The following is a 243,793-nucleotide window of genomic DNA, read 5'->3' as shown; positions in this document are numbered from 1 at the left end:
AGGTTGAGCACTGTGTGAAGAGGCTGTGAAGAGGGCCAAAGAGGTAACTTGACTTGAAGGGCAGCAGCAGGGGATTATCAGCAAACTGCCCCCCCCCCCCATCTTGGAATCTGGATGTTATGCCCCTATTAATACACCCCAAGATCATACTAGCATACTGACTGCTTTCACCTCCTGCATATGAGCTCCCAAAGGCATCTGGTGGGCCACTGCGAGTAGCAGAGTGCTGGACTAGATGGACTCTGGTCTGATCCAGCAGGCTCTTTCTTACGTTCTTATGGGTGAACAATGGAAAGGCATGGAACAATGAAAGGACCGCTTGCTGCGGAATACTGTTGCAAAACACAACACCTGTCCTTCTGGCATGCCTCATTTTATAAACCATGTTCCTCAGCCCTGCCTGCAATACAAACAGAGAGCAAAAACCACATTGTTACAGCAAAATCCATCCGCCCCACCAAAGTCCAAAGTTCCCATGTTAGGAACAATAGAATGCAGGAGAATTTGTCATTCCTCCAAATGCCCAAACCCAAGTACCACCGGACCACCTTTTGAAAGCCCCACCTCCAAGAACCAGTCGCTAAATACTGGAACAATCGCAGATCTATAGAGTTGCCTGGTCCCACTAATTGGGGGGTGGGGTAGGGTAGGCGGGTGAAGGTGCTAAATCCAGACTGGCAAACTTCTGGTGATCTGGGGCTGGAGTGTTTAGAAGTCAGAGAAGAAGAGTTTGGATTTATACCCTGCTTTTATCTCCTGTAAGGAGTCCCGAGGTGGCTTATATACTCCCTCCCTCTCCCCACAACAGATACCTTGAGAGACAGGTGGGGCTGAAAGAGATCCGAGAGAACTGTCACTAGCCCAACGTCACCCAGTAGGAATGTAGGAGTGCAGAAGCAAATCCAGTTCACCAGATAAGAGTCTGCTGCTCATGTGGAGGAGTAGGGAATCAAACCCAGTTCTCCAGATTAGAGCCCACCTGCTCTTAACCACTACGCTATGCTGGCTCAATGTAACCGAACCCCAATGGACCAACTATTTCTCAGTTCTCCTTCGTGATCCTGCTAGCACATCTGATATATGGGAGAAACTGGACGGGGACAACATTCCGTCATGGCCATCTCCTACACTAGAGGACATACATCATTTAATTCATCAATTAAAGAAAAATAAGGCCCCAGGTCCGGACGGGATCCCTGGCGAGGTATTCTTGGAACACACTGACTGGTGGGCCCCTATTTTAGTCAAGCTGTTCTCCTTCATTGACCAGTATGGAATAATTCCTGAAACTTGGCTCTCATCAATTATTGTGCCAATCCATAAGAAAGGACCAACGAACAGACCAGAGAACTTCAGACCTATTAGCTTACTATCAACTTTAGGGAAACTCTATGCAAAATATCTTGAGAGCAAACTAAAGACATGGCAAAATAAAAAGCAAGGATTATAGGTCCAGAACAGGGTGGATTTAGAGCCGGGAAATCTACAATTGACCACTGTCTCACTCTCTCTTTTCTTGTGGACAAATATACCAACCAAGGACAAAAGAAGCTATACGTAGCATTTTTGGATCTGAGTAATGCCTTCTCGACAGTGTCTCAGGGACCCTTCTCTATCCAAACTAGACCAAATGGACAGGTGTGGATCCTCGCTTATTCATGCTAATTCGGAAATTGTACAGTGCAACCTCCTGCCAGGTAAAATTGAACCATTCAGGCTCACTCTCCAACAAAATACCTACCTCAAGAGGAGTCAAACAGGGGTGTGTGCTGGCCCCGCACTCATTTAACCTATATATAAAATGACCTGCAAGACTATCTCAACACGGTAGAAGGACATTCACCGTAAAGCAGGGAGGCCATCCTATTCCATTGCTACTGTATACCGACGATACTGCTATTCTATCGCGAACCAGAGTTGGCCTTATGAGATATTTAGTGCTATTCTTCAACTACTGTGATATAAACGTAACTGTGCTGTTAACTAATGAAAATCCAAAATAGTAGTTTTCTCAACTCGCTGGAAACAGATGACATGGAAAATAAATAACATCCATCTTAATCAGGTCAAATCTTTTAAATATTTAGGCCCAAATTTCCAATATAATTTCCAGTGCGGTCACTACAAAGATCTTGCTCTATTAACTTCCTCGGGAAAAGGCTGCTATCAGGTATCGCCCAATTCTATTATGGGAAGGGTTTTCAATCCATCATTGCTGCCCTGAAGATTTTCCATATGACATCCTTTAAAGACTCTTTACGGGATCCCCATATGGATCAATGCTTTCAACTCAGAAATTGATCTAATCCAAGCATCATTTCTGAGAAGAGTAATGGGAGTCCCCAATAGTATCACCTTCACTACTCTGTGTCTTGAATGTGGACTATCCACAATTGAAACCCTAGCTTGGATTTTCACAATAAAATTCTGGCTCAAGATCCACTTTAGATCCAAGGATGACGACATTACCATACACCTACTTAAAGATAATTACGTCTCCAAATGGGCCAAGGCAATTACCAACAAAATTAGGAGCATTGGAATAGATCTAACTGTCCTTCAAAACAGCAATGAGAACTTTATCTTCTGCCAAATCAAAGACAGACTGAAAGACCATGGTGAACGGCCAGGCTTTCTATTCATCCAAAAATTCCAGTCTGTTCCTTCCTCGAGCTTTGGGCATCCTTCCCAAGCATGGAGCTTTAGCCAATTACCTAGCAGCTACTTTTACCAAGTTGCCCACCGTCGGGCATTTATGTTAGCCAGATTCAACAGTCTTCCTTCTTCAGCCTCCTACCAACGGAAGGTATCACCAAATTCTAAAACAACAAAGACACCGTCGCTAGGCTCCATTGACTCTCTTACCCATGTCCCTCCTAGAGTGTCAACAAATGCAGATACTGCGTCTCAGATTAATTCACCCTTTACTAGTGGCGAGGAAAATTTCTAACTCTACTGTTGCCATACGTTTTCTTCTTGGAGATTACAATGCTCATACAACACGTATGGTAGCTCTATACCTGACAACCATTTTAAAGTGCTAATTTATTCCCATTTTATTACTTTTAACTGTATTTTTTAAATATATATATATATATTATACCAGTACACTAAACCAAATTGGTTTTTTATTATTTGGCACAGAATCAAATTTTTAAATATAAAATATGATACATAAAACAAACGTAGAACTTCTTATAAAAGATAGGTATCGTCTCCAATCTGTCTAATCTGCATGGTAGGATACCTATTGCTGTATCATTTTGCTTTTAACTTGCTAAACAGATCTATTTTTATTGCAATTTTATATTGGATTGTATTTTTGCATTGATGTGTAGGGGTATTTGTTGTTGTTTGCTCTGGCTGTTTCTTTTTAAAAAAAGGAATCTGAAGTGATTTGAGCCCCTTGGGGTCAACCGTCAGGTTATGTGATCTGTTTTCTTGCTGCTGAACTATACTTGAGACTGAAGAATGTGTCTGTGTAAATCTTGATCTATTTATGCCTATTAAAGGTTAATAAAGATAAAGCTATGCTGGCTCAGTGAGGTCCAATACCATGAACGCCCCCATTTCCTCTGATTTCTGCAGTCTGGAGGTCAGATGGCACCCCCAACAGTTCTGCAACCAAAGTGCCACAGGCGAAAGGGCACGTGGAAACAACAGCAACCCAGAACTCTTTCTTATTTTGATGTATTGTGGAAGGCTTTCACAGCCGGGGATCACTGGGGTGTTGTGGGGTTTCCGGGTTGTATGGCTGGGATGCTACTGGAACACAGCCATACAGCCCGGAAAACCCACAAACACTCCATTTTCTTGTCTGGCTGTTGTGGGCTTTCCGGGGTGTGTGGCCGTGGTCTGGTAGATCTTGTTCCTAAGAGGAGGGAATGTTTAGTGGGGTACATATTGTCCATGTCCCAGGGTGGGGAATCAGTCAGTAAGTATCCGGGTGGAACTTGCTATTCAAATTGGTTCCTCACCCTGGGACATGGGAAGTATATACCCCACTAAACATTCCTTCCTCACTGGACACAGTCTGAAGATGCCAGCCACAGATGCAGGCGAAACCTTAAGAACAAGATCTACCAGACCACGGCCACGCATCCCGGAAAACCCACACCAACCAGCTGAGTCTGGCCGTGAAAGCCTTCGAAACATCCCACTTTCTCATTTCCTTTCTGCAAAGGAGGGCAAAGCCTGCAATGCAACCCCCCTCCAACCCCTCCCCGCCTCCGGCGCCCAGGGCCTGCCCTACTTCCTCGGGGTCGGGCGCGCAAAGACGATTAAGGGCGAAAGTGGGTCCGGGTGTGTGTGTGTGTGTGTGTGTGTGCGCACGTGACTGGCGCGGGTTGGGGCAAGCAAGAGCGGCTGGCCGGAGGGAGCCTGGCATCGCGCGCGCGTTGGCCCAGAGAGTCGCCCGGCTGCAAAGCCTGGGGCCCGTGGCGCGCGCCTGACCCGGGAGAAGCTCGCCGGGCTGCTGCGGGGGGCGGCGCGTCCGATTGCGCATTCTCCCTCCTGGCGGCGGCGCCCCGCTTTGCAGCCGCGGCCCCGACTCGAACATGGCGACGGGGCGAAGCTGGCTGCCGCTGCTGCTGCTGTGGCCACTGCTGCTGCTGGCCGCCCGGCCGGCCGACTCGCGGGGGAGCCTGAGGATCCGCGCCGCCCGGCCTCAGGATCGCGGCTGGGCGCTGCTGCAAGCGCGGGGCCCCGAGGACGCGCCGCCGGCCGAGAAGGCGCGCAGCAGGAGGAGCGCCCCGCAGCCGGAGCCCATGAAGGTGTACGGACAGGTGAGCCCCCTGGGCCAGGTGCGCCGCCGCTTCCTCCTCCTCGCGAGGAGCCCCCCGGAAGGTTGCGGGTTGGTGCAGCGCGGGCTCTCCAGCGGGAACGTCACGCGGAATTTGGGGTTGCGGGGCAGGCGTGCTCCTCTGAAGCGAGCCCTCCCTCTTGCACGCTCTCTCTCTCGCCCGCATTTGCGAAGGGGGATTTGGGGGGCGGCCGGTGGGGCAGCCTCCACGTTGCGAGCATCAGTTCTGCGTTTGCTCGGTTCAAATTCGGCGCTGGGGTGGCGGCGGCGGCGGGGGAGGGGGGCACCTCGCAACCCCTAATCTTGCAATCTGGCATCTCGCTTCTGCTCTGCCTGTCTCCCTCCTCCCGAGGAATTGCATCTTCCTTTATTCCCCCAACTGTTTCTCCGTTTTGCCATGGGGGGGGAGAGAGAGAGAGAGAGAGAGAGAGAGAGAGTCGCCCCCTTGGATGCCTGCCCAACTGGCCAATCAAGGAGGCAACTGGACTGGGTCCGGCGGCTGTGGCAGTGACGTGGGTGGAAAATGGTCCCGTTTGGTGAATCTGGTCACTGCCACAGCCGCCGGACCCACCAGTCACCTGGGCTGCAACGCATGCGACCGCTGCCTCCTTGATTGGCAAAACGGAGAAACAGTTGGGCAGGCATCCAATGGGGGGGGGGGTGGGGGGGGGGGGGGTTGGGGGGGGGGGGGGGTGGGGGGGGGGGGGGGTGGGGGGGGGGGGGGGTGGGGGGGGGGGGGGGTGGGGCGACTCTCTCTCTCTCTCTCTCTCTCTCTCCCCCCCCCCCCCCCCCCGCCGCCTTCAGTCATCTCCAAATAACTTTACTCCGGCCAGGCAGGAGCCCCCATTTTGCTCTTGCATGGGGGCAGGCAAGGCCAGCCTTCAAAAGAAGCCCCTAGTACAGATTTTGGGGTTTTCCTGGAGCCATCCTTGACTTGCACATTTGCACCCTGAAATCCAGAGGGAGGGGAACAGAAGGAACTTCTGCAAACCCTGCCTGGAGGTGAATCTGGGCAGCCAGGGGTCCTTGCGAGCTTGATTTGTGTATTTCGTCTTTTTGGAGCCATCAAATCCAGCTTGGATCCTGCTCCCTGCTCCTGAATCTTCACCTGGTGCGCCTGGCTCTGGTGTCATCCTGCTGGTGTCGCTCTTTGTACCCCCTGTGACCTGTGGATGACCCAAGGCAGCCAGCATGGCGGAGCGCCCTGGTTTGTGTAGAAGGGGCTTGTTGTCCTCAAAGACTGACCCTCTGGTTTTGTATTTTATTTCAGACGGCTTTAACCCACTTTTCTGCCAGGGAACTCAGAGTACTGTAAATCGATCTCATCCTTTATTTTCATTGGTAGGGTAAGCTCTTCTTGGTAGATGATGAATTTGAACCCAGCTCTTCTGTAGCATCAGTGTGGGTTTGTGGCGTGTTGCATGGTGTGGAGTAGAACCTCCACTTCAGACTGACCCCCATGAGGATAACAGTCCCTGGATTAGTTGTTTGCTTCATTTAGGCCCTGCTTTTCTCTCCAGCTGGAACCTAGAGTGGTTTACAGCATTCTCCTGAGCCCACCAGGTGCTCAGGAGCAGCAGCAGCAGCAGAAGGCCATTGCTTTCACATTCTGCATGTGAGCTCCCAAAGGCACCTGGTGGGCCACTGTGAGTAGCAGAGTGCTGGACTGGATGGACTCTGGTCTGATCCAGCAGGCTAGTTCTTATGTTCTTATGTCCTGTTTTCCTATTATCTCCACAATAACCTTGCAAGCCAGGTTAGGATGAGGGAGATTGACAGGCCGACGGTCACCCAGCAAACTTCCAGGGCACAGTGAGGATTCGAAGTTGGATCTCCCAAAGACCCTAATCCAGTACTCTAACCACTACACTACTGTGGACCCTCAATTGGGTACTAGTTGTCCTTTTCCTTGTTTGCAGACCTGGGATTGGCAGCCATCTCTCAGGAGAGTCCATTTTCAGCTATCGTTACTTGGGAGCAAGAGGGGATAGCATCGTTCAGCATGGCTCTAACTTTAATCCTAAAAAGACTTGTGCTCTTTTAAATCTACTGGCTTCAACAGATTTAAGAAGATGTAGGTCTGTTTAGGATTGCGTTGCATACCATTTGAAACCTCTGCAGGGGGGAATTTCCCTGACCTGTCATAGATAACTGGAGGCTTGGAGGCCAAAACCGACCCTTGGGAGCTTTCCCTCTGACCCCCAGCATACCCCTTGTATGGAACTGTGCATATATGTGTGTACATGCATGTTACATGCCTGGGACCCTTGTCCCACCTCTGCTGAAGCGCAAGCAGAGAACTGCCACATGAACAGCAAAAGGACCCCTTTCCTCCATATGTTCCCCCCATGCCCAGAAATGAAAGCTGTGGGGCCAGAATTGCTAGTGTGGTGTAGTGGTTAAGAGCAGGTGCACTCTAATCTGGAGAACTGGGTTTGATTCTCCCCATCTGCCACTTGAGCTGTGGAGGCTTATCTGGTGAACCAGATTAGCTTGTGCACTCCAGCACATGCCATCTGGGTGACCTTGGGCTAGTCACAGTTCTCTCAGAACTCTCTCAGCCTCACAGGGTGTTTGTTGTGTGGGCGGGGGGGAGGGAAGGGAAAAGAGATTGTAAGCCCCTTTGAGTTTCCTTACAGGAGAGAAAGCGGGATATAAATCCAAACTCCTCCTCCTCTTCTTCTTCACCACTTGGGGAGGGAGGGGTTAGAGAGCCCTTTGCTGGCTTCTGCCAGTTACTGTAGAGAATGAACGTTGCTGCCCTTGCGTTCATTGAGCAGTTTTTAAGTTATGACCCCTATCTGTAGTGACAGGCAAATAGAGGGATGTCCAAAGTTTCCTGTTAAAGAGAGCGGCAAAGAGCTCTTGAACCCCTTCTCCTCCAGTGTGAATGCAACAGGACATCAGGCATCACAATGTTATGCCTTCATTGTGGAAGGACCACTAGATTCAAGTCCAGTGACACCGTAGAGACCACCAATATATTCAGTATATGATCCTTCAAGAATCAAAGCTGTCTTTGTCAGACAGTCAGAGCTTTGATTCTTGAAAGCTTATAACCTCCAAAACTTGCCTGTGACCTGCTACTGGACCTAAAACTAGCTGTTCTATTGAAGAACAACCTGGTTATCCTCTGTTATTTGTGGAAGGAACATACGAAGAGGCTGTTTTGCTGGTTTCACAGCAGGCGGAGAAAGAGGAGGCCTTTGCTTAGAAGAGCCTTTTGCTTCTGTCGCCTCATGGCAGAGAGCTGCTCAAGTGTGTAATATGTGTGAGCCCTCGCATGCATTCATCAGGGTCTGTAGCGGTCATTTTTAGCCTCCAGACCTTCCATTAGCTTCTTCAGATCAGGCAAATTCCATCTGCATGAGAGACTTGCATTTCAGAGGCCTCCACGAACGATGCCCTATTATTATCTCTTCACAGGCTTTCACAGGTAAAGATCCTTCAGAAGGAAAGTTGGCAGAGGACCTTCCTTCTCAGAGAAGGAGCGAGGGTTTGTGTTTCCAAGAGGTGCTGGCTAGGAGATTAACAGCAGTTGCAGAACAGTTCTGATCTGGACTGAAATCAGAGGTCTCTGCAGTTCTGATCTGGTGCTGAGTCCCTGTTTACAAACAGCACCACTGTTTTTTTGGAAGAAGAGTTTGGATTTATATCCCCCCTTTCTCTCCTGCAAGAAGACTCAATCTCCTCCCCCCTCACCCCCCCACAACAAACACCCTGTGGGTGGGTGGGGCTGAGAGAGTAGATCACCCAGCTGGCATGTGTTGGAGTGCACATGCTAATCCGGTTTCCCGGATAAATCTTCACAGCTCAAGTGGGAGAGCTGGGAATCAAACCCGGTTCTCCAGATTAGAGTGCACCTGTTCTTAACAACTACACAATGCTTCCAAATTTGCCCTGCTTTTGGCCTGTTCCCCAGCCTCCTACCCAGTAACTTGGATTGTGTTTATCTGGCTCGTTTTTCAGGAAATAATTTTGGGTGGTCTTTTCCGGCCTCTTTTTCTAGACAGATGTCATTCTGGACCAGTTACCCGCCTGATCTTATTTGCGAGGTAGTTGTACAATGTTAGTTCCTGCTACATAGTGTTTGATGGGATGTGTAGTTTAGTGTTTCATTGCCTTACCCTCTGAATCAGTTTGTCGTTTGATAGCTTTGTTTGGACCACACAACTATGTGTTTGCAGAGCAGATTGCAAACGCAGAGGACCTTCTGGCGAGGACATACTGGCGAGGTTTGCTGCAAAATGTGACAAAATAGTTTGGAACCCAAATGTTGCCTTGTTTCCCCTTCACCCCACTCTGGAAATTGTAGCTGTTGGTTTTGCTCTCTTTGATAAAAGGAACTTTGGGGTAGCAGAACTGGTCCAAACAGAAAATGCATGGATGGTGAAAAAGGAGAGTTTGGATTTATATCCCACCTTTCTCTCCTGTAAGGAGATTCAAGGTGGCTTACAAGCTCCTTTCCCCTCCTCTCCCCACAACAGACACCTTGTGAGGCAGGTAGGATGAGAGATTTCTGAGAGAACTGTGACTAGCCCAGCAGGAATGTAGGAGTCCAGAAACACATCTGGTTCACCAGATAGGCCTCTGCCACTCAGGTGGAGGAGTGGGGAATCAAACCCTGTTCTTCAGATTAGGATGTGCACTCGGATCCTAAATATGCTGTTTACATACACTTGCATGCTGAGGTCATGTAAGGTTACCAGCCTACAAGAGGGGCTTAGAGAGTCCCCAGATTTGCAATGGATCTCTAGACTACAGAGATTAGTTCTTCTGGAGGAAATGGCTGCTTTGGAGGGTGATGTCTGTGTAACCTCTAACTGTGGGTTCTGTGGGGCAGAACTTGGAATGAGTTTGCAACAACAAATTTTAAAAACAAAACGGTTTACTTTCTTAACATATAACATCAACATTTAACATCACACTTCAAGGTCCTGTTCAGGTTGCATTTTCAAGTCCTTATATTTACAGTCTACTGATATGGCCAAGTCCATTTCTTCTTGCAAGTGGGTTGGCTCCTGAAGACTCCAAGGGCTTGGTGAACAGGATTCAACATGGTGAAGGTTTCCAGGAGAACTCTCACCCATTACAAACATAAAAAAGAACCCTGAAACAATAAACTCCAACATTTACAACATAGCAAAAACGAACAACTACCTTCCCAGTAGTTCCCAACAATATTGCAGTTTACCTTAACAAGGTGTTAAGGGCTTATACAACCAAGGTCCGAGTCTGGTAGCCTTGTCTCCTCCAACTACATGAGGTCTGCTGCAGCCTCTTGCTGCTTTGAGTCTCCACCCCTTACTGGGTCAACCCATTTTGAGCATGGGGGTTACATCTGCAGCATTATACTCTGCTGAAGTCCCCTCCCCAAACCCCATTCTCCAGAAATTCCACCCCCAAATCCCCAGTATTTTTTGCAACCTGAGCTAGGAACCCATGTGGAGTAGGCCTGCACAATTTGTGAACCATGCAGATAAGCATGGTCAGTCGGCCATGTATTGTTGCCTTCCAAAAGAAATTGATATCTCCTGTTTTTGACAGTCCTGAGACAGCAGCAATATCATGGGGTGTCTGGAGCTGACGGCTAACCTGATGGGCTTCATTGGTGGACCATGAGTCAGGAAAACCAAATCTTGCTCTTTCCTTCCCTGTTTGTGCAGGGTGAGGTACTAGATCGTCGTCCCTGTTAAACTGATTTATAGCAGCTTGACTGTACCAGGAAGTGCTTTCAGAAAGAAACGTTCCCGCATTCAAGTTGTTACTTGTAACAGACATGGGGTTGGGAATGGAACAAAAGTGGACCCAGGGTGGGGTTCTGTTGGAAACAACCAAACTCCCAATTAGCTTTTGGCAGTCAGGGAGGAAGACTCAAACTGGAAGATTCAGGTGCTCTGCATTCATATTGTGATCCATGTTTATGTCAATGTAACCCTGTGGCAGCGATGTGTCTGCTTTTGTCAAATCCTGGCTAGCTTGACAGCCGGCGTGGTGTAATGGTTAAGAGCAGGTACACTCCAAACTAGAGAACTGGGTTTGATTCCCCACTCCTCCACCTGAGTGACAGGGGCTTATCTGGTGAACCAGATGTGTTCCCGCACTCCTACATTCCTGCTGAGTGATCTTGGGCTAGTCACAGTTCTCTCCCAACTCTCTCAGCCCCACCTACCTTACAAGGTGTCTGTTGAGGGGAAAGGAAGGGAAAGGAGCTTGTAAACCACCTTGAGTCTCCTTACAGGAGAGAAAGGTGGGGTATAAATCCAAACTCTTCTTTTCTTCTGTGGCTCAATGGTAGAGCATCTGCTTTGGATGCACATGGTTCCAGGTTCTATCCCTGGCATCTGCTGTTAAACTGATTTGCCAGCTGGTGGTTTGAACGATCTCAGTCTGAGACCCTGAACAGTAGGTAAGACTGGCCTTGATAGACCAACAGTGGTGACTGAGGATGTTGTTGTGAGAACACATATCTCCACTGATCTCTTCAGTAAGGGGATGCTAATAAGAGCTGCCAGAACAGGGCCTGAAGACTGGTTAAAAGGCCTATGATTCTCTGTGTCTGTGATTCTTTGTCTGGTCCAGTATGTGGCAATGGTTAGAATGACGGATGGAACAGATGGCGCCCAGGCTCAAATTCTTACCCAGCCATGAACATCACAGGCCAGTCACACTTTCTTAGCCTGGCCTACCTCACAGGATCGTTGTGAGGGTGAAAAGGAGGAAGGAAGAATAATTTGCTCTGTGTAGGAAGGGTGAGATTAAATTTAGATGCACGCATAAACCTATGTTAGCCAGAATGACTCCCATAAATGCTGGGGAAATATTGGACAATGTATTGTCGAAGGCTTTCACGGCTGGAATCGCTAGTGTGTTGTGGGTTTCCCAGGTTGCATTGCCATGTTCCAGTATCATTTTCTCCTGACAGTTCGCCAAATCCTCTGAAGATGCCAGCCACAGATGCAGGCGAAACATCAGGAGAAAATGCTACTGGAACATGGCCATACAACCCGGAAAACCCACAACACACTAAATATTGCGCAGTTTGTGATGAAAGGGGAACGCTGATCAGATTGAATTAAGCAAGAGAACAGCTTTTGCTCTCTCATTTTAAACAACTTTAAATAATTATTTGGTGAAGGCAGCTTTGTGAGCACAGTGAAAATTGATTTCTGCATTTGCTGTGAACCGTAGTTAATTTTAACCTAATTTGCTGGCTTGTCAACCGTGGGGTCTTTCCAAGAACAATCAGGCCTTATCATCTGAGCATCCCGTTTTTCTGCATGGCATGTTCTGTTTGGCAGCTAATGACTTTAGGAGTGCAGCGTTGAACATTAAACTTCTGCTTAGCTTGGGCAATATTTTTCCTTATTGCTGTTCAAGAATTAGCATATTCCGGGTGAGTTGTTAGCGCTTTTCTTTCATCAGTGGGCTGATGATTTATTGTCTTAATTATCCCGACAGGGAAATTGAGGCTTGAGAGGAAATGATTATTCAGTCTGAGGCCACCCAGATGATGTGGTTTGAAGCCACAGGTTGGAATCCCCCCAGAAGGAGACAGAAGTTCAGTTATTTTCCCTGCATTTTTCCCCTGCTGTGCGTCTGAATGCAAATATCCTTCATTTTATACTCTTAATTGATACTGCGCCTTTTTCTTCAGTGGGGGCCCAAAACAGCTTATATCCTTCTTTTCGCCTCCATTTTCTCCTCACAACAAAACCTGTGATGTGGGTTAGGTTGAGAGGGTGGGATTCGCCCAAGGTCACCGTGAGCTTCCATGACAGTGTGGAGATTTGAAACAGGCAGTCCCAGATACTAAGTCAACACCAATCACTACAGACACTGTATGTAACCAGTCATTTTTATCTTGATTTTTAGTAGTTTTGTGGTTCCAAAGCGTTTATTGGATCAGTGATTGGTATTATGGGCTAGTGTAGACCCTGGTTGCACATAGATTCTCCATCCTGGTTTCCCGGGCTTGCTTTTATTGAAGAAGAAGAGGAAGAAGAGTTGGATTTATATCCCCCTTTCTCTCCTATAGGAGTCTCAAAGGGGCTTACAATCTCCTTTCCCTTCCCCCCTCACAACAAACACCCTGTGAGGTAGGTAGGGCTGAGAGAGCTCAGAAGAACTGTGAATAGCCCAAGGTCACCCAGCTGGTGTGTGCTGGAGTTCACAAGCTATTCTGGTTCCCCAGATAAGCCTTCACAGCTTGTGACAGAGCGGGGAATCAAACCTGTTCTCCAGATTAGAGTGCACCTGCTCTTAACCACTACGCCACTGCTGCATCCAGAGGCAGGCAATGGCAAACCACTTCTGAACATCTCTTGCCTTGAAAAGCCCATGGGTTTTGGCTACAGCTTGTTGGTTTAAAAACAAACAAACAAGCATTGCATCTACATTGGTGCAAACTGTGATGGAGGCAAACAACAGGTTGACCCGAAACCACAGTTGAAAAGGGTCTGCATGCTGTGGGTTCCATGGCATCTTCTACAGCTGGATCTAACCTGCAGATCCATGGTACAGTTGGCAGTTTGTGGCCACGCAGCATAACTGAGACTTTTTCATTCATTTATTTGTGGATAACAACCAGTCAAACCATAAAAATAAAAGATAGCCGAGACTATCAAAATCTCTTTCATGGGAAATTTGTCTTTGTCTTGCACTTTCCCTCATGGCACTGGGTTAAATTGGAGCTGTTTGGGAAAGTTGAAACCAAGTAAGCGAAGCTGAGGTTTGGGGCAATCCCAGAACTCATGAGCATTCCCATGAGCTTTCTGGCATGTTCAACTCCTAAATGTGGTTTGGAGATCTGGAATGTTAAATTCCTGCATCAGGCCAATGAAAAGGGGTTGGTTGAATTCTCAGTGGTTATTTGCATAGACCTACCCCTTTATCTGCATAGCCCTGCCTTGGATTATGTTAGGGGGGCCGGCCCGGGAGGACACAAGGCACGTCATCACCCCTTCTCCCAGAGTGAAGGCTTTTCCGGTGAGACGGGAGAAAGACTTTCTTTCTTAGCTCTGTGTTGCGATTGTTGCCTAACCTGGCAGGTGATATCTGCCAAGACCTGCCTTTGCACCGGCATCCGGCAAGTGCTTCCGTTCCATTGCTTCAAAGAGAGAGAGGCAGCCCGGCCGTCATTCAGATCTGGGATGGATTCGTTACATAACAGCAGGCTTCCGCCAGTATTTAGACTTTGACTGGCGTGACGATTAATTATGTTCTGTTCTCTGGAGGAAATGGACTAACGAAGGCAGTTTCGACGGATCCATTGACATTGTTACGCTCCCTCACTAATCGACCCGCCAGGCGTTGAGTCCATACCTTTTCTGCCAGCCTTCCCAAGCATCCTTGCAAACAGGTTCAAATGACCAGACCTCTGGGACACTCATACCTGCGGGACTGCCCCAAAGAGCCCTACATTTGGCAAATGACAACTGACCGGTGGTCTCTGGCTCGAAGACTGTCCTGGTGGAACGCTCTGTCAAATGAGATCTGGGTCCTGCAGGATCTGTTAAAATTCTGCAGGACCTGTAACACAGAGCTGTTCTTCCAGGCCTATGACTGAGCAATGATGGATCTTAAGTAGTCTGGCTTCCCCTTCGTTTTCCCCTTCCTGTTTCCTTTTTCCTTCCCTTTTATTTTTTTGCTGTGGTCCTTTCCTTTTTTCCTCTTCCATTTCTGAAAGTATGAGTGTGATCCCTGGGTGTGATGAAGGGCCTTTTTATTGTAATGTTTCCCCCCCCCCCCCCGGGGGAATGTTATGGCTCCAGAGGTCACATGGTATGCTGTGTTTGTTTTAATATTGTTTTATTGTAAGCCGCCTTAAGCCCATTGGGGAAGGAGCAGTCTAAAAGCCAAATCAGTCAGTATGCCAAGCCATGCAAGCTATTTACGGCACGCTGACATCTTGAAAAGGGGGAGAAAAATAAGCAATTTTCTTCCATTTTTCAGTGTTATCTTTTTCTGGTTGCTTTGGTGTCAGCTTTTAAGCCTGTTCTACATGTCCAGTGAAAGGAATCAGTACAGTTCTGAAGAGGTGTGGGAGATACTGATTCAGGCTGCTGGTAATGCATCGTATTTTTGTATGCTCTGTGTGGAAAAGTCCCTGCAGGTAGAAAACTAGCACTTCAAGGAGCAAGCTGGGATAGAACCTTTCTCGGATAAGAGTAATCATCATGTTAGTCTGTTCTATCAAAATTAAAACAGGACTCCACGCTGTGCCACAGGTGGAAGCCCATGTTACTGTGATATGTTGCTGAGGATGTTAGCCACAGACCCAAGCCACACAACCTGGGAAACCCACAACTGCCAATAAAGTGGGACCTTTGAGACGAAAAAGCTTTTATTTCAGCATAAGCTCCCAGGGTCTATTTTTATGTTTATTTTTACTCTTTTTTTTTTAGATGCAAGGAATATTTTACATGGGAGAGTGTTAAAAAATAAAACCTTCCTATCTGCAGTGTGAGGTGGTTCAGTTCATTCACCAAGCATAGAAATCATTAAAAGGGGATTAGACAGGTTCGTGGCCTATCAGTGGCTACTAACCATGGTGATTAAAGTGAACCTCCACATTCAGAGGCAATCAACCTTGGAATACCAGTGCCAGGAGAATGGCCTCAGCCTCTGTGTCCTGTTTGTTTGGACCTCCAGAGTAACTGGTTGGCCATTGTATGAGACAGGATGCTGGACCAGACCACTGATCTGATCCAACGGGGTGGTTCTTATGTTCATAGAGCCTTGAGGTGCCCCATGATGGGTGGAGATGTGTCTCAGTGGCAGAACTCTGGTTTCGGATGCAGGAAGTCCCTGGTTCAATCCCTGTCACCTCCAGTTAAAAAGATTTCAGGCTGCAGGTGCTGAAGAAGACCTTTCTTGTTCTTCTGTTTCTTCTGCTTCTTGAAAATGAACTCCATTACTTCACTTTCATACCACTTTAGAATAAGAAAATGAATTGGGTACAATGCTAACTTTTCACTTGTGTAGGATTTTTGCCCCATCTCACCTACCACCTATAAACACTCAGGTCTCATCTGGGAGGTGGGATGCAGTGGAGCAGGGATGTGGAAAGTTCTCGTGGTACTTTGGATCCAACTCACAAGATCCAACCTGCGGTATTGATGCCATATTTGCAAAATTATGAACCCTTGGATGAATTTTATTATCCCAACTGTGCAGCCTCAGCTGGAGTCCCCAGCTTCTTTCTGCTATGCTTCCGATTCCTCTTCTTAGCTGCTGAAGGCTGCTGAGTCTCTTGTGTTTTCTTTTTTTTTCTTCAAACAACTGAGAGGGTTGGGTTGGGTTTCTGTTCAGATCGTATAAATCTTTTGCCTTTTACTAAGAGCTCTCCTTGAAAACCTCTGGATAGACACAGTGCTGACGTCGCTTGCCCAAAGGCCTGATTCTGTGTGGGTAGAAGAAGAAGAAGAGTTTGGATTTATATCCCCCCCTTTCTCTCCTGCAGGAGACTCAAAGGGGCTGACGATCTCCTTGCCCTTCCCCCTTCACAACAAACACCCTGTGAGGTGGGTGGGGCTGAGAGAGCTCTGCATTGCTGTCAATGGGGGTTGCAGGCTGGGGGGGCACATTTCTGAAGGCACAGTCTCAACACTTTCAGGGTCTCATCAGGAGACTGCCCTAGTGATACCCGCCAGGTTTGGTGCAGTTTGATTCAGGGGGGCCAAAGTTATGGACCCTCAAAACTGTAGCCCCCATCTCCTATTAGCTCCCATTGGAAACAATGGGGGATAGGGGCACCCCCTTTGGGAGTCCATAACTTTGGACTCCCTGAACCAAACCTCACCAAACTTGGGGGGTAGAAGAAGAAGAAGAAGAGGAGGAGGAAGAGGAGGAGTTTGGATTTATATCCCCCCTTTCTCTCCTTGTAGGAGACTTAAAGGGGCTTACAATCTCCTTGCCCTTCCCCCCTCACAACAAACACCCAGTGAGGTAGGTGGGGCTGAGAGAGCTTGGAGAAGCTGTGACTAGCCCAAGGTCACCCAGCTGGCGTGTGTGGGAGTGCACAGGCTAATCTGAATTCCCCAGATAAGCCTCCACAGCTCAGGCGGCAGAGCTGGGAATCAAACCCGGTTCCTCCAGATTAGATACACGAGCTCTTAACCTCCTACGCCACTGCTGCTACCTTCATACTGTGTAACTGCACACGTGTTTGATGCACATCCAGTCTGGGTTTTATCCTTTCCAAGCAAGTGGCTATTCACATGCCCATTTTAAAGGGGTTTCATGACAGCATTAAACAAAAAAGGGTGAAGACATACATTTGAGCCAGGGAAGTGGATCAGAAGAAGTCGTAAAGCCACATTTTGTGGACTGTTTTTTAAAATACATAATGACACTGTTTATTGGTCTTTGTGTTTTGTAAGGGTTTTAGGAGATGAAAAACGTCTGATAATGTGTGGGTTGCTGCTTGTGGTTTTTCCTTCTGCTATCGCATTCCCACGTGGGTCACTGTTCAGACTTCCCCTGAGGCTGATAAACTTTGTGATTCATGATGAGGATTTGCCCACATCCTTTCTCAAATGTTTCCAGTGCTTGTTGATCGGTATTGCATCTTTTAACAAAAGAAAGGAAGAAATTTTTCCTAGTTCCTTGGACTTGCATGGTGGTGCACTTTTACAGACATGTAGCATTGATGTGCCTTGATCCGAGTGGGCCAGGACGGAATGATCTGGTCTGATCTTGGATGCTTAGCAGGGTCAGGACTTGGATGGGAGACTACAAGCAGAGGCGAGCAGTGACAAACCACTTCTATCCATCTCTTGCCTGCAAAACCCTACTGCCACAAGCAATAACTTGTAATAAAGAATGAGAGCCAAGAGGAAACAACTTATGTCGACAAGCACCCAAAAATAAGACCGCACACCCCAAGCAAAAGAACACATGCAACAAACATGCGATGAAAAACTGCCAACACAGTTCAGCTGGAAAACCAGGTAAGTCCAAACGTGATGCGGTTCAATATGGATAAGTGTAATGAATGACCACAGGGTTCTCCACTGTCGGTGGATTCTTGACACATACATAGGATGGAATGATCTGGGTCTTCTTTCTGTTTTGCAGCTCCAAGACTGCTTCATTAGCATCACAGTTATTTAAGCCTGCCCGTTTTTGAATATTTTAGCCAATATTAGAATGGCTGAAAAGAGGTCCAATACACTCCAGGCTAGGCATTCAATACGCCTGGTAAAAATATGCTCAGCTGTCTTGGAACTCCTTTAAGCCATTGGCTAAAATATCCAAGAATGGGTAGGCTTAAATAATTGTGCTGCTGATAAAGCTGTCTTGGAACTGCGAAATAGGAAGAAGACCCAAATTGTCCCGTCCTAATATGTATGGGTGAAGAATTCACCTACAGTGGAGAACTTTGTGGTCATTTATCACTGATATTGAAATGCATCACGTTTGGACTTACCTCGTTTTCCAGCTGAATTGCATCGGCATTTTTTCCAGTGCATTTTTGCTGCATATGTTCTTTCTGTGGACGTGTGCTACCTTGTTTTTGTTTGCTTATCGATATTTGTTTTCTCTTGACTCTTACTTGTTATTACAAGTTACTGTTGCAGCAGCCTTTGTGTGGCTGGTTTTTTTCCTTGTGTTTGGTTCCGAATGCACAACAGTTTTGCCTTTTTCCCCTTTAAACCCCTGGGGCACCATACAGCAGATGTGACTTGAGGTCACTTTTAACCAGCAGCGATAATGGTGATTAATCTCTGCTCCTCAAGGAGCGTGAAGTTCCAGGGGTCAGGACTCTTGGAGGAGAGAGTGCTGGAAAATTAGGGCAGTTTTGTAATACTTGCTTTAAAATTCACTTTTAAAGAAACAAACTGTGACAGCAACGAGGGCTTAGCCGTTCTCTCCTTTCACTTTTTTACTGTGTGGGTTGACCCAGGAACTCAGAGCAACACGGGAATTAGAAGGGTTTTTTTAAAAAAAATTTAAAAATGAAAACTTGGTAGCTAACAAATCAAGACAAAAAGAAAAGCACAGTGTAAAACACTTGAAAAAAAAGCGGTCAACCTATACTTACACAATGCCCTAATACAGATGGATGGCTGACAGTCATAGTAACTGGAAAAAGGTAACTTGAGCATATACAGAGTTCGGTCCGACAGGGATTTGTGCAGCAAACATAGAAAACAAAGAAGTACTGATACACTTATAATCATTAACTAAATAGAAATCCTGTACTGGGCCTAGTGACCTAAATGACCCAGTCAGCTGTGGACACATGACAGAATTTTCTAATATCTGAGCAAACATTCTGCTCTTTAAAAGTACCCCCACTTTTGGAATGATCTCAGCTGAATTCAAGTTTTAATTAATAGAAGAGGACCCTGTAACCTTGGGGTAGATAAGCAGCACCTCATTTATCATGGCAATGCTGGGCAAAAGAATTTACACAGACACCGAACTACACTTAGAAACAAGGTTAACTCTTTCTCCACATGAACAAATGTACATGTACAGGTAGAGACACCCTTGGGTGCATGACAAGTGCTGGCAAGTCACTTCTGATATATGGTGACCCTATGAATGAGTGGAGAAACCCATATTCAGATCGCTGTGAAAGCTTGTTGGGTGATCAGGGGCCACTTGAACACTCTCATTCCTGACCCTGGCTAGTATTTGGATGGAAGACCCCCAAAGAATACCAAGGTTGTGAATGGTAGACCATCATGGAAGAACTCTTGCCTTGAAAACCATGCAGAGTTGCCATAAGTCAACTGTGACTAGATGGGGAAAAAATGAATGAATGAATAAATGACTTCCAAAACATTCTACCCTTTATAGCACAGGGGTCAAACTCACGGCCCTCCATCATCCTCTGCCAGCATGATGCTGGCAGGGGATGATGGGAACTGTAGTCCATAACATCTGGAGGGCCGTGAGTTTGACACCTGTGCTTCATAGCCTTGTTCAAGTCTTGCAAACTGAGGGCCGTCTGTGGCTTCCTCGATTGAGTCAACCCATCTTGTAAAGAGCAGCAAAAATGCCCCTCGTCAGATTCCTGGCGCCCCTGTGTCTGCTTTACTTGCAGCCGATTCAGCAGATCCCCCTCTGCCATATTTCACGTTTATTTACTTCATTTATACCCTCATCTTTCCAGTGTGGTGTAGTAGTTAAGAGCAGGTAGACTCTAATCTGGAGAACCCCATTTGATTCCCCACTCCTTCACATGAGTGGCAGACTTTTATCTGGTGAACTGGATTTGTTTCCCTGCTCCTCCACATGAAGCCTGCTGGCTGACCTTGGGCTAGTCACAGTTCTCTCCAAACTCTCTCAATCCCACCTACCTCACAAGGGAGGGAGAGGAAGAGGAAGTTGTGGGGAAAGGAGGGGGAAAGGAGTTTGTAGGGTACCTTGAGTTTCCTTGCAAATGAGGAAGGCAGGGAATAAATCCAAACTCTTCTTCTTTCTCCCCAGTGGAGAGAAAGGCTTGTGACATTCACATATCTATTTCACCCTCACAACACCCCTATAAGGTGGCTTTGGCTGACGGTGTGTGACTGGCCCAAGGTCACCCAGTGAGCTTCCAGGCAGAGCAGGGCATCAAACCTGGGTTTCCCAGATCCTAGTCCGACCCCTTATCCATGCGTCACACTGGCTGTCAAGAAGTTGCCTTGGGGAGCGGGGAAAGGTATGCATTTGCTTTTGGGTAGGTGCTGCTCAGATTGCTGCTGTCACCATGGTTGCCAGCTCTCCTCCCGCATGTTCCTCACCTGCTCGACCCAAATATGTGCCAAAAACCAAATACTATAATATGTTTGCAAGCTCTAACGACAGCACCGATCTTGCATGGCAGCCCTCCTGATTGGAGAAGCATTGCATTTTGCACCAGGTATTTGGTTCCATGAGGGTTTTATGACACCTGGAGCCAAACACCTGCTGCCTACTCTATTTATTCCTTCAAGGGTTTGATAATGTTGCTTCTGGGTTCAGTCCCATTATCTGAGTCACAAACAGGTGATTAATTAACAGCTGAATGAACGCCTCAGACAGGCTGAATCTGTTGGGAATTAAGTATAAATCTGGGGGTAGGTGTGAAAGCGTCGTTGCTTTGGCACTGTTCAGAGTGCTGTCTGTCACGCTGGTGTAATAATCTCTCCTTATTTTTAAAACAACATGCATATATGATGAGAGGAGTCTTACTTTCCTCAGGGGTCGGAAGAAAGTAACAGCTGGACTCATCTGGGCTTTATGTAACAGTCTTAAGATGGGCTACCGTCTACTAGTGTACCTTCTCTCTGGAAGACAAAATGGATCTTATGAATGCCCCTGAAGAAAAATGAGCCCTAGATTAACAGTGTTAGTGGATGGATAAGGATTATGATCCCTTAAAAGAGAACCAGCGTGGTGTTGTGGTTAAGAGCAGTTGATTCTAACCTGGAGAACTGGGTTTGATTCCCCACTCCTCTACCTGAGCGGCAGACGTTTATCTGGTGAATTGGGTGTGTTTTCTCCACTCCTTCATTCCTGCTGGGTGACCTTGGGCTAGTCACATCTCTCTCAGAACTCTCTCAGCCCTCCCTACCTCACAAGGTACCTGTTGTGGGGAGAAGGGAAAAGGAATTTATAAACCTTTTTGAGTCTCTTTACAGGAGAGAAAGGTGGGGTATAAATCCAAACTCTTCTTCTCTTCTTGAAAGGGAAATCTGTATGCATTCAGGATGTGGGGGCTGGTGTTGTATATATGGCCAGATGCTAGCCTAGACAATTGTGTTACAAAGCATGAGGTGAGTCGGTTGTGACTTCTCTCACCTGTTTCTTTCCTCACCCCTTTTGTTTGCTGCATTTCCACTCCTGCAGTGCATTGCACGCGTCGAATTTTGTTTGTTACTGCAGAATTTGCCTCACATAACCTGTCTTGAAGGATTTTGAAGGCATAATGCCAATCTCTGGGTTAGGAACTGGCAATCTGGCTTAGCGCAGGCCTGACAAAGCAGATGCCTTCTGTTCCCTCATCCTCATCAAAATATTGTCTTCTTGCTATCAGGAAGGTGGCCTTTCCTTGCAACTGAGGCTATATCTTGAGGAAGACGTCCGGATCCCAAAGACAGATGACTAACAGCTGCTTACTAAACGTGCCCAAAGTCCTCTCCCCCCCCCCTTCCCAGCAATCACCCGAAAAGGCCTAGACTGGCTTAATCACTCCAAGGGGACCAGATAGTTCCTCATTAAGCGGTATTTATTCAGCGCCAGCTGTGCCACATGCTCTGGTCCGGCAGAACTGATCCCTGGGAGCATTTTCCTGGAACTGCTTGAGCAAGATTTCAAAATATTTAAAATGGTGTGTGTGGAGGGAGAGATACCTGCAAAGAGAATTAAGTTTTAGGAATAAGATACCGTTCAGTTTATAGCCATAAACTGGGGTCGGGTTGCTAGCTTACAACCCCTGGGAGCATTGGGTCGGGGGCAGGGACAGGTGCGCTGGCATCTTGCAACCCTGGCTAGTGCTATTATGAGGCTGGGGAAGGGTTGCTTTAGGAGTTGCAAAAACTCTGTGGTTAAACCATAGAGATTTTGGCAAATCCTAGTTCGGCCCCCCCATGTCATGATGTCACTTTGGGTTTTCTCTGCAAGTGGCGTTAGTGTGCTGGCTCTGTTCCTCCTCCATTTCCCTCCACTTCCTTCCCATTGGCATTTCAGGTGCCCACCTGGGCAGTGACCAAGTTTGCCATGACTGGCATGCCTAAACAGGAGTCTTGTCACTCTTGAATGACTCACAAGGACTTATTCCAGTTTGCACATTTAAATGTTGACAAACACAGACCATTCCAAAATCTCACGGTGGTGGTTGGTACTGACAGGGATCTCTTTTTTAAACATGCAAGGCAGGATTCTGGGTATGTTATTAGGAATCTTTGTGGTTCAGCAAAGTCCCTGTTTTGAGTGATTATAATAGTCTGAAAAGCCATGACCTGGAATCAGAAGAAGGAAGATGAGGGAGTGGATAACTTTAAAAGGGGCTTGGACAGATTTATGGAGGAGAAGTCGATTTATGGCTACCAATCTTGATCCTCTTTGATCTGAGATTGCAAATGCCTTAACAGTCCAGGTGCTCGGGAGCAACAGCCGCAGAAGGCCATTGCTTTCACATCCTGCAGGTGAGCTCCCAAAGGTACCTGGTGGGCCACTGCGAGTAGCAGAGAGCTGGACTAGATGGACTCTGGTCTGATCCAGCTGGCTTGTTCTCATGTTCTTATGTTCTTATGAGTGTTAACTGTGGATCCGGGAACATCTCTTCCTCCCCTCCCTCAGTAGAGGGAAATTTTGGAGACAGATTTTTATGATGCGTATTTCAGTAGCAGTGTGTTTACATTCAGCAAAAGGCTTCCGGGTAACTTCCAGTGGTAAATATGTTTATTCGAAGATATTGATGTCACCTGGGTGAGGTTGGTAGGTAACAAGACCTCAGCTGTTTCTTTCCCCCTTGAAAAGAAAACATGCCCTTCCCCAGTGGTTTTTCATGAGGCTTTTCACGAGGCAGGAGGAAGGATTTACAGTTTCTGAGAAGCAGCTGTAATTTTCTGGAAGAGTCTTCGTCCCAAGGACCCTTCTAAGGCCTGTTGAGGTTTGAACCCGTGACAGCAGACACATGCCAGATGGATTTATTTTTAAGCACCCTCTTAAAAACAGTTTGCTCTGTTTTCTTTCCCTGTTGAAAGCATACCCTTCTGGAAATTGGTTGGTTGTTGACATTCGTTTGATTTTCCTCTCTCTCATTCTGAGGTCTTCACGTTGGTTGTTTGGCTGGGCAGACCCAGAAGAGTGGGCAGTTTCACATCCTCGATTCGCATTTGTGAGCTGAGGCCTACGGGGGCCGAGTATCTCCCACAGTGCAAACATTTCTCATCACAGTGATGCTTGAGAACCTGTCCTACTTCGATCACTGATGATATGTGGAAGAGTTTCAGAACTGCACGTTGAGTGTCAGATGTTTATTTCCTTGGGTAGTTGTCTGAAGCTAATCATTGCTCGGCAGTCAATCAGTACCATTGTGTCTGCTGATACCTTTTCTAGCGTCTGCCGAGTGTTTTTAGGAGGTTGGTGGAGCCAGGTGAAACAAAAGAGAGACGTCTGAGGGGGGATATGGTTGAAGTCTATACAATTATGCATGAGGTAGAAAATGTTGACAGAGAGAAATTTTTCTCTCTTTCTCACAATACTAGAACCAGGGGGCATCCATTGAAAATGCTGGGGGGAAGAATTGGGACTAATAAAAGGAAACACTTCTTCACGCAACGTGTGATTGGTGTTTGGAATATGCTGCCACAGGAGGTGGTGATGGCCACTAACCTGGATAGCTTTAAAAAGGGCTTGGACAGATTTATGGAGGAGAAGTCGATCTATGGCTACCAATCTTGATCCTCCTTGATCTGAGATTGCAAATGCCTTAACAGACCAGGTGCTCGGGAGCAACAGCCGCAGAAGGCCATTGCTTTCATATCCTGCATATGAGCTCCCAAAGGCACCTGGTGGGCCACTGCGAGTAGCAGAGTGCTGGACTAGATGGACTCTGGTCTGATCCAGCAGGCTAGTTCTTATGTTCTTAAAACGAAACTCCCCATGACAAAATGCTTGAAAAAACATCCAAATGCCCAGATTAAAATTGGTAACGAATCAGTCATTTTAGATCTAAGATGGTGATGTCGGGAAAAAAAAAGTTCTTCTGGCCCTCCAGATTACCAACAAAGAGGCCCCTTCCACACATACAGAATAATGCGCTTTCAATCCACATTCAGTCCTGAATTTTACTGTGCGGAATAGCAAAATCCACTTGCAGACATTATTCTGCATGTGTGGAAGGGCTCTGAGTTTCACTTTTTCTGGCAACCTGTTTCATAAACTGGGTTCTACCACCAAAAATGCTTGTGTTCTTGCAGGGGGTGTCCATGGTTCAAGGATGGAGGGAACAGCCAGCAAGCCCAGTCATTGCATGCTACTTTGCTTCAGGGCCTCTTCCCTCCCCCCCCCCCCCAATAATTATTTCAAGCTGACTTTTAAGGATTTGGCTTCATTTTCTTGATGGTGAAGCCTCCCCAACAAAGATTATCTATATCTGAAACATTGCAAACTATTGATAGAACAGTCTAAATTCTTTGCAAACAAATGTTAATGTGCTTCTAGAATTCCTGAGACCTGGTTTCTTTTCCTGACCCTACCAGTGATTTGTTCTCAGCTCTTCTTTCTGGTTGAGTGGTGGCGTATTCATCTGTCAATCTCTCTCTTTTTCAATTGGAGCACCAGGATTCCCCTGAGCTCACTCAGTGGTCTGTGTTGACCTGACGTGACAGCAGCCAGCCAGCTGGTATAGGATCTGGGACCGACAGAAATTACAGATGGGACGAGTGCATCTTTGTCTAAACAAATAGATTCTTTTACAAAGAATTCAGACACCAGTGTTTCCCACCCCTCAAAAAAAGAGAGCTTGTCCAGAATTTCCCTTTTTGTTTTTAAACTGCAGAAAGCTTCTTTGTAAACAGAAATTACAAATTCAGTTGTTGTGTTGGAATGCCATATTTTTTGTCTGACCTCTTGTGATAGGTGGGGATTTGCTTGGGCGGTGATTGGGGGGGGGATTTGGCAAACAGGCTGGAATGGTAAGAATTATTTTAATCTATTTAAAGGGGGAAGTAAAACTTCATGGTTAAGGGAGTGGAAGGTAAGGTCTGTTTCTAAGGAGCAGAGAATGAGCGTTGGAAGATGGAAGCCGAGGGTCAGTAAAGGATAACTTGGAGGAAGGAATCAGCTTGCTAGAAGATGCAGTCAAGAGGCTGTGGGAAGAGTTAATATACTTATAATAACCAATTGAGGTGAGGCTGGGGACCCCAAGCTCCAATCTTTCATTCTTTTCCCCTCTCCCCATTATTTTCAGAGACCTGTCCGTATCCATGCAGAGTTGCAGTGTAAGTCAGAATTGGACATCTTAATTATCAGAGATTTTAGTTAAGTGGTTGGGACTTGCCAAAGTTTAACATGTGAATTATTTTTGACTTGCCAAATGTTTTCATTGGCAGCTGCCTTCCAGATGCTGTTTCTGTCTTGCCTTCCATCTATCCATTTGTAGTTAATAAAAAATTAACCTTTTGAAAAATAACAGTCTAAGCTGTTGTGGGAAATCGCTGCATCTGTCTGCCATCTGTGTATACAAAGGCCCAGGTCCTCAAAGGCCCAGAGGTTGGGGTTCATGTGTGCCTGGCCATACACATGTACTTGCCCCTGGTTGTGGGTATCCAGAACTTTGCGGGGGGGAGGGGGGGCACCAGATTTTAGGCAAACCGCTCCACTTTTCCTCTCTAGCAATGGCTTCTAACTAAGGGAGAGAATTGTTTTAGAGTGTTTATTGCTGCTTGCAAAATAAACTGCTAGCACTTAGCATTCTCTTGGAGGCTCTTAGAAAATGGCAAATAGCCAGGCAGCAGATATGAGCCGACCCTACAATGAAGGATTTGGGCTGATGGACCTCAGTCACAATGCGTATAGGCCTGATCTTGGTGCATGGAAAATATAAATCATAAAAGCTTGTTTGGCTTGTTTGGAGTTCTGTTTTCTTATGTCCCAATTTTCCTCTTGCGTCTTGGGTATTTGATGATAATGTTGCATACTTGGTGGGTAGTATTGGTTTAAAAGTTAACAATAAGTGATCTCGAGCGTTGGGCTTGGGAAGGAAAAACTCAGAGTCAAACCCCTACTCACTGGGTGGTTTTGATACGTTGGGAGCCTATCCTACCACACGAAGAAGAGCTGTAAGGTTAAAACATCACTTTGAGTAACTTAATGGGAAGGCTGGGTTCAGATATGTCAGGCATAAGATTCACCTGAACTAATGTAAGGCAAAAACTGAGATAAGGATTGGCAATTGTTTGCTGCAGTGTAGCACTGTACAGCCTTGAGTTTGTTGCAGCATTTGGAGCGTTTGTTGTGCATCAATACTGGAATTTGTTTCTAAATAGCAGATGGGAGTTTTAATGAAAAAATAATTCAGTAGTGGGTGGAGGATTTTTTCATAGCAAAATAAGGCCACCCTACAGAAAATATTGTTTTGTACCTAATGTTCAATTGTTTCAAGAGCACTTCTCTTCCCCATGATAAGGCAAACCAGCATTAGATTAATTCATAGGTCATGGTCTCTGTCCCATGAGGGAGATGCAGAAGTTCTTCATGCAGGTATCATTATGAGCAGCCAGTTTGATGCAGCGACAAAAAAGGCTAATGCAATCTTGGGATGTATCAACAAAGACATAACATTCAAATCGCAAGAGGTCTCCCTATAAACCAGATTGGTCAGGCCTCACTTCAGTGGTGGGATTCAGCAGGTTCGCACCACTTCGGCAGAACCGGTTGTTAAAATGGTGCTTGTATGCAATTAGTTGTTAAATTATTTGAATCCCACCGCTGGAACTGGTTGTTAAATTATTTGAATTGCACCACTGCCTCACTTGGAGTATTATGTACAGTTTCGGAGGCCTCACTTCAAAAATGATGTGGAGCGGGTGCAGAGCTATGAAGATGATCAGGGGCCTGGAGACTGTGAGGAAAGGAAACCCTGTGAGGAAAGACTGAGGGACTTGGGGATATTTAGTCTGGAGAAATAGAGTTTGAAGGAGGACATGATAACTTTCTTGAACTATTTGAAGGGCTGTCACTTAGAAGAGGGCCAGGAGCTGTTTGTGTGGACAGCAGAGGATAGGACTTGCAATAATGAGTATAAATTGTGGGGAGAAAGATTCAAACTGGATATTAGGCATTTTTTTTTCAGTAACAGTCCAATCCAGAGCAGGCTGGTGAACAGGGAGTGGTGCCACCCTTCCCCCTCAAAGCAAAAAACAACAACTCGAAAGAATCTCTGAGCCCACTTCCGTACATGCAGAATAATGCACTTTCAATCCAGTTTCACAATTATTTTATTATTATTTTATCATCATCACCATCACCATCACCATCACCATCACCATCACCATCACCATCATCATCATCATCATCATCATCATCATCATCATCATCATCATCATCATCATCATCATCATCATCATCATCATCATCATCATCATCATCATTATTATTATTATTATTATTATTATTATTATTATTATTATTATTATTATTCACCTTCTGAGTCAAATGCCAGATGAATACTTTATCCCCTTCCCCACTCTCTGGACTTTTGCAGAGGAGAAAGAAGCTAGCACACTTTGCTTGGGGGAATGTTTCCTGCACCTTTTGGCCTCTGCCCCACCACCCTGCCTAGCATTTTTTTAACGTTTTCAAACTTTTTGTTTCCCCACCTGTTTCTTTCTAGGTTAGCTTGAATGATTCGCACAACCAAATGGTGGTTCACTGGGCCGGAGAGAAGAGTAACGTGATCGTCGCTCTGGCAAGAGACAGCTTAGCCTTTGTGGGACCGAAGCTAAGTGATGTAAGTGTGATGGTAATTTTATTTGTGGGTGTGGGGATCGAGGGAAGCGGAGAATTGTGGATGGCACACTTGAGTCTAGTTACTAATGGTTGTTGTTGTTTTTTTGCATTGCATAGTGACTCTTGCAAAACCGTGGTTTATTTTAACAGTGACTAGATTTTGAGTGCAGGATTTAGCTCACAGATGACCACTCGTGCCCTGGTTTGCCTAGATAAGTGCTTCTTTCATTTCCTTCTCTCTGTTTCCTGCAGGGGCAGGGGGACAGCCTGGGAACAGGTCAGGAATAAAGCAAATTGTCTTACACAACACACAGACCCAAAGCTGAACACGTGAAGCTGCCTTTCACTGAATCAAACTGTGTGTCCTTTGAGATCAATGTTGTCTGTCCAGATTGGCTGCAGCTCTCCAGGGTCTCAAAGAGAGGTCCTTCACAACACCAGATCCCTTTTAACTGGAGATGTTGGGGATTGGATCTGGGACCTTCTACACACCAAGCAGTTGCTTTGCCACTGTTCCACAACTTGACCCCTAAGAACTATGGTTAAGAAATCAGCTTCAGAACCTGATTGGAGGGGCCGTAACTGCCTATCATTTCCTGAATGGCCCTCAATCAGAAAGTCACACAAACCATGGTTAGTTTTATCAAACCAGGGTTTTGCAGAATGTTGGATCAGGGGCCTGATGACCCTATGAGGAAAGGCTGGGGGACTTGGGAATGTTTAGTCTGGAGAAGAGGAGGTTGAGGAGTGGCATGATTGCTCTTTTAAAATATTTGAAGGGCTGTCTGTCACTTAGAGGAGGGCAGGGAGCCGTTACTATTGGCAACAGAGAATAGGACTCGCAATAATGGGTTTAAATTACTGGCAGAAAGGTCCCAGCTGTATATTAGAGAAGTAGTTTTTACAGTGAGAATTGTTCTGTAGTGGAACTGGCTACCTAGGTAGGTGGTGAGCTCTCCCTCGCTGGACAGACACATATCAGGGATGTTCTAGGCTGATCCTGCATTGACCAGAGGTTGGACTAGGTGACCATGCTTCTATGGCCCCTTCCAACTCTCTGATTCTGTGAATGGAGCCAAAAATATCGCCTAGGATATATACAGCATTTTCTGTCCCAAAGGGCTTCCCTTGCCGCCTTTTTATTTTTGAATGGAAAGGTGGCATGTAATTATGTTAAGGAAATACACTATTCAAATATTCCTGATAATCGTCCTGAGAGGTTGTCCAGTATTGCAGATGTGGGGGTCAGGGATGATACAGGATGGTATCCAAGTAGCAGAGGTGAGTTTGGATCCAGCAGCCTCCTAGAGTAGAGGCTAAGACTGGAGTAACTCCACACAGGATTGCATTGCATTGCTGTTGCTATGTTGGCTCCTGATAGGAGGTTCTGATTGCATTTGGTTCTTTGCAATCATTGCACCAAAGTTTTCCTTCACACCAGAGGGTTACATAATGTATTAGAGCTGTTGCAGTTGTGTGTTTCCCTCTTCTCAAGAAAGAGAGCTTGTTTCCTAAAGAAGAAGACACCTTCTTCAGGAGTGTCTCCCATGAGTTCCTCCTTTCCTTTCCCCATAGCAACCAGGTACACTGCTGTATCTTGGGATATGGTCCCATGGTGTTAGTGATGAGTACCAAGATGTTGAATTAGAAGAGGATGTGGGGAGAGGAACTCTGTAAGATATTTTAGGCTGCAGGCATTGGCTACTAATGTGCCAGATCTGACCATCTGGTCTTTAGTAAGGCATACTTAAGAGGACTTGGGCTAACTGCAGGCAAGATGTTACTGATTTTTTGTGTGTGGTAACAATGCCCACTCTTTGCAGTGTATTTAGTAGTTCGGGTGGATTTTAGATTTTATTTGTTTTATTTGTCCATCGCATGGGCCCCCTTGGAGTGGCAGGAAGGAAGGGGTGTAAATATTTTAATTAGCATACGTAAAGATTTCTGTTTTGCTGTTTTGTGATTCTGTGTTTATTTTGATGCTGTCTTCAAATAATTTTAAAGTATCTTCTTGCAGAATCTTTTTGAACTGCTTCTAGTGCTTTATTCTAATTGTGATTTTGATTTGTTGATTTTTATGAATCAACATGAATCAGTTGGATTTCCTGAAGTTGCATTCTGGTTTCTTTTCACGTACTCTTACTTCATGACTTCCTGGATGCTCCAGGAGCTGAAAGGCAGATAGAATTTAGCTAAGCAGGCTCATAATCTGTGCTTGTGATAAAGGGATGGATACAACACTGGAGAGTTGGGGGTGGGGCAGAAGTTGAATGTATTTGGTTGACCAATGACATATCAAATAGAAACCTGTTTAGCACGTCTGCTCAGTATAATAAAAATTCAGGAACATGACAGTTTCACTTCTTGGTCCCCTACCCAAGGCTGGAATTTAAACTGTAAACTCTGTAAGGAAGGACTGCTTGTTTTTTTCCCTATTCTGTTTCCCTATAATTTGCCAAGAATTGATGGCATGGACTAAATACTGAATAGACTTTAAATCATCTGGCGCCATCATCTTTAAATCATCTGGCGCCATCGTATCCCCGGAACCATTTTGCGCAATGTGTCCCCCGAAGGCTAGTGTAGTCCAGAGAGCCAGTATGGTGTAGGGGTTAAGGGCAGGTGGATTCTAATCTGGAGAACCGGGTTTGATTCCCCACTCCTCCAACTGAGTGGCAGACTCTTATCTGGTGAACCAGATGTGTTTCCGCACTCCTGCATTCCTGCTGGGTGACCTTGGGCTAGTCCCAATTCTCTCTGAACTCTCTCAGCCCCACCTGCCTCACAAGGTATCTGTTGTGGGGAGAGGAAGGGAAAGGAGCTTGTAAGCCACCTTGAGTCTCCTTACAGGAGAGAAAGGTGGGGTATAAGTCCAAACTCTTCTTCTTCCTCTCTCATGTGGTCCAGATTTTCCCTTGCCAGTTCCAGCCTGCGCAGCTGCAGTAGTCTGGACTCTTTTCTGAGAAATGATCAAGACGATGCTGTGGCTCCCCATTTAAGAGTGTACCTGCCATAGCCCTGCATTGCAGTAATTCTGTGCAGTGCTAGGGCTTGTTGCTGTTTTGTAGTGTCTTTCTGGCCGTTAAAAAAATAGGATTCCAGCATCTTTTTTTTTTAATGGTGTAATGCAGGGGTCCTTCATTGTTTCAACCCTGTAGGCACCTTTGAAATTCTGGCCCAGCGTGGTGGGCACAACCACAAAGTGGCTGCCTCAGGAGGCAGAGCCCATCAAGTTTAAAATGCCAGGAACTGAGGCCATGCATAACTTTAATAGTAGTAGGAGGAGAAGCAGAGTTTGGATTTATACCCCACCTTTCTCTCCTGTAAGGATACTCAATACAAATTCCTTCCCTTCCTCTCTCTTGTGAGGTAGATGGGGCTGAGAAAGTTCTGAGAAAACCATGACTAGCCTAAGGTCACCCAGCAGGCTTCATGTGGAGGAGTGGGGAAACACATCCAGTTACCAGATTAGAATCCACTGCTCAAGTGGAGGACTGGAGAATCAAACCTTGTTCTCCATATTAGAGTCCACCTCTGAACTACTACACCATTCTGGCTCTCAATACCACGCTGGTTCTCAGTAACTCAACAACGTTTCAGGCAGAAACTCTACAAAACAGAATACCTTTAAAAACAAACATTTTATTTAAAAAACATGGTTTTGCATATTCACAGCTTACCTTCAGTCGGACAGTGAAGATCCTTGTACTGTAGCCTCAGCTGTTGTCATTAGCATCTGCACATGTTGAAACCAAGCTTTGCAATGTCGGCCTTTTTCTCTGCTAGGTTTATGTGTCCTACGATTACGGGAAAACATTTAAGAAGATATCGGATAGATTTAATTTTGGTCCGGGGAACACCAGCCAAGTGGAGATCACTCAATTCTACCACAGCCCAGCTGACAACAGAAGGGTAAGAATGTGCTTGAATGAATAAACCAAGGATTTATGACCTAGTTTTCAGTAAAGAGCATTCTGAATATTTGCCAATTCCAGTTTGGGGGTTGGAATGTGATGGTTTTGGCAGGCTAGAAATTATTCCTAAAAAAGACTTGGCGATTGCGTGGATATTTGCAGTTTGCTCCAGATGGTTTGAGACTGAGATCTCAGATGGTGGATTTTGCTGCCTTTTTGATCTTAGTCAGGGATCACATGGGGAGCGGGATGAGGTCACACTGCCTCCTCTGTTGTAATAACATCACTGAATATAGGTGAACGAAGGCATAGCCAATCAGATTCGGCTAGATCAGTAAGTGCTATTGAGTCAGAGGGCACTCCAAATGAATGTGACCAGATTTTTTTTCAGGGAGAGATGCAAAATTGCTTTGGCATTGCCTGTGGAAAAATAGAAATTTTGACTGAGTCTTAGTTTCAAATCGTTCTTGAAAGCACGCATTTCACAAAGGCAGCAAAAAAAATATATCACACAGCGGCTGCTAAAAATAGATGCTGGGTATAGCCTTCTCCACTCCCTCTCTATAAACGTCAGGTAAAACTTACTGGGTGTTCTAACCTTTCTGTTTCCATTCCTCAGGTAATACTGGGAAGCTGGGCAGGGGAAACCCTTAACCTCAATGAGTCCATAAATAAGGACTATTAGATTTCACTACTGGGGAAGTAATCGGGAAGGAAGTGCTCCGCACAGCTTCCATTTTTGGCAGCATCCGAGCATTTCTTTGTGTCATGTAATTCCGTCCTGAGATAAGCCTCCTATGGGTGATACTCATTTCGTGTAGAAGCCATCACTTAGGATTTCCTCTCTGCAGAAGTCTGTACATCTTAAACTTGGTTTCACAGGGTCCCTGATTATATGTATAGGTAGCCAACCAAGAAGGCCTGTGGATGGCTCCAGCAGGCAAAACAGTATGAACCCTGGTAAATAAGCAGCTGTTCATAAAGTATTAAAGAAGACGCACAGCAGAGGATGAATATTTGTCTCCTGGGGATAATTCATTTGATCAAGAAAATTGACAGCGCGTCTTCCAAGGAGAGCGGGAAAAGAATGAGAAGCAAAGTCTTGCCTCTCCCTTCTCACAGAAATAAAGACCAGATGATTGTTTGATCTCTGAATTTTTGACGACGGAAGCCGCTGGGAAGTGACTCCTGTAGGCCGTGTAGGGCTATGGGTGGAGTTGCCAACCTCCAGGTGGAGATCCCACAGGATTCCATCTGGTCTCCAGATGACAGAGCTCAGCTCCCCTGGAGAAAATGGATCCTTTATGTGGATCCCATATCCTGTGGATCTATCCTGGGCACTGATCGGTGATCTCGGTGGCCACTGTTCTGTTAAGGAAACACTAATAAAAGGAAACACTTCTTCACGCAACGTGTGATTGGTGTTTGGAATATGCTGCCACAGGAGGTGGTGATGGCCACTAACCTGGATAGCTTTAAAAGGGGCTTGGACAGATTTATGGAGAAGTTGACTTATGGCTACCAATCTTGATCCTCTTTGATCTGAGATTGCAAATGCCTTAACAGTCCAGGTGCTCGGGAGCAACAGCTGCAGAAGGCCATTGCTTTCACACCCTGCATGTGAGCTCCCAATGGCACCTGGTGGGCCACTGCGAGTAGCAGAAAGCTGGACTAGATGGACTCTGGTCTGATCCAGCTGGCTTGTTCTTATGCTCTTATGTAAGTGGGAAGTAATCTATGAAGGAAGACATTCTGTATATATATATTTATGCACAGTGTGCAGGAATCCTTCGTTTGGAGATTTGTGCTGCATGTTGAAAATTTGCAAAGATCTGTCGGCAGTGTATGACTGCTAAGTTCTGTCCTGGTCTGTCTTTCCCTCCCCTTCTCTAGTATATCTTCATCAATGCTTCCACCCAGTACTTGTGGCTCACCATGGACTTCTGCAACACTATTCAGGGCTTTTCAGTCCCATTTCGAGCGGCTGACCTGCTGCTGCATAGCCGGGATCCGAACCTGGTTTTGGGCTTTGATAAGTCCCATCCCAACAAACAGGTGAGTGACTCATTATGGATATGAGCGCTGAATGTTCATTTGGCGCTGTTTCCTTTTCAGAGGAAGCATACTACAAAGAGGATCCTTTGCCAAAGGTGATAGGTAATTATTTCTCACCTATTTGGTAGATGCTCTACCGCTGAGCCACAGTCCCCTCCCCTTGTTCCCTCAAATGCAGATTTCTCAACTTGTTTCCTCAAATACAGATGTTCATAATCAAGCACCTATGAGTAGGATAATAAAACACAGAAAAAGGGTCTCTGCATCCTTGGTGGGTGGGGAAGTAGATTCCACAGGTGTGCAGGAATTTTAGAAATGATCCAAACTCCCCAAATCGCTCCAAATTGCCTGCTGAGAACTGAGCGTGATGTATGAGGCATGAAACATTAAGCACAGTTTGAGAAACTGTTTGCCCAGCTCAAAACAGTTTGAGCACATTTGCGTAAAAGACATCCAATTGTTCATGCATGCTCATGTACTGCTTTGACGGAAGGGATGTGAAAATGCAGACTATTGTGACATTGCAACAGAAGGTAAGTTGTACGAAACGTCACAGAGAAAGATGACAAGCTGGAACCGATCAAGGAGAGAGCATCCAAAATGGTCAAAGGTCTGGAATCCATGCCCTACAAGGAGAGACTTAGGGAGCTGGGTATGTTTCGTCTGGAGAAGAGAAGGTTAAGAGGTGACATGATAGCCATGTTTAGATATTTGAAGGGATGTCATGTTGGTGATGGAGCAAGTTTGTTTTCTGCTGCTCAGAGACTAGGACCAGGAGTAGTAATGGGTTCAAAGTGAAGGAAAAGAGATTCCACCTAAACACCAGGAAAAACTTCCTGACAGTAAGGGCTGTTACGACAGTGGAATTTGCTACCTCGGAGCATGGTGGAGTCTCCTTCTTTGGAGGTTTTTAAGGAGAAGCTGGATGGCCATCTGTCAGGAGTGTTTTGATTGTGTGTTCCTGCATGGCAGGGGGTTGGACTTGATGACCCTTGGGGCATCTTCTAATTATGTGACACACACAGGTGCCATTTCCAGTGACATCCATGTATTTTGCATAAGGAAGTTCTATCCAGCATAAGCGGTAGAAGAGCCTTTGCTCTCTCTGTTTGCACGTACTTCTGACCACATTAGAGTGAGTTGTCCAACAGTCAGCGGCGATTTCTCTGAGCTTCCTATCTTCTTAACGCTTGCTTGGCTTATGTGTGTCTGTAGAGACAAGGCCTCCGGCAACTCTGCTTCTCCTCTGTCCAACCTCATTGTGAGCAAGGCCTTTGAAATAAGAAAATAGGCCAACTGCTTTCCAGCAAGAAGTGTGCCTTTGTCCCTCTCTGGGCCTTGTAGCTGTTCACATTATTCTCACACAGGCGCTTGAATGGAGAAGGAACTTAGAGGCTAAGAAATGCCAGACAGTTAGCAGACGGCGCTGGCTTGCAATTTGGCAGAAATGCGGGTGTTTGTCTTGGATGGTCACATACCAGCACAGTGAGGGGTTTTTTTTCCCTTCAGTTCGGATATTTGCTGTGTCATAATTAGTGGATGGTTTATGCTGTCATGGTGGAGGGATGTGGAAACAATTTTTCATACCCAGTCTGTCTTGTAGCTTTTAGATCTGACCATTCTCCACATCAGCCGCTGTGAGACGGAATCATTAGAATTATCAGCATGAATTATTATTATTTTCCTGGAGAAGCTGATGCTTGTGACGTTCCCCCTTTCTGTTTATACTGGCTTAGTCTAGTCAGGCAACATTGAGGCTTTGTTGTTCCCATTTGTGCCAAGAAATAATAATTTATCTACTTGTTGCGTTCCATTAGTCCAGACCGTGTGTGCGCATGTACACTCTGCACTCAGTTTGGCGGAAGAAGGCTGTCTACAGAAGAATTGGGTGGCACTAAGCCAAGATGTATCTCTCCCCCCCACCCCCAATTTCCCTGTCAGGCGTGTCATGAGAAGCTATTCTTCAGGTTGCCAGCCTGTCAAGCCTTTCAAGAGCCAGCGTGGTTAAGAGCAGGTGGATTCTAATCTGGAGAACTGGGTTGGATTCCACACTCCTCCACCTGAGTGACAGAGGCTTATCTGGTGAGCCAGATGTGCTTCTGCACTCCTACATTCCTTTTGAGTGACCTTGGGCTAGTCACAGTTCTCTCAGAACTCTCTCAGCCCCACTGACCTCACAAGGTGTCTGTTGTGGGGAGAGGAAGGGAAAGGAGTTTGCAAGCCACCCTGAGTCTCCTTACAGGAGAGAAAGGTGGGGTATAAATCCAAACCAACAAGATTTTTGGGGTATAAGCTTTTGAGAGTCAAGTTTCCTTTTATCAGGTGTCTGACCAAAGGATCTTTGACCAACTGTTGTGGATTTCTGGACTGTGTGACCATGGTCTGGTATTTTTTGCTCCTAATGTTTAGTATACACCTCTGAAGATGTCAGCCATAGTTACAGGTGAAATGCTAGGAACAAAAACTACCAGACCACAGCCACCCAGCCCGGAAAACCCAGAACGGCCAGTTGATTCTGACTGTGGAAGCCTTCAGCAATCCATTGGAGCCTTGACTCTCGAAAACATAAACCCCCAAAATCTTGTTGGACTGTAAGGTACTACTAGACCTTAGAGAATGCCATGTCTAGGGCCCAGGTTTCTGGTCAATGTGACTTCGCCTCACTTGCTAAGGAAGGTGCCCCAAATCCTTCTGACTCCATTTCCACACTTGCGGCAGTGAGCATCCGGTGTTGGTGGCCTTCAGTCTTGACGATGACCCTGGTGCACCTTTGCCTGGACAATAGATTCATTCATACCCCATTGGGAATGAAGGCTAACAGTCACCTTGTGTCAAGGTTCCAGCTGGGAAAAGAGCCAGTGAATTCCAGAGCAGTGCATCCTGTCCTTGGGTCTGCTGGTTAACGCCGTACAATTGCAGGTTGTTGTGTGCGGAGATTAGATCTCACAACCTGAGGGAGTGTCTGTTTGATTATTAATCCTCTTGTCAGCAAGAAGCTATCTCAGGAGCATACAGAGTTCGTGTCTGTCCAAAGCAGTCTGTCTTCTTGGGAAGACTCTTCCTAGGATACTGTTCCCTGGGAGGCCTTTTTGTTTCCCCCAGTTTCCTGTTTCCAAGGACAAATGAAAATTCTCTTTTGGTGAGAATTTGGTCCATAAGACTGAATTAACCAGAGGCTGGAATTTTTCTCTCAAGGGTGATTTTGTTTTTCTTTTGACTGTATGTTTTTGTGATGTTTTCACTGTTGCTCCAGTTTTTTGCATGTTGCAAACGCTATAGAAAATTTTGCAAAATGGGGCCAAGGGGCGGAATGCATCGATTACATGCATAGAGCTGCAAGTTCCGTCCCCAGCATCTCTGAATAAAAAAGATTTCAGGGTAACAGGGACCAGGGAAAACCTTTCTCTGCCAGAGAACCTGGAAAGCTTTTGCCAGTGTATGTTGACAATACTAAGCGAGATAGGGCTATGATCTGACTCTATCAAAGGTAACTTCAGGTGTTGTGGGAAAAAAACATGAATCTGTGGGAGAACCCTTTTTTTGGTTCTGGTGGGTTTTCTGGAAAACCCACCAGAACCAGTTGAATCCGGCCGTGAAAGCTTTCAACAATACATAGCCCTTTTTTTGCTTGCAGAAGATGTCAGGATAATTGAGACCCTAGCGTCCATTCAAAGTAGAAAATGCTTAGATAGAGGACCAAACTTAGGATAAGGTAGCTTCTTAAGTTGAAATTAAAGAGGACCTAGGCAGGCCCAGGTCCTACAATGATTTTCCAACATATACCGTTCTCAGACCAATGTGGGCCACTGGTTTGCTTGCCAACTCTCCAGGTCAGGCCTGGAGATTTCCTAGAATTAGAACTGATCAGTCATTTCTCTGGATAAAATGGCAGCGTTGGAGGGTAAAGACTGTGCCATTGAGCCCCACGGAGATCCCTCCCATCCTCAAATTTTGCTCTTCCAAGGCCCTCCCTCCAAACCTCCAGGAAATTCCTCACCCAGAGTTGGCAACCTTAGTCACTGGCCTTGGTATGTTCCGATGCTCACTCAGCTAAATTCAGCTGATTGACAGGATCTGAGTGTCTCTGTGTTCTTATTTTTCAGCTCTGGAAATCAGATGATTTTGGACAGACATGGATAATGATACATGAACATGTGAAATCATTTTCTTGGTAAGTTTTGGAATTCTTCACAGTGGGGCTAGAACTGGGGGACGCAGAGATACACGGCCTCTTTCGCTTTTGTTTCCCTTCCCAGCTATTACCGCCTGTTGTTCAAAATATGCATTCTGGACTCTTAAGATGTGTGTGTGTGTCACACTTTTGAATCCTTTGTCTCCCATAAAAAGCTCTCAACATTTCTTTATATCAGTGAGGGCTAGAAACTTGTTTGTTATATACATAGCCTGGTTTTTTCACATTCTCCTGATTGCCTCTTTACCAGGCTTCATGTCCAAACACACACATTTAGTTTCCCCAGTTCTGTACTGACTAATTTTGCTGAACTAAGGCTTTAGATAGCTGCCCTAGTCCAAAGCAAAATGGAAAAACGGTCCTTTTATCAGGACCGATCAAAATGACAATTAACAATGTGTGAACTTTCAAGTTCTCCAGAACTCCTGGCCAAGTTAGTTTTTAAAAAGCGTGCGGTGTGTGCCAGTTCGTTGGGGGAGATGTTTCGGGTCAGTCTCTTAGGCCTAATTTTTGCATGCTAGGTAGAACGCTAAGCTGATTTGCATAGATAAAACAGTGCAGGGTGGAGCTGGTTAACTTGTTGCACTTTTTGGTCTTTGGCATGAAGGAGTAGGGACTATTTTTTCTCTTTCATGGCTGGAAGGGCTTAGGATACCTGTTCTGCCTGTAACACACCCCTGATGCCTCCTGGTTCTACAGTAGTCGAGCAGTTACACTGAGTTTGTGACCTCGCTTGGGATACAATGCCATAAAGACCACCCTCTCCACCACCAGCATGGTGTAGTGGTTAAGAGCAGGTGGATTCTAATCTGGAGAACTGGGTTTGATTCCCCACTCCTCTGCCTGAGTGGCACAGGCTTATCTGGTGAACCAGATGTGTTGACACATTGAGTTCCCTTACAGGGGAGAAAGGTAGGGTATAAATCCAAACTCCTCCTCCTCCTTCTTCAGCTGACATTTTCTCCAAGGATGCTGACCTGTGCAGTCTGGAGATCAGTTGTAATTCTGGGAAAATCCCAGCCCTCACCTGGAGGTTGGCAACCTTAGTTGATCTAGGCAGCTCCTGGTTGATATCTTGTGTCTATTAGATGACATCTGGCCAACCACTATCATTTGCAGTATGAGAGAAATCAGCCCACCTGACATGGGCTGCTGCGAAGAGCACGGCCAATGCACACAAAGCGCTTTGCACACCAAAAACGACATAGAGAGATGAAGCGTTATTATTGCTTTTCTCTTCCACAATAGGGGTGTGGAGCCCTACGATGAGCCAAACACAGTGTACATCGAGCGGCACGAACCGACAGGCTCCTCCACCATCCTTCGCAGCTCTGATTTCTTCCAAACCCGGGAAAACAAGGAGATAATTCTGGAGGAGGTTGAAGACTTCCAACTCAGGGACAAATATCTTTTTGCTACAAAGTCCGTGGTAAGGAACCCGAGGATTGCGGAGGCAGCGGCGGCCTTTTGAACCCTTTCAGGAGGTCAGATCTTGGCAGGAGTCAGGATTGCACAGAGAGGGACTTGTTCGGAGCATTGAAAGTATCGTTCTGTACCAGACGGTGCATGGTGAGGCTGGAACAATAGGAAGAGGACATGCTGTGAACCCTCAACGTCTCCTATGACTTGTGATGTGTAACTGAGTTTATTGCCGCTTCAGGGTATTTTGGCAGACAGCCTGGCTGTTCCAGATTAACCGGGCTTAAAATAATGTGAAAGAAACATAGCCACAGGTGTATCAGCCTCTGTCCACATACAGAATTTCCTGAGCAAGGTCTCCAGATTCCAGGTTTTTTCCTAGAGAGGTTCACCCCTTCTGAGGCTTTGCATTATGGTGGTGGTTGGGGAGCTACTGGCCAGGTAGCAACCTTTTGTAGGGAAAGTTTTTGTCGGGAAATTTTCCTAGTGATCCTCTTCTGAATACCATGTCAAAGCCAATGGAAGAAGGCAGTCCACAGCCAGCATTTGGCTTTGTGGCTTCTCTGAATTGTTTGAACAGCAACCAGAGAGCAACGAGAATCTTAGCTTAGGACGCATTCCCAAAATCTCCACCATGTAAGTCATTCCAGTAAAGCAGAGGTGTCCAACTCTGGCGCTTCAGATGTTCATGGACTACAATTCCCATCAGGTATGGGAATTGTAGTCCATGAACATCTGAGGCACCAGAGTTGGACACCCCTGCAGTAAAGATTCATTTTGGGTTGGAGTTGTGAAGATCTTGAGGAGACAAAGTTGTTCCCTGCAGACTCACACAGGGTGTGAATGTTATTTTATTTTATTTACTTTTAAGAAAAGCAGCAAATAACGTTAAATAATGGGCACAACTCTATCACAGTCTTTCAAACAGGCTTCCCAGATATGACTGTGATAGTGCTTTATAGCATACTGAAAGCAATGGCGTAAGAGGTTAAGAGCTTGTGTATCTAATCTGGAGGAACCGGGTTTGATTCCCAGCTCTGCCGCCTGAGCCGTGGAGGCTTATCTGGGGAATTCAGACTAGCCTGTACACTCCCACACATGCCAGCTGGGTGACCTTGGGCTAGTCACAGCTTCTCGGAGCTCTCTCAGCCCCACCTACCTCACAGGGTGTTTGTTGTGAGGGGGGAAGGGCAAGGAGATTATAAGCCCCTTTGAGTCTCCTACAGGAGTCTCCTAACTCAGTATCTGTTTGGGTGGCACATATACATCTTAGTGGGAGATGATTATTTGTCATGTCATAAATGATGGGTTTGCTGACATCATAAAGGCATTTTATGAACAGTTAGAAATATAGAATTGAAGAGATCCTTACAGATCCCCCCCCCCTTTTTCCCCTTTTCCGTAGCATCTTTTAGGCACTCAACCGCAGCCTTCCGTGCAGCTCTGGGTGTCCTTTAACCGCAAGCCGATGCAAGCCGCCCAGTTTGTGACCAGGCATCCCATTAAGGTATTTTGTAAAATGCAAATATATTGATCAGGGTAGTCCTGAGCAGTACATCCTTCTAAGCCAGTTGACTTCAGTGGAATTAGAAGGATCCAGTGAAGTCAGTGTTCTTAAAAGAAAGTCAATTGCTTAAGGAGCAATCCATGGTGTGTGTGTGTGGGGGGGGGGGGGGGGCTGAAAAAGTTGAGGAGGCGCCATGAGGGCACACTGACATGCCCCGTACACCGGGGCAAGGGGCCAGTGTGTGTGTGTGTGTGTGTGTGTGTGTGGCACCCAAATACAGAAGCTGCAGTTATTCCGACACTCTTTTACCACAGAGGGAAATTCCTCGCCTCCCTCTTCCCTGCTGGCTCTGCCTTCCTCTGGTCCCATCTTTACCTCTTTCTCCTCCTCCTGATGTTCCCAATACCTGAGACCCCTGCTTTAGCGCTGGGTGCTATTTTGGGTTGCTATGGCAACTCAAAATGCCACCCAAATGTCTTAAAAGGTTGCTGCCCTATTTTGATGTAGGGTTTCAAGCTCCTACAATTGTTTTCTTTTCTTTTTCCTTTAAAAAATGTTCCCCAATTCACACACAATTTGTATATTTGAAACAGTTGATGTTTGTACAATAACACTTGCAGCTTAAATAAGCATGGGTTTTTTTTCCCCCAGTGGTCGCTGCTGCTCACCTGCAGGGTCGGCGGCTCTTTTTATCCATGTAGCTGCTGCTAAGAGAATAATAATTCTTTTATAATAATAATAATAATTCTCTTATAATCCTATAATAATAATGAACTCTTCTTCTAAATTGGTTGCGGAAGTGAGATTTAAATCAGGGGCTTCCTGGTTCTGCTGTGAGCCAGAGATGCCGTCTCTTTTTGCGTATCAAAAGACTTTCCCCCCCTCCTTGTCATCTGGAAGGAGTACTACATCGCTGATGCCTCGGAAGACCAGGTGTTCGTTTGCGTCAGTCACAGCAACAACCGCACCAACCTCTACATCTCTGAAGCAGACGGCTTGAGGTTTTCGCTGACTTTGGAGAACATCCTATACTATAGTCCTGGGGGAGTGGGAAGCGATACCCTGGTCAGGTAAGCAGAGGGATTCAAATCAAGTCGAGGGAAGATGACCTCATAGATCAGTGGTGGCAAACCTTTGGCACTCCAGATGTTATGGCCATGCTGGAAGGGGCTGGTGGGAATTGTAGTCCATAACATCTGGAGTCCCAAAGGTTTGCCACCATGGTCATAGATTGTTTACTTGGCACTGGAAGGAGGAAAACTTGGCTTGTACTGTGCCGTTTGTTAAATGGAACAAAGGGATTTCGATTAAACTGTAACAGCTTGGAACAAAGGGTTTCCAACTAGCAAACTGTTTTAATAAAAACATAAGAAGTGCCCCACTGGATCAGACCAAGGGCTTCCTGTTTCTCAGTGGTCAGCCAGGAAGTTCATAAACCAGAAATGAAAATGCAGCCCTCCTTTGTGGATTCTCTGCCCCCTCTAGTGTTGAGTGGCACGCTGCCTTTGAATATGGAGGTTCCATCTGGCAGTTGTAGCTGCTGCCCTTGACACTGACTTTGTCCCATTTCCTTTTTAAGGCCCTATAAGTCAGTGGCCCTCACGTGCAGTGGTGAATTTCGTAAATACGACCAACATACCTGTTTTATTTTTATCCTGCCTGTCCTGCAGCGAACTCAGAATGGCGTGGGGGTTCTCCGTTCCTTCATTGCATCATCACAACAATCCTTTGAGATAGGCTATGTTGAGAGTGACTGTCCCAATATTGTCCAGCAACTCTGTGGCCAAGTGGGAATCTGAACTCAGTTCTCCCAGTCTGACATTTCTAATTGCGTCCTTCTCTGTTGTCAAAGAAGTTCTTGCTTTTGTCTCCTCGGATCAATGTCACTGGATGGCTCTGAATTTGAGTATTTTGAGAGAGGCAAGGGGAAATAATTCTGTCTCTGTACTTTCTCCACAAGATTTTACAAACCTCTGTCCATGTGTTTGAGAGTTGGCATGGCATAGTGGCCTGCGAGAGTCATGACTAAGTGGGATTTGAACCCAAGACTCCCTGGCTGAGCTTAGACAACCTGGCGCTCAACCAGGCGGCATTTAACAAAATGTCAACATCAATTTGGGCTTTTCCAGATCCGGAATTTATGTCTACATTTTGTTTCCTTGTATCATAGTTGATTATCAGAATGTGTGACAAAAATCCTTTTTGTTTGTTTATGAAATTTGCATTACTATTGTTGGAATTTAATACCATTAGACTTGGTTAAAACAAAATTAAATACCACCACACCTGGTTGATGCAGTATGATTTATTGATTAATTTATAGTGCATTACACAGTAATTAATTGAGCACCCAGTGATTGACTTAGATATATTACATAGATTTTCCATGGGTGCAGCATTCATTTCTTGTTTATTTGCCTTCTCCTTTCTTCTTTTGTGCTCTAATCAGACTGGCAGGTGTTGGCACCAGATCAGCTCTGTAATGTCACCTGACTTCATAGAGATTAAATGAGCTCTTTTGTGAATGAACTCCCCCCCCCCCTCCTGGAACTTGAACAGCCTGTTGTGGCTTCTTTGAGCAACAGTCTCAGTGGCACAGGAAGCAGGGGAGGGTACCTAGTTAGCTGGGCTAATTTCAACCTTGATAACCAGAGGAGCAGATCAAAATTCTTCTACCTACCACAGTGCCCTTTCCGGTTTCTATTTGGCTTGGATGTCTCCACAGCAAAGAAAACTCTCTCTTTCAGCTATGACTCCGTCTTTGGTCCCTGCCTTCTTCAACAGTTAATGGGGTATTCCAGCGAATGCTGACTGGCGCTTGTTCTTTTTCGCGCAGGTATTTTGCAAATGAGCCCTTTGCGGACTTCCACCGGGTCGAGGGAGTGCCGGGGATCTATATTGCCACCTTGATCAACGGCTCATTCAATGAGGAGAACATGCGGTCTGTCATTACCTTTGACAAAGGAGGGACTTGGGAATTTCTGCAGCCTCCAGAGTATACCCGCTATGGAGAAAAGATAAATTGCGAGGTAATGACACTACTGGGAAGAAATTTTGCTGACTCTTGGAGGGCTCGCTTTCTGTGCTCCTCCCCTGCCCCACCACTTCCCACGAGTAAGGGTTAAAAATAAATTGCGTCATTATGACAACTGTTTGAGTAGTGACCCTCTTGCATGGAATCCATCTTGCCATATACAGTTCCTTAAGCGGCAACCGATTGCTGCCTTCCGACAATGAACCCCCATGAATGGGCGCACAGAACTCAGTCCTGCACATCCGTTGGTGGGACGTCCATTCCTCGCCCACCTTCGGTCACTCTGTGCACCGCCCCCCCCCCCATGACAACCCTCTTGCCTCCCCGCTGCCTTCCCACCACTCTCACAAGCCACCCGTGTCTGCCCGGCACCAGCAGTGTGTAGCAGTAACAGAGCACATAGCCACTGCCATTTGTGGGATAATGCCTCCACTCCCTTCCCTGACCTCTGGAAAGGGGGGGATGGTGAATGAAAGGGTCGGTGGCTAGCGAGCAGGCCACAGGGGGTAGGGGTGGGGGACACAGGGAAATGCAGTTGTGGCAGAAGAGACTTCCTTGCCCCTCCTTTCCTAGAGCACACTTCATTTCCACATGAAATGAGCATTGCCGCTGTTTTGGAATCAGGCCCTGCAGCACCAAACCCAGGTTGGCTGCTCCAGATGGATAAAAGCATCTTTGTCTGGGGAATCCCTGTGACCAAAGCGAGTGATGCTTGCATGCTTGGACTCTCCTAGCTTTCTCGAGGCTGCTCTCTCCATCTGGCCCAACGCCTGAGCCAGATCCTCAACTTCCAGCTGCGTCGGATGCCCATCCTCTCGAAAGAATCCGCTCCAGGGCTCATCATCGCCACAGGTACAAGTTTGTTTGTTAAAAACAGCTGGATTTAATTCAGTACTTTACCTTCCTCCGTCTCAAATATTGGGGTGAGATGCAATGTGTCTGAATCCCAGTTAACAGTAATTAGTCCCTCATTTTACCATCAGTTCTGGAAGATGCACAGGCTCTTGCTTTAGCAGATCTCCAGGGGTCCAAAGTTTTCCAGTTGACAGAAAGCCACTGAGAGTGTCTCTCTGTTTGCTGTTGCTGCCCAGATAATGCGGAGATGGTCAACTTATCAACTTATACAGGAGTTTCTATTCTAGAGGTTGTGATGAAATGTAAAGGTGGAGGCAGCCTTTCAGGTATATAAGGTCTAGGCTGTTTATGGCTATATGAATCATTTTTCAGAACACTGAATTCAGCTCAGAAAGCAATGGGAGACTGGTTTCATCCCTGGAAGCCCATACCCTTTCCCACCAAAAGATCTCAGTTGACAGTTGTTCAGTTGTTTGGGGGAAATGAAAGTGTGTTTCCGCAAGTGAAAATAGTCCCGTCTCCTCCAAGGGTCCTGCGTGTCGAGGAGTTAACTCAGCCCAACACACAAGATAGAGCTGCCCCCTTCCAGCGTTGTGTAGTGGTTAAGATTCTAATCTGGAGAACCAGGTTTGATTCCCCACTCCTCCACCTGAGTGGCTGAGGCTTATCTGGGGAACCAGATGTGTTTCCATGCCCTACATTCCTTCTGGGTGACCTTGGGCTAGTCACAGTTCTTTCTGATCTGTCTCGGCCCCTCCTACCTCACAAGGTGTCTGTTGTGGGGCGAGGAAAGGAAATGAGCTTGTAAGCCACTTTGAGTCTCCTTACAGGAGAGCAAGGTGGGATATAAATCCAAACTCTTCTTCTTCCTTGCTGTGGAAGAAAGGAGAGGGAGGAGGGGCATCCTATGTGCTGTCTCCCAGAGCAAGGCAGGCACTGCGACCCCTACGGAGCATTGAACTAAAGATAAAGTCCAGGAACAAGTGGCAGATTAATTCACAAATCTTTATATATTTTTTGGTGGGAGAGGGTATAGTGCAGGGGTAGGGAACCTCTGGCTCTCCAGATGTTCAGGAACTACAATTCCCATCAGCCCCGTCAGCATGGCCAATTGGCCATGCTGGTAGGGGCTGATGGGAATTGTAGTTCCTGAACATCTGGAGAGCCGCAGGTTCCCTACCCCTGGTATAGTGTGATGTGTTGCTGACAGCCCACTCATCAGAACTCCACATTTTTCTCTGCATATGTTTCAAAGCTGCAGATGGAAGAACATGAGGAGTTCGGCTGAACTTGCATGTCTGTTTTTAAAAACTGAAATGGAATGTGGTTACAGCAAGCCTGTTCTTCAGCGTCAGGCTGCATAATGGTGCTTTAAATGCCAATAAAGCCTTGTTGTTATTGTTGTTGTTGCATAATGGTGCAGAGCGTGTGGATGCCTAATGGAGGAGCAGTGACTTCCCTCACCCCATCTGCTGTGCTCCCTTTTGCAGGTTCTGTTGGCAGGAACATGGCAAGCAAAATGAATGTGTACATTTCGAGCAGCGCGGGCGTTCGATGGCGAGAGGTGAGGCACGCAGAGGTGGGATCCAGCAGGTTCTCACAGGTTCCCGAGAGTAGGTTACTAATTATTTGTGTGTGTCGAGAGGGGGTTACTAAGTGGTGATTTTGCCACATGATTTTTGCCTTAGTGACGCCCCTCCTCTCAGCAGTAGCACGCAGAACTTGAAGCAGTCTAGCAGGAGGTGTACCGGCGTGCGTGGCAGCCTGCGCCTGTGTGCATTTGTTTCCCACCCAAGGACCGGTGCAGTGGCTGCGTCCTTGCCACAGCCCTGCCCAGGAATGCCCCGCCCCCTGAATGCCCTCCCCGCCTTGTCATGCCCCGCCCAGCCCCATTGGCGCTATGCCACAATTTGAATCCCACCACCATGGGAACCTGTTACTAAAATGTTTGGATCCCACCACTGGAGGCACTTATTTATGTGGGGACTTCCCCTGACCTGAGTGCAGAAAATAAATCCGTAGAAGAAAAAAAACCCAGATGCGTTGTGGCTACCATTTCTGTCTTTGTCCTTTCTGCTCTTGACTCACAACTGCGGCGCATACGAGTGGGGAATGAACTTGATCCGCGCAGATGTTTACAGCTTCTGAGAGATGGATATGTCGAAGGATCCTAGGCAATAATTTGCTTAATAGTTTTATTCTGCTGCTCTCGCACACTGGGGACGTGAAGCATCATAGCAAATAAAACACATAAACGAACCGAATTCGCCAGATATAGAGTCTGCAGCTCATGTGGGGGAACCGGGAATCAAACCGAGTTCTCCAGATCAGAGTCTACCGCTCTTTTCTTCCAAACCGCACTGACTGTCTGTGATAGCAAGGTAGTAGCAAGATGACTAAGCGCTCGCTTTCCAACTTTTTCAGGTTTGATCCTGATAATCCATTTGATCCTGACAATATAGTTTGCAGAAAGATCTTCTACTAGAGAGCCAGTTTGAATCTCCTTGTTCTTTTAGACTTGGCTAGATTACTGGCTGGATTCCTGGAATATAAACCAGAGTTAAAGCCCAGAATCTGCTTTTGCTGCCTGGGTTTGGATTTGTTTGTTTGTTTAAAACATTTATTAACTTTCTTCTTTCCATTATGGAGCTGAAAGCAGCTTACAACATAGATGAAATGCACATAAAACAATATATGTTAAAAACATAAAATCCAGAATTTAAAAACACAACTCAGGACTGCTAGTAGATTTAACCAAATGCAATCCCAAATAAAACGATCTTCGACTTCCTCCTAAAGATGGAAACTGAGGAGGCCAGGTGCACATTTCCGGGAAACGCTGTTCCGTAATCGTGGGGCTGCCATTGAAAAGGCCCTGACTTGTGTATCCACCAAATGAGCTGCTTTGACAGGTGAAATAGTCAGGATTGGAAGCCTGGGCAGGAATGTAGTGTGTGCTAAGTACCATGCCCCCTCCTAGCAGAGTATCTGCCACCTACTCCCACATTCCTGCATCTAGGAGGAAAAGCATCTTCCGTTAGAGTCCATGGCTTATAACCAGATTTGGGATCCCCACAGCTTGTCCATAAAAAATTAAGCTTTCAGCTTTAGCAACGAAAGTGCTTCACATCTGTAGCAAGTATTGTTTCCCACAAAATCACAGCTTTGCAACAAGAGGGTTGGTTGGTTTACTTTCCTATGCAAGGGCTAGATGTTACATTTGGCTGCTGTCCTCTATAAACATTGCCAAAACACAGTGGGGTTGTTGTTTTTTTTGCATGTGTGAGCAGCCAAGGACTCTTGGCACCTTCCTTTTGAATGGGATTTGATGCCAATTTTAGGAACGTTTTCTTTGCTGGAGGCTGGCTGGGTGGTCTAGTCCGCGAGGGGGCTTGCGGTAGGCCTCTCTGGACTGATGTTAGTCTAAGGCTGTTTTCTGACATCTGCAATGTGTTTAAATGCTGTGAACAGAACCATCTCCCTTTCCTCTCTGAGAGGTGTGGTTTGGTTTGGCTGAGGTTGAGGCTGCCGGGCTGGCAGCAGGCAGGGATTCTGCCTCAGGCTGTGTAATATAGATGTATAATAATGATGCTAGTGGCAGACATGCTCAGTTTTACTTGAGAGCGTAGGGATCCCTAGAATACTTCCAAATGACCTGGAAGTCAGAAATTCGGAGCACGGTTTGGTCACTAGGGAAGTCCAAAGCCAGTGTGGTGTTGTGGTTAAGAGCAGGTGCACTCTAATCTGGAGAACCAGGTTTGATTCCCTGCTCTGCCACTTAAGCTGTGGAGGCTCATCTGGTGAACCAGATAAACTTGTGCACTTTAACACATGCCGACCGGGTGACCTTGGGCTAGTCACAGTTCTTTGGAGCTCTCTCAGCCCCCACACCTCACAGGGTGTTTGTTGTGGGGGGGGGGGAAGAAGGGAAAGGAGATTGTAAGCCCCTTTGAGTCTCCTTACAGGAGAGAAAGAGGGATATAAATCCAAACTCTTCTTCTCCTCTTCTTCAAAAGCAGGATATTTCTACATCTGACAGTGAAAACTGAGGGTATGAATCTGAAATGGGGTTGCCAATTGCAGGTTGAAAAATTTCTGTAGGTGACGCTTGGGGAAGGTGATATTCGGGGAGGGGTGGAATATATTCAGTGGGATATAAAACTGCCTTTTTCTCCAGGGGAACTGATTTCTGCAGTCTGGAGATCCCTTTCAATTGTGGGAAATCTCCAAGCCCCACCTGGAGGTTGGCTACCATATCTCATAGTAGAGGGTGATGCTTCAGCACAGCATGAGAAAGCCTCCATATGGATGGAGTAAATGGGCTTGTAGCTTTGTTTACTTGAATTTGTCTTGGGAGAATTTCATGTCTGTGTTCTGGGACATGGATCTGTCCTTGTAGAGTGGAGCATGAACTTATGTATGTGTGTGTGTGTATCTTTATCTTTGTCGGTCTTTGGGTGTATGAGTATGTTTTCACTTGGACTTTATAGATAGGGTTTATGCCCCATGTATATGTTTTTTCCACATTTGAATGATGGTTCCTAGATGGCTCCGGCCTTGGGACTGGGAGCCATCATTAGTATTATTAATATTGTTTTACTGGGTTTTAGAATGCTGCTTATTCTGAGTTAAGTATTTTAACTATTTATCACTTATTTATTGTGCACATTGTTTTAGTTGTGGTTTTGCTGTACACCGCCCAGAGCCCTTCGGGGGTGGGCGGTTTATCAAATTTAATAAATAATAATAAATAATAAATGTGACTTTATTATTCAGTAGGTTTGATGTGCATTGTCTTTAAAGCTGGCATCATTCATTTGGGGTTTATGTTGTCATCTTTAGGAAATGTGAGGGGAATATGAAAAGCTGCTCCATGATGGCCATAGAAACTGTGCTAGACCTTGAGGGGAGCGCATGTGTATGGGGGGTACGTCTGCCACCTCTCAAGTTTTCCCGTCATGCACTTCTGTGTTTGCTTTTTCCTCCAGGTCCTGACCGGGCCTCATTATTACACCTGGGGAGATCACGGAGGGATCCTCATGGCAGTAACCCAGGGCACAGAGACCGATCAGCTCAAGTAAGTTTCTGTGGAAAAACAATGGAGGGATTTTCCCCGAGACGGAATGTGGTAAAATAGCAAATAATCAGTCACCAGAGGACTTGCTTTATCCCAGACAGGGAAGTTGAAAAGGGAAAGAATCCTGTGATGCCTGAGCTGCGTCCTCATTTAAGGCTCTGAGAAACCACTAGACTCTTCCCCCTTCTCCAAACCACAGGACTTAGGAGAGGGGGGTGGAAGGAGCATCTGGAATTTCACCGTCGCATCTGCAAGAGAGATTCCTTGTCGTTGTTCAGATAGCTTGAAGCAATCTGAGATCCGAAGTGAAGTTCTGGTCATAAAAGAGTAAGCTGTCTATGTGTCCTCTCTAGGAAGAGGCAAATGCATAGATCGCTTCTCCGCCTTTTGGCTAACATCAAGGGTAGTGTGTGTGGTTTGCAAATCACTAGGAAGGCCTTTGCACCATCTCATAATTTCCCTGTCATCGTTTCAAACAGCCTGTGTTTCACACTTTCACCTGCCACTCACCAAGTGTGCAGAACTCAGTGCTTGTGTCTGTTAACAAGTCTTCCAGGGAAGCAATTTCAGATTTCACTTGGACAGGGAAGGCAGGTATTCTTTGAGTCTCGAAGGCCTTGCTGTCGATATACTTAAGACTGTGAAGTGAAACCATGCGGCTTTTAGGAGTGTGTGCTGTGACTATTTTTGGCATCCTTTGTGACCCGTAACGGTAGCAACCTTGTGTGCGTGTTAAGTGCTATCAAGTTGCTTCCAACATATGACAAACCCATGAATGAATGACCTCTAAATTGTCCCATCATTAACAGGGTGCCTGGAAGGCTAACATAAACAGTGGTCTCCTTGGCTGAGTCAGTCCATCTCATGTTGGGTCTTCCTCTTTTCCTGCTACCTTTGACTTTTCCTAGCATTATTGTCATTTCCAGTGACTCTTGTCTTCTCATCATGTGACCACAGTACTGATAGTTTCAGTTTGCTAATTTTAGCTTCTCGGGAGAGTTTAGGCTTGATTTGATCTAGAACTCACTTGGTTTTTCTTTTTGGCACTTCTGGAAGAAGATTTCGGACATCGCAAAACCTAGTAAAGCTGATGGCTTCCTTTGGGAAGAGTCATCTTCTCTTACTGAGTTGACAAAACTAAAAAAATGTGTCACTTCCCCTGGCTTTTGCCCATGTTGGGAACTATGCAAGAGCGATGTGAGCTCTGATCTCTGATGTGAGCTCTGATTACCTGGCAGGAAGATGGTCCTTAATTTATTATTATTATTATTATTATTTAATAGGCTTTTATACCGCCCCATCCCCGAAGGGCTCTGGGCGGTGTACAGCATATAAAAATGACAATATGAGACAGTTAAGCATTTAAAAGCAGCGATAAAACTAGAAATTTAGTTTACACAATCTCAGTAAATAGAGATATAATTAATATGGGATTGGCGCCCGGCATTCCAGATTTAAAATTCCCTCTCCCCTGGAAAGGGAGGCATGGCGAGTCTCGTTAGATGGTATGTGGCCTAGGTGACAGGGCCACGGGAAGGGGGGGGAGGGGGCACCATTAGCGGCCGGTTCCTCCAAAGGCCCGGCGGAACAGCTCCGTCTTACAGGCCCTGCGGAACTCCCCAAGGTCCCGCAGGGCCCAGACAGCTGGAGGAAGAGCGTACAGCATTAGGAAATGATAATCCCTCCTAGATATCTGAAGGCAAGGAAGACCTCACGTATTTTTTCTCCCAGGGATCTCACAAAATGTTTTTAATTACTGAACACAACTAGCTTGTATGTGGTTTTAAGACACACACACACACACACACACACACACACACACACACACACACACACACACACACACACACACACACACACACACACACACACACACACACACACACACACACACACACACACGGTTCCTTGACAATACATGTGCAAATAAACCCTGCCTAGTTTTCCTTTCAGGTAAACCTAGTATCTTATTTTTCTCTCCAGGTATAGCACAAATGAAGGGGAGACCTGGAAAACATTTACCTTCTCAGAGAAGCCGGTCTTTGTTTACGGCCTGCTGACGGAGCCTGGAGAGAAAAGTACCATCTTCACCATCTTTGGCTCTTACAAAGAGAACGGGCACAGCTGGATCATCTTGCAGATCAACACCACCGATGTGCTTGGTGAGGGACATTCGCAGTGCATCGGTGCTCTGTACAGGCAGATGCATCTCCACACAAGAGGAGAGCTCAGATATTACACACTTTCCCATAAGTTTAGTAATCCTGAGGATGCCCCCCCCCCCAACACAAACAGCCAGTTGGTTGCTTGAGAGCCAGTGTGGTGTAGTGGTTAAGAACAGGTGGATTCTAATCTGGAGAAACGGGTTTGATTCCCAACTCCTCCACCTGAGTGGCGGAGGCTTATCTGGTGAGCCAGATGTGTTTCCGCACTCCTACATTCCTGCTAAGTGACATTGGGCCAGTCAAGGTTCTCTTATAACTCTCTCAGCCCCACTCTGTTGTGGGGAGAGGAAGGGAAAGGAGCTTGTAAACCACCTTGAGTCTTCTTCTTTCTCCCCTCTGCCAGCTAATTTGACAGAAGGACTGCCGTTAGCCTCCAAAACCTTCCCACTGAGTTGCCCTGCACCACATGTCAGCCCCCCTTAACATTGAGAAGAACCCCCACAAAAGTCCCGATTAGAAAAGATACACTGCTTCTAGCCCCAGTGGCCCTCTGCTCAGTTCCGATGGTGACCTTGTCTGCTGGGATGTTGTGCCTCTAAGGTTCCTCCAGCTAAAGCTGTCAGGATCAGATGGGAGGCAGTCGTAGCCGCTGCTGCAGGCTGCTGCTCACAGTTCCCTTGCTTGCCCAAGCAAGCATTGACGATTGCGAGGAGCAACAGTGAACTGAAAGGACGGGAGAGGCGAGAGAAGCAAACGGCAGCTGCTCCTCTTAATTGCAGCATCTGCTCGCTCATCTGGGCCAGTGTGTGAGAAGCATCAGCAACCAGGAGCAGCCGCCAGTCATCTGCTCGCCTGTCTCCTTGACTTGTGTAACAGCTGGGCTTGGGAGGTCTTGCTGATGGCCACTAAAATGAAGAACCTGACCTGTTCAAAGTTGGGATATGGTACCTGGGCCATCACTAAGGGAGATGTAGGAAGCCAACCACATATATCCGGCTGGCCTCAACCAGAACTAGGGCCCTTTAAGCCCTGGCCCCAGCTTGGCAGAACACTCTTTCAAGTGAGATCATGGGTCTATGGCTGTGGTGGCCAATTGGCCATGTTGGAAGGGGCTGATGGGAATTGTGGTCCATAACATCTGGAGTGCCAAAGGTTCGCCACCACTTCTCTATGGGATTTAATGCAATTCTGCAGGGCCTATAAGATGTCGCTATTCCACCAGGCATATGGTTGCGGCAGCAATAGTTACTGTTTTGGCCTCCCCACATCTCCCTGTCCCTCTGTCTTTCCATCCTCGTTTATCCAGATAATTTTTAAATTTAGTTTGTTCTCTTTCAGATTTAGTGAGTCTCAATGATTGGGACAGTCTGTCATCTTGGTTTGTAGTTGAGCGTATAGTTTTAACTGCCCCTGAGCCCAAGAGGGGAGGGGCAGTCTAGAAATGTAGTAAAATTAAAATAAATAAACTAAAGATAAATATAGCCTATGGAAGACTGAATCTGGGAGGAGCGGCCATCACTAGCCAGGATCTGCCTCAAGGAATTCAACCAATTAGATTGGAATTAGGGATACCAGGGAGCAACTATCAGGAAGACAGGCAGTCTGGTTAGTCTGGAAGCTGAAAGTCCAGAAGGGAGGCAAGTTAGGAGACTGGGCAGTGAAAGTGACATGCGGACACCTCCAACCTCATAGCCCAGGCTAGAATATGACTACAAGACATACAAGCTTATGACTTTGATGCCTCTATTTCATCTGCTGCTAGGCCTCTGAGGGCTCCCGTTATAGTACTGCCTGCTGCCTCTCTCAGCTGCAGTGGTAGAAAAAAAAAATACAGCAGTGTTGCTGATGTTACTACTTTACTTCCAGATGCAACCCTGAAGGGACAAAGGGTAACTCTAGGAATTGCTGCTAACTATTCCTGCGGTTGCCCTTTCTGGGGACAACCTGGAAGTTACATCAGCAGCGTAGCCAACATGGCACCAACCCCACCATGTCCCTGCCCCCAACCTTCCTGCAGATTGCCAGGTTTGGTTGCACAATCCTGTCTGCTGCCTTTGACCCCCTTTTCAGTATTCCCGCTTCCTGTTTGTCACGCAGGTGTCCCATGCACCGAAAATGATTACAAATCGTGGTCCCCCTCGGACGAACGGGGCAACGAGTGTCTCCTGGGGCGTAAAACGGTCTTCAAAAGGCGAACCTCCCACGCGACGTGCTTCAACGGGGAAGATTTCGATAGGCCAGTCGTGGTCTCCAACTGCTCTTGCACCAGAGAGGACTTTGAGTGGTAAATAAGTCAAGTACCCCACTAAGGTCTTCTTTTGTTAAGATTATCCTTGGTCCCTAAGGGCACTGAATATAACTGCCCGGGTCCAATTTATGTGAGTCTCTCTGCTTGCTTGGGTGGCAGAGGAGAAAACTGCACTGGGGTGGAAGAGTCCCATTGGTTATCAGCTTTGATGAAATGTAACCAGTATTTTTGGGATCATACTGAAAGCCACCACAAAGAAAAGTGTTCTGTTGTTGTATTTATTCAAAATGTTCTTACCCTGCTTTTCCAAATATTTCCAGAGTTGTTGTTCAGGCCAGACTTGATAGCACAATAGCACTGGAAGCAGCATAAAGTTCTGCAGGAATGGATTTTAGGATTTCGCTGGGTTCATTACATAATAAAAATAATTTACTACTGTTCTAGGCATCTTTTTGTTTGTTTTGGCCTCAATATTGTAGCTTTTTAAAAAATCTTGCAATTCACTAGCAAGGATGGGGGTTACTAGGCTTGTGGAAAGAACATAACTCCTGAGTAGCATGCAAATTACTACTTTGATACTCAGAGGAAATCACCAGAAGAAGCCCTGTTAGTGAGCAAAGACAGCAATTCAAGTGTGGCTTTCCTTTCTTCAACTAATTCATATATTCTGCCTTGTGAATGACTTAAATTCTGTTTACAAATGCAGTCATTTGAACATTTTCACTTTTGCCGCACTGTGTTTTAGCTCCTTTGCTGTTAGAAGGACGGTTTTCAACCGAACGGTTTTCAACCGTTCTTGAAAATAATATGTCATCCTTTTTGTTCCTTTCTCCCCCTTTCTGCTCAGTGACTTTGGCTTCAAGTTAAGTGATGATTTGTCATCAGAGGTTTGTGTGCCGGATCCTGAATTTGCTGGCAAGCTTTCATCTCCCCCAGCTCCATGTCCCATTGGCTCATCTTACAGGAAGACAAGAGGGTAAGGAGCTGTACATGGGCGAGGGCAATAGGTTGAGATTTAACACAACTGCCTGCAAAAGAAGCTCTCGGGCAGTCGGGGAGAGACTATGACAGGAGTCCAGTGGCGTAAGAGGTTAAGAGCTCGTGTATCTAATCTGGAGGAACCGGGTTTGATTCCCAGCTCTGCCGCCTGAGCTGTGGAGGCTTATCTGGGGAATTCAGATTAGCCTGTACACTCCCACACACGCCAGCTGGGTGACCTTGGGCTAGTCACAGCTTCTCGGAACTCTCTCAGCCCCACCCACCTCACAGGGTGTTTGTTGTGAGGAGGGAAGGGCAAGGAGATTGTAAGCCCCTTTGAGTCTCCTGCAGGAGAGAAAGGGGGGATAAAAATCCAAACTCCTCCTCCTCCTCCTCCTCCTCCTCTTCCTCCTCCTCCTCCTCCTCCTCCTCCTCCTCCTCCTCCTTCTTCTTCTCCTTCTTCTCCTTCTTTTTCTTCTCCTTCTCCTTCTTCTTCTCCTCCTCCTCCTCCTCCTCCTCCTCCTCCTCCTCCTTCTTCTTTTTCTTCTTCTCCTTCTCCTTCTCCTTCTCCTTCTCCTTCTCCTTCTCCTTCTCCTTCTCCTTCTCCTTCTCCTTCTTCTTCTGCTGCTGCTGCTGCTGCTGCCGCCGCCGCCGCTGCCGCCGCCTGTGGGCACCTTCAGAATTTTCATAGGAGATGGTGAGCACCATTCCAAAATGGCAGCCACAGGAGCCACAGCCATATTCAAAATGTCTGCCTCAGGAGGCGGAGCCACAGGAAACACCTCCCTCCTGGGAAGAAGGAAAGCCTTAAGAGGGAACAGAACCACACACTGACTAAGGAAGGCTGGGTCTTACCAATCCTCCCCCTCCAGCGGAAAACCATGGGAAACACTGGCAGGTGCTCTGACATCCATGGGTACCGTGTTGAGCAACCCTGGAGACGGGCATTTGTAGGAACGAACTGGTGGTCATGGGAGGCTTGAATCTCCATCTGCTGATCCTTCTCTAGAAATACGTCAGCCTCCCCACCCACATATTAGTGTAACTTCTGCTGATGCAGATTTCCAAACACGTGCTTGCCAAGATAAGGTGCAGTGCGTGTTTAAGTACCACTTAAGCTCTATGCCAGCGCAGTGGATCCCTGTGTGCACAACTAGCGATTGTCCCATTTGAGCATCTACCTTGTGTTTTGCAAGCTCCTATCTTTATGAAATGGTTTTCTGTGTGGAGTTTTTCTGAAAAAAAAGATCCATTGCCACAAAATTAAATCATTCACGGAACAGTTGGTCTTGCACCACAGGTGAAAAGCGGATTTTGCAAATATGCCTTTTGTTTATCTTTGCTAGTTATCGCAAGATATCCGGAGACGTCTGCTGGGGGGGAGATGTGGAGGCCCGTCTGGAAGGGGAACTGGTGCCTTGTCCATTAGCAGGTAAAGAGTAGGGGGGAATATTGCTATGAGAGGGGTGAGAAAATCTTTCCCCCCCCTATAGCTCCAGTTTCTTGCATCACTTTCCCTGTTTCCTTTCTAGACCATGATGCCCTCTTCTGTGTTACCCCTTAAACAGCATCTGATAATTAACTTTTTCCCCTTCCAAAATTATCATCTCTGTCTGCAGTGAGCAAGAGTTCATCTGCATAATTTTAGTCTGGAGTTCTGGTAGCTGTGTTAGTCTGCCTTGCTAACTCAAAAAAGATGCTTTGAATACCCCCACCCCCCCGCTGAACCACGTTTATTACCCCACTCCTGCACATGAAGCCTGCTGGGTGACCTTGGGCCAATCACAGATCTCTCTGAACTCTTTCAGCCCCACCTACCTCACAAGGTGTCTGTTGTGGGGAAAGGAAGGCAAGGAGCTTGTAAGCCCCTTTGAGATTCCTTACAGTTGAGAAAAGCATGATATAAATCAAATCTGTCCTTCTGGTGGCCCTTTAAAAGTGGATGTGTTGAGGCATAAGTTTCACAGACTAGAGACGACTTCTTTGGATTAATGAAGTATATTTTCAGTCCTCACATGCAGGCACAAATGGGAAAAATTACAAATCTTGGATTTGAAGGTGGAAAAATGCAAGAGGGTACAGCTGAGGTTAGTTCTGTGCAAGGCTTGGGTGTAAACCCAATAAATCAAGTAGCCATTCACAGCAGCAGTGAAACACTCTATAACAGTGGTGGCGAACCTTTGGAACTCCAGATGTTATGGACTACAATTCCCATCAGCCCCTGCCAGCATGGCCAATTGGCCATGAGATAAAATCAAACTTTCTGAAAAACATCTGCAACTAACTACCTTGCTTTTATCCCTGGAACAGAGAAATCCAGTCACCAGGGTGTTAAGTAGATGTACGAAATGGTCCTTCAGCAACTCTTTCTCCCCATCTGTAGAGGAGAACGAATTCATTCTCTATGCCACGCGATATTCCATCCACCGGTATGACCTTTCTTCTGGGATTAGTGAAAAGTTGCCTCTGAACGGGTTGCGAGGGGCGGTGGCTCTCGATTTCGATTACGACCACAACTGTTTGTACTGGGCAGACGTCACCCTCGACATTATCCAGGTGAGACTCATGGTTTCCTGTGCTTGACCTGGGTTTGAAAGCTACTTAGTGGCCATCATTCTCATGATGACTCACTTCTAACAGCTGTTCCCTTAATCAATCCTTCAGTTCACTCACTGGTGTTTTCTCTGGCTTCTCTTTTAGCGCCTGTGCCTCAACGGCAGTTCCGGACAGGAAATTATCATCAGCACTGGTCTGGAGACAGTCGAAGCCCTGGCCTTTGAGCCTATCAGTCAGCTGCTGTACTGGGTGAATGCTGGTATCCCAAAGATCGAGGTATGCTTTTGCGCAGCCTGGATGCTGAGAAACATCTTGATCCTTCTTGTTCTGAGGTTGCAAATGCCTCAGCAGATCAGGTGCTCGGGAACAGCAGCAGCAGAAGGCCATTGCTTTCACCTCCTGCATGTGAGCTCCCAAAGGCACCTGATGGGCCACTGCGAGTAGCAGAGTGCTGGACTAGATGGACTCTGGTCTGATCCACCAGGCTCTTTCTTATGTTCTTAAGCAGCAAACCTTGGACATGCCTCCTGTGCCCTTTGGGGTATGAGGCAAGGCAGAGAGGGTTTGAAGCAAAAACAGGAAGCAGAAGCAGAATCTGCGAAGGGTAGATGCTTAATTAAGGCTTCACCCTGTCTTTGCAAAGCTTTCATGCAAGCCAGAACTCTAATGCATTTCCATCATCAGTCTTGTCTGGTAGGTTCCAATGCATCCCCTACACAAAAAGACATTGTTTATGTGGAGACAAATTGCCTGACTCGGTGGAGCACATTTGTTCGGACTGTCATCTTTATGATGATTAAGCTAATAAGACCAGTGATTGCTGCTAGAGAGTAGAGCCAAACTTTTCTAGTTCTTGATGTAAGGCTGGGATCCAGAAGTAACCAGATTTTTAGCACCAGTTATAAGCCAGATATTAAGTACCAGTTATAAAATGAAGGATGAATATATGTCCTTCTTTAGCCATTCATCTGTGAAGTTTTAAAACAATTCATGCCATTTATTTTTTCCCCTCTTTTTAAAGTCCAGCATAGCAATTTTTTATCATTTGTAATATATAATATCATAATATAATATTTCACGTATACCAATAAAAGTTTGCATTTGGAACCAAAATTAAGGCTTCAGCTATCTAAAAGAAAGTCTGAAGTTATGGCTCAAACTGTAAAGGGTGGGGAGGAGAAGGAACAGCTTTGTCTTTTTTCCAACGGCATGTTTTATTACAATCCCTTCTGACTGTGGGCATAGTAAGAACTCTTCAGTGTATTAATGTTGACGAGGCCAAGAGGACACTTAGTAATGTCTGTCCCCTGAATGAAATATTTTGTATTGTCTATTGTTAAAACCCAATAAAAGCAATGAAGAAAAAAGAAGGACGATTTGTTGCACAGACCAGTAAGCAAGCTGCCATGGATGCTTTTATAGGGGTCAGGGGGTATTACGTGACCCATTTTGGCTCACTGATTTAAAAAGACTGACTTGGCTGGTGTGGCTGCTTTCCTACAGTTCCTTTCTTTGGCCAGAGTTGGGTGTGAATCTTCACAGGATGTTCGTCAGGTCCCTGCACAAGTAAACATTGTACCAAGTGGGGATAAGTTTTGAAATTTCACACCATTTTAGGCCAAGATCTGCCAGATGATGTTTCAAGAGCTCCCAGAAGCCAGATAGCTAGATAAGGTGGACCATGGACTGATTCCTCAAGCAAATTAAGTTCTCCCTCCTGTAAATGTGCTTGTGTGCATGAATAGACTTTGTTATTCCACTGTGCCCTTCTAAAAAAAGCTTCAGGAAACAGCACCATGCATTGTACTGCAGCAGACAAATTATACCTTGCATTCAGTCGTCCCCAGCGCATTCATGAACTTTCTCCGTGGGCTGATTTGCGTAAAACCACCCAGCTACTCCCAGGTAGCAAAAGCCATTTGCTCTAATTTGCGAGCAACTGGCCAAGCTGAACAAATAAATGGATTCATCACGGTTGCTTGCAGGAAGCTATTTTCCATGCTTTTAGAGAACCTTATTTGTTTGGTTTTGGCACGGTGTACAACTGGTGGCCTATTGTGGCAGTACAAAAGGTTTTACCCAACAAAAGGGGACCTGCCCTACTTCATAGGTGCGAGGGACCCCTTGCTGGCGGCCCGTCCCTTGGCGCTTTCCCCCTCAGCCTCGAGGGGCTCCAGATCTTGGTGTGGGGCTTTGGCCTCAGAAAGGGAGGGAGAGAACGTATTTGAGCCCTCTCCGACCCTGGCTGGAAGGTTCCCCACTCTGACAGGAGTCTTCTCATCCTTTGCCTCCCTTACCCTTTGCGATTTGCTTAAAGGGGTTGCTCCCCATATGAGGTTTGAACTGTAAGAATCTGCTTCTTAGCCTGAGAAGTGGCCCTTGTCCTGGGACTGTGCCCTGAATTGAGACCCGAGCAGCCCAATCTTTGCTCTCTGTTACTCTTGCAAGCGGTCTGCTCATCCTTCCCTACTTTGTGGTGCTCCTGCCAGGTTGCCAACCCAGACGGAGACTTACGACTGACAATTTTGAATGCCTCTGTGCTGGAGCGGCCCCGAGCCTTGACTCTGGTCCCTAAAGAAGGGTAAGTGTGAGCCAAATGTATTGCCAACTTTGTCTGTACGACTCAAACCTGGGAAAACCGGATGTATCCACAGGTAGGGTTTCAGCAGGTAAATGAATCTAAGTATCTGCTTCAACTGCACTTTAGTATTTGTGAAAGGGGGGAAATAATGACTTCGTTCATGGGTTGCTGTGTGTTTATAAAAAAAAGTCATGTATGCCAAGTATAAAGTCTTGCATTTTGGCCCAGGTGGTGAAGGCCATCCTGTGGCCAGAGGTTAGTCTCCATATCGGTCAGGAAATAAAAAAGAGTTTTCAGGACATCTACACCAGCCCATCTTCATGTCCAAGAAACAGGACTGGTCTAAGAAGCTGAAATAACCTTTTTCTATGGTAGAGAAAGAAAGGATAATGTATTGTTGAAGACTTTCACGGCCAGAATCACTGGGGTGCTGTCTGGTTTCCGGGCTGTATGGCCGTGTTCTAGCAGCATTCTCTCCTGACGTTTCGGCTTCATCTGTGGCTGGCATCTTCAGAGGATCTGAAGATGCCAGCCACAGATGCAGGTGAAATGTCAGGAGAGAATGCTGCTAGAAAATGGCTATACAGCCCGGAAACCTCACAGCACCCCAAAGAAAGCATACTTTTCTAGGTGGAGAGAAGAATTGACACCGAAGAATGGTTTTCTTCGCTCTCTGTAGTAATACAGTTTTCTGGTTTGTATTCACAGGTTGATGTTTTGGACTGACTGGGGGGATTCCCGGCCCGGCATCTATCGAAGTGAGATGGATGGCTCTTCAGCCACCTGCATTGTTTCTGAGGGGGTGAGGTGGCCGAATGGCATTTCTGTAGATGACCGCTGGATCTACTGGACTGAGGCTTACATGGACAGGATTGAGCGGATCGATTTCAGCGGCATGCAGAGATCAGTGATCTTGGATAGCCTCCCTCATCCCTACGCCATTGCTGTTTTTAAGGTACTGAGGGGATCTGGACTTTTGTGAGTCCTAACCGCCACCTGTGGTGTCCTCTTCCAAGTCAAAGCCCGTTGAGTAAGGCACTAGAGCAGGGACGATAAGCACATGGATTACGCAGGGCCAGAGAAGACAGTTTTTTAACAAGGCTAGAGCAGCGTGTGGGAGCATGAGGCAGCTGACAGCAATGTAAGTCTGTAAGGAATGTCTCTGGCTGGATCTGCTGCATGTGTTTGGCATTCCAGTCCTGAATTGGGATCGGTCCTCTACTTCAGGACTTGAAGGATGGGAGAGGGACCTATGCAGTAGCTGTGGCTATAGCTCTTTCTGACAGACTTACAGCTACCTTAGGGGTTCTGCACACCTGTTCACTTAGTTGCGGCCTCTTGTCGGTGCTGTTCATCGATGCTGGTAAAATCGTTCACTTTTTTTCCAATTCGCATTGTGTTATGGTACTTGTGGACTACCTTGGTCCCGATGGCCCAGGCCAGGCCAATCTCGTCCAATCTCAGAAGCTAAGCAGGATCAGCCCTGGTTAGTGCTTGGATGGGTGACCAGCAATGAAGTCGAGGGTTGCTACATGGAGGCAGGCAATGGCAGACCACCTCTGCCTTGAAAAATCCTCCAAGGTCACCAAAAGTCATCTGCAACTTCGTGGCACTTTGCATAATCCGAGCAGCTGTTTGTCCTGACCTGGATAGCCCAGGGTAACCTGATCTTGTCTGATCTTGGAAGCTAAGCAGTGTTGACCCTGGCTAGTATTTGCATGGGAAACTACCAAGAAAGACCAGGGAAGCTGCATAGAGGCAAACAAGCTCTATTTGTCTCTTGCCTTGAAAACCCTGCAGGGTCTCCATAAGTTGGCTTTGACTTGATCTCAGATTGCAAATGCCTTAGCAGACCAGGTGCTCAGGAGCAGCAGCAGCAGCAGCAGAAGGCCATTGCTTTCACATCCTGCACGTGAGCTCCCAAAGGCACCTGGTGGGCCACTGTGAGTAGCAGAGGGATGGACTAGATGGACTCTGGTCTGATCCAGCAGGCTAGTTCTTATGTTCTTATGAGGTTCAAACTACGGAACATATTCTGCTCTATTGTCCTAAATACGAGAGGTGTAGGCCCGTCCTTTTTTCTTTGCTTCCTGTATAGTTCAGTGAATATTCACTAGCTGGGAAGGTTATATTTTTATTAAATAACTCTTCCCCTTCTATTGTAACCTCTGTAGCCAAATTTTTCCTTGATATATTGGAATAATTTATTTTGGTTTGCCAGTGTTTTCGTCTCGTCTTTCCTTGTTTCTTTCCTTTTTCCTTTTAATGCTTAATAAAGGTTTGTTGTCTGAAAGTTACACTTGGGTCAGATCCGGGCTTCATAAGAAATGACTTTGGCGTCCCTTATCAGAGGTGACTGCACATTTTCCAGAGCCTGCTATAACCTTGCTTTGGGTATGGACAGATGGCAACTGCACAAATCACCAAGCCTTTCCTTTAAGAATTCTCATCATTCTGAGCACGGCAACCGACTGACGATTTAAAAAGCCGCTGCTGAAGTCAGAGCAAACTAATCTTCCCTGGGGCAATTGCAGAAGGACTTTAATATGTGCATGAGCCATAAAGTTTATCTAATTTCCAGTTCCCTTTGGTCTTCTAACATTCAAAACCAGGTCAAGGGATTGCCCCTGGCAACTGATAAGGGAAAGATACCCTTCTGTACGGAATGTGATGTCCTTGCATGCAAAATCAAAACTTCATCAGGAACAGAAATTTAATGGCTGCTTTTCTGCTCCAGGGATTTTGAAGTGCATTTATTAAACTGAACTTTGTGTTGTTGCTTAAAAAAAAGTTATATTCTTGGCCCCTGAGTTTCTAACGGCCCCATTCAAAGGGGGGGGGGGGAGGCAGTGAATCTGCCATTGGGGGCAGAAAGGGGCCATGCCAATGGATTTGCCCTCCCTGGGGCACTTGCAGAATTGTAAGACTTTCAGCAAGCTAAAGTATGTAAGGTGCTCTGAATATTTGAGATGGATTATGTGCATTCTATTTACAATGTCTCTCTGTGTTGTATGTGTGCCTCAGGTTGCAGCTGACTTGTGGTGACCACTCATAGGGTTTTCGAAGCAAGAGACTAACGGAGGTGGTTTGCCATTGCCTGCATCTGCATAGCAACCCTGAACTTCCTTGATGGTTTCCCATCCAAATAGTCCCCAGGGCCGGCCCTGCTTAGTTTCCAGGCTCTGACAAGATGGGGCTAGCCTGGATCGCCCAGGTCAGGGCAGAGATGAACACAGGTAGTTTACAGTAGTCTTCCTCTGCGTAGCAACTTTGGGCTTCCTTGGAGGTCTCTCATCCAAGTACTAACCAGGGCTGACCTTGCTTAGCTTCTGCAATCTAATTACATCAGGCTCGCCTGGGCCATCCAAGTCAGGCCAATAATAACATTATCTTTAATAAATAAATATTTTTCAAAGGATAACAGTTTTGCTAGGTCTCCGCCCCCTCACGAACCTATCTGTACTTGCAGTTTTCCACCAAGTGTCCCTGCTAAAAGTTAAGAGATCTGCTTTTCAGAATGAAATCTACTGGAATGACTGGTCTCAGCTGAGCATATTCAGAGCCTCCAAATACAGTGGATCCAGAATGGAGATTTTGGTCGGCCACCTCACTGGGGTGATGGATATGAAAATCTTCTACCGAGGAAAGACAGCAGGTATTCTTGGGACTGTGTTCAGAGTTTTCTGGTTTGATCTGTTGGCTTGTATTTTGCTAGCTCCTTGGAACATTAATAATGAACAAGGAAGCCGGGTGTGGAGCATTCTGGATACCAAATTTCTGCTTCGGAATAGAAAACTAACCTGGTCCAAACATCTGGGTTTGGGAGATGGGGGAAAAGAAGAGATAAAACCCATTAATTCTGACTAGAACAGGGGTAGGGAACCTTTAACACTCAAAGAGCCATTTGGACCCGTTTTCCATGGGAAAAGAAAACACTTGGAGCCGCAAATAATTTTTGACATTTAAAATAAAGATAACACTGTATATATTGGGGTTTTTTTAACCTTTTACTCCACTCATTCTGAGAAGCACATGGATGCGGCACATGGAGCTTTCCCGGCCACCGGAAAAGCTCCCGCCCCGCTCCAACGGGGCAGGCAAGAGGGGAAGCCCGCGGTGTGGCCCAGCCGGCCGCGGGCAGTTGGTGCGCCCGCCCTGCTGCCTGCAGGGTGGGCAAGGATGGGGCCAGCGGCTCGGCTCGTGGAGCCGCAGTGCAAGGGCAGAAGAGCCGCATGCGGCTCTCGAGCCGCAGGTTCCCTACCCCTGGACTAGAAGATTGAAATAACAAGGTGATCCAGTAGGAGATGCAGATTGGAAAGAATGTAACTCAGGAACACCTGAAGTAATATCCTTCCCTCTTCCTTAAGGCAGGGAAGGGTTTAAAAAGTACCACACCATGAAAGACTCTGTATTTGTGAGATGCATTGTGAAGAATCTGTGGACCATGTTTTGCCCCCTATATGCAGGGGCAAGAACGTCGCCATTTTTGTCCTGATAACTTGACTGCCAGCAAAAAACTGTATACTAAATAAATAACAACTCTGGACCCATCTTAGAACAAACTGCAAGGTTTTTTGAATTGGTTGTTAATAAGCGATCTTAGTCTAATTTTGTAATATATAGTTTTTACTCTTTTAACCTTTTTACATTTTTTCCTGTGTATCAATAACATGCCGTTAAAAGTTTGCTGTACTGTACTGTACAGAACACCTGAAGCCATGTTAGGCTGAGTTAGACCTTTGATTTGTCAGGCAGCCCCATCCAAGGGGTGAGGCAAGCAGTGGCCCCATGATCATGCCACCCTGCTGCTCCCAAAGAATCTTCCTGGTGGCGTGAGGCGGTTCGCAAAACAAAACATCCTCTGTGCTGCCAAGAAGTCTTCACTAAGTGGCAGCGGCTGGTACAGGATCTCGGGTGGAGTTCTATCCCCTGCTTGTCCTTTTAACTGGAGACGTGTGGGGACTGAGCCTTGGGTCTTCTGAGTCATAGAATCATAGTTGGAAGAGACCCCAAGGGCCATCAAGTCCAACCCCCTTCTGTGCAGGAACACACAATCAAAGCACTCCTGACAGATGGCCATCCAGCCTCTGTTTAAAAACCTCCAAAAAAGGAGACTCCACCACACTCCAAGGTAGTGCATTCCACTGTCAAACAGCCCTGACTGTCATAGCAAATGCTGATCCACTCAACTTCTGTTGGCACCTCAGACCCTGGGATTTACCATTTTTTCTCTGCCCTGATAGGGCAGAACGCTTGCAGTGCCAACCCCTGCAGCCTGCTATGCCTCCCGAAATCCAACAACACCCGAAGTTGCAAGTGCCCCGAGGGAGTTTCTGGCCACATCCTCCCATCAGGGGAGATGAGTTGTGATTGTCCAACTGGTTATCTTTCGAAAAACACCACGTGTGTAAAAGAAGGTAAGGAGCATGTGCTTGCATTCTGGGGTTGTCCTGGGGTTGCAGTCTCGTGATTCCTGAGAGCTGTTTAAGTGTGACTTTTCCTACTGGTTCAGGGGGAAAGCGCAGGAGCTCACAATGGGTTGAGTTTTCTAGCTCCTCCCCAACTTCCCCCTCACAAGTTCCTGCTACTTAACCAGCCATAAGTTCTGGAGGATCAGGAGGTCCTTCCCACCCACCCCCTTCAATTTCTAGCAAAGGTCTGTTGCAAGAGCAATTGAACACTAGACCAAAACAGAACAAAACAAAAAACACACTCCTGCCTGCCTGCCTTCCCTTCCTCCCCCTCCCTTACATCACAAGCCTCATTGTTGCTTTTCTGAAGAGTTTGTGGGAGTTCAGGGCAATGAAAAGGGGTTGGGAGGGTGGCGGATCAGCATGGACAGCATGTGTACAGAATGACGTGGAGAAGCCCCATTTGAAGGAAAGAGCCTCTCATGCATAATAAGAACATAAGAACATAAGAACTAGCCTGCTGGGTCAGACCAGAGTCCATCTAGTCCAGCACTCTGCTACTCGCAGTGGCCCACCAGGTGCCTTCGGGAGCTCACATGCAGGATGTGAAAGCAATGGCCTGCTGCTGCTGCTGCTCCTGAGCACCTGGTCTGCTAAGGCATTTGCAATCTCAGGTCAAAGAGGATCAAGATTGGTAGCCATAAATCGACTTCTCCTCCATAAATCTGTCCAAGAAAGCCCCTTTTAAAGCTATCCAGGTTAGTGGCCATCACAACCTCCTGTGGCAGCATATTCCAAACACCAATCACACATTGCGTGAAGAAGTGTTTCCTTTTATTAGTCCTAATTCTTCCCCCCAGCATTTTCAATGAATGCCCCCTGGTTCTAGTATTGTGAGAAAGAGAGAAAAATTTCTCTCTGTCAACGTTTTCTACCCCATGCATAATTTTATAGACTTCAATCATATCCCCCCTCAGACGTCTCCTCTCCAAACTAAAGAGTCCCAAACGCTGCAGCCTCTGTGTCCCTGTCCCCATTTAATTGTTTATTTTATAATTTTGTTGAGGCTGATACACTTAGGAATCAAGGAATAAACATTTTAAATGTATTCTTACTTCCCAGATGTTTTGTTCTACCATGAGAGTTTTCAATAGCTCCCACTGAGGTCCAGTTCCTTCCTAGGTCTAGTTCCTTCCTAGGTCTAGTTCCTTTCTTGGATTCTGTTTTTTGGACACGCTAATGAGAACCAGCATAGATTTGCTATAGATAAATTGAAGTGCTTTGTTGCATTGAACCCCAACTGTACCTTCTTTAAAATTCTTTGTTTGCTCCATGCTGGATTCTTGCTCGCCTCCCTGGCTGCTGCCTCCCAGAAAACACCTGTCTCTCCAACCAGTATCGATGCTCTAACGGGAATTGCATCAACAGCATTTGGCAATGTGACAACGACAATGACTGCGGGGATATGAGCGACGAGAAGAACTGCCGTACGTTACCTGGTTGTTTTTCCATAGTCCTGTCAACTTGCGTGGTGCTTTTCAAGAGTGACATGTGCAAAGCAGAGAAGTCCCCTGAGGAGCCTACAGTCTGAATTTCCTGTGGAGAAACGGAGGGGAGATGTAGAAGGAGATAAATATGCATTCATTCAGTTGTGGTGGAAGGAGATAAATATGCATTCACTTGGTTGTGTACCTTGAACCTGCTTTGTTTGATGTATTGTCAAAGGCTTTCACGCCTTTAAATTACCAGACCATGGCCACACAGCCTGGAACACCCATAGCAGCCAGCTTGTTCTGTCGGGGATGTAGATGAATAAGAAGTTCCACATGAAACCTCTTTTTGAGAAGGGATCATACAGTAAAGGAAGTGAATATCTTAGGGGCATCCACTGCAGAACTGACGTTTTTAAAAGCCTGTGTCTTTACTGCTGTCCTGAGATGCCGTCTTACAAGATTGGGAGGAGTGTTGTTATTCTAAAAGAGCAGAGATTCAGTTACCCCAGAGGTCTGGACTGATGAGTTGATTTCACCCTCAAGGTAGCTCATACTAACAATGCCACCAAGATAATCTCTTCTTAATTTAGGGTGGGGTTTTTTTGAATAGAAAAAGTACAAACATTTTTAACAATCCCTCTATAACTTTGGGATTATATTTATTTACTTGCAAAAATTTTGGGGCCGCTCTTCTGCCTGTCCTAAACATTCAACTGTGCTATGATCTCATTCCCTATCAGATTTGGAGGAGTCACTATAGACAACGGTGACTTCAGTTCTGATTCAGTCACAGATTTCTTTGCTTGTTAGATCAGGAAGTAGATCACACACACACACACACACACCAGTGGGTTAGTTTGAAATAAGGTTTTTGGTGCTGGAAGATTCATTGATTTTGGCCTGAAAATTGCTCTGTTTCCTCCTCTTTCTATAGCGACAACCGTTTGTGATGTTGACACTCAGTTCCGTTGCCACGGCTCAGGGACTTGTGTCCCGTTGTCCTATAAGTGTGACCTGGAGGATGATTGCGGCGATAATAGCGATGAGAATCACTGTGGTAAGTGGACCTCTTCACATGTGCGAAGTTCTCTACACATGTCCCCTCTGTGTTCCTGTGTGAAAACGCTTGACTCTGGTTTACACTGAGTCAGACTTGTGGTCCCTCAAGGTCAGTATTGTCTGTTCAGATGGCTCTCTAGGGTCTCTGGCAGAGGTCTTTGACGTCACCTGCTACTCGCTGACCCTTAAGTGGAGGTGCGTGAAGGGATGACACCTAATTGATTGAGATGCATTCCTAGCTTAACGTGGTTGCTACAAAATGTATAGGCAATGATTTTATCTCATTGATTGAGATGCAGTGGCGTAGTGGCTAAGAGCAGTGGCTAAGAGCAGGTGAATTCTGATCTTGAGGAACCGGGTTTGATTCCCAGCTCTGCCGCTTGAGTTGTGGAGGCTTATCTGGGGAATTCAGATTAGCCTGTACACTCACGCACATGCCAGCTGGGTGACCTTGGGCTAGTTGCAGCTTTTCAGAGATCTCTCAGCCCCACCCACCTCACAGGGTGTTTGTTGTGAGGGGGGAAGGGCAAGGAGATTGTAAGCCCCTTTGAGTCTCCTACAGGAGAGAAAGGGGGGATATAAATCCAAACTCTTCTTCTCTTCTTCTTCTTCTTTAATGTAATTGCTACAAGATATATGTACTCAGCCTGCTATATGTCACCGATGTTGTGGGGGACATTCTTTCCTTGATCTGTGGTTTACAGTTTCACATACTTTATAAATGACTAGGCTTGCCCCTGACATCTTCTGCTCCCATGGGAAACCGGACGTTTCCGCAGTTCCGTGTAGGTAGGAAGCCAGTAGCAGGAACTGGAGGGGCCCCCAATCCCATCTAAAGGAGGCTATAGTCGGCTTATGGGGCTCTAAACTCCATTGCATAGGTATGCCATAACCAGCCTAACAAAGAGCACCCAAAAGGAGGTTCCAAATCAGGCAGATTCTGCCAAGAAAACCGCTGGGAGGTTTCAGAACTTTGAGGAAACTTTCCAAGGTCCTGTATCATTTTCCAAATGGCAAAAGGTTGGAACATTCCTTGAAAATAGCAACCAGTGGTGGGATTTCTCGTCATTTGTAATTCAATAAGCCTTTATTGGCATATACACGATAATATAAAAATACAGTTCCAGTTAAAAAGTGAATAGTAAAAAACTTCGCGTTTGTCATACATTCAGTTTACAAACTTCTGACAAAAACTTTGCCACTATAAGGCAACAATGAAAATCCTGACAATTTAAAAGCATAACTACTTTATCTGATTCAGTATAATCAATCATAGGGTCTATAGCTTGGGATAGCAGGCTGGATCGGAGTTCTTGGTATAATACGCAGTTCAGGAGAATGTGTGGGATGGAATCCAGTTGTCCTGTGCTACAGATACAGAACCTCTTATCGCTTGGAAGACCTTTAAGTCTTCCTCTATGTAGCGGAGATGGCATGATGTTAAATCTAGCCAGCATATAGGCTCTCCTGTGTATGGGATTTGTGAGCGCTGTAATATAATAGGCTGGGTATCCCTGCGTGAAAGGAATTGACATATTTGTTGGTGAACAAGATTTATTTGCCAAGCTCTGCAGTTGTTGATAGTCCATTGCTAACAGCCTCTCTTTAATGAGGGCAAAAGTTTCAGTAAAGGTTAGCATATTGAAGGAGTCACTGTCACAACCTAGTTCCCCGATCTTTGCTGTAACTATTGTGCACCATTTTGAATGGTGGAATTCACTCAAGGTAAGTTGGGTCAATGAGTTTCTGAAGCTTCGGTAGTGAATATTTAACCAGAATTTTATAATGATTAGCCAAATAGTGGCCTCTATAGAATATTGGCCAGATTCAAAACATAAGACTGCGTATGGGACGCAGTTTGGCACGCCAAGTAATTTGTGCAAGAGTTTGGAGTGGAATGATTTGATAATGCTGTTATTCGGAATTAGCCAAATAGGAGCTCCATAGAGTAGCTGTGCTCTCACCTTCGCTTGGAAGACTTGCAGAGCTGGGGGAATATATTGGTTACCCTTGGAGTAATAGAACCTCTTAATGGCGCTAATACTTGATTGAGCCCAGGCCAGTGCATATTTTAGATGAGTGGACCATGACAGGTTGTTGTTAAACCAGAGTCCTAAATACTTGAAAGTTGTTACTTGCTCGATATAATGGCCCTTTATCTTCCAGGTTTGCTTTTTGTTACTTTTCCCAAAGACCAGAATCTTAGTTTTATCATAGTTCATCTGCAAGTCATTTGTCTCACAGAAGTCGACAAATTTATGCAGGAGTCTTGTTAAACCCACATGAGTGAGGAACAGTACCACTGGCGTAATGCCCATTGGGAGAGGTGGGCAGCTGCCCAGGGCATCACCTTGTGGGGGGCATCAAAATGCTGGTTTCGTTTTGGGGTATTTTAGTGGTTTTCCATTTCTGGCCTGCAGGGGGTGCAGTTTTTAGGCTAGCAGCACCAAAATGTCAGTGTATCATCAGGAGATTGTCCTTATGCTACCCCCCAAGTTTGGTGAGCTTTGGTTCAGGGAGTCCAAAGTTATGGACTCCCAAAGGGGGTGCCCCTATCCCCCATTGTTTCCAATGGGAGCTAATAGGAGATGGGGGCTACAGTTTTGAGGGTCCATAACTTTGGCCCCCCTGAATCAAACTGCACCAAACCTGGCGGGTATCACTAGGGCAGTCTCCTGATGAGACCCTGAAAGTTTTGAGACTGTGCCTTCAGAAATGTGCCCCCCCCAGCCTGCAACCCCCATTAACAGCAATGCAGAACACTCAATGCAGAACAAAGATTCTTGGGCAAATTTCGGGATGTTCTTGCAGGGAGGGCATTTTTGGACGTATCAACACCAAATTTTCAGGGTATCATCTGGAGACTGTCATGATGGCACCCCCCAGGTTTGGTTCAGGGGGTCCAAAGTTATGGACCCTCAAAAGGGTAGCCCCCATCTCCTTAGCAAAGAATGTGAGATGGGGTACCTGGGGGGGACCCATATGGACCCTCAAAAGGGTAGCCCCCATCTCCTTAGCAAAGAATGTGAGATGGGGTACCTGGGGGGGACCCATATGGACCCTCAAAAGGGTAGCCCTCATCTCCTTAGCAAAGAATGTGAGATGGGGTACCTGGGGGGGACCCATATGGACCCTCAAAAGGGTAGCCCCCATCTCCTTAGCAAAGAATGTGAGATGGGGTACCTGGGGGGGACCCATATGGACCCTCAAAAGGGTAGCCCCCATCTCCTTACCAAAGAATGTGAGATGGGGCAAACCTGGGGGGGGGGGTCCCATTAGGACAGTTTCCAGATGATACTTGACATTTTGGTGCTGATACATCAAAAATACTCTCTTCAGGAACATCCTGCAAATTTGCCTAAGAATCTGTGTTTTGCATTGTGTTTTCTGTATTGTTGTCAATGGGGTTGCAGGCGGGGACACATTTCTGAAGGTAAAGTCTCAAAATTTTCAGGGATTCATCAGGAGACTGCCCTGATGATTACTCTGTAATGGTGCAGTTTGGTTCAGAGGGGCCAAAGTTATGGACCCTCAAAACTGTAGCCCCATCTCCTATTAGCTCCCATTTCAAGCCTTTATTGGCATAGACAACCGTACAACAATAATAAAATGGATTAAAAGCATATACAATACAGGAAATAAATGTTAGATCAAAGGAAATCTACTAGCGTTTAGTAATTTCCAAGATAAAGTCTGCCACTATCATACAGAGAGAAGGATCAGGATTGTCCAACAAGTAGTGTGTAATCTAATTAAACGGGAGATCTGGTAAATGTAAAGGAGTAAGATTCACATACTTAGATCTGATTTCCTTCAATCTGGAGACATTGTGGGCCAGAGTAATGGTGGGCCAGAGATTCAACTGGAGCCATCATTACATGGGGCACAATCTTTAGCCTTTTCTTGCTTATTAAATCTGCCTATGTAACAAGGCAGAAGGCATAACATTAAAACCGCTATTATGGCTCTCCTTTGAGCAGGGGTTTATTAAGCAATACAGGTAGTGTGCCAAGTGGCCCTGTTGAAATGGGAGAGAAAAATACAGGGGGGAGCATGTTTTCTCGCTGTGGTGATTAGGCATGAGAGCTCTCTATCCAATAGTTGACCTTTTAATTTTGGCTATAAGCTTCCGTTGAACAGGACAAAGGGCAAAGTGAATCCACTGAAATACCCAGTCCAATAATAGAGGGCATTTTTTCTTCCAACTATTGGGAAAACCAGGGGGGGGTTGGAGATGGGTGTCAGAGACCAGACAGTGGACCAGGGAATTACAGTCCGAGAGAAAATGAATTCGCATGGCCAGAATCCCAGAAAGCCCTCAATGGCCGGCTGATTCCAAAGGTGTTTTGACCTAACTCCAGATTAAAGGAGCTGCATGGGGCATGCAATTTGGGGATTAGCTCCCCATTGGAAACAATGGGGGGGGGATGGGGTTTCCCTTTGCACAGGAGTCATAACTTTGGACTCCTTGGAATCCAAACCAACGCAAACTTGGGGGGGTGAAAGTATAAGCACAGTCTCCCTGATGATATGCTGAGGGTACGAATTTTGAGCGCTGATATGCTCTAAAAATGCACCTACCACGCACCAATGTCCTGGTGCAAAAAAAAAATTGAGTGGATCGTAGTGAAGTGGGCCGACCATCCAATCCCAGTTTTGCCCAGGGCTACAGTTTGCCTACGTATATGCCCCTGTTGCCAAGATGTTTTTAATGAAAGCAAAGAGACAAGCAAGGTCAGATTTCACTTATTGTAAGAAATGGCCTCAGACAGCTTTAACTGGAAGCGGGAATGCTAAGGACCCGGAGTGCCAGTGCAGAAAAAGGCTCATTTTCTGGTAGCCCACCTGCTTGGCGCTTTTAACATCGGGTTGGCAGAAAACCCCTAAAAAAGGGACTCTTGTGAAGGTTTTAATTGGTGGGCAAGGCCATGTTGAAGCAGTGATTCTCAAAGTGAAAAGACCACCTTGTGCGATGCAATTGCAAAACAACTGACAGACACACAGTCCAACAGTGTCTTTTGACAGGGTCCTGACAGTCCATGAGGGAAAGTTAAATGGTGTTGAGTCTGCAGGACTCATAACATATTTATTCCTGGCTGATGCTTTTACTTTGGTTTCTATTTAACAGGAGTTTTTTTAACCCTGTTTTTCTGCCCACTGGGACCCAAAACAGGGCATAATGTCTATTGGGCAGCAGTTGCCCAGGGCGCTTCACTTTGTGGTTGGGAGCACCAAAAAATGAAAGGAGTTCAGATTAAAGGTATTTTTTTTTAGGTGGTTTTCGGTTTTTTTTTGGCCTGCAGAGGGAGCTGTTTTTTTTAGGCTATAGAGGCACCAAGAATTTCAGAGTTTTTTCAGAGCCCCTACTGATGAATTACCACCCAGGTTTGGTGAGGCTTTGGTTTGAGTAGGTCCAACGTTATGGGACTCCCCAAATGTGACCAAAGTGCCTCATCCCCCCTTTGTTTCCAATAGGGAGTTAATAGGAGATGGGGGGCTACAGTTCTTGATGGTCCATACCTTTGGCACCCGTGAACCAAACTGCACCAAACCTGGAGGGAGTTATTATTAGGGCAGTCCCCTTATGAGATCCCTGAAAGTTTTGAGATTGTTGCCTTCAGAAATGTGCCCCCCCCCCGCATTCCTGCGTAAACCCCCCCATTGACAGCAATTACGCAGAAAACTCCGAAGTACAGAGAAAATATTCTTGGGCAGAATTTCTGGGAATGTTCCTGCATGGAGTGCATTTTTGACCCTACTCGGCACCAAAATTTCAGGATATCAGTCTGGAGACTGTCTTGATGGCACCCCCCAAGCTTGGTGCATTTTGGTTCAAAGTGGCCAAAGTTATGGACCCTGAAAAGCATAGCCCCCATAGTACACCTTAGTACACATGCCTTAACACACCTTAGTACACCTTAGTACACCTGCCTTAGTACACCTTAGTACACCTTACTACACAAGCCTTAGTAATTTTAAAGCATTACACCTGCCTCAGCTACTTCACCTTTTAGCAATAACCTTAGTACACCTGCCTTAGTACACCTTAGTACACCTGCCTTAGCACACCTTACTACACCTTAGTACACCTGCCTTAGTACACCTTAGCACACCTTAGTACACCTGCCTTAGTACACCTTAGTACACTTGACTTAGTACACCTTAGTACACCTGTATTAGCACACTTTAGTACACCTTAGTATACCTGCCTTAGTGCACCTTAATACACCTGCATTAGTATACCTTAGTACACCTGCCTTAGTGCACCTTAATACACCTTAATACACGTACCTTAGTACACCTTAATGCACCTGCCTTAGTACACCTTAATACACCTTAATACACCTACCTTAGTACACCTTAGTACACCTGCCTTAGTACACCTTAATACACCTTAGTACACCTACCTTAGTGCACCTTAATACACCTTAGTACACCTTAATACACCATAATACACCTGCATTAGTATACCTTAGTACACCTGCCTAAGTACACCTTAATACACATTAATACACCTGCCTAAGTACACCATAATACACCTTAATACACCTGCCTTAGTACACCTTAATACACCTGCCTTAGGGCACCTTAATACACCTTAATACACCTGCCTTACTACACCTTAATACACCTTAATACACCTGCCTTAGTGACCTTAATACAACTTAACACACCTGCCTTAGTACACCTTAGTACACCTTAATACACCTGCCTTAGTACACCTTAATACACCTGCCTTAGTACACCTTAATACACCTTAATACACCTGCCTTACTACACCTTACTACACCTGCCTTACTACACCTTAATACACCTTAATACACCTGCCTTAGTACACCTTAATACACCTTAATACACCTGCCTTACTACACCTTACTACACCTTACTACACCTGCCTTACTACACCTTACTACACCTTAATACACCTGCCTTACTACACCTTAATACACCTGCCTTACTACACCTTAATACACCTTAATACACCTGCCTTAGTACACCTTAATACACCTTAATACACCTGCCTTACTACACCTTAATACACCTGCCTTAGTACACCTTATTACACCTGCCTTAGTACACCTTAGTACACCTTAATACACCTTAATACACCTGCCTTACTACACCTTACTACACCTTACTACACCTGCCTTAGTACACCTTAATACACCTGCCTTAATACACCTTAATACACCTTAATACACCTGCCTTACTACACCTTACTACACCTGCCTTACTACACCTTAATACACCTGCCTTAGTGACCTTAATACACCTTAATCCACGTACCTTAGTACACCTTAATAATCCTTAATACACCTTAATAACCTGCCTTAGTACACCTTACTACACCTTTAATACACCTGCCTTACTACACCTTTAATACACCTGTCTAATACACCTTAATACACCTTAATCCACCTGCCTTCCTACACCTTAATACACCATAATACACCTGCCTTAATACACCTTAATAGACCTCCATTAATACACCTCAACACACCCTAATACACCTTAATACACCTGCCTTAGTACACCTTACTACACTTTACAACACCTGCCTTAGTAATACACCCTAATTCACCTTAATACACCTGCCTTAATACATCTTGCCTCATCTTAACACACCTGCCCATACACCTTAATACACCTGCCTCATTTACTACACCTTAATACACCTCAGCTCTAAGTACACCTTAATACACCTTAGTACACCTTTAATACACCTGCCTTTAGTACACCTTAATACACCTTTACTACACCTTTGCCTTAATAATTCTTACACACACACCTTAATACACCTTACTACACCTTACTACACCTGCCTTACTACACCTGCCTTACTACACCTTACTACACCTGCCTTAGTACACCTTAATACACCTTAATACACCTTACTACACCTGCCTTACTACACCTTACTACACCTGCCTTACTACACCTTACTACACCTTAATACACCTGCCTTACTACACCTTAGTACACCTTAATACACCTGCCTTAGTACATTGCTACATTTTACTACACCTGCCTTAATACACTCTTACCCTAGTACACCTTACTACACCCTGCCTTAGTACACCTTTAATACAAATTTTAAATACACCTACCTTAGTACACCCCACTTCACCTGCCTTAGTACACCTTTTAATACACCTTTAATACACCTGCCTCCCTTAGTGCAACACCTTATATTTACAACCTTTTACTTAAGCACCTCCTTTAGTACACCTTAATACACCTTAATACACCTGTCCTTTAGTACACCTTTACTACACCTTAATTACACTCTGCCTTAGTACACCTTACTACACCTTGCCTTACTACACCTTAATAAGCACCTCCTTTTACTACACCTTCCAGAAGCTCACTTCCCTTTAGCAGCACCTTTTAATACACCTTACCACACCTCCCTAGCAACTTTGTTACTACACCTTTACTACACCCTGCCTTTTAATAAACCTGTCTTAGTACACCTGCCTCAGTATTACACCTTTTACAAGCACCTTAATACACCTGCCTTACTACTTTACTACACCTGTAATTCCAGTAATCACACCTGCCTTAGTACACCTTTAACAGTTGCCTTAATGCACCTGCCTCAGTACACCTTAATACACCTTAGCATCCACACCTGCCCTAGTACACCTTAATACACCAGTGCCTTAATACACCTAATACACCTTTAATACACCTGCATTACTTCTCACACCTTACAGTACACCTGCCTTTAATACACCTTAATAGCGCAGATACTCCCACACTAGACCTCAGTTTAGAAGCTTAGCCATTTTTAATCTATCACCTAGGAGCATACACTGCTTGGAAATACTACACCTCCTCAAATTGGTACTGGACCTGCTTTTAGTACACCTTAGTACACCTGGAGCCTGAATATGAGAAAGTGTTGCCCTTACTGCGCTGTACCACAGGATGCCTTTTGTATACCTTTACCAGCCACCTTTTAATACAGAATCCTACCTTCCAGATTTGCTGACGAAACCTTTTACTAGCACCTTTGCTACTACACCTGTCTTAATACAATCTGCTGTTGTAATTCACCTTGTTGCAGATATATAGCACCTGCCTAGTTGAGGGATACACGCACACACCTTGGAGAGCCACACCTTGTGCCTTGCTCAGGACACCTTTTACTACACCTGCCTTATCACATCTTTACTACACCTTGCTGGCGGTAATACACCTGAGCCTTAGTACACCTTTAAATGGCCACCCTTAATACACCTGCCTTACTACAGATCTTACTACACCTTATGTACACCTACCATTTAATAGCTGAACCTTTAATACACCTTTCTAACTGGGACACCTGCCTTAGGTCACTACACCTTAAATCACACCTCAAAACTTAGTAAAGCACCCTTAGTACACCTTACTACACCTGCCTTTGTACACCTTTTAATACACCTTTAATACACCTGCCTTAATACCCCTTAGTACACCTCCCTTATTACACCTTACTTTACACCTGCTCCTTGTAGTACACCTTTTAGCACCTTAGTACACCTTAATACACCTGCCTTACTTCACCTTACTAGACCTTACTACACCTGCCTTAGTACACCTTACTACACCTTACTACACCTGCCTTAGTACACCTTAGTACACCTTACTACACCTGCCTTAGTACACCTTAATACACCTTAATACACCTACCTTAGTACACCTTAGTACACCTGCCTTAGTACACCTTAATACACCTTAATACACCTACCTTAGTACACCTCACTTCACCTGCCTTAGTACACCTTACTACACCTTAATACACCTCCCTTAGTACACCTTAGTACACCTTACTACACCTCCCTTAGTACACCTTAATACACCTTAATACACCTGCCTTAGTACACCTTACTACACCTTAATACACCTGCCTTAGTACACCTTACTACACCTTACTACACCTTAATACACCTCCCTTACTACACCTTAATTCACTTCCCTTAGTACATCTTAATACACCTTACTACACCTCCCTTAGTACACCTCCTTTTTAGTCACAATCTTATCACCACCTTAATACACCTGCCTTAATAATACCCCTTTAGTACACCTCGCCTTTTAGTACACCTTAATACTACACCTTTTTAATACACCTGCCTCTTACTACTGCCCTTACCAAGCACCTTTTACTACACCTTAGTACACCTTAATACACCTTAATACACCTGCCTTAGTACACCTTAATACACCTTAATACACCTGCCCTAGTACACCTTAATACACCTGCCTTAATACACCTTAATACACCTTAATACACCTGCATTACTACACCTTACTACACCTGCCTTACTACACCTGCCTTACTACACCTTAATACACCTGCCTTACTACACCTTACTACACCTTACTACACCTCCCTTAGTACACCTTAGTACACCTTACTACACCTCCCTTAGTACACCTTAATACACCTTAATACACCTGCCTTAATACCCCTTACTACACCTTAATACACCTGCCTTAGTACACCTTACTACACCTTACTACACCTGCCTTAGTACACCTTAGTACACCTTAGTACACCTTAATACACCTGCCTTACTACACCTTACTACACCTTAATACACCTGCCTTAATACACCTTTATACACCTTAATACACCTGCATTACTACACCTTAATACACCTGCCTTACTACACCTTACTACAATCAGTGAATACACCTGCTCTTACATTACACCTTTACTGTACACAAGCTTTACTACACCTTAATACACCTGCATTACTACACCTTACTACACCTTAATACACCTTCCTTACTACACCTTAATACACCTCCCTTAGTACACTTTAGTACACCTTACTACACCTCCCTTAGTACACCTTAATACACCTTAATACACCTGCCTTAATACCCCTTACTAGACCTTAATACACCTGCCTTACTGCACCTTACTACACCTTAATACACCTGCCTTAATACCCCTTACTACACCTTAATACAATTAGCAAGTCTTTTAAAGTACAACCTTTTACTACAATCCTTAATACACCTCGCCTTTTAGTACACATCTTGTAGCAAATTTCACCTTAATACACCTTAGTACACCTGCCTTACTCATACCTTACTACTAAGCACCTTTAATACACCTGCCTCTTAGTACACGCTTGTCCCACTACACCTTTTTACTACACCTGCCTTAGTACACCTTAATACACCTTAATACACCTGCCTTAGTACACCTTAATACACCTGCCTTAATACACCTTTATACACCTTAATACACCTGCATTACTACACCTTAATACACCTGCCTTAGTACACCTTAATACACCATAATACATCTGCCTTACTACACCTTACTACACCTTACTACACCTGCCTTACTACACCTTACTACACCTTACTACACCTGCCTTACTACACCTTAATACACCTTAATACACCTGCCTTAGTACACCTTAATACACCTTAATACATCTGCCTTAGTACACCTTAATACACCTTAGTACACCTGCCTTAACACACCTTAGTAACCTTCCTTTGCACACCTTAGTACACCTTAGTATTCCTGCCTTAGCACACTTTAGCACACCTTAGTACACCTGCCTTAGCACACCTTTAGCACAATCCTTAGCACATGACCCTTGCCTTTTAGCACACCTTAGTACAACCTTAGCACACCTTGCCTTGGCACACCTTAGTACACCTTTGTATACCTGCCTTAGTACACCTGCCTTGGCACACCTTAGTACATTTTAGTACACCTGCCTTGGCACACCTTAGTACCCCTTATTACACCTGCCTTAGTACACCTGCCTTAGTACACGTGCCTTGGCATACCTCAGTACACCTTAGTACACCTGCCTTAGCACACCTTATTACACCTTAGTACACCTGCCTTAGCACACCTTTAGCAAGCACTTAACGTCCTTAGCAACACCTTTAGTACACCTTTTAGTACACAACTGTTTTAAGAATAATCTTAGTACAGCTTTCTGCTCTTAGTACACCTTAGTACACCTGCCCTAGCACACCTTAGTACACCTGCCTTAGCACATCTTAGTACACCTTAGTACACCTGCCTTAGCACACCTTAGTACACCTTAGTACACCTTAGTACTAAGTACTTAGTACAGCTGCCCTAGTACACCCTCTTCTTCTGTACACCTTGCCTTAGCACACTTTTTAGTACACACCTTAGCACACATGCTTGAATAACATCTTAGCACACATTAGCACACCTGCCTTTGCATCATTTCCGTCTTTACCCCCCATCTCCCATTCTTTCCAATGGGAGCTAAGGAGATGGGGGCTTCCTTGAGGGTCCATAACTTTGTCCTACTCTGAACCACAAACTGCACTAAACTTGTGGGTAGCATAAGGACAGTCTCCTGATAATTCACTGGAAGTTTTGGTGCTGGGATATACCCAAAATGTACTTCCCTGCAGGCACCAATGTCCTGGTGCAAAAAAAATGTTTTGGTTGTGGTGGGGTGGCCGTCACCATGGGTAAGGGGGGCATCCAACTCCAGGTTTTGCTCTATAGGCTCCAGCTTGCCTTGTTACACCCCTGGACAGTAGGGCTGCACTGTCCTAAATATAGCAGAAGAGGACATGCTTTGGGCCGAATCTTAGGGCTATGCCCGCCCACCCGGCCAGGGCTTTGGGGAGATCATACAAGAAGATGCGTTGAATAGTAAAGGGCCAAAACGCGAGCCCTGTTTGACTCCCTTTTACCTGGACTGGGCTTGAGGAAATCCCCTATGGTCTTTCTTCACCTGGCATGAGTTTTGGGTGCAGTTGCTTCCATCAGGAAGAGCAGTCTTAACGATGTTATAGGGCTGCAAGTTTTCTCCTCCAGGAGTTTTTCTCTGTTCACCAAGCCTAATGCTCCCTCTTGAGGTCTAAAAAAAGGCCACACTTAGTTTGGAAGAGCTGTTCTTGGAGTATTTATTAGCTAGGTGGGCCAGAACATGGGCCTGGTCTAGTGTTGATTTCCCCTTGGAAAAGCCCACTTGTTCAGGGCCGAGCACATTGTTTTGCTTGACCCATAACTCTAATCTAGTTAGGAGAAGCTTAGCATATAGCTTCCCTATAATAGAGAGCAGGCTAATGGGTCGATAATTTGCTGGATCGTTTTGGTCACCTTTTTTTAATATTGGGACCAGCACGGAGGAAGTCCATGCCTTCGGCATTATCCCCTTTTCGTTGATCCTTGTAAAGAGATTTGCGAGCAAATCTGCCCACCATTGTGGGTTTGCTTTCAATATTTCGGGGATAATGGCATCGCTGCCTGGAGCCTTGTTTGACTTTAAGTTTTGTATCAAGGGGATGATCTCTTGACATGGGTGCTGTGTGGTTTCCGGGCTGTATGGCCGTGTTCTAACAGCATTCTCTCCTGACGTTTCGCCTGCATCTGTGGCTGGCATCTTCAGAGGATCTGATGTTTGGAAAAACAAGTGGAGTATATATCTGTTGGAGTGTCAGGGTGGGTGGAGAAACCTTGTCTGTGAGTAACAAAGAAGGCAACCAGGTCAATAGTTGAGGGCATCTGAATAGAAGTATGAGTAACAATGAAGACTACAGCATGGGCGTAACACTGGAGATAGCAAGGTCACTGGTGGGAGCATCTGAATAGAGGTATCCTGGCCTAGCTCCACACAAACACAGGATGACCATAGACAAAAGAAACAAAGGCCAGGATACCTCTATTCAGATGCTCCCACCAGTGACCTTACTATCTCCAGTGTTACGCCCATGCTATAGTCTTCATTGTTACTCATACTTCTATTCAGATGCCCTCAACTATTGACCTGGTTGCCGCCTTCTTGTTACTCACAGACAAGGTTTCCCCACCCACCCTGGACACTCCCCACACACCCCGGACAGATATATACTCCACTTGCTTTTCCAACATCAGATCCTCTGAAGATGCCAGCCACAGATGCAGGCGAAACGTCAGGAGAGAATGCTGTTAGAACACGGCCATACAGCCCGGAAACCACACAGCACCCAAGGATTCCCGCGCGTGAAAGCCTTCTGACTCCATCTCTTGACAATTCACCTGGTCCCAGTGCTTGGACCCACTGGGATTCTCGGCACTGTCGCCTATTGGCTTGATGGAGTTGGTTTCGGCAAACACTTTTGAGAAGTACTCACCCCATCTCTAAGGTGATATCTGCCCTAGGTGGTCCCTGGGGATAGTTTGTCCTGTTTATTATTGACCAGAATTTCTTTGTGTCATATGTTTGGGATGCCTTTAACAGCGATTCCCAATCAGCTACGATGCGGGCTTTGTGTTTTTGGCCCATGAGCAATTGGAGTTGTTGTTTAGTTTCTCCGATTTTTGTGAGGAGGAGGTCATGATGTGTAGAGCGATAATCATTGTAGAGAGAGCGTCTCTGTTTATTTATTATTATACACTCTTTGTCGAACCAGTTTGTAGGTCTGTCACTAGATTGCCTCGGTGTTTGTTGCCAATCATGTAATTTTGAAAAAATAGATTTTACAAAGGATTCAAACCCTATGATCGCCTCCTCAAGAACTAAGTTTTTGATTATCTTGCCTTTCATGGACAAAACTCCTTGGGAGCCTAGGATATCTATACACACCCCCTCCATCCTTCCGTTCCACTTCAATCTAGTACATTGTGGGTAGATTTGTTCGAGTGAGGAAGTATTTCTTCTATCCAATTCCAGGATAAGGTGGAGAGTAAGGTGATCACTCAGCAAGTAGTTGTCTACGTCAAATAGATCAATGCAACTTGCTATAAGGGGAGAGGTCCAGATGTAGTCTGGAGCCCCTTGATGAAGTGAAGGTGTATTCTCCTTGATTGTCATTTGTACTTCCTCTGGAATAACCTGTAGCCATCTGAAGTGGCATAAAAAGGATTTAAAAAATTCTATTCCTTGTGGTTCTCCACATTCTCATTTTCCTCACTTCTAAGCTCCTGTTTCTTCTGCTTTTTTTCCCAGTTCTGCACGTGTTTTGTTGCCTCTAGTGGTCAATTTTATATCACACAGATTTAAGTCCAGTGTATCACACTGCAGATTTAAACTGCAGGTTTTTCCGCCTGACATAAACCTGTGTGATATCAAATTGACCACTAGAGGGAGCAAAGCATGAGCGGAACCGACCTTCCTGCCCCCACCCTGCCGGTGGAAGAAACAAGAACTTACAAGCGAGGAAATATGAGAGTGCAGAAAAGCGTCTTGTAATCTGTGTGAGGGAAGCAAGGTTGTAGACGGTTACTAGATTGCTGTTAGGTCTCTTTAAAAAGTGGTCCTGTTAATCAAACTGAATGAATTTGTAGTGGCTTGCGCAGAGAGGAGCAAGATGAAAACATATTGACTCGCAGAGAGTTGCTGAATTTTTTTTCTTCCTTCCCTGGGCCTCTTGCACCCTTTTTGTAGAAGCTCACCAGTGCCGGAGCGATGAGTTCAGCTGCACCTCAGGGATGTGCATCCGCCTTTCTTGGAAGTGTGATGGTGACAACGATTGCCGGGACTGGTCTGACGAAGCCAACTGCACCAGTGAGTACTTCGTGCTCTACTTCTCTCCCCTTCTCCTTTTTTATCCTCACAACCATCCTGTGAGGTAGGTTGATCCGAGAGTGTGTGTGACAGACCAGAGGTCACTCAACAAGCTTCCTTGACACAGGGAAGACTCAAACCTGGATTTCCCAGATCCTGGTCCATTTTGTACTTGATGGCGCTTTGATGCACAGTCCTGATATTAGATGAAAATACATAAAGGCTTTCAATTAAGTATGCCTGATTTAGAATCCCCAAGATAGAGGATTCACCTTGGAGCGCTTTGGTGAAACAGGCTGTCATCCGGAAATCCCGCCTTCTTTTTTCTTCGGATTTTGACACTGATGCGCTGTTTTGCTGGGAAGAATTCTTTATAGATTTGACTTACCTGAGGGAGTCTTATAAGAAGAAGAAGAAGAAGAAGAGAAGAGTTTGGATTTATATCCCCCCTTTCTCTCCTGTAGGAGACTCAAAGGGGCTGACAATCTCCTTGCCCTTCCCCCCTCACAACAAACACCCTGTGAGGTAGGTGGGGCTGAGAGAGCTCGAGAAGCTGTGACTAGCCCAAGGTCACCCAGCTGGCGTGTGTGGGAGTGTACAGGCTAATCTAAATTCCCCAGATAAGCCTCCACAGCTCAGGCGGCAGAGCTGGGAATCAAACCCGGTTCCTCCAGATTAGATACACGAGCTCTTAACCTCCTACGCCATTGCCATAAGACATTTATGGCAATTTACTTTGTCCATGCCAAGACCTTATGCAACAACACTATATTCTTCCTGCTGTTTGTGTTTTATGTTATTGACACGTGTTTGTTGTTCATCTAAAAAGCCATCCGAAAGGTGGTGTAAGCCAGAGACCTGGGCCACAGTGTACCTGGAAGCAATGCTAGAGTGAAAGCTGCCTAATGTTGGCTCCACCCCCTAGCCACGCCTCTGGAATGCCCCTCCTATGCCAGCGATGGCATGGGATCGCTGATGCGGCACTCAGCATTGCATCTGACTGTCTCGGAGGGGTGCGAGGCCGTCTGCTGGTATATTTGCCCCTCTCCCAGGGTAAATGCCCAGGGAGGGCAAATCCACTGGCATAGTCCCACACTGCCACCAGCCTCTGGATTGGCCTGTAAGTCTAACAACTCTGTCAATCTTATTTTCATTTGGAGTTGAGGGAGAGCAGCTCACCTGCCACTAGTTTCTATTGCACATCTGTCCCCAGTGGTTTTCTTTCTTTATTAGATTTTACCCCCTTTTAAAAACCAGTGTGATGTAGTGGTTAAGAGCAGGTGCACTCTAATCTGATATGATTCCCTGCTCTGCCACTTGAGCTGTGGAGGCTTATTTGGTGAACCAGATTAGCCTCTGCACTCCAATACATGCCAGCTGGGTGACCTTGGGCTAGTCACAGTTCTTTGGGGCTCTCTCAGCCCTATCTACCTCACAGGATGTTTGTTGGGGGGGGGGGGGGGGGAAAGGAGATTGTAAGCCTCTTTGAGTCTCCTTGCAGGAGAGAAAGGGGGGATATAACTCCTACTCGTCGTCCTCCTGTTCTTCTTCTTCAGATGGAAATGCTGGGGATCAATCACAGGACCACAGGATCACATGTGAAGTACATGGTCCAAGTTTTATTTTCCTGCTAGATTGGGTGGTGGGGGAGTTTGGTTCAGTTTGCATTCAAGTGCCTGTCATGCCTTGGTAGTCGGTATTCTACCAGTGTGAATATGTAAGGGTGGCTTATCTTCCCCGTGAGTCTCCAAGAGTGTGTGATTATAGGAGAGGAACTACTTTAAAAAGCCTGGTAGGCTTTTTATATTTTTTTATTTTGTTAATCCCTGGTTTGAAATTATCAGAGGATAACAGTCATTTTAGCAAACCATTAATCTGGCAGCTCTGTAGGCTGTATTTATGACTCTTATCAAAAATAATTACATTTCACAGTGAATACTTAATAGAATATTACTGCCGGAAGAGGTTGTAGCTCAGAACAGCAGCTGAGCTCATCACTGGCTTGTCAGCAGTAAGGAGCATGCAATTCAATTAAGCCGAACATGACTTGCTTGCCTGATAAAAAGGTATCTTAAAAAAAAAAGAATAGGTGGCTGTACATCTAGATTTGGGAGCCATTATTTAGGTTCAGAGAGCCACGTAGTTTTTTTGGCACTCAGGAAAGTAAACTTTTGGTTGCCCCTTTCTGTCTGCCGGATGAGTATCAGGTATTCTTCCTCTGGTAGCAATCTCCTGGGAGTCCCTGGCCCCAAAAGTATCTGGTTAGCCACAACCAGGGCCAGATCTTTTTCTGCCCTGTCCCCAGCCTGGTGGAACGCTCAGTCAGCTATAATACTCAGGCCCTGCGGGGCCTGGCTCAGTTCTGCAGGGCCTGCAAGACAGAGGCCCCTTCTCTTACCTAAATAAGTGTTGTGCCTCTACTGAGAATCACCAAGAGACCCTTAGAGTAAATGGCTTCTGAAAACACTAGGTGTTACAATTAAAATTTCTAGGCACCACGGCATCCTGGCGCCTGGGATTTGTTGAGCCCTGCCTTATACCACAATGGCTACTTCTCAGTCTATCCAAGGGCTCTAAAGTTTGTGGTTACTCTGCTTTGTTCATTGGCTACCGTTTCAGCCACCCCCTCCCCACAACTGATATCTTGTCCCCCTGTGGCTTACTGATCGCTTGACCTTTCTTTCCTCCTGCCTCCTTTTCCGACCTGTGGCCTCTTGCACCATCTCCGTTCTCATGGACTTCCTGGATATCTTTGCTTTCAGCAGTGTACCACACCTGCGAAGCCTCCAGTTTCCAGTGCCACAATGGCCACTGCATCCCTCAGAGGTGGGTGTGTGACGGCGACGCTGACTGTCAAGATGGATCTGATGAGGACCCGACCATCTGTGGTATGGCAAACTTTTCCTGGCGGTGGGGAAGGAGTAAAAGAGGGCCCTCCTTTCTCTCTCTCCCATCCAGTTTGCTGCCTATCTTAGAAACAAACAAGATGTGACTTAGTTCTCTTGAATGTGACCTGCAGCCAAGAAAATGTTCATTGATTGATTTCTTAGAATCCTTTGGCATTCTTTCATCCCACCCCACCCCACCCCACCCCACCCCTTGCCCTCTTTTCCTTGGCTTTCTTTGATTGGGGAATAGAAGGCTCAGAGTCTCAGGTGCAACATTTATCCCACTTCCATTTAACTAGGATCTTTGTGATTCCGACAGGGACATGCAAAAGTTCAGTTCTCCAGGCTCACAAGTGTTTTGTTTGTGTTTGGAATTTTTCTCTTGCTGCCAGAGCAGGCTGTTGTGTCTCGTTTCAGTTCAAGTCTGAAATTTGCCTGTGCGTAATCCACCACGCCTGGCCCCAGAGGAGCACTTAACATTCTTACAGGCATATTGAAGCTTGTCCAGCATTAAAAGGTTTGCTGTGCAAATTCTCTTGTTGCTGTTCTTAAAATAATTTGCAGAGAAAAAGTGCAACGGCTTCCAGTGTCCCAATGGAAGTTGCATTCCTTCCAGCAAGCGCTGTAACGGAGCACAGGACTGCGCGGACGGTTCTGACGAGCAACACTGTGGTAAGGACGATGGTGGGATAGGGAGATAATGGAGGGCTATAAATCCAGATCTGATAATGGAGATAATCTCAGGGCTATAAATCCAGATCTGATGGATCCAGTTTCACTCCTACCTATCTGATTGCCAGAATACCTTTAAATTCCCCAGTGAAACTGGAGACTCAGCAGCTATGCCTTACTTACTTATTTATTTATATAGTCATTGGCCAGGATACTGTGAAATATGAAAAATACAATAATCATACAAAATAAGTATTTCAATGGATACGCATTAAATATTAACTTGAAATTTCTCATCAGTTTAGTATTAAAAAGATAATATTTATTTATTTATTTATTTATTTATTTATTTATTTATTTATTTATTTATTAGGCTTTTATACCGCCCCATCTCCGGAGCGCTCTGGGCGGTGTACAGCATATAGGGATACAATATAAAATAAGTAAATACAATATACAATATAAAATAAGTAAACATTTAAAAGCAGCGATAAAAAATTACAAATTACAAAAATTACAAATTAAACCTACAACGTTTAATACTTCAAAATTAGTTTACTGATATACCTGTATATTGTTCCCTACATTAACATGTTGACGAACTTTAATCACATAAGCACAGAACTGCAGCCTGTATAGAAGTGCGACGATCAAATAAGGGTGACCCATAAACTTATGTAAACAGGGATGGATAAGCTGAATGTGAGCTGCTTCAGGCAGAGATCAGTGAAATAGAATGTGGTTGATTGATTCTACCTCTTTTAACTCACATGGACGTATCCATGTCTTCTGCTGCCTCCTGCCCCGAAAGTCATCCACCCACTTTCGCTCCACTTTTATAGCATGCTGGATTCCATCTGTGCTGCCCAGCAGGCTGGAAAGGGACAAACTAAAGGGACCAGGAAGTCAACTGCTGGCAGAAGCTCAGCTCCTGGACTTCCCCCTTTGTCAGGGGTGTTAGTTCTGTAGCATCCATCAGCAGACCAATTTGTGTCCTGTATGGGACTTTGGGTTATTTCGCCCTTTCCTCTTCTTCCCCTTTTACCTTTCCTTTGTCCGACTCTCCACAGAGCCCCTCTGTACTCGTTACATGGATTTTGTGTGTAAGAACCGGAAACAGTGCTTGCTGCGTTCCATGGTGTGTGACGGCACCAGACACTGTCAAGACGGCTCAGATGAAGACCCAGCATACGCCGGCTGTAGTAAGCGTGGAGGAAGGGCTGGGGTTCTTGGGTAGCACCTGTGGCTGGGATGGAGAAAGTCTTTTGCTCGATTGCTGGAAATTCTGGTTGAAAGTGCTTGGGTGACCAGCACTGGGGATGAGGTTTCTCTGCCTAAGAAGAAGAAGAAGAAGAAGAGGAAGAGGAAGAGGAAGAGGAAGAAGAAGAGTTTGGATTTATATCTCCCCTTTCTCTCCTGTAGGAGACTCAAAGGGGCTTACAATCTCCTTGCCCTTCCCCCCTCACAACAAACTGTGAGGTGGGTGGGGCTGAGAGAGCTCTGAGAAGCTGTGACTAGCCCAAGGTCACCCAGCTGGCGTGTGTGGGAGTGCACAAGCTAATCTGAATTCCCCAGATAAGCCTCCACAGCTCAGGCAGCAGAGCGGAGAATCAAACCCGGTTCCTCCAGATTAGATACATGAGCTCTTAACCTCCTACGCCACTGCTGGAGTTATATCCCACCTTTCTCTGCTGTAAGGAGACTCAAGGTGGCTTACAAGCTCCTTTCCCTTCCTCTCCCCACAACAGACACCTCGTGAGGTAGGTGGGGCTGAGAGAGTTCAGGAGAACTGAGAGAGTTCAGGAGAATCCCTACTGTATCATGACAGCTCGCTGGGTGACCCGGGACCAGCCACTCCCTGTCAGACTGACATTCCACCCAGGATTGTCAAGTGACTAAAATGGAGGAGAGGGGAATGACGTAAGCTGCTTTCGTCCCCGTTGGGGAGAAGAGCAAGGAGTAAATGAACTAAATAAATAAGTATAGCTGTTGCTTTAGAACAGAGTCTCTGGACGTTTGCTTGGACTGTGTGGGGAAAGTGAAACAGTTTTTGTTGATGCACAAGCATGGGATTTTAAAAAGAAGTTGGTTGTGTTCTTTACAGCCGAAGATCCGGAGTTCTACCGCACTTGCGACCTCTTCAGCTTCCAGTGCCAGAACGGCATGTGCATCAGCTTGGTGTGGAAATGCGACGGCATGGACGACTGCGGGGACGACTCGGATGAGGCCAACTGTGGTGAGTGGGGGGCCCTTTCTCAGATAAATAGCAAAAGATTTCCCCCTTGCTCTGGTCAACATTTTTGCCGCTGAGGTTGCGTGCGGCTTGGGGTGGGGCCCATGAGACCTCCCTAGGTGTGAAGGCATGGGCCTGCTTCAGACAAGCTTCCTGATTAGATGCTTTGCCATCAATAGATGGGCTGCTGCACTCTTTTGCATCATGCAAATGGCCGGAAAATGGGACGGTCTGTTTGGTGGAGCACCTACCTCGCCAGTCCTGTCTGTTCCACAGCAGTGGGGTATATTGTGCTTATTTAGAGCAAGGCCTAGATCTTTTCCTACTCTTCTTTCCTTGAGAGCCAGCGGGATGGAGTGGTTAAGAGCAGGTGGATTCTAATCTGGAGAACCAGGTTTGATTCCCCACTCCTCCACCTGAGTGGCAGAGGCTTATCTGGTGAACCAGATGTGTTTCCACACTCCTACATTCCTGCTGGATGACCTTGGGCTAGTCACAGTTCTCTCTGAACTCTCTCAGCCCCACCTACCTCACAAGGTGTCTGTTGTCTAAACTCTTCTTATCTTCTTGCCAGAAAACCCAACCGAAGCCCCAAACTGCTCCCGGTACTATCAGTTCCAGTGCGAGAACGGCCACTGCATCCCAAACAGGTGGAGATGTGATGAAGAGAACGACTGTGGAGACTGGTCGGATGAGAAAGAATGTGGGGGTAAGAGCGAGTGAGCTTCCATTCCAGGTTATTTGGCACAGTTTGGGACCTCGTGACAGGAAAATATGTTTCTGCCATCCCTTCTGAGTGATGCTTTTGCAACTGTTTGTTTATATTTATACTCTGCCTTTCTCACAAATGGGGATCCAAAGGATCTTTCTCCTCTCCATTTTATCCACACAGCAGCCCTGTGAAAGGACGTGACCCAAGTCACCTAACAAGCTTCTAGGGCAGTGGTGGCGAACCTTTGGCACTCCAGATGTTATGGACTACAATTCCCATCAGCCCCTGCCAATTGGCCATGCTGGCAGGGGCTGATGGGAATTGTAGTCTGGAGTGCCAAAGGTTCGCCACCACAGTTCTAGGGCAGAGTGGAGATTCGAACCTGCATCTCCCAGTTCCTAGTCTGACACTTTAACCACTACACCACAGTGGATCTAGAGTGTGCACAGTTTCTTCAGTCACCATCTGAAGTTTGCACAGACTCTCTCTGCAGCATCCAATGTGACTCTTACAGAGCAGCTACTTTGCTGTATTGCCAGTCCAAAAAACGACTTGTTCCAGAGTTACCCTTTTGATTTCAATTATTCTTATTCTCCGAACGATTGACTGGGGGCTAAAAGAATATTTTACATTATAAACTGCAATAAAATTATTTCTTGAAAAAGGACAGAATTACATTGGAATATATATTTTTACATACATTAATATGAAATCTTAAAGGAAAAAAATACCTTGTTTCATAGACTTTGATCTTGGATCCCTTTTCCGTATCACTGAAACTGAATGAGCAAACGTTTGCAAATATGTTGATTTCAAATTTGGTCGGGCCATTGGGGAAATCAAATTTTTTTGGTGCTGCATGAGGTTATTGGCTGCCAGTTGAACATCTTTTCTGTAGACCAGAAGAGAAAAATGTGCTTAATGACAAGAATCCAGTGTCCTAGCTGGGGGAGGGGGCCCCTGGCAAAATCCACGTTCTGGGCAAAACTAATCAAAGCCAGTGAAATATAGCTGGTGCTACACAGAGAAGTAGCTTAGATGACTTTCAAAAGGGTGTGAAAGACAAAAGAGTCCATTGGATGCAGTTAGCAGTGGAACCTCCATCTTCAGAGGCAGTATATCTCTGATTACCAGAGGTGGGGCAAAACAACTGGTTGTTTGTTGCCTTCACGCCTGTTTCCCAGAGATATCTGGCTAGCTGCTGCTGGAAACAGGACTGTGGACTAGATGGTTCCACAGTCTGGTCGAGCAATCTCTTGCTTTCTTGGTGGAATTCGACGTCAGATCACAGGCAACTAACTGCAACCCCTATAAGTGTTGTCAAGACGCATGAACAGTTGTGGTTTACCATTGCTTGCCTCTGTTTTCGGACCCTGGACTTCCTTGCTGGTCTCCCATCCAAGTACTCACCATGCTCAATCCTGCTTAGCTTCCAAAATCTGGCAAGATTGGGCCAACCTGGACCATTCGGAACAGGGCATTCTTAGTTCATTTCTCACATAACCCAAACATGTTGGTTTTATTTCAAGGTTCCGAAATCATTCCCATCACTACATCAGCCCCTGCCACGTGTTCGCCTAACCACTTCCGGTGTAATAGTGGGGCTTGCATCATGAACAGCTGGGCTTGTGACGGGTACCGGGACTGTGCGGATGGCTCTGACGAGGAAGCCTGCCCCACGGCTTGTAAGACTCCATCATTAGCTACTGATATGATTCCCCTTTGCAGTCTTTATAAAGCTCTGTCTGTGTGTGAGGTTGTGTCCTAGAGAACTTACATTCTACACTGGATTGGAAGTACACTTGAGGTGCAGAGGGAGGTCAGAGATTTGCAGATAAGGAATGAAACTGGGTATATGTGGTGATTCTGAGTGTCTTGGGGTTGGTCAATACAGAGAGAAGAGAAGAGTTTTGGATTTATATCCCCCCTTTCTGTCCTATAAGGAGAGTCTAGGTCCGTGGTGGTGAACCTTTGGCAGTCCAGATGTTATGGACTACAATTCCCATCAGCCCCTTCCAACATGGCCAATTGGCCATGCTGGAAGGGGCTGATGAGAATTGTAGTCCATAACATCTGGAGTGCCAAAGGTTCGCCACCACTGGTCTAGGTGGTTTACAAGCTCCTTTCCCTCTCACCCCCACAACAAACACCCTGTGAGGTGGGTGGAACTGAGAGAGCTCCAAAGAACTGTGGCTAGCTCAAGGTCACTCAGCAGGAATGCAGGGGTGCGGAAACACATTTGGTTCACCACATAAGCTTCTGCCACAAAAGTGGAGTTGTGGGGAATCAAAGCTGGTTCTCCAGATTCGAATCCACCTGCTCTTAATCACTACACCACTCTGGCTTGTTGGGATTCGCCTGTGAGAAGATTACCAACAGCAGACCAGCATGCCTCAAGTCACAGTTCATTGATTTCTGCTGTCTCTCTTTGAGGTGTGCTTGGGCTATTCTGGGATGCACTTTTAATCCAGTACTTCTCATTCGCATCCTCTCCTCTAGAAATAGAGCAAGCATCAAACTAAAGCACATTCCAGAATCATCTGCTGCTCATAGAGGTTCCATGACAAAGTTGTAAGGGAAGGTCTCTCTGAAGCTATTCCATGTTGACCTGCGTTGCTTCGGGGAGAGTTAGGCAGTAACAGAGCAGATGATTTTACCTCAGTTCGGACATGATGCAGAACTGTTGTTGATTTTAACTATGTTTAGTTTAGGAAATCTGGATTTGCCTCCCAGATGATCAGTCATATCCAGGTTTACCTCAACAAACGTAACTTGAGCCTGTGATTTGTTTTAGTCTGTGAAACCAAGTTTCCGCTTGTAGTCCGTCGCTCAAAGGTTGCCTATGGTTCTTCAGCTCTCATTCAGATCCTAGCGTCAAATCCTGGTTCACTGGACCCCCTAGCTAACTGAAGTTGGATGTGTGTGTGTGTGACCTGCATTTGAATTGTCACAAACAGGTTGAGTTGTTGGTTTAAACCCTAGTTCCATATACCATTTGAACCAAGCAAAAGTAGCTGATCCAAAGCAAACTCTATGCTGGGGATAATTAGGAAAGGAGTTGATAATAAAACTGCAAGGATTGTCATGCCCTTATATAAAGCAGTGGTGCGACCGCACTTGGAGTACTGTGTTCAGTTCTGGTCGCCACATCTCAAAAAGGATATCGAAGAGATAGAAAAAGTGCAGAGAAGGGCAACGAGGATGATTGAAGGATGAGAGCACCTTTGCTGCCAGCCTGGGATTAGAGCACCATTGAAAATGCTGGGGGGAAGAATTAGGACTAATAAAAGGAAACACTTCTTCACGCATCGTGTGATTGGTGTTTGGAATATGCTGCCACAGGAGGTGGTGATGGCCACTAACCTGGATAGCTTTAAAAAGGGCTTGGACAGATTTATGGAGGAGAAGTCGATCTATGGCTACCAATCTTGATCCTCCTTGATCTCAGATTGCAAATGCCTTAGCAGACCAGGTGCTCAGGAGCAGCAGCAGCAGCAGCAGGCCATTGCTTTCACATCCTGCATGTGAGCTCCCAAAGGCACCTGGTGGGCCACTGCGAGTAGCAGAGTGCTGGACTAGATGGACTCTGGTCTGATCTGGCAGGCTAGTTCTTATGTTCTTATGTTCTTTAAGCTGCCCTTCTAAAGCAAATCATCAGGAAAGGCCAGAGGAAGACTTGACTCAGTATTCTGAGACTGCCGCGGTCTTCCTTGTCTCTTATTCAGGCCGAGGCTGCCCTCTGGTGGCACGTGAAGCTACGTGTGATATTCTAGGCTTGCAAAATGTTCAGAAAAGGGGATGCGGGTACAGCTCCATGCAAACACAGTATCCAGTTTCGTGTCCAGCAATGGGTCCTTTATAATGGCTTTCCCTTCCTGCTGCCCAGTGATTGGTGCATCTTCTACGTCGTCCAGCTTGGCCGGCCGTTGCAGTCGATTTGAGTTTGAGTGCCAGGAGATGAAGAAGTGTGTCCCCAACTGGAAGCGCTGCGACAACTTGAAAGATTGCCAGGATGGCACGGATGAGTTGAATTGCCGTAAGTGGAATAGCGGCTGTCGCCTTCCTGTTCCATGAACTGCCCCTGCCTGTCCCTTAGATTGGCTAGCAGGACCATCAGATGTGTCCGCTGTCGCCTTATCTGTCTGGCTGCTCTTTCCTTCCTTCATGATAGCAGTAGTTGTTTGCAGGTATCCAAGGAGCAGTTCATATTTCTGCACAGGTTAGGCCAAATTGTCCCCTTTTGGGAAGGGGCTGTGACTCAGTGGAGGAGTTTTTGCTTTACTTCAAAGTCCCAGGTCCAATCCCCAGCATCTCCGGTTGAGAGGACCGGGCAGTAGGTACCAAGACTTCATTCTGAGCCTTGTAGAACCACTGCTAGTCCCTGGCATTTCCAGCTGAAAGGGTCTGCAACCTGCGGCTCTCCAGATGTTCAGGGACTACAATTCCCATCAGCCCATGGTGGCAGGGGCTGAATGGGAATTGTGGTCCATGAACATCTGGAGAGCCGCAGGGTGCAGACCCCTGAGATAGTAAGTGAAAGACCTCTGCCTGGGACCGGGGAGAGCAGCTGCCAGTCAGAGTTGACAATACTGACCTGGATTTGTGAAGGGTCTGATTCAGTACAAGGCAGTTTAAGTAGCGATTGTGTCTCAAAGGAAAGACTTCTGCTTTGCACGCAGAAGACCCCAGGTTCAATCCCCGACAATCCCATTGGAATTTTAATAATAATAATAATAATAATAATAATAATAATAATAATAATAATAATAATAATAATAATACCTCTAATATCCTAGGTCCTTGGGAAGGACTCGATATTCAGATGAATTCCAGACACATGTGCTGTGTTGTTATGTGTATTATTATTATTATTATTATTATTATTATTATTATTATTATTATTATTATTATTATTATTATTTGATTTAATATCCCATCTTATTCCCAAAGGGCAATCAGGCGCGTACAGTATAAAATATCTTATATAAAAGCATACAAACAATTTTAAAAAAACAATTCTGGCCTAAACAATTATGTCCTAAAACAGTTATGTCCCAAAAACAGTGTCCCACAAACCCCTTACGCTAACCCTCCCAGTAAGAATAATGGGTCCCGATGGTGTTAGGGGACCCATATAAAGCAGAGCGCGGGAGGGGGGCACTTTAAACAGTTAAGTTATGGGCATGAGGGCTGCTTAAAAATTGTAAATTCAATGATAGTTTTAATTGTCATTGATTTATATGTATAATTTTCACTACATGATGTAATTCACTACCCTGACTGAGCCTGACTGTAGTCAGAAAAGAGTGGGCTAGAAATCTAATAATAATAACAACAACAACCGTGAACTAGCTAAAAGAACTAGCAGTCAGGGATATTAAACAAAATTAAATAATAATAACAATCTGGGTAACAATTGTAACGAAGGCTCCACAACCAGTTAAACAACTGGATAGCTGTGATAGTAAGCAAGTTAAATAATAATGGAAATGTAATAAAAGGACCAGGCAGTAGGTGATGTAAAGGCTTCAGCCTAAAATGCTGCAAGGAGCAGCTGCCAGCCTGAGTAGACAATACTGACTTTGATGGATCAAAAAAGTCTGACTCAGTATAAGGCAGCTTCATGTGTTCATGTTGGAGCAATCCACAGCTGGAAGGACCTCGAGGACCTCCCTAGGAACAAACCTCCTGTTTAAGAACCCAGAGCTGCTACTGCTCAGAGTAGACAGTAGAGTCAGGTGAACTGGGGTGGGAGGGGTGATAATATCAGGAATCATAACGCTCTCTTGTCCGGCCAGCTACACAGAGTACCTTGACATGCCCCAGTGGGTTTAAATGTGAAGATGGGGAGACTGGTTTCCAAGGTGGCGGAGCTGCGTGACTACTTCCTGATTGCCTGTGATAGCAGTGATGAGAGAAATTAGACTGGTAAGCCTCAGAAAATGCAAATCTCCTGTTATCTTCTGTACTGATGTGGAGTTGCATATCGAGGCAGAGGAGAGCATCCATAAATGCCCGCTTTCTTTTGCACTTGCAGGAATCTTACTTTTCTTTCAGTTTAATATTTTTTCTCTTTTGTGTATACATTTCTGTATTTCTTCAGTCCATTTTATCTCATGTTTCCATTCCTTCCCTTCAAACAACAACATTTGGTATTGAGTTTGGTGAGTAGCTGTGTTCATTTCTAATAGTGAAACAAAATAATAAGTCCACTAGCAATGTACATTTTTCCCCAGGGTGGTTTTATAAGTCAAAGCTCACTGATACAAATAGGAATCAAGATTCACCAGCCCCCTGATTTCTAAGTCTGAAAGTGGGAAGGGGTGTAAGAAAGAAAAGTCAGTTGGATTGTGGGTGCAGTAATAATAGTCCAAGAAGTGATCAGCTTTGGAGCTGAGAGATATGCACAGAATTGAAAAATGCAGAAAATTAGCATCAGTAAAGAGATAGCAACCCCATGTCTATGGAGAAATAACAAAATCCACCAGACCATGGCCACCTGTATTCCAGAAAACCTCACAGCAACCAGTCCCATGTTCCTTTGTCTTTAGGAACTTGTGCCAATGTATTGAGAACAAAGCAGGTGCATTGGCTGAAGTCACGTCCCCAGACTTGTTGATCCTGTAGGTAATTTTGTAAGATTTTGAGAAAGGGTGGTGGCCATAAACAAACACTTAGAGGGCCAACTCCAATGAGGTTGATTAGGTGGAGAATCTCTCAGGGATTACATGGCACGGGTGTGATCTGAATCTAGATCTCCCAGATCTTCTGCCCTCTACATCAAGTTTTCAGCTGTGTAAAGCATTGGGGCTATTGGGGAATATTTATCCTCTTTAGAAATGGACAGCAGGGCAGGATTTAAAGCAAATGAGAGTTTGAAGAACCAGGACAAAAGGAATTTTTCTCCTAAGCAGACTCCCCACAACACATGACCCGGCTAGCTGCCTCCTTTTAGCTGCTCTTATCTAAAGTCCCAGGCTGCAGCAAAAAATGAACTTTTGTTGAGATCCCTTAAAAGCCGCGTACACAGCTGGCTATATTTTGTACCCCAGACCCATTGTTCAGGTTTTGCACTGTGAGTCACAGACCTCTCAGAGAGAGTTGTGGTTTTAATGTTGTTTTTTCCAACTTCTTCTTTCCTCCACTTCCAGTATTAGCCCTACAGACAAAATGCTATTTTGCCAGCAAAATCTGACCTTGATTCATTCCAGCTTAGATAATGACAACACTAATAGTAACGACGCTTCCGCCCTGGTGCCTTGGGAGTCGCCATTTTCCTTTACAGCTCAGAGGCTGCAGAACATCAATCAGTTTTAGTTCTTTTTTTAATTAAACATGATCTGGGGAGACTGCTCTGGCGTTTCTGTTCATTGGACCACCGCAACTTACCGCCCTGGCCAGAATTCTAAAGAGAAGTGTGGTTCTTTCAGTATCCGTGGATGTACCGCTTGGTTCTTTTGGTACCTTCCCTGTGATTTGGGATGAGCAGAGCTGATCTTGCAGAGCAGATAAATCATACTATGCAAAATTTCAGGTCAGTATGGAGAGGATTGTCATTTTGCTTTCTTTCCTTTCCACATCCAAATCTCCTTATTCATGGAGTAAACTAGTATGCCAAGGCGCGTTTTATAATTTCAGTCTCAGGTGTGCTTAATTTTCTAAATGCCTTTCTTTTTCCTGTATCTTCACAATTTATCTTAATCTGTAGATTATCTCTTTTGTTCTGTCTCATCATTCCTTCATAAAGGGATGTGACTTGGGGGCCATCATAAAAGCAACAATACTCAAAAAAGCAGCAGACAATGTCAGGTTTCTCACTTAATCAGGTCCTACGCATTTTGTATGTAAGCAAAAGAATGTGTGGGGCAACCTAAAAAAGGGCCTGACGCTGACTGAGCATGTTCCACGCAGGCACAGAAGGCTGAGTTAAAAGGAGAGGATTTGAAGCCAGTAGCATCTTAGAGACCAACAAGATTTTTTGTGTTTCAGAGGGTAGCCAGCTAAATTTTAGTCCAGTGGCACCTTTCATCCTGCCAGTTTGGTGAAATGCATGCCAGGTGTATTAACATCAGAGTTGATCTGTGGAGCCATTTTAGTGGCCTTGCTGGGCTTGAGCACACTGCATGTCTTGCAGCTGCAATTTGTGTTTCAATTCCATCTCCAAATCAATGCTTTTGTATTCTGTTCCCTAGATGATACCTTCCTGTCTATAAAGTGCAGAACTCTCCAGTGGACAGCCGACTCTCAGGGATGTTACTCTAACCTGACTCGCCTAAAGATGCCAGTTGGATCCTGTGTCTACAATATCCACTACAGGTAGCCTGGCCCGGTTTAACATTCTGGTAGCCCTAACTTCTGCAGGAATCGATCTTGTGCCTAAAATCAAGCCACATGCGTATGACCAACTAATTGAGTTGCACGTATCAGTAATGACAGTGGCACTGCCATATGGCAGATCACAGGTAGCCCATTACCAATCATGCTAAATAGTTACTACAACAAGCTGTAGTCATTGATACCATTGTTGAAAGAAGTGAATAAGTCTCAACATGGTGACTGATCTGGCTGCTGAAGCCGTTTCAGAACTTGAGCTATTCAGGTGTCTTGTTTCAATTGTAAAACTATAAGCCAAGAAATTTATTTGGTGGGAGTGTGGTTGATTCCTAATTTCATCTGCATCTGTGGCTGGCACAGATGCAGGTGCGGTGAAACGTTAGAACAAGATCCACCATTACCACGGCCACATTGCAGCCCGAAACCCACCAGAACCAGTTGAATCCGCCGCGGAAAGCCTTCGGTATTAATACTTGTTGTTCTTGTCTTTTTGAATTCCTGAACCCAGGGTGGTTGGAGAAAGTGTGTGGAAATCTCTAGAAACCCATAGCAACAAAACCAGCAGCGTCTTGAAAGTATTGAAACCAGATTGCACATACCAGGTCAAAGTTCAGGTCCAGTGCCTGACCAAGGGTTACAACAATAATCAATGACATCATCACCTTGGCGGGACTTGTGAAGGATGTAAGTCACAAACCACAGATATCGTATTATTATTACATATTATTATTATTATTATTAGTTGATACAAAACAGTTACACACAGCAAGCAAGATCAATATGCTGGATTTTGTATTACATCACACGCCGGACACTTCCCAAGCATCTGTGGACTGTGCGGATGTATCGACGAATACATGCAGAGCCGAAAGGTGGCCTTTTGCAGCTGACATATGGTGCATTTTGTCAGCCAAATTGCTTTTAAGTGCCGCTTCAAGATCTTTTAGGCACTGCACCCAGTGTGCCGGACACCACTGGGACCACCTTTTACTGGTTTAAAATGGTGCCAGAGTCTTGTAGTGCAACTTTAAATCCTGGTATATCGTGTAAGTTTTTTTTTCCAGTTGCTTCTCATCAATCCTGCTGTCACCAGGAATTGGTAAATTATTATTATTATTATTATTATTATTATTATTATTATTATTATTATTATTATTATTATACATATTATTATACATATTATTATACATATTATTATTATTAATTTAATTTATATACCGCCTAACTCGGGAGGGCTCTGGGCGTGTGTACAAATATAAAACACATATAAAACATCATAGGCATCCATAAATTATAATAAAACAGCAGTTATAATACATATCTAGATGGCATGCCCTCCTAAATCTGATCCTTTTTAGTACAAGAGGGGGAGAGGTCCCGATGGTAAGGAGGAACCCTCCCTGCACGAGGCCAACACCATCCTGTAAAAATGGGTTCAGTTACCCTTGCTGTTGGGTATTTTCCACACTGTGTACAAGCGCCATCCTAGCCCAAGGATCTGTACTTTGTCACTGAAGTTAAGCTGTGGACATTCATTTTGTGGTTGGCTATTCACTCTCCCATTGTAGCAGCTATTTTGTGGTGCAGCTTATTTTGTTTCTAAAATTCACCATGCCGTGGTCAGACTTCCCAAATGTGCCTACAGATCTGAAAAAAAGCTTGGGGACTCCTGGTATAACCGATAGTTCCCTACATTGGCAAAGCAGGGGCATATATTGTTCGTGTGTGTGTGTGTTTCCCTTGTAGTGTCTCTCTCCTTCCTAAAAGGAGCTTTAACTGAACTCTTATTACTTCTGTCCTGACAAGAACAGACTCAGATGCCTCTAATCCTGCCTTTCTCTCTTCCAAACTCTTCTGCCAGTGCCGGATCCTCCCCAGCATCTTCAGTTGTCGTCAAAGAGAGAAGCTGAAGATGTCGTGATTTGCCAGTGGGCACCGCCAGCTAATAGCCATGGCCTGATAAGAGAATATGTTGTAGGTATCATTAAGCTGCATTCTGACGCCAATCCCGAAAGGAGAATCTTTTAGAACGTAGAGGAAGTTATGATAGCATTGCTGGGAAGCACGGATCTGTGTCCTTTGATTATGTGGTGGGTCGTGGGTTCCCAGTTCGGTCTCAGCTCTGGCCCTGGTGGAATGCTCTGTCAAATGAGACCAGAACCTGCAGGTCTGCAGCTATTCTGCCAGGCCTATGGTTGAAGGCACCAGTGGTGTTTCTTATTCCTTCCTTCCTTCCTTCCTTCCTTCCTTCCTTCCTTCCTTCCTTCCTTCCTTCCTTCCTTCCTTCCTTCCTTCCTTCCTTCCTTCCTTCCTTCCTTCCTTCCTTCCTTCCTTCCTTCCTTCCTTCCTTCCTTCCTTCCTTCCTTCCTTCCTTCCTTCCTTCCTTCCTTCCTTCCTTTCTTTCTTTCTTCCTTCCTTCCTTCCTTCCTTCCTTTCTTTCTTTCTTTCTTTCTTTCTTTCTTTCTTTCTTTCTTTCTTTCTTTCTTTCTTCCTTTCTTCCTTCTTCCCTTCCTTTTTCCTTAGTTAGATTGATTTCACTGTGATGGGTTGCCATGCCAGAAACTGAAATTGTCTGTATTTTAATGCTGTCTGTTACTGTAAACCAGAGGTGGGATCCAACCAGTTCTCACCACTTCTCTAGAAGTGGTTACTAATTTTTTCTGAGTGCCAAGAAGGGGTTACTGAAGCAACCTCCCTGCCCAATAGGGGCTGGAGGTGCGTGTGTGCGGCAGCGCCACTGTTGGAATCCCACCACCATCAGAACCTGTTATTAAAATTTTTGGATCCCGCCACTGCTGTAAACCCCCTTTGGAAGGTCTTAGCCATTTAGATGACTTCAACTTCAGCAGTGTGCTTGGGATCACTCCCTTTCTCTCCCGTTAGGTGGAGTACAGCAGAGCCGGTTCCAAGGAGTGGTCGTCTGAGAGAGCCACCAGCAACTATTCGGAAATTGAGGGGTTAGAGGTCAACACATTGTATACTTTCAGAGTGAGTCTGCATTTTTTTGATTGCTTTATCGGATGTTGAGCAGTCCCCTCCCTCCCCTGGTCCAGCGGTTTCAGTGTGCAGGTACCAGGGCTCTAAATTCCCCGCCCACAATGCCTTCCCATATTCAGATCTGGGTGTCTGTCAGGAAAACCAGGTATGCATGCCCAGCGTGGCTGGCTTCCTGTGTTTCAGTGCTTGGGAAACTTAAGAACATAAGAACATAAGAACTAGCCAGCTGGATCAGACCAGAGTCCATCTAGTCCAGCACTCTGCTACTCGCAGTGGCCCACCAGGTGCCTTTGGGAGCTCACATGCAGGATGTGAAAGCAATGGCCTTCTGCGGCTGTTGCTCCCGAAAGTACTCTGTTGGTCTATGGGTACTGCACCTGGAGATCAAGGAGGATCAAGATTGCAGCCATAGACCAACTTCTCCTCCATAAATCTGCCCAAGCTTCTCCCTTTTAAAGCTTACATCTAGGTGGTGGCCATCACCACCTCCTGTGGCAGCATATTCCAAACACCAATCACACGTTGCGTGAAGAAGTGTTTCCTTTTATTAGTCCTAATTCTTCTCCCCAGCATTTTCAATGGATGCCCCCTGGTTCTAGTATTGTGAGAAAGAGAGAAAAATTTCTCTGTCAACATTTTCTACCCCATGCATCATTTTATAGACTTCAATCATATCCCCCCTCAGACGTCTCCTCTCCAAACTAAAGAGTCCCAAACGCTGTAGCCTCTCCTCGCAAGGAAGGTGCTCCAATCCTTCAGTCATCCTCGTTGCCCTTCTCTGCACTTTTTCTATCTCTTCAATATCCTTTTTGAGATGTGGCGACCAGAACTGAACACAGTACTCCAAGTGCGGTCGCACCACGGCTTTATATAAGGGCATGACAATCTTTGCAGTTTCATTATCAACTCCTTTCCTAATTATCCCCAGCATAGAGTTTGCTTCCCCGAGCTTCAAAGGCCATGGTGGCATCACAAGTTGCAGCAGCAATTTCCTTGTTCCTCTGTGCTCATCAAAGTCTTAAGGAGAAATCTGGCCCTGCCACAGGGCCTGGGGAACAGTGAGCAGAAAGATGGTGTCATTAATACTGAGAGTTGGGAGTGGCATCCCCCAGGGCACTGTAGCAGCTGTCAGAACCACTAACTGCTACAGTAACTCAGGGGCTTCCTGTTGCGTGACTCCTTGTTCACCGTCTTCCATAAGAATCAGAGGGCTGTCCCTGATCATACTCTGTTCTCCTGTAAAGCGATAAGCTTTCCATGCCTTGCCCCCAGTGCCATTTTTCCAGCCCTCCCCTTTGTTTTCACTAAAAAGCCATTTTGACACCGTTCTTCTCTTCTGATTTGAAAAGGTTGCCGCAGTAACTAGCCGGGGAGTGGGGAACTGGAGTGATTCCAAATCTATACAAACCGTAAGAGGCAAAGGTAAAACCGGTGATTAATTTCTTTTCTTACTGTTGCTTACATGCAAGAAACTGCCAACCCCAAATCCATAACAGACTCACGTATCGCTGGCCTCTGTCGTTTTTAATACAGATGAACTCTTTGGCCAGCTTTTGGGATATTCATCGTGTTCTCTGGGGAACATTGCCCCAGTTATAAAACCGCCTACATTGCCAGAGAAACATTTGTTTGGAGATTTATTGCATTTGCACATTACTGTTCAAAAGCAGTTTATGTTGTTGTTAAAAAGGTAAAACAATTAATGCTACCAGAACTGGATGGCAGGAACTTGGTCTGGGCAGAATGGGGCCTGGAATTGGGAGGAAATGAACGTCTTGAAATGAAAGCTTTACCCAGCCACCCCGAGTATATCCTGTTGTTTGGGTTCTTTAACTCCGGTTCAGAATCTCATTTACAGTAAAGTCAACCATGGTTAGTCCTATCCCCAGAACATTCCTGTTTTCAAATACTAGCAAAACATGATAAACCCTAGGCTCAGGTTTTCATCTTTTAATTATGATTTCACATAATGTATAAGAAAAGGTGCTGTGGAGAAGAAGAAGAGTTTGAATTTCTATCCCCCCTTTCTCTCCTGTAAGGAGACTCAAGGCGGCTTACAAGCTCCTTTCCCTTCCTCTCCCCACAACAGACACCTTGCGAGGTAGGTGGAGATGAGAGAGTTCTGAGAGAACTGGGACTAACCCAAGGTCACCCAGTTGGAATGTAAGAGTGGGGAAACAAATCCAGTTCACCAGATAAGAGACACTTCTCATGTGGAGGAGTGGAGAATTGAACCTGGTTCTCCAGATTAGAGTCCACCTGCTTTTAACCACTACACCATGCTGGCTCTCGAGGCATCATGAGATTCTGGGCACCACGAGATCCTTGGCTCTGTTTCCAAGCTTTTAACCTTGTTTCAGAAATAACTGATGTATGTACTAGACCCTATTATTGGAAAGAAAAGGTGGGGAAAACTCAATATGAATGTTACTGCTGAGATCTATTTATGACTCACCACCCACCAATTTTAGACTGGTGTCCTTGGGCAGATTTGTGCTATGGTCAACAATGACAGCCCCCCAGAGTCAATTTAAAATGGCAAGAGAATTTGTCGTGAAAGTCTTCAGAGCAGTAGTTCAAAGATGATTGTATTCATTCAACTGATTCCTTTTTTCTTTCTTTCTTCTCCATGTCAGTGATTCCACCACCTACGGTCCATATTGAGAGTTATCACGAAGATTCCATAACTTTCACCCTAAAAATGGAAGCTGATATTCAGGTAGAATAATGTGTGTGTGTGTGTGTTTTGTTTGGGAACCCAAATAAAACAGCCAGATTTGAGGCTATTAGCACATTAGAGACCATCAGTATTTGGGTGAGGAGGAATTTGAGCTTTCAAGATGTATACCTCAAGAATTCTGTTGGTCTAGGGTGCTACTGGACTAAAATCTGACTATTCTACTACTGACCAACCCAGACACTCTTTGAAGTAAGCCAAGTCAAACAATGATATTGAATGGTGGGTTTTTCGGGCTGTGTGGCCGTGGTCTGGTGGATCTTGTTCCTAACGTTTCGCTTGCATCTGTGGCTGGACACAGTGTGTAACAGACTTCCCTCTGTGACACATCTCTGAAGATGCCAGCCACAGATGCAGGCAAAACTTTAGGAACAAGATCCACCAGACCACGGCCACACAGCCTGGAAAGCCCAGTTGAATCCGGCCATGAAAGCCTTCTTCTTACTCAGTTTTTATTGTTTCTTAGCGCTATTATTGCTGCTGCTGCTGTTATTATTATTTCTGTTCTGTATGGCTTCTGTATTATTTCTGTACAGGTGTATGGCTACGTTGTGAACATTTTCTGGACGTTCGATACACACAGACAAGAAAAAAGGATTTTGTACATAGATGGAGGGAAGTCTGTACAAACAGGTGAGGCCTGTTGACAGAATAAGAGCCCTGCTGGATCAGACCATTCGTTCATCTAGTCGAGCATCCTGTCTCGCGCTGTGGCCAAACATTTCCTCTGGAGGTCCAACAGCAGGGCGTACTGGCTGAGCCCTTCCCCCGATTTTGCCTCCTGGACCTGAGATTCCCTTTAGTCACAATGGCTACTAGCCACTGATAGACTAGGCAAGGATTTGGATGGGAGACCTTCAAGGAATACCAGGGTCATGACCAGAAGACAGGCAATGGCAAACCTCCTCTGAGGCCCCTTCTGCACATGCTGAATAATGCACTTTCAGTCCTCTGTCACAGTTGTTTGAAAGTGGACTTTGCTATTCCGCACAGCTGCAAAGTGCATTATTCTGCATGTGTGGAAGGGGTCTGAATGTCTTGAACGCCTTGAGCTATGAAGCAGTATAATAATTCTCATGAAATCTCAAGGTAAATTTGGAGGTTCCTGATAGACCCATTTGTCTTGTATTTAAAATAAGCACAAATATTTTTTGCTGGGGCGGGGGGATGCTTAACAAAACATTTAACAAATGCGCGGAGTCCTGTGCATCCTTTGTACAACAAAATAATTTTTTTCTTCTTTAGGTAGCACTACCTGCCTGCTCAGATATCTGCACGAGATTTCAGCCTGGGCCAAGACAGAACTGGGTGATAGTCCTCTGTCTTTTGCGCATGTGGTGACCAGTGGTACAAGACCACCCCCTCCCAGTTTGAAAGCCAAACCTCTCAATCAGACTGCTGTTGAGTGCAACTGGACCGGTCCTCGGAACGTTGTAAGGATTCTTTTTTCATCTTCTCATGCAAAACTTGCAAAAGACAATTGTTTGTTCTATTACATAATATCTCCGGTAACCTAATTGTGTGATGCCATAGATTCAGCCATTCAGTCTTCTTCATTATTAAAAAAAAGTTAATAAAATAATATTTGTCATTGGCCTATAACCGTGGTGGCAAACCTTTGGCACTCCAGATGTTATGGACTACAATTCCCATCAGCCCCTGCCAGCATGGCCAATTGGCTGGGCTGGCAGGGGCTGATGGGAATTGTAGTCCATAACATCTGGAGTGCCAAAGGTTCGCCACCACTGGCCTATAAGGATAAAAACACCTCCCTGCAATGAGGAGGGCTAAAGATTTAATTTTTGAGAAAAGAAATGAAACCCTGAGAATTCAGAAATCTGTTACACCTGTTGTTTATAATGTCATGTTGATGTAATGATGTTCCAGTTGTGATTTTTTAAAAACCCTGCAAAAATCCCAGTTGGCCAAGGAACTTTGAGCTGGGGTGGGGGTCAGGGTAAGATAGTCACTGGCAGGGACTGGGGCTGAGAAACAGAGGGGAAAACTGACCTGCGAAAGCCCTTTTGCCTCTTTGCTGATATAATCAGCCACTCTGGCAACGGGGTAAACACAACATCATATTCCTGTGTGGAAACCAGATAGAACTTGCGACAGCCAGGTTTGAATCTTTACTCTGCCCTGGAAACTCACTGGAAAACCTGGACCTGTAACAGCCTCAAATTAATTGGCCTCATAAGTTGGTTGCTGTGAGGATGAGGCGGAGAAGGAGAGAAAAATGTGATGTGCCACTTTGGGTCCCCATTAGGGAGATAACCAGGGTCTGAATTTAAAAAAAATTAGCATGAAATAAACTTGCTTTTCTCTCTTGCTTTTTCTTTCTGGAAGGTTTACGGTGTGTTCTATGCCACATCTTTCCTAGAGCTGTATAGGAACCCCAGCAGTGCGAACACCACTCTACACAATATCACTGTCATCGTCAGCAGAGATGAGCAATATTTATTTTTGGTAGGAATCTTAATTTTAGTTTTCCTTCCTTTCCTATTTCCTGACTTAAAAACAGGACAAAAGGGGGGGGGATGTTGCTCCAAAGATGTCCCCAAAAGTAGCATTTTTTTGTGCTAGTTCACTACACTGATTGAAGTCTATAAAATTATGCATGGGGTAGAAAATCCTGGGGGGCATTCATTGAAAATGCTGGGGGGAAGAATTAGGACTAATAAAAGGAAACACTTCTTCACACAACGTGTGATTGGTGTTTGGAATATGCTGCCCCAGGAGGTGGTGATGGCCACTAACCTGGATAGCTTTAAAAAGGGCTTGGACAGATTTATGGAGGAGAAGTCGATCTATGGCTACCAATCTTGATCCTCCTTGATCTCAGATTGCACATGCCTTAGCAGACCAGGTGCTCAGGAGCAGCAGCAGCAGAAGGCCATTGCTTTCACATCCTGCACGTGAGCTCCCAAAGGCACCTGGTGGGCCACTGCGAGTAGCAGAGTGCTGGACTAGATGGACTCTGGTCTGATCCAGCAGGCTAGTTCTTATGTTCTTATGTTCTTAACTCTAGTTGGGTGTGTGATGAGGTCCATGTTGCTAGGATAAATAGAACTTTTTTTCCTAAACAAAGCTGAGTGCTGAAACAGGCAGTGCTGGTCAGATGTGTTTTAAGACTGTTCCATGGGAAGCTTCCATTGAGTGTGTGTGTCGTGATGCTATAATGTTTTTATTTGTGTGTTTTGACACTGCATGCTGCTGAAAAGCAGCTAATTAGCTAATAACAGTAGGTCAGTTCAGTAAAGATGACAAATAAAGAAGTGACTGTTCTTCTGAAGGTACGCGTGGTGTCTCCCTACCAAGGACCGCCTTCTGACTACATTGTTGTGAAGATGATTCCTGACAATCGTCTCCCTCCGCGACACCTTCACACTGTGCACACGGGGAAAACGTTTGCTGTCATTAAATGGGAGTCACCGTATGACTCTCCTGACCAAGATTTGGTAAGATTATTGTGTGGTTTCAAGCATGAATTTATTTGGTTGAAAAGCACAGGCATGGATATTGTGGAATATTTTCACAAGCTGCTTTCTCGTTGAAACCTTGTAAATGAATAAACTAGCTGGGAACAGAATGTTGGATCAGTTGATCGTTTGATTTGATCCCTCAAGGTACATGAGCATTAACTATTGGCTAGTTACTTGCCAGAGGCTCTTCGCTAGGATGGACCAGATTGCTAGCATAGTTCTTCAAAGTGCACATCTTGTATGAGTTCTCACCTCTAAACTGAATACTCACACATGCATCTGAGACTCCTAATGAGAGAAATTGGCTGTCTTTGACCAGAGCCAGGGTTTTCTCAACTCTGGCCCCAACTTGGTGGAACGCTCTGCCTAATGAGACCAGGGCCCTACAGGATTTATCTCAGTTCTGCAGGGCTTGTTAGATGGATCTGTTCTGCCAAGTCCTTAGTTGAGGAAGTGATATGAGCCATCTTGGGTGGCCTCTCTTTCCCTCCCCTTCTGATCTTGGCTTCACTAAGTACTATGGGGGTTGTGGGGGGAATTCTTTAAGTTTAACTTGTTCCACCCTTGGTTGTGTTTTTAGATGTCACAATGAATGGTACAAGTTTTATTGAATGGCGTTGGAAGCCACTCTGAGCCTGCTGTGTCTGGGAAAGCGGGATACAAACCTAATAAATACATAAATACGCGGGTTGTTGGGGTGTGGGAAACGCTGACCGTTTAGTGTGTAATTTTGTTCTTTCTCAGCTATATGCTGTTTCAGTGAAGGATTTAGTAAGAAAAACAGATAGGAACTACAAGGTGAAAACACGGAACAACACAGTGGAATATACCATCAAGAAACTGGAGCCAGGGGGAAAGTACCACATCATCGTCCAGCTTGTAAACATGAGCAAAGAAGCGAGCTTGAAGGTTAGCACAGGTAAGCCTGTGGCATTGGGTGTGGGGCAGCCGTTCATTGCAGAGAAGTGTGCATGAGCAAATTTTTCAGTGCAAGGGCCACAAATGAGTCTCTACCGACTTTTGAGGACTCTTGAGTTGCATATTGACTCGTCCAGTCTCCAGCACTGGAAACAGGAAGATCTGGCATCTAATGTGGAGCCTCAGGAGCTTGTGGAGACCCAGATGTGGTCCTTCTTCCACTCTGCAGTTCTTAAAGCAGCAACAATCTAACAACAGGTTTCCATCCATCTGGGCTCCCTCTCTTCCGGCGAGAGCAGACTGTAGTCCAGATGAGATTTCACTTGCTATCTCTTTTAGAGTTAGGATTTTAATGGTTTTCAGTTCTTAAATTTTATGATGTTCTGCTTGATTGAAGCCGCCCTGAGCCATAAGGGAAAGAGTGGCATACAAATGTAATAAACCAGGGGTCCCCAAACTACGGCCCGGGGGCCAAATGTGGCCCCCTGAAGGCATTTATCCGGCCCACCAGGCATGGCGGCGATGGCTCCATTCATGTGCAGTGGGGGCTCGAGGGAGAGGAGGAACCGGCCCCAACGGGCTTGTTGATTGCAAATTACGATGTATGGCTTCCAAATCTCCACAATGAATTTTCTGACCCAGAGTTGGAAACCTTACATGTGGCAACGCCTGCTCCGCCCTTCCCTCCTCGCTACTCCATGTGTTGCTCTCAGGCTTTCTGTTCCACCCTCACTCCCATTGGCATCAGCCAGGCTGGCGAATCGCTCGCTGGCTGCTAGGGAGGAAAGAACCCAGGAAGATACCTGATCCCGGGTTAGATGGAATGCTTCATTGGGAAAGTTCTGCTTTTTTTTACAGGGGAAGGTATTCCACAGTCTCCCCAACAATATTTGGAGCCCACCCTGTACTTGACATACTTTGGTTACTGTTCTAAAAATAGACCATGACAGAAAGGCTGAAAGGTGAAATCAAACATTTTACAATCATTTGTGCATAGGAATTTGTTCAGTTTTTTTTAGTCCAGCTCTCCAATAGTCTGAGGGACAGTGAACTGGCTCCCTGTTTAAAAAGTTTGGGGACCCCTGGTAATAAACAAATAGTGCCTTTGAGCTATTCAGGGGAGGGCTGGCCCACTGTCTAATGTTGCAGTTCAGCGGGCTAACGCTCCAAGCAAATTGCTAAGTGGTTTGAGGGACAGAGAAGAATCTCCTATGCGCCTGATAGGGCTTCCAGATCTTATTTTTCCCATCTTTGTTCATTGCTGTTTGTTGGTAGGATATTGAATATCCGCTTCCCAGAGGGAATTTTCCTACTCCCAGCAAGTGGCATCAGGTTGGGCAAATTGCGTGCATTATAGTGGAGTGCAAGAGTGGAAAGAAGATGTGGCCCTCCCTTGTGCAGTACACAGAAAGTATGGCGAGCCAGTGCAGTGTAGTGGTTAAGAGTGTCAGATTAGTATCTGGGAGACCCAGGTTCTAATCCACATTCATGCCAGGGAAGCTTCTTGCTGTGTGCCTTTGGGCTAGTCACATTCTCTCAGCCTGGCCTGCCTCATAGGGTTGTTGGGAGCATGGAATGGAGCAGGAGAGAATGATTTAAGATGCTTTGGGTCCCCATTGGGGAGAAAACAGGGGTATAAATGTACTAAATCAATCCATCAGAAAGAAATTTGTGGGGTATGAGATGCACATCAGTGAAAACAGCTTGCGCATCTTACCCCGGCTCCACAAGACCACTGAAAACATATCGAGAGAGCCTGCATGGCGTAGATTTTAGAGTGCTCAACTAGTATCTGGGATACCCAGGTTCAAATCTCTGTACAGCATATACAGCACACAGGGTGATTTTGGGTTAGTCAGTTACTTCTCAGTTTCGCAGGTGTGGTGCAGGTAATGTTGCCGGGGAGGGGAGAGAACCCTGGCCACCACTCTGAGCTCCGTGGAGGAGGACGGGATAAAAATAAACCAGACAGATAAAAAGAAACAGGTTTGTCAAAACATTTCTACTGCTTCCCCCTTGCTCTTTTTGCAGTTTCCCTGGCTGCCCCAGAAGCCTTAAAGATTATACCAGAAAACGACCACATTTTGCTGTTTTGGAAGAGTTTAGCTTTAAAGGAAAGTCATTTCAGTGAAAGTCGGGTAAGTTAGCATTTTGCTTCGATGCCATTTTTATATATCCCCCCCCCCCGAATAAAAATGCCCTCCCGCTGTGAACCCTCAGCCTACATACATGTAACTTCATTTGCTTAAATTTGTCCTATACTACCCTTTCCTGTTTCTGGCTTGCCCTTTGGCAGCTTACAGAATAAAACCGAGGGTGATTTCCTTAAGATAATAGTAGCAAAAATAGCAAGAATAAAAACAGAGCGCCATGCAGATAAAACTATCAGTGTGGCTAAATCTGAGGACATCTGCTACGACTTTTATCTGGCGTGTGTTACTGTGGGTTTGATTGTTCTTGCTCTTTTTTATTTTATTTATTTAAAATATCTATTAGCTGCCTTCCTTCCTAACATAAAAAAGCATAAAACTAGCATTTAAAATCACAATTCAGAACGACTTTCATCAAATGTAGTTCTTCATAAAACCATCTTCCGGTGCCTCCTAAACGAAGGTGAGGGTGCCAAGCGCACCTCACTGAAGAGGTTGTTCCATATACATGGGGCTGCCATCAAAAAGACCCTTTTTCATGTACTCCCGCAGGGAGTATCAAGGGAGCCTCTCCCTGTGATTATAATTCCTGGGCAGGAATAAAAATGGAGACTGTGTTGTTGCAAGCTTCCTTGAGAGAGCTGAGAAGGCAGGCTACCAATCTTTTAAATAACTTTTTTTTAAAAGCAGCTGAAAGACTTACTCTTTTTTTATATCAGGGGTATGAAATACACATGTTTGACAGAATGATGAATGTCACCGCCTACCTGGGGAACACCACAGAGACAGTCTTCAAAGTTTCCAACCTGAAAATAGGCCACAATTACTCCTTCACTGTCCAAGCCAGATGCCTCTACAGTGGACAGATGTGTGGGGAGCCAGCTACACTACTTTATGATGAACTAGGATTGGGTAAGTTTCAGAGGGTAGCTGCGTTGGCCTGCAGTAGAAGATCTAGTTTCAAGCCAGTAGCAGAGACCAACCATATTTTTGGGGGATATGAGCTTTGAAGAGTCCCCTGAAAATCTTGTTGGTTTCTACTACTGAACTTGAATCTAGGAACAGATAAGGAAAACTTGTTCTCTTATCAATTCATGGTCTTTTCAGAGATTATGTTTGCCTGCGTGGTGTAGTGAGAGCAGTGGACTCTAATCTGGAGAACTGGGTTTGATTCCCCACTCCTCCACATGAGTGGCGGACTCTTATCTGGTGAACTGGATTTGTTTTCCCACTCCTAGACATGAAGCCTTCTGGATGACCTTGGGTTGGTCATAGTTCTCTTGGAACTCTGAAGCCCCACCTACCTCACAAGGTGTCTGTTGCAGGGAGGGGAAGGGAAAAGGAGTTTGTAAGCCGCGTTGAGACGCCTTACCATTATGAAAAGCAGAGTATAAATCCAAAGTCTTCTCTCTCCCCCACCCATTTCAGCCCACTGATCTCCCATAAAATGTTGCTCTTGGAGGGCACGAGACCCCTCATGAATATTATGAGAGGCAAAGCAGAGGTCTACAGCAGAAGAGAGAATTGGAGGAACTTACCCCACCCATTTGCTTAGCGGAAAATTTAGTCTAGATCCAATCCTATGATCTCAATCCAGTTTGATTCCTTGAACACCCAAGTACATGTCAAGATATTTTATCAATTACATCCGGCGCGTTTCTTCATTTTTCTTTATACTCCTCCTATAGACGAAGATCCTGCTGCTTCCAAAACGGTCAAGTCCACGGATGTTGCCGCCGTTGTGGTTCCCATATTATTTGTCTTGCTAGTGACTGTGGGCATCGGGTTTGTCGTTTTGTACATGAGGCACAGGCGGTTGCAGAACAGCTTCACGGCCTTTGCTAACAGCCATTACAATTCCCGGCTGGGGTCAGCCATATTCTCATCAGGTGACGATTTAGGTAAGCAATGTTGTGTTCTTAATTTTTTTTAACATGTCAGAGCACTTTTGGGCGGGGTTGTGTTATGCTGCAGAAGTCCCGATTTACTGGGTTAGGGCGTTTTGTTTTCAGCAATCAGATCTTTCAGTTCCCAGCACCCAAAGAGAGAGAGAGAGAGAGGCTCCTTCCGCACATGCAGAATAATGCACTTTCAAGCTGCTTTCAGTGCTCTTTGAAGCTGTGCGGAATAGCAAAATCCACTTGCAAACAGTTGTGAAAGTGGTTTGAAAACGCATTATTCTGTGTGTGCGGAAGGGCCCAGAGAGAGAGAGAGAGAGAGAGAGAGAGAGAGAGGGTGAGGGTGAGGGTGAGGGTGAGGGTGTGTAGTTTTCCCTGTCACAACATAACACTCAAAAAAGTCATAAAATCAGCTAACCTAAAAACAGTTGCAATATATAACAAACCTGTTTAGAATTCATAATACATGTTAAAATCCATAAAAACTTTTTAAAATTAATATTACCAAAAGGGGGAAACCATCTCTTCAGCCAAATACCAGGGAAAATAGGTGTGTCTTTACCAATTTTCTAAATGATTCTAACAATGATGCTTGACATACCTCAGGAGAGAGGGAGAGTTCCACAATCTTGGGGCCACCACTGAAAAAGCTCTATCTTGGGTCTCCACCTTTTTCATCACTGGAGGAGGTGGTACCAACAGAAGGGCTTCATCTGCTGATCTTCCGCATGGGCAGGCTGCTTTGGGAGAAGGTATTCCTTTAGATATTTGAGGTCCAAACCATTTAGGGCTCTCTAAGTCAAAAATAATACCCTGAATTGGGCTCAGTATCAAATTGGCAGCCAGTGAAGTTCTGCTAAGACCGGTGTGATGTGCAACCAGCCAGCAGTACCCATTAGCAGTCTTGCTGCTGTGTTCTGCATTAGCTGCAGCCTCTGAACTGTCTTCAAGGGCAGCCCTATGTAAAGCGCATTTCAATAGTCCAGTGTGGAGGAAGGGATTGGAAGTGATACTCTTACTCTGTCTTCTTTTGGCCAACTCTAAACATTCTCAAAATACGGGCAGTTTTTATTGTGCTTCAGTTCTCCCTGTCAAGTTTTGCACCTGGAAAATATTGACGATACTTAACTTACATTTAGAAATGCAGATCTTACCTTCTTCCCATGCCAACCATTTTATGACAATCAGCAATTAGTGGAGTAATTAAGAACATCCACGCACAAATGTAAACCATCTGAAATTATAGACAGCTGGTGCAGATGTCATGCTTAATGAAAACATCAGCTTAATGTGCAGGAGTGATGAACAAAGCAAATTCCAAGCTGCAGTTTATTAGAAAGAGAAAATAAAATGGCCAGAGTCACTGTAATACCTTTCTGTGAGTAGATATTCCAACTGCACATGTAACACCATATGAACATAAGAACATAAGAACAAGCCAGCTGGATCAGACCAGAGTCCATCTAGTCCAGCTCTCTGCTACTCGCAGTGGCCCACCAGGTGCCTTTGGGAGCTCACATGCAGGATGTGAGAGCAATGGCCTTCTGCGGCTTTTGCTCCCAAGCACCAGGACTGTTAAGGCATTTGCAATCTCAGATCAAAGAGGATCAAGATTAGTAGCCATAAATCGACTTCTCCTCCATAAATCTGTCCAGGCCCCTTTTAAAGCTATCCAGGTTAGTGGCCATCACCACCTCCTGTGGCAGCATATTCCAAACACCAATCGCACGTTGCGTGAAGAAGTGATTCCTTTTATTAGTCCTAATTCTTCCCCCCAGCATTTTCAATGTATGCCCTCTGGTTCTAGTATTGTGAGATTATGTTTTGTGAAGTTATGTTTTCTTTTAGCATATGAGATAGTGCTGTAGGAAAATCTTGTTTTCCTGTTGGTCCTAGTTGGAAGCCACATAGGCCAGATTTCCAGGTGCATCGGGAATCTACCAGGGGTCAAGGTTCCGTTTGCATGAACCATTTGCTGCATGTGGGTTCTTGATTCCCATAACCAGTAGTCCCTCTAACGTTGGTAGGAACTGTACTGGAAGTTCCCTACCTCTACATGGAAATGACCCACCTACAGGAGCTCCCCTGCTGGCGGCCTCCTGAACTGTGCAGCACCAATCTACACAGTGTCTACACAGCCATGCGGCTTACAGGGACAATTCCAGTGGAGGAAATGAGTCTACTTCAAGATTCCTTTGCACGCTTTGCAAACGAATGAAGGAACCTGCTCGAGCAAGAGCTTAGTTAGTGCATGCATGGGAGTGTAAGGAATCTATCGCTGTCCCACCGCATTATTTATTTCTGTTGGTTATTAGCCACTTTGTTATGTATTATGCTTGAAGTGGTTCACAGTGAGACCTCCATCAAAAAAGGATTCAAAGATACAATCTCTGTACAATGACTAAAATATCCCAGCCATAAAATGGCGGGTGATGAAAAACAAGCAAAACATTCGATCCAGAGTAGCATAAAAAGAATGGCATCAGAGTATCCATGTAAAAGTACAAAAAGGGTTAAAAAAATAGCATAAATGATCAAAATATCTTCATGACAAAGAGCAATCAGATGGACTTCAATCATTTTTCATTAAGGGCCATGACAAGAATTTAAAGCAGGTTTAGCCCAAAGTCCAGCTGAACTGAGGTGCCTGGTTCCTAAACTATAGCAAACCCAAAAGCACCAAGCAGATTTCTCCCTGTGAAGGGGTCCCTTAAACAAGGGGCCACCACTGCAAATGCCCTGTTCTTTAGCACTGTACATTTATTTCCTAGGAGACGAGGATGACGAAGCGCCCATGATCACGGGTTTTTCAGACGATGTCCCCATGGTGATAGCATGAAGAACGTTCCTGACTCTGGAAACCAAAATGGTGTAAATATTTTATTTGATAAAAATAGTCAACTGTTTATTTTAAAACAAAAACAAAAAAACAAAAAAATGCACTTTTGAGTTGCAATATGTTATTTTTGTATGGGCCGATAAAAAAAGAAGAAGAAACAAGTTATTACACTTTGTAGTACACAGCTGTGAACTTTCAAACCAGGTTGATTTAGTTAACAATTTTTTTTTCAACTTTAATTTAGTCTTACAAGGCTGTGCTTGCTGGGCATGCTTTTAAGTCTGTGAGATGTCTTCTGTTGACTGTGACTCCGATCTTCAGAGAACTCGCAAGTGCTTATGGAACCCCCATTTGGATACATGTTCTAGCTTTGGCCTAACTGGAGAAGATGAAGAACGCAGGGCTGCCTGTGAAATTAACAAGCCTTGATCAGTTGCATCCTCTTTACCCCCTCCACAACACATGTTAATGGAGAGGTATGGAGTGATGTTATCTGTCTAGGCCAGAGGTCTCCAACTCTGGCGCTTCAGATGTTCATGGACTACAATTCCCATCAGCCCCTGCTGGCATGCCAGCAGGGGCTGATGGGAATTGTAGTCCATGAACATCTGAAGTGCCAGAGTTGGACACCCCTGGGCTAGGCATTCCCACTCTGTTGGATGAGGAGCATAACGGGGTAGAGAAAATTATACTTGACACAGGGTTGCCATTTTCTGTGGCAGTCCTTAGCAGTGTCTGTTTCTATGCAGGGTGAGAGGAAGCCAAGTCGTCCTTTGGTTGCCTTCATTACGTGAAGATGTACAGTGGAGGAGGGGCTCAAAATGGGAGAAGGAGGGGAAATGCAAGGCCACGGATTTCCCCAAGGAAGTTCCCCCCAGTGCTGCTGCTATGACCCTCTCACTACGGGGGCTCTTGCATGCAGTGGTATGCAAGGCCTCTAAAAGGACCGGTTCTCTCAAGATCAGAGTTGAAACTGACTCTTCTTTTTTAAATTTTTTTCTAAGAGAAAATTTTATTTAAAAATATTCAGGAAATGACAGATATATATGAAGAGAGTGAATAGTTCCTGAAAGTTTTACATTGACTTAAAGAATTCTTTGGACTTTGTTTCCCGTGCGGATCTCTCTTCCCACCCACCCTTTGTTTTATTAATTAATTTATTGGGAAGTCTGCTTTGGGTCAGAGTTCCAAAATTCTCAGTCATATATGCACACTTGTTGTATGGGAGGTTGTGCCACTTTTATTTTCTTGCGACATGGCTGAGTGGATTTTCCCCCCTTTGTTCTGTGATCAAATCAGGTATTAACATAATAAACAAACAAACAGAAACTAATAACACAAGGTTTTTTTAAAAAAATTCTTGAACAGTTTTCTGTGTTTGGAGAGAAAAAGAAAAGATAGACTGGAGTGACTTTAAGGTGAGGACTGGAATATTTTTGCCAGAGCTCTTGAGACACATTCTTGCAGATAAAAGCAGGCACGCAAAAAGTTCAAAGGCTTTAGTTTAATCTTCCGATAGAGATTTTGGATCCCAGGGAACATGAAGCATCAATTCATAGTCACAAGTTCATTTTGCACAAGCAGTTTTCTCATTCATTTAGATGGAAAGGGCAGCACCAGAGATTTATTGTTTCCTGAGTGGCACTGTCTCTTCCAGTTGGATTAAAAAGAGAGACTGGTTTAATTGTTTATTTCATTTTTTAAATACCTCTTCTGTTCCATTAAGAGCTGAAACACTTGAATAAAGTGGTCTAACCAAGTTGAATTTGTTGGCTGGCATGGAACTGGCACAGACTTCAGATTGATAGCCGGGCTGCTAACCTCGGTTGATACTAGCCATGGTTTGTTGCGATGTCCGAATTCATGAGCCGTATTGTCCACAATCCCCAGTTTATCACAACATGAAAGCTTCTTCTGTAATACCTGCCCCCACATCAAGGCTGCCTGAAATTCTCCTGCTTGTCGGTGTGACAAAACAGTGGGATTTTCAGTGCCCAATAATATTCAGAGTCTCCATGTTGGTGTTGCATGTCTCTGGCAGCTGCTAACATCTGACCCAAGTTCCGATGCTTTCTGTAGCAGCAAGAAAGCCCAGGTTCAATTCTCAAATGATGGAAAAACACAGTATAATTGTAAAGAAACCAAAGACAAAGTCCCGTGTTGTGAAGGCTGTTTTATCCATTGGTTGAGCAACCAGCATCATATTGATTGTTTCAAAGGGACCGGAAACTCTTGTAAGGTCGCTGAGAAGCTTATGTGGTCCAACGTATGTACTGTACACTGATGAAGGCTATCGAAACAGGATAGGACCGACTCCCTGTTTGTGAATTGTTTGGAATTACCTTGGATAAACTTGATGAACAGCTTGAATGGAATAAAGAACTATGATTGCACTAGAAGTGTTTTTAAGGACTTTAATAATAAAAGCTCAGCAAAGAAAGCAGTTCATTTCTACCACGCTTTCAGAAGTTACGAACCGGTTGCTTTTATTACACGAGATTCCTTGCCTCGGGTTCAATCCCCGGGATCTCTGGTTGAAAGAATCTGGCTGTAGGTGACATGAAAAACCTCTGCCCAAGATCCTGGTGAGCAGCTGCCAGTCTGAGCAGACAATACTGACTTTGATATAACAAGGATTTGATTCAGTATTTGGCAGCTTCATGTGTACTTAGTCGTTTAGCAAATTTTGTGGTTGCTTGTTGTATAAGAAAGACCGGGCTGGGGCTGCACTAGGAGACCCCTCCCACCACCTCTCTCAAGCCTGTCTTCCTCCAGCCCAGGGGTAGGGACCCATTTTTCATGGGAAAAGAAAACACTTGGAGCCGCAAATAATTTTTGACATTTAAAATAAAGATAACACTATGTATATAGGGGTTTTTTTTACCTTTTACTCTGCTCATTCTGAGAAGCGCACGGATGCGCCTGCCCTGCTGCCTGCAGGGCAGGCAAGGATGAAGCCGGCGGCTCGGCCTTGCCTGCCGCCGGGAAAGTGCCCACCCCGCTCCAACGGGGCAGGCGAGAGGGGAAGCCCGTGGTGCGGCCCAGCCGACCGTGGGCAGTTGGTGCGCCCGCCCTGCTGCCTGCAGGGCGGGCAAGGATGGGGCCGGCGGCTCGGCTCGTGGAGCCACAGTGCAAGGGCAGAAGAGCCGCATGTGGCTCACGAGCCGCAGGTTCCCTACCCCTGCTCCAGCCCATGCAGTGAACAATCCCAAGTCTGGTTCAAGCAGCTTTTTTTGCCAACAGGCTGGAGGAAGAGGAGAATAACCGGGCACTGCCATCAAATCAGGAGTCATAAGTCCAAGAACGGTGTCTGTGCCAGTCTTTCATTCCCCTCACTTCTGCAGAAAATATTCAGATGCAGGGGAAGGTGAGGAAGGCCCCTTCCGCACATGCAGAATAATGCACTTTCAATCCACTTTCACAATCGTGTGCAAGTGGATTTTGCTCTTCCGCACAGTAAAATCCAGCTGCAAAGTGCATTGAAAGTGGATTGAAAGTGCATTATTCTGCATGTGCGGAAGGGGCCGAAGCGATGCATGCAAAACGCCCATGTCATGTACATTTTGCATTTCATGTGGGGGCAGGGAGGAGTGGATCGTGCCAGTTCCACCACCATGTTGCCTGGGTAATTACCTCAATTGAGCCTGGGGGGGCGGCGGGGACATATTTGGACCAACACATATTTGGACCTGCCCCCTTTCTGTCTAGAAGCTTGTTTCAGGAACCTGCACAAAGCGGGGAGGGAGAGAATAGAGCTACAATATGTCGCTGAGAATTCACAGGTGATGCTTACCTATATTCCTCTTTATGCAAATCTTGTTTCTCCACATCAGTAAAATTCAAAGCCTCATGTTCTCTTGATGCAGTGATTTGAAACCAAAAGTATATATGTGCTTTGTAACTTAATCCTTCTGAAGTTTGAAGTATAGATTGGAGGGGCCAAGCATGGCTTCAATACACTGCCAGTCACGGTCTTTGCTGTTCCCTTCCCTCTTTGCCAGTAGCTGGTGATGGTTTCATTGGCAGCAAAGATTTCCTGTGATTTCTTGCTGTTGCCCTTTTTCTGCCTTTGTTTTTTTCCAAGCAATGAACCCTCATAATAGTTACACTGGAGAGAGTGAGAAAGACTGTTTATATCTGTGTGTTTTTTCTGTTTCAAACCGACATTACTGTAGGAAGGCTCAAGGTATGGTCAGCCATCCCTCAGCCATGCAGTGCTGTTTAATGTCATCTGGGTATTTTTCATGCCAGATCACTGGTTTTCAGATTTTCTACCTCCAACAAACCCTTTCCACAATGACTTGTCCTTCAAGGAATGCCTGGGCACCTGCCATACAGCCATTGCAAAGAATCTTGGTTGAGTTAAGGAGAAGAAGAAGAATTGAATTTATATCCCGCCTTTCTCTCCTGTAAAAAAACTCAAAGGGGCTTACAATCTCCTTTCCCTCCTCCCCCCCCCCCCACAACAAACACCCTGTGAGGTGGGTGGAGCTGAAAGAGTTCCAAAGAACTGTGACTAGTCCAAGGTCACCCAGCTGGCTTGTGTTGGAGGGCACAAGCTAATCTAGTTCACCAGATAAGGCCTCACAGCTCAAGTGGCAGAGCAGGGAATCAAACCTGGTTCTCCAGATTAGAGTGTACCTGCTCTTAACCACTACACCACGCTAGCTCCCTATGCCACTACACCATGCCGTGGCTCCACAACAGAGCACAGCCTTTGTCCCTGGTTCAGTCTCCAGCAACGCCAGTTACAAGAGTCAGGTCAGAGGTGATGGGGAAGATCCTGAGAGACTGTGGAGAGTCACCACCAGTCAGAGAAGATGCTGCTGAGCTAGATGAGCTGATGAACTGAGCACGTATGAGGCAGCTTCGCCTGTACAATTGAAACGGGGCAGAGTGGCCATTTTGGTCCCATCTATGTGACTAAGGTACACTTCAGAATACAGTAAGCAGTATACACACAGGTACACTGACTGGGCACTGCACATCAGGGAACCTTGTCTACTATAACTGGTCTTGTGGAGCTGCTAATAAGTCTCCTGAGGACCCCAGAACCCTCTTTAAAAACTACTTGACTAGAAGAAAATTTCAGTAGATCTAAGAGAGTCCTCAGCACAGGCTCCCAGTTTTGCTCCCTGTGTTTATTACTACGCTAGGCAGACTCCCTGAACCTATTAAACACATAGACACACACTTTTCCTTATGCAAAAAACCCACTGTGAAAAGATTCCTCGCAGGGCTAGTGCATTTTATATAGAGATTCGAGTTCTCAGCTGGGATGCTGTTTTGAGTAAATTGTATATTTTAATGGATGTCTGAAGCGCAAAACTGAATGAAGAGAGTCCCTGTTGGGCTAGTTTGTGTAAATATACCCGATGCCAGTTTCTGTTCTGCGGCTGTAGTTTTGGAAATGTGACCTAAGCCTTGGGAAATATTCCATAGGAAGCTCTAATTCAGAGATGACCAGCTTCAGGAAGTAGAAGATAGTCCGGCAGAGGGTATTATGAACTGAAGTTGTCAGGGGATGAGAACATGGCGTAATTCGCCATTTTCCAGACTGGTCTTCTGAGGAGCCATTTTAGTGGGGAAGGTACATCTACAGCAGGTCTGGCAGGCCACTGATATCAGTGGGCTCCAACCCCAAGTCCAGTTAGAGAATATCTGGACTCTGTTCTAGACAACAGATGCAGCCCAAATCCAAAGATAGCTTGTAGGAAGAAAAGGATTGAGCATCGGAAGTGGTAAATCAGATAGCAATTGTGTAATCTTGGATTGTTGACGACGGGTGCCCATGGAATCAAGCCATGCAAAATGGGAGAACAGATTTGTTAAGTTATTAAACCATGCCTTCTTCTTCTCCAAGGCAGATTACAATAATAGTTGTCAAAAATTCCAGTTCAAACCAGAATAAAATAGCAAACCCCAAATACCTCCCTCTCCTCTGTAAAAGCTGCCTGCCATTCAGACCCTTTCAAAAGCTGTGGCAGACAAGTAGGCCTTGCAGCACCTCTTCAAGATCTCCAAGGAGGGCCCCTCCTCACCTCTTCAGGGTGCGGTAGCCATTGTGGAAAAGGCCCTGGCTCTGGTTGATGCCACTGTATGGGATAGTTAACAGATGGTTGCCTGAAGAGCCTTGTTGGCTCACAGGGACATACAGAAGTAGATGGTCCTTCTCATATACAGGTCCCATGGGCCATTTGTCAGAATCTTGAAGGCCAGTCAACAAGGTAAGACTCAGGTTCAATCTCATGGTGGCTGGAATCAGGTGTGGCCATCCTTGGTTAGTTTGTACTGTTTACTTGGGTTCCAACCCAGTTAGTTTTCTTCTTAGCCTTGGTACTTGTCTCCAGCTCTTTTGGACTGAAAAGGAGTTTGCAGCAACAAGGAAATATGGCTGCAGGAAAGATGACCGCAGGGATTCCCCATCAGATGCTGCTTTTTGTCATCACCTTCATCTTGTGTCCCGGGTTGCAGCAGGGACACATCTTTAGCCAGATTGCTCTTCTGCCTGGGAACAAAATTAGAAATACGTGGTACAGACGACTCTTCTCCATTTTCAAAGAACTGTTGAAATGACTGTGCCGGCTTTCTTTTGAATCAAGAAAAGCTAATGGAAAACTGGAATGTTGGAGGAGGAAATGTCTAATAAAATTTATGGGGGAAAAATATTTCTGTGTAGCTGTTGTTGTCATCTGTGGCCACCTGATGATCAGTTAATGGAATCTGGTATAAAACAAGCCCAAACAAATGGAATGTGTGCCTGTATCGATTTATTTTGAAGTGTGGTCTGATTCTGTACAACCAGCTTCCTGTGGGTTTCAGGAACCTGGCAGGTAACACTTAAGGACTGACAAATGTTCCACCGTGTATCACCTCTGTGCACCCCTAGCCTTGTACATTTGGCAAAAGTCACTGCAGTGTGGCACCCAAGTGTTGCTTCTGCTTCCGCCTGCATCTAAACACCCCGTGGCCTGTGCTGGAGCTTGCACAACCAGGCTGCTAATTGTGTATTTCCTCCATCCCTAATGAGTTTCTGCTGCATTCTACAGCCATCATTCCGCCTCTAACTTGCTTGCTTACACCTGGGGTCCTTGTGGCTGGCACTTGAGATGTAATTTACTGTATGCAAATACGCCAGACACCCACGCAGTTCGTAGGAAGAGCACCAAAGTATTCCCCACAGATCCCAGATAATGAGGAGGGAGCAAACTTCACAAATGTGTGTTCGCAGCCAACATAATCAGGAAGGCAACACAAGAGCAAGGTAGACGTAACTAATTCCGCCAGGCAGCATCCTGACTGGGATATTGAGGTTCATTAATGTTTTGCTTGGGGCTACGTTTAAAATGAACCTTTTTATTATTTTTGTTAAATCCCTGCTTCCTGAACAAAGACTTCATTATGCTCTCTATCAGTGTTGCTGTAGTCCTGCCTCCATGGTTTTGAAAATCCCAGTAGCCTGAATGCATTGGTAATATTCGTGAGCCTTTTAGGTATGCACGTAGCCGTTATTTACTGCATGCTATCCTTTGATGATAACCTCTTCACTCCCGGAATCATGGATTCATTTACACAGTCGATTAATTCGAGGAAAAAAGAGCCCCTGGAAAATCAGAGGGCTTTTACCTGCCTGGGGTTTATGTTTACCTGAGGGATTCTTCACTTTCTTTGCAGTAGGGAAACCCCTCCACAATGCAGGAAATTCACAACCACCTACCCCCCCCCCTCCCGAACATGCATGGCTACCAGTAGCTTATATCTCCCAAAGGCCTTTGATTTGGACCCAGATTTAAAGCAAAGGCATTATGTGGGGGGTAACTTACTTAACCTTTCGTGTCTTCAGAGATGAATATACCTGTGTAATGGCTAATATTTCTGATGTGATTATCAGTGTTAATATTGATACCACAGTACACAGAATTCCTTGCTAGCACTCAGTGTTCTGCAAATGACTCCAGATAATTGACAGTTGGGCACAACATTTTCGGAGACCTTCATGTCAAAGAATTTGCAAATGATGGTGGAAGAGGATTGGCCTGATCTGGATCGCCCAGGCTAGCCTGATTTCAGAATCTAAACAGGGCCAGTCCTGGTTAGTAATTGGATGGGAGAACACCAAGGAAGTCCGGGGTCTTGGCAACAGAGCCAAGCAGTGGCGAGCCATTTCTGACCGTCTCTGGCCTTGAAAACCCTCTGGGGTTGCCATAAATCAGGTACAACTGAACAGCAAAAGAAAGCAGAATGTACGGCGAAGATGTTCTTCTTCCTGGTCTTTTGGTGTTGACCAGTAAGGATTGAAACTGAAGCCCTGCCCTACAAGATTTTTTAAAAGCTGTACTATGAGGAAAAGTCGAAGAAGTTTGGTATGTTTAGCCTGGAGAGAAGACGGCTGAGAGGCCACCATCATTAAGTATTTGAAGGGCTTATAGAGGTTGGAGTGGCGTTGTTTTCTAGAAGGTCAGACCAGAACTTATGAATTGAAAGTTTTTGGCTAAACATTAGAAAGACCATCTGGACATTTGAAACGGTCCCTCGGGAAATGGTGGACTCTCCTTTTTTGGAGATTTTGAAGGTGATTCTGTGAACTTAGGCAGATCATGAGAGGCAGGGCAGGAAGGAATGAGTCTGTGCTTGGCTTTTGTGGCCCTTTCTTCCTTTTTATCTATTATTGTATTTATTGTATTTATCATTTATTATTGTATTGTGAGCCGCCTCGAGCCCTTCGGTGGTGAGGCGGCCTATAAATCTAATTATTATTATTATTATTATTATTATTATTATTATTATTATTATTATTATTATTATTATTATTATTATTATTATTATTATTATTATTATTATTATTATTAATAACAACAACAACAACAACAACAACAACAATAAAATTATAATACCCCGCCAGTTACCAACTACAGTCGGGCTCTAGATGGCTTGCAACATATCAAAATAACACGTACAAAATAGCATCTCAGATAGATTAAAGCATTAACAAGAAGTTAGGTCCAGATAGCGAATTACATGCCCAGGGAATGCTGATCGCCACTTTGGGACCCAGAAGGAGTCTTGTGTTTCTACATTGGACACTAGTGCAGCTGGCACTTCTGCCATGTTTTTAGAGTGCATCTGCACACATACAGTACACTTCACTTTCTTTGCAGTAAGAAAAAAACAGGATTTGCAACAGAAATGTAGAGCTGAAACGGGCCTCCTTGTCCAACTCCTCCACAGCGCAGGAAGTCCGCAGCTACCTCACCACCACTCCCTCAGTAACCCGTGCTTCATGCCTAGAGACCGACTTCTTCCTAAATTGCAGAACGGCTGTGATGAAAAGTGCTATCAAGTTACAGCTGATTTACTGAGAAGCCTGTAAGGTTTTCAAAGCAACTGATGTTCAGAGGTGATTTGCCACTGTCTGCCTCTGCATAATGTTCCTGGACTTACTTGATGGTCTTTTATTCAAGTGATTAGATTCCAAGATCTGAAGTGATTGGCCCAGCCTTTGCCATTCAGGTCAGGGCAAAAGAAGTCTGCAAGTTTTAGCAAGCTTTCCTGGCCTACAAACTTTCCGGGCCTAATGGTTTTGTGCATTTGTGTTGAACATGGTACTTTGATATGAGAGCATCTATTCTAAAGTGTCTTTTTTTACTTTTAAACAGTGTCTTTTTACTTTCAAACGGATGTGTGGGTGCAGGGCTAGGTAGGCACCAGGACACAGGCAGAGCATTCTACAACAAAGAATTTGTTCTGTGGCAGAGGAATAGATAGCCCTACTGTCAACTTTTTGTGGAACAGTGTACAGCTCTTGCACCATGGACAGAATAGCAAATGATGCTGCTTACCTTTCGTTTTCCCACCATTAAAGTTTCTTGAAAACATTTGGCTCCTATTAATGTTTCAGCTGTGGTGGAAAGTGCTGTCAAATTGCTGCTGACATATGGTGACGCTATAAGGCAGTGGTGGCGAACCTTTGGCACTCCAGATGTTATGGACTACAATTCCCATCAGCCCCCACAATTCCCATCAGCCCCCTATAGCCGTGGGGGCTGATGGGAATTGTAGTCCATAACATCTGGAGTGCAAAAGGTTCACCACCACGTCTATAGGGTTTTCAAGGCAAGAGCTGTTCAGAGGTGGTTTGCCATTGCCTGCTTTTGTATAGTGACTCTGACATTCCTTGGTGGTCTGCCATCCAATTAACAACCAGGGCTGACACTACGTTCGAGATGTATCCTGATCCAGCTAGCCTTGGCCATTTAGATCAGGGTTTGCCTTGAGTAACCTACTGAATATTATCAGTATTGGCGTGCTACCATAACACACAATATGCCCGGGTACAAGCAGCTTAGCATCGGTTCTCACTTATTTACCATTGTCCGTAATGGATCATAAGATGAGGGTGTAATTACTGCCAACATCACTAACACGTCTTGCATTTGTGTGAACTCAGAAGCTCCTGCACCAAGATAATGAGAGTTTCAACAGTCCCTTGTAATATGTGTAGAATATTACAAGATGTTTAGTCTGAAGAAACAAAGGTTAAGGGGGGACATGAGAGCTATGTTTAAATATTTGAAGGGATGTCATGTTGAAGAGGGAGCAAGCTTGTTTTCTGTTGCTTCAGAGCCCACGACCAGGAGTAATGGATTCAAAGTGCAGGAAAAGAGATTCCACCTAAACATCAGGAAGAACTTTCTGACTGTCAGGGCTGTTCAACAGTGGAATTCACTGCCTCGGAGAGTGGTGGAGTCTCCTTCTTTGCAGGTTTTTAAACAGAGGCTGGGTGATCATATGTCAGGGGTGCTTTGATTGTGTGTTCCTGCATGGCAGGAGGTTGGACTTGATGGCCCCTGGGGTCTCTTCCAAATCTATGATTCTATCACAAATAGAAAACAAAACCTGAAGTGGATGGATATTCAGAAGTGGATGTGAGCATTCTGGGTTGGGTGTTTTTTTTTTGCCAATAATTAGGTTTGCCAACTCCAGGTTGGGAAATTCCTGGAGATCGGAGGATGAAGTCTGAGAAAGGTAGGGTTTGGGGAAGAGAAATTGCTCAGTGGGGTACAATACCACGGAGTTCATCTTCCAGCCATTTTCTCCAGGGGAGCTGATCTCTGTAGCCTGGAAATCAGCTGTAATTTCTGGAGATCTCAAGGTCTCACCTGGAGCCTGGCAACCCTATCCATACATGCTGCTTATAACAAATCCTACAAGCAACTGAAACATCTGAGCGAGCAGTTTCCAACTGTGAGTCAAAGCAAGGACATTTTGCAAGTGATGATAAAAAGGAGGCATTGGCTGAAAGAGGAAGCTTTTTAACCTGCTAGATGCAACATGCCATGGAAACGCGCTTTGCATGCAGCTCGTGTCTTTTCACACTAAACACGCTGCAGCAAACAATGGCCTTCGAAGGAGATGTGCCCAGCGGCTATGCAGAAATTCTGGTCACTGCATGGCCAAAAGCAAATTAATGGCTGAAAATGATAATAGTGCTAACTCTATTGACTGCAGGGAGTGCTAAATGCAATCCCCACTTGCTGAACTCCATCTTCACAAAGAGGTGGGCTGACTTCATTGTTTGGCTGACAGGTTGTTAGGGGGTGCCTTTCAGCAGGTGGCGCAGAAGAGCGAGCGGAGACGTCCAGCGTGTACTGTGAATGACAAGAAACAGATGTGGTCCTCATCAGCTCTTTGCCAATTGCCCGGAGCTTTGGTTTGCATTTCCTAAATTCAAGTCCCAGCTCTCCCCAGTATTGGGGGGAAGGTCCAAGCAGTGCCCTCCCAGACAAGCACAGCGACTTTGTCTTCCTGGTTTGCATTCTTACCCCAAATGAAACAAAGCCTTGGTGCGGCTATTTGTATTTGGCCTTGTTCATTCCTCTTTATCTTCTTTCCCTCCCTCCTGCCCCCATTCCCAACCAACCCCTCTCTAAGAACTGTTATTCTTTCTTCTCCCATGGATCCAACCCCCCTCGCCGTTCAGATCGGACTGTAAACTCTCTTCAACGAGAAAGCGATCCCAGCTAACACATTACTTGGTCAAAATTCCTTGCACAATAAAACCAGCATAGAACAAAATTAATAATAATAGCAATCAATAAATGCACAGTCTGACGCAAGCTGTTTTGTTATTCTTTTTTAATCAACAGTCTGCATTACAGCTCCAGCAAGTAGTTTATGCAATTGTCTACAGAAATGAATCTGTGGTTTTAAGAAGGGTGGAGATGTAAAACCAAGCCACAGTCAAACACTACAGCAGAAGAACAAGACATAAAACTTGTCCCTCTCCTCTCAGGGTGGTACTCCAAAGACCCTCTGAAAAAAGGGAATTCTTGGAAATTTTTCTTTGTCATAGCAAGGCTATCAGACAGCAAACAATTGGATTGTGTATGATGGGATGGAATGGCTGGATTAAATTTTGAAGTGCTACATGTTTTAATAGTTATGAACTTGAATAAAACAATATTTTAATTGTTATATGAATTTGTAAATGTTGGAAACTGCCCCAAGCCTATATAGGGGAGAGGTGATACACAAACCTAATGCAGCTAATAAAATAAATGGATTATAGGGGGGGGGGAAACAATTAGGCTCATTCCGCACACGCAAAATAATGCACTTTCAAGCTGCTTTCACAACTGTTTTTGCCATTCCGCACAGCTTCAAAGAGCCCTGAAAGCAGCTTGAATGCATTATTCTGCGTGTGCGGAATGAGCCTTAGTAAATGGCTCTGTAGGTTCAGGCAAGTTGAGTGAAGTGGGCTGTGGTATCCTACTTCTGTGACCTCTGGATAGCCTCCAGGTTAAGCGTGCCATAGAGTAGCAAGCAACCCATGGTGACCCCAGGAAGTGCTGCCTCATGGGGTTTTCAGGCAAAAGACTAGCAGAGGTGGTATAGTGGCTAAGAGCAGGGGGATTCTAATCTGGAGAACCAGGTTTGAGTCCCCACTCCTCCACCCAAGTGGCAGAGGCTTATCTGGTGAACCAGATGTGTTTCCACACTTCTGCATTCCTGCTGGGTGACCTTGGGCTAGTCACAGTTCTTTGGAACTCTCTCAGCCCCACCTGCCTCACAAGGTGTCTGTTGTGGGGAGTGGAAGGGGAACTTGTAAGCCACCTTGAGTCTCCTTACAGCAGGGGTCTTCAAACTATGGCCCTCCAGATGTTCGTGGATTACAGTTCCCATCAGCCCCTGCCAGCATGGCCAAGTGGCAGGGCTGATGGGAATTGTAGTCCGTGAACATCTGGAGGGCCATAGTTTGAAGACCCCTGCCTTACAGGAAAGAAATGTGGGGTATGAATCCAAACTCTTCTCATATGAAGCTAACCATCCTCTCCAGTGAGCTTCAGAGACCCAGCTTCACCATCTGAGACAAGACATTGGCAACCTGAGAAAGGATCCTCTCAGTCATGGAACCAAAATTTGGTTCCAGATGTGTTTCCGCACTCCTGCATTCCTGCTGGGTGATCTTGGGCTAGCCACAGTCTGTTCAGAGCTCTCTCAGCCCCACCTACCTGGGGAGAGGAAGGGAAAGGAACTTGTAAGCCACCTTGTGTCTCCTTATAGGAGAGGAAGGTGGGATACCCCACTACCTCCCCTAAATGAAAATACTGGAAGTTCCTTGTGTTGCAGTATGTCTCGAGTACGGCAGGTGGCAATGTAGACCTTAACTTGTAGCAGGCCAGCCCGAAAGTAGGTTTTCCTTCTTTCGCTTTTGGTCCTGCTTCTGGTGGCCTCTGCAAATTATTTGTTCCAGATGAGTTCTTGCTATTGTAATATTTGGTTTAACCCGACCTACTCCGAGTGAAGTGAGCACAAGGCTAGATATTGAGGGCTCTTTTTGTTCATATACTAGCGCCTCGGTTCTTAAAGGGCCGAACGTTTTCCGTTTGCACTCAGACAAGGGGGGAAGCCTTTTTGAGCATGGAGGATGTGCGGCCGGCAGTAACAATGGCACTTTGTGGCAGGGATATTACCGGAGTGGAACTGACTGTACATATTGAACCAGGATTCCCTGGCTTGGGTTTCCCTTTGAAGATTAGTGCTACTAAGTCAAAGCAGGGGACAGTCCGTCTTATAAGGGACAGGATGCGGGGAGTCACGTCCGCCGCTATTGTGCTGCTGCCTTTCGGCTGTGACCACACACTTGGCTTTCACTAAGTTCACCTTTCTCTTTTTTCTCTGCTTTCAAGGCTGTCTTTCTGCTTTCTTGGCGGTCTGTGAGAGACAGAGGCTAGACACGGCATTCTGAACCCCTTTGCAGAATGCATTTGTACCGTTTCAGCACCTTCATTCTCTCTGGTTTTATTTTTTAATTTTTTTCCCAGTTTTTTTTCTTGGTAGAAATCACTGATTATTGCACAAGCTCTGGAACAGGTGGAATTCCTAGGTTGGAGAATTTGATGCGTTCTGTAGTGAAAGAATTGCAGGGTTGAGGGGTGCAAGGATATGATTAGGAATCCTCTTGGCAAAATTGCTCGTCCTTTTGAACCTTCTTTAGCTATTCCCTGAAATAGACAGCGCATGAACTATGAGTTCAGGGTTTACTCCTGGAAATGTTTTTTGTAAGATGCTGAAATGTACCAAGAGTCAAGTGGCCTATTTGAATGCAGCGCTAGGTATGCTAGCAAACATTCACCCAAGCTGCTGATCATTGGCATAATAACACTACATTGGAGCAGTCCAGAAGAAGGAGTTTGGATTTATATCCCCCCTTTCTCTCCTGCAGGAGACTCAAAGGGGCTTACAATCTCCTTGCCCTTCCCCCCTCATAACAAACACCCTGTGAGGTAGGTGGGGCTGAAAGCTGTGACTAGCCCAAGGTCACCCAGCTGGCGTGTGTGGGACTGTACAGGCTAATCTGAATTCCCCAGATAAGCCTCCACAGCTCAGGTGGCAGAGCTGGGAATCAAACCCGGTTCCTCCACATTAGATACACTAGCTCTTAACTTCCTACGCCACTGCTGCTCCTCCAATGTACTTGGTGGTGTTTCCGGCATGGACCATTTATCCTGGGACAAGGAAGTGAAACAGCCCGCTTTGGCCATGACTTCCACATGGCTTCCAGGCCTAACTCGGGCCCGCCCCATGAGATTTCTCTTATCCCACGGCTTTCAAAACCTGCCAAATTGGCGGTTCTTTTGGAAAAGCCCACATTGATCCTGCTCTCATGCAAACACTGTGGGAGATAGACCGGTTTATTTTTCCCGCCTCGCCAACTGCAGCCAATCAGAATGGGACAGCTCGCGCATGCGCGGCAACGTTGGCGTTGAAAATGAAACTAAACCGGGGGGCTGTGCACAATCACCTGGAGTTCTTCCTCCCAGCCTGAATGCACTGACAATAATAATCAAGGCAGGTGTACAACAGGTACTGTCACAAATATTACACCCATGCGTACTCCAACTCACTAGGTGAGTAACATTTCAACATGTTGAAATGTTACTCACCTAGTGAGTTGGAGTACGCATGGGTGTAATATTTGTGAATGCACCGACGGGCAACTGAGCGGAGGGAGAAACCAAGATTCAGACATCCCGGTATGTATGATCCCGGTTTTCCGCCAGGATATTATGTCCATCCGGAAAACGCCGGTAAGAGACTTTAAGGAGTCTGGAGCATTCAAGGACTCTTTGCAGAGGTAAGTGCTTGGCCTGCATCAAAGGAGTTTCAGCTCTCAAATGTTTCTCCCAAGCAGGGTTGTTCAAATCACTTTCAAATTTAACTTTAGGTGAACTTTCGGTAACTCGAGGCCTGACTCATAAACAAACAAGCCCAGTACTCACAACAGCCCTGCAGATCCTCTGAAGCACAGAGAGGGCACCACCTTCTTCCTCTAGGAAACTGCCCGGTCATCTCTAGGAGGGGTTTGGAGATCTCTCAGAGTTACAATTCACTTCCAAACTACAGAGATGAATTCCCCTGGAGAAAATGGCAGCTGAGACTTTGGGGATGTCTGCTTCAGAGAGTCAAACCTCCCTTCTACCAAGCTTTGACTCTTGAAAACTTATAGCCTGAAAACCTTGCTGGTCTTTAAAAACCTACTGGACTCAAATCCAGCTCTTCTACTGCAAAGCATCTGTGTTAGTCTCTACTGGACTCAAATATAGCTGTTCAGACTGACAGCAGCTCTCTGGGGTCTCAGGTCAAGTTTGGCGTCTCAGGCAGTGGTGGGATCCAAACATTTTAGTAACAGGTTCCCACGGTGGTGTAGCGCCATTGGCGTAGCGCCAATGGGGCTGAGCGGGGCACGATGGGAGCGTGGTCGGGCATTCTGGGGGTGGGGCATTCCTGGGCGGGGCTGTGGCAAGGACGCAGCCGCTGTGCCGGTCCTTGGGCAGGAAACAAATGTACACAGGCACAGGCTGCCACGCATGCCAGTGCACCTCCTGCTAGATTGCTTCAAGTTCTGCGCGCTACTGCTGAGAGGAGGGGCGTAACTAAGGCAAAAAATCACGTGGCAAAACCACCAACTAGAAACCCCCTCTCAGCACACACAAATCATTAGTAACCTACTCTTGGGAACCTGTGAGAACCTGCTGGATCCCACCTCTGGTCTCAGGCCTTTCACGTCATCTCTTACCTGGTCCTTTCAGCTGGAAATGCCGGGGACTGAACCTGGGAACTTCTGCATGCAAAGCATAGCTCCTCCCTTGCAGGGTTTGTCAGGCACCCATGCTCCTCCACCTAATGCAGTAGGATCTTTTGCCAGCCTCCTTGTGAGCAATGGCAGCAGAATCATGAACGCTGGTTTCGTGCTGCTTTTCCTATAATGGTTTTATCCTTTACTGCTTTATTGAATTTCCACCTCTCCGTCTTCCTCGTTTCTTTGCCCTGCTCCTTTGTTCCACTGTTTGGCATCGATTTGCTATCAGAGTGCAGCATAGCCTTGGGGTTGCTGTGGTATATGTGTGTATACAAATTGCACAGATATTATATCCTATGCACAATTATACAGGTGCAAGGCAGCCTAGTGGAACCCCTTTCTCCAGGTTTTGTGCTTGGGGGAATTATGTTTACAGTGAACTTGGTGAATGTTGTTGCTGGTAACTGGCTCATGGGCTTCATGGCAGAAGCCTCACATTTTGTGGATTATGCTGGAGTAAAATGTTGTTAGTCATCAGCATCTCAAAAGCTAAGGTTCCCAGCCTTGTGCTGGCAAATGTAGGATGATTTGGGGGGCCTGTGCTGGGGGAGAATGGAGTTCCAGGAGGATATCTGATATGTGGTGTTGTAACTGGCATGTGGAGGTTAGTCTGCCCAAAAGTCTTGTTGTTACTCTACAGTGGAGTCTTTCCACTGGTTTGCTGCCTATTTTGTTCCAGGTTCCAAGCCATAACTTTCATAATGCGCTACTTACTTGGCTGCCCCTCCAAATCAATCTCCCACTCTGCACATGAGTGACATTTAAAAATGGAAGTGGAGGAGCACTGGAAGCCATGCCAGCTGGTCTTTAGAGCCATACACTGCACAAACCAAGAGATGCCATTGGTGCTGCTGGTCCTCATTGGAGTGCACATGTAAACTTGAGAAAGTAGGCATGCCAAAAGGAATTGGTGTACTTTTAAAATGCTGTTATGTCGACCTCTCCTTCTTGAGAGGGAGTTTGTTGTGAGGGGGGGGAGGGCAAGGAGATTGTAAGCCCCTTTGAGTCTCCTGCAGGAGAGAAAGGGGGGATATAAATCCAAACTCCTCCTCCTCCTCCTCCTCCTCCTCCTCCTCCTCCTCCTCCTCCTCCTCTTCTTCTTCTTCTTCTTCTTCTTCTTCTTCTTCTTCTTCTTCTTCTTCTTCTTCTTCTTCTTCTTCTTCTTCTTCTTCTTGAGTTAAAAAAACCTCCCTTCCTTTAAGAGAACAAAACCCGTACGCATAAGGGAGGGGCTGACCGGAGGTCAAGGCTAGAAATGGAACCGATCCCAAACGTGGCTCTCTCGGCCTCTTGTGCCCAAACCGCACAAGCTTGCTTCCCTTTTCTATGCTATAATGATAGGGCTGTGAAAATGTCTTGCCATAAATGCCCTCGCTCATTTCCCAACTAGTGGTAGAAAAACTTGTCTCTTTCCAAGGCTTTGCAGGTCAGCTCCCCCCACCTTGGTCCAGTTTTTTTTCCTTCTGAAGCTATCAAATGCCGGTGATCTGTCATGCCCCTTTCTATGTGAGCTCATCAAAAGTTCAGAGAAGGCACTGCCCCAATTGTGCTATCCCACCCTCCAGCATTGGCCCAGGGGTAGAACATAAGAACATAAGAACATAAGAACTAGCCTGCTGGATCAGACCAGAGTCCATCTAGTCCAGCATTCTGCTACTTGCAGTGGCCCACCAGGTGCCTTTGGGAGCTCACATGCAGGATGTGAAAGCAATGGCCTTCTGCTGCTGCTGCTGCTCCTGAGCACCTGGTCTGCTAAGGCATTTGCAATCTGAGATCAAGGAGGATCAAGATTGGTAGCCATAAATTGACTTCTCCTCCATAAATCTGTCCAAGCCCTCTTTAAAGCTATCTAGGTTAGTGGCCATCACCACCTCCTGTGGCAGCATATTCCAAACACCAATCACACGTTGCGTGAAGAAGTGTTTCCTTTTATTAGTCCTAATTCTTCCCCTCAGCATTTTCAATGAATGCTCCCTGGTTCTAGTATTGTGAGAAAGAGAGAAAAATTTCTCTCTGTCAACATTTTCTACCCCATGCATAATTTTATAGACTTCAATCATATCCCCCCTCAGACGTCTCCTCTCTCCAAACTAAAAGAGTCCCAAAGCGCTGCGAGCCTCTCCTCATAAGGAAGGTGCTCCAATCCTTCAATCATCCTCGTTGCCCTTTCTCTGCATCTCTCTTTTTCTATCTCTTCGATATCCTTTTTTGAGATGTGGCGACCAGAGACTGAACACAATTACTCCAAGTGCTGTGCAGCACCTAACTGCTTTATATAAGGGCATGACAATCCTTGCAGTTTTATTATCAACTCCTTTTCCTAATTATCCCCAGCATAGAGTTTGCCTTTTTTTTCACAGCTGCCATGCATTGAGAGTTCGACATTCTCATGGAACTACTATCAACTAAGACTTCAAATCCCTTTCCTCTGGTCTGTATGACCCCAGATAGCTCCTGGACCCCTGTATGGCGTGTATGTGAAGTTTGGATTTTTTTTTTTTTTTTTTTTTTGTTTGCCCCTATATGTGCATCACTTTTACATTTTGCTACATTGAACTGCATTTGCCATTTCTTAGCCCACTCACCTAATTTATCAAGGTCCACTTGGAGCTCTTCGCAATCCTTTGTGGTTCTTACCACCCTACATAATTTGGTATCATCTGCAAACTTAGCCACCACACTACCCACCCCTACTTCCAGGTCATTTATGAATAAGTTAAAGAGCACTGGTCCCAAAAGCGGATCCTTGGGGGACACCACTCCTTACATCTCTCCATTGTCGAGAACTTCCCATTTATACTCCACCCTTTGTTCCCTGTTCCTCAACCAGTTTTTAATCCATAGGAGGACTTCCCCTCTTATTCCTTCATTGCTCAGTGCCCTTCTCAGCAGCAGTCTCTGGTGAGGAACTTTGTCAAAAGCCTTTTGGAAATCCAAGTAGACAATGTCTACTGGTTCCCCCTTATCCCACATGTCTGTTTACACCCCTCAAAGAACTCACTTCAGTAAGTTTGTAAGACAGGACTTCTGCCTCTACTAAAAGCCATGCTGACTCTTCCTCAGCAGGTCTTTGCTTTTCTACATGTTTAATAATTTTATCTTTAATGATAGATTCTACTAATTTCTACCAGGAACGAGATGTCAAACTGACTGGCCTTGTAATTTCCCTGGGTCCCCCCTAGACCCTTTCTTAAAGATTGGTGTGACATTGGCCATCTTCCAGTCTTCAGGGATGGAGCCTGATTTCAGGGATAAGTTGCATATTAATGTGAGAACATCCAGCAATTTCGTAGCTTGAGGCTCTTTAAGAACTCTTGGATGAATGCAATCTGGGCCAGGGGATTTGGTAGCACATTTAGTTTTATCAATGGCTGCCAGAACTTCTCTTCCCTTGTCTACCACTATCTTTGCTTCAGTTCTTCGGATCTCTTTCACCTCCTAAAGAAGCTTGGTTCAGGTGCCAGGAATTTTCCTCACCGCCTCCTCTTGGCAGTGAAGACAGATGCAAAGAATTCATTCAGCTTCTCTGCAATCTCCTGCCATCTTTTAGCACACACCTTTTGTTCCTTCATCATCTAACAGGGCCTACAGCTTCCCTAGCTGGCTTCCTGCTTTTGATGTAAATTTGAAGAACTGTTTGTTCTAGTCTTGATGTTCGCCGCCCTGCGTTTCTCATACTCCTTTTCTTGCCTCCTTTCCCGCTAACCTGCTTCTCTTTTGCCACCATTTTGTGTTGTTCTCTCTGGTATTCTTTCATCAGTTAAAAGTTGGACTTCCATTTTTCTAAAAGACATCTTTTTTTTTCCTAATAATTTCCCTCAACCTCCCTGTTGTTAACCATGGTGGCTTTCTTTTGGACTAGGTGCTGCCTTTCCTAACCTGTGGAACACACATTCCAGCTGAGCTTTTAAGACTGTGTTTTTAAATAACCTCCAAGCACCTTGGACATTTTTGACTCTCTTGATTTTCCCTTTCAGCTTCCTGCGCACTATCCCCTCATCTTTGAGAAATTTCCCTTTCTGAAGGCTTTTAATGTAACTACATTAGTAGTTGCCACTTGTTCGCATGCAAGAGATACTGAATCTGACAGCATTTTCAGGAAATTAAGCTGTTCCCTATCGGCTCAACAACACTGGACTTCCGCACCAGCTCCTGGGTCCCACATGGGAATTAGATCTAGGATCACCTCTCCCCTGGTTGGTTCTACAAACCATCTGCTCTAAGCCACAGTCATTTAGCATATCCAGGGAATGTTCTCTCCTTACTATGACCTGAAATATGCATTTTTCCAGTTTATATTAGGGATAGTTAAAATAAGCCCATTACCACTTGTAGCATTTTGGTTTGCTGTTGGCCTCTCTAATTTTCTTTTTTTTTCCATCCTTCCAGAATCCTCTTGTGCACTTTGGCTCAGGGGGGATCGATAATATATTCCTACTGTTAAACTATGCTTCACCCCTGGTATTGATATCCACAGTAAGCTTCTGTAGAGGAATCCAGCTCCCCTTGCATTGTCTATTTTATGTGACACTATGCTCTCTTTGATGTAGAGGGCCACCCCACCCCCCAATCACGCCCTGGGTCCTATCCTTCCTGTAAGAGCCTGTAACCTATGGGATAACATCATCCCACTTGGTTCTCCCTCATTCCACCATGTCTCTGTGGGAAGTGCCCACTATATCAATGTCTCCTCCTTCAAAACTCTGTACTCCAGCTCCCCATTTTAGGGTCGAATGCTTCTACTATTAGCATAGAGACACTTGTATACTCTGTCTCTGTCCCTCAACCTGGGATTTATGTGTGTGATTTGCCCTCTCTAGCCTTTTGTAGACACTTAATCACTTATCAAGCATTGCTATGCCCCTCGCTTGTATGTGGTTGATTTAGAAAATCCTCCCTCTCTGTCTGCATCCCCATGGACTCTGTATTCCGAACCGAAGTCCACTCAGCACCTGTCGGCTTTCCCCAAAGGATCAGTTTAAAAGCTCTTCTGCCCACCTTTTTTAACGTTGAGGAGCCAGCAGCCTGGTTCCTCTTTGGTTAAGATGAAGCCCTGTCCCTTTTGTACAGGCCTGCCTTTATCCCAAAAGGTTCCCCTAGTTCCCTGACAAATCTTGAAACCCTCTGCCTTACACCACCTTCTCATCCACGCATTGAGACCCTCTGTATCTCCTGGCTTGCCTACAAGCTAAGCCCTTAAGCTTGGCGTGGAACAGGTAGCATTTTGGAGAATGCCACCTTGGGGGTCCTGGATTTTAACCTTTTTCCTAGCAGCCTAAATTTAGCTTCCAGAACCTCCCGGCTACATTTCCCAATGTCATTGGTACCAATGTGGACCACAACTGCTGACTCCGCCCCAGCACTGTCTAACAGCCTATCTAGACGAAGCGTGACATCCTCAGTAACCTTCGCAACCAGGTGGTACTGAGAGTCACCATGCTGTCATCACGCCTCTCACAAACCCAACTCTCTATATTCTATATTCTGCTTTGCACTCTGCTTTGCACACTGAAGATCTGCTTTGCACACTGAAGATCTGCTTTGCACACTGAAAATCTGCTTTGCACACTGAAGATCTGGGGTTTGTTACCAGGCATCTTCAGGCAAGGTTTCAGGCCCAGTGGTGGTATGAAATGGAGGAGCAGCAGTGGCGTAGGAGGTTAAGAGCTCGTGTATCTAATCTGGAGGAACCAGGTTTGATTCCCAGCTCTGCCGCCTGAGCTGTGGAGGCTTATCTGGGGAATTCAGATTAGCCTGTACACTCCCACACATGCCAGCTGGGTGACCTTGGGCTAGTCACAGCTTCTCGGAGCTCTCTCAGCCCCACCTACCTCACAGGGTGTTTGTTGTGAGGGGGGAAGGGAAAGGAGATTGTAAACCCCATTGAGTCTCCTACAGGAGAGAAAGGGGGGATATAAATCCAAACTCTTCTTCTTCTTCTCTGCAATTCTAAAAAGCCGCCATCAGTCAACATTGCTGAGCCATTATCCCAATTTTCGCAGCGTTGTCGTAGCTTGATTTAAGTGCACTGGAGATAATTGCACAACCCGAGTAGCACTGCATAGCTATTTCCTCACTTGACAGTATTGCTTTTATAACTGTTAATAACTGGAAAGGAACGGCAGTCTTGACTGTAGAGAAAAGACTGGAGCTTTGGGACAGTTGCCCTGAAAGGAGTTTAATCTATGTGAGCTCATCAAAAGTTCAGAGAAGGCACTGCCCCAATTGTGCTATCCCACCCTCCAGCATTGGCCCAGGGGTAGAAAATCTGCTTTGCACACTGAAGATCTGGGGTTTGTTACCAGGCATCTTCAGGCATTTCATACCACCACTGGGCCTGAAACCTTGCCTAATAAAGAAGTTGCCCCCCAGTGGACTCCTAGCAACAAAGAGAGCTGGGTTTCCTGATAGTTCCCAGTCTACTTGGGATCTTTATTCAAATGCAGGGACAGCGCATTGCATCTTTCTGTCAGAAGAAGAGATCATAAAAGTGCTCGACTGCCCGGCGGTTTGAGGATGTGCTCCAGTTACACGGAGGAATGAATTCCTTTGGCATAAGGCCACCCAACCGAGGAATCTGAATCTTGGATTTGTGTAAGCTTAGGCCTCCACACTGCCTGCTCGGTGTTACCATGAAGGCTGGTTTTATAAGTGTCCTAAAGGATTGCGTTGACTTCTTTTTGGTCAAACAAATATCAAACGTAACCATTGTCCGCTGAAAATAAAAATTATACAGGCCAGATATATTGCATGGCAGGCTATACAACACAGGGAAGTACATAGATAGGTCACACTCTCTGGAAGGCCCCTTTCCCAAGTGGCAACTTCTTCCAGTCAACCACAACAGATGACCAAGCTACCCTGGGTGCACCGTGTATCGGATGTTACTGGTCCTGCATCTCACAGTGGCCATTTTGTGGTGGCACCCACTTCCCTTTCTCAGATTTTTTAAAAAAGCCCACAGGCTCAACAAGATTCAAGACCCCTGCCACGCTGACTGGAAGAAGTTGCTTTTCAATATTCTTCTTTCCAAATGAGAAGGAAATGTACCACTCAGCAACCAGCATGCTCTGTGGCAGAATATGTGGTAAAACAGTCGAGGGCTCTGTGTGTACTGAACCGTGGAACCATGTGCTACTAAGGGCATCTTTTGCCAAGGCATGAGCAGAATTTTACCGTTCTCCCATGTCTTCATTTCTTTTGTAAATACACCAAATTTCTAACTAAGTGGTAACAGTGAGCAGCTAAGTGGTAACAGGGAGCAGCAGTGGCGTAGTGGCTAAGAGCAGTGGCAAAGAGCAGGTGCACTCTGATCTGGAGGAACTGGGTTTGATTCCCAGCTCTGCCGCTTGAGTTGTGGAGGATTATCTGGGGAATTCAGATTAGCCTGTACACTCCCACACACGCCAGCTGGGTGACCTTGGGCTAGTCACAGTTCTTCTGAGCTCTCTCAGCCCCACCCACCTCACAGGGTGTTTGTTGTGAGGGGGGAAGGGCAAGGAGATTGTCAGCCCCTTTGGGCCTCCTACAGGAGAGAAAGGGGGGATATAAATCCAAACTCTTCTTCTTCTTCTTAACATAACACAGTATACATTTAAATCACTTTGGTAAAGGTGGTCATTAAGATTTACTGATGGCCTGCTAAGTGGTTAGGAGAATGTTGCTATTCTCTGCCTCCTCACAGAATGTCATAGGTGTCTCATGGGTGTCTGAGGAGGCATGGATGTGTGAAAAAATTCACTTCACCTCTTGCCACGAGTGAGATTTCTCTTTTTCATTTCTGTATCACTTTAAAAGGGGACAAGGCGAATGTATTGTTGAAGGCTTTCATGACTGTAATCACCGAAGTGTTGTGGGATTTCCGGGCTGTATGGCTGTGTTCCAGTAGCATTTTCTCCTGACATTTTGCCTGCATATGTGGCTGGCATCTTCAGAGGATCTGATGGTAGTAAAGCAAGTGGAGTATATATACTTGTGGAATGTCCAGGGTGGGAGAAAGAGCTATTTGCATTGGTTAACAAGTGTAAAGGGTGCAATTAGCAAGTTTGATTTGCATGTGTTGAGTAGAATCCATCCATTTTAGCATATGTAAGTAACAATGAAGTTGCATAATCAATTAGTGAGGGCATCTGCATAGTAGTTGCCTAGCATTTTAATCCCTTTGAATGCTTCCTGCCTGGAGACATCCTGTGTCTGGGTGGGGTTCACTAACCCTTGTCTTGATTCTAGTGTTTTTAAGTACTAGTAGCCAAACTTTGTTCATTTTCATGGTTTCTTCCTTTCTGTTGAAATTGTCCATGTGCTTGTTGATTTCAATGGCTTCTCTGTGTAGTCTGACATAGTGGCTGTCAGAATGGTCCAGAATTTCTGTGTTTTCAAATAACATTCTGTGTCCAGCTTGGTTTATCACATGTTCCGCTATAGCTGATTTTTCTAGCTGAATTAGTGTGCTCTTGTGCTTTTGTGTGCTTTTGTGTTCTTTGATTTGTGTCTGGGTGCTGCATTTCGTGGTCTTTGTGCATTGTCCACAGCTGCATGGTATACGGTAGACTCCTGCAGAGGTTTGAAGCTTCGTAGCTACGGATCTAGGAAGTTTTTGTGGAAAAACTACAAAATGGCAGCCAGGAAGTAAATGGGAATTTTTGAAAACAATCACAAAACGTTTTCAGGGACTTGTGTGGAATGGGTGGCTAAATCCACAGTTTTTTCTTGTATATTATGAAAGAGATCTACTGAAATCAAACAGTTAAGGGCAATGGGCGTACTGCAGTGATAATCATCTATCTAGGCTGCCTCTTTCGTACACCAGCAGAAGCGAGAGGTTTCTTTGCAACCCTCTTGGAAGCAGAAATAGCATGAAGTTGTGCAGCATCTCTTTATGGAGCACAGTATTTTTATACATATAATACTGTGTCATTACAGGGAAAATGCCTGTTGGATTCCCTTTTCAATGTTGTCCTTTGACTGTCTGCCCCTATGTGATGTCTGACCACCATCATTCCTTTTCAAACCTTGCAGAGCAACAGGAAATCAAACGATGGCGAATAAACATTTTTGCAGACACCATTTTAGAACCAGAGAATGAATTTTCACTGGGGGCAGCTTCATAGTATTTTTCAGTTTCCCAGTGAGGACTGGAGAGGAAGGAAGAAAGCCGCATGCATGAATTGCAAGACAGCCATGACAGAACGAATCTGCACCATTGGAGCAAAAATAAAGGGGGTGAAAATTGTTATACAATGCTCTGTGGTATATATCTTTTCCCTGCACTTGTCTTTGTCTCCGATCGTGTTCTTCAACATATGACCATACTTCTTTTAATTACTTTTTTCCAGTAAGACTTCATCCTCTGTTGACATTGGGCAAAGATGCTTCTTTTTTAAAAAAAGGATTTTTTGAAACATCCATCACTTTGTTCTGCAATTTGCTTTTGACGCCGCAAAAGCACTAATTGTAAGAGCCAGCCAGCTTCTCTGCTTCTCATTTCTATTCCAACTTTGTCTCCACGATTGGCTCGCGAGAAAGCCCCGAGAACCAATCGGAACTGTCTTTGCCATTCATGTCCTAGCAACAAGCCCTGTTCCAATCCTTCTCCAGCAAACTGACACCTGAAAAATTACATCATGAATAAAAGCCAAGCAACAAGGGCCAAAGACGCCGGAAAAAAAAAATCTGTCTGCTGCAGAGTTCATTTAAGGTGTTTCAGTCTAGATTCTTAAAGCTATATGCCCCTGAAATGGTTGCTCATCTCTATGCCCCTCTGCTACTTTGCTTGCAGCAAAATCTGAATTCACACCTTATCCGTTCACTTAGCTCTTTTTCAGATATACCTAGGTCTTGCTGGGATACAAATGGTTCATAAAAGCCCTAGCAATGGTTAATCACTGATCAGGGGGAGGAGAAAGGCAGGAAGGAAGATCAAGCTAAAATTACAAAAGATCTTTATTTATGGTACTTGCTTCTGTCTCCTAATTTGCTCCAGCTCTGAGTAACGGATTGTGGAAGGAGGAATTGATCGGTAAAGGTTGCTCAGTGTGCACAACAGTGATAAATCAGCCACCGGGAGGTTTGACACAGGTTGCACACGGCTTCTGGAGGCTAAGATCAAACTCTTTCCCCTTCCTTTCCTGGGCATCATTTTTTATTAATGAAGGCAGAACTGCCAGTGGAGCTGTGGAGAATCACTCCCCTTTGCCTATTTGCATTGTACTTTCAGATCGGAGGGGGAAAGACTGTGATCAGCAAAGAGTTTATTATAGCAATGCCAGAGAGAGAGAGAGAGCTCTCTTCCCCTCCCTCTTTAAAAGGAGACAGTTTTAGGAGAGTGTTGAATCATACCGGAGCTCAGGAGTCATGGTGAATTAGTAGGCGAGAGGATCACAACCAGCTGTAAAGGTGTAAAGATGGGACAAAGGAAACGTTGCCAAAGACAGTGAGGTTCAAACTGTTCATTGCAAAGAAATGTGATGCAAATCAGAAGGGGGGTGTCTACTTGGACTTGGTTTTAGTTGTTGCAACAAGACCAGAACCCTTGAACCTGCAATTTGAACTGGATTTGCTATCTTGCATTTTTCTGACTTAAAGGCAGGAAAAACCTCTCTGCAGAATGCAAGATACAAAGAATGGTTGCTGTAGGGAGGAGCTGGGGCCAGTACCTACTGTGACCTCTGGAGGGTATCTCACATCATTCTAATCTTTGAAATATTCAGGGGGTGGAGTAGAAAGTACTCCATATCTTGAAGTCCATACCTTCAACTACGTATGCCCTTTTCAACAAAAAGAACAATGCAGAATTGTAAATTTGTCTGCTAGCTGCTGGACCATCTTTGTTTTAGAATATTCCGCTTGGACCCAGAATGTTGGGCAAGGAAGGGAAGAGGGGAGGTGTGGCCGGAGCCAGAGCCCGCTTGGAGCCTTCTGATGGGGGATGTGGGGAGAAGGAGGCAAAATGCACCCCTGCATGACATATTTACTTGGTGCCTGGGGCATCTCTCCCCTCTGTCCCCCCTAAATATACCACTGGGCAGCACAGACATGTTTTAAAGAAATCAACAATATATATAAATTGATTTCTTGCTGCTCTTATTTGCATTTTTAGGTAACACACTATCTTTGCCGGGAATTGGGGTGTGTGTATGTGTGTGTGAGGTATTACACTGGAGCTTTTTTGTTTGCTTTCCAACCCATAGGAGGCTTTCGCTCACAGGTGTCAAACTTCCGGCCCTCCAGATGTTATGGACTACAGTTCCCATCATCTCCTGCCAGCATGATGCTGGCAGGGGATGATGGGAATTGTAGTCCATAACATCTGGAGGGCTGCGAGTTTGACACCTATGCTTTAGCTGCTCTGTTCTAACTGTGGATCGTGGTAGAAATGGAACCGCTGACCTGGAAATCCCAAGTTAGCCCCACCTCATCTTGGAAGCGAAGTAGGTTCAGCCCTGGTTAGTACTTGGATGGGAAACCATCAAAAAAAGTCCAGGGTTACTACCCAGAGGCAAGTAATGGCAAACTTGAATGTCTCTTGCCTTGAACACCCTGTGGCACTTCCTACCGCATAGAATGGCAAAGGTAGCATGGAGCCAAACTACTGAGAAGATGCGAGACAGAGGCGACCTTTCGATCCTGAGGCCGGGGAAGTTACCCTCACATTGAGCAGTTGTGCAAAGGTTTATCCCATAATATGCAGAGACTGTTGTTGTCCTCATACCATCTGGCTTCAATAAAGCTCTTTATTAAATAAAAGGATGTGATGCTCTGTTTATTTGTTTGATGAAACAGCAATGCTGAGAAAGGAGAGATTGCTAACTAGATTGCAAACAGGAAATTATTGCCTATACCTTCGACCCTGAGTCTGCCAGACTGCGTATGAAATAGTGTGTGTGTGTGTGTGTGTGTGTCGTGGGGAGCAGTGAAAGCATTATGCTCAAACCCCTGAATGCACAGTCTGAGAGATGTGCCAGGTCACCTCTCGCAATGTCACAGAGGTGCAACCTTAAGAAAGCATGTTACCCTACATCATTTGTGGGGTTTGTACTCCATTGGGCAACTGAACATTGCCAGAGATTATAGGTCAGCCTCTTAAAAGTGGAGGTAAAGGTAGTCAATTGTGCAAGCACCAGGCAGTTACTGACCATGGCATGATGTCACTTGGGGAACAAAAAAAGACCAGAGCCAATTTTGCCAGAACCCACAAAACAAACCCCAGCTCCTACCAGTATTCCTGCCAACTTCTAAAAATCCAAATGAGGTGTTTTGACCCAGAACCCACATTTTTTAATATTGACACCTCTGATGGTGATCTCAGGCCCCTTCTGCACTTGCAGAATAATGCACTTTCAATCCACTTTCAATGCACTTTGAAGCTGGATTTTACTGTGCGGAGTAGCAAAATCCACTTTCAAACAATTGTGAAAGTGGATTGAAAGTGCATTATTCTGCATGTGCGGAAGGGGCTTATGCACAGATCACCTAAAACTTTTCTAAAATGTTTTCAGTCCCCCTTTTACAATGGTGTACGTTTGCACTCACCCCCTCAAAATGATTCAGGTCAGAGTGCATGATTTTTCCTTTTATTTATTTATTTATTTTTGGGAGTTCTGTGTTGAATCAGTGCTTCAGTGGTTCAAAGCCTTGTGCTGCGATTCTCTACTCGACACTTCAAAGATTGCCCCCCCCCAATTAAAACAAACAAACATACATACTGCAGATAAGCAGGTGAGAGGGAATGGAGTGAGTTCAGAAAATGGTGCTTAGAAGTCAAGGGAAGCAGAGGTGCATGGGAAACACAGCCAATAAATTGCACAGCAATCAAAGACGTTTTCAAAACATTTCGACCAGAGAATTGTTTTAAAAGGGGATTCATTCAAAATGTTTTGAGGCTCGAAATAAAATGTTTGGGGTAAAAACAATGCAGAACTCCGTGGAGGAAACGTTTGATTTCCTGCCTCAAAATGTTTTAAAAGGTTTGTATGGAAAGAGCATTCATTTCACAAGGGCTGTTTCTGCACAGCCAAAGGAGAGAGCCTGTATCGGCATTAATCATGCCGATGCAGGCACTGGGGCCATTCGCACAAACAGCCCCATGGGGTCGCACAAACAGCCCCATGGGATGTGCAGCTGTGGGAGCAAGCTCCGCACAGCCGCGTATTCCCCTCCTCGGCCCCAAACGCCTCCTTACCTTCTGCTGGCAGCCATCACTCTGTCGTCACTCTGAGGAGGGAAGGGGACAAGCCCCCATGGCCAGAGCTACAGCTGAAGCATCAGAGGCCAGGGGGCATGTCACCTTCCCTCCTCAGAGTGACGAAAGCGGCGGCTGCCAGCAGAAGGTAAGGAGGTGTTTGGGGCCGGGGAGGGGAGGGGAAAACACCAGCTTCCACCTGCTGCCGTTCGCATGGCAGCGGATGGAAGCCGGCATTTGCTGGAAAACTCGCTCCCCAAGCGAGTTTTGAAAACACCGTTTGGGCGGGCACAGAGCGCTGCTGCATTGATTTGGCAGCGGCGCATGTGCGAAGGGTCCCCGCCAAAACGGTGTTTTACCGGGCTGAAGCCGTTGCTTTCAGCCCATGCAGAAACCACCAAGGTTTCCATCCGTACAGAATTGCCTTTTTTTAGATCAATTTTTTTTTTTAAAAAAATCCTGATTAATTTAGAAAATTGGTGGGATCCAGCCAGCTTTTCTACTTGTGGGAAAGCTGGCTGGATTCCACCAATTTTCTAAATTAATTAGGATTTTTAAAAAATTGATACGGGGTAAAGGTTGGCCTTTTGAATGGCAGGTTCCCCCTGTCTCATCTACCTCTGAAGAAAAGCTTCTAGAAGGACCAATAAGAATACAGCAGTTTAGCAAGAAATCCTTTGACATGCCCCCCCCCATACACATACCCAAATCCACCAGAATTCCTATAACCCCTTGAAGTTCAGCATAAAAGTGTTTTTTAGCTAAGCACAGTTGATATAGCTGAATGTCTGAGAGTGGCTAGAGTTTATTGCTGTTTTTACTGCTGTTTTAAACTTGTTGATGTGGAAATGTAGTATATGGTTATTGAAATTTATGTAGTGTTTTACAACCCATATTGATTTTTATATTGTAAAATGAGCTCACATTTTAATGGGGAAAGGCAGCCTAGAAAACTGTTAATAAATTAACGAGTGAGGGAACACAAGAGGCTAGCTTATACCAAGTCTGGCCATTGGCCCATCTAGCTTAGTAGAATTTATTCTGATTGGCTATTTAATTAGTAATGTCAAAGAGTGAGCCCAGGACCTTTGCCTGTGGGATTATGTGAGCTACCATTGAGCCAGGATTCCATCCTGTGAGCTAGAGGCAGTGCCTGGTAAAAGGAAAAAGAAGTCCTCATCTGCTTACAGGGGTTTTTTTTACCACAGAGTTCCAATTCCTACACCTACCTAGAAGTGAAAAAGATTGTTTTAGATTCTGGAAATTCTATAGTAAAATGGAAAAGCATTACCATAGAATTTTAGACAACTCCTAGAGCTACCCTTGTCACTTCCAGGTTGCTCTAGGAATTGCCAGGAGCTCTATGGTAAGAACTTACTATAAGTAGGTGAAGCCTTATTTTTCCTGTTTAATTTTTCTCCCACTGGTGCTTCTATTGGGGACAGCCAACAATATGTGGCTTTGTAGCCCTATTGTGAGTACAGGCTTTGCAAATTCATGTGTAGTCTCACTTCTGGTTAGGGTTGCCAGGTGTGTGCCTGGCAATAGTGAATGGCTTGGGGGCAGAGGGAGAGAAGCGTCACACAATATGGTGACTTCCCAATGAAGACCTTAAAATGATATCACCATGTGTTCTATTGATTTCCCCATTGGCAAACATCACAGAGAATTGGAATTCCTAGAGAGTCACTCAAAGAAGTGATGCCATCCCCTTCCCATTTCCCTCCTGTTGCTCCACTGAGTGAGCATGAGGTACAGGCAGTGCCAGCAGGTGCTGGATGGCCATAGGTGGGCAAATGGCTGCCCTTCCTCAAAGGCATGTTATATGCTTTTTTAAATGCCTTCTGAAAAACATGGCAGCATGAGAAACAGTCAGAAGGACCAATGCATGTGCAATGTCTCAATAATCACCCCCACTATTCTGCCATTTACTTCCAGCTGCAGACCTCAACATCCTTTTCAGTAGCAAAACATCTATTGTAGGCTTGGAGCTCATGCTAGCAGGAGCTGGTGACTACACAGCACAAAGCCAAGGCTGGGTGAGCTCTGGTCATGTCCCTATGCAGAGAAAAGGAGATAGAAAGAAAGAAATGCAGCTTTTCTCACAGAAGGATAAAGGCCTGGTCTTGCTCTGTGTGCCAGAGCCTGCCTAGAGTTTCTGTCTCTCTCAACTATTCACTAACGATTACATGTGTGCGCACCATACACACAAACACACACACACACACACACCACCTCCTGCGGACACCTGCGAGAGCAACGCATAAAGCTTGCTTTCATAAGGTCCTGGCAGCATCAGCATGGGAAATGCAGGCCGCAGGACGACTGCCATTGTATCTGCGGGTTTTTTTTAAATAAAAAAAAACACGCCACATTCCCTCACCAAGGCATCTGAAAATAGACTCTGGCTGCAATGTTACTTTGGCACCACAGGATATAAGAAAGAAAGAAAGAAAGAAAGAAAGAAAGAAAGAAAGAAAGAAAGAAAGAAAGAAAGAAAGAAAGATTGCTTTATCTGGCTCCTTTCTATAGTCGCTCAAGAGGAATACAGTGGCAGTGGCTAAGTGTCTGGCTGGCTGTGTGACAGGGAGAATTTTTGACATTTGGCTCCAAACCAGGTATCTGCCACCTTCACAAAATCCAGCAGCTTCCCTCTGACCTTGCAGCCTCCACCCTGTTGGCAGTATTCTCTCACCACCAAACTAAAGCATGAAATTAATGGAGATTTTTTTAAACATTGCAAATCACAATCTTAACAGGTGGCTAAATGCAACCCCCTCCCACAAAGCCAGACTGCCAACCTCTGAATATCCTACAGAATTATAGCTGATCTCCAGACTCCAGCAATCAGTTAATCTTGAAAAGGTGTCTGCTTTGGAGGGCAGACTCTATGAAATTATGCCCCACCACGATCCTCCCTCCAACCCCCGGGGTGTTGCAGGGGCGCAGGACGCACGTGTGCCCCAGGTGCAATTCCGCCTCGCTCCGACCCTGGGTGAACCAGATGTCTTTCCGCACTTCTAAATTCCTGCTGGGTGACCTTGGGCTAGTCACAGTTCTTCAGAACTCTCTCAGCCCCACCTACCTCCAAATGCCTTAGCAGACCAGGTGCTCAGGAGGAGCAGCAGCAGCAGAAGGCCATTGCTTTCACCTCTTGCATGTGAGCTCCCAAAGGCACCTGGTGGGCCACTCCGAGCAGCAGAGTGCTGGACTAGATGGACTCTGGTCTGATCCAGCAGGCTAGTTCTTATGTTCTTACCTCACAAGGTGTCTGTAGTGGGGAGAGGTAAGGAAAGGAGCTTGTATAAGGTGGGGTTTAAATCAAAACTCTTCTTCTATTCTGAGCTGGCTGTCATAGATGCGTCAGCTGGGCCATCTCCCCTCATTGTGAAAGAAGATGCCTGTTCATGTGCAAGAACTCTGTGTGAGAATCAAAAAGCATGTGGTGGTCTGAACTGGCGTGAATAGTGACAGAAAATAAACAAGAAAACACACAGCTCCAATGTGCTTCTAATTTAAGCTGTAAACACTCCTAAGCACGCATGGCGTATATTTACATTGTCTTAGGCAACGTAATCAGAGAGATCTGAAGTTTGCTTAAGACAATCAAGGGAATCAGGGCCAAAAAGCTGTAAGACCTGCTACATTTCTTTGACTCCGACTCCACTGTCAAGCCAAAAGTTTCAATGGTAAAAGAATTACAAAGGTCAAAAGCATAGAGAAAATCCACTTTTTCTTCCAGAAATAGAACAAAGGGGATGCCCATTGTCAGAGATGGGCAAGTTGACAGGATAATGGGCAAAGTGTTCTTTGGAGAGGTGGGATGAAGAGGACTCTTCAGTCTGAAAGCCCAGAGTGGGAGGTGGGGATAGTTGGGGATTTTTATGGGCACAGGCTGTGCAGGGCCCTCCATTATGCCTCCTTCCACTTCTCCCTATCACCAGCACATCTGCTGCTCATTGTGGTTGATGCAGAACTTGATTCAGTTCCACAGGGCCTGTAAGACAGGGGTATCCCCCCAAGCATACCATTGAGGGAGCTACGGCTTTCATCATTCAAGCGGTCTCCCTCTCCCCTACCCCACCTTTTAAAATCTTCTGTTTTAAAATTTTTATATCTACAAGACATTTTAGTCACCATCTGAGTTTTTAAAATTGTATTGTATCTGCTGAAGGAACATCTCCTCCTACATAAACCTGCCGGGGTGCTAAGGTCATGGGGGGCTCCATTGCTGTCCAAGATTCGAGGGGTCAGGGTCACCCAGAAGGCCTTCTCTGCTGTGGCCCCAACACCCTGGAACACTTTCCTCCTGGAGGTCTGCCGGGCGCCAACTCTGCAGGTGTTTAGATGCCCATGCAAGACCAGGAGCAGCAGTGGCGCAGGAGGTTAAGAGCTCATGTATCTAATCTGGAGGAACCGGGTTTGATTCCCAGCTCTGCCGCCTGAGCTGTGGAGGCTGATCTGGGGAATTCAGATTAGCCTGTGCACTCCCACACACGCCAGCTGGGTGACCTTGGGCTAGTCACAGCTTCTCGGAGCTCTCTCAGCCCCACCCACCTCACAGGGTGTTTGTTGTGAGGGGGGAAGGGCAAGGAGATTGTAAACCCCTTTGAGTCTCCTGCAGGAGAGAAAGGGGGGATATAAATCCAAACTTCTCCTCCCCCTCCATCCTCTACATAAGGGTGGTCCCTTCTGGGCGGTGCCTACCCCCCTTTATGTATATCAAGGAAGGTGGATGACTATCTATCTTAAGGAGGGTGGGTTAGTGTGGGAGAGGGAGATAATTTTTAAATGAGTTTTTAAGATGGTTTCATGATTGTAGCCAGTCCAGGAACTTGGGAGATGGACAGGAAATAAACATACATAAATAATTAAATATGTAAACAACTAAATATGCTTTTATTGTTTGTAACACAGAATCATAGAGTGGGAAGAACCCACAAGGGTCATCAAGTCCAACCCGCTGCCATGCAGGAACGCATAAATCAAAGCACCCCCAACAGATGGCCATCCAGCCTCTCTAAAAACCTCCGAAGAAGGAAACTCCACCACACTCTGAGGCAGTGAATTCCACTGTTGAACAGCCCTGATAGTCAGGTTTATGGCCTGGGGCGCCCCTGAAGAAATAGGTGTTTGCCTTTCTCCCTGCATCCCCCTTTTAAAATAGCATGTCCCAGACAGAGGGGGGTCTATGTGGTACAGAGAATTGCTACTGGCATCCCATGTTAAAAAGTATCTATTGAAAAGAAAATGTTTACATGCATACTTTTTGCACAGCACCAAATTGAGCAGGGGATTCAAAAGTAATGAGAGATAAACACAATTCCTCTGTCCCTTTCTCTGTACATACCCTATCAGTTGTCAAAGTAGAGCAGGCTCTTAAGTTTAGAATATTACTGATCTCACAGAGTTCCCATTACCTGGAAGATTGTGCCAGCTCCTTGGGCAAGCACCTGGTCAAAACGGCTGCTGCCTCCAGAATTCTTCCTGATGCCCTTTCATCATTTTAAGTCCTCCAAATCTGTGATACCTGCTTGGAGAAGGAGGGGGGGGCTTAACACATCTCATAGCCTCTCACTACCTGTATTTGCATCTCTAGAGGGTGGCTGGGAGAGGCTAACTATCTGCTCAAAGGAAAAAATGTTGAAAATGTTCCCTTCGAATCTCAAGGGGAGGAAAGCCATTTCTTCATGACATGTTTGGGGACCAATTCAAACTTGCAGCTCCACTTAAAACCCACCCTATAGAAATCCCAAGGATACTCACTGGGAAAGAAATCCTTCAACCACGCCCAGGTTCCTGTCTACAGCCACCCACTTCCTACCCATCTCTGGCTTCCTGTATGGTGGAATCTGCCGTTGCAAAAGATCAAGAGATATTCATATCCTGGGGCAGTCACTCATCCAACACCCAAAGGACTCATCTCTCCCCCACCCTAGTATGAAATATTGGATTGTTTTCCATAAGAGAGAGACATTACAAAGAAGCTAAGAAAACTGGATGTGCTTTTGACTTAGTAATAACTGTAGCAAATTTCCCCAAGAGATACAAACAAACACATGCTGGAACAGAATACCAATGAGGTATTTTTTAGACCAAGGCACATTAAAATGCAAAGCAGAAGATAATGAGATACAGCAGCAATGGTTGCAGGTCCCAGATTTTGTTTTGAAAAGCCTCGAAATGGCTGGAAATGGGAGTACTAAGTGGACCTCATAAAGGGATTAGAAATCACATCCGTGTGCTATTTTTGGAATAAACATCTCAGCCATCCCCATGTCATGGGATTCTTCTGACTACATTTTTTTTTTATTACTACCACATTCTAAAGCTGAAAGAAGCTGAAAAGAGCCGATCCCGAGAAACCCAGAGGCAGGGTGACTAGAGGCGAGAAGTTGGATCCAGACTACATTTTCCAATGGCTGAATGAAACTGTCCTGCCTTATCCCCTAACCCCCACCCCCATTATGGACCACTGAGTGCCACGAAATGCTGCTCCTGGATTACAGGGGACCCCAAGGAATGATGTGGGGGATGATGGTCTGAAGTGGAAAAAGGAAATTGGGGGAATTGCCAGTTTAGGCTAGATCCAAGCCAAGGGTCCTTATCTCTTGGTGGAGAAGATGGCTCAGGATAGCAAGATCTCATCAGATCTCAAACAAAGCAGGGTTGGGCCAGTCTAGTATTTGGCTGGAAGATCTCCATGGGAGTCCAGGGTTCTATGGAGAGGCGAGCAGTGGCAAACCATCTCTGAATCTCTCTTGCCTTAAAAACCAACAGGGTCACCCCTCTTTCTGCTTTGGCTTGATGACATTTTCCATCACCAGAAGAGGTAGACCATCCCATGAGGTTACTTGACACTGCTGTAAAAGGCACAAGAGGGTTTTCTGCTTAGTCCTTCTAAGCCGTATTGTTTACTTACTTTTCTTCTGGTCTGAAATAGCTACCGTATTTCCCCAAAAATAAGACAGTGTCTTATATTAATTTTTGCTCCCAAATATGCTCTATGTCTTATTTTCAGGGGATGTCTTATTTTTCTGTGTTCTGTTCGTCGGGCATGCTTCCCAACAAAAACTTTGCTACGTCTTACTTTTGGGGGATGCCTTATATTTCGCACTTCAGCAAAACCTCTACTACGGCTTATTTTCAGAGGATGTCTTATATTCAGGGAAAGAGATGTGTGTGAAAGAGATTTTCTGGTGGGCGGAGTTCAGTAAAGGAACACAGTAGCTCTTGAATGACCCAAGAAGTCAGCTAAAGAGAGTTGGTTTAGATTTTTTTTTTCAGCCAGGGGATCTCAGAAGAATAAGTCTGGGATTGGAACCTCCCAGATTTGGATGTGCGGTTGTCCCGGTGCCAATAGTAAAACAAGGTTTGTTGTGCACAGACCGCATGGATTACGCAGCTTTAGGCTGATGCTTCCATTTTCCTCTTTCTTGGTAGCTCTGAGGCTGCTTTTCGACAGAAATTAGGAAGGTGAGATTATCTTGAGAGGAACGAATTTTGATGTCCAGCTTGGAAGGGAAATTAAACCAGGATGAACGAACAGGCAGTGGAAAGTGGGGGAAAGGGTAGGAAAGGAAGAATATAGGAGTCTTGGTTTAACCACTTCTGGCCAGAGGTGAAGTGAGGGGTTTAATTTTTTCCAAGTGCTGTATGTGATTGCCTGGGGGGTCGGGGGTCGGGGACCAACGTAGTATTTCTCTGACTAAACCAATAATTCATATCAGTGTCAGGAGCAGACTTTTGTGGACTGTAGCTTTCCAGCTGTTCCTCAACTTGGCCCAGACTCTCTCGGTGGGATTCGTTGTAGCAACACATTTTGCTTATAGGATTCATATGCATGGGGAAAGGAGGGGTAACAGTGGTAGAAGGGACCCACAACTGTAAATTAAAGCCATGTGTCTGTTATTCCAGTGTATTGAAATTCAAGTCTTTGTGTGCCTTCTGTAAATAGCTATTTCACTATGGTGGGGGGGTGGAAGGGGGGGAGAAAATTGACCCCCTCCAACTAATTTAATGGAAGCAAAGCTTTTATGTTTACCTTTCTGTTTCACGAAGGGGGTCTTGAAAGAGAGGTAAGAATGCAGGGCTCTTTTATATTTTCCCAATAAAAATTCAGAACACTTGGTCGAGCTTTGGAGTTGGTAGGAGAGACGGTGCCTGTTGGAGAAAAGCACAAAGTGAATGAGCACACCATTTTTTTTAAAAAAATGCAGAATCAGGTCACGTGTTCCACGCAGAACTATTTTGTACATCCCAAAGAGGCAGAAGAAATAGTGGATTTGATATCTGTTCGCTGCGAAGGAAGAATGAACGTCATTTGGGAAAGAACCCAAGAGGATTTCATATTTCTCATCTTATTCTGGCTCAAAAATACCCATTTTGCTTTTATCTCTTGTGCAAACTGAAGCCATTTTGGTATTGTTTCCTATTTCATCACCCAACCCCTAAAATGTACACCTTATTCAATGGGGTTGAAGAAATACATAAATCAAAATTATACATTTTACACCCATCGTATCTACAAACAGTAGACGCAGTAAACAAAAATATTGCACGACAAAACAGGTACACAAAAAAAACCTGTGAAAATGTTAGTTAACAAATCAAAATGAATATAAGAAAGGAAAAATAATGTTCTTCCCTGCGCACCGCCACAAAGAGACTTCAGGTATGTAAACACAGCTTTTGAAAATAAAACTCAGCGATAGAAGTTGTTCATGGCAGCCGTTGGCCCTGCTCCAAGAGGGGCGAGCTGGCATTATTTCTCAAAACCCAGAATTGCCGGTTAATGAAATCGTCTCGCACTTTCTGTCAATCCAATTGTCAGCTTTTCATTTCCTGTGATATTAGTTGGCCGCAGTCGATTGCCGAGGAAAGTGTGTGAGGAACATGAAAGAATGGCGTGTTTGGCTGGTTTGTTATTTTTTTTAAAGTAGCAATGAACATATTTGAACAGGACCCGGCTGGCACACTTTCATGCAGACTGAAGGCACATTTTTAGATGTGGCATATTGATTATTAGAGACATTATTTGGCCCAGCTGTTGTGCGAGAAGACCTCGGCAATGTGCTTTTGTTTGCTGGTTGAAGGAGAAAATGGAAATTCTTTTAACTTATAGGCCTGGATCTTAATTTCCTTTTTGCTTGTGGAAGAACATTCCTGTTGGTGGAAGCGGCGGACAAGAGAGGCTGCCAACCTCCAGGAGAGATCTGGAGATCTCCTGGAATTACAACTGATCTCCAGTCTATAGAAATCAGCTCCACTGGAGAAAATGACTATTTTGAGGAGGTAAAGGATCATACTCTACCAAGGTCTCTCCCCCTCCCAAACTCTACTATCCTCATGTCCCACCCCCCATTATGTTACTAAGAATCCTAGAAAGAACACCTAGTGAATGATTTGCAACATACTTTGGTAGCATATAGCAATTTTTGAATGATGGAAATAAGTGCTATTACTATACATATGCACTGAAGAGGACGCACATGCACTGAAGAAGATTAGCGAAAACGCACTTCAGTGCGCAGGTGTTTTGCTGCGGCTTCTTTGAACCTTGCTGCTCTCTATGCCAATAAAGGCTTGCTTCTATGAACCTTGCTGCTCCTTTGAACTTGTACAATTTGGGGGCAGGTTGCTGTTTCTTGAACCGGTGCCTTTTCCATGTTTTCCATTGGACTGTGAATGAAATATTTATAGAGGGAGAACCTTATGGACTCATGGAATCATTCCTGATTATGTTATTTTGTGAATATTGCATATATGCACTTTAAGCTCCCTGAATTTTCCAGTCCAATGGTGGCAACCCTAGAGGGTGATTTTCAACAACTCCCAACTTTTGCTGCCACCATCTCTCTTTTTTGCAAATCATGGGAGCACAATTTCAGGGGGTGTGGAAGACTGGAGCTGAAGGGGGAAGGCAGGAAAGTTGCTGTGGATGCAGCAAACTCTGAATGCGCTGGCACAATCTCTATGCTGTTTTTAATTGCTATTTTTAAATAATACTGCGGAGTTGTTCACATCTCATCCAGAGCCTAGTCTAGTCTTGTGATGGGTCATGACATGATATTCTCAGGCTTGATGCCCGGTGCTAATTTTCTGGTAAGGTTTGGGTCTTGTTGAAGCAGACAGCTGCCTGCTTGCTCTCCTGTTCTATCGGTCTTTTAAGATGGGACAGACGGCACTCAAGAACTCTCTTGGTTATGCCATCCAAATGCCAAAGTGTTTGTGACAAGGCTAGGGGGAAAGGAATTTTGAGCAACTTTTCCACTTTCAAAAAGCTGCATTTTCTGTGATCAGAAACCCATATTTCTGTGCAATAACTGTCTGTCTTGAATTTAGATCGCTCCGCTTTGCATGGCATTCTTTTTATGTTTATGATTGCTCAGTTAAATGCTTGGGATATTATTATGGGTTTAACTTACACCACAGTGCGGATTTTGTAGTCTACAATTTCTGTGAGTACATCTTAGCTCTTATATATAATATGCACTAGCTATTGGTGGGCATGCTTCTCTCCTTGTAGGCTTCTTCAACTCCATGTTAACAATGCAGTGTTCCCACTACAAAACCTATGATACAGAGCAAATATGCGTGCATATGTGGAACATGGTGAACATATATCTTACAGCCAAATCCAGACAGGTCCCCGAATGGGCTATGGGGCTGCACCAGGCCGGCTATGCTTGCCCCCTCCGCCAGTTCAAGGGGCACCCTGCCAATGGAAAGGGCAAATGTGGTGGCGGCTGAGCGCCCCTCAGGTCCGTGGCGGCAAAACTTGGAAATGGGCACTGTGGCAGGGTAATGATGCCATCCCATTGGGTGCCAGTGCAGGAGGTGGCGGGCCAGGGAATCTCTGGGGGTGAAGCTGGCTTTCACCTAAGCTTTGGGGTCATGAACACCGCAGCCAGGGCTTTGGGTTTATGCTTCCAAGTGTCCAGGTTTTTTTTCTTTTAACTGCTTTCCCTGCGCCACCTGGAAGCCGTCTGGAGGCAGTGTGGCAGCAGTGGCGTCTCCAGCCACTTCAGGCTTTGGATTGTGCTGTTAAGCTTACAAAGGGAGGGGAAGTATGTGCACCAGTAGCCGGTATATTGCAGCATGAGTCATGTAGGTTTTGATACATTAGCTTGGAATGAAAGGACATTCAACTGCGCATTAGAAGAACTGTACATTTCATCTTGGGTTATGTTTTAGGCAAAATTTCTTCCTTTCCTTGTTGAGTAAGAATATATTGGCGGCATGTAATCCAGAGATTTTAAGATAGGGGCATTTTCTCGCCAAAAGCATGGCTTTCCTCTCATTGGCAAATCAGCTCAGAGTTTCTTTTTGCATTTCTGTGGCTGCTATATCATGTTACAGTGCATGATGGATGAGACCAAATATGACAAGTCAAGGCCATTACTGGGTCAGTTCTGGAGATTTTGAAGGAAGCTAAATTTTGAGAAGCATATGTGAGAAATGCACCCAGACTGAGAGAAATAGCCATTCATAATTGCTAAGAACAGTCTTTGCAGGTTTTGCAACTAGACATAAGAACAGTTTTTTCCCGAATGCCATCACTCTGTTAAACAAATAATTCCCTCGATAATATCAAACTATTTATTATATATTTATTATATAATTACTGCACTACTTTTTTCATCATTCCTATTACCCATCTCCTCCCAATTATGACTGTATGACTATAGCCTGTGCTGACATTTCATTTTATTTTATGATTTTACATTTTATGTTTTTATTACTATTGATTGTTTCCTGATTGCTTACTAGACCTATATGACAATCATTAAGTGCTGTACCTTATGATTCTTGACAAATGTATTTTCTTTTATGTACACTGAGAGCATATGCACCGGAGACAAATTCCTTGTGTGTCCAATCACACTTGGCCAATAAAGATTCTATTCTATTCTATTCTATTCTATTCTATTCTATTCTATTCTAGGTTCTTGGATTACCATCGAAAATCTTCTGTCAACAATGCGGAAGGGACTGAAACAGTTCTATAGAATTTCCCCTCAAGATATATGCCATCCAAGTTGTGACAATCTATCATTGTGTGATAATCTAGTATATTTCCAATTTTATGCTTCAAACCAATAGAATTTTGCCGAAAAGTGAAATTTTGCCTAAAGGCGAAATTTAAAGAGAATGTTGGAGTCCTTTTTTCAACAAAACATCTGAAGAAAAGGGGAGCCAAAGGATTTCAGTGAGATGGGCAAAATTTATTTGGTGTTTTTTCCCCCTCTAAATTGTCACCGAATGTTTTTTTTCCCCCTAAGGAGACATTCAAAGGAAATTTGGGGGTCCCACCTTGAGTAAAACCACTGAAGAATATTTGAGGAAACAAAAATGTTTGAGAGAGATATTCAGCTGGGCTTTTGAAGTATTTCCGGGGTAGTTTCACATATCTTTACAAATTGTGGCAGCAATTTAAAAAAATATGTGGCTTCAAAACATTTTGAGGATATGTCAACAGTTGGGGGGTGTCTCCACAGGTGGGATCCAACAGGTTCTCACAGGTTCCCGAGAGTAGGTTACTAATTATTTGTGTGTGCCGAGAGGGGGTTACTAATTGGTGATTTTGCCACATGATTTTTGCCTTAGTTACGCCCCTCCTCTGCTCCTCAGCAGTAGCGTGCAGAACTTGAAGCAGTCTAGCAGGAGGTGCACTGGCATGCGTGGCAGCCTGCGTCTGCGTGCATTCATTTCCTTGCCATAGCCCCGCCCAGCAATGCCCCGCCCCCAGAATGCCCAGCCACGCACCCATCGTGCCCCACCCAGCCCCATTGGCGCTACGCCACTGTTTGAATCCCACCACCATGGGAACCTGTTACTAAAATTTTTGGATCCCACCACTGGGTGTCTCTCAACATTTTTGCTATATGTATTTATGAATTGAATTGGTTTTAAGATTTGCAGTGACATCACTGCCCCTGAGAGTATACAATTCCTCTTCATACCCATTAGGTTAACCTTCCACAAATCCTGTTCAGTTCTGGTACTTAAGAATCAGGATGGTGCAGTGGTTAAGAGCAGGTAGATTCTAATCTGGAGAACAGCGTTTGATTCCCCACTCCTTCACCTGAGCGGCGGACTCTTATCTATGAACGGTGTTTATTTCCTTGCTCTGTACATATAGCCTGCTGGGTGACCTTGGGCTGGACACAGTTCTCTCAGAACTCTCTCAGTCCCACTGATTTTATCAGGTGTCTATATGGAAAAGGAGTTTGTAAGCCCCTTTGAGTCTCCTTACAAAAGAGAAAAGTGGGGTATAAATCCAAACTCTTCTTCTTCCTCCTCCTACCCCTCTTCTTATTTTGCTTAACAGGAGATTATCAAGCCATTGTGCTTATTTATACTGTGGTTTATCAAACAGCAGTAATAATCCCAAAAGCTTGAAGATATTCTAAAAGTTTCTCAGCTAGATCATTAAACTTTTTGAAAAGCTGATTTTCCCAAGAATTATCTGGTGCTGTCAGTGTAAGGGTGCCTGTACAGAAATCTCTGTCACGAAGGAAATGTTCCTTTGCTGCATGGCAGAGCAGCAGTATAGAATCAGCCACCGTTTCTACACCTCGTCTTGCAGTTTTTCTTCCTCACTCCACCCCTGAATTCACCTTGACCTTGATGGCCCAGGCTAGCCAGATCTCAGAAGCTAAGAAGGCCAGGAGGCCACCAGGGACTGCCAGGGTCACCATGCAGAGGAAGGAAATGGCAGATCACATCTGTTAGAGGTGGACCGCTCACGGGGACATGTGGGGTCATGCCAGCTAGACACGTGAGGGGCAGAGAATCGCCTCCCACACCCCTCCCCTTCCTTTGGCCCTGCCCTGCCAGGCTGCTCGAGGGGTGGCCCACAGCATACTCCTGCTGGCTAAGGTAAGTGGGGCATGGGGGAGGTTGGGTACAGTGGGCCGGGCGGGCGGGCGGAGCAGGTGATGCCCTGGGCACCATCCCCCCCCCCACACACCTCTGCTGTTCGTCTCTTGACTTGAAAGCCCTACTGGGGTTGCCATAAGTCACTTCTGACTTGATGGAACTTTTCATACAGACACGCCCTGAATTCTGCACATTTTAAGGGTTCAGCCAAATTTTCTGCAACTAGAACAATGTGTGCTTTACAGCTCACTGGCAAGAAAAGGGCAATTGCAAAGCTCCCTCCAGATGAATGTGCATAAACACATTTGTTAAAAAGCATATCAGAATTAATGCATTTACTTGTCCCATTTACCCCAGCCGCAGACAGTCAAACATGACATTCCTCCACGCCCTCCTCTGCGACACCTCTGAACGTGCAGCCAATAAAGGAATAACAGAAAAGGTTCTCAGCACGGAGGGCCCAATCTAAACAGCTTCCTTCACTCCATCAGGAAAATGATTGTTTGCAACAAAAGAGAGAGAGTGTGACAAATTTATTTGCAAACAGCCTGATAAAAGGACAGCAGCAAGAAGATGAGAAAGTGCTGATGGACAAAATCTCAGGAATGAAAACAACGGCGCTAGAGATAACAGAATAAAGGTGGAAAGGGTTCAGAGAGGAATGTGGCTGACCCTCGGTCTGGCACTTATTACGGGATGGCGTTGCCATGGCCCATGCAAAGCACATTCAATTTCCCTTTACTCTAGAACAGGATTTCTTTTTTTTAAAGTCGTTAAAATCAGGAACTGGGGGAGGGGGGGAGATCCAATTTTTATGGTTTTGTTGAATGTAACCCATGAAAGGCGTTCGGTAATCTTTATCTCGGCTCTGACAGATGGGCCAGTGTTGGTAGCCCCATGTTGCAGATGGAATGTCCCGGCAGATAGGGCGAACCATTTTTTGAAGACCTCCTGCCGAGTTCACTCACAGTTCATGCTCTTTCGCTTCAGCCAATACGGTCCGGGTGGATGAAAGGTATTTTGAATCTGGGGGGGAAAGTTACAGATGTCAACCAATGAGTTCCCCACTTCATACATTTCAGGGTTGCCAGCTGTAGGTTGGGAAACTGCTGGAGATTTGGGGATGGAAACTGAGGAGGGCGGAGTTTGGGGAGGGAGCTCATCAGCAGTGAGATGCTACAGAGTCCATACATTGGCTTCTTCGGCACATGCAGAATTACGCACTTTCAGTTCACTGACACAATTGTTTGCAAGTGGATTTTGCTATTCTGCACAATAAAATCCAGCTGCAAAGTGCATTGAAAGTGGATCGAAAGTGCATTATTCCACATGTGTGAAAAGGGGCCTTTGAAGCTGCCATTTTCTCCCAGGAACTAATTTCTGTTGTCTGGAGATGGTTTGTAATTCTGGGATATCTCCAGTTCTGTCCTGGAGAGTAGATACCCTTGTGCTGGCTTTTTCCCTAAATCCACGGTCAAATGTCTTAATCAACAAAAATATACTCAGCCATGTCATGAAATGGTCTAACAATCCCTGCCCAAATATATTTCAGCTTCATTTCATTTCAGTTTGTATCCCATCATTTCATCATTGGTTCAGGCTGGATAAAACAATGCATCAGTGAAGCAAAATGCCAAATTAAATTAAGGGCGTCCCATGCCTGCTTAATCCTGGAAGCCGAATGGTGGCCCAAAAAGTAACATTTGGCAGCTCTCTTCCGATAAGTAGCCCTGACTCAGGTTTTCCAGAATCACTAAGAAGGGGAAATGAATTGTTGTACACGAAACAAAAGACAAACCAATTACAACAATTGGAAATTGGGTAGAAAACATGGCAATGTACAATTTTTTTTAAAGAGCTAGGCAATATCCAGAATGGTTCATTGCTAAAATCTTAACTGTCGTGACAACTTTGAAGAGAGAAGGCAAGTAAAGCTCAGCAGTGGCGTATCTGCCAGAGGAACATGGGGGTCAGTTAACCCTGGGCGCCCCCATTGGATCACGCGCAGCTAGGCTGGGAGCCTTCCGTGGACCACCCCTCAGCCCAGCCCCTCAAGGCTGCTCCTAAGGTGAATGGAGTGCAGGGGGTGGGCACCTGGGGCAGGTGCCATTCCCCCATGTACGCCTCTGAAGCCCAGGCTTCAGTCCCCACACAAACATAGGTTGTCACACAGACAGAAATCGAGCTACTGAAGCATTGCCAACGTGGAAAAAGGTTTGCTTGTTTAATTTCTGCATGCCAGGCAGCTCCTCGAATCTAGAGGTGACAACTTGGGGAGGATTTAAAAATGGGGTTTTGTTGGATGCCTCTTATTATTCTCACTGCTGTTTTTAAAGGTTTTAGAAATTATATTTATAACTGTATTGAGATTTTATGCTGTACACCGCCCGGAGCCCCCCGGGGATGGGGCGGTATAAAAAACTTAATAAACAAACAAATAAACAAATAAACAAATAAATAAAAAAACCTTCTAGGTAAGGCCTGGAGACCTCCTAGAATTTAACTGATCTTTTCACAGAGCTGTTTGCCTTGTGAACATGATGGCTCTGGAGGGGGATATTATACACTGCTGGAGCCCCTCCCCTCTAAATCCTTCCTCAAGTGCCACCCCACAAACCTCCAGGAATTTTTCATCCCTGAGTTGGCAACCCTACTCCAAAACAGAGAAGCCGGCCTGGATGAAGATGGCTGATGCCCTTTGCAGATCTTTTACAAACATTCCTACTTACAAATCAAAACGCCCTACCAATTTTTTTTTCCTTTAAAAAAAATATCCCAGGACAAAGTGTTAAAACAAATACAAAAAAAAATCATTCTGTGGATTTTAAAAAGAACCTGGCCTATTCTTTTCTTTAGCCTGTTTATTATTTCTTGCAGCTGAAAGCCCCCACGTGATCTTGCCGCAAAAACCTCAAAGCCCTTTCAAGTTGTTTATTTTATACCTTCCAGCGCAAGCTGGAGGAGCTGAACTACAATTGCTCCTGCCATTCCGTTTCTGGCACAGCATCTTGATATGAGATCATCTTATTGCAATATTGGCTTCCCTTTCTTTTTATTAACGCTGCCCAGAGGCCCTTTACCTTTGGCCCAAAAAGCAGCAATGTGTAAACCTGCACACTTACAGCTCTTTGCAAAGACGCAGGTCCTAGAGTTGCCAGCTCTGAGATAGGACATTCCTAGAGATTTGGGTAATGGCGTCTGAAGAAAGTGGGTTTTGGGGAGGTGAAGGACCTCAGCAGGCTATAATGCCATAGAGCTCACCCTCCAGTGGGACAGACCTCTGTACTCTGGAGAACACCTGTAATTCTCCAGGCCCCATCTGGAAGCTGGCAACCGTATCTTTCCTCCAGAAGTTTCCAGTTGTAGCTGAAAAGAAAATGGTGTTTGATTCACATTCCTTCTTTTATCTAAGATTCACTGGCCAGGTAGATATTTTCCTAAATACCCACAATCAGTAACTATAATGTTTCAGTGTCTTGTCGAAGACTTTCACAGCCAGAATCACTGGGGTGCTGTGTGGTTTCTGGGCTGTATGGCTGTGTTCTAGTAGCATTTTCTCCTGACGTTTCACCTGCATCTGTGGCTGGCATGATCCTCTGAAGATGTCAGCCAGAGATGCAGGTGAAACATCAGGAGAAAATGCTACTAGAACACAGCCATACAACCCAGAAACCACACAACACCCTATAATGTTTCAGACAGCAAATAGCAAATTGCCTGGTTGAATTCTTTCCCTGTATATAAGTGGCATGTCTGCAGAGCATGTATGCTGTTCTATAGTTTTCTGCATACAGAGAATGTATTGAACATGATGGGGAGGGGGAACATGTACTTCTTCCAACTGCACTCAGAAACGTTTTCTTCCCAGCATGCTAGCTTTCCATGAGCAGGGAATTCTCAGCCCAACAGACCTCACAGGGTTGTTGTTAGGATAAAATGGAGGAGAGGAGAATAATGTCAGCAGCTTTGGCTCCCCACTGGCGAGAAAGGTGCGATACAAACAAACAAACTGCAAAATGGCTAAGAAGATTAGATGCCTGATATTTCTGCAAAATAAATGGGGTCTTCTTGTCTTTATGCTGAAAGCAGATTTTCTTGCTATTCTTTTTGGGACCTCCAGGGGGCCTCACTTCTCAAACAGATTTTTTTATTGGTAAAAAGCAGAACTAGCTGAAAATCGTCCCAGAGACCCAGTTGATACATACGTGCGTACAAATAGTGGACTGACTCTGTCTGCAATATATTTTCTTCTTATTATGGACAAACCTGTGGAAATATAAGGAATCCATGAAAAGGTCAATAGCATGCTAGCCAAAGTGGAAGGCAGCAGGACAGGTATTGGATTGACTCAGTTAAGGAAGCCGCTGGTCTCAATTTGCTATACCTGAGCAAGTCTGTTAACAATTTTGGTGGTCATTAATTCAGAAGGTCACCCTAAGCTGGAAGAAACTTGGCAGCACTTAACATATACAAATAGAAATTGTAGGGTCAAAATGGTTGCATGATATGAAATGTGGAGCTGTTGAGTCCATGCTGTCTAGCTCAGTGATCTCTGCTCTAACTGGCAGCAGATATCCGGGGCACCAGGGAGAGAATCTCATTTTTATTCTTCTCTGAAGAGCTCAGGACCACATAACACAGGCCCTTTTCGCACAAAGCCTTTTAAAACATTTTGAGGCGGGAAATAAAATGTTTCCTCCGTGGAATTCCATATTTCTTTTAGTGTCAAACATATTATTTCCAGCCTGAACATTTTATTTTCCCCAAACGTTTCATTTCCCCAAAACGTTTTAAATGAATCCCCCTTTACAACAATTCTCTGGCTGAAACATTTTGAAAACATTTTCACTTGCTGTGCAATTTCTCTAAGTCGTTCCCCGCACTTCTCTGCTCCCCTGAACTTCTTCCTTGGTGCCATTTTCTGAGCTCATTCCATTCCACTTCTCCTGTTCATTTGTAGCATTTCTCTGTTTGTTCTTTTATTGTGGGGGGGTGGGTGGGGGGTGGGCAATCTTCAAAGCATTGAGTACACAAGGAATGGAGAATGCAGTATGAGGCTGTGAAGCACTGAAGCGTGAATCAGCACATAATTTAAAAAGAGAGAAAGTCACATAATGGTGACCAGGAATCCTTTCAAGGGGCTGAGTGCAGACATACATCGTTGCAAAGGGGAGGGGAATTGAAAATGTTTTAGAAACATTTTAGGGGATTTGTGTGGAAAGATAGGTTATTTATATATACATATATATTTTAAAAATCTATCAACTGCATTTCTTTTTTTACACAGCTCAAGGCAGCTTACAAACATAGGTAAAGCAGAATAAAACATATTAACAAAAAAACAAAATTTAAAGCATTACTCAGGGCTGCTACTAAACTTAATCAAATTTGGTCCTAAATAAAACTGCCTTCAGCTTCCTCCTAAATATTGAGACTGAGGAGACCAGGAGCACCACCCCAGCGAGGTTGTTCTAGCATCATGGGGCAGCCACTGAAAAGGCCCTGCTTCATGTATCCACCAACTGAGCTTTTTTGATTGATCGTGGGGGTCTTGTGATCTTACTTCCCAGGTGGGAACATATGGGAGAAGACGGTTCTTCAGATAATCTAGTCCCAAGCCATGTATGTGGGGATAGAGGCTGTCTGGGCAAACGTCAATACTAGCTGCTACCCATGAACCTTTGGCTGCAGATGCCAGCAATTGCATTTTGGACCGCCTGCATTAAGTGGCTATGCTGACGCTAACCCAACAGCTCCTTGTCAAGAGATATGGATCACCAACGCAGGAATAAACTTGGTGCAATTGTAATCTTTTATTGACAGTCCTGTTCCATCTTGAATTTGGCAACTTGGAGCACCTTCCTTATGAGGAGAGGCTGCAGCGTTTGGGACTCTTTAGTTTGGAGAGGAGACATCTGAGGGGGGATATGATTGAAGTCTATAAAATTATGCATGGGGTAGAAAATGTTGACAGAGAGAAATTTTTCTCTCTTTCTCACAATACTAGAACCAGGGGGCATTCCTTGAAAATGCTGGGGGGAAGAATTAGAACTAATAAAAGGAAACACTTCTTCACATAACGTGTGATTGGTGTTTGGAATATGCTGCCACAGGAGGTGGTGATGGCCACTAACCTGGATAGCTTTTAAAGGGCTTGGACAGATTTATGGAGGAGAAGTCAATCTATGGCTACCAATCTTGATCCTCCTTGATCTCAGATTGCACATGCCTTAGCAGACCAGGTGCTCAGGAGCAGCAGCAGCAGCAGAAGGCCATTGCTTTCACATCCTGCACGTGAGCTCCCAAAGGCACCTGGTGGGCCACTGCGAGTAGCAGAATGCTGGACTAGATGGACTCTGGTCTGATCCAGCAGGATAGTTCTTATGTTCTTATGTTCTTAACTACAGACAAGACCCTGTTCTCTCAGTTCCCAGCCGCCTTCGCGCCTCCCTCCCCCTCCCCCGCCACTTCTCCCCCACCCCCCCATTTAACCACCATCTCCCCTTCATGGAACATGAACAGATTAAATGGTGTCCATTTCTATTTGTGGCATCTAATAAATCTAAATTTTCAAGCATGGGAAACCGGGTTAAGCAGCTGGCATAGAGATAAATGATCCTCCCTCCGAAGACAAATGTATCATCGTTCGAGGGTTTGCTGTATCACAACTATTTTAAAAAACAGCAAGTTCTTAAAAAGCAAATCTCTGTTAAAAAAAATACACTAAACACATACAGTATGTTTAGACCAGCCAATTTTTTATTCTATTGGTACCTGGAAATGTTCATTGTGGGACCATTCATTGTAATGGTTTCCTAGGGTAGAAAGTTATTGGCAGGGGTTTTTTTGCTGACAAATCACAGCTATTTATTTATTTATTTATTACGTTACATTTATACCCCATCTTTTTCTGGAAGACCCATAGGTCAGTGGTTCCCAACCTTTTTTCACTTGCATAGCCCTTGGCAACCCATTTCCCTAAAATTGTACCCATATATCAGCAAACTCATTAGGTATATTTTTCATATGCTCCAGATGTAAACACTAGCTTGGGAACCACTGCTGTAGGGTTTTCAAGGCAGAAGTGCCTCTGTGTAGCACTACCTGCCTCTGTGTAGCAACCCTGGACTTCCTTGTTAGTCTCCCATCCAAGTGTTAACCAGGGCTGAGCCTGCTTAGCTTCCAAGATCTCACAACCTAACTTCCCCCATCGACGTCATGGCAAGAGACGTTCCCAGGTGGTTTCCCATTGCCTGCCTCGGCATAGTAACCCATGCCTTCCATTGTGGTCTCCCACCTAATTACTATCCAAGGCCAAACCTGCCTAGTTTCCAAGATCCGACAAGAGCAGGTCAGAGTGTAGTGGGAGTTGTTATCTCATTCAAACAACCAGTAACTGTTCTGAGATCAGCTTCCTTATGTTTTATCAAATGTCTCATTTATTGATTTATTTCATTCATTCACATCCTGCCTTTCCCCTTCCCAGCAGGGAGGCAAAGCAGCTGATGTCATAGTCTGCCCTTTATTTCATCCTCACAACAACCCTGTGAGGTAGGTTAGAGAGAATGTGACTCGCCCAAGGTCACCCAGAAACTCTGGGTCCCTTTGGTTCCAAATGTTGCCATTCTTAAGGTTCACAGTTTGCTTTGCTCCTTTTTGATTGCGTCGCAGTTGTGTTTCAGTTTGTACATCTCTTGCGATATTGTTCTAATATTGTTTAATATTATGGTCATAGAGAAGCATACAGCAAAATAGCGATGTCTCTTTCCTTGCCCTATCCTGGCACCTTTATCATCAAAGCTGTTTCCTCCCTTAGGCATATCCACCAAATGATACCCCACTAATGATTTCCTGTCTTGCGTGAACATGTCTATCTGAAAACCCCATAGAGCTGTGACACTCCCATTTACCCCCTTCTCGGCTTTTTAATTTTCTCTTTTGTGCATCGTAGCACAGCTATTGGTGTGGATAAAGGATACATGGTGATCTGTACACCTACTGGGCATCTTTAAAGGAAAACAAAAAGTCATTTTAGTCCACAGTGGCATATGTTTGCACCCCACGCAGTTAGCTGACGTCAACCTACTTCTGCACAGCACAAACAAGCAAGCAAGCAAAGAGATCTGGCTGTTGTGGCTTTTCCAGGCTGTGTGGCCGTGGTCTGGTGGTTTTTCTCCTAACTTTATGCCCGCATCCTTGACTGGCATCTTCAGAGATGTCCACAGCGAGATGTGTTTCTCTCTGTGACATACCTCTGAAGATGGCAGCCATAGATTTGGGTGAATCATTAGGAGCAAAAACTATCAGGCTACACCCACACGGCTCGGAAAACCCATGATACAAGAATCTGAAATATGTGCATATTTTGAATCGTCGTAGCTTCGAAGACACCTCCCTCAAAAAAAGAAAAAAGGACACATGCGTGGGACCGCCAGTCCAAACTTACTTGACTCATGTGCTTTATACAGTGAAATCACAGATGGGTGAGCTGCAGGCAGGGGAAACCTCACCCAATGACAGGCAGCGCGAGAGTCACAAGCAGGAGAAAATGGCGGGCATGAGCCGCGAGGAAAATAAAAATAAGAGCTGTAAGGAGTCAGGTGGGAAAAATAAAACGCTTCTTTGTTCTGCATAGGCAAGGGAAAATTTCTTGACCCTGTCATGGGGAAAAAAGATCACTAGTTTAGCGTTTTCTAAACACGATGGGTTGAGCAGAAATAAAATGTATGTATGTATGTATTTATTAGTTAACTTGTTATACCGCCCACCCCCGAAGGGCTCTGGGATATGTACAGAAGATAAAACGATTGAAATAATCACAATCTAACAATCAAAACCAAATAATTTAAATATAGCAACAACAAAAACTAGGGGGGGGGGGCTTGTGTAATAACTCTGTTTTACAGGCCCTGTGGAACTGTCCAAGGTCCCACAGGGTCCCACAGGGCCTTCTTCGAGACCGCATCACCCCATATGTCCCTGCACGGCCTCTCCGGTCAGTGGAGGCCAATTTATTGGTAGTCCCTGGCCCCTCAATGATGCGGCTGGCCTCCACGCGGGCCAGGGCCTTTACGGCTCTGGCCCCGGCCTGGTGGAACACCCTTCATCCGGCTGTTCGGGCCCTGCGGGACCTTAATGAGTTCCGCAGGGCCTGTAAAACGGAGTTGTTCTGCCGGGCCTTTGGAAGGACCAGCCGCTGAAATGGTGCCCCCCCCTCCCAGTTAGTTCTGTCATCTTGATCCATCATCTACTGGGATTCTGTCCTCCCTCTCTCCTGGGGAGAATTTTTAAAGTTAGGTGGTGGACGCCTCTATTACTGTTATTCGCTGTTTTAAAGGTTTTAGTAATTTATTTATAATTATGTTTTATGTTGGACACCGCCCAGAGCCCCTAGGGGATTGGGCGGTATAGAAGTTTAAAAATAAATAAATAAATAAATAAATAAATAAATAAATAAATAAATAAATAAATAAATAAATAAAATGGCTGGAGGGAGAGCATTCCAGCAGGCAGGGGCCCGGGCAGCAAAGGCCCTGGCCTGGGTAGAGGCAAGCTGCTTCATTGAGTGGCCGAGGACCACCAACGGATTTGCCCCTGCAGATCGCAGAGGCCGAGTAGGGACATATGGGGAGAGACATGCTGAAGCTGTCTTGGGAAAGAAGCTGTGCTGAGTTCCTCCGCAGAACACTTCTTTTAACATCCTCAAGACATTTTGTTTGTGGTGTGCAGAAAGGGCCAGAGTGTGTGCCTTAAATTTAGTTTGTTTCTGCCCCACAGAACCCACAAGCAGAGGTTACATTTGCACAATGCTTTGTCGTATTTCTGCATCTCTCACCAAGTGATGAAAAAGCAAGAAGGAAACAAGATTGTATCTGCTCCCTCTACTGCCTTGTGTATAAATAAAAAGGGAAGATATAATTTCTTTTTCCCCTGATAGGAAGCACGAAGGCTACAGTGTTTTGTTTAAACATGCCTTGGAGGGATTTGATTTGCCATGTAATATGTGTTCGTCCGGCTAGGACAACTCCCTAGCCAAAATAAAATAAAACAAGATTGAAAAGATGGTTCGATTATCATTGTTCTTTTAAGCAGGTTACAGCGAGATGAGATTAAGAGACTTCTGGAAAAAAATTGTGCATACCTGGCAAAGGTTGAAATTCTGATCCAGGTGGATCCACATGAGATGTCCCGCCCTCAGACATACCCTGAGTGTTTTTAGTAATGAACCAACTCATTCTCAGACATGAGCCAAGTCGGCTTAGCCAAGAATATCAGAACTGTTGTTCTGGATTAGAAATTCATCTGTCTGCAACAGGTGTCTCAAAGTGAAGGCCACCTCTGCTTGGACCTTTTAGTGGTGTATGAACACCCCCATATTGATCTACGTAAACAATTTATTGATCCGCACATCAATTTAAACCTTGCTTTCTCCAATAGGGCCAAGATGCAGATATTTCTTAATGATCGCCGTTCTAAATGGATTGAAGTTGTAGCGAAGTTCTTAGCTCTGGCTTTGTTAAAACATGAGTCACTCTGACTATGATCTTATTTTGGTTATCCTTTTAAAAATTTTTAACTTATGTCTAATAAAGGTGATTGATTGATTGATTGATTGATTGATGTATGAACACCCCACAATGTGCATCTAGAACACAATGTGTTCTACAGTGTGCATCTAGAACACAATCTATAAAAAGTGAACCAGTGTGATGTAGTGGTTAAAAGCATCAGAATGTACCTGAGAAACCTGAGTTCAAATTCCCACTCATGCCATGGAACTTTCTTGGTTAATCTCGGGCCAATCACACTCTCTCAACCTACCTCTTAAGGTCGTTGTGAGGACAAAATAGAGGAGAATTGATGTTAGCCACTTTGGGCCCACATTAGGGAGATTGGTGGGGTATAAATGAATTTAATGAATGCACACATAAAATATAAAACCAGCAGCAAAAAACGGAAACCACTGAGAAGATAATAAAATAAAATTTTAAAGGAAAGAAATTAGGGAGCGATTGCTCCCCCATACTGCTGTTATCCTCCAAGAATTTTCCTGATTTGTTTTTAGGACCCTGATAGAGGAAACCTGCAGCAAGATACGGGGAGAAAGTTCATCGCACCAATGGCAGCACACCGTAGCTTGGATAATAAAACTGGGTTTCTTTAGTCATCTGGAAATGCTCTTGAATCTTTAATCATTCTGCCCTTTAATGTTTAATAATTGTTCCCGTTTTCAGGATGTATTTTAAAATACAGAGCATGCATCGTACAAGAGATCAAATTGAATCTTTAATTTAACCAGTTGTTAATAAGCGTTAAAACAGCAGGCTGCGAGGCCCGTTTCATTTGCAGTACACACACACACACACACACTCAGGGCAATCCTATGTGCAGTTACTCCAATGGGCTTAGATTAGAGTAACTCTGCACAGGATTGCAGTGAGCAAGAATCTATATCATGATCTACCTATAAAAATTTCCAAGCTGACTGTGAGACAGCCAATCTAACAAGGGGACAACATTTTAAATTTTGGGTGCTGTGTGGTTTCCGGGCTGTATGGCCGTGTTCTAGCAGCATTCTCTCCTGACGTTTCGCCTGCATCTGTGGCTGGCATCTTCAGAGGATCTGATGTTGGAAAAGCAAGTGGAGTATATATCTGTCCACAGATTGTGTGGGGAGTGTAGGGTAGGTGAGGTCAATAGTTGAGGGCATCTGAATAGAAGTATGAGTAATAATGAAGACTATAGCCTGGGAGTAACCCTGTAGATAGCAAGGTCACTGGTGGGAGCATCTGAATAGAAGTATCCTGGTCTTTGTTTCTTTTGTCTATGGTCATCCTGTGTTTGTGTGGAGCAAACACAAACACAGGATGACCATAGACAAAAGAAACAAAGGCCAGGATACTTCTATTCAGATGCTCCCACCAGTGACCTTGCTATCTACAGGGTTACTCCCAGGCTATAGTCTTCATTATTACTCATACTTCTATTCAGATGCCCTCAACTATTGACCTGGTTGCCGCCTTTGTTACTCACAGACAAGGTTTCCCCACCCACCCTGGACACTCCCCACACACCCTGGACAGATATATACTCCACTTGCTTTTCCAACATCAGATCCTCTGAAGATGCCAGCCACAGATGCAGGCGAAACGTCAGGAGAGAATGCTGCTAGAACACGGCCATACAGCCCAGAAACCACACAGCACCCAAGTGATTCCGGCCGTGAAAGCCTTCGACAATATATTTTAAATTTTGTTCCCTCCTTCTCCCTCTCCACAGGGTAGGCAAGCCAGGACCAGATTATGGGGGCCCTTTCCCGCTTCTATCCCTTTCCCCTCCCTCCCCTTCCCAACCCCTTCCCCTGGGGTGGGTGGGCCATGATCAAATGACGGACCCCCTCTCCCACCTGGGCCGGATGGCCATCAATATGCCAATGACACCCAGTCTTTTCTGTTGATGGAGGGCCAGCGAGTTGTAGCTCTGGATACTTTGGTCCAGTGTTTGGAGGCCATGTTGGGATGGCTATGCCAAAGCAGACTGAAACTAAATCCATTGAAGATGATGATGAAGAAGAAGAGTTTGGATTTATATCCCCCCCTCTCTCTCCTGTAAGAAGACTCAAAGGGGCTTACAATCTCCTTTCTCTCCCCCCCCCACAAAAAACATCCTGTGAGGTGGGTGGGGCTGAGAGAGCTCCGAAGAACTGTGACTAGCCCAAGGTCACCCAGCTGGCATGTGCTGCAATGCACAAGCTAATCTGGTTCACCAGATAAGCCTCCACAGCTCAAGTGGCAGAGTGGGAATCAAACTCGGTTCTCCAGATTAGAGTGCACCTGTTCTGAACCACCACACCATGCTGGCTCTTGCGACTGGGAAAAGGGAGGGTAGAACAGGGATTTTGTATGGTGAGTCTTTAACATCTGCCTCTGCCATATAGAGCGAATCTGGGTGTGATTCTGGAATCCTCCTTGTCTATTGAGGCCCAGGTTGCACATATTACCAGGATGGTCTCTTTCCACCTTCGTTGGGGCAGGCAGTTTGCCCATACAGACCTGGCTACTGTGATCCACATGACGGTCACCTTCAGGCTAGACTGTAACTATGCTGGCCTCCCCTTGAGACTACTCCGGAAACTGCAGCTGGTCCAGAGCGCAGCCGCGAGAGTACTCAATGCGACACCAGTGAGGGAGAACATCAAACTTGAGCTCTACCAGCTGCACTGGCAGCCAGTTGAATTCTAGATCATTCTCAAGGTCTTGGTATTAACCTTCAAGGATTTGAGCAGTCTGGAACCATCACCTCTTCAGGACAGCATCTTCTCATATTACCCATGGAGAACTCTCCTGTCCTCTGATAGTAACGTACTGGTGGTCCTCGGCCCAAGGGATATTCAGCTGAGTTCCATCAGAGCTAGGACCTTTTCGGCCCCCCACCTACTTGGTGAAACTCACTCCCAGTAGACATTAGGGTCCAGTGGGATGTAACTCAGCCAGGTCTACAATTGAAGATACTGGTCCTAAATTGCAACATCTTGACCCCTGAGTTCACACCCCTTTTCTCTCACCCATAAAATCCAGAACTGTGGTGGGAGTGAGAGTAACGTGGGTAAGGTGTTTTAAATCACAGTCTGTGTATTTACTATATATTGGACTGTTTTAACCTGCTAATTTAATAATATGAAGTGATAGGACTGTTTTAAACGTGTGTGTTAGCTGCCCGGAGCCTCGCCTTGGCTGGGGGGAATATTAAATTAAAAAGAAAAGAAAAGAATGTTCCTTTTGGCAGGTTGTCCACCATCTCTTCAACGCAATGATATACCGCCAAAGATAAGGTGAGCTATGTGCACTGATAATAGAGTTTAAAGACAAAAGGGAGGGAAGTGTCAAATAATATTTATTTGTTTGCTACATTTGTAGACTCCATGTGAATTGAAAAATATACAAACAGTGCCCTCAGACAGCATAAGATATCTAGTGAACAATGCAGCAGGACTATAATTGCAAAATTAGAAGAACTTGCAAACAAACAAAACACCCATACAGAATACATTAACAATAAACAATGCAGAAATTGGATTATAATGTTATAAAAGAGGAAGCAAAAGCAATAAATACATACAAAAAACTAATAATTCAAGAAATCGGAGTTGACCTGGCTTATGAATAGAAAACTCTTAAGTGGTTCTCCCATTGAAAAATGGATTACAAAATCACAATGTTATTTATACTTAACAAAGTCAATTACATTATAGGAAGACAGAGAAAACAGGGAAAGGGTAAAGAGTGATATTAACAATTAGAATTTTATACAAAAGAATACCAGCTATAATGAAAATGTCCCTGTTTGAGTTTCTATTTATCTTCTTGTATAGTCAGAATGAATTCTGCTTGTCAGCTAAAGTAATATATGGATGGGGGAGGATGAAAATAAATAAAACCTACATGAACTTAAGTGAGCCTCACAGTCACACTGCTTTGGAAGCAAAAAGAAGTGTAGATACCAATGGAAAAACACACGATTTTCATGAAATAGGTTACTGGTTCTATCACCGGCACTGCCATTTAAGAAGGATCTTGAATATTGGGGATGGCCGAAACCTTGGAGAGTTTGTGTCAGTCGGAATAGAAAAGACTATAAGACTAGCCACTCACAGGAATATTGCTCTGTTAACTCTATTTGCTGAAGATTTGCCTATGCCCAGCTTCAAGGTGGTACAGGAATCCCCGCGGATGGAGGTGGGAGTGGGTGTTAAGTGTTAAAAAGATATTTTTTTGAAAATAATCCTGAACAGCTGTATTCTTATTAGACCTCCTAGAAGCTTTTCATAAGAGTTCATTGAAGAGCTGGGCAGCTTGCCATTCAAAAGACCCCTTCAGTCAGGGCTTATAATAATGCAACGTTCTTAAATTCAGAGGCCCCCTTTTATCACCGGGCTCTGGTATGCCCTGGTATGGTATGCATGCAATATACTGCCAGTCTTAATTGAATAAAACGTAATTGGTAACAGGTGGGCCATTCAGGAGTCAAATTCTGGTCCCCGTTGCCCATGAGCAATGAGATGTCAGCTTTTCTTGGATCCAAGGGGAAACAGAGACGGTATTAATGAGGAATCTGGCATTGTATGGAGCCCTTAGGCTAAGGGGCTCTATTTTTAAAAAATAATCGACACCCTATTGTACTTACTTTGCAAGGTTTTAGGTGGCTAGAAGATTCAAAGACATTGACGCCCTGTCAAATTCAGGCCAACAGTAAGGCTTGCAATAGGGATTGTCCTAGAGTTGCCAACTCCAGATTGGGAAATTTCTGGAGGTTTGGGGGTGGGGCCTGGGAAGGACAGAGTTTCGGGGGAGGGAGGGATCTATGCCATCGAATGCACCCTCCAAAGCAGCAATTTTTTCCAGGGAAACTGATCTCTGCAGTTTGGAGATAGTTGTATATTTGTGGGATCTCCAGGCACCATCTGGAAGTTAGCAACCCAAACTGCTCCCAGGTAGACAAAGTTCTTCCCAAAGGAACCTTTATTATCTGATAAAATCTCTTCGAAATATTTCCCACGCCTCTCCGCAATCCCCGGACTTTCTCGTCGGCACCATTTTCTGAGCTCCAGTCGGCCGTCTCACACTGTATTTCCTTCGTTTTGTTTATTTACTTGTATTTTATTTATTGGATCTGATAGCCCACCCTCCCTGGCCTAAGCCCGACTGCAGCATGTTCCAGCTACATGGACACAAGCCCTAGAGAGCCGCAGCATGAGACTTTGAAGCTTCGTAGCTAGAAGAAGCACAAAATACAAAACAAAGCACAGAACGACCACAAAATGTCAGCCAGGAAGCATTTTTGAGGAGGTGAGTGCAGACAAAGGGTTTTGTTTTAATCTGTTTACAAAACGTTTTCAGGGGCTTGTGCAAAATGGGCCAATGTTATTTTAATCCGCACAATTATTCTGGCCTCCAATGACCAATCAGAAATCATGATAGGCTACAGTCTCATCTGACCCCACCCATTTCCCACAAATATTTGAAGGGACCAGGAAAGATGCCAGCAGGTGCCTTCGGACCCATGGGTACCACGTTAGGATCCTCTGTTCTAAACTGAACATATGATGATGTGATAATACAAAAGAGAGTTTAAAGTCCAGGGCACACACAGTGAGGAAACCCACATTCATGCAAGATGGTTAGAAGCAAGTAAAGGATTATACCTAACCTCCTTGGCCTTTCCATTTGTATATGTGTTACACAGCAGACTTGTGTATTCCCACTGCCCTGACCAAGATAACTCTCTCCATCCCACCACTTCAGGATACAGAAATTGTTCAAGGTGACACAATATTTGACATCCCTTTAGATTACAATGTTTTTGCATGAAATTTTGTATAGAATTTCTTAGAAAGAACCAGAATATTTAGGGTTGGAGTAAAGGCATGAAGCCCAGACCTGGATGGCTCACGGTATCCCAATCTTGTCAGATCCTGGGTTAGCCCTGATTAGTACTTGGGTGGAAGACCACCAAGGAAGTTCAGGGTCAAACCACCTCTGAATGTCTCGTCTTGAAAATTCTCCAAGGTTGCCACAGATTTGGCTGCGATTTGACAGTAACACGGAGGTAAAATATTCTAGCAAACCACTTGCAAATGGGATATTCTCCTAAAACATTTCAGTCTGGAAAGGAAGCTCAGAGGACTTCCTGACAAAACCTAGCTGAGGTGAGGGAATCCTTCTTGGGGAATATGTAAAAAAATGGTGGCCTCGTTCCAATGTTATTCTGAAATTGAGCTGAGGGAGGAGAGACAATTCTTGAGAAATGCTGATGGAAAAAAAAGAAGGTTCCAGATTGTTTTCTGCTTTGGAAGGCATAAATGATAGCAGGGACAGAAGCGAAGAAAGCCCCACGACCACACAACACAACTGTAATCCTGCCTCAAGTACCAGGTTTACACATTGGCGTACTGGAGCAATCTGTTTGACAGAATATGCTTTTTAAAACACACACACACACACACACACACACACACACACACACACACACACACATTTCTGTGTGAAAAAAGCCAGTTGTGTGGAGCTGGAAGGCATACAGCTGTGGACAGCTGTGTGGCTGGTACTGAAACAGAATCTGGCAAGCAGATGGGAGGCCCGAGAAGGGTTTTTCTGTCAAGAAAAAAAGTACAGTTTTGCTTCTGTATTCGCCAGAGTACAGGCACCTCCCTCAAAAACAGTCGAGGTAACAAAAGAAAGCTTAAATCAGAAGTAGGCGGCGGCGGGGGGGCGGAGGGGGGTAGTTGTCATTTCATTCTATCCTTTTAACCTTCATTTTTTTGGAACAAGAAAGGAATTTCACTTGGCTCTGGCAAGATTCCAAAATATTCTAAAGATTCTCTTGATCTATCAGACTCCCCCTGAATTCTGTAACTGTAGAGGAAAAATCTTCCCTAACCTCCATGAAATCGGAATCCTCTTGGACTCCTTTCTGAAATTTAGTCATTAATGCTAACATGGCTGAAGCACAAAAGTAGTTTACGGGGTGTTTTTTTAAATAAAAAAAATGAAAATTGCTCCAGTGAGGTAGCTAGGGTAGGCTGACCAGATGTCCCGCTTTTGGTGGGACAGTCCCGCCTTCATACAATTTGTCCCGCGTCCCGCGGGTTATTTCCATTGTCCCGATTTTTGGGAGGCTGCCGCACTGCCTTCTGAAGCATGAGCAGTCAGGCAGCCTCCTCACAGAACATGGGAACTGCAGCCTTCGCTACCGTTCCCGCCCTGTGACAGGGCGGGAAACGGCAGCACCCCAGAAGACAGTGCGCTCCTGCGGCGCGCGTGCAGCCGCCTACCCCCATCCTGGGTTCACAAAGGTGACCATCTGGTCACCTTAAGCTAGGGTTACCAGTCTCCAGGTGGGGCCTGGAGATCTTCCTGAATTACAGCTGCTCTCCAGACCACAGGGATCAATTCCCCTGAGCCAAATGGCTGCTTTGGAGAGTGGACTCTCCAGCATAATGCCCTGCTGAGGTTTCTCCTCTCCCTAAACCCACCCTTCTCCAAACTCCATGCCCAAATCTCCAGCTATTTTCCAGCCAGGAGTTGGCAACCCAGGCTATCGCCTCCATGGCCCTTTTCACACAAGTCAATGAAAACATTTGCAAAACATTTTCTATCCTCCCCCCGCCCCCCCCCCATTTATTTGCACTCAGCCCCTCAAAACGATTCCTGGCCACCATTTTGTGCTTCGTTACATTTTTTTAACTTCTCTGGATCCAATGGGTCAATGCTTCAAAGCTTTGTTCTGCAATTCTTCATAGGTTGTGCAATTGAAGCTTCAAAGGTATCACTTCCCAAATGTTTTTAAAAACCCTGGTGAAAATAAACAGGCGAGACGATGAGGCGAGCTCAGAAAATGGCGCCGCGGAGGAAACCTGGGGACTGCAGAGAGATGTGGGAAATGCTTCAAACAGACTGCACAGCAAGTGAAAAGGTTTTCAAAACGTATTTCCAAAAAAGAATCGCTAAAATCGAGGATGCATTTAATATGTTTTCAGTCTGGAAGTAAAATGTTTTTAGCTAAAAACTTTGCAGAACTCCTCAGAGGAAACGTTTCATTTTCTGCCGCAAAGCATTTTATTTCGGTTGTTCAAAAAAAGCTCCTGTTTAATTGGGTTAAGAAAATATCTGAATGCGATAAGGGTAACTTCTTAAAGACTAGCCTGCTTATAAAATAATACGCAAGCAATGGCTTTAATATAGGAAACCCTGAAAAAAGAACAGTGCAGAAAAGGAAACTCATGGCCAGTTTCTTGTGACTGGCCCTGAATTCTGAGTTTTAACTGCTGGCTGGGAGAATAGACAGGAGTAGTCAAATGCCCTGAAACCTGCTTTATCCTTCCCTTACATGAAGAATATCCCCGCCTTAGGCTGTACTTTAATGTTGCCTCATTTCCTTTCCTTCTGCCCTTTGAACTGCTCACCCCCCACCCCCCAATTGTTAAAAAGTTAAAATAAACAAAGCAGGAAGCGGCTCCATATACCAGGAAAAGTGGAAGGGGAGAAAGAACTACGGTTTCTGTGTAGGGTGACTGAGGCTACGGACTTCCATATGTTCATAGCCATTATCACCTCCACCTTTAACTGCAGGTTAAAATTTGGCCTCCGATTATTCAGCAATAATGTGGAGATTCTGAGGTCTTATAGGACCTGCTGTTATGCACTCTGTGTAGATACACTGGCTCCTGCTCCTTCCCAAGCATTTCATGAGGAAACAATTTATCCACATTTATACCTCCCCAAACTAGCACAAAATCTGACTTTCATTTCCCGTTCTCACTCTATGACCATAGCTCATTCAAAGGCTCATCTGAAATTAACGTCAATATACCTTTCATATTGGGATGATCTATGATACTGCTGGATCTTGAACTTGTTTATTTTAACAGCCATTTTGGATTTGTTACCAGAGTGCTCTTTAGACATTCTCCCAGCTGCATAAGAGCCATTAATCCATTGATAAGAGAACTTTTACTTGTATTATATTGTTTTTATTAATATGATGTTTGTATTATGTTGTGGCTGTGAAACTTAATAAATACTTTACAGGGTGGCCAGGAACAGTGCTGCTGTGGTGATGCCCCACTGGATTCAGAGGGCTTTTGGGCAGTGCAGGGAGACAAAATACAAACTCACTCCTCCCTTCCACCCAAAAGCCCTTTCCTGGGCTCAAAGTGCTTATGCCACCAAAAAGCGTGGCATAAGTCCATGTCTCAGGCACCAGCATCCTGGGAGGCAAAGCCAGGGGTGGGCGGAAGCTGACTAAGATCAGCTCCACCCCCAGCCATGCCTCCAGAACGCCCCCCACTATGCCGGCAAAGCCAGTGGGGGCATAGGAACATTAACACATTGCTCTGCACAGCTTCTGGCCATCATGGAGGGCCATAGGGGTCACCAGAGGTGGGATCCAGCAGGTTCTCACAGGTTCCCGAGAGTAGGTTACTAATTATTTGTGTGTGCTGAGAGAGGGTTACTAATTGGTGATTTTGCCACATTATTTTTGCCTTAGTTATGCCCCTTCTCTGCTCCTCAGCAGTAGCGTGCAGAACTTGAAGCAGTCTAGCAGGAGGTGCACTGGCGTGCGTGGCAGCCTGCGCCTGCGTGCATTCGTTTCCTACCCAAGGACCAGCACAGCGGCTGCATCCTTGCCACAGCCCTGCCAGGAATGCCCCGCCCCTGGAATGCCCGGTCACGCCCCCGTCGTGCCCCACCCCGCCCCATTGGCGCTACGCCACAGTTTGAATCCCACCACCATGGGAACCTGTTACTAACATTTTTGGATCCCTCCATTGGGGGTCACCCACCAACAAATTTGCCCCTCCACTGGGGTAACTGCCCCGGGGAGGGCAAATCCACTGGCGTAGGGTCCTGTCACCTCCACAGGTCCCTTCGCCCCTTCCCCTCCGGGATTGGGCCATTACTTGCTTTGCCAAAAGCCATCAGATATATCACGGGCAAAACCTTCAGCTGAGCAGAGTACATTAACACAGCAATACCATCCTTCCATCTTTCACTGTAGAGGGTTCTTTATACAACTCCACAGAGATGATGTAATGAATTGGACAAGAGAGAAGCCAACCAGAAAATGGTTTGTTTGTGGTACAGAAGAAAAAAAATTACACACCCCTTCCTAGAAGAAAAAAATAGGGAATACGCCTGTCAGATTTAGAGGCACCGTTGAAAGTTCCCGAGTCTGGAAATTAATGTTTTTGTCCTGAGGGCTTAAAGGGCCGACCCTTTCATCTTCCTACGGAACAAATTGCAAACCTGGTGGAGGGCGTGTTTAACATTTTGTTTGCCTATAAAACAAAGTAATTTGGCCTCTGTTAACACATTGTTTTAAGTGGGACCTCCAGGGAATGCTTTCAAGCGGTCCATAAAGCCTTGTGTCGCTTTCGTTCTAGTCTCTTCGGTGGAAAGAAACGGGTTTTGAAAAATGTCTGCTTTATTGGGAGCTTGGTTGTGGAAAACAAAGTGCAAAAGTTAAATATGAAAGCACTTCTCCACATTAAGGGCAGAATGGGCAACAGGAACCATTCTGTGTGTCCATGGCAGGACAAGGGTTGTCTTCTCACTAGCTCAAGCAACAGAAATCCAAATGTGTGGTGTTATTCCAAACCTCGATTTGCTTGCGTTTTTGGGACTAGCTGGCAGTCATGGTCAAACTGATAAAGGGCGTGAGCTTACGGAGAAGGGTTTTTCATCACAGTTTCTACATCCCTTTTTGAAAATCTTTGTCATCAAATACAATTTGTAGAATGGTAAGTCATATCCTAATTTTAACAAGGATATGAGATCAACCCCCCATCACTACAGAAAGGTTTATTCTCCCGTACCTAGAGCCATTGCACAGGTGTGTGGCAGAGCTCAGCAGAGCGGGCTTGGATTTCCCCCCATTAGTTGTGGCTGGGATCCAGAAAAGCACTTAAGATCATGCGTGACTTTGTGCATGTGTGTTTGTTTCCATTAACTTTTATGGGCTTTCACATGTGTTGGAGTGTTTTTGTGCTTATGGGACTGCTCAGTTAGTATATCCTGTGGCATCTCTTTCCTTTGAAATGACCTTAGAAAAACATGCTGGATTCAAGGCTTACATCTAGAAATGAAAAAGAAGCTGAGGATAGCAGCTCCCAGTTTATCCCACCTCTCTGGACCACTTCTTCTTCTAGCCGTCTCTCCCAAGTTCCTTCCCCCAGCCCTCGGGGCCACTCTGTCCCTCCAGAACCAGTGAACAGTAGGCAGAAGCTACCCTGCTTGCTGTGTCTCTCTCTGGCCCCTTCCGTACATGCAGAATAATGCACATTCAATCCACTTTCACATTTGTTTGCAAGTGAATTTTGCTATTCCGCACAGTAAAATCCAGCTTCAAAGTGCATTGAAAGCGGATTGAAAGTGCATTGTTCTGCATGTGCGGGAGGGGCCTTGCTGCTAGATGTCATATTTTGCTACCACCCAGCAGAAATCAGAACAAGGATGTTTTGTTCGGTAACCCACAGGGCAAAGGCCAATCAGCTTGATTTGGAACGGGCTTGCATAAAATGATTTTCAAGTTATACTGGCAGAGCGTCCCATCAAGTTGCACCAGACTTATGGTGACCCTGTAGGGTTTTTAGGCAAGAGACATTCTGAGATGGTTTGCCATGGCCTGTCTCTGTGTAGCAACTCTAATTTCCTTGGTGATCTCCCACCCAAATACTAACCGGGGCTGACACGACTTAGCTTGCAAAATCTGATGACATCAGGCTAACCTGGAACATCCAGAACAGAGCTTTCAAATCATATTGAAAACAAAATGAATGTATGTCAAGCCAAGCCCAAATTGTAGAGGGAATAATTTCATATAGATTGATATGTATGTGTGAGAGAGTGAGAGAGAGAGAAAGGCTAATTTTTTTTATTTCAAGCAAAGAAGAAGCCCCCAGCCCCCCAGCCCCAATTACTATAGCTTTGCTCTGGAACCAGAGGCCCCTTCCGCACATGCAAAATAATGCGTTTTCAAACCACTTTCACAACTGTTTGCAAGTGGATTTTGCCATTCCGCACAGCTTCAAAGAGCACTGAAAGCAGTTTGAAAGTGCATTATTCTGCATGTGCAGAATGAGCCAGAGTTCAGAAACTAACCAGATTCATCTTCTCTCAGATAAAGACTTTTTGACATACTTAAAAAAAAAAAAAGATCTACCATCACGTTTTACATTCTAAGTCGAGGCAATGTAGGGAATGTACCTTCTCATGCCATGCAACGTTCCTTTCACATACAAGCCAGGGAAAACTATTCACATCTTTCCATCACAGCGCAATGCTTCCGCATCCAGTAAATGAGCTGTGCAAGAGATAATAACCTCTCCTTATGCGTAGGGTAAAATTACACTGGGCCACAGCCAACATCTATTAACATTACTAGATACTGTTTATGTTTGATTTACAGCTTCCTAGAAAGCCGAAACCAAGGCACAGAATATTGTAGAAATAAATTGTGTCCCCTACGTTTGGGGTTTGCAAAAACAGACCTGTTTTTTTTTGAACACTCCAGGCAGTTGAAGTTTAAATGATCAAATCCTGTAACTCAAACATGTACTAAGAAGAATTCTGGAACTAAACTGTTTCATGTATTCTCTAGGCTGCCAAATAACTGTTTTGATGAACCTTGGTGGGTGGTGTGCTGTTTAAGAGTGGCAGACTCTAACCTGGAGAACCAGGTTTGAGTCCCCACTCCTCCACATGAATGGTGGTCTTTTATCTGGTGAAACGGGTTTGTTTCCCTGCACCTGCACAATAAGCTTGCTGGGTGACCTTGGCTCTTAGGTTCAGTAACTCTGGGTTTTCCAGATGTTCATGAACTACAATTCCCATCAGCCCAATTGGCCATGCTGGCAGGGGCTGATGGGAATTGTAGTTCATGAACATCTGGAGAGCCGCAGGTTGCAGACCCCTGGGCTAGACACAGTTCTCTCTGTACTCTCTCAGCCCCACCTACCTCACAAGGTGTGTATTGTGAGGAAAGGAAGGGAAGGAGTTTGTAAGCTGTTTTGAGATGCCATACAGTTGAGAAAAGTGGAATGTAAATCCAAACTCCTCCTCATGAATTCCTTAATAACTTCCTTCTCAGCCTCTAAAACAAAACATTCTCTGTATGTGCTACCTATCACATTTTTTTACTGTCCGATAATTGGGTTGTCAGTGATTTAGATTTGTTGTCAAATCCAAATCACCAATCTTTCAATTTTACCATCTTTTCCAATTTTTCTAGTGATTTCAATCTATGTTCTTTCTTATTTTCCTCTGTATGGTTCTCTATATGTAACCCAATCTTTTCTATACCTGACTGACTTCTGAACAGTGCTTCATGCAGATGTAACCAGAGTGGAATTCTATCCATAATTTTCTTTCTGTATCTGTTCCATACTCTGCTTATCACAAATCCAACAAATGAGCAATGGGTATCCAAACTGTTTATTTATTTTTTTATTTACTGTACCAGATATCGGCATGCCATCCAAAAATCATTCCATCTCTCCCCACATTTAAAAGTATCCAATTCAGTAATAAAATCCAGTCCTTTAGCCAGGTCAATATCGTGGCTTCAAAATAAAATCTTAACTGGGGTAGTTGCAGACCACCCAATTCCTTAGCATCGCAACGTGTTTTCATTTCTATCCTGGCTTTGATAGAATGTATTGATTGGTCAAATTAAATTGGGTTTCTGATCTGTGAACTTAGGCAGTGCTGTGAAACGAATGAGGGTTTTGGCAGCTTTACCCTTTAAAATCACTTTTTGTAAATATATATATTTTCATGGGACTCTGTGAAAATGATGCTCAGTCAAGGAGATTTCTGCACTTGTATTTGGGGTTTCTTGCTCTTCCATGTGGGCAAGGGGGGGGAAGGGAGGGGGAATAAGCTATCACTGACAACCTTTGCCCGTGGATCTTTACTTATTCTGGGAAAGACTTTGGGGGTGAAAAGGAAGAAAGAGAGAAATGGGAAAACTCAGTAATATTATTTCAGCACAGTGGGGTAGGAAGGATGAAAGACCCGCAAAAGAATTCATTGTGACAACCTTTGTGAAAAGCCTTAGCATTTGATCTTGAAAGGTTTCATAATTCTTTTGATAGATTAAAGATTAGACTGAGCGGGGAGGATGACGGAGTTAACTTCCTCCCCTCCCCAATTCCAGCAGAATAGTAAACAAAATTAAAGCAAGCAGGAATCTGATTGGAAATTATACTCCCACCCCCTCCTCAAGATACGTCCAACAAGGCTTTCTTCATGCCATGACAAGGGTTGAATTACATCTAGAGTATTAAACATGAATTCATTAATATCTGAGCTCCTTTCTGGCGCAAACATTGCAGGGTAACTGCCTAATGAGTTCCAGTCTCCCATGCCAAATCAAATACCCAGATAAATTAAGTATCTTCACAACTTACATGAATATTTATCTCTCTGAAGCCACATACTTTGACACAGTAAAACTTCCATGCCACTGCAGTATACGGTTGTCAATCCTAAAATGGATCCAGGAGATCTCCTGGAATCACAACTGATCTTCAGGCTACAGAGATTTGCTCCTCTGGAGGAAATGGCCACTTTGAAGGGTAGACTCTATGGCATTATAGCGGTCTCTCCCCTCCAGAGAGCCAGTGTGGTGTAGTGGATAAGGGCAGGTGGACTCTAATCTGGAGAACCGGGTTTGATTCCCCACTCCTCCACCTGAGTGAATGAGGCATATCTGATGAACCAGATGTGTTTCCACACTCCTACATTCTTCCTGGGTGACTTTGGGCTAGTCACAGTTCTCTCGGAACTCTCTCAGCTCCATCTACCTCACAAGGTGTCTGCTGTGGGGAGAGGAAGGGAAAAGAGCTTGTAGGCCACCCTGAGTCTCCTTACAGGAGAGAAAGGGGGGATATAAATCCAAACACTTCTTCTTCTCCCAAACTGCAGTCTTCCATGGTTCTACTCCCCAATTCTCCTGGAATTTTCCAGTCTAGAAGTGGCAACCTTACTGGGTTAAGGGTCTTTGAAATAGAATTATTCGAACATGTGGACACAAATGTGGATCCCATTTACACAACTGGATCAGTGCAGAGTGATGGTGGGTCTATAAAGTAGTGTTTGAGTATCTTTGTTTCCTACATCACCAAACCTCCAGGAATTTCCCAACCCAGAGTTGACAACCCTAGCAGCCACAATACACACATGTGTGCACACGTGCGTGTGCACAAACACACATCAAGCAACCACAACCACTCCCAATTTCTACCGTACCCAAATGTGCCCAGTCATTTTTACTCAAAACCTGCATTCTGTGTTCACTTATGGCATTTGAAGTTCCTTTGCTTAGGATTTTGTACAAACTGCCTAGAAAAGTCTGGGGTTTTTCTTTAATGATAAAACTCTCTTCTCCAGCTATTGAACATGTATGCAAGGGTCCTAATCACAGCCAGCTAATAGCCAGTTTAAATATTTAGACTGGTAACAGCTGCTGACTGTGTTAAGTAAAAGCCAAAGAACAAAAATTATAATCATTTCCTCATCAAATGCTGAACAGTCCTCCATACGAGAAGACCCCAGGGTCTTGTCGAATGAGCTAAGAGAGCCCATCTGGACCAAGCCTTATACAGGAAACACACAGGTCTAAAGGCACGTTTAAATCCTATATCCCCCACTCCCAACATAATGAAGATTAATTAGAGTTTCTCCACCTATCGAAAGAAAAACATATATCCAAGGAATTCTGGTTTCCTCTTCCCCACCACAGGGTTAGTCAGTCACTGAAAGCCAAGACAATTAACAAAGGAAAGGACCATGTGATTCCCCCCCCCACAAGAGTTTTGCAGGTTAATTAATAATAATACAAGGAAATGGTGTGTGTAAACAACATATAAAAGTCAACTCCTTACATCCTATCACACTCTGGAGTGACCAAAGCAAGAATGGGGCCAGGGAAATAAGTTCAGATTTGGTTCTGAACTCCCTTTGTGGGAGAAGGAAGAAGAAGAAGAAGAAGAAGAAGAAGAAGAAGAAGAAGAAGAAGAAGAAGAAGAAGAAGAAGAAGAAGAAGAAGAAGAAGAAGAAGAAGAAGAAGAAGAAGAAGAAGAAGAAGAAGTAGTAGTAGTTTGGATTTATATCCCCCCTTTCTCTCCTGCAAGGAGACTCAAAGGGGCTTACAATCTCCTTTCCCTTCTCCCCCAACCAAAACAAACACCCTGTGAGGTGGGTGGGGCTGAGAGAGCTCCAAAGAACTATGACTAGCCCAAGGTCACCCAACTGGCATGTGCTGGAGTGCACAAGCTAATCTGGCTCACCAGATAAGCCTCCAAAGCTCAAGTGGCACAGTGGGGAATCAAACCCGGCTCTCCAGATTAGAGTGGACCTGCTCTTTTTTGGGGAATAGAGGGAAATACTATTTGCAACATCGGGTATGGTACTTCCCACCCCAAAACTCCTTTCCCTTCCCAAACCAAAAGTCCAGACTGAAGATGTGTGATAGCCTTCCTATTGGAGTCTTACTCACTTATCATTAAGAGTTCAGTTCTCCGCTAGCATCCTGGGTTTTGAAAGCACTGCCCCATGGCAAATTGTGGTTGAGCACCTGGGGTCCTGTTGCCAATGTTCCGGAAGCTGTGTTTTCTTACTGAATCTGGTCCAGGTGCAGTTCTGCAGGAGAGGGCCTCCAATACCAGCCTCTAGGTGGGACCTGGGGATCCCCTGGAGTTACAACTCATCTCCAGGCTACAGAGATCAGCTCCCTGGCAGAATATAGATGCTTTAGAAGTGCATTCATAGAATCATACAATCATAGAATCATAGAGCTGGAAGAGGCCAGAAGGGCCATCAAGTTCAACCCCCTACAATGCAGGAAAACACAATCAAAGCACTCCCAACAGATGGCCACCCAGTCTCTCTTTAAAAACCTCCAAAGAAGGAGACTCCACCACACTCCGAGGTAGGGCATTCCACAGTCGAACAGCCCTTACTGTCTGGAAGTTCTTCCTGATGTTTAGGTGGAATCTCTTTTCCTTCACCTTGAACCCATTACTCCTGGTCCTAGTCTCTGGAGCAGCAGAAAACAAGCTTGCTCCCTCACCAGCATGACATCTCTTCAAATATCTAAACATTTCAAGCTCCCTAAGTCTTTCCTCGTATTGCATGGATTCCAGACCTTTGACCATTTTGGTTGCCCTCCTCTGGACCCGTTCCAGCTTGAAATATCCTTCCTGAATTGTGGTGCCCAGAACTGAACACAATGTTCCAGGTGAGGTCTTGTAAGATGTGGAAGATGCTGTTGGAATTCAAGAATCGTGGTCCCTTAATAACCAGTCAGATTCTAATCCAATAGTTTAGCAGGGTGCACAAAGCTTTTGTGTGCAAAGTAGGATCTCATATCATCGGTGTGGGTGGGTGCCAGGAACAAAATAACTCAGAACTTTTCTCTATGGCTCCTTCTGCACATGCATGATAATGCACTTTCAATAAACATTCAGTGCAGCTGAATTTTAGCAAAATTCAAGCAAAAAAATAAATAGAAAATAGCAAAATCCACTTTCAAACAATTGTGAAAGTGGATTGGAAGTGCATTATTCTGCATGTGCATAAGGGGATTATGCAAACTAATATACTATGTTTATTGTAGGAACTCCTTTCCTGGATAGGAGAGAGTGAGTAGAGTTTTCCTAATCTCATCTAATTAACTAGGATGGAGGGAAATACAGGACCTGGATCTGCCCTCATGGTTGCAAGATGGAGAAGTGTCTGTGTGCGTGATAAATGGTGGGATAAGAAGTAGGAAGGAAAGAAGGTCCCCTGAGTGCCTTGACCCCTCTATCTGTCTGACTCTATAGTCAAGCCTCCCTCTGAAGTGTGAGGTTAAGAGACAGTGCAAAGTCCTTCATTTCCAACAAACCCTGTTGCAGAGGTAAGAATGAGGAAATGACAAGCGTTGACCGAAACAGGAAGGGAAAAGCAAGCAAGGTATTGTTGTTGTTGTGTGTTGCTCTTAAAAGCACTTTTCAGAGGAAGCGGAATGCAATATGCACTCCTTAACCCTGGGATGCGCGAAGGGTCTGCAGACATAAAGCCGCCAAACAAGCGGCAATTTATTTTCTGTGAAGATAGTGCAAAGCTTGAAGAGGCTGAGAAGATGTTCATGGAAAGGAGTTCCCAGTAAGCACATCCGTGCTCTCCCACCCCACAGTAATTTTCGTATGAAAGTCAGAATGAAACGAAAGCGAGGAGGTGAGCAGCTGGCCATTGCGACGCAGGCAGCAAAGTCTAGTGGTGAAACAAGTTGCGGTTTTGTTTGAGAGATACCAGTTCCGAAATAAAAAAAACAGGTGACCCTGGAAATCACGCTCAGGAATTCTGGGGCAGCGAAGAAGTGAATGCTTACGGCACTTGCTAAGATTCATTCCATCATCGCACTCTGAAAGAGAGAATTAAGAATCAGTGAGAGTTCAGTGGTTTATAAAGCTAGCACGTAACAATTGCGGCTATTTCTCAGTTCATTTTCTTCAGTGTATCCTAGTTGAGCCCACCTTTCCTCTAAACAGTTGTTTGCAGCCTGTGTGATTGGGTTTTCCATTTTATTTTTTTTTAATCTTCACACCAGTCCAGTGTGCCGGATTAAGGTCAAACAGCAGAGATTAGAGTCTCAGACCCACCTACCTTACAAGGTGTCTGTTGGCAGGAGAGGAAAAGAAAGGAGCTTGTAAGCCACCTTGGGACGCCTTACAGGAGAGAAAGGTGGGGTATGAATCCAAACTCTTCTTCTTCTTCTTCTTCTTCTGCATGGCTGTTTCCGTGCAACTGGAACACCTGATTTTCAGGATTTCTGTGGGAAAAGCTTTGTGCCCATAATGTATCTACAGGTAAGCTCTATGGATACCTTCCCATGAATGTGCATAAGTCAGGTTGGATCTTACCACCACAATCTCCCACCATGACCTTTCAGAATGACTGAAATGTGGTTTTTTTCCCCTGGAGACCTGTAGTGGATTTACGTATATTACGTGCCTTCAAGTCGCTCCCAAATCCATGAATTCCAAAACAACCTGTCATTGGCTATTCCGCACATGCAGAATAATGCAGTTTCAAACTGCTTTCAGTGCTCTTTGAAGCTGTGCAGAATAGCAAAATCCACTTGCAAACAGTTGTGAAAGTGGTTTGAAAATGCATTATTTTGCATGTGCGGAAGGGGCCTTTAACAACCTTGCTTGGCCCTTGTAGGCTGAAGGAATTCCCTTCCCGGAGAGATCTGTTTGTTTTGCTATACCATTGTCTTCCACCATCCAGCAGAGTCTTTTTTGTTTCATCCGGTGTCCCCTCACTAACTCTTACTAGCCCTGGCCATTTTAGCTTTATTAACAATTAATATATGCCTGCCTCATAGAAAAGATATTACCACATTTTCTGCTTCCAGGTCTTCGGGTAGAAGCTAATTGTGAGGAGCTGAGTTACCTCAGCACCTGAGTCTAATTAGGTTGACTTGTTAATTTGATTCACTGTATACCATTCAAATTAGATTGCCATTTAACAGATGATTTACTTAACCAATCAATAAGCTTAAAAGTTCCAAGAATTACAATCTTCCTATTTCCAATCATTTGCAACATCACATGGAAGTCGTCACCATCCACCCCACATTAGAATTAGGAGCTCTGTTGTCAGCAATCAAATGTATTGCACTTAACCTTTTCTAAAAATTTATCCGCCCTCAGAATAGCTCAGCATTACTGTGCACTCAATTTTTAATGGAGTTATAACAGACGACTCTAATCTATTCATAGCATATATGGCCCCGGCGCTCTCCCATCCTTCTTCCTTTATCCTCTCTGCCATACATAATGCATAATTAGATGGTGCTCTGCATTCAATTTATCAGAGAATACTGCAGCAGCACTTAGAAAATTGTTGGAGTTTTCTTTTGCAGAGAATCAGAATGGGAAGGCTCCCAGTGAATCATATTGCCCAGGGTTCTTGTCAAAGGCCTCTTCTGCACAGCAAATAATGATGACCGGGTTGCAGCAAGGATGAATGAACCCAGCATAGACCCGGACCATTCGCATGGCTGGCTGTCCCGTGGAAGCCAGCGCATCTCCCGGGGTAGGCGTCTTCGCATGGAGGCACTTGACAAAAAACTTTTGGAAATTTCCGTGTGTCTTGGAACAATTTCTCTCCGTAGAGATGTTCAATGTATTGTCGAAGGCTTTCAGATCCTCTGAAGATGCCAGCCACAGATGCAGGCGAAACGTCAGGAGAGAATGCTGCTAGAACACGGCCCTACAGCCCGGAAACCACACAGCACCCCTGTGATTCCGGCCGTGAAAGCCTTAGACAATAAACTTTTGGAAAACTTATCTGCCTCCAATGCGTAGCTATGCAGGCAGGCACACATGCTCCCCCAGAGCCTTGCTGGAGCCAGCGGTGCCTGCGTGGCTCTGCAGATGGGAGCTAGGAGGGAAACAAACAAACCCCACAGCCGCACAACGTGCATGTGATCGTCCGTGGCTGCTAGGCGAGGTAAAACAAAAGAATCGCAGAAATCGCGATTCTTGTAAAACCTGGGTTGAGGGGGGGGGGACCTGGAGCGGGATCCATGCAAGGTTCCCCCCAACCCAGGTTTTATCCCTCCCTTAACCCGTGTTTATTGGCCCGTGCAGAAAGGGCCAGAGTCTCACAATACTTGCCTATGCAGAGTCACAACCTTCTAAACCTGATGACTTCCATGCACCTAGTAGGGCGTCACTCTGGGGAAGGACTATGGCTCAGTGGAAGAACCTTTGCTTGGCATGCAGAAGGTCCCAGGTTCAATCCTCGGCATCTCCAGTTAAAATAGCCAGGCAGGAAGGAATGTGAAAGGCCTCACTTTGGAGAGTGGCTGCCAGTCTGAGGATGCAGTGCTGGCACTGATGGACCATGGATTCATAGAGTTGGAAGGGACTCATAAAATTGGAAGGGACTTTCACATCCTGCATGTGAGCTCCCAATGGCACCTGGTGGGCCACTGCGAGTAGCAGAGAGCTGGACTAGATGGACTCTGGTCTGATCCAGCTGGCTTGTTCTTATGTTCTTACCATACAGGCTGTCTAGGCAAAGCCCCTGCTCAGTGCAGGGTCAGCCTAAAGCATCCCTGACAAGGGTTTGTCCAACCTCTGCTTGACAACAACCAATGGTCTGATTTGGTATCAGGTAGCTTCACACGTTTTCATGTGTATTCATGTGCTTGGCATAGTGTAGAGCGGCTAACAAAATTTTGCTCAAAATTTCTAGGAAGGTAGCTGTGTATTCCTGTGTTCTCAATGAATTTTGTTTGGGTTGATTGGCGATTGGTAGAACATCAGAGGGTCTGAATAAGACTAACAAAACTTTGCGGAGAGATGATCTGGTAAGACATTTGTCCAACCGTTCCTTTGCTTTTATCAGCCATTTATGTTTTGTACAGTCGATGGTGGTGTCTTCAGTGAGATTGGAAGCTGCCTCAGACACCTTGTCGAAAGTACAGCAAATGGATATCTTAAATAAGAGACACGTTCAAGTGTTGGATTGCTCTAATTGGTCACTTATTTCATGTTTATCTTGCCCTCTTATATGAAGAAGCTGAAAGAAGCATCCCTGGTGCTCCCTCCTTGCACGCATTTTATCCCTCCAACAGTCCTGCGAGGCAGGCGAGACTGAGAGCCTAGTCCATACAAATGCTATACAGATATGGTAAAAACGGGGCCAAGAGCAGGGTAGACTGTAGTCTGGAAAACTGGGTTCAGCTCCCCACTCTTCCAGATGAAGCTTGTTGGGTGACGGTGGGCTAGCCACAGTTCTCTCAGAACCCTCTCAGCCCACATGGAGGTAGGCAAGGGCATACCACCTCTGAATTGCCTCTTGACCTGAAAAACCACACAAGGTCGCCATACGTCAGCTGTAACCTAATGGCACACACACATACACAAAGGACCAAAGAAAGAAAAGAATAACTAAGCACTAGTAGCAAACGGGACAGCTGAGACAAATGATAGGATCAAGCATACAAAGTCCTCTCCCTCCCCACACCCCAAAAGCAAAGAAGATTCCCATCTTATGCCGTGTGGTACACAACTGCTGTTTAAAAGTCTGGCCTGCAATGTCTCTAGCCCCCATAACAGTGGGGACTGCTCCTCTACGCTAGCCGTTAGAGAATTGCTCACCATTCCCCAAAATAGAACCATGAGCCATTTAAAGGGTTGTAAAACCAATGAGCACTCACACCTGCTGTTTATTTAAAGCCCCTTTAAGGCCTTGTAAAGCATTTCCACCCCAGGCCACCTCCTGAGGTGGTCTGGAGAGAGAGAGAAAAACGTTTAATGCGATCATGTGAAATGGATCACGGCAGTCCACCATGGATAACTACCATGGCAGTCTACCCCTCCTTCTAGTCTACCATGGATAACTGAAGTGGATTGCCAAATTGAGTCTTAGCTCTGCTCCTGTGCAGAAAATGGCACATTGGCATGTATCAATTGGAAAGCACAATTAAGTTGCAGTCAACGTATGGCAACTGGGTAGGGTTTTCAAGGCATGAAATGATCAGAGATGTTTTGCCATTGCCTGCCTCTGTGGAGTAGCCCTGGATTTCTTTGGTGGTCTCCATCAATATACCAACCCCAACTGACCCTGCCTGGCTTCCAAGATCTGATGAGATTGGGCAACACTGAGCCGTCCAGGTTAGGGTGCGCATCAATTAAGAAGGAATTATTGTTTGCATCGCTTCATTGACCAGCCGAGAAAGCCTTGGTCAGGAGATCATGAAGGCAGGGCCAATAATAAGACTTTGGCAATTGAAAATCCCTTATGGTGCTGGTAGCAAATTCTGCTGTTTTGGGACAACTCTGCATAATGAAAGCTTTAAGTCAGTATCTCTACTTTGCTGCAAAGTCAAATGCTTAAAGCATTGGGAATCCAGTGTTACTAAACCAGTGCAGTACCAGTGGCACTTTTCCTGTTTGAAGAAATCAATAAGGATCGATTAGCACACAGCCCATATCTTTACCTAGACAGAAAAAAATAGCAATAGAACAGTGGTGGCGAACCTATGGCAAGGGTGCCAGAGGTGGCACTCAGAGCCCTCTCTGTGGGCACAAGCAAACAGAGTACCCCCTCCACACATCTAGGCTGGCCTGGGCTGCTGGGCTCGATTATTAGCATTAAACCTAAGACCTAGTTTTGAGGAAGCAGTGTAGGTAACCCTGTTAAGTGCTGTTAAACTAAAGCGCAATCCTTTACCTGGAAGTAAGCTTGGTTGCTGGCAATGGGGCTTGCTTCTGAGTAAACCCTTCTAGGGTCGTGATTCACCTGTTGGAAGAGTTGCACGGTTGCTTCAAAGCAAAGCCACCAACTACCACCAAGCTTACTCCTGAGTAATGCATGCCTTGGAGCCAACCGTTTTTTCTAAACAAAAACCTCAGTATTCAGGTTAAATTACCATGTTGGCACTTTGCGATAAATAAGTGGGTTTTGGGTTGCAATTTGGGCACTCGGTCTCGAAAAGGTTCGCCATCACTGCAATAGAAGATAACCCTCCACTGGGAGAGAATCAGAAGATTCTTGATAGCAAAAGGATCATTAAAGCCGCAGTATCCCAAAGCAGTTGCTTGCGAGGGACCCAGGAGTGTACCGCCCAGGGGACCATGTGGGGTCAAATGTCCCAAGGCTGTGGCCATTTAGCCACATGGGAGGCAGAAAATTGCCCCCACCCCACACCTCCTCCTTCCCTCTGGGTCCATACACTGACTTCAAGACCTGGTGCGAAAAAACGTTGTTTGGTTGCGGTGCTCCTGGACTCAAATCTAACTGATCTTCTGCAGACCAACATGGCAGCCCTCTGAAATTAAATGCCATGTTCAGCATAAGTCAAGATTAGCATATGAATCTGCAGCCACAAGTATACACCAAGTATGTCCCATTGGTGGACTTTCAAACCCTTGTTCCACCACATGTGGAGAATCACTGGTTTTACTGACCCCTAAATCGCTGTATTTAGTAAGCATTCGGCAGAAATTGACTTTATATGTTTATCTACAATCATGAAGACTAGAAACACGATAGGGGTTTGGTTTTGCAAACTGAAGTTAACATTTTATGGATTCCACTGGTAGCCTACCATATTCTCACTCACCAGGGGTCATAATTCAGACAGATTCTCCTGCCTTTCTCTCTCTCTAGATGGTCTGGTTATATTTAAAATGCTCTTCCCCTTTTACACTCCTGACAGAATATTTTAGCAGCTCAGCATGCTCAAGAAAAAAAAAGTGTGTGGCTATTGGAGAGAGAGAGAGAGAGAGAGACTGCTGCATTTCCAAAACACCCCCTCCCTGGCAAAGACCGTATATTTTAAATAGTTTAACGGCTACTTCCATGCAACTAAATTAGCATCAGGTTAACTGTGAAGGGGCATAACTACCCAACAGACCTAAAGTAGTTTAACAGACATTCCTCTTGTTACAATTTACAGGATTGTTTAGGAAAGGCATGGCAGTTAAAGGAGGAAAACTCAGTCAAATTTTTATTGTAGAAATCCTCAGCGTGTGCTCTTCCACCCCCAATAGAGGTGTCTTTCAGGATAAGAGAGCAGTTTTCCCTCATAGTTTAGATTTGACATGATGATGTTATAAACTTAGCCAACAAAATGGTATACTTATATATTTATTAAGTAAACTGTTATATTCCTTCTTTCACTATTCAGGTAGGCACGCTTGAGGACGCACCAATTCAATCCAGGTCTTGCTTACTAGCTATTTGGATGTGGGCTATTTGGACATATCTGACTGAAGTTGGTCCTGTCAGAAGAACATTTCCCTTCATTGATAGAAACGTCCACTCATTCCTACTCTTTGCACCCTGTCACTGAACCAATTTTTAAGACATAAGGGGAGCTGTCTTACCCCATAACTTCAGAGTTTATTCAGGAGTCTTTGGTGAGGTACCTTCCAAAGCCCTTTGGAAGTCCAAGTATATAATGTTTATCAGGTCACCATTATTTACATGCTTGTTTTGTTTTCCACTGGAGCTTGGGGGGCAGAGCCAACAATATAAAGCTACAGGATCGATAGCAGCTGAGCTCAGTCTGAGCCTGGCTGACTTCAGGATCTAACAGGCACTTGCTGCTCCCAACCTCCTTGTGGGGATTGGGGTGTGGGGGTAAACCAGTTGGCCCCACTACCAACCTCCATATGGATATGGTGGTTGGGTGAGCCCCACTTTCTGGCCTTCAACTGCACCGGCCTCCACCCGCCCCTGCTTTACCCCAGAACGGTCCTGCCATGCCCCCATCATGCCCCCACAGGTGCGTGCGTCTGGTATGTCACGCCCCCCATTCCCTTGGCGCTACACCACTGGTTGCACCCAACAGTAAGCCCCAGGCGCCATTTGATTTAGTGACATCTCTGCATTGCTTTGCTCTGCATTGGCAACACTCAACACTGAAGGCTTCATGCTGAGTATAGCCAAGTTGGCAGAGTTTTTCTAGTTTGGGATGGGGATTTGAGGGAATCTTGGAATTTAAAAAAAAACCCCATGTTTACACCACCCAAGTTTTACCTGATTGAATGTCCAGAGTTTCTTAGTGAGAAAATGGAAACCAGCCTTCATGGGCTCAGAAAAGACCTTGACCTTTTCAGGGAAGCTGTTCTGAATTTGGAGGTCGTAATGAACCTCCCTCTTCATTTCCCTCCCTCACGGCCCACCTTCACTCTCAAAAAAAGCAGCAGGCAGATAAGTCAGCTTCAGCTTAATTTGTATGTCGCTATGTATTGAACCGGAGGTGTTTTGCTCAGGCGTCGGAGTGATAGGGAAAGCATGCCCTAGTTGAGATTATAACATGGCAAAACAAAGGGAAGCCAGGTCAGAGCAGGCTGTTTGAAGGATATATAGTCCATTGGCCCCTTCAGGCCCATGAAAAGGAGACACTCCCCCCCCCCGCCCCCAAAGCCTCACTGTATTAAAACTGCCAGTTTTATGGTCTTGCCTCAGCAGCCACCATAGAAAACCTGGACACGAACGAGGGTTTTACACGGCCCTCCTGCTGTGATACAACTCATACGGCACCTGCTAACCAGGCAGGACCACTAGCAGCCATTTCCTGTTCTTAAGAACTTCGATGTGCGAACTGCCAAAATGGCCTCCCTGGTGTTATGGGTCATGTCTTCCTCATGCAGAGGAAATACATTGTTGGGATGGCTAGCTGCAAAGCCATTCCATCTGTCCCTCAGCTGTCACATTTCGATCAGAACGGGACGAATGTTTTGCTAACAGAACTCCTCGCATTCTGTTCACAATTTATTTCACCCATGATTCTCTTGTGCCGTGAAACACCCTCACGCTTCTCCTCTGCTGGAGGCACTTCTCTGTTTAGGCAGCAATAGCCTATCCTGCCCTCACCTAACCCCCCCCCCCACCACCACCCTGGTGTTTGTTCTCTGGATTTAAGATAAACTGGAAACAAATAATTGATCAAAATGAACTTCACCAACTGCTCCAAGGATAGCAGCAGGTTATGCATCCCAGGGTGCTTCGAGTGAGGGTTGACACGTTCCCGTTCCCCAAAGCTGGACAGAATAATTTGCATATGATGCAAATCAGCTGCTAATTATGTAGATTGGGCACATTAATTGTTGTGTTACCTTTGCATCGCCTCCTGTTAACCAGCTTGAAAGAACGGCAGAAGGATGATATGCGCGCTTGTGGTGTTAAGGCTCAGTTGGAAGTAGCCATGGATCTCTGGATGTAGAAGACCTAGAAACTTGCATTAATAAAGGAAAGAAAGTTGAGCCATTTCAGTGGGCCTGTCGGGTACCAGGAGGCATGCCCAGATTCCAGGGAAAACCCATCAAACAAGGAAATGCATACAGGTACAGCAGAGACAAGGTGTTTTAAGTTCAAAAATCTGATGTCGAAAGGGGTTCAAGGGTTCTGTTACTGTGAAAACATTGCCAAATCACAATCCTCCCTAAAGACCATAGCAGACACCCAGGCCAAACTAGAGTGAACATTCCATGGTCCATAGCATCTTGGGGCCTTTCCCCACTCTCGTAGTTCCCCGCTATGCCGCGCGCTGCTCCCAGCGCGCAGCATCCCAGGCGCGCGCCTGGCCGTCCCCACGACCCCACGCTCTGCGCGGGGCCATCAAAAGGCGCCGTTAAGAAGAGTGCCTGGGATGCTGCGCGCTGAGGGCCGCGACAGCAGCAGCTTCGGGGCGGCTGCGCTGTCGCCGCCCCTCTCAGTGGGGACTGCCGAGGGACCCCGTGCTACTCTCCTCGAGTAGCGCAGGGCTTAAGGTAAGTGGGGAAAGGCCCACAGATAGAAACAGGGCATGACCCAGCCCTGAAATATCCTGTGCAAGTGATCCTTCTCTGCTGCCAAGTGCCGAAAAGTGCCGTCAAGTTACAGCTGACTTCTGGGCTGGGCCGCCGCTGGAGCAGGTAAGTGGGGCGAGAGGGAAGGGGCACGGGGGGGGCCCGCACTCAGAGCAGGTGTTGCCCCGGGTGCCATTCCCACCCCCATGCCTCTGCCCCCAGGTTCTCATCTCATTTCTTTTTGGCAATTCATATCATTGCAATTGACTCAAGACAGCCAGAGACAAGAGTTGTGATATCGCTGGCAGCTGTAGGTGGCAACACTCCACCTCAGCGCTAGTTGCTGCTGATGGCGCCTGAAGTCACACACTGTGGCGCGCCTCAGCATCCCAGTTTGGGAGAGGGAAGGGCCAGAAGTGAAGGTGGGAGAAAAGGAGGACGCTTGTGTAAAATGAGATCTATCACTTCCCTAATGAATCCCAGCAAACTGGCAGGGAAAGTGTCGGAGTCCAGCACAGCCAGAGTGGTGTAGTGGTTAAGAGCAGATGGATTCTAATCTGGGTTTGATTCCCCACTCCTCCACCTGAGTAGCAGAGGCTTATCTGGTGAACCAGATGTGTTTCTGCACTCCTACATTCCTGCTGGGTGACCTTGGGCTAGTCACAGTTCTTCAGAGCTCTCTCAACCCTCCCTACCTCACAAGGTGTCTATTGTGGGGAGAGGAAGGGAAAAAAGCTTGTAAGCCCCTTTGAGTCTCCTTAACAGGAGAGAAAGGTGGGATATAAATCCAAACTCTTCTTCTTCTTCTACAGGACAACTGCTCTGAATCCAAACGGTGCTCTAGATCCTGCATTAAAGATCTTGACTGTTAACTCTATCTTATAGATTAAGGGAAGAACGGTGTGAGACAGAGACCAGACTGCAGAGCCAAATAGGCTGACAGCTTAATCTGCAATTTCATTCCATGGCGTGCCTTTTTCTTAGCTTCTTTTAAATCATGCGCTTCCCACCCATTCCGGCACGTATGCCCTTTGCTTTGTGCCGCCTCGCCTCTGCACCTCTGCACCCACCACTGCACCCACCCAAGTGCCTGGCAGCACCCACAGCCTCCTCTGGCATTCCAAGCGATGCTCCATCTCTCCCTCCTCCCTGCTTTCGCATTTCTCGGTGTTCTTTAGATCTCAGGGCTACTGCTGGTATCACCCACTGTGTGTCTCAGTGCATATTCTTGAAGGCCTAATAATCCTTTCAAGTGAAGGCACATTCCTCTATGATGTTGCCCGGCTTCCGGTGGAGAGAAAGGGAACGCCTGAGAGAGCTCGGCGAGATGACAAAGAGCAAGCCATCTTGGGCTGTTTTGTGTCACCTATGAGCTAACAAGAACCGATAGGACAATAGAACTATCACTGCGCATCTGCTGCTGTGCTTGCGTTTTTCATCTGGGCTGTCACTGCATGCGCACCTCCCAGATGGGGCGGTGTTTCTCAGGACGCTTTTGCAGGTACACCAATGCTCAGCCATGTTGATTTATTTTCTTGATTTACAGGTGTCCTGCTCTACCTTTCTACGTCTCAGGTAGCTCCAAGGACAGCATCTAAAAGAGATTCATGGTGCTCAACAAAAGGAAAGTCATACTTGTAAAAGAAAAGGGGGGGGGGGGAGATGTGAACTGGAAGCAGCCTATCCCAAAACCCTTGAACAAAAACAGAGGTTTTATCTGAGAATAAAAATGCCCACAGATTTTTCCAGAAGCTTTTTTCCTCTGGTAGGTTTTTTTTGAGAGCCAGAGTGGTGAAGTGGTTAAGAGCAGGTGGGCTCTAACCTGGAGGACCAGGTTTGATTCCCCACTTCTCCACCTGAGTGGCAGAGGCTTATCTGGTGAACCAGATTTGTTTCCCCCACTTTTACACTCCTACCGGGTGACCTTGAGCTAGTCACAGTTCTCCCAGAACTCTCCCAGCCCCATCTGCCTCACAAGGTGTGTGTTGTGGGGAGAGGAAGGGAAAAGCAGTTTGTAAGCTCCTTTGTGTCTCCTTCCAGAAAAGAAGGGGGGGTGGGTGGGTATAAATTCAAACTCCTCCTCCTCCTCCTCCTTTTTCTTGCTATTCTATAATGTCAGGCCCTCAGCAAACACAACCATGTGCTTTTTCTTCTAGTGAGGTTTTTTTGGTGTTGAGCTATTTGGGTGGTATAAAGTGCCATTAAGTCACAGCCAACTTATGGCAATTCTATAGTGCAGGTGACCCCAACATTCTTCAGTCTATGGACACCTTTGGAATTCTGATACAGCCTGGTAGGAGCAGCCGCAAAATGGCTGCCATAGAACGTGGAACCAGACACAAAATAACTGCTACAGTTCACCTTCAGTCACAGAGTGGAAATTTTTCTGTTGTGGCGGAGCCTCACCTGGCTACATTAACTTCCTAAAAATACTTGTTAGGGGCCACACTGGGGGCCCCTGCTGCAGCATATTCAAGGCAAGAGATGCACAGAAGTGCTTGGCCACAGCTTGCTCTGCATAGCAACCTTGAACTTCCTCGGTGGTTTCCCATCCAAGTACTAACCAGGGTCAACCATACTTAGCTTCCTAAGATCTGATAAGATTAGGCTATCCTGGGCCATCCAGGGTCAAGGCAAGAACGAGAACCTGTCACTGAGTTGCAACCAACTCAGACAGGAACAGAGATGGTTCGCCAGTCTCTTCCCACCCAAGTACTGACCATGGCCAACTCTGCTTAGCTCCCAGGCTCTGATGGACTTGGGCTAAACCAGACTAAGCAGCTTGCTGAGCAGTTGTTGGCATGCTGAAAAGAGGATATCCTCACCCTGGGATTTTTTAAGCGTCTTGAACATATGAAGCTGTCTGTTATGAGACCAGAGAATTGGACCATCTCACTCGGTATTGTCTACTCTGACTGGCAGCAGCTCCCTAGCATCTCAAGCAGATGCTTCCCCAGCACCTGATACCTGATTCAGGGTACCGAAGGACTGGACCTGAGACCCCTGCAGGCCAAGCATGGCCCTTTCCCCACTTACCTTTGACCACCCTTTGCTGCGTGCTGCTCTCAGCGCGTGCCATCCTTGGTGCGCACCCAGGCTTCCCCACGACTGCGCGCTCTGTGCGGGATCATCAAAAGGCGCCGTTTTGAGGAGCGGCAGGCATGCCACGAGCTGAGGGGGTGCGAGAGGGGCAGCGTCGGGGCAGCTGCGCTGTCGCCGCACCTGTAGTGGGGAGTGCCCCAGGACCCCCTGCTACTTGAGGAGAGTAGCGCGGGGTTTAAGGTAAGTGGGGAAAGGGCCTAAGTCCTCCACCAGTGGGACAGACATAGAAAGTTTCCACACAACATTAGACCATTACTTCAATTAGATCTCTGTTTCGTTGGCTCTTGGGTAGAGAAATATCATTCCCAGTGCTTGTAGTCTCAAATCCTTTTGACAGGACTAAATTGTGCTATGTCAGTGAGCTATGAGCTACTTATCTATCCCACACGTGCAATGACAGAGCTTGTCCCTTCCTCTGAGTGGAAACTTCCTGCAGAGTCAGAATCTTGATCTTTGTAGTCAAATATTACTTACTCCGACCAGCAGCAGGTCTCCCAAACCATTTCAGTTGGGAACCAGAACCTGGGATCTCCTCCATCAAGAATGTGCTCAGCCACTGAGTCACAGGCTCTCTTCTTTAACAAAGAACTCTTTTCATGTTTTAGAAGAAGAAGAGTTTGGATTTATACCCCACCTTTTTCTCCTGTAAGGCTCACAAACTCCTTTCCCTTCCTCTCCCCACAACAGACACCTTGTGAGGTAGGTGGGGCTGAGAGAGTTCCGAAGAGCTGTGCCTAGCCCAAGGTCACCCAGCAGGAATGCAGGAGTGTGGAAACACATCTGGTTCACCAGATAAGCCTCGGCCACTCAAGTGGAGGAGCGGGGAATCAAACCCGGTTCACCTGCTCTTGACCACTATACCACACTGGAAAAAGGGGTTTGCCACACAACACAGGGGAGGCTGCTGTTGGAGCAACAGAAGTGTAAAGCTCCTATGAGTGCACAGAACTGACACGTGTGGGACTTGGATGGAAAAATCTCAGAAATTATTAATAGACTTTTTTTTTAAAGTCACACTGTTTTAAATGGATGTGAATTAAACCAAATGCTTGATTTGCCTACTGAACTCAACAGGACTGAAATGGGGCTTCACCTTGAATGGTGATCATTATTATAAAAGATAGATTATCTTTGGGCAATGCGTTAGAGCACTTGTTATGACTGCAGAAAGATAAACAGGTACCAAATGAATTATTTATGGGGAAAAATGGTATTTCCCCCAATTCACTCCTAAATCAGTTAAATCTGTGAGAGGAACAAAATGAGATCAATGCCAGCTGCAGCCTGAAATCCTTCCCTAGTGATTAGCTGTGAGAGCTCTGGTTTCAGTATATTAATGAAACCTTCTGTGCTATTGGTTTAGCTACTGAGGTGTTACGGAATTTTTATGAACATTCCAACTGCTCAGAAGTTAACACACAAACTTTCAGCACACAAGGACTAAACTGCATGCTATTGGTGAGAAGAGAAGTGGTATAGCAGGGACAGGGTGACACTATCACAGGTTAGATTCTTTGTATGAAGGCAGTATCCACGTATGAAGATGCTACCTGAATGTTACGGATAATCGAAGTAAAACTATGTGTTTGTGAGATGCGGAGAAAGCCTCGCGCAAATACCAATGCAATGCACGCATGTCTCCACTTCTGTGTTGTGTTATAGGGCAAGGAGAATGTTGCAGATATAATTATTTGTGACCCACAAGGAAGTGAATTTCAGATGAACTTTAGTAGCCCCCAAACTGGGAGGTCATTGTGCCAGTGCTAGGGACAAAAACCTGGATCACAGAAAAGCAATCAGATATTTAGTTGTCCATGATAATTGTCTGACTTTCTAGCAATAGGGTAATGATATGAAATACATACTTGAGAACAAAAAGGGTGGGGGGAAGGAACCCATTAAAAGACACCAGATTGACTTGAGAGAAGAAATATCATCGACTGAAGCGTTGCCTTGATATATTGTCGCTTTGATTAGTTCAAACAACTGTGACTCCCTTGACAACCATTCTATCAGTTCGGAACAAAAACCGGCATGGGATTATTACGCTTCTAATCCAAAGAGCTGGTGTGTTTGGAGTTCCTCAGCCTCCTTTGTGGTATCATATTAGCCTGGCCGGCCTCTTGTGAAAAGAATGCATTGTTGAATAGCATTGAGTCCGGATCTCTGCTCCATTGGGTTGATAAAATGGCAGTTGATTTAAAAAGAACCAGTTTGTCTGGAGAAAGGATTAGCAGATTTAAGGGGTTGCATGTAATTTTTTTAATGTAATGTAAAGTTACATTTCATAACTAAAGGGGATTAATTAAAACGTTAATGGAAGGAGAGATGTTATTTTTTCCCCCTCAAGAACAAATGACTTAGGACGCGGATGAAGGTTTGCGGTGGCTGCCGATGGTGTAAGATGAAGAGAACGCTATTGTCTGAGCGTCAGTGCATCAAAAGGAATTTGGGGGTCAACCACTGACTCTTGCTGGCTGGTTTACTTTCCTACTGCACTGGTACATTTTTTTAAGTATCTTGACAACCAAAGCCGTTTATGAAGAACCAGCTACGTGAATGGGGACTCATACTTTTTTTTTCTTTGAAAGCAATGCCTTTATGCTGTCCTGACAGCTGCAGAAATGCCCTTTTGGAATCTTACTGCACTCAGAATATTGGGATTTCTCCCCTCCTTGCAAACTGCAGACTTCTTGCAAACTGCAGACTTCTGCACGTGCGGCCTGGAGATTTCCTGGATATCATGAGACCAACCAGGACAACTGCGAGAGACAGTGCGATGTATAGTGGCTGACATGCAAGAATCGGGAGAACAGGGTTTAATTCCCTTGGACCAATCACTCTCTTTCTCTCAACCTAAGCTACCTTAAAGGGTTGTTGTGAAGATAGGTGTGCTCAGGCATGCTGCCCTGAGCTCTTTGAGTGAAGATAGGAAAAAATGAAATAAATAAATAATACAAGATGCAGTGGGGAATGTAGAAAACCCTGCCTGGAGAAATCCCTGCACAGAGAAACCCGCCTGGTCGCATCTCTTCTGATGTACAGAAAATTAAGTTCTCAGCTTGCCTAGTGGAACAGAGAATAGTGGAGAAAGGAAATGCTCATTTTCAGAGATCCTCAACAGGTTAGGACAGGGAATTGGCCATGCCAGCAGGGGTTGATGGGAATTGTAGTCCACGAACATCTGAATCACCAGAGTTGGACACCCCTGGGTTAGGAGATCAACCCCTCATTCTTTCCTTTTTTTCCTGACAGGAGAATGTAGGGTGAACAAAAAAATGAGCCAGGGAGATGACAAACATAAGCTGGCATAAGGAGTTTCAAGTGCATGAACAGAATCATGGATATTCTCCATGGGATAACTGGCAGAGCATGCATTTTTTTCTTTTATATCTTTTGTTCAGTATTCACATACAAACAGCTCCTGTTTGGACTTTGCTATAGGGTAAATGGTTAAATTAGCACTGTTTTTCCCCGCTCTCTCCTCATTTCTCTACTCTGCAGAGATCAGACTGAATGTTAATTCATTATTGAGTTGCCACTGGTGGCCGCAGCAATTACAGATAAGTATATTGATCTGGCAAGAAAACAAATTGGCTCTTAAGAGAGGGCAGTTTGGATCAGATAGGTTGGGATGGCAAAAATCCAAACACAAAAGCCACGTAAATAGCCTTTATTAGGACAAACCCAAACACTACAAAACAGCACACAAGATTTACGTTGATCCGGCACTTTTAAACGCCAGGCTGGATGTTAGAAGACGCTCAGTGTGGGGGAAGAAGAGAGAGAAAGGAAGAGAAAGCCCTGATCTTAAGGCATTGCTTTGTAAACATCTGAGATGCAGCATTGTTTCATGGCAGAGAATGTAGTTTGGATCCTCAAGAAGGATACTGACAAGCTGGAACGGGTCCAGAGGAGGGCTACCAAAATGGTAAAAGGACTGGAATTCATGCCTACGTGGAAAGACTTAGGGAGCTGGTGATGTTTAGTCTGAAGAAGAGAAGGTTAAGAGGTGACATGATAGCCATGTTTAGATATTTGAAGGGATGTCATGTTGGTGAGGGAGCAAGTTTGTTTTCTGCTGCTCAGAGACTAGGACCAGGAGTAGTAATGGGTTCAAGATGAAGGAAAAGAGATTACACCTAAACATCAGGAAAAACTTCCTGTCAGTAAGGGCTGTTCCACAATGGAATGCACTACCTTGGAGTGTAGTGGAGTCTCCTTCTTAGGAGGTTTTTAAAGAGAGGCTGGATGGCCATCTGTCAGGAGTGTTTTGATTGTGTGTTCCTGCATTGCAGGGGGTTGGACTTGATGGCCCTTGGGGCCTCTTCCAACTCTATGGCTGTTTCCGCACGGGTGGAATACAACGTCCCAGGGATGCTAAAAACAGCATCCCTGGGGAGGGGTTTGCACAGCCGCTGCTGCTGCATCCCTGAGTGAGGTTTCTTGGAAACAGCGGCTTCCAACCGCTGCTGTGCAAACGGCAGCAGCTGGAAGGCGCCATTCCCCCCCTTTCCCGAACACCTTACCATCCCTCCGACCTTCTGGCACGTCACCCAGACTACAGAACACTATGACTCCAGAGCTGTCGCGCAGGGCAGGGGGGCGTGTCCTCTGGCCTGGGCGACGCGCCGGAAGGTCGGAGGGACGGTAAGGCGTTTGGGTGTCGGTGCAGCCTCTGCGCAGGCTGTGCCGTTTTCCCTGCCCCTACCGGGACCATTTGTGCAAACGGTCCCGTGGGGGTGCGTCGGCGTCATATATGCCGACGAAACACCCGAGCGTGGCCATGCAGAAACAGCCTCTGATTCTATGATCCTGAAGATCTCAAGTTCTCCCTCTGACATCTACAGTGCAGACAATCTCAAGCAGTGAGTACTGGGAAAGACTTCTTCTTGACTTCTTGGAGAATGACTGTGAAGGAGAACAGAGGCAACTGAAGTGGACGGACTAACCACTCCAGGTGCTCGATACACCCCCCCCCCAAAAAAAAACTCTTCACTCTCCAGGTTCTATCCTGAAATATCCTGAAATCTTCCAGTTTTCCAAAAATATCACCCCAAAGTCTTAGCCCCACCCTCCACAAATTATAACTAGAACATTATAACTAAAACCAGCAAACACAGTGCTTTTGAAAAGAAAATTAAATATTTTGGATTTCAAACTGTTGTAGTGTTTATAGATCATAGAATCATAGAGTTGGAAGAGACCCCACCACACTCTGAGGTAGTGCATTCCACTGTTGAACAGCCCTTATTGTCAGGAAGTTTTTTCTGATGTTTGGGTGGAATCTCTTTTCCTTCACCTTGAACCCGTTACTACTCCTGGTCCTAGTCTCTGGAGCAGCAGAAAACTAGCTGGCTCCCTCACCAACATGACATCCCTTCAAATATCTAAACATGGCTATTATGTCACCTCATAACCTTCTCTTCACCAGATTAAACATACCCAGCTCCCTAAGTCTCTCCTTGCAGGGCATGGATTCCAGACTTTTAACCATTTTGGTTGCCCTCCGCTGGACCTGTTCCAGCTTGTCAATATCCTTCCTGAATTGTGGTGCCCAGAACTATACACAATATTCCAGGTGCTAACATCCTCAAAGTCTCAAGTTGCCAACCTCCAGACAGCACCTGGAGATCTCCTGGAATATCAACTGATCAGAGGACAGAAGTCAATGCCACTGGAGAAAAGGGCTGCTTTGAAGGATAGCCTCCATGGCATTATACCCTGCTGAGGTCCTTCCCCTCCCCAAACCGTGCCCCCCTGCAGGATCCACACCTAAAATTTCTGGGATTTTCCCAACCTGGAGCTGGCAACCTTATCTGCAGAGCACCCTATTTTCCACTTTAAGATAAAAACGGCAGAGTTTCAGATTTGCCATCTTGTCTTGACATGTGCATTGTTTTTTAAATGAGTATCATTTTTACTCTGTTGGATGCCTATGATGTTCTGAGTCTTGGTGGCCTTCGTTGCAGAGATAAGGTGGGACATAATTGTTTTAGATGAATAAATACACCAACCCTCTCGCCCCCTCCCCTCTGCACAGAAGATTCAGTCTCTTGAAGGGTTCTAAGAAATCAAAAGTTCCAACGCCATTTTGGGGTATTTTAGTAAATTCCAACTGAAGTTCTTATACCCTCTTAGACTTAGAATTAGACTTAGTGCTAGGATGACTGCTTGTAACACAGAGACTTGCATTTCCACTTTGAAGCACATTTTCTCAACAAAACCAACCCTTTCTGATGAATTCTGAGGCAAGAAATAATTTCTTTTCTGCATTATGCAAAGGAACAGTACAATTTTAAGTCGAAGGGTTAATGATCCTTGGCTGTTTTCCCTTGCTGATAATGGACTGAATTATCAAAATAAAGATTCTGGGTTGGTGGGGTGTTTTGTTTTTTAAAAAATTGGGCATAGACTCATATTGTGCTTTTTGTGCGTGTGAATACTTCATTCTCTTTACAAGCATTTGTGTGATGCTTAGATGCTTCTGGAAATGCCCCCTCCCTTCTGAGTCCAATAATTGTTATGGCATGTAAGAGTTCCCCTGAATATATTGTGTGTCTCCCAGTTTCAGACTTACATTCTTGGCTGCTACAATTTAGATGCCCTCCCCAATCCAAGGCTGCTATATGGCCATGAAATAACAATGTACCTCCCTCCCACACCAAAACATTCCTTCCCATCTGTGCTTTGTCTGGCTACATATGGAAACAGTGGGCAATGTTATGGGGCAATTTTCACAGCTATTCTAAGGTCTTCAAACTAGGTAACTGTCCTCACATGTGGGGTGGTAGGGATTGAGACTGATCAATGCTGAACCATCTGGCACCAATATAAAGCTCACATAAGAAAAGGGGGTGCAATAGTAAATATTAATAATAATAGAACTACCACTACTGTTGCACTCTGGCTATAACTAATATTTCAAATGCGTATATCTATATACATGAATTTATTACAACTTATTTTTAACAACTATAACAAATAGATTCAGGGTCATCCGTATTAATTCAGGTAAGTATTTAGCTCATACTCTCCCATCAGTTCAACAGCCTTAAGGTAAGTATTCAATCAATGCGAAAACATGTATATACATAAATATATTCAGTCCATCTTGGTTCATCAACATTTTATATGAATCCACTCAGGTAAGTTATTCTGTACGTATTCAATGATATGAGAGTCAAAATTGTGCACAGGCATAAGTCCAAATTCTTTTTTTTTTTAAACACAAGGAGAAGAGTAAAATTGCCATTGTAGGGCCTAATCCAGCGTTTTTTCATTAGGCTTCATCAGCCTCACAGGTTGTAGATATAATGTATATTGGCTTCATATGGGTACTTTTCTCTCACTCTGAGCTGACATATCCCATCATGCCATGATCTAGTGGCATCCCCTTTAAAAAATGATTCTTTCAGCTGAAACATTTTCAAAACAGCTTCTCTGCTGTGTGGTCTCTTTGAGACATTTTCCACGTCTGATTTTCCTGAACTTCCTCCTCGGCACCATGTTCTGAGCTCAATCTTCATTCCTCCTCACCCGTTTGTTTGAGCTTTTCTCAGAGTTTTGTTGTCATTTTGAGGGGCTAATCTTCGAGGCTTCAATCATACAAGGCACAGAGAATTGCAGCATGAGGCTGTACAGTCCGGAAAGCATCAGTTTGACAATGAGCTAAAATTAAAAAGACGAAAAACCACATAACGGTGGCCATGGATCATTTTGAGGGGATGAGCGCAGACCTATTTTGTGTTAAAAGGGGAGACTGAAAATGTTTTAGAAATGTTTTAGGTGCTTGGGAGCAGAGGCAAAGCACCAATGAGGCGGGGTGGAACGGGACGCCCCGGGCAGGGGCGTGGCGGGAGTGTTCCGGCGCGTGGCATGGGCAAACTGCTGGAAAATGCAAGTTACAGCAAGAAGCAGGCTGGCATTTAAATGTTACTTAAAGAAGGGGCAGGGTATGATCAAGATACATAAGCACAGCACATTGAGCATTTTTAAAATTAGTTGTAGCAGTGAATAACAGTAAGTCACAACCAATCTGTGGTGATTCCCCCATATGGTTTTTGATAGAAGAACTGTAAATACCTAGTTCTTTAGCAGAGTAAAACGCAACAGAGTTATTTTAAAAAAGGAATCATCCTTCATTGGGATTCTGATCATGAAAAGTTAGGCTACAAAATATATTTGACAAAAGAGGAAGACAAAAAATAGTCACGTGCAAAATGAACACGCAAGCCAACAAGCTGATACCATAACCGAACAGGAAAAACAGCACCAACAGTACTGCATAAGGAGGAGGAGGAGAGAAGGAGGTAGAGGTAGGAGTGGAGCGTACAAAGCTACACCATAATATGCAGACAATGAAGGTGACCCCCGATCAACCCATCAACAGCTCACCGGCCCTGCATTAACAGAAACAAACCAAATGGTGCAGCTATCTTACTCCTGCAAAAATGTATAGGAAGAATCACAAGGGATGCCAAATATTCTAAGGCTGATTCCGCATGGGCCAAAAACAGTGGTGTGAAAAAAGTGTGTAAACAGTATAAACCCTCTTACACTGTTTTAAACCCTTTTGCACCATTTTCACACTGCTGTTTTTGGCCCATGCGGAATCAGCCTAACAGTTTTCAAGGCAAGAGGCAAGCAGTGATGGTTTGCTATTGCCTTCCTCTGCACAGCAACCCTGTGCTTCCTTGGTGGTCTCCTCTCTGAGTTCTGACCATGGCCAACCCTGCTTAGTCCCCATGCTCTGATAAACTCTGGCTAGCCTGGGCTATTTAGGTTGCTCCTGTGCCTATGAATAACCCCTATCAAAACTTATTATTTTTGCTGGCAAGCCGGGGTTATGGCTCTGGGCATCAGCTGGATGGAACACCCGATCTGTCTGCTCCGGATATGATGGAGCAAGAAAAGAATTTTGCTAAAATACCCCTTCTGATCACTTGCACCCACAGACAGCCCGTTTTGCTGGGTGCACGTTGTGGCACAAGGTAAAAGAAAATACGGCTATCGTTGCAGCTAGATATCTTACAAATGATTTGCAGATCTTCAACACCTGCGAAGTTGGCAGCTGTGACCAGGGCACATGACAGATACAAAAGACTGCAAAGCAACCCAGACTATTTGGAGACGTTCTTTTTTATTAGAAAGGGGGATGGGAGAAACGCTGTTTATAAAATGTGCCACTGTGAGCGCCTGTAATTAAATGCTTTGCTTTAGCGATGAGGGACAGCAGTGGCCGGCTACTGTGCTACATCAGGTATCAAATGAAAAGCAAATGACAAGGAATCTGAAGGTGGTGGTGAGCTTTTGGGTAACAGTAGTTTTATAGTGGTGATAGGCTTGGGAAAGAAAAGCCGCATTGTAACCCGGATTAGCCGAACTGCAGGATTTCATTAATGACTGACTAGCTTTTTAGCAAAACAAAGATAGTTAGGCAGTAAAAGAGAACATGACTAGAATGTCTCCCGCTAATTGGAAATGTATATTATGTCCACTTGGTAGGCAAAGCAGAGGAGCTGGGTGTTCCAGCATTGTCATTTGGAAAAATGTCAAATTGCCCCTGAGTTTTCCCAGACTGGGACGTTGAACTACACAAAGCTGCAGCGGTTGGTAGGGTCTTGGCTGAAATTCTACCTATTAAAAACAAAGCCTGCATGTTTAAATTCAAGTATCGCAGGACTCCCTGGGATGTAATTTAAACACAGAGAAATAGTGTGTGGTAGGGGCCTTGCAGGAATAGGCCACTTTGGACTGCAGATGGGGGCAGTCATGTGTTTGAAGGCAACACCTTGGAAAAAGAAAAATCCTTGTGCGTGAAAAGCTAGTTGGTCCAGAACAGTGATGGCAAACCTATGGCACAGGTGCCAGAGGTGGCACTCAGAGCCCTCTCTGTGGGCACGTACCAACAGAGTTCATCGTGGGGGGGGAATCGCCCCCTGCCACACACACACACACATCTAGGCTAGTCTGGGCCACTGGGCTAGATTATTAGCATTAAACCTAAGACTTAGTTTTGGGGAAACAGTATAGGTAACCCTGTTAGGCGCTGTTAAACCCCAGTGATTTTCATGCAAAGAACTAAAGCGCGATCCTTTACCTGGGAGTAAGCTCGGTTGCTGGCAATGGGGCTTGCTTCTGAGTAAACCCTCCTAGGGTCATGATTCACCTGTTTGAAGAGTTTCATGGTTGCTTCAAAGCAAAGCCAACAACTACCACCAATCTTACTCCCGAGTAACACACGCCTCAGAGCCAACCTTTTTTTTACACTAAAACCTCAGTATTCAGGTTAAATTGCCATGTTGGCACTTTGCGATAAATAATTGGGTTTTGGGTTGCAGTTTGGGCACTCGGTCTGAAAAAGGTTTGCCATCACTGGTCTAGAAGAAGGTCTCAAACGTAGCTGGCCTTCTCCATTCCCTATTTGCTTTACGCATGCATTTTACCCTCAGTGGTTTACCCCATCAATAGGGCTGCCAACCTCCAGGTGGGGTCTGGAGACTCCTGGAATTTCTGCTGATCTGCAGATGACAGAGATCAGTTCTCTTGAAGGAAATGTGAGCTTTGGAAGATGGACTGTGTGGCAGAAAGATGCTCCTCCCCTTTCCAAACTCTGCCCTTTGCCAGACAATTCCCAAATCTCCAGGAATTACTATCCAGGAGTTTGCAACCACAGCGGTGCCATGGATAAATGCAAAGAAGAATGACATTCTGTCAGGGCTCACGCAATTTGTCTTAGTCGTGTAGAAGGAACGAGACACTGCTAGAAACTTAGTCTGAAACCATTCAGGAGGGGCCCTTCACTTCTGAAACATCTGGGAGAAATCAGAAAGGGGGAGTGTATTTTGATCCTGGGACCCAGCAAGTTTCCTGCTTTTCCCATGGGTAGGCCTCTGGTTTCCTTCGAAACTTTCCTCGTTCGTATGGAGAAAGGAATGACTCAATAAGAGCTTTCACTCAAAGAGTAAATAAATTGTGGAATACACTGCCAGTGGACGTAGGGATGCCTACTAACAAAGATGGCATTGAAAGGACATTGAGAAGATTCATACAGAAGAGAGGTCCATCAGTGGCTACCTACCAGCCACAGTGATGAAAGGGAAGCTTGATATTTGCAGGCAGCAAACCTCTGGATACCAATGGTAGGAAGCAATATCAGAGGAAGGCCTGATATTGCCTAGAGAACTCCTGGAAGCACAGCTGCCAGCACTGGGCTGACAACCCTTCCACACATTTTTCATAAGAACATGAGAAGATCAGACCAGTGGTCCATATAGTTGAGCATCTTGTTATATATAGCACCCAACCAGTTGCTACGGAGATTTAGAGAGGGACCTCAGCAGGATAATGCCATAGAATCACCCAGCCAAAGTAGCCTTTTTCTCCAGAGGAACTGATCTTGGTCATCAAGAGATCTGATATGATTCTAGGAGAATTCCAGTCCCCAACTGGAGGCTGGAAACCTTACTGTGATCCTTGGTGGCAACAGGTGTTGGGAGTAGTTTGGACACAACTGAGTGCTTTGGAAGGCCAGCAGGACAAGATCCGGACTCTTGCCAGTTGGAGGCCATCTTACCCAGTAGAAGTAGTCGTCTCCTTAAGGATGACAGGAAGCAGTTTGTTGGGTCAGACTCAAGAATGACCCTTTCTGCACAGACACTTTAAAATGTTTGGAGGCAACCAATAAAATGTTTTCTCCATGGAGTTCTGCATTGTTCATTTGCAGCCTCAAAATGTTTTCAGTGAATCTGGTTGAAACGTTTAGAAAATGTCTTCAGTTCCTATGTGACCTATTTAGAGGTGGGATCCAGCAGGTTCTCACAGGTTCCCGAGAGTAAATTATTAATTATTTGTGTGTGCCGAGAGGGGGTTACTAATTGGTGATTTTGCCACGTGATTTTTGCCTTAGTTATGCCCTTCCTCTCAGCAGTAGTGCGCAGAACTTGAAGCAGTCTAGCAGGAGGTGCACCGGCGTGCGTGGCAGCCTGCGCCTGCTTGCATTCGTTTCCCACCCAAGGACCAGCCATGGCTGCATCACTGCCACACAGCCCCACCCAGGGAATGCTCTGCCCAGGAATGCCCTTGGCCCATTGAAGCTACACACACAGTTTGAATTCCACCACCATGGGAACCTGTTACTAAAATTTTTGGATCCCACCACTGGTTTTATTGACTATGTTTCCCACATTTTCCTCTTCCCTGAACTTCCTCCTCAGTGCCATTTTTTGAGCTCACAGTTTCCCCTTCTCTGCTTATTTGCAGCATTTCTGGTTTTTTTAAAAAATGCCAATCTTTGAAGAATTGAAAATATGAGGAGTATAGACTGCAGCACGAGGCTATGAAGCACTGAAGCCCTGGTTCAACACAGAAAAAAGGGGGGAATCATGTCATGGACATAAATCATTTTGAGGGGTGAGTGAGGATATACGCTGTTGTAAAAGGGGGAACTGAAAACATTTTAGAAATGTTTTTAGGTGATTTATGTGGAAAGGGTCAATGTCAAGGAACGGGAAGGAGAGATCTGTTCTGGTTCATGGATAAGTCTGCCATAACACCTGGCGTTTCCTGGTCTTCCCATTCAGTAAGACATCACTGGTTCATATGGGGGAAATTCCCCTCCCACTCTCCACCCCCAACCCAGTTTGGATGGTTCAGATGTCCAGGTAAAACAATCAAATTCATCTGAATTATTTTAAAGCCATAAAAGAGCTTAATCTCCCTCAGTCAATACTTGCAATTTTTAATTTGTGTGATTAAGAACGGACTATGTCACCCACAGAAGAGCGTAGATGACTTCTCTCAGAAGGGTCAATTGAAATGCAAGTTAGGCTGAGGCAAACAGAATCCCCACAAGGCTTTGCAATCTCAGGGTGCCTTGGCCAGCTGGGATGCTGCCCGTGCAAGAGAGCTGTGGGTCAAATCAGTGGCAAATCAGTTTAGAGGAGGGTCTTGGATTGCTGGCCTCTAGGTGGGGCCTGCAGGTCTCCCAGAATTACAATTCATCTCCACAATGCAGATATCCACTCCTCCTGAGAACATGGCTACTTTGGAAGATGGACTCTATGGCTTTGCAACCTATTGAAGCCCCTCCCCAGACTGCACTCTTAAACCTCCAGGGAATTTTCCAACCTAAGGTTGGAAATGGTAAAAAAATGACCCTCTACAAGTGCTACAAGAAAAAGCTTTTGCTTATGAAGTGTCCCATATAAATCATTTTTTTGTTAAACCCCATTATTTCTTGGAGGTTTTTCAAGTTGTGTGGTGGTGCTGGGGAAATAGGATAGGTGGGGAGAGAGAACTCCGAAGAAATCTTTCCAATTCCTAGCATTTTCTGGCTCACTTTGCAAAGCTGAAATATGACTGCAGATTTTTTTTTCTTTTTGCAAAGGAGGAAAGAACTTCAGTTTTCAGGGTTTTTTTAAAAAAGTGGCTTAACAGATCAAGCCCTCCCCCCCAAACACACACACACACACACACACACACACACACACACACACACACACACCATTCACATGAATGTCACGCAGGATGAGGCATTAAGTTCAATCGCCAATGGAAAAGTAAAAATGCTAATTTCATTCGGCCATTTGCCAGCGCACTTCCTAGAACCGTTCAGCAGTAGAAATCTACCCCCCTGTACTTAATGCAAGATGGTGATTTCATGGGGGGCCTCCCAACTGCGCTCACAGGGCTATCAACATTTCGGTGGAATTCTGATCACGGTTGTGGAGGTTTTTTTAATATTGCATGCCGCTCTGCCCCCTCCGATTTCACGCTGAAACTTTAACAAGAGCTGACACTGGAGATTAGAAGCAGACAGCTGGAATGCCAGGTCTTTGTTGTAACATGGCTATGAGCCAACATCGTTCAACCGCAGCCAAAGACGACCTGGGAAAGTCTTCTTAAGAAAGGGGAGGTGGGGAAAGGGGAGCACAGGCTGGGGGGGGGGGTGGAGGCTGTGGTGGGGGGACACACAAGGTACTTTACTGAAGGGCACAGACAAACCAAGGGAAAGCTGGAAGTGGTCTGCAGTGCTTAAAACCCACCATACGATGTCCGCTCCAATCTGTTAAAGAAGAAGATGCTTTGGGGAAAAATGGAGAACAAAAGGAAGCCTTGCCTGGTAAAATCACTTCTGCTTTGAAGTTTGGAAAGGAAACAGTCACCTTGTTTGGACACCCTGCGGTCTACCTTGATGACTGGAGCGGGCTTCTGTTTGGACAGGGAAAAGATCAGGGCAGGGAGACATAACCTGCTTGGCTCCAGGTGAAGACACCAAGAAGGAAACTCACACGGCTGCATCTGTGTCACCTTTGCAAACTGGGTTTTGTTTTAAAAAAAGGAAACAGTAAAACTACCTTTTCTGTTTCCGGGGTCCGAATGTTTGCTTTTTTTTAATCATTGGAAACTATTTTCCCCATTTTGCCAGGTGCACAAAGAACTGCATGTAAAGTGTAAACATTTACATTATCAAGTGTATATTATAAAGTGTATATTATATATTACATTATAAAGTGTAAACATTTAAGAGGCATCAGGTTGATTTGAGCCTTTGTTTCTAGCTGCATCAGCACATTTTCCAGCATATTGAATAGTCTGAAGGGCGGGGGGGATCATCTGTCTTAAACACCTTGTCTGGTCACCTTTAAGCAGTTCTTAACTCTCCACAGGTGAGTAGGCAAGGGGAAGAGGAGGAGGAGAGAGTTGGTGATGCAAAGCCAAGGGAGGAGGAAGGCAGGAGGGGTTGGGCCCTTCCATGGGTGCTGTTAACCTACTAACAGTTTTCCACTGCCCAATGTATTTGTTTGTACAACTGGGTTTACTGCTAGTAACTATAATAACTGCACTGCCAAGATACTTTTCTGGTGCATTAGTAAAACCAAGCCAAGTATCTCTGCGAACTATGTAAGAAAACCAGTGTGGAGTAGTAGTTAGAATCTCAAGCTAAAACCCGAGTTCAATTCTGCATACAACCATGACGTTCTATGGATAAGCTTGAACCTGTCACTTATTCTCAGTCTAACCTGCCAAACAGGACTGTTATGAAGGCGAAATGGAGGAAGGGCCAAATACAGTGACCTGAACCTCTTGGAAGAACAAAAGGATATCAGAAGAGCCCTGCTGGATCAGACTTGTGGTCTGGACATTCCTGTAGCCAGGGGTGTACCGCCCTTGGTCACATGTCCATGGGCATATGGTGTCACATGTCCCCGGGTGCATGCAATCTAGTCATGTGGGAGGGGCACTGGCTGAGTCCTTGGGTCCAGTCTCTCCTGTGGTGCGGTGCCTGGCCGCTCCCTCCATGCCAGGTTTGTGCTCCCTGGCTTTGGGCTCTCCAGGCACCATGCTGCAGGAGAGGCCAGGTGCAAGGACTCAGCTGGTGCCTGGCTGCTCCCTCCGTGCTGGGGCATGCCCCGCCTCTCCTGCTGTAGTAGCCTGTTTCATATGACAGACAATCAATTGCTCTGGTAGGGTTACAAATATCCAGATGGGACCTGGAGCCCTCCCAGAACTACAAATAATCTCCAGACTACAGGAATCTACCCCTGAAGAAAAATAGCAGCTTCAGAGATCAAGCTGCATGGTATACTAAAGATTCTAAATGAAATCCCTCCTCAAATTCTCCCATCTACCAACATCACCCCGAAACATCCAGAAACTTCCCAGATCACCACTGGCAGCTCTCACTTTTGCCTTTCCTATCATCCTTTTCTTGATCAGAAACAGCTCCAGGAGGAGCTATTTTCCCCATTTTGCCAGGTGCCCAAAAATTGCATGTAATTGGTTGCCGTGGGCTTTCCAGGCTGTGTGGCTGTGGTCTGGTAGATCAAAAACATTAGAAGCAAGATCTACCAGACCATGGCCACACAGCCCGGAAAGCCCACAACAGGGGTCTTCAATCTATGGCCCTCCAGATGTTCATAGACTACAATTCCCATGAGCCCTACCACTTGGCCATGCTTGCAGGGGCTGATGGGTATTGTAGTCCATGAACATCTGAAGGGCCATAGTTTGAAGACCCCTGGCCCACAACAACCAGTTGAGTCCCCTTGTGAAAGCCTTTGACAATACGCTGCATGTGTCATGTCCAGTTTGTCCCTGAGAGGTCTACCTATTTAGATGGTGGGGTAGCCAAATGGTTGTTGCCCACTGGAATTATATCTGTGACACTGGTCAAGCCAAAGATATTTCACATTACATTGTACAAAACATCATGCAATATGTATTGCAGTTTTCGTGTCATGATGGGCAGCGGAGGCCATTTTTGGTCTACCCTTTGGGCAAGCTGGCCTGCAAATGATAATTCGCAGTCTTCAACGTGATAGCAATTTTTGTAGTAGTAGCAAAGGATTATGTGGGAGGCCTTTTTGGAATACTGTTTTATTGGAAAATGCATGTGCTAAATCTTACTTGCAATGATCCAGCAGGGCTGACATTCTGTTGTTAATTGCCCAAGGTTAAATACAATAAAAATGACTTGAAACATCAACAATCATTTTTTTAAAAAATCACAGACCTCCAATGAAGCACAAACTATCAAAAATATGTAGCCATAACAGTATTCTTGCCTTATTTCTAAAGGAATGAGACATACCTGTTGGGGTACTATGTAAGTACCCACAGGGGAGTTGCAACATGATCTGTGTTTTACTACAATATGGTAACCAGACTTAAGGTCTTACAAGAGCAAGAGAGTGCTCATTCTGGCTAATATATGCCTTTTAGTAGTCTTTGAGAGGCATTATTCCAAGGTTGAATATGAAGCTAGAAGCTGTATTTGTGGCACAAATTTGTTCAAAGATGTCACTTGGGATTATATTTTCCATTGTTAACATTTGGAAACAAGCTGATTGCCCTGATTTTTGTACGTGTGTGTGTGTGTTTGCATGTGTGTTCCAGTCAACAGAAACTCCTTATTTACTAAATGGATCCTTTTGTGTGTGTCTGACCCATGATGCTGGCAGGGTATAATGGGAACTGTAGTCCATAACATCTGGAGGGCCACGAGTTTGACACCTATGGTCTGACCTATGGAATGGTTTTCATATTATTTTCATTTTTTTGTCACGGGAAAAAAATGTTAGGAACTATTTTACAAAGTCTGCTTTGGGGCCGATCTTGCAGGACACTTAACTGCTACATAGATACACACAAACACATACACACACTCTTGGTGTCTTTAAAAGAATGGCAAGAAATATCCACCCCAAAATACAGAAGAAAACATTATTTTTTTAAAAAAATCTGAAATAGACAGTGGATGGAAATGAAATGGCCACCAACGAATCTGCTAATACATATTGACCTTTTCCACGTTTGCATCATTAGCCGAAGTTAACGAGAGACCTTCCATGCTTGTTATCATTATCCCTCATTAGAAGTCACTCTCCAAGCATTAGACAAGCATTTCAGGGCCTTGTTAATTGGTTTCACGCAGCAACATCGATACCAGCTGATGGCTCCTGAGATGCGCTCTGCCAAATGGCCTTCAGGGCAAAGTTTTATGACAATTCACGCTCAGTGTCTTGGAGCATGAGAAAAATGGAACCTATTGACAGACCAGCTTGCACGACCGAATGGAAGAAGGCTACGCTTGCATTAGCAGAGGTGCGGGGTCTTTTTCATTGGTCCTAGTATGGTGGAAAAACCATCATTAAATTGGATTTTTTTTAGTGCCTGTCCATGTAGTTGAATGGTTCTAAGTGGTCATCATTGTACTTCACATTCAGGTAGGACCTTAGAGACAGGGTTCCCAATCTACAGGTGGTGGCTGGGGATCTCCTGGGATTCCAACTGATCTCCGGGCAACAGAGATCAGTTCACCTGGGGAAAATGGCTTCTTTGAAAGATGAACTGTATGGCATTATAGCTCACTGAAGTTTGAAGTCCCCAAACCCTGTCAAAATCCCCAGGTATTTCCCAACTTGGTACTGGCAGCCCTTCTTAGAATGGTCATTATGATTTTATTTAAAGTGTACATGGTACTTTTCAGAGTAACAGAGACGTTCAAGCACACACCTGCATGGAACATAACATCAAAGTGCACACAGATAAAGGTTCTGACTCCAGTATTGGAACCCCCGCTTTTCCATGAAAGGTGACCATACCACAAAAGCCCCGCATCAATACAGTTTAATGTATGTTTGGATCCCAAACATACATTCATTCCACATATGCACATTCTGAAGGAGGTGTGTTTGCCACTGCGATTCTGCTACCTCCTCCTTTCAGGACATGTGGTCTGTACCAAGTACAATTTAAGTGACAGCTTATGAAGAAATGACATAATCAAGATAATGTTGCTGCGTTGGCATGAATGCAGTACCTTCATTCATGGATTCATCTGCACCTCCAAGGTCACCCATGTCAATTTTCACTAACACTGATAAACAGGTGAGGCTACTGTCTTTAAAAAGATATAGTACATCTGTGGTTCTTTAAACACTGGACCGGCCACCACCGCGTGTTGGCTTCATTATTCACTCTTTCCTGTAAGAACAAAGAGGAAAGCAAGTCCCAGGAAGCGGTGAATTATCATCAATTGTCAGCAAAATTCCTCATTCAGCAGTCTGAACTGATTTGCATTCAGCCCACACATTCCATACGACTTTACAAACAGGTGGAGAGGCAGTGGGAAAAGAACAGCCACCAAAAACAGCCGATACATACATAATGGGTGTCTCGGTGGCCCCAATTTACTAGCATTGATTGCAGAGGAAAACACCTGACCATTCAAATGCACTGCAACTTCCTATAATATACTAAAATGAGACACACAGATACTTGATGGAGAATTTATCCTCCTGTTTTTAGCCAAGTCTGAGATTGCTAAAAGCGATCTCAGTGCTATTGTCAGATGAGAATTTTTATTTATTTTATTGACTTCATTTATATCCTGCCTTTCTCTCCATTGGGGATCCAAAGTGTCTTACATTGTCTGATTCTTTTCCGTTTTATTCTCATAACAACCCTGCGGAGTAGGCTAGGCTGAGAATTTGTGACTGGCCCAAGGTCACCCAGTGATTTCCCATGGCAAAGCAGGGATTGGAACCCGGCTTTCCCAGATTCTAGTTCAACACTTTAATCACTAGACCACTCTGGTTCTCCTCCTTCTGGGGATGCTATGGACTTGTTTCTATTAAACTGTGAGTTATATATGAAACCTCTGTCATGTTTCCCTTCTATTATGCTCCTTCCTCCAGAAAAAAAATTAACTTGCTGACACAGGTTCTTGGGCACAGGTTGAAAGAGATGCCAGACCATTTTTGATTGTGGACAGATTTTGCCAAGTTGTAAGGCCTTGGAGTTATGGAGTTTACATACCCTGGCAACCCCTCCCTTGGAACTGGGTAAACATGTGCGCTAATACAACTCCTCCAATCTTATGAGGATTGCATGATTCAACACCCCCAAAAGCACCAATACTAGGGACAATTTTCTTTCAGAGTGAAAATTCCCTATGAGCGGATTCAACAGTTGAACTGATCAGATTCAATGGTTTTGAGAAGCAGTGAGTCAGTCCCAACATCTGATCATTTGCTTAGCAAATCTCTCAGAGGACTCGAGAGCCCATTTGGGGCTGTAAAGTAGCTGTGCTGCTTATTGGTTGTGCTAGCCTGTCCTTGATGTCCTGTTTGCCCACGTGCAGCACAGTATTGTGACGCAACTTATGCATATTACTATTTGGTCTTCGTGTGTCTGCATTTATTTTTATTTATTTATTTTATTTATTTATTCGATTTGGTAAACTGCCCTCCCCCCCCCCTCCCCAAGGGATCAGGGCGGTGTACAAACATGACAACCAATACAATGTAATTAAAAAGACACAAATCGAATAATCCCAATTAAAACAATAAATACAATACAATAAAAACAGTAGCAGTAATAATCACTTTATCATGAGTTATTTATCACTTATAGATGTGCATTTAACCAAACAATTTTCTCAAATGTAAATGAAAAATATGGTTATTGCAACTGCTGGTAAGGCGGCCTGCACCCATATGAACCTGTCCGAGCACGGAGGTCAAGTGTAGGGGCTTTTTGGGTGGTCCCTCCCCCCACCGAGGTGCAAGCGGGGTGGGAGTACACAGGAGGGCTTTCTCCATCGCTGGCCCCAGACTATGAGACAGCATAGTCTGAACAATACATAAAAATCCTGCGGAACCATTTAAATACGTAGCTGGCAGCAACTGAAAACCATAAACTGGGGACAGCAAAAGGTAGGGTTTACTTCATTCATTGTCCAAGACATTCATGATATTTTGAAATTGAGCAGCAAAGAAGTATGCATATGTGGCAGCAGCACTGGGCTGTAAAAGACAATATGCATGCGCAAAACCAAATTGTGCTTCCGTGCAGGCATACATGCTGTGCTTGGCAAGACGGTACCCCGTACATTCCAATGAATGATTCTGCAAGATCTCACTAGGATCATTGATTAATCAGCGGCAAGACTGTGAGTGGTAATCAGAACCTGCGTTGAACTCAAAGTAGTTCAAGCATCTCTAACCAATACTAGGATTTTTTACATCACTAACATGCTGGTATCGAATATATGATTCTGCACCAAGAACAACTAAATGCTCTAAGGTGTATAACAATGCTCCCAGGTAAATATGCAGAGGATTACCACATTAATCATGCTCGTTTGCTTAAGTGCCAGAAGCTAGGCAAGGGACCCCAAGCAGGCAAGCAGAATACTTCGCTGCTCAGATTTTTGAAACGTGCTTAAAAAAACCAAAACCTGAAATTCACATGATACAGGATTAACAACTTTGGAGGGAATCATTACCATTAAAATTAGCGTCTGCTTCTGCCTTAGTTGCACAGGAATGGTGTAAAATCTCCGCAAAAGAAACAGACAATCCAGGAATGCCAGCAATGAAAACAGGTGTTATAAAGGCCAACCATAGAAACATATGAAATGAAAAGGAACCAAAAAGGGCATAAGTGACTTATGATTTCTTGAGTCTGGGATTGCTCGCTGTCATGGAAATTATTATTTTTCCCTGTACCTCAGAATGGCAAACTGCAGTCCTGCCGTCAAAGCTCTGCTCACGACCTGAGTTTGATCCCAACAGAAGTCATTTTCAGGTTGATCCATCCTTCTGAGGTCAGTAAAATGAGTACCCATTTGGATGGGAGTAAAGTGTAGATGACTGGCCAAGGCAAAGGCAAACCTCCTCATAAACAAAGTCTGACTAGTAAATGCTGTGATGTGAACTTAACCCCATAGGTCAGTAATAACCTGGTGCTTGCATCAGGGAATACCTTTATCCTAAAACTTGAGTTGAAAGTCTCCCTATGAAGTTACTGGACTGGATGGCCCAAGCTAGCCCAATCTGGTCAGATCTAACCTTGGTTAGTACCTGGATGAGAGACCACCAAGAATATGCAGGAACAAGAAAAAGAAGAGGAGGAGGAGGAGGAGGAGGACGAGGAGGAGGAGGAGGATTATTTTGGATTTATACCCAATCTTTCTCTCCTGTTAGGAGACTCAAGGTGGCTTACAAGCGCCTTTCCCTTCCTCACCCCACAACAGACACCTTGTGAAATAGGTGGGGCTGAGAGAGTTCAGAGAGAACTGTGACTAGCCAAGGTCACCCAGCAGGAATGTAGGAGTGCGGAAACACATCTGGTTCACCAGATAAGCCTCTGCCTCTCAGCTGAGGAGTGGGGAATCAAACCCAGTTCTCTAGATTAGAATCCACCTGCTCTTAACCACTACACCACACTGCCTAACAGCCCCATCCAAAGGGGGGAGGGCAAATCCACTGCTGGGAGCAGTGCAAGGCACTTGCCTGGTAGAGGGGCAGATGGGCAACTTCCATGACCCTCCACAGCCATGGGTGCTGAGAGCTGTGCCAGTGTCCCTAAGCCATTGCCACTGTTGCTGGCGTAGCGGAGGTGGTCCAGAGGCATTGGGGGGGGGGGGAGGAGCCAACACTAGTCGGCTTCCACCCGGCTGTTGCCTCTGTTACGCTGGCAGCCAGGGCTCAGTACCAGAACATCTGCTGTGCATGCAGAAGTTCTTGGTTCAATTCCCAGCATCTCCAGTTAAAAATTATAAAATAGTAAAGTGATGCCTGAGATGAGGGTGAGCCACCACCACTCAGAACAGACAATACTGGCCTTGACAGACCAATGCCTTGACTCAGTAGAAGGCAACTTCATATATTTATATGAGCCAAGCCAGCCAAATCTGCACGTTATTAGCAGTTTCATAGGTGCTGCTCAGCTTGCATTCAGCCAGCACCAACTATGATGACAGGTTAGCTGCTGGTTAGATACCAGTCAATTGACTTCTGCAGGGGTGGCAGAACCATTAGAAGTGGACTCTGTTTGCATTTGATAGCCAGTGGCCTGCAAGGATAGTGGCTTGTCAGGAATTTTTCTCATAAGGGAGCCAATCTACCCCTGCTCTGAGTTACAAACTGGCCCATGGGATGCTGACTGTCTGGGGACAGCCAAACCTAGATCAGGATGGTAAAGGGTTGCCCTTTTGCCAGAACCCCGTTAGAGCTGGAAGAAACTTGCAAAGAAAACAAGCTCAGAAACCATTTGTTGCAACAGGCTCACGGACTGCAGTCTTTCCTCTTCTTTCGGGGAAAGGTTTCTTGAGCAAGCCTCCTCACCTGAAGCCATTTACAGTACTCATTTAAGTCCCAGATCAGAAAGATGCGTTATATGGTTTTCTATTAAGCTCTTTGGTAGGACCTGGCTCTATATTTTAAGAGAGGGAAAACATGCCTTTCTACACATGGTATAATTATATATCATTATTAAATTACAATGTTCTTATGAAGGCATCTTAATTTGTTTCATTAAGCACATTAACTGCATGTTTCGTTTTGGCTGCTCGGATGTGTTTGGCTCCACCCTCTTCATTCCTGCGGCCAATGGAGGTTTTCCAGGAAAACAAAAAGCTCCAGAGCACTGATTTTTTACACTGCTCCGCTGCTCCATGCGTTCCAAATTTTCTTGCAGACTTGGGGCCAGGGAGGGACTGTGGCTCCATGACGGAACATCTGCTCGGCACGCAGAAAGTCCCAGGTTCATTCTGCAGCATCAGCAGCTGAAATTATCATGAGGTATAGATGATGTGGAAAACGATAACCTGCAACTCTGGAGAGCTGGTGCCAGTCCGAGTAGGCAATACCTAATGTATTGCTGAAGGCTTTCGCAGCCAGAATCAGCTGGCAGTTGTGGCATTTCACCACAGCTATGCGTTGGCATCTTCAAAGGCATGTCACAGCAAGATGTGCAAAGATAACACTGCAAAGATGACACTGCAAAGATGACACTGCAAAGATGACACCCCCCCCCTTTTATGGTGTACATGGTCTAAGTACGTATTAGCGACTCTTTATATCTCCAGCGCAGGGATCATACTTCTCCATCAACCCCTGCCAGCCAATTGGCCATGCTGGCAGGGGCTGATGGGAATTGTAGTCCATAACATCTGGAGTGCCAAAGGTTCGCCACCACTGGTCTAAGGTTTGCAGCCTCCTGGTGAGGGCTAGAAATTGGGGGAGGGGCCACATGCATCCGAGTTGTTGTTCATCTCCTGCATCATGTTCCCCATTTCTAGCCTGAGCTTAAAAAAGAAGAAGAATTGCATGGGAGAGAGATGGGGGCAGCCTTTTTTTAACCAGTCCTCTGCCATTCCTTGTGGGTTAACCAAGGAAAAGGCTCTGGCTCAAAGGTACCTGGAGGGCTGCCGCTGCCTTCTCTCAGAGGAGCCTGACTGGTAACTGAGAATATTCTTGTTGCCCCTCCCCTGCGAAGGGCAGGTGGGTGATGAGGCCTTTTGTTATGCCCTAATCATGAAGTTCCCTCCCTAAATAAGCCTGTCCAGTTCTATCTTTCTCATCTTGAAATAATTAAACACTCCAGTCTTGGCCAGTTGGCTAGTGTTGGTAAATACAGCTGTTTCTCTTAGGTTTTTGATGGTTCCAGTTTATTGATGTTTTGCTAGCAAAGACTGCAATGAAGACTGCTTCATGGGTCAATGGCAGGATTGCTAGGCAATGCCTGGCACATGGTGGGAGGATTCTGGGTGGGCAAATGGCAGGGGCACCAACACACAAGTGGAAGTGGGCAATGCCAGTTGGGAGTGGGGAGTAGATTTTTAAAAATATCTGAAGAGCAGCCTGCTTGCTAAAAATATCCAATGAGTGGAACTTCACCTGCAAAAGGTTTACACAAATTGCTCCTTTTTAATTGCAACAGTGAGCCCAAGATGATAACAAGGTCCGTGGGAGGGGAAGAAAGGAGAGCTCTAAGTGCCCTGAAGTTGTCTAGAGAGGAATTAAACCCCTTGATATTTTTAGAAATCATCGCCTGTGTATAAATGGAGCTCAGCCCATTTTTAAAAGCACTTGGATATTTTTAGCAAGCAGGCTGCTCTTCAGATCTGACAGGCTGGGACTGATCTCCCATCTTCCCTTGGCCTCACGCTGAAGAGGAAACTCTACATGGTATGAAGGTAAAGTAGAGTTGACAACTCCAGTCTAGGGAATTCCAGATGATTGTAGAGGTGGAACCCAGGGCGGGCAGGGTTTTGGGGAGGGACCTCAGTGGAGGACAATACCACAGAGTCCACCCTCTGAAGCAGCTATATGCTCTTGGGAAACTATAGTCTGGAGATGAACTGTAATTCCTGTAGATATCCAAGCCTCACCTGGAATTTAGTGATCCTATACTCTGTCTCAAATAAAAACATTAGCATGGTCAGTTGAGGTGCAGTGGCCGAGGAAAATTGTAAGCTTGCACATTAGAATATAGTCTTGAACAAATATGAGAATTATCATTCATTTTTACATGCTGCCTTTGTCCAAACCATTATTCTGTGCATTATTGAACAGGAGTATTTATAGCAAGAACATTTATAGTTCATGGAACGACTATCATCACCCTTTCAAACTGATGGGGGTGGGGGAAGCAGAGCTGGGTCGGTTATTCCAAAACTGGTCTCTTGGGGAGCAATGAATAAAAGATTGAGGGAGTCCCAAATCGTCAAGTTTTTTCTCCCCCATCAGCAAATTTCACCACCTGAAGTATTTTGCAGCTATGCCCACCCCCGATTGCGCTCCTGTTGAAGGCTGAAGAGTGGGGCTGACCCCATTCACAATCTCCATGTGAAGACTGTGAACAGGGCCAGCTGGGCTCACCCCACCCCCATCTCCACATGGAAGTTGGGTGAGCCACACCCAATCTCCATGTGGACATGGGAGCAGCAAGGGCCCATTTGAGCCTGGCTAAGGCCAGGGTTGGACCCAGCTCTAAGCTACAACCTCAAGCTCACTGTTTGATCCAAGCCTGGCTTCACCCGAGCTCAGACTGCTCTCAATCCCTCTTGCTTTATACTGTTGGCTCCAGACACCCCGTGAAAGTCCACCTGACAGGAGATGAAGCTTGGGAATGGAGCCAACAGTATAAAGCCAGAGGCTCCAGAGCAGCCAGCTTCAGTCCCAGGGTGGCTGGGGCCAGTCACAAATAGGGCCCTGCTGCTCCCCCCTCCATGTGGAGATCACCATGGCGCTTGCCCCACACCCAACCAACAGGTGGGTGGGTGGAGGAACAGTATCTGGTTACACCTTCCCTTCCAAGGACTGGTTGAATCCATTGCGCAAACACCCTGCCATTTTCTCCCCTTATCGCTGAAACCCCTTGTGTGTAGCGAATAGCGATAATATGATATCCTGTTCTTCTTGAACTGAAATAGTTATTAAACTCTTGAGAGGGAGGGGAGAAAACTCTAGCATTTTTGTTCATCAATTCAGATTAAATTTTTAATTTCATGGTACAATGAACCCATACACAACTATATCTATTAAGGTCACCTATTTCAAAGAATGGTGCCATAGGAACCAATGGATGCAAATCTCTTTGGAAGATAAGGAGGGCAGTTCTGACTTCTGCATTCTTGCCATTCTAAACACGAGACTTGCTATTTTTTTTCTGATCCCCCGAATACCTGACATCATGTTTTTTGACAGAAAAGACTCTGATCTTTCCTTTGATGAGTACAGAAGGCAATGTCCCTGGAATTTGGCTTCTAATATTCCTTTGGAAAAAATAAAATAATTTCAGTGCTAAAGAGGGTTATACGGAGCTAGAAACTAAAGAAGTTGGGAAGTCTGATACATGCCCTGTTAAAATATATAAAATATACATTTCATTGCACTACCCTTGACTCTTATCATTAAAAACTATCCCTAAAAATCTCAGTAAAGATATGCATCGATATCAAAAAGTACATGTAAAGTATCACAAAATATCCCACAAATAACTGCAAGGCCTCAGTTGTTAGAGTTATATGCAAAATGTCCCAAAATATATCCCCAAAAGGTCTTATGTGTTCCAATATCATTAGATTTTCTTCAGAGGTCAATAAGCACCTTCCCACACACACACACACAGAACTAATATTCATATATAAAATGATACCCATTTCACATGTTACTGTGAAGTCCCATTTATACAAACAACGGGGTTGGCAACTCTGAGTTGAAAAATCCCCAGAGATTGGAGGAGAGGTAGAGCATGAGGAGGGAAGAGCTCTAAATTATGGACCCTCAAAGGGGTGCTCCCATCTCTAATTGTTTCCAATGGGAGCTAACAGGAGATGGGGCCTTTGAGGGTCCATAACTTTGCTCCCCCCAAACCAAACTTCACCAAACTCAGATGGTATCATCAGGACAGTCTCTGGATGATACCCTGAAATGTTGGTGCTGTTAGCTTTAAAAATGCGTCCCCTGCAGGCCATAACGTGAAAACAACATCAAAAATACCAAAAAAATTAAACAGACCCGAATTTTCGGGTATACTCGAATATTCAGGTATATCAAAATATGTTATTTGTCTTATTCAGATAATTTTATGCCTGAATAAATCCGAATCCAAATTTTACCAAATTTCTACGGTATTGATCAAGCCTAGTCTTGATGGACAGTGGAGAGCTGCTGCTGATCTGAGTGGGCAATATTGACCTTCACGGACTAATGGACTGATTCGGTATAAGGCAGCTTCATAGATGTTCATGTGTGTTCACCACTCAGAGGTTTCATTCTGTGTTCTCAGCACAGCCCTTGCTGTGTTCTCAGCACAGCCCTTGCAACTGCACATCATAATGGGTAGGACTTCATACAGAGTCGGCTCACTGGTCTATCTTGTCTAGTGTTGTCTAAGACATGCAGCGGCTGTCCAGGAGAGCTTTTCCTCAGCTCTACCACCTGAGAACTTGAACTACTGGAAGATTAAATATGCAAACTTGTACCTGAAAAGCAGGGGTCCTCCCTCCCTTCCACAGGTATTTTTCTTTGAACAAAAGGCATCTTTTACATTGTCAGAGGTTACAACGTCTATGCATACTTTCCTGGGGAAAAGCACCATTCAACATATGGAGCCATGGTTCTGAGTTAGCAATATTATCCATATACTTTAAAGTTGCCAGCTCAAGATTTGAAAATCCCTGGAGATTGTGGGGGGAGATCTAGAAAGGGAGGGATTTGGGGAGGAGGAACCTCAGCAGGATATAATGCCACAGAGTCCACCTTCCAAAGCAGCTATTTTCTCCAGGGGATCTGATCTCTATAGTCTGGAGAGCAGTTGTAATTCCAAGAGATCTCCAGGCCCCACCTGGACATTGGCAACCCAACTAGGTCTGAAAGCTGTGCTTCATTGTTGTTGTTACAGATACCTTTGGGTTCCTGCCAAGGGTTTACAGAAATGTAGCAGTTGCTGTTTCTTGCCGTGCTTAGGTTTTGCGTGAACGTAATTTGCTCAGTTTAAAAATATACCTGTGACCGGCAGATGCATACCTTATGCACCAAGCCCAAGGGAACAGAACAAATAACTGCTGGGTTTGTGGCAGCTAAGCTCAGAGACGGAGGGCCCAGCTGAATGGGCTCTCTTGTCTGCGAGGCAATTTGGATGATTCTACGGCAAGGCTCGGAACAGACATTATCGGCCTTTTTCTGACCAGTGTGTGTGTGGAACTGACAAAGAAAGGCTTTCAGAAGACTCATGGAGGGTCTGGAGACACATTGTCTCCACGCTAGCAGCTATAAATGGTCTTCCCCCTGCGCGGGGGTTGTATTTGATAACAGGATTAGCCACAGATCAAGTTTACCATGTGAATGGGAAAGCCGAAGAGGAATTCACATGCAGAAGGTGAGGACAGGGAACTGGGGTGTTTTTTAGGACTGACCCACATCAGCCATCTCCATTGCTAACCTTGGGCAGCTGCCCAAATCAACACGACATGTGGACACATGAAGTTGGCCTCCTACAGAATCAGACCCTTGGTCTGTCAAGACAAGTATTGTCTACTCAGACTGGCAGCCGCCAGGGCCGGAGCGAGGGGGAACTGCACCCAGAGCATGTGTGCGCTCTGCACCCCTGCCACAGCCCTGCCCCCTCCCTGGCACACACCTGGTGCATCAAGCCCCCCCTTGGCATTACGTCACTGGCAGCGGCTCTTCAAGGTCTCAGGCAAATGTCTTTCATGTCACCTATGGCCTGATCCTTTTAAGTGGAGATGCTGGGGACTGAACCTGTGCCACTGATTCACAGTTCTCCCCCCAACAAATGTTGAGGTATACAGCTAAGCCAGGGGTCCCCACCTTTTTAAAGCCTGTGGGTACATTTTGACTTCTGATGTGGCATGGCAGGTGCAGCTACAAAATGACTGCCACAAAATGGCTGCTGCAGGAGGAGGAGCCTGCCACAAAATGGCTGCCACAGCTTATCCTCAGCCACACAGTGACAATCCTTGTGCTGTTTTTCAAAATCTGCACAGCCAATCAAATCTCCAGTGAGCAACCAGAAGTTTTGCAAGGTAAAAATCCTACCTAACATGTCCACTTCCTAAAAATACACAGAAGGTTCCAGAAAAGGTACCAGTGGGCAACATAGTGCCCATAGAAAACTCACTGGGAACCCCAAGTTGAGCTGGTTTAATTCATGCATCTTTAACTGTAACATATGAATGTCACAAATGTGTGTACACTACAGCCACAGTGACTCAGCGGCTTCCAATTGGCTGCAGCACTACAGTGTGGTGCTGCACTTGGTGTGAAATGGCCCAAAGCTGGGGTTTTTTGTGATATCAAAAATCCCTAGACTTAACTTTTGTGCTGAAACAGCCTCAGTGAAGATTTACTGAGCACTTGCCCAGCTGGCTACTTACATACTAGCTTGGTTAAGACACAGTGTGAAACCTTGGTTTATTTTAATTATGGGTAGTTTGGGAAGCTCTGATATGGATAGCCCATGCTAGCCTGATCTCATCTTGAAAACTAAGTGGGTCAGCCCTGGTTAATAGTTGGATGGACCTGTTTGCTGATGCTTTTTGCTGGAGATTCAAGGAATTGAACCTGGGACCTTAGGCATTTTTTTCAGAGCACTGCAAGATATACTTGGGGCTGACGCTAGGGTGCACCAAAGGGGGACAGTTGTCCAGGATCAGGACTTCCGGTGGGGCCCACGTTCACCCCTACCTGGGCACCTTCCCAGCCACCCATCTGCACTTATTCTCCCAACTGCCCATCAGTATTGAGGAAGGGCCTGTGGGTGGGGCACAGCAGCAGCACACCTGATGGCAAAAAACAGCACTATTTCCAGCCGTATACACTGGTAGCTCTGTTGGGGAAAGGTTGCAGATGGTGCAGAGAACTGAGCATGGGCTTGCAAGTGAAAGGAGCGTGCACAGGCAGGTATACGATGCATGCAGATATAGAGATGAGAAGGGGGGCACGAGGCAGTGAATAGACAAGGCCCCTGGGCATTGTCTTCTGGGGGAACCACCAAAGCCTGGAGCCAGCCCTGGGCATGCTCATCAACATTCTTCTGCCCATAGGTGTGGGAAAATCAAAAGAGACCTCAGCCACATACACCATGCAGAACAATTTCATTTTAGGTCAAGCATGCTCTCCCTGAGCTGCGCAATGTTCAGCTTCCATCCGTCCTAATTGCTTTCTCAGAGACGACTGGAGCTCAAACAATGAGCAAATGAGCTGTAACCTTCATTCAGGTTGTCATAGGGAATAATATTTGGGCTCCGACCCTTCCGATTAAAAGAGCTGCAAGCGCAAACCTCAAACCAGGTTCTTAATGAGCTGCCATGTTTAACGTGCTGGGAATAATATCTGCTAAACTTACACTTTAACTTTTCTCCCACCTCGTTGGGAGATGAGAGGGGGGAGGGGAATGACCTCGTCGAAGAGGGTGATGAAATTCGCATGGAAGCAAGCCGGAGACGCACAAGTTTAGCTACAGAAACTGGGTCACTTGCACTTCAGAATCGGTTTTGGTTTTCTCTGTAAGACGATCCATATTTCAGCACTCTAAAATTTTGTGTCTGGCTGGGATGAGCGTGGAGCCTGGCTGAATGGAGGCTGCGAGGGGTCATAGTGACTCCAGGGGGAGCTGTTTACACAGGGCCCCCCCAGCATGGATTTGAAGTGTTTGAGGAGAAGGGAATCATACAGTCACCAGTCAACTTCAACCCTGGCTTGCAAGGTGAACAGATGGTATCCTTGCATGCTGTGCCAGCAGGCATTTAAAGCCCTTTGCCTTCATTGGGCCAATGAGGCATGATGGGAAATTCCCTTGTGTGATGTAGTTGTACGGACCAATGGAAATCAAGGAAATGAACCTTACTGTGATGCGATATGAAGCGAGGGGGCTTTGGATCTCCAAAGTTCATACCCTGAACATCTGTTTGGTGTCAAAGATGGTCCTAGACTGGAATTTAGATCTTCTGCTGCAGACCAACATGGCTGCCTTCCCAAAGATACAAAGCAATGGTTTCAAAGCAGTGGCATCTAGGAAGAGGTGCCAGTGAGATTCATGGCTTAATGGGCTTTGAACCCAGATTTTCCTGGAGTCCTGTTCATGTAGCAGATCACACTTTCATACAGATTCAATGTAATGCTTTGGCTTTACATGTAGGATCATCTTGGTTTGAGGGACATTCACCTTGTCTAAGATCACAACCTGCCAGTCCACGGTGGGGGATGATCTGGGACTAAACCATCAGTCATTAAACAAAATCCAGAAAAGGTCAAAGCTAACCACAAAATGCTGCTACCTCAAGCTCATCAGAGAGTCGTAATGAGGAAACAAATGGGCTGAGAAGAGAGTTTTGTGGCTTTGTACTATCACATCTCTAACAGCCAGTTTGGTGCAGTGGTTAGAGGTTAGGAAGGGCCATGACTCAGTGGAAGAGAATCAGCTTTGCACACAGAAGATCCCAAGTTCTCCAGTTTAAAGGATCTGGTAGAAGGTGATGTGAAAGACCTCTGCTTGAAACCCTGGATACTCATCTTGATGGACCAAAAGACCTGGTTCAGTATAAGACAGCTCGTATTTATCAGCAGCATTTTCAGGAGGGGCTGTGGTTCAGTAGAGCAGCCTCTGCCTTGCATGCAGAAAGTCCCAGGTTCAACACCGAGCATTTCCACTTAAAAAGATCAAATAGTTGGTGATGTGAAAGACCCGTGCTTGAGACCCGAGGGAGCTCCTGCCAGACTGAGTAGACAGTTCTGACCTTGTTGGACCATGGACCTGGTTCAGCATCAGGCAGTATCCGAGATTGCACCTAGTTGATTGAGGTACGTTCCTCACTTAACGTAGTGTTACAAAATACATTGCCGGTGATTGTATCTAGTAGTTTGAGATGCATTCCTACCTCAGTGTAATCACTACAAGATGTACGTAACCAGCCTGTATACGTTGCCACTGCTACAATGGGACATTCTTTCCTTGATCTTTTCTTTATGGCTTCACATGCTGAGTAGATAACTAGGCTTACCCCGACACTTCTGGTCTCATGGGAAACAGGATGTTTCCATTGTCCTGTGGGGGGCAGGAGATCGGGTGGCTTTATCTCTGTCTATTGCCAACTTTGGGGCTCCTCAGCTCTGAAATAACTCTTTCTCACATTTCTTGGGAAAATGGGAGTGGGGGACTAACACTGGAATAAAGGGGACAGCAAAAGCCAGGTTTGCCAGAACTGGCTTTATCAAGCTGGGTGCTTCGTTGCCTACCAATAAACGCTGCTGATCAACAGTACTTAGTTCATTTATTAATTCATGGTCCAAGACCTAACAAGCAGTTTCATGGGTTCATGGTTATCTTGGTTAGCTGTAACGTTTTCCCATTTTAAGTTTTCCTATTTTTTGTTTTCCACTTCCCTTTCAAGAGGGAAAAAAGGATCACATCTCCAAGTTAGTCAGAGCAAAGCATGACATTTTTAGCTTCACCTGTGTAGCAATCATCCTGACAAATTTTCAGAATCAAAACCCAAAGATAATTTGTTGTTTGTGTATGCATGCTTGTGAGACTAGTCAAGTTGCCGCTCCCATATAAATTCTCTCTTTGTCAGGCTGAGCCCTGGAGTTAGGATCACAACACGGCTGGGGGAACATGTTTCCCTCATAATTGGTGATGTCCCTAACACTATCCAATAGGCACCCATGATTGTTACAGAGACACATTCCAGGCACCTCTCCAAATGGCCCGGCTGGCTTGCTGCGGGTGGGAATGTACTTCACTAGAAACAACATATTGTTGTTTGAGCGCTGGGACAATCTGATATCCCTGAAACAGAAGTACTTCCTTCAGGAAAGCCAAATTCTTTTTGTTCAGATCCCATTTCTATTGAGCTAGTCAAGAGCTGAAGTCTTTAAAGGAAAGTTCTGTTACCTGAAGGACCTGCAAACTAATCTATGTGGCCACCATTTGGCAGGAGCGATGAAACTCTTTGGATGATGGAACTGTAAGTTACAGATTTGATTGGGCAGCACTGACTAATTTTTATCTTGCATAGATTTGTTACATATCGGAGTGCTGGGTGAGCAGGGCCGGGGGAGATGCCCCAATCTCCTTCCAGAAAACGTCCTTGAAGCAACAGCTCTGGGCCGGAACATTCACACTTGGGTGGCTTAAATTTCAACACATTTCCATAAGTGACCAAATATTACTTATCCCTCCCCACAACTTGTAAACGTCTTAAACAGGTCAATGAATTCTTTTGGCTCCCAATTATCCAGTGCTTTTAAAGATGATGAAAAGCTTTCATTTTTGCAATAAATGGGAATGCAAAAAAAAAAAATGCAGAGTGGTCCAAATAATTTTTTTTTAAAAAAAAGGGAGAGGGGGGAAAGAGAAGCGAGTGTGTTATTAGCGCTGTCAATTTAGCCTGGAATGTTATGGCATGAATGTCACTAAAAGAGACAGAAGCTATTATTGAAATGAGATTAGAATCATTTTGAAACATCAACAGCAGCATTACAGCTGCTAACATTTCCATCTGAAACAGGTGACATTGACAATCAACAATGCCACTGGGGATGGGGAGGATATGTAGAACAGAAAGACGGAATTGTTTTAGTACACATGGGTTTTTCCCATGGCGGACTCTGATCAGGTGCCAAATCAGCTACGCCTTCCCCACCCAAATGGATCACATTTCTCTCTATATTTTTCCTGTCTCCCTGAGAGGTCTCCAGGCACACTTGAGAAGCCCAGTCAAAATGGAGGAGCCGAGCAACAGAGGACCCTCACTGGGGTACCCTTCCTCTGGTGGTGGTGATGGTGGTGAAGACGGCATCTTGGTTGTACTGAACTGCTTTGTGATGATGTCACTATTGAACAAATCTGAGCATGGCCTCATCTTCAGATGGAGAGAAATGGAAGAGAAGACACACATGTTGTTTGTGCTGTGTGTGCTCATCCCACAATTGCTACTAATGTGGGAGAAAGGCTCTGGTTTTTTCCACACAAATCCCCTAAAACATTTATAAAATGTTTCTTAAATGTTTTCAATCCTCCCCTTTTGTTCGCACTCACCCCCTCAAAATGATTCCTGGCTACCATTACATGACTCCCCCCCCCTTTTTTGAGTTCTGTGTTGAATCGATGGTTCAATGCTTCAAAGTCTCATGCCACAATTCTCTACTCCTCCTGTACAAAATGCTTTGAAAACTGACCTCTCCCACAAATTAAGATTAAAAAAAACACTAAGAAATGCTGCAAACAAACAGGTGAGGGGGAACGGAGTGAGCTCAGAAAATGACACTGAGGAGGAAGTTCAGGGAAGCTGAGAAGCAGGGAGCTATAGAGTCGCTTCCCCCCTACCTCGGGTGAGAGGCTGCACGCTCCGCCACTCTCCAGTGCGCAAGCCTATTTCTGATCGCGGGCGCCTCGGGCTTCTCCACTCACCGCTGACTGTGCTTTCATCAAAAGGCACCGTTTCAAAAGGTGCCAGGAATGCCGCGTGCTGAGGGGGTGCGACAGTGTCAGCACCAGGGCGGCTGTGTTGTCGCCGCCCTGTAATGGGGAGTGCCGGGAGACCCCGCACTACTTGGGGAGAGTAGCGTGCAGCAGCAAGTAAGTGGGGAAATGCTCATAGTCGATAAGATCGCACAGCAACTGAAGACATTTTCAAAACATTTCACCCAGAGAATCATAAAAGGATTCGTTTAAAACATTTTGGGACTGCAAATAAAATGTTTGGGGGTAAAGCCATGTGGAACTCCATGGAGGAAACATTTTATTTCCTGCCTTAAAAGCTTTGTGCAGAAAGGGCCATTTTCTTCAGGGAAACTGATCTCTGTAGTCTGGAGATTAGCTGAAATTTGGGGAAATCCTGAGGCCCCACCTGGAGATTAGTATCCCTACAGCAGGTCTAAAATGTATATGTTTGCAACATATAGCATTCCTCCCAGGAGAAGCCTCGCTGAACAATATAGCGGCTACCGCATGTCTTGGAGGAGGATCAAGGCATATATTACTTGAGACGGGCTAAAATGGCGGGAGGGATGCTCATAAAGGTGGTAAAATGTTACAGTTCACAAAGGAAAGGTCAACAAACCCATTTGAAAAGGTTGTTTGCTTAACCAGCTGTGTTCTCTGGTCTCTTGGCCTGTTTGAAAAGAATAATCATCTGTGTCAACATCCCAATGGCCGCAAAAATGAAGTTCAAGGGACCGCCATCAAACCAACACTTGAGTCAAGCTGTCAACCGAGTCTCCTTTGTTTCGGCAAGCAGGGCATCAACAAAAGATGGCCTTGAAGAGTTAAAACAGATAAGACGTGATTGAGATTTCCCTGGTTCAAGTACAGCTGCAGATAGCCCCAGTTTGAACTGTAGGAAAGTTGATACACAGCTTTAAGGTTGATAATGAAGAAATAGAAATTCTTAAAGATTTTTTTATTTCATGGCTACATCATCAGCTAAAAGGGAGATTATAACCAAGAAATTAGAAGGAGATTGAGATTGGGAAGAGCAGCCACGAAGGAGCTAAAAAAAGATTCTTAAGGGTAAGGATGTGTCACTAGCCGTCAAGATCAGGATAATTTATGCCATAGTATTCCCCATTACTATGTATGGGTGTGAAAGTTGGACAGGGAAGAAAGCTTACAGGGAAAAAGGTTGATTCATTAGAAATGTGGAGTTGGAAGAGTGTATTATCAATATCGTGGATTGCCAAAAAGAAAAGTAAATGAGGTCTAGATCAGATCAAGTCTGATCTCTCCCTAGAAGCTAAAATGACCACATTATGAGAAGATATGAGTCACTGGAAAAGACAATAATGCCAGGAAAAGTTGGGCAGGAGGTTAGGAGGGAGATGGATGGACAGATTCAAGGAAGCCATGGTCTTCAGTTTGCAAGACCAGAGCAAGGCTGTTAACAATGCAACATGTAAGAAGTCATTATTTCATAGGGTCACCATAGGTCAGAAGAGACTTAATTGCATTGGGAAGGATGGGGAGCTCTGTCTTTCACCCTACACACAGTAAGCCAAAACAAAACTGGGGTTGCTCCACATAGTGTTTTGGAGGCAAAAAAAAAAAGGTAGACAAAGGATAGGTATCTGTCTTTTTTTCCTTTCAGGGGCTAACTGTGAGGTAATTAGTGAAACCATGCAAGGTAGAAGGGTAACCCTGGTCCCCTCCAGCTATGACCCCAGCCTGAATCAGGAGTTATGCATGGCCGGAATTGGCCTTTCGTGATCTGTCACATCTAGCTTGTCAAAGATGCACAGGGGGAAAACCTTCCCTCTGCTCCCCAAACAGAGATCAAGACAATTTAGAGAATCAAAATGGTCCTTGGGAACAAATCCAAACTCCAGGAGATAAGGCATAATAAGGGCGGTTGTTTGATGAAATAGCCAGAGAAATATATCAGCTAAGAAGAAAATTGGAGAACTCTGTGCCAGGTCTATTAGCCCCAAAGTTCCCACCTGGATAAAGCTGGCTGATAGCCTTCACAGGTGTTATTTTGCAGCTCTTTGAGTGGAATAATGAGCCAGCAGTACCGAAAATGTCAGCTGGGTAGACTTGATCCTGAGGCTGCAAGGATTCAGACAGGCTTTCTCACCAATATAGTTAAAAACTAAAATGGATGACCGTAGACCCCACCTGATGAGTCTCTTGCAGGACCAAAAATAAGTCAGCTGCTGAAATGCCCCAAGAATAGATTGTGGTATCTCAACTTGGGTGCAGGGGCAGACTGGCCATTTAACCTATTGGGAAATTCCCTGGTGCGTTGGGGCAGCTAGAATCAAACCAGGCCAAGCCAATCCACAGCTTCTCTGTTAGTGCCTGCTGAGCCATTCGTCTCAGACCTTTCTCCCCACACCCTTCAAAAGCACTAGGAGTCATTTTTGAGGAGGATTTTTAAACCAGCAGTTGACAAAGCAGGAGGGATTTATGGCAACTGTATGAATTAATGGCCTCCAAAATATCCTATCCTTCAGAGACTCCAGTCTTGCACACTGAGGGTTGCAGATTCCTTTACTGAGTCAATTCACCTCCTGTTGACTCGTTCTCTTTTCCTATTGCCTTCAGATATTCTTAGCATTATTGTCTTTCCAATAATGCTTTCCAATGAAAACACTAGGGATGAGAATTCAAAAAACACATTGTTGCACTTACCTGTAATTGTTGTTTGTTGAGTGGTCATCTGTGCAAACATGGGTCTGTGCATGCACGGGTCTGCTGTGGAGAAGAATAGGCTTCTAGGCTCCACTCTGTGGAGAACTTCCCTTCCTTTCCCCTCCCCCCACCACCCCCCACATATGGGCTGCAGACAGAACCTTTTCCCACCTAAGTGGCCACATTCCAAGGGGTGGAGACATCACTACTCTCTCAGTTCTCCTGCTGCCATTGAGAGAGGACATGATTTGCACTTCAGCTGAACTTCCTGTTTTCTTTTCACAATGGATATCAAGAAGATGGCCTTGCTCAAAAAGTGTGCCAAATGTGGCACAAAAATGATGGTCCAGAATGATGGTCGCTTGCAATGTTTAATATGTTTGGGAGAGGAGCACATCCTGTTGACTCACAAGGCCTGCAGTTTGTTAAAAGGGCCTGTCAAGAGAGAGCAGCCAGACTTAAGGCCACCCCCAGGAAAAATCCCATGGGGCTCTGGAGACTTTGGAAGAGACAGGTAAGAGGGTCTGTTCCCTCCACGCACCAAGTGGTCTCCATCCTCACTCTGTGGAGAGTCAGAGGGTTGCATCAGAGCCCCAAGTAAATAAATGAAAAAGGCTAGATCTAAGGAGGGAAAGATCCAGCCAGCTGCATTGTTAACCTATGGCTATGAGGACCCCGGTGTTGTCTTGACGATGTCCCAACTGGTATCTGACTGTGGGACTACACAGATAGACAACAAGGCTAGCCATTTGAGCACACGGCACAACACCATTAAAATCACAGGCAGAGCTTGTCTGTCCAACCAATCAAAGCAGCTCATAGGTGGGCACATGGGAGAGGCCTTTTCAGTGGCAGCCCCATAATTATGGAACAAACCCCCAGGGATGTGCATCTTCCTGGAGGGTTCAAAACCATCTCATGGTTCAAAGCCATTATGATCACAGGGAGAGGCTGTCTTGCCTGTGCAACCAATCAAAGCAGCTCGTTGATAGGCACATGAGAGAAGGAACTTCAGTGACAAACCCGGGGACTGTCTGCATCTCGTATACTCAATGCATCGAAGATCAGCCTCCCCAAAATTAATAAAAACCAAAGAGAAATTGTGCAAATAAACAGGTGATAGGGAACGGAGAGAACTCAGAAAATGGCACCATGGAGGAAGTTCAGGGATGGCACAGAGGTGTGGGAAACATCTTTAAAAGATTGCAGAGGCAACTGGAGACATTTTCAAAACATTTCAAGCAAAGAATCACTTTAAAAGAACATTCATTTAAAATGTTTTGAAGCTGCAAATAAAATGTTTGGTGGTAAAAACAATGCAGAACTCCATGGAAGAAACATTTTATTTCCTGCCTCAAAATGTCTTAAAAGGTTTGTGGGGAAAGGGCCTGCATTTGACTAACTTAGTTTTTTTCATTCATTTATTTTATTAATGAGGATTTTAAATTGTGGTCTTTTATGTGGTTTTTGCCACTGTGGTTTTACATATACTGTAAGCCACCTTGAGTTCCCCAAGATAGACATGAAGCTATAAATATTTAAAGAAATAAAAAAAAAACAGAACTCTATTATAAACCTAGCTGGGCCTTTCAGGAGAAAGGATGGAGCCTTGCTCAGGTTTAGAAAGTTATGCCCCAAGCTTTCAATCAGAAGTTATTTCTTACTAGGAAATAAATTTGTGCAATGCCTTCTACATGGCCCCTGCCCAACATAAAACACTGAAGTGTCCTTTGTTGATATCAGTTTGTTTGGGAATGGAACACTTATTGATGACACTCTTTCTCTGGGAAGTACTGAGTAGCTTTTGGGATTTCCTAGGCAGCCACTGCCTCAGTTGTGATGCCACACACACTATCCAATGGGTGCCCCATACAGTCATGAAACCACAACCCAGACAGCACCATAAACGGCAATGAACTGTTTTAGCAGTGGGAAGTAATAGCGCCCTTTACCAGCAACAATATAATATGGTCTGAGTGCCAGGAAAATGCAGTATCCACTCTCTCCCCTACACAAACACACCCAACATAGTCATTTCCTTGAAGGAATATATCCAGACGGCTCACTTGTTATGCTATGAAATCATTCTCGAATGGCCCTTATTATTTACTGTGTTTCGATTTTTGCATGTCCGGAATATGCAGTAATTAGCTCTAAATTTGGCCTAAATCAACAATCTTAGGAAAATTCAAAGCTTTTTGCTCAGGAAAAAGAAAGATTTGCGAGGTTTTCAAGAAGGGAAGTCCACGCATCCTTATTATACAACCACTATTCCTGAAGCAAAACCCCAAGACAAATTGGAAAGTTCCTTCCTATCAAGCCAAAGCTTCCAAGAGATTTCTGAAGGAAATAAAAGTTTCCTTTAAAAACGAGTGACAATTTATGAGACGCTCCCTAATCCAGAATGTGGATGGTTTTAGAATCTTCAGCTCACTTTGCAATTATCTTCAGGAACAAATTCCCAGCAATTATCTTTAGGAACAAATTCCCAGCAAATTATTTGGCCCTGCAACGCTTCACACCACCCAATAATGCTGGCACAGCAGCTGAGCAGAGCAACATTGGTTCAAATGAATGGCGGAATGCGGATTTACATCCGCCGATCATGGGTCCCTTTGTTCCGTTTGGCCCCCTGCTGTTTTCCCAGTATGATAAACCGATCCGATTATCATTATTAGATTGAGCCGGGCATCACCATCATCAGCAAATTATTTGATAAACCATGTACTGTATGGCTAGCTGAGATGTTTTCATATTGCTAGAGTATCTCCTTCCACCCCAATTTTAGGGTAACAGTAGACAAAGCTCTCAAGCACTAAGCAACCCTACAATGTGATGTAAAAAAGCTTTGCATTTTACTAACAAAAGCAGTTCATGAAGTCTCCCTATATAAATGGTGCAGAGAGGGGGATCTCTTCCCTCCCTCCCTCCCTTAAAATCAATCAGATGCTATTATTCTACTTAAGCCCAACCTCATTGTCTACATCTTCCTTCAGAGGCCGATTTTATGTCAGGTAGAAAATTAAGTTTCCTCTACTTTTCTTCCCTACACAATTCTCTGGCGTCGCTGCACCATTTGTTCGGTGTGGGAAACCCACTTCCTGTCTCAATAAACAAGTGTATGGCAAGTCTTTTTCTTCTTCAGGATGCATAATGGGACCTCTCTCCCCCGTCTCTTTTTTTATTTGATACAAAAAATCATTCCACACTTAACACATCAATGAATCCACTTAAGCTCTACTGCATCTGAATTAAAAGGGGAATTGTGTGATCAAAGAGTGTGAAAGAACCACACATGGAGGTCTTCAGCCCCTCTACTTTTGTTATGTTTGATACATAACAAACCTAATAAATATATGCTTATCCCGCGAACTGGTTTTCATTATCTCCGACACTTCTGTCGAAGAGCATTTCCTGAAATGGGTCTTCTCAACCTCCTCAATAACCCCATTTTATGTTCTGAAATTTGCTATGTTCTTGTAAAAGCCAGGAGTTTTTGAAAGAAAATATATAGCAGGCAAGAAAATCTATACCAGGCGGATCACGAGATAACAGGACACACAGGAAACAAACAAACAAAAAATGATCAGGTTTTTCTCTAGGCTTTTCAGTCAGGGAAGGACTTTGTTGAGCTGAATGTCACACGTATACATAAGTATCCCAGGTCTAGCATAAGAAAAGAACTGAAACATTTTTGTGAAACTGGCAATAATTAGGGGCACTTAGGTGCCTATTCACTACTGTGGACATTTGGATTCTGAATAGTTTGGAGCCTTGATGTAGCACCCAATCAGGGGGTTGTATTCGGAGCATTCTCCAAGCTAATGGTGTTGTTCTGCATTTACGTTTGGACAACCGAGACAATATTCTGAACATAAGTTCATCAACAGAAGTGCAAAGTATTGCCTTGGTTATTCAAATATACATTTTCAGTAATGAAGTTGCTAGAAAATATGCCGCTCGGATTGGAAAGGAATCTGAATGTCACCCTCATGAGAGCCCATTCAGCTACAACCACAGCCAAAATGTAATCGCTTTGTTCCATGAATTCAAAGGGTCTTAAGCCCAAATAAGGGCACAGTCCAGTAGAGGATAAGCAACATCACCAATTCTTCATCCTGAAATCAATGGGACACGTACACACATGTACAACCAATGCACACGTGCACACACAATTCCCTTGGGTACAACCAAGTGGTTGTACCATTTCTGCTGAGGAGTTGACTGTGGGTCTTCTCAGACAGAACCTCAAATGGAAGAAGGGTACCAAGAAAGTGGGAATGTTTGACATCACCAACCTCACCCAGATGATGGTGATATTCATATATTCTCCCTAGCAACATGGGATCGTACCATGAAGGACATCTTTGTGTGTATGTGTATTTGGAGAGTTCATGAGTCACATGTGTACACATTTTCTTCCTTACCGCGAAATTATTTACTTATTACTGCACATACAGAGAGTTTATTGTATGTAGCCAAAGGCTGTTATAACTCTACAATTAAAAGCAATAAAATACAAATAAAATACATTATACACAGAGTGCAAAAGAGATGGTTGTCAGTTCAGGCTGGGAGCTCTCTTGGGGAACAATTTAGTCCGAATCTTCTTGGCTGCTAGAGCAAAAAGTGGCATCCTATATGTAACAAATGAATCAATACCTGATAATAGGAAGACTAGCTTATTTAGAAATCCCCTGATTTTTCTGGAACTTCTAGGCAAATCTATAAAAGAATAGGCCACTAGACCGTCACAAGCAAATCAAGCGAAATTTCAAAGTTATGAACCCTGCAGGGAACACCGAATAATTTTTAACACTCCACATCCAGGCTCCAGTCCAGAATTTGTCACATACCAGGGTGTTTGTACATGCCCAGTGGGATGCCCTGGCGCTGTCAACAAATGGCTTCTAGCTCAGCACTCCTGCTGCTCTGCTAATTTCCCACTTGCATCTTGGAGAATGTTCTAAAACGGGGCACACATTCCTCTGCACTCTCAAGTGGTGGATACATTCTACAGCTTCCAGACTATGTGGTTAGGGTTGGAAACCCCACCATGATTGGAATGGTGGCTGTGTCCTTGTTGAACAGGAACCAATGACTGTGGAGCCAGTGGCTGTGGGGTGATTACTCTAGAACCCATGACAGCCGAACTGCTAACTGAGGTAAAGATGGCTGTATGACCGACACCTGCAGAAGCAAAAACTGATTTTCTGATAGTGAGGGATGCCCTTTTAAATCAGTCTTGGAACTGGAGAAATCGGGTTCAAGAAAGCAGGGTACCAGCACAAGGAATGGGTGAAGGCACCTCCTCGAGGACCATTGGTTCCAAAAGTTCCACAACTGGCAGAACAGTTGGGTCTCCTTGCTCTTATGGAGAGGCGCTGAGTCCATATGTTTGGTCTTTGCCTGAGCTTCGTTCGTAGGTGGCTTCAAAGAACTGTGCTCAGCAACCGTCAGATCTGGTGACTGGTGAGTGTCTGGGGTCAGAATCGAACAAGAGGACACCACAGAATCAAAGTGAGAAGTCAGATCATGTGTGGCTGATGACTTCAAGGCTGGCTTGTCCAAACAGGCATGAAATCGTTGGCAATAGAGGTGGACTCCAACATTGTGCAACTAACCCAGGTAGATAAGGCTTAAAAGAGTGCGCTCATCTATTTGAGGCATCTGGGTGCTACAGTGGAGACATTTCTTGAGCATGCCTTTTGAGCCATTTCGAAGATGGAGAACTCTCAGTCGAAAGAATGAAGGACCAACAAAGCAAGGAGAGAAGCTCAACTGAACCTCTCAACTCAACTGTGACTAAAGGGCACAGTTACATTCAGTGGGAAAAGATGCCCTCTCCTATTCTAGAAGTTAGAAAAATCTCTCCATCGGCAGGCCTGCGTACGTGCTGTCTCAGTATGGCACTGCACAGATGACCAAAAACGAACGGGAGGGTTTGACAAAGGAGTTCAGCCGAGACAGTCGCGGTCTGTTCCCGGTGTCTAGGAGAAGGCAGTGCCACAGCCGATGGTGTCCCCAGGTTC

At 45.2% G+C, this 243,793-nt stretch overlaps 1 protein-coding gene and 2 long non-coding RNA genes across 3 annotated transcripts; 2 read left to right on the top strand and 1 right to left on the bottom strand.

Annotated features, from left to right (window-relative positions):
• Window positions 1–4,351: 4,351 nt before the first annotated feature.
• On the top strand, window positions 4,352–118,531 carry SORL1 (sortilin related receptor 1). Its single transcript, XM_048512467.1, is given in 49 exon segments — window positions 4,352–4,784; window positions 28,122–28,238; window positions 32,024–32,149; window positions 34,045–34,206; window positions 38,310–38,377; window positions 39,647–39,827; window positions 41,223–41,324; window positions 42,225–42,394; window positions 44,161–44,353; window positions 45,093–45,210; window positions 46,704–46,777; window positions 50,202–50,290; window positions 52,274–52,452; window positions 54,553–54,739; window positions 55,551–55,679; window positions 57,028–57,113; window positions 58,065–58,237; window positions 58,382–58,513; window positions 60,727–60,818; window positions 61,527–61,773; window positions 64,335–64,473; window positions 66,062–66,235; window positions 67,603–67,716; window positions 68,657–68,779; window positions 84,159–84,278; window positions 87,041–87,166; window positions 87,731–87,838; window positions 88,909–89,040; window positions 89,943–90,074; window positions 90,646–90,780; window positions 92,313–92,468; window positions 94,670–94,819; window positions 96,582–96,634; window positions 96,636–96,711; window positions 98,976–99,099; window positions 99,626–99,801; window positions 100,979–101,091; window positions 102,001–102,105; window positions 103,464–103,536; window positions 104,751–104,833; window positions 105,388–105,484; window positions 106,097–106,284; window positions 107,198–107,317; window positions 108,145–108,309; window positions 109,078–109,252; window positions 111,283–111,389; window positions 112,121–112,313; window positions 113,090–113,302; window positions 116,071–118,531. Coding segments are annotated over 49 exon segments (6,591 nt in total). The 5' UTR covers window positions 4,352–4,556; the 3' UTR covers window positions 116,139–118,531.
• LOC125441683 lies at window positions 12,943–16,092 on the bottom strand. Its single transcript, XR_007245885.1, has 3 exons — window positions 15,973–16,092; window positions 14,709–14,710; window positions 12,943–12,954 (listed from the first exon to the last, which is right to left on the bottom strand). It is a non-coding gene; the product is annotated as an uncharacterized LOC125441683 (long non-coding RNA).
• Window positions 118,532–233,394: 114,863 nt separating the features above from the next.
• LOC125442200 lies at window positions 233,395–234,642 on the top strand. Its single transcript, XR_007245956.1, has 2 exons — window positions 233,395–233,598; window positions 234,324–234,642. It is a non-coding gene; the product is annotated as an uncharacterized LOC125442200 (long non-coding RNA).
• Window positions 234,643–243,793: the final 9,151 nt, after the last annotated feature.

Source organism: Sphaerodactylus townsendi, linkage group LG12, assembly GCF_021028975.2.
Source record: "Sphaerodactylus townsendi isolate TG3544 linkage group LG12, MPM_Stown_v2.3, whole genome shotgun sequence".
NCBI classification, from domain to species: Eukaryota; Metazoa; Chordata; class Lepidosauria; order Squamata; family Sphaerodactylidae; genus Sphaerodactylus; species Sphaerodactylus townsendi.
The sequence above is the reverse complement of the archived record's forward strand: the minus strand, read 5'-3'. Positions and strand labels throughout refer to the sequence as shown.